General features: G+C 38.1%; 24 protein-coding genes and 1 long non-coding RNA gene across 37 annotated transcripts; 11 read left to right on the forward strand and 14 right to left on the reverse strand.

Moving 5' to 3' along the window:
- The first annotated feature begins 7,379 nt into the window (after positions 1 to 7,379).
- LOC149046703 (melatonin receptor type 1A-like) lies at positions 7,380 to 8,970 on the forward strand. Its single transcript, XM_089203882.1, has one exon. The coding sequence runs from the start codon at positions 7,429 to 7,431 to the stop codon at positions 8,428 to 8,430; it is 1,002 nt and encodes a 333-aa protein (XP_089060008.1). The 5' UTR covers positions 7,380 to 7,428; the 3' UTR covers positions 8,431 to 8,970.
- An 824-nt stretch (positions 8,971 to 9,794) lies between these two features.
- On the reverse strand, positions 9,795 to 29,449 carry LOC113669088 (ral guanine nucleotide dissociation stimulator-like 1). 4 transcript variants are annotated; one of them, XM_089203880.1, is made up of 18 exons: positions 29,021 to 29,449; positions 28,163 to 28,470; positions 26,415 to 26,477; positions 25,531 to 25,721; positions 24,571 to 24,722; positions 22,959 to 23,174; positions 22,272 to 22,375; positions 21,170 to 21,254; positions 20,607 to 20,696; positions 16,094 to 16,180; positions 15,481 to 15,513; positions 15,278 to 15,399; positions 14,569 to 14,640; positions 13,491 to 13,629; positions 12,587 to 12,907; positions 12,041 to 12,149; positions 11,757 to 11,864; positions 9,795 to 10,770 (listed from the first exon to the last, which is right to left on the reverse strand). In XM_089203880.1, the coding sequence occupies exons 1-17, from the start codon at positions 29,063 to 29,065 to the stop codon at positions 11,758 to 11,760; spliced, it is 2,244 nt and encodes a 747-aa protein (XP_089060006.1). In that variant the 5' UTR covers positions 29,066 to 29,449; the 3' UTR covers positions 9,795 to 10,770; position 11,757. The 4 variants fall into 4 exon arrangements, with proteins under 4 accessions (XP_089060006.1, XP_089060004.1, XP_089060003.1 ...); XM_089203878.1 differs by having other exon boundaries at positions 9,795 to 10,837; XM_089203877.1 differs by having other exon boundaries at positions 13,476 to 13,629.
- Positions 17,405 to 19,332, forward strand: LOC149046704 (melatonin receptor type 1A-like). The gene has a single exon (XM_089203881.1). It carries the CDS (start codon positions 17,992 to 17,994, stop codon positions 18,991 to 18,993), a length of 1,002 nt encoding a protein of 333 aa, XP_089060007.1. The 5' UTR covers positions 17,405 to 17,991; the 3' UTR covers positions 18,994 to 19,332.
- A 2,142-nt stretch (positions 29,450 to 31,591) lies between the features above and the next one.
- Positions 31,592 to 36,143, reverse strand: LOC113669098 (uncharacterized). The gene is made up of 4 exons (XM_027185095.2): positions 35,821 to 36,143; positions 33,955 to 34,228; positions 32,775 to 32,968; positions 31,592 to 32,457 (listed from the first exon to the last, which is right to left on the reverse strand). Exons 1-4 carry the CDS (start codon positions 36,141 to 36,143, stop codon positions 31,962 to 31,964), a joined length of 1,287 nt encoding a protein of 428 aa, XP_027040896.2. The 3' UTR covers positions 31,592 to 31,961.
- Positions 36,144 to 37,543: 1,400 nt separating this feature from the next.
- Positions 37,544 to 41,826, reverse strand: LOC113669076 (prefoldin subunit 6). Its single transcript, XM_027185073.2, has 4 exons — positions 41,736 to 41,826; positions 40,622 to 40,692; positions 39,376 to 39,500; positions 37,544 to 38,754 (listed from the first exon to the last, which is right to left on the reverse strand). The coding sequence occupies exons 1-4, from the start codon at positions 41,806 to 41,808 to the stop codon at positions 38,634 to 38,636; spliced, it is 390 nt and encodes a 129-aa protein (XP_027040874.2). The 5' UTR covers positions 41,809 to 41,826; the 3' UTR covers positions 37,544 to 38,633.
- A 60-nt stretch (positions 41,827 to 41,886) lies between these two features.
- Positions 41,887 to 46,716, forward strand: LOC113669065 (surfeit locus protein 1). Of its 3 annotated transcripts, none has more exons than XM_089203889.1 (9): positions 41,887 to 42,007; positions 42,098 to 42,163; positions 42,703 to 42,907; positions 43,033 to 43,221; positions 43,461 to 43,533; positions 44,090 to 44,137; positions 44,943 to 45,057; positions 45,369 to 45,450; positions 46,004 to 46,716. In XM_089203889.1, the coding sequence occupies exons 2-9, from the start codon at positions 42,100 to 42,102 to the stop codon at positions 46,074 to 46,076; spliced, it is 849 nt and encodes a 282-aa protein (XP_089060015.1). In that variant the 5' UTR covers positions 41,887 to 42,007; positions 42,098 to 42,099; the 3' UTR covers positions 46,077 to 46,716. The 3 variants fall into 3 exon arrangements, with proteins under 3 accessions (XP_089060015.1, XP_089060014.1, XP_089060018.1); XM_089203888.1 differs by having other exon boundaries at positions 41,888 to 41,938; positions 42,075 to 42,163; XM_089203892.1 differs by having other exon boundaries at positions 41,897 to 41,938.
- Positions 46,717 to 47,349: 633 nt separating this feature from the next.
- Positions 47,350 to 48,969, forward strand: LOC113669075 (obelin). Its single transcript, XM_027185072.2, has one exon. The coding sequence runs from the start codon at positions 47,601 to 47,603 to the stop codon at positions 48,174 to 48,176; it is 576 nt and encodes a 191-aa protein (XP_027040873.2). The 5' UTR covers positions 47,350 to 47,600; the 3' UTR covers positions 48,177 to 48,969.
- Positions 48,970 to 49,933: 964 nt separating this feature from the next.
- On the reverse strand, positions 49,934 to 56,424 carry LOC113669063 (zinc transporter Slc39a7). Its single transcript, XM_027185053.2, has 3 exons — positions 55,359 to 56,424; positions 53,292 to 53,509; positions 49,934 to 51,193 (listed from the first exon to the last, which is right to left on the reverse strand). The coding sequence occupies exons 1-3, from the start codon at positions 56,251 to 56,253 to the stop codon at positions 50,942 to 50,944; spliced, it is 1,365 nt and encodes a 454-aa protein (XP_027040854.2). The 5' UTR covers positions 56,254 to 56,424; the 3' UTR covers positions 49,934 to 50,941.
- On the forward strand, positions 56,414 to 67,452 carry LOC113669077 (putative E3 ubiquitin-protein ligase makorin-1). 4 transcript variants are annotated; one of them, XM_089203885.1, is made up of 18 exons: positions 56,414 to 56,535; positions 56,606 to 56,641; positions 57,557 to 57,632; positions 58,000 to 58,079; positions 58,807 to 58,870; positions 58,975 to 59,043; positions 60,025 to 60,087; positions 60,213 to 60,317; positions 61,162 to 61,208; positions 61,296 to 61,375; positions 61,976 to 62,039; positions 62,630 to 62,712; positions 63,626 to 63,704; positions 64,093 to 64,135; positions 64,629 to 64,696; positions 64,800 to 64,873; positions 65,669 to 65,753; positions 66,641 to 67,452. In XM_089203885.1, the coding sequence occupies exons 1-18, from the start codon at positions 56,519 to 56,521 to the stop codon at positions 66,732 to 66,734; spliced, it is 1,227 nt and encodes a 408-aa protein (XP_089060011.1). In that variant the 5' UTR covers positions 56,414 to 56,518; the 3' UTR covers positions 66,735 to 67,452. The 4 variants fall into 4 exon arrangements, with proteins under 4 accessions (XP_089060011.1, XP_089060012.1, XP_089060009.1 ...); XM_089203886.1 differs by having other exon boundaries at positions 60,213 to 60,299; XM_089203883.1 differs by having other exon boundaries at positions 56,431 to 56,641.
- A 471-nt stretch (positions 67,453 to 67,923) lies between these two features.
- Positions 67,924 to 92,614, reverse strand: LOC113669062 (protein O-mannosyl-transferase 1). The gene is made up of 21 exons (XM_027185052.2): positions 92,409 to 92,614; positions 88,830 to 88,999; positions 86,079 to 86,182; positions 85,788 to 85,838; positions 84,982 to 85,067; positions 84,285 to 84,348; positions 83,630 to 83,738; positions 83,166 to 83,231; positions 82,664 to 82,757; positions 82,120 to 82,275; positions 81,725 to 81,761; positions 80,865 to 81,048; positions 79,943 to 80,035; positions 78,900 to 78,996; positions 78,400 to 78,489; positions 77,886 to 78,006; positions 77,561 to 77,658; positions 72,097 to 72,213; positions 71,473 to 71,599; positions 71,006 to 71,183; positions 67,924 to 69,857 (listed from the first exon to the last, which is right to left on the reverse strand). Exons 1-21 carry the CDS (start codon positions 92,511 to 92,513, stop codon positions 69,680 to 69,682), a joined length of 2,325 nt encoding a protein of 774 aa, XP_027040853.2. The 5' UTR covers positions 92,514 to 92,614; the 3' UTR covers positions 67,924 to 69,679.
- Positions 72,924 to 76,722, forward strand: LOC149046705 (uncharacterized). The gene is made up of 6 exons (XM_089203887.1): positions 72,924 to 73,076; positions 73,593 to 73,678; positions 74,101 to 74,220; positions 75,026 to 75,605; positions 75,953 to 76,112; positions 76,358 to 76,722. Exons 1-6 carry the CDS (start codon positions 72,998 to 73,000, stop codon positions 76,470 to 76,472), a joined length of 1,140 nt encoding a protein of 379 aa, XP_089060013.1. The 5' UTR covers positions 72,924 to 72,997; the 3' UTR covers positions 76,473 to 76,722.
- A 1,115-nt stretch (positions 92,615 to 93,729) lies between the features above and the next one.
- On the reverse strand, positions 93,730 to 99,086 carry LOC113669086 (DNA topoisomerase 3-beta-1). The gene has a single exon (XM_027185084.2). The coding sequence runs from the start codon at positions 98,974 to 98,976 to the stop codon at positions 96,409 to 96,411; it is 2,568 nt and encodes an 855-aa protein (XP_027040885.2). The 5' UTR covers positions 98,977 to 99,086; the 3' UTR covers positions 93,730 to 96,408.
- Positions 99,087 to 99,146: 60 nt separating this feature from the next.
- On the forward strand, positions 99,147 to 108,496 carry LOC113669085 (uncharacterized). The gene is made up of 12 exons (XM_027185083.2): positions 99,147 to 99,718; positions 100,838 to 101,035; positions 101,810 to 101,924; positions 102,470 to 102,528; positions 103,024 to 103,164; positions 103,566 to 103,684; positions 104,271 to 104,325; positions 104,760 to 104,913; positions 106,082 to 106,158; positions 106,814 to 106,898; positions 107,452 to 107,573; positions 108,040 to 108,496. Exons 1-12 carry the CDS (start codon positions 99,421 to 99,423, stop codon positions 108,126 to 108,128), a joined length of 1,512 nt encoding a protein of 503 aa, XP_027040884.2. The 5' UTR covers positions 99,147 to 99,420; the 3' UTR covers positions 108,129 to 108,496.
- A 746-nt stretch (positions 108,497 to 109,242) lies between these two features.
- Positions 109,243 to 127,994, reverse strand: LOC113669067 (uncharacterized). The gene is made up of 14 exons (XM_027185056.2): positions 127,061 to 127,994; positions 123,538 to 123,680; positions 123,250 to 123,373; positions 122,519 to 122,634; positions 121,774 to 121,825; positions 120,784 to 120,887; positions 120,358 to 120,466; positions 118,324 to 118,412; positions 117,577 to 117,680; positions 116,697 to 116,731; positions 113,005 to 113,091; positions 111,402 to 111,615; positions 110,844 to 110,911; positions 109,243 to 110,424 (listed from the first exon to the last, which is right to left on the reverse strand). The coding sequence occupies exons 1-14, from the start codon at positions 127,421 to 127,423 to the stop codon at positions 110,260 to 110,262; spliced, it is 1,773 nt and encodes a 590-aa protein (XP_027040857.2). The 5' UTR covers positions 127,424 to 127,994; the 3' UTR covers positions 109,243 to 110,259.
- Positions 127,995 to 130,433: 2,439 nt separating this feature from the next.
- LOC113669091 (centrosome-associated protein 350) lies at positions 130,434 to 172,328 on the forward strand. Of its 3 annotated transcripts, none has more exons than XM_089203893.1 (39): positions 130,434 to 130,777; positions 131,024 to 131,067; positions 132,237 to 132,464; positions 133,066 to 133,438; positions 133,555 to 133,635; positions 134,333 to 134,488; positions 134,671 to 134,805; positions 135,647 to 135,997; positions 136,447 to 136,602; positions 136,946 to 137,056; positions 137,533 to 137,594; positions 137,874 to 137,972; positions 138,131 to 138,280; positions 138,771 to 138,810; positions 138,946 to 139,185; positions 139,520 to 139,594; positions 140,247 to 140,462; positions 140,886 to 140,929; positions 141,292 to 141,588; positions 142,084 to 142,150; positions 142,720 to 142,792; positions 143,908 to 143,969; positions 144,658 to 144,899; positions 145,968 to 146,183; positions 146,898 to 147,158; positions 147,701 to 147,790; positions 148,622 to 148,729; positions 148,825 to 148,878; positions 149,198 to 149,592; positions 150,623 to 150,867; positions 151,355 to 151,551; positions 152,016 to 152,054; positions 152,545 to 152,823; positions 153,374 to 153,577; positions 155,567 to 155,925; positions 161,987 to 162,198; positions 162,977 to 163,438; positions 167,507 to 167,664; positions 168,035 to 172,328. In XM_089203893.1, exons 1-39 carry the CDS (start codon positions 130,675 to 130,677, stop codon positions 171,347 to 171,349), a joined length of 9,999 nt encoding a protein of 3,332 aa, XP_089060019.1. In that variant the 5' UTR covers positions 130,434 to 130,674; the 3' UTR covers positions 171,350 to 172,328. The 3 variants fall into 3 exon arrangements, with proteins under 3 accessions (XP_089060019.1, XP_089060021.1, XP_089060020.1); XM_089203895.1 differs by having other exon boundaries at positions 145,968 to 146,138; XM_089203894.1 differs by having other exon boundaries at positions 132,237 to 132,437.
- LOC149046706 (uncharacterized) lies at positions 165,106 to 165,855 on the forward strand. The gene is made up of 2 exons (XR_016185875.1): positions 165,106 to 165,232; positions 165,415 to 165,855. It is a non-coding gene; the product is annotated as an uncharacterized LOC149046706 (long non-coding RNA).
- Positions 172,329 to 173,504: 1,176 nt separating the features above from the next.
- Positions 173,505 to 176,577, reverse strand: LOC113669074 (uncharacterized). The gene is made up of 4 exons (XM_027185071.2): positions 176,424 to 176,577; positions 176,058 to 176,146; positions 175,475 to 175,572; positions 173,505 to 174,139 (listed from the first exon to the last, which is right to left on the reverse strand). Exons 1-4 carry the CDS (start codon positions 176,457 to 176,459, stop codon positions 174,057 to 174,059), a joined length of 306 nt encoding a protein of 101 aa, XP_027040872.2. The 5' UTR covers positions 176,460 to 176,577; the 3' UTR covers positions 173,505 to 174,056.
- An 18-nt stretch (positions 176,578 to 176,595) lies between these two features.
- On the forward strand, positions 176,596 to 182,413 carry LOC113669073 (deaminated glutathione amidase). Its single transcript, XM_027185070.2, has 6 exons — positions 176,596 to 176,968; positions 177,503 to 177,658; positions 179,098 to 179,301; positions 180,277 to 180,387; positions 181,240 to 181,341; positions 181,776 to 182,413. The coding sequence occupies exons 1-6, from the start codon at positions 176,687 to 176,689 to the stop codon at positions 181,941 to 181,943; spliced, it is 1,023 nt and encodes a 340-aa protein (XP_027040871.2). The 5' UTR covers positions 176,596 to 176,686; the 3' UTR covers positions 181,944 to 182,413.
- A 766-nt stretch (positions 182,414 to 183,179) lies between these two features.
- Positions 183,180 to 187,226, reverse strand: LOC149046707 (uncharacterized). The gene has a single exon (XM_089203896.1). It carries the CDS (start codon positions 187,215 to 187,217, stop codon positions 183,786 to 183,788), a length of 3,432 nt encoding a protein of 1,143 aa, XP_089060022.1. The 5' UTR covers positions 187,218 to 187,226; the 3' UTR covers positions 183,180 to 183,785.
- A 419-nt stretch (positions 187,227 to 187,645) lies between these two features.
- Positions 187,646 to 222,881, forward strand: LOC149046708 (deaminated glutathione amidase-like). Its single transcript, XM_089202639.1, has 3 exons — positions 187,646 to 187,801; positions 194,474 to 194,575; positions 222,246 to 222,881. Exons 1-3 carry the CDS (start codon positions 187,646 to 187,648, stop codon positions 222,411 to 222,413), a joined length of 426 nt encoding a protein of 141 aa, XP_089058765.1. The 3' UTR covers positions 222,414 to 222,881.
- On the reverse strand, positions 196,647 to 199,083 carry LOC113669078 (tetratricopeptide repeat protein 28-like). Its single transcript, XM_089203898.1, has one exon. It carries the CDS (start codon positions 197,981 to 197,983, stop codon positions 197,015 to 197,017), a length of 969 nt encoding a protein of 322 aa, XP_089060024.1. The 5' UTR covers positions 197,984 to 199,083; the 3' UTR covers positions 196,647 to 197,014.
- LOC149046709 (uncharacterized) lies at positions 198,166 to 200,974 on the reverse strand. Its single transcript, XM_089202417.1, has 3 exons — positions 199,103 to 200,974; positions 198,271 to 199,003; positions 198,166 to 198,169 (listed from the first exon to the last, which is right to left on the reverse strand). The coding sequence occupies exons 1-3, from the start codon at positions 200,658 to 200,660 to the stop codon at positions 198,166 to 198,168; spliced, it is 2,295 nt and encodes a 764-aa protein (XP_089058543.1). The 5' UTR covers positions 200,661 to 200,974.
- A 551-nt stretch (positions 222,882 to 223,432) lies between the features above and the next one.
- LOC113669079 (uncharacterized) lies at positions 223,433 to 231,513 on the reverse strand. Its single transcript, XM_089202640.1, has 2 exons — positions 230,969 to 231,513; positions 223,433 to 229,927 (listed from the first exon to the last, which is right to left on the reverse strand). Exons 1-2 carry the CDS (start codon positions 231,511 to 231,513, stop codon positions 224,563 to 224,565), a joined length of 5,910 nt encoding a protein of 1,969 aa, XP_089058766.1. The 3' UTR covers positions 223,433 to 224,562.
- Positions 231,514 to 240,577: 9,064 nt separating this feature from the next.
- Positions 240,578 to 252,505, reverse strand: LOC113669070 (nicotinamide phosphoribosyltransferase). 3 transcript variants are annotated; one of them, XM_027185063.2, is made up of 18 exons: positions 252,351 to 252,505; positions 251,755 to 251,868; positions 251,293 to 251,389; positions 250,358 to 250,447; positions 249,995 to 250,053; positions 249,264 to 249,338; positions 248,582 to 248,665; positions 248,079 to 248,155; positions 247,313 to 247,366; positions 247,166 to 247,226; positions 246,735 to 246,781; positions 246,318 to 246,388; positions 245,784 to 245,852; positions 245,625 to 245,695; positions 245,126 to 245,219; positions 244,548 to 244,627; positions 243,791 to 243,916; positions 240,578 to 242,843 (listed from the first exon to the last, which is right to left on the reverse strand). In XM_027185063.2, the coding sequence occupies exons 1-18, from the start codon at positions 252,372 to 252,374 to the stop codon at positions 242,721 to 242,723; spliced, it is 1,416 nt and encodes a 471-aa protein (XP_027040864.2). In that variant the 5' UTR covers positions 252,375 to 252,505; the 3' UTR covers positions 240,578 to 242,720. The 3 variants fall into 3 exon arrangements, with proteins under 3 accessions (XP_027040864.2, XP_027040863.2, XP_089060423.1); XM_027185062.2 differs by lacking the exon at positions 252,351 to 252,505 and adding an exon at positions 252,055 to 252,162; XM_089204297.1 differs by lacking the exon at positions 252,351 to 252,505 and adding an exon at positions 252,055 to 252,162 and having other exon boundaries at positions 245,625 to 245,691; positions 245,780 to 245,852.
- Positions 252,506 to 253,259: 754 nt separating this feature from the next.
- On the reverse strand, positions 253,260 to 272,255 carry LOC113669064 (choline transporter-like protein 4). The gene is made up of 28 exons (XM_027185054.2): positions 272,005 to 272,255; positions 270,796 to 270,844; positions 269,798 to 269,871; positions 269,124 to 269,174; positions 268,547 to 268,577; positions 267,967 to 268,066; positions 266,704 to 266,814; positions 266,334 to 266,394; positions 265,631 to 265,748; positions 265,145 to 265,187; positions 264,992 to 265,032; positions 264,297 to 264,347; positions 264,106 to 264,167; positions 263,089 to 263,217; positions 262,310 to 262,409; positions 262,074 to 262,166; positions 261,497 to 261,572; positions 261,296 to 261,363; positions 260,776 to 260,905; positions 260,541 to 260,587; positions 259,730 to 259,824; positions 258,537 to 258,576; positions 258,202 to 258,271; positions 257,665 to 257,738; positions 257,238 to 257,308; positions 256,459 to 256,523; positions 255,710 to 255,794; positions 253,260 to 255,143 (listed from the first exon to the last, which is right to left on the reverse strand). The coding sequence occupies exons 1-28, from the start codon at positions 272,096 to 272,098 to the stop codon at positions 255,034 to 255,036; spliced, it is 2,139 nt and encodes a 712-aa protein (XP_027040855.2). The 5' UTR covers positions 272,099 to 272,255; the 3' UTR covers positions 253,260 to 255,033.
- Positions 272,256 to 277,563: the final 5,308 nt, after the last annotated feature.

The raw sequence follows: 277,563 nt of genomic DNA on the forward strand, positions 1-277,563 counted from the left end.
ACCGCGCAAGATCTGGGTGCGAACATAGCGCGAGCTTTAAAAGAGTCAATGTGCAAAACAAACATGGCGGCTCGTTACGATTGCATGATTGTTATCTGAAAAGGTATTTTTAAAACAGTTTAACACAATACAGTTTTTATATGATGGAATCTAGGGCGACAGATCGCGACAGGTTCGAAAGTTTACGTCTGCTCAGATACAGATCTTGGCGAAGTTCTATTCGATTACGTAATGTTTTGCGACCGAAAAACAGGGATCTTTCGAGCAAGATTCGTTGCGTTTCCTTCGGTGGAATTTCCTAAGATTTGCTGGACTGTTAAATATATTTGTGCCCTTCTTAGTTCCTGTTGATAAAAAAAGAAAAAAAAATTCATAGGACCAAATTTGAGATAGACGAAGAAAACACAAGATTGAAAATAGCGAGGAAACTGCCTTTGTAACCTTATTTTTTTCGGCTTTTAAATGATTGGCAGGACAAATTTCACAAACTGTGAAAACTTTGACAGATTTCATCAAAGCAAATTGAAGAAAATCAAAGGCAAAGTTAAATTGTTACTGGCAAGTGCCTCCATTTGTGGAGCCTTAGCTTACTAACGAAATCGTTTTCTTAATATTTACTACAGCAAACGATAGTCTGAATTTTGATGGCTTTTGGGGACATAGAAAAGCGAAAAAATAAAATTTTTTTCGAAAAACATTACGCTGGCGCGCGCGCCAACGTTGAGCAAAAACCCTACGGAGTCTCCTTAAGAAGAACAATGCTCGAATAGTAAAAGAAACTATGGACTAGCTTCAAAGACGTAGCAAAGGGAAGGGGGGGCATGGGTTGCAAGCAACTTCATCTCTGTCAAGAAAAACTCCAAAATCATAATAAGAAATCGGCCTTATTTGCTTGCACGAGCCAATCCTGAAGCGCTGCTTTTTGACACCCCCCCCCCCCCCGTTTGCCCATCCCCGTAAGTCTGCATAATAGCCATTACTTTTTCAGCGTATCTGCCCAAAGGACAACAGAGAACATTGGTAACTTCAAAATCAAACCTTAATTTTCTTGCTGATCAGATCATTTCTTCTCTTCAACACAAATACACAATGACACAGAAGACCATAAGAAAAAAAAAAAAAGACTCAAATTGATCACCCTTTTAAACTCAGACTTACCTCCATTATCAAGAATTTGAACAAGTAAATACTCGCTTGGATCTCCATTCATTTCTCGTTTCTCCAAACACGACCGAATGACAGCAGGTGTTCGCTCGTCATCCGAAAACTGTTAACAACCAGAGGAAGAACAGGTTAAGAGAACAGCAGACAAATATTTTTTTGCTAGAAGGTGTAATTTTGAAATACGGCCAAACTTTCCTGTTTAATTAACATTAAAAAGCATGGCAGTAAGTAGGGAGAATTACTGATTGAACCTTGGGACTTAGCTGGTTAACAGTCTGTCTCGACAAACCGTCACATCTATTACAAACAATCAATTCACGTTCAAAGCAATATAAATATTTGACAGCTCCGTCAGGGTATTTTTATAAATGTTTCAGAATTTCTTTCTTAAAAATTTTGGAATATTCATTAAGCTCAAAACTAAAAAAAAAACAATAAGTCAAAATTAAAATAGAACAGAGAAGCTAATTGGCAAGCCAGCAAACTGTGTCCGGGGAAGGGACAATGAAAGATGTTTTGGCACTGAGGACGTATCTGATCCTGATGACACACCGGAGGACGTGGAGGATAAGGAAGAGCCGGAGTTCTGTGGGGCAACAAGTCGGGCGGTAAGGCGGTGGACCCTGTTCAATATGACTAGACGTAGGCAAGGAGAACTGAGCAGGTAATTTAGTGTTCACAACTGAGTTGAAAATGTGAATTGGCCGCCGTAAAGAGTAAAAAAGCTGACGTTTCGAGCGTTAGCCCTTCGTCAGAGCGATTAGCAGGCGAGGTCGAGGCTTAAAAAAACATTTTCGTAGGAAATTGTTAAACAAAAAACTCAGGGCTACGGTCGAGGACCAGTCATTATTTCTCACCAGAGGGGCGGGGGGGGAAGGGAGGAGGAGGGAATAGGACGATTTTTGAGGGAATCACATGGTTTTCGGGAAGAACGGAAAGGGGAATCAGTCGTCGCCAACAGAGTATAAGGGGAGGGTAGTGATCATAGTAATTATATAACAGAGCCTCCTCTGACCCCCCCCCCCTCCCACGTCTCTAAGTCAAATGTATTTCTCCCACTAAATCAAACATTAAGGTCATTAGAATAAAGGAATGATCCGAAACTCGAGAAGCTTTTGATGGTTAGACAAATTATGTGACTTTCCAGGAGCGAAGCCACGCGTAGGTTACGACTTAACCCCAGGAACTTGAAATACTCGAACGCACATAATCCAAAGTAACCAACTCACATTAAAATCAATCTTTAGCGTTTATTCGAAGGGAACGATGAATCATTAATACAAGAATCAGGATTACGGAATTAGGATGTGGTTGTGAAGGCAAGTCGTAGTCAATGATGATTGTGTGGTTCGAACTAAAAGCAAAACGATACAAAAGGCTTATGTAAACTAATACTAGCTAAGATACAAAACATAAATCAAGGACACTAATAACATGATTCCAAAGGTTATATTGCGAAACTTGCATTGATCACAGCAATCACAGCATGAATAACAAAAACTTAGAAAATGTACAAATCGTTAATGAATAATAGTTATGTAAACAAAACACGGAGAAGAAAACGAGTTACGAAAGTAACAAAATTCTCCTCGTCATCGCTTAAGGATATGTATATGTATGGATAACGGTATAGAGAATATGCATACTGATGTTGGGGCGTTAAGAGTTAACAAGAGAAAAAAAACAACAAACAGACTCACTCACCAAAGTTGTACTTACATTTCTTTTATGGCGAGCCATTTCATGGCTCGCCATAAAAGAAATGGATTTGTACTGTTTATCAGCAGAAGGAGGAGAGAGACTTTGTACTGAGATTTGGGTCATTAAATTCAGTTTGCTGATGTCTGGTTAACTGAGCATCCGTCTGTCACACAAAATAATAATAAAACCAAAACCAGAGCAATCAGGACGACCAATCAGAAGAAAGGAAAATACCTTTAAGAGCTAATGAGAACTTAAAGTGAAACCAAGTCGTGACTGGTTTCAGTTTTTGCATCTGATTGGTTGAGAGAATGGCGAAAGTACTCTGGGCCAATCACAGTGCGCAGTAAAGCAAAACCGATGAAATAGCAGTTTATTTTTTTTGGAAAGGTGTTGACGAGAAACATTTAGTGAAAGGAACTACGTGAAGACATTTTGAGCCATTTTAAGTGTCACCGAGAACAAAGCGCGTTTCAATCAGGTGTCGTAAAACCAAAGATCTAAGAAATTACGGCGGTTAATCAAGACAAAGGAAAATATGACAAAAAGGAAATGGAAACTCAGATTAAAAACACGAAACCTGCTTGAAATGCGGAATAACGCTTAAGACTAAGATGCCATTGGTTTTCAGCACTTTTGCATTTGATCGGTAGATGAGGAGGCGCGATTTTCCTCGACCAATCAGAGAAAAGAAATATAAAGCCAATGCAATCCTGCATCCCTTTCGACATTCAATTGCATATTGCGATTAAGTGAAGATTGCAAAAGCCGTTCACTGAGGTAGGAAAACACCATAGATACCATGGTAAGGGTAACCCAGATAGAAGAGATAGTTGTAAAGATACAGACGATTCAAACCACCCGGAACGCTTCAAGCTTAACATTTTTAAGAAGGATAACCTGGGACGAGACTGGCTTTATATATAAACCAAAAACGAACGATGATTGTTAAAATTGGAGAAGCTAAACTCTTCATGTTCCTCTTTTATTAGAGGCCTGAGGGCATAGTTTACAGCGAAATCGGATGCACACCTGATTTTAGTTTCCTTTTTCTTTTTCGTGTACTTTAATTCCGCTGGTTCAACCTTACAAGACAAGTAGTAGGTGAAGAAAGTAACAAAAATATACAAAATGAATCGTGAATGAAGGAACTGTTAGTCGTTAAATGATGGCTGTACGCCCATTTTGCTATGATTGTGATTTGTGAAAAGTTCAAAATGAAGCTTTCCGCTTTAGGTCCGCCTCTTTTGATCAGTTTTCCAGACAGTTTATGAACACACTTTATCTCCAAAACACAAGATTCAACCTGGAAGTCGACATACGTTAGCTTCCACAGTATATACCATTAGCAGTCTGATTTCTCTCGAATTGAGCGAGCGAGGAGCGTAAGCTTTGGGCGAGAGGAGATTAAAAACCAGACAGTTGTGCCACGCAGGTTCTCGACCCAGCTCCTCTCGCCCATACTTCAATAGCCGCGTAGCTGCTTAGGCGCGTTTGATACGTTTGAGCGTCTAGTACATCAAGTCGAGGTTCACTATTAAGATTTGAGTGGAAAAAGAAGAGGCGAATAAACATGGTTCTTTTTTTTTTCCTCGTGGTTTGACTTCTCTTTTTCGGCTTCTTTTCTCTTTTAAATTTTTTTTTTTGCCTTTGCGATGGGACTTCATAATACGAGCAGCTAAGAAAAGAAGAGTTTCACGATATTTCTTTCAGAAGATTTCCTGGTTAGCCTCAACTTCGTGAACTCGACCCAGTTCTCCTTCCAGATCCGTTTCTATCCTAACGACGATTTACCACGTAAACTAACCTCTCTGATTCTGTAAATGTCTTGATGTTATCAAACCAACGTTGAAATTTTTTATCCAGGACGATTATGTAGTTTCTTTCTTGAGGCAGCTTTGTTTGAGCGATTATTTCAAACTCCTGTTGGGTTAAAAGTACACTCTAATCAATTGTAACTCTCAGAAGGCTTACATAAAAAGCAAACATCTCCATTCAACTTACCTTTCTTCTTTTCTCAAAATTAATCAACCCATCTTAGAAAAAGAAAGCAAAAATTCTTTGGGAAATTCGTGACTTTGTTCTCATTTTAAGGAATGTAAAAGTTAAAAATACGTTTGTAAACTGTGGAGTTAAGTCCGCATACAATTCCAGTGAAAGCCAGACTCGTACCCAGTCGCTTCTTCTTATTTTCGAACTGATTGATAGTAAGGATTAGCGTTGCATCAAGGTAAGGAAGGACAATAAAGGCCACTTTTCTTTCTCCTTCCCAAGATTCCTTTGCAGAGAGAAAAAAAAAAGAGTGACGATTGAGTACGAGTCCGAGTGAAAGGCGTGACATTGTTACAACACAAACCTCACCCACCCAACTCCCACCCTCTCCCGCACTGCAATTTTCCAAATTTCCCTAACAGTTATTAGGTTGGGGATGACTACTTCGAACGCTGTGTTTTTCGCCTAACACCCACTCTGACCCTGGATCCAGAGTCCAGTCCAACATTTAATGCGTAAAACAAGAGGCTACACGGCCTTGCGGTTTTTAGCAAAAATTGCTGTTGGGTGCTTTTCATTGTTTACCTAACATGGAGAGTTATGGAGATTAAGACTTGGGAAAATGTTTTAATCTTAAAAAAGGCTTAAGGAAAATTTCCATGACAAATTGGAAATACTAAAATCGCTAGATGGAATGCGGGGACTAACGTAAGTACCGCGGCAAAGTCAACAGAAAAGGAATAAATCATTTTGTGACTTAGCTTGAGTCACGGAGAAATCCAGAATGATGATAACCATCCAAATCCGCGAATAATAAACGCATACCTCAGGCGTTCTACAAAACCAGTACTAAATAGAATCCTGCGTTTATCAAATTTTCGGTTGCAAAATTTATCAAATTTTAACGCTGCGATTCAAATCCTTATCTGTCTGCACGAGCCAAATTCCCCTATTTTCCATTCCTAAGTCAAGTTTCGCCTCACAGTCGCTCAATAAATATTTGCATTTGAACGCCATGATCTTTGTTTACAAAGTTTTCTCCCGCTTACATCTGATAACAAACAACAAACCAAACAGAAGGCATTTTATGGAGCGCAAGTTTTTCGACTGGTTGAAATTAAAGATATGTAGCAGTGACTTTTACAGTATTAGCTTAGTGCTTTAAATAGATATTTTAAATTTGACTCTGTAAGTGTAAACTGTAACAAGCTCGGTTATTGTTTATGCGTGGCCCAGCACTTCAAGCCTGAATACATTCGATGCCAAAATTCAACCTCGTTCCCAGGCTATGTCCACGAAGTGCCTATTGTGAATTTCCCTGTGGAGGAAAAACCAAACCGAACTTCCCGTTTACAGCCAGATTAATATCCGGGGAAAGGAGGGTGGCTTACGTAATAGGGTGGCTTACGTAATAAGGTGGCTTATTTGATAAGAAGAAATGATGATGCCCAGTCTCTCTCACCTCAGTGAAATCTTGATAGGCAGCATCTAACATCATAAGGTCGGTAAGAAATATGCCCAAGTAAGGAACTGTTCCTTGGATAATTCCCTAAAAAGGAAAAAGATACCCATGTACAAACATCTCACTGAAATAAGAGAGAGGAATTCGGTCAAAATCAGTTTTCCGAATTATCCAGCTCGTGCAAACATGTGTTTGGAGCAAGTAAGATCTCTATGGAAACTCCTTAGTGGGTAATTCTGTAAAAATCGGCTGTTTTCGTGTATTATCGTCCAATGTCGACAGTTTAACAAAACAACTTTCTGCCATTTAGGGCTGACTTTTCAACTTTTAAACTACTAAAGTTGTGTTTCTGACTGTAATTATCTTTCAGTCCATAATACTGGTTCTTAAACAATGTCTGAGTTACAATATACCATAAGCTCAAAAATACTGATGGAAATTAGTCGCTTTCGACTTTAAATGCTTCAGCTTAGACCCTGAAACACTTGAGAAATCTTTCGGTCTACGTTTCATTTCAGTCACGTTTGGCTAAAAGCAGAACTTCCCTTGTTGCACAAATTGAATAAAAAACCAGCCCTTACAGTCATAAACACATTATTTAAATTAAATTTCATTATTTTTTTATTTTTTTATTTTTTGTGCCTAGCTAATTGACTTCCGGTTTGCGTTCCATCTAACGAGAGATAGTTTATCATATTTCCGGTATAACGGGACGCATTAACCGCGAATCGACTTCCGGTAGAACGATTCACACTGCCTTTGACGAATCGTAGCGGTTTGGATGTTATAAGACCTTACTTCGACAAGCACTCCTTACCGTGCCTATATTTACCATGCCCATATTTAGGATTTTGTCATAATATCCAAAACCGAATATCGGTTTTATGAATCAAAAAGAGCCGTTTTCGCTTTTTTAAAGGTCTTTACCCATTCTTTTCTCCCAGGTCTGAGATCAGTTTTTCGGTTTCTTTAAATGGAAATATTGATGGGCAACAATAGCGCTTTGGGCCATATCTCAGCATTTTGACTTGATTTTTAGCAGTGTGCTGCTTTCTCTCGTTGTGTTCACTGTTAGCTACAACTGAGACAAGGAAGCGCAGTTACCTAAGATGGCCGACGATCTTGCATCAAGAAGTTTAGCACTGGTTATCTTAGAAGGCTCCTCTTTGGTCGTTTTAAACCTCTTCTCACTGGCAGGAAATATTATGGTATGCTTATCTGTTTACAGAAATCCAAGATTACGCACCCCCACTAATCTTTACATCATAGCATTGGCTGTGAGTGACTTGCTCTCCGCTGTCTTTGTGATGCCTCTCAGTGAAATAATACTCTTCACAGGAAAATGGTCTTTTGGAGAATTCACTTGCCAACTTCACGCCTTCATGAATATCTTCGTCATCTACGTCTCACCGGCAACCATGGGTTTAACAGCTGTGAACCGATATGTTCGTATGGGCAGATCAAACACAACCTACCAGAAAATATATTCACTTAGAAAGTCTTGTTTATGGGTGCTCTTCGTCTGGTTGTTTGTGGCTTGTTACATCGCAATTCCGCAACTGGCCAAATTGCAAGACTTTGAGTTTGTGCCTGGCTATGCGCAATGTTCTATCAAACACCTTGGGGAACAACGCAAGCTTATCCACTACATAGTGGCTTCAACACTTTTCCTTGTCATCCCGTTGGTTGCCACAGCTTTTTGTTACTCTAGAGTTCTAAAAGTTCTTCGTCAACATCTGACAGGGATTTCTCCCTCGTTAAGAGGACTCGGAAGGAACGACGCGCGCATTTCCATTCAAGAAATTCGACTGAGCAGGTCGCTATTCATTGTTATTTTTACCTTTTTGGCATGTTGGGTTCCTTTATGGTTTATAGTCATAATGAGACGTTTTTCATTAGTATCACACATGCCAAGAAATATGGAACTGTTGTGCATGTTTTTTCTTTACGTTTCAAACACTGTCAATCCACTTATATATGCCGGAATGAATTCTATATTCAGGAGTGAGTTTCGCCGTATCTTATTTTCTGGGTCGATGTCTTTGTGCGCATGCACACAGCGACAAAATGAACAACAAGAACATGAACTTGGCCCAGTGACATCTAAGTAACAAGATCTGTTACAGACAATTGGTCCGGCAACTAAAACACCTTACAGTGAAATTATTTTACTTGACAATTGAAATACACATGTAACAATCCCTACCCACAAAATAGCGAAGCAAACCGAGGCGGAAGGGAAATAAACATTCAAAATTCTTCAATGACAAGTTGGAATGAACAACTTGCGACAGTTTCACATAATAATCTAATTCAAACGTCGAACAAGACATAATTTTTCTGGTGAGCTCCGGCGATATACAAAACACTACCATTTATGGGTTTGAAGAAGGTGCTCATGTAACACTAAGAAATAGTCTCACAGGAGTCTTGGATTCTTTGAAGACAAAATAGGAAAGCCTCAAAAAACTGCACTGATGCTGTAATTTTTTTTCCTTACAGCTGCAAAGAGATCTGTGAAGTTATTACAATATTTAATAGACTGTTAATTGCCTCAGCTTCTCCGTAACTCCCTGGTAAAAGAAATTAGTTTGTGAAAACAAAGTTTATATTCGTAGAAATGGTTCAACAAATAAAATCACAGATCATCGGCTGGCGAAAATTCCTAAACAAGGATTCGAGTTCACAAAAAGTATTTGCGGCAAGAAATCACAATAATAACGATAATAGTAAAATTAAAGTAGTAATAATAACGATGACGAGGTTCATAATATCTATAAAAAAATTTATTTATGTAGCATTTTATATTTTCTCCCTTGTTTTCTCCCAACATATTGACCAGCTCCCAGTTGGCTTGCTAGCTTCAGTTGGTAGAGCGCTGCACCGGTATCGCACGGGTGATGGATTTTAATCCCCTATAAAGGGCCCGAATTTTCTTCAGGTCCTATTTTCAACTACTATTTCAGTAGTGTTCTTAGCTGCGAGGATCTCTCAAATTCGTTTCTTCACCGCAATGCAAATATATGAATTTCATATATCTAAAATCATTATCCATCACTTGGATGGTTTATTTGGACCTAACATATTCACCAGCTCCCAGTTGGCTTGTTAGCTCAGTTGGTAGAGTGCTGCACCGGTATCGCAGAGGTCATGGGTCAAATCCCGTACGGGCCTGAATTTTTCTTCAGGTCCTATTTTCAACTACTAGTTCCGTAGTGTTCTTAACTGCGAAGATCTCTTAAATTCGTTTCTTCACCGCAGTGCAAATATATGAATTTCATACATCTAAAATCATTATGATATAATTTATTTTGCATTATTATATCAAAATTGAAAAAGATATTTCTATTAGCGATGTAAAAAGTAGATAGGATTTGGATTTTCAAAATAATGATAATAATAATGATGATAATAACAAAGACAAAAATAATAATGATAACAATAACAATTTCCATATAAGAAACCAACTCAGGCATTTGCATTAAAAGGTTTAATTCTCATTTGTCTATTAAAATAATAATACTAAAAAACCCCAATAATATTGAACTTTTTCAGTTGCCGTAATAGATATATATTTAGTCGCTCGATTCAGCTATCAGTCACAAACTGCACTCTTCAATAAAACTTTTTGTACTAAAAAAATCGTAGACGAAGAAGATTGTTAAACCGATTGCTGAGGAAGAGCACATAGAAATGGAAACATTGCACGATAACTTCCCTACTTATAGTGTTGTTTTTGTCGTGAATTTCTTAAATGTTTTAGGTTCCATTGGTCAAATTTATTTTATTCAAGGTCCACATGATTGATTAGTTGGCAAATCTCAACAGGCAAATGAAGCTTTTGCGGCGAAATTTTATCCTAATCAGGCAAAATGCATTTCAAAAACCTTTAGAAAACCATTAAAACTTCGTCTTCTCTATGGCTTCTGGATAAACACATTCACAACTGAAAAAAAATATATGTATAGAGCAATTCAAAATCGATTTACAAAATACCAACGTAAAAATTTAGATTTATGTCTCTTTTCCATATAATACAATTAAAAATGTATTATCTACCTCAATTATCTTAGTACTGTTTATGAGATTTAACTAAATCCTAAAAATACATTTCTGGGCTGACGTAAGATCATTTAATTTTTAAAATTTATTTACAAAAATTGTGTATGATCAACAGAGCATTGAAACGCATGCGCATAAAATGCTAACCCAGCAAATATTAGCAAAAATCAGGTGCACATTTGACTAGCCAATCACAATGCGCTCTTGCATCATGTTGTTCTGAAGTTGTTACCGCTCGGGGGACGATTGGCCGGAAATTTGTGTACGAATGAATTGCCTCTGGCTAAAATTGTAAAATGTCGGGCACCTCGTAGCAACTTCTTGGTCAAAGAGTTTCTATTCCTTGCGAGGCGAGAACCTCATTCAGCATCGGCAATCTGCAGGGATGGCTGACAAGGAAGTGGATAAAACATATCTTAATCCTGTCATAAGATGTCACTTTTCCATCCGTTAATTCTGAAGTTAATAAAAAATCATACACATTTTATAAATGACATGTTGATATTTTATCGAATAGCAAACACGATACCAGAGATCTATAACTAAGGCATAATTGATTAACTAACACCCCATTCACAACGGCAGTACATGTTTTAAGTTCCACCAGTTCCACCAGGTGAGTGTGGTGGGGGAGGCTGGTGGGGGAGGCTGAATGGGGACAAAAAAAACTGTATCAAATAATTGTAATATTACTGTATTATATGATTGTGAGAAAAAGATTGTAATATTACCATGGTGACATACATTAAAAGATTGTAAAGTAATAATTTACTCTAATACTAGTGGAGTTAAAAGTTGCTAGTGGAAGTTCAAAAAAAATCATGCACATTTTATAAATGAGATGTTGATATTTTATCGAATAGCAAACATGACACCAGAGATCTACAACTCAGGCATAATTGAGTAACTAAGCCCCATTCACAACGGCAGAACATGTTCAGTTCCACCAGTTTGGACTAATTAAAAATATCACTAGAAAACTGAAAGACTGGTTCGAGTAATCACTTCATTCTATTTCAATTAAGCAAAATGTGAAGTCGATAAACATCAGTTTAAGCCCTTTCTATCAGCAAAACAATTCAAAACGTATTTTAGCCGTGGAGTGAATGGGGTATAAATTAGATTTATGAAATACCACACTGCCTGACCCTTTTTCTGACAACTACACGAGAAAAAAATTGTTTAATTAACAACTTTACATTGTCACAATAAAACGTTTCCCGGAAATTTCATTTACGACAAAGACGAAAGTATTCACCGGCCATTCCAATGATTTTCACTAATAAGAACTTGTCCTTCTTCAGTTCAGCTTGTCGAAACGATACTTGCAAAACGCAACTTCACAATAAACATGGAAACAAACTCGAAAACATACCTCAGCTCGGCTTTTCATCTGCCTTTTTCTTGAGTTTGAACAGCAAAGATTCCATACTTGAATTCAGGGCGTAGTACACATTCGCATTGTCTGGTATGACTAGTTCGCCTGCAAATGAAAAAAAATCAGAAAATCAAGGTAAGGGAATAACAGGTAAGTCTGGTTTGAATCTTAATGTCTTTAAGGAGACCCCAGAGGGTTTTTGACCGCGCAAGATCTGAGTGCGAACATAGCGCGAGCTTCAAAAGAGTTCAAGCTGTTCACCCATTTAAACTCAGACTTACCTTCATTATCAAGAATTTGAACAAGGAAATACTCGCTTGGATCTCCCTTCATTTCTCGTCTCTCCAAACACGATCGAATGACAGCAGGTGTTCGCTCGTCATCCGAAAGCTGTTAACAACCAGAGGAAGAACAGGTTAAGAGAACAGCAGACAATTTTTTTTTTTGTTGGAAGGTTTAATTTGAAATACGGCCAAAGTCTCCTGTTTAATTAATATTGAAAAGTATGGCAGTAAGTAGAAGAATTACTGATTGGACCTTGGGACTTAGTTGGTTAACAGTCTGTCTCGACAAACCGTCACATCTATTACAAACAACCAGTTCACGTTCAAAGCAATATAAATATTTGACAGCTCCGTCAGGGTATTTCTATGAATTTTTCAGAATTTCTTTCTAAAACATTTTGGAATATTAATTGAGCACAAAACGCAAGAAACAAACAATGAGTCAAAATTAAAATAGAACAGGGGAGCTAAGTTAAATAATGAGTTGTCTTATTAATTTGCGCTTTAAATTTCAAAAATGTTTTTTCTTTGTAACATTCTTACCCAAATCCCTTTGTAGATAACACCAGCACCAGATTTTGTATCTTCCAGTCCGTCGATGCTGACCCGAATAATACAACCAGCATGTGCAGATCTATTGGAAGGACTGTCGGGAGGAGGCGTCTGAGGAAGACGCGGTCGTTCTGGTAAAGACCTCCGCGAAAGACCCCCTCTAGACTTGCGTAGGCGGGGTGACCTAGAGCCAATTGGCAAGCCAGCAAACTGTGACCGGGGAAGGGAGAATGAAAAGTTTTTTGGCACCGAGGACGTATCTGATCCTGATGACACACCGGAGGACGTGGAGGATGAGGAAGAGCCGGAGTTCTGTGAGGCAACAAGTCGGTCAGTCAGGCGGTTGACCCTATTCAATGACTAGACGCGGGCTAAGAGAACTGGGTCTAGCACACGAGGTCGAGGCTTACAGAAACATTTCCCGCGAAGCATTTTGAAACGAAAAATTCAGGGTTACGGTTGAGGACCAGTCATTATTTCTCACACCAAGGGGGCGGGAGGGCTGGGGAGGGGGGGGGGATAGGAGGATTTTCGAGGGGATCACATGGTTTTCGGGGGGAACGGACGGGGAATCAGTCGTCACCAACAGAGTATAAAGGGGAGACTATTGATCATCATAATTATATAACGGAGCCTCCTCTGACCCCTCCCCCTAAGTCAAAATTATTTCTCCCAACAGTATCACCCCTATATCAAACATTAAGGTCATGAGAATAAAGGGAGAAAAATCACAAACTTAAGAAGCTCCTGATCGTTAGACAAATTGTCCTCGCCATTGCTTTAGAAAATGTATGGAGAACAGTATGGACAATATGCATACTGATGTTGGAGCGTTAAGAGCTAACAAGAGGAAAAAAAAACAACAAACAGACTCACTCACCAAAGTTGTACTTACATTTCTTTTGTGGCGAGCCATGACAGGAGAGTTTTCATTGGATTTGCACTGTTTATCAGCAGGAGGAGGAGAGAGACTTTGTGATGAGATTTGCGTCAGTAAATTCAATTTGCTGATGTCTGGTTCACTGAGCATCCGTCTGCCACACAAATTAATAGCAACAACTGACGTTACCTAGAGCACTTTTCGACCGAGTGTTATAAAACCAAAACCAGAGCAATCATAACGATCAATCAGAAGAAAGGAAAATACTCTAGGGGCCAATGAGACCTTAAAGTGAAACCAAGTCGTGATTGGTTTCAGTTTTTGCATCTGATTGGTAAAGAGAGTGGCGAAAGTGCATTGAGCCAATTACAGAGCGCAGTAAAGCAAAGCCAGTGAAATCGCAGTTTACTTGCGACACTCGATTGAAAATTTCTTTGAGCGAATTTTTGGAAAGGTGTCGACGAGAAACACTGAAAGGGACTACGTGAAGAGATTTTGAGCTATTTTAAGCGTCACTGAGAACAGAGCGCGTTTCAAACAAGTGTCGTATAACCAAAGATCTAAGAAATTACAGCGGTTAATCAAGACAAAGGAAAATATTACAAAGAGGAAATGGAAACTCAGAGTAAAAACACGAAACCTGGCTGAAATGCGGAAAAACGCTTAAGACTAAGACGCGATTGAATCCAGTATTTTTTGCATTTGAATGATAGCGGAGGAGGCGCGATTTTTCTCGACCAATCAGAGAAAAGAAATAGAAAGCCTATCCAATCCTGCATCACTTTCGACACTCAATTGTATATTGCGATTAAGTAAAGATTGCAAAAGCCGTTCACTAAGGTAGGAAAACACCATAGATACCATGGTAAGGTAACTCAGATAGAAGAGAGAATTGTAAGGATACAGACGATTCAAACTGCCCGGAACGCTTCAGGCTTAACATTTTTTAAGAAGGAAAACCTGGGACGAGGCTGGCTTTATAGCATAAACCAAAAACGAACGATGATTGTTAAAACTAGAGAAGTTAAACTCTTCATATTCCTCTTTTATTAGAGGCTTGAGGGGATAGTTTACAGCAAAATCGGATGCACACCTTATTTTATTTTCCTTTTTCTTTTTCGTATACTTTAGTTCCACTCGTTCAACTTTACAAGATAAGTGGTAGCTGAGGAAAGTAACAAAAATATACAAAATGAATCATGAATGAATGAACTGTTAGTCGTTAAATGATGGCTGCACGCCCATTTTACTATAATTGTGATTTGGGTCCGCCTCTTTTAATAAGTTTTCCAGTCAGTTTAGGAACACACTTTATCTCTGAAGCACAACGTTAGCTTCCACAGTATATATATCACTAACAGTCTGCTTTCTCTCGATATTGAGCAAGCGAGGAGCGTAAGCTTTGGGCGAGAGAAGACTTAGATCAGACGGTTGTGTCACGCAGGTTCTCGACTCAGCTCCTCTCGTCCATACTTCAATAGCCCGTGTTCGATACGTTTGATCGTCTAGTACATATCAAGTCGAGGTTTACTAGTAAGATTTGAGTGGAAAAAGAACACAGGCGAACAATCATGTTTTTCTTTTCCCGTGGTTTGATTTTTCCTTTTCGGCTCCTATTCTCTTTTAAAAGTTTTTTTTTCCCTTTACGATGGGACTTCGTAATACGAGCAGCTAAAAAAAAAGAAGAGTTTCACGAGTTTCTTTCAGAACGTTTTCCTAGTTAGCCTCAATTTCGTGAACTCGACCCAGTTCTCCTGGCAGATCGATTTCTATCCTAACAACGATTTACCACGTAAACTAACCTCTCTGATTCTGTAAATGTCTTGATGTTATCAAACCAACGTCGAAATTTTTCATCCTGAACGATTATGTAGTTCTTTGCCGCTTCTTGAAGCAGCTTTATTTGAGCGATTATTTCAAACTCCTGTTGGGTTAAAAGTACACACAAATCAATTGTAACTCTCAGAAGGCTTACATAAAAAGCAAACATCTATATTCAACTTACCTTTCTTCTTTTCTCAAAATTGATCAAGCCATCCTAGGAAAAGAAAGCAAAACGTCCTTGGGAAATTCATGACTTTGTTCACATTTTAAGGAATGTAAAAGGTAAAAATACGTTTGTAGACTGTGGAGTTAAGTAAGTCCGCATACAATTCAAGTGAAAGGCAGACTCGTACCCAGCTTTTTCTTATTTGCGCACTGATTGATAGGAAGGATTAGCGAGTTCGCGTTGCATCAAGGCAAGGAAAGAAGAAAAAGCCACTTTTTCTTCCTTCTTCCCAAGATTCCCTTTCCAGATAGGGAAAAAAAAAGTGTCGACTGAGTACAAGTCCGAGTGAAAGGCACGACACCGGTACAACACAAACCTCACCCCTCCCAACTCCCACCCTCCCCCGCACTGCAATTTCCCAGATTTCCTTAACAGTTGCTAGGTTGGGGATGACTACTTCGAGCGCTGTGTTTCTCGCCTAACACCCATTCTGACCCTAGATCCAGAGTCCAGAGTCCAGAGTCCAGTCCAACATTTAATATGTAAAATAGCCGGGAAGAGGGAGGTGGCTTACGTAAAAAGGTGGCTTAAGTAATGGGGAGGAATGATGATGCCCAGTTCCTCTCACCTCAGTGAAATCTTGATAAGCGGCATCTAACATCATTAGGTCGGTTAGAAATGTGCCCAAGTATGGAACTGTTCCTTGGATAATTCCCTAAAAAGGAAAAACATATCCATGTACAAACATCTTACAAAAATAAGGGAGAGGAATTCAGGTTTTCGTTTTCTGAATTCGGTCAAAATCTGTTTTCCAGATTTTCCAGCTCGTGCACACAAAATTTGTGTCTTTGGAGCAAGTAGGATCTCTATGGAGACTCCTCAGTAAGTAACTCCGTAACAATCGGCTGTTTACGAGTATTATCGTCCAATGTCGGCGGCAGTTTAATAAAACAACTTTCCGTCATTTTCAGAGTAAATATTTCATTTTCGAGTTGTTGTCGGGAAGGTAACTCGAAACAACGAGAACTCCAATTAATTGCCATTTAATAAGGAAGTAGTTATGTGCTTATCGCAATATCATCAATATCATCATCATCATCATCATCGAGGATCGGCTTTCTTTTAAGTCAAATGGAAAGTTGAGTACTTGCTCTTTACCATGGTCAGTCATCAAGATTACTATCGGAAAATTGCATCAGTAATAGCAGGCGTACCGCCTCAAATTGTAATTGTCAGTACGTCTCACAGTTTTGCTCGAGTGATCACGACGTTGCTTCGGAGTGTGAAAACCCCAAGAGAGGAAAAAAGTTAAAATATCCTCGAAATCTTTCGTTAAAGGAAATAAAGAGTTGTTATCGTGACAAGCTCCCAGTTGGCTTGTTAAGTCTTGGTTATATCACACTGTCGAATGGTGTTTTCCGCCTTCGTTTTCACAACTACATCGATTTCGTCTCTAGCTTCAGTTAAATGGTATCAGTCTAAGAGCATCTTTATTCCGCAATTGAAATATATCATTTCGATTGATTCACTTTTGCTGTATTCACCCTTCACGCGCGTATTGCGAAAACTGAGATACACAGATCACTTCCTCACAGTTGTTTCACTATCTCAGTTGCAAAAATATCGCCCGACTATTATGGGTTCGAGTTCAGTCAAGGTTGACTTTTCAATTATTATAACTACTACGGTTGTGTTTCTGACTATAATTCTCTTTCATTCCATAATACTGGTTCATAAACAATGTCCGAGTTACAATTTACTACAAAATCAAAAATACTGATGGAAATAAGTCACTTCCGTTTTTAAACGCTTCAACTTAGAACCTGAAACACTTGAGAAATCTTTAGGTCTTCGTTTCATTTCAGTTTGGCTGAAAGCACAACTTGCCTTGTTGCACAACTTGAATGAAAACCAGCGCTTATCGCCTCGAGAACGATATCATTGAGCAATTTGCTACGCTTCGCAGTTTAATTACAAAGTAGTTTTATCAAATACAAACAGTCATAAACACATTATTTAAATTAAATTTCATTATTTTAATTTAAGATATTTACAGCAAAAAACATCTCTAAATATAAATGAGAGGAAACAGCACTAAACCAGAACACAGGAATGTAGTTCAAGAGCGCCTCAGCCAAAGTTATTCCCAGATTTACTAATTTTAGCTAGAGGCAGATATTTCCTGTTTTTATTAGACCTTACTTCGACAAGCACTCCTTACCGTGCCCATATTTACCATGCCCATATTTAGGATTTTGTCATGATATCCGAAACCGAATATCGGTTTAATGACTCAAAAAGAGCTGTTTCCACTTTTTGTAAGGTCTTTGCCTTTCCTATCCCTCAGGCCTAAGATCGGTTTTTCGGGCGGTTCCTTTATATGGAAATATTGGCCGGTATTCCGGTTTTTGATGGGCAGCAATAGTGCTTCGGGCCATATATCAGCATTTTGACTTGATTTTTAGCGAGAGTCTCGTTGTGTTCACTGTTAGCTACAACTGAGACAAGGAAGCGCAGTTACCTAAGATGGCCGACGATCTTGCATCAAGAAGTTTAGCACTGGTTATCTTCGAAGGCTCCTCTTTGGTCGTTTTAAACATCCTCTCACTGGCAGGAAATATTATGGTATGCTTATCTGTTTACAGAAATCCAAGATTACGCACCCCCACTAATCTTTATATCATAGCATTGGCTGTGAGCGACTTGCTCTCCGCTGTCTTTGTGATGCCTCTCAGTGAAATAATACTGTTCACAGGAAAATGGTTGCTTGGAGAAACCATTTGCCAATTTCACGCCTTCATGAGTATCTTCGTCATCTACGTCTCACCGGCAACCATGGGTTTAACAGCTGTGAACCGATCTGTTCGTATGTGCAAACCAAACACAACCTACCAGAAAATATTTTCACCCAGAAAGTCTCGTTTATGGGTGCTCTTCCTCTGGTTCTTTGTGGCTTGTTACATCGCAATTCCAAAACTGGCCAAATTGCAAGACTTTGAGTTTGTGCCTGGCTATGCGCAATGTTCTCTCAAACACCTTGGGGAAAGTGCCAAGTTCATCCACTACATAATAGTTTTAACACTTTTTCTTGTCATCCCTTTGGTTGCCACAACTTTTGGTTACTCGAGAGTTCTAAAAGTTGTTCGTCAACATCTGACAGGGATTTCTCCCGCGTTGAGAGGACTCAGAAGGAACGACGTGCGCATTTCCATTCAAGAAATTCGACTGAGCAGGTCGCTATTCATTGTTGTTTTTACCTTTTTGGTTTGTTGGATTCCTTTCTGGGTCATAGTCATAATAAGACGTTTTTCATTAGTATCACACATGCCAAGAAATTTGGAACTGTTGTGCATGTTTTTTCTTTACATTTCAAACACTGTTAATCCCGTCATATATGCAGGAATGAATTCTATATTCAGGAGCGAGTTTCGCCGTATCTTATCTTCTGGGTCGATGACTGTCTCCGCATGCACACAGCCACAAATTGAACAAGAAGAATATGAACTTGGCCCAGTGACGTCCAAGTAGGAAGGTCTGTTCTAGACAATTGGTTCGGCAACTAAAACACCTTATAATACATTTAATTTCCTTAAAATTTGAAATACACATGTAACAATCCCTATCCGCAAAATAACGAAGCTAATCGCGGCGGGAGGGAAATAAACTTTTAAAACCCTTAAATGACGAGTTTGAATGAACCACTTGCGATGGTTTCACGTAATTGTCTGATTCAAACCACAAATCGTTTCAGTATCATTTTCGGGAAAGATTCGTCTGTCCATCATGGATATCATGATGATGATCATGTAATCGCTTGTCTCACGATTTGGAGTCGCTATCCAATAAAGACCACGACCTTTCAATGACTAAGATGATAGTCTGTGTCAGGTTATATTGCCACTCTTCGCCTACTCCTTCCCTGTGATCCGGCGCAAAAAAAAGTTCTTCCATGCATCGTAACCTCTGAGAAATCTCTTATCTCGCAATAAAACTTCTTTCTGACAGTTTTCATGGCAATGCTGAGACGCAGAACACAACCTGACGCTAGTCAAAACAAAGAAAACCACAAAAAAAGGTCCCGAATTTGTTTTCGATATCTTTTGGCAAAAAAGGAACGAGACCAATATCCAGCCAACTTGTAAAACTTGATCTCACGCTGAGTCAAGTACGCATTTATTTTGACATACTTTCTTCTAAAAAGCGTTTACATGCTCGTGATGACGCAGATGTCCCTCACTATTTGTAGGATTGTAATCATGAATTTACAATGAACACTTCCGTAGCCAAAGCTACTTCCCTCGCATCTTCATATCTTTAGCTGAGTCATATACCTTCGGAATGACTTGACTATCTCCATGAAGAAGAGCGAACCCGTTTCTATTTTCAACATGAAATTAGGATTGTATAACTATGATATTAACTGCGCCTACCAAATGACGTTCTACTTATTCAGGACAGTTTAATTCAAAGGTATGCATGTGCTGACAGCTACCCAGTTAAAGTTATTTCATTCATGGAGGCTTGAAACAGAGGCGAGTAAATCTTAAGTGCAACATTGAAAACGGCGCAGCATATAAAATATTGAATGGAATGCACTCTGAAAGTGGGAGTGTTGTTGTTTTGTTTTGTTTTGTTTTGTTAACAAAATCGCTTGGGCAATGCATTCATGGAGCCTTTTGAAATTAAATTTAAAAAGTACTAAACAAAACACTAGAATAATTTGACTAGCCGATAATATCACCCCTTAGCTGATATATTTTCATCCACTGCTTGCTGAACTATGTGTTGATATTGTTAAAAAAAAGTTACAAGTCAGTCAGTTTAAGGGTACAGCAGACCACGAGCACTCCCTGCTTTTCGTCGAGGACCGCCCAGTGTACTTTTCGTGTGCCTCACTCCCAGGTTCTGCACGGCGCGCTAACATCATCAGGTTTTTTTTTTCACTGATTTGTTTTTTTTTTCGACTCGCGCGACAATTTCGCCGAAAGGGGACAACTCGTAGTTTCGGGTATCAGTATAAAATGAGTCCATGACACATATATTGCAGCGGATACAAGAAACGAATAACAATCACGGTTGTGTTAGGCATTGCCGACAAAAGAAAATGAAAAGGTATGTAAGACCGTCATAAAAACACTTACCAGGTCCATGAAGCGTGACTTCCGTTTCTTAATATTAGGCAATTTCTTAGTTGGTGAACTTTCTGGCTGCGCCCACTTTGCAGTTCCTTCCTGTTACGAAGAAGAAAAAACTTTCAAGCCGCTCAAGATTCTATGAAATCTTCCGAGGACAAAAAGTTTAGGAAGTGGTGTATGATAGAATCAGTGGCTTGCCAAACCAAAAGAGCAGGTGAAGACCCAAGAAATTTTTATTACGAAGGTCCAAATATTGACTCAGAATACACACGCCCTCTCCCCCCCAAAGAATGTTGAATTTTGTAAGCTACTAAAAATAAAGTTTTAACCAAAATTGTCAGAGGTGGGAAGGAGATTCTGTGTACACGCCTGAATTGGCCAAAAGTGTGCTTTCAATAACAGCCCCAAGGAGTTTTGGTCCCCACTGAAAATCCTAATTAGTAGTAACGTGACCAAAAATAGTCTGAGATGATGTTCTCTTATGTAGTAAAGAGTAGGGACCAATCAAAATGCATGAACAAAACAGTATATCTGATAACTGAAATTAAAATGTTTTAGCCAATACTGACCTTCATGAGAAGTTCTCTACTACTCTGTTGATTGCTGTCTTCTGAGAAAATGTTTGAGAGTTCGAGAAACAAATTATGAACATCTCTAGAGGAAAACAATACAACAAACAATATTAATACTAAATAAGATAAAACATAGCCATGGTAGATAATGTTAACCCATTACACCAAAACATCAGTAGGCATATTCTCCATACTGTTCTCTAAACATTCTGATGTTTGAGGTGCTGACAAGGAGAATTTGTTTAACAATCAAGAATTTCTTCAGCTGGTGATCATTTCCTTTGTTCTCGAGATCAAGGGTGATATTTTAGGGAGAAATTAGATGTTAGTCACTCTTGGAGGTTACAGGGTACATCATGTTTCAATGCCACCTTGGCATTTGAAGGACCTTCTTTTGGTGGGGTAGGGGTGGGGTGGGGGAATAAAAGAACAAAGAAGCAAAATTCTTGTTGAAAAACAATTATAGCAGAACAGTATTTAACCAAGTTATCTCCTAAACAAAAAGAAACACCTGATATTCTTGTTTGCTTTTGTCTTACAAATTTCCAAAAGGATATTTAGCTAATTCCAAAATGGCTGGGAAAAGAAGGATATCATTCCTTTGTCATGATATCTATTTCCCCCCTCCGCTTGAATTTACACCTAAATTCTTTTGAATTCTGAAAATGCCCTCGAAGCAAAGAGGGCTTATTATGATACCTCCACGCAGCCGACAGAATTGTACCCAATTTGGATTAAGGTCTCTGGTTTATTTTTGTTCGTTTGTACTTGAGATATAGGCCCCCCTGATTGCTTGGAAATGAAGGGACTCATGATACATTCTTTCTACATTTCTGAAGGGTTTTGTGGTACTCTGAAGCATTGAGGTTATACCATTTCTATGTAAGTATACAATAGAGGTTATGTTCATGAGCAAAAAATGTGTTTTATGCAAAGGAAAATAAACTGTATATCTATCATTATTACTTTAGAAGGCATTGAGAAAATGAGAACTAAAAAATGCACAATAATGCCCAACATTGTGATAACAGTATATGTTTTGTCCTTTTCAGCTCAACAAATTGGTTTCTTAATATTTGGCAGAAAATACAATTATTACCTAGAAACATGAGACCAAGATTTTTTGAGTCTGTGAATTGAAGCTGACTGCAGACCTGACAAGATAGCTTTGAGGGATGAGAAATTCTTCAGATCTCTACATTCCTACAAAACATAATGAAAACAGCTGATCAATCTAACAAATATTGTATCCTTGAAAGCAAGCTTGACAAGCATGAACCCTAATGCACTTTTCAGGTTCTACTTTAATTTGGAAAATTGAGCTGATCTGTTATAATCTGTCAGGAGGCCAACAATCACACAAAAGGAAAAATCTAAGGAAAACACAATATGATAGTCCAAAGGATTCAAAGGTTACACTTCAAGTTTTCAAAACCATTTCAAGCAGAGCAGAGTTATAATGGCAAAGTGTTGTCACAAGTGCTAGAACCAATCTTTTGCCTTCAGGAAGCTCTTCGAATGTGTTAACCAAACTTGCATCTTGACTTGATAAATTTTTCCCATTATTTTTGTGGCATGTGTTCGAATAATGGTCCCTTCCTTTTTATCCTGAATTGCCCACACATTGTAATGGTTTTCTGTGGATTAATTTGGTCTTTCTTACTGCACAGGCTAGTTTTTATTCTGATTTTAAACAATGTTTCTTGGATAACTTTTCTTTAACCCCTATTAGATTGTCAACCAAGTAATACAGCACAGGACAATGCAGAAAACCCATCTAGTTCACCTGTGCTACATTTATCCACTGTGAAATGTACTTCCCCCTCATGTTCGGCCCACTTGTTTTGCTTTCAGTGCAAGTTAAAATGGTGGAGATGACCCGAAGAGAGACAGCATTGAACTGGTCGACTGTGGCCTTCACAGTGGCTGCTCTTCCTTCCTTTTTGTTCTTTCCCCAAACACACCCCAGGCAATGCCATGCTATTACCTTCTTGAACAGTTTCTGTAAGAGGTTTATAACATATAAAATAATTAGAAACTGAATATGTGCTAACTGCAGTTATAGTCCATCAAAAATTTTTGCTTGTGGATCATTGGTTTGAACACATCACAAGACAGAATATTCCCTAGCTAATATATAGATTTAGGCAAGCCTAAAAGCGGAGCTCACATTTTTTTTCCTGCACGCCTCTTCAACAAAACTAAAGCCCCCTACTATGGATAAAGTGCATGATAATATTGATGGATTTTCATTCGCAACTTCTCCACAGCTATGAGAATCAGTTCACACACAGATTCATTCTTAAACCCTTTACACCCTAAGATCATTTTGCATCTTCTCCATACTGTTCTCTATAAATTTCCAAAGGCACTTACAAGGTGAATTTGTTTGACAATTAATGGGTTATTAAGTTGGTGATCATTTCCTTTGTTCTCATGACCTTAGTGTTTCATTCAGGGGTGATACTTTAAGGAGAAATTAGATACTAGTCACTCCAAGGGCCCAAGGGTTAACTTCCCCTAGATCCTACTTATTTGAGTAATTTAGTTTTATAAACTGAGTTAATAACATAAATTGGCCACTGTGCAAAGTTTGAAAGCTTACATTTTGAGCATTAGCCCTTTGTCAGTGACTGAAGAAGGGCTAATACTCAAAACATCAGCTTTGAAACTCTTAGGAATGCCAATTTATGTTATAAACTCAGTTGATAATACTTAATTAGCCTGTTATACTATCCCTCCAACGCAACACCACAGTTTCTTTAGAGACTCACCCACCACCTACTTTAGCCCCTTAGCCCTTTAACCCCTAAGAGTGACTAGCATCTAAATTCTCCTCACAGTATCACCCATGAGACAAACATTAAGGTTATGAGAATAATGGAAATGATCAACAAGAACAGGAGCTCTTGATTGTTTAGCAAAATATCCTTGTCAGCATTTTTAGGAAATGTATAGAGAACAGTAAGGAGAATATGCATACTGATCTCAGGGTGTATCTAGGGTTAAGTGAGTTTGGGGAAAAAATGAATTCAAGGTTTTCCTGCAGCAGCCTAATGGTTAGCGAGCTGGACTCTGAACTGGAGGGTCTGGGTTCTAGACCTGGCTCAGTCATTGTGTCACTCGTTGTGTTCTAGGCCAAACACTTCACTTGCACAGTGTCTCTCAAGTACCAGGAGTATAAATAGGTTCTGGTAAATTGTTTGGGAAGCTTGATAAAATACTGGAAGTAACCTTGCGATGGACTGGCATCCCATCCAGGGCAGGGAGAGTAGTAATACTCCTCACTGCTTCATGCTAGGGAAACTTGAATATCATAAGCTTCAGCTGGATGGGCACCTTCTCTAATCTCTCAACCTTAGAGAGTTTGTAACATAGACTATATCAATAAAACTAACCGCATCCATCACTGTTAGCTGCTCGGCACACTCATTGGTTGGTTGGGTCAGAAAATCCAAACAAGACTCAGTCTCTTCTGGAATTGAGCACATGTCATCTTGAAAACCAAACTTTGGTGACACAGGAAGGGGACATGTAATTATCTCAATATCTAAAGCAAAAAGTCAATCAAAAGTTGTTAATTTTGGTATTGGATAGGCAGTCACTAAACTTTCACGTGGACCCAGGGAAAATTTAAAGTGAACTGAATGATATCTAATCAACAAATAGAATCCAAGTTGCCATGCATGTGTTCAGTAATCCCTTTAACTCTATGAGTGACCAAGACAGAATTTCTCCTTACAATATCAATACAATATCAAGCAGACAAGTGATGAGAATAAAGAAAGATATCAATTAGGGGACCATAAGTTGATCCAACACCAAATTCTCCAAACTAACATCACAAGACTTGTATGGCAGACAGTAAGGGGAATTACTCAGGAGATCTTGGGAGTTGAAGGGTTCTAGATCACAGATGACTTGGTAGGAACACAAAGGTGGCACACAAGGCACAGCTGAGTGTGTCACTGTTGTTTTTACCACAGTTTGATGTCTTTTGTGATCTATCACTGTACAGACCAAAGGCAATATGGAATCTATTTGTTTTACACAATAAAAAATTAAAATGTTGTTAATAGCATAGTCATCTACATGTATGAGTCTGCCTTCCAATAGATGGTGGGCAATATCCAATAAAAATCTGTGAAAAATTAAACTTATTGTCATAATCATGCTTACAAAAATGACCATCATTCATTAATAGCAATAGAATGCTCATTACTATCTTTCTAACAATCTTCAATAAAACAGGTGGAGTGTAACCTCTGTTATCAAATTTTGGTTTAATTTTCCAAATATTTTCACAATTTCCTACATTTCCCACACTCGAACCAATACACAGATATCTAGATTCTCACCTTCATCTTCAAATGGAGTGATCCTAAATTTATCAAGACGCTGTTGTATCTTCTTAGCTAATTCTTCTCCATGACTAGCCCTCATCTCTGATGTCACAAAGCTTTGTATTTTTAGTAGAGTTGTATAATCTGGCTCATCAAAATCAGAAGGGAAGTGTTCTAGCCATACATGAAACACTGAAGCGATGCCCCTGGGAAAATTGAGTTGAAAACCATTAATTACTGATCTATTAATTATCCACAAGGACTATTTGGGTTCCCTCTTTAAATCATAATCATTCTTGTTGCTGTTCTCATCATCTTCCTCACTATCATCAGATCATCTCTAAATAAGCATGCTTAGCTACAGGAGAGTGACCCAAGCTTCATATTTAAGATTTGTAAAAACTTTTTGCTATCAAACAAAGCAGACGTAAACTGACAGAAACAATATTGATGCTATTGCATCAAGGCAGATACAAATAATGATAAAAATAGTGATGTACACATGATGAAACAAACTGATTTACGTCAGTGTTTAAGGTTGTGAAAACTTTGTTCTCATAAAATATTTTGAGCACATTTTGGCAATAATGCACAATAATGTAATTTGAGGATGTCTTTTGATTCTTGCATAATATTAATTAAATGATACTTATTCAGTTTTATTTTTGGCTCATTGATATTCACATTTTTTAAATGCAGCATCTTGTTTATCTGGACTATGTAACCCAGTCCTCATGAATCCTGTCACTGTCCCTTTGAGCCATTGAAAAGACTCTGAGGACTTTCATCGTTCATTTGTGCCAGCAAAGAACAATTTTGAATCCTGCAATATGAACACATTTTGGCAGAAGCTACTGAACAAACATGGGCCATTTAAAACTAAACAATTTACTGCCTACCTCAGCACTTTGTCAACTACCTCCTCCTTTTTCTGAGCAGCATTTTCCATAAATAGTCGGTAACTAAAGGAAAAACAAACCAAAATGTTACTGCCATTTTTAATAACACAAACTTTACTAAAAATTTTCCATTTACTTGAAACCTGTGTTTTGGTGTGAGTTCACGAACAATTTATGAGGCTTTTGAAAACAACAATTATACTGCTTCTTCCACAATACATCTCTCATTATTGTTAGCCCTTTAACCCCTTAGAGTGACTGGCATCTAATTTCTCCTTACAATATCAGCCCTGAATCAAACATTAAGGTCACACAAATTCTCCTTTTCAGACCCTTAAGAAATGTAAGGAGAACAGTATGGAGAATATGCATACTGATGTTAGGGTGTAAAGGGATAAAGTCACAATGAATGATGATATTTAAAGAACTCTTCCTAACCATTTTTATAAGCACTTAATAAATCATTTTTAGCCCGGAGATAGAAGACTTATTTTCCACACTGTATTCAAGAGAAAAGCAAATTATCGATAAAGGAAAATGAAGTACAAGGTATTCTTTCATTATTGTTAAAATATGGTAATATGGAAGTCCTCTTTCATTTCTTCAACTTCCTGTTTGCCAGACAGCCTCTGTGTTTGTTTACACGGCAAAAACCCTGGCAGATCACTTTTCAACTTCCTTGACAACACAACCCTGCATTTAAGGAACAGTGTTCTCTTGACTCTGCTTAACAATTTCTTCCTCTTTGCACATATCACACACGGATGTTATGTTTATTTACAGAAGTAAACCTTACAGATCAAATTTCAACTTCCTTTGACATTGCAACCCTCCATCACAAGAGACAGTGTTCTCTTTCATAGCCTGGCTGGACTCAGCTGAACAACTTCCTCCTCATTGTACAGATCCCTCACAGTTGCCATGTTTATTTACATGGAAAAAAACCTTGCAGATCAAATTTCAACTTCCTTTGACATACAACCCTCCATGGCTGGACTCTGCATAACAACTTCGTCCTCATCATACAGGTCACTCACAGTTGCAGTGTTTATTTTCACAGAAAAAAAACCTTGCAGACCATATTTCAACTTCTGTAAAATCATAACCCTCCATCACAAGCAAGAGTGTTTTTGTTATGGCCTGTTTAGAACCCTTTCTCTCTTTTTTAAAGATGCAAAGTTGCCAAACACAACCTTGTGATGATCACATATTGACATTTTAAGTAGTTGGTCAAAGTATTTTAACACCACTTCCTTTACTTTTTGCATATGATTTTGCAGTGTTGAAAAACTGTTCCTGTGATGTGACAGTATAAACTAATAGTTAGGTTTAATTGTTGTCACACCACTGACCAAATACGTATTCCTAAGCTTGCCTTTTAACAATGATTACACTTTACCCATATGATTAGTCAAGCACGATTGCTCTTTATGTTTCGAAGAGTAAATGATGCGACAAAGTATGCCATTTCTGACCTCAAGAGTACATAAAACAATTATTTTGAGTCCCTTAACGGTTATGATGGGTTCTTGGGCTTCAAACGATAGCTAGTTCATAAAGGGAACGAAGTGTCCGGAATAAGTATTAATAATAACTTTCTTGAATAACTTCAGAAAGAGATAGTTCATTCACGTGTAGAAAACAAAAGATAAACACCTGTCTTTCGGGAGTACCAAAATAATATTTAGATTGTTCCCTTTCAATGCCAGAAATTTATCATGCAACACCAAACTCGAAAAGAATCTTACCGCTCGAAAAGTAGATCCACGATTTCTGTCATTGTTGAAAAAGTTCTATACGTAGTCATGAACGCCATAATGTAGCCAGGATCAACCTCGTCAAATGAAGCAATTGGGGGTGCTAAATGTTCCACAAGCTTCGTTAAAGAACCGGCTTTAATGGTTCTGATCTTCATCATCTCCCACTGAAGATAAGAGCCTGGTTGTTCGTCTTCGTCAGGAGAAGGGAGAAGCTTATCGCTCGAGTGGTATCTCACTTTCTTCAGTGATACCGAATAAATGGCTTCGTCTTCACGTTCTTCCTTCCAGAAGACTCTCTAAACACAATTACAGCATCACGAACTTAGTGTCACTCGAAATATAACAGTTTACGGATATGATATGATTGCGAACTTTTTCAGAAGTAACTGTATCTACACTGGCCTTCGTGTAATTTCAGAAGTCGACATCAAGGCCAACATGCTCTAGTGTAAAATATTTTCGAAGAATTTCCGGCAGGAAATTTCTATTGTAAATTTCTTATCACTTCACCAGTTCTTTTATTCTACGCCATGGAAACCATCTTTGACATCAATATTATCAAATCTGCGACAACTTTATTTGAGTCATTAAATCAGGGAATAACTTACTCAGCGTATTACACAAAAAATCACGTACGCATTGTACTTGTTACGACCGACAAAGCGAGAAAAACCCGAACCACACGATGGACAAAAGCGTGAGAAGACTCTGTTAAAGAATTTTGATCAAACTTTTATCAAAATAGCAACTTGCGGTAATATAGAGGAAGGTGTGCATGAAAATCAAGTCAATATCACCGCGAAATGCGTGCAATCGTCAGTAGTCAAATTGTTCATGGCAACTTACCTGACCAGGAGTTTGCGAGCCGGGTAAATCTTGCGCGGGCATCATCTCCAATTTTCAGACGCCCGAATAGTGCGTCTCGTTAACTTTCGATGGAGAGAATACGCACGATTCTCATTCTTGAGTTTTGGGCTGAAGTCTCGTCTTGAGATCAAATATTCGGCTGTAACCGCTGTGTGCCTGCATATTGACAACACTCGACCCCCCATGAGATAGCAGGTTATACTATACCTACCGGAAGTCAAAAGTCAACGAGCGCGAGACAAAAGTTATAAATTCAGCAACGGAAATGGAACAAGACCAAAATAAACAATCTTAATAACTCATTGTTCCGACTAAAATCTCCTCGAAAAAAGCCGATTGAATGTTATTACTGCCTAGGATCTTTGGAACTTTTCATTAACTTTTTGCGTGACTAACCATGCTGCGATTGACGTCATAAAATTATTGTAAAAAAAAAAGAAAAAAATTATAACAGCTTATTTCATAACTTTTGTACTGCTAAAAGGAATATTTATAACATCGCACGGAGGCAAGCCTTTTGACTCAATAATTCCGATTCTTTGAGTAGCTTGAATCAAAGGGTCAACGGCTTGAAACTTTCTCTGAAATATTTCCACGCTCTACTTCTATGAACAAATGTGTTGCACAACTTGTATCGTACTATTATTGGCAGGAGTTCAGTGGGCTCCTGTTAACGGTTTGTGCAATTCAGCGCGAAAAAGTTTCCTTCTCTGTTCTAAACTCGAATAAGATTCCCATTTTTATTAAACGAATTGAGTCGCTTCAAGTTTTCCTGGGCTTTTATGAAATCCAATTCAAAAATATACTAAAAAAATACAAATAGATGTAAAATAGGGAAACAAGCGTTCTTTTAATAGTGAACATGAAAGAATAAGCAACGAAAATGCCTTTTTTTAGAGACACTCTCCTCCATTTTTATTCTCACAGTAATTTCCACCGATATCAGTGATAAAATCATTACAATTGATGCTTAAACAGCGAGTTTAAGTACCAATCATCGATGTTTTATCGGGTAACAGTAATCGAGTGGAGCATTTTTAAAATTCTTTACATAACAGTCATAAATATATCTGACCGAATATATATTCCTTGCAGCCATGTTGAGCCAAATTCTTAGTCGTGAATTTTTTTTCTTCCTTGTAGGTAAAATGAAAAGGAAAGGAAACCATAAGATACTCATAGGCAATTTTTAACTTCTTACCATTGTGATTTGGCAGCCTAACAGAAAAATTCTTTTTTTCACTATAAAAGGCCCTCTATTCGATAAGTTTTGTTACGTAAGCATCAATTTTCTGCCACTGTCCCTATTACCATCAAAACTAAAAATAAATCTGTGTGCACAGAAAGGAACGATTCTACAGGATGAATCGCAACAAAAGATACTTTTATTTGCTTTATTGCATTTATTATGAAATCAATGGACTTCCTTGCAATCTGATTGGCCCTCAGCTGTGCGATGTATTCCTGCGTCGCCCTTTTTTTTAAACTACCATCTTTTCCCCGACCAACGAAAAAGCAACACTAGAACAAAACAACCAGGCTTTCTTAAGAAACTAATCAAACTGCAATAAAATGAAAGACAGATAAGCCGCTGTGCGACAAATTTTGCAAGTTTCTTCTCAAAATTCTTTTTGTTATTATGGGTTTTCAGAAAGTTATCGGCTTTCCTTTTTTTCCGGGAGGGAGAGAGGGGTGTATCTGTTAACTTTTGAGAGTGGGGAATTTAATCTTCAGAGGCTTTTGGGAAAAGCAGAGTGAAATTGTTTATGCCTCATGTGTCAAATGATGGAGAGCAGATGACTTATTGCTAGTTATATTAGGTTACAAATATCACTTCAGATGTCAAACAGATACGTCTTGTGTCAAGTCCGTTTCAGATTTTATTTCGACTAAAACCCGAATTAGGAACACTATTTATAACTTGCATACGATAGATTCGTAACTTTAACTATCTTACATATGAAAGAAAATACATCCTTTGTCAAATAAAGCCGATTCTAAATTTGGGATCTAAATTTCTGCCAGGTATAACATAAAATGTGGAAGAACGCTGAAATTTAAGGAATTTTCCCAGACTGACCTTTCATCTCAGGAGATAGTCTTGTGAGGGTTAGCTAAACAGACTGAAGCTATCGTACTTAACAACTCAACAAAATTTTTCCCAATAAGCAATCATGAGGAACTGATAAATAATCTTGGTGCGGTCACTTCGCTTGTTAAAGCAAGCAGAAGGAATATTGAAGTAACAGTCCAATAATTATAAACGACCAAACGCACAGGAATCCTAAAATGCGTTCAGACACGTTAGAAATGTAGTATTAATTCCGCCTAATTTATTATAGTAGGATTTGCGCGGTCATCCGTCCTTCAAAAATATTGACCCCAAAAAAGTTACCTTGCGGAAAATGATCTCTTTGCAAGAAAGAGAAAGGTCAAAATAGGACGTAAGCATATTGTCTGAGAAATTGGTTCCGAAGTCTTTCCTGAATTTGCAATGACAGAAGGTATAATATTTTACCCGATTCAAGGGTCTGTGGTGTTTCCAAGCTTAAAATGATATTGGCTCTAGCTGAAAAAACACTTGGCTTTCGATCAAAATGCGTGCGTCAGCCAGCGGCTTATTAAGGCCCTGGTATAAATGTCCTATTTAGTTTAACAGTTCATGTAGTTAATTTTAGCATCTGCTTCAAGGAGGGGCCATTGTCTCCTGGTAAGAGCTCAGAAATCACTGCTTTTGCTAACGCAAAAATAAGAAAAACCGTCATGATAAGACACAATTCATCAAAAACGATGGGACCTTACTCGTCTTAGCCTGTAGATTCGCAGCTGTGTCGAAATGCCAGGATATGGCGAATTCCTAAAAAGGGCATACTCAAGTGCTCTTAACTTCTATGTCAACTACTGTTCCTCTGTCAAGTATCTAACTTTCTCGCCAAAACTGGTCTCGTGAAGTGTAATGCTGCATCTGCGTTTGCGCATCTTCAAATATGTTTAAACCCAGCGGAGGCGCTGACCAGCATTGAGTGGGAAACTGCGGTTGCAACTCTTCTGTGGGGATATCATTTGGCGCGAAAGAAAGACTTTCGCGCAAGTGGAAGGTCCGATTGAGTTCCACTTTAAAACTTGAGTTGGTAGATGGAACCGAGGAAATCTGCGTTGGGATCAAATCGTCTCGTTCCCAAGGAAATGGTAAGTCGTTCTGGAAAGGAATGTTTCTTGTCGTATACGGTTCCTCAGGCCAATCGTGTGACAGGGGTGGAGGTGGTGGGTGTACCGAGGCGGTGGTCAGGGCCGGTTGATCTTGACTGTTGAGGAAATTCATAAGAGGAGTCTGGTAACGGATTATGGGTGGTGGAGATGGAAAACGCAGGCGTCTTTTCTTGGATTTAGATCCTGTGCTGTCTCGTTGGCTCGACCTGAAAGAACGTTCAACAAAATGAGTCAATAAAAAAGAACCGATATGTTGAATGCTACTGCAAGTAAGAACGCTGAAGAGTGCGACAAAATAATGTCATTATTATCATCATTGTTTATGGATTTTATTTTTTATATATTATGATTATTATCTTTAAATAAATTACGAATCACGCACGCTCTAATAAGATTCTGGGGCCAACCTTACCGGGAACTCGTTGCAAGTCAAAATGCATCTAACCTTTATTTTCTTTTTTTTTTCTATCGCCCTGATCCGATGAATTCAGTATACAAATTGCATTTGTTTGATTGAACTTACCTCTTTCCTTCTCTGAAAGCCTTGGCGAATGGATTGTTGTCGATCTTGAGTTGAGTCATGCGCGGATTCTGATAACTAGTAACAGTGATAAACTGAGTCTCAGGAAAGTTGAATACCCATCGGTCACATTGATGCATTCCCAGTTTAGAGACAACCAGTCTTAGTCTGTACTTCTGCATAGAGTTTACGACCACCTACAAAAAGGATGCATTGAATTAATTTTTTTTTTACAAAAACACGTACAGGAATAGTTTTCCTGCCACCGCATCTATGTCTCCGAAATGTCTGTTTAGTACAACTCTGACAAGAGGACGAGAAAGATAACTTCGCACAGGGAATCCCGATTAAAAATCAAAGGAAAAGATGCAATGTAACGAACAGAGTTTCATGCAAAGGAAAAGTTTGTCTGGTCTATCAGGAAATGTAAACGTGGAAAAGGTGCGCACGCGCAGAAATGCGCACGGGTTGCATTTTATCGTTCTGACGGGTTTTTTTTTTAGACGAAAAGAAAACAGAAAAAAGGAAAGATCAAGCCTATGAGCAAGAAATATTTTTCACAAATTTAAACCATCTGTCAGCAGGGAATGAAACAGAGAGACCGAAACCTCCTTAAAGTCTTAGGAGTGATAAGATTCGACTCTTTAAATCTAAGTTGATTTGTGAAAATGCTCAAAATGTAGTACTTAAAACTGTTCTTTAATGGTAAAACTAGAGCATGCTTCATGTCATGTGTCGATTGATTCGGAGCTTCAACTATCCTTCCCCGGGAAACCTCTCCCCATAACTCCCCAGGTATATAAACTTTCCTTTAAAATTTCCACCCACTGTCCTAAATTTGTGCTCAAATGCCTAACTCAAGATTAAGATTTCATGGTCAAATTTTTGTAAAGGGCAAAATCAGCGACCGTAAATTTCTTATAGTCCTTTTCTACTGAGTCATTAGCTCGCATAAGTAAAGTCTACCTTTAAACACTTCCATATTAAAATATAAAACATGTGCATTCCGCTGAAAAGACTCGACGGTTCCGGTTTAAATCCCCCACCAAACCCAAGCAAGACTCGAATTTCCATCCCCCCCCGGCACGGACGACAGTCAAACGCCCCTGGGTTGGCAAGGAAGGGGATTTTGAAGCTCCTAATATTGATTGATGTATAAATTTTAGTAATATAAAACACTCACACTGTCACTGCTGGGTATAATGTGATTGGAAAGCTTCAATTTGTTAAACAAGGCTCCTTGTGCCATCCAGTACTGTCCAAGGCTGGCCGAGTTGGGGTGAAGGTACTTGCAGTGCACTTGATCCAGTTGCATTCCTTTCCCCGTCGGAACCCACCCTTGGGGTGTCTTGTAACGATACCGGTTCATATCTGCAGCGACAATTTCAACTGCGCAGCCGTAGTATTGGTCAGGCTCGAGTCCTCCGAGGAAGAAGTCTGGGACGGGAAACATGCGTCTAGAATGTAAAGCGTGAAGGTATTTATTATTACAAAGTGGAATGGTATAAGCAAGAGTCTTCTTCACTACGCGCGCGCACCGAGCTCTTCCCAATCTAGACACACCTACTTCTGTCGTTATAACCCTTTCCATCCTGACATCAGTATGCACATTCTCCTTAGTATTCTCTAGACATTTCCTAAGGTGCAGGCATGGAGAATTTGTTTATCAATCAAGAGTTTCTTCTGTTTATGATTACTTCCTTTGATTTGTGATCCAGGAGTGTTATAAATTGTAAGGAGAAATTAGATGCTAGTCAATCTTAGGGGCCCAAAGGTCAATAATAAAGAAAAAAAAATTAAGTAGTCAACATCCTCTCAGTGACCACAGAATCTTTACCAAACAGGCAAAAGTCAGCGCAAACAATGAATAATAATGAAAATTAAGTTGTCAACATCCTCTCAGTGACCACAGAATCTTTCCCAAACAGGCAACGTTGGCGCAAACAATGAATATAAAATAGGCCAAATTTCCCTCTGAGCGAAAAGTGAACGAATTTTACCAGTATTAAATTGTCTCATAACCAAAATAATTGATTCCATTTACAAGTTAACTTTCTGTATTCCGCTCTCCCGTATAAAAAGAAAACATAAAATCCAGTGTCCACTCACTCCAGACAAGACAAGCTAAACCATTTGAAGCAAATAAAACTGTAGTACTACGTCGGTAGGGGAGGGGGGTCTTGAGAGATTCTTTACTTTTACCTACTGAGTCTATGATGTAAATTTACCACCGCGGAGGGTTTTAAAGCTGACATTTCGAGCGTTAACCCTTGGTCAAACACACAAAACGTTAGCTTAAAACTATTAAATAAAACTAATGCGCACGCAAAAACGTTAATCTTTTGCGCTACTTTTTACGGGAATGAAAAAACTGTTTGGGCGATTGAATACCAAATCAAGGTGCATTCGAGACAACTATAACGCTCTTAATCAACTTTTCTACAACCGAACAAAAAAGCCGGACACTTCTTCCTTGAAGTTTTGTTTACAGAAATTTCACATGCAAGACGGGCTGTTTGAACGTTGTTTTTCTTCTTAAAACCATTATGTGGTCATTCCCAAAGGAGTCTTGTTGAGACTAATTTCAAAATGAACTCTAAACACGTTGAAAAGTTTGCATAAAGCTTCATGAGATAAAAAAAATTTCAGATTTGACCATAAATCTTGTTATAACTTCATGAGCATTTAATAATTTGGGTCAGTTTTTTGGGAAACGTATTTCAGATGCATGCATTATTGCTTTTGGTTCCGGTAATGGAAAGGAACGAAAATTGTTTTTCTATTCCCGTGGATAAAAGAGAAGCTATGATTAGATGGACATTTTTTTTTTTATCGCGAAGCATGAAGCATGAAAATACGATGGCTAATGAGTAACCATGTTCGAAAATGTTGGCTTGCACGAGCCAATATGAAAATCAAGATGCATGGTGCGCGCAGACAAGCTTTTTTCTGAGCCCTCTCACAGATTACCATGCACACAAACAAACAAACAAACAAGAGATTCACTTTTTTGCCTTTAAAACGGAAAAAAAATTGAAGTAAAACGTACCTTCCAGCTTTAGTTATAATCATTTCCGTCTCCTCGAGATGAAACATCTCCCAGAGTTCCTTATTTCGAAGACGCACGGTGATGGTGCTGTGTTCTCCTTCCATCTTTGTTCTCTTAGCTGTATGAATTTTACCCCTCGAGCCCTGAAAGAGTCTCTTGGTTTTCAAATTTCGATCTTGCGCATCTGTGTTCAGTTGTAAAGTCCTGACCCGCGTAGAATGCATTTCAACTCTTTCAGCGCACGTGTCTATGGGGAGCGTGGAAATCGGCGTATTTGTTTTGTCTCGTTGATCGGGAGACTTCGAGCTCAACTCATGCGCCATTTTTTGATTATTTTTTGATGCGAAAAATAATCAGTGCAGAAGTTTCTCCACAATTCCGATCAAATTTAGCTCCAGTCGTTAGAGACTTGCCTGAGTTTCCGATATGAAGTGTGCCCCTCTGAGGGCTTCACGAGTTTAAGTAGCCTTACTTAAACAATCAGATGTTTTAGCTGAAATTGGTTTTTATCTGAACGCAACCATTACAAAAGAAATCATCACACTTTGGGTCGAAGTAATTAGTTAATTTTGCAACTCTATTGTAATGAAAGCTTCCTTAGAGCTGCGAAGTTTCTTTTGTGTTTTTCACCTCTATGTTTTCTTTGTCATTCCACTTTAAAAAGCTTATTTGAAATGATTATTAACCGCCCACATATACATCGACAAATTCTTTAGCAAATGACTACTTTGAAAACTTATAAATTGTTTTGTTTTTAACTTGAAAATTGTAATATTGCCTTTGCTAACTAAGGTAAAACATTTCAGGCGATTCCTTGACACTGCGAATGAACACAAACGCGACTGTTGGCTGAAAATCATCAATCTCCATTTTAAATCAATTGCAAACGATTTAAAATGGAGAATGATGACTTACAGCCAGCGGTCTCGCGTTACGTAAATCAGTCTGATCAGCACAGGTTCCATCAGCCGTGCCGAGTTTTGAGCCATTCTTCTTTCACAGTTAAAAATTATAAGATAAAACTTCCAGGCACGCGAATTCGGACCTCGCCTTGCCTTATACGTAGTTAACTTTAAGCTTTGATATAAACATGTTGCACGGAGACACGAGACTGACCGTGAATCGGCAAGCAAGTCCTCACAAATTTCTGGGCGGAACAAAGATAAAACTTATTTCTATTAAATTTCACTTTTCTCTAGAAATGAACTTTGATCTTTATGCAACTGACACTCATCACATTTTGACCGCTGAAGAAAATTTGCCTCGAAAATGACTTGGATCGCGTTCATTCATTTTTCATTAGTTTTTTCACCTTTTTTTGATACACGTTCAAGAGTAGTTAGCTGCTTGCAAAGCTATTTGCGTAACATTCAAATATGTTGGGCGGAAGTAGAACTCTGAAACACAACGAAAAGCTTTTGTCACCTTTGTCAAGTGTGAGAAGTGGCAAGAAGTTCTCAGCTCCACCCATGGGAAATACCTGAAACACCGCCTAATTTTTTGACACTTTTGTCACTCTCTATTCATGTTAAGAGGTTTTGACATTAAATTGAATGTCAACTAATTTTCCTGTTTCAACCAATGTTAATTGTTTTCTGTTTTCTGACAAGGTCTACGTTCTCAATTGAAAAGATTGCAAATGATTTATTGCCCAGTCGATCTGTCCTGATGTGGAAAGTAAGTCTCTTTCTGATATTGATGAATCAAACACACACCCGCTCGCTCAAACAAAAGACGTAAAACAAAATCTTTATTTTCAAAACGGAATTTCGGAAGATGTCATATACTGCTGATGGTCCTCCTTCTTCTCTTTGTTGGTGAATCGAGTGGAAAAAAATTAGCGAGCGAAGTCTAGTGTTACAAGGAGCGGCCAGTTTTCCGTACAACAGTCGGAGCCCGAAGAAAATCGTGGCGAAAGGAACTTGTGGGTTCGGGCATAATTCGCACATATTGCGAAAAGCCCAAATGTAAGACCATTTTTTGATCATTTGTCCCTGGTAAAATCACATGGTGGAGGAGTGTAATTAACCTTCGCCCATCCAGCCCCTTGTGACCTCCACAAATTGAGGGGAGGGGTAAACAAGTCACTAAAAGAAATCATTACACTGTTTGTTTACTGTAAGACGATGACAAACTTTGTCGCAGGCTACGTTCGCTAGATGTTTCTGGTGCATCTATTTGTTAATGGTATGAAAAGGACGCCGGTGCTACTTCGCAATTTTACTTTGTATTCTAAAGTTTTCAATGCACCCTCGGGGAGCATTGTTTTCACAGTTTTAAATCTCAACGAGAGTATTCATGAGTCAAAAAGGGAAAAAAAGCTTATCACTTGTATGTGCATCTTATGAGATTCAACGTGATCCGCCCGAGAGAGGACTAAACCTAAATTAAATTTTTGGAAATACTACTTTCGATTAAAAAATCTTATCTTCGACGATATGACTGTCAAAATCAGCGTTTGTAAAAGAACAAGAACACCTTTTTAGGGCACTTTCACTTGAGAACCGGTAATTATTTACTGCATGGTGGGGAAGGTGAGGGGGGGGGGGGGGGGTTGCCGCGATAAAATTTACTTGATACCCCATGAGGCTCTGTAATATTCCACTGATCCCCCTTCTTGGCAGTCATTTTTCTACAATCCCCCTTTATACTCTGTAAGCTACAACTGATCCACCTCTCATCCCCCTAAAAACCATGTGGTGCCCCTTAAGAAAATCATCTGCACTCCCCTGCTCTCCTGGCCAAAAAAAAATGACTGGTCCCTTACATCAAATAAATACAAATAGTAGATTTTAGCAAGTCTCTTTCTTCTCTTATACTTTAGCTGCGGCCTTCGTCAGGAACTGCTGATACTGCTGCTGTAACTTGCTTAGTGTCTCCTGGCTGGCACCTCGCTTCTTTTCAACATCTTTGATACCAGTCTCATTTCTTTTTCTGAAAACACCAATAAGAAGTCTTTAAGTTATGGACAAGGGATGGAAGATTTTGAGCCAACCAATGGAGTAACCAATATATATTTGCACAAGTCTACCACCCCATTCTTGTCATCACTCTACAGCACATCACCAGACTACTGCACATCACCAGACTACTGCACATCACCAGACTACTGCACATCACCAGACTACCACACAATGCTTAATAATCTAAACATTTTGTTGCAAGAAGTTCACTTGTGTGTTTCCCTTGTAAGTGTCCCTGGCCCAAATCATTTACATATAGGGCTTGCATGATGCAGCTATGAACTGTTACTTTTGCAGGGATGTGTTCCAGGGACATGAAGATTCAAGAAGCGAAAACCAGTTTCAAAATTAGTTGAAAAATTTTGCTTTGTACAATCTTTCATGCCATAATTTGAAAAGAACAAGAATACCTGTGACAAAAAAGGAGACAGCCTTTGTATTCAATATATTTTTAATATTTTTGTGCTGGCAAAGAAAATTTCAAGGACATAAGGGTGAGGCTGAGACAAAAGAGATGCCATATTACTGTAAACCCACTAATTATTTATCTTAAGAACACTAAGATGTCTGATAGTAAAGCAATGGTGCTTACAGTTCAGTTGTGATGTACTCTATCCTCTTCCCAACATTTTGCTTGGCTTCTTCAAGATCTTGTTTGACCAGAACAGGTCCTATGAGTTTGTAGACATTTCCATCAGGTTCAATTATGTCTAGTTCCTAAAAACACAGTAACAAAGTCAGTTTAAACTCAAATATCACACCCCATCAATTATAATTCATCAAGATGTCTCTAGAAACTATTCTAAATCAACACCATCCAAGACATGTCAACAATTTTTATCACTCAGTGTTCATCATCACAACAGGTTAACTCAAGCATTCACATATTGTAATACAACTCCAACATTGGTGTTAACCCTTTAACTCCCAGAAGTGATGAACATGTAACTTCTCCTTTTAATATCCTCACCTCATCCAACAAACAGGTCATAAGAAAACTCAAATTTATCAGTTTGAAGTTATTATCTTAATCTAACACCTAATTCTCCATACTAATTTACAAAGAAATGTGTAGCAGCTAGAGAGGAGAATCAACAATCAGATCTTGGAAGTTAAAGGGTTAACTCCCATGAGTGACCAATAAGCCAATTATTAGTTGAGCTAGTACCAAATTATCTGAACTAACACCTTAATTTTTTTTTTGCAGACAGTAAGGAGAATTACTAATGAAATAATGGGAGTGAAAGGGTTAAGATTCTTTTTGAGCTGTAAGGTTATGCATAAACTAAGTTCCACCAGCTATGAGAACTCTTACTCCACTAATCTCAGCTTACTGAGCATACCCTGTAGCATGAACATTTTGCAATAGTTTTATTTTGTGGATTGGTGATATTTGGAGTTGTACAGGAACAATTTATTTGCAACTCAAGATGATGAAAAATAGGCTCAATTTCTACAATTTTTTTTTGTCTCATCTTCTATCATCTCAAGTGGGGTGAGCCAGCAAGCTTATTTCTCACACAGTGGCTAGTAATAGAGCCTGTACCAAGAACTAACTATTGTAATTTCCAGTTCAAGCAGCAGAACATTCACAAGAAACAAATGCAACATTTCAAACATTTTCAGTTTGATAATTTAGAGAGAGGAGAGCAGGATAATCAGTAACATCTAGAAAGAGCAAAATCATGAAAAAATTCTATGTTTCACAGAATTTATTTCCCAACATCAGAATTTCCAGATAGAAGGGCTCCAAACATGGAAAGAAAAAAATGGCAGAAAGTTCAGGTAAATTAGGTAAATCTATCAGTGAGAAAATAAATCATTAAAGTAGGTTTCACCTCTTTTACAACTTTATTTTCATTCAGCTGACCATCTAATTGCTGTCTTGTGTTGATTAATTTCTGCAAATCTGAAAGAAATAATTACTGGATGAATAATGGTTTGAAGAGGAGCAAGCATGCTTGAAGAGTTTTTGGGTCAAAACAGTGCAAGAGGCAATCTGAAACTCTCTACCCATATTAAATGGTTTAAGGTGGTTTTGCTTCCCTGCAAGTCCACCCCCTACCAGTTTAGCTCCATCACAACTAATTTTCCTCCTAAAAGTTCACCCTATTTCCTTAAAGAAGAAAGTGTCCCCTCATTAGAAAAGGAGAATAATGACAATCCACAGCGAAGATCCACACACCTACTTTCACCCTTTGACCCTTGAGTGTGATTAGTATCTAATTTCTCCTTACAATATCACCCCTGAATATGGTCACAAGAATAAAGGAAATGATTAACTACTACAGAAGTTCTTAAAATTCTGCTTGCCAGCACCTATGGAGATGGTACGGAGAACAGTATAGAGAATATGCATACTGATGTAAAGGTGTAAAGGCAAAAACAGATGGGTGGTAAAAATGTTTTGCTTGTTTGTTCTTCAGCACAATGACTTGTTTTTCATTTGGGGTGTCTCCACCTTCCACAAGAAATCAAGGAAGCAGTATGCAACTTCCAAGCCTTCTTTCATTACTTGTATACAATCCATGTACCCTGAGCCTGCTCAGAAATAGATCACAGATGATGTCAAATGCGTTGAGAACAAAAAAGAGGCACACGAGGCATAGCCGCGTGGATAACTTGTGTTTTTGCCACATTTTGACATCTTTTGTTATCTATTACTGTACAGACCCACGGTAACATAGAATCTATTTTTTCTATGCACCAAAAAAAAAAAAAAAAGAGCAAAACTTTTTTAAGGTGGCATCATACATGTGACTGTTCTCCAATATATCATTAGCAAAAACCGGTAAAATGCATGCATAATTCGGCTTACCATGTAAATTGGAAACCCACGCCTAAGATCTAGAGCCTACAACTTTTCCTTGACAAGGCATGGGATCACAGACTATTTATTTTCATATAAAAGAGCACCCAAGCTTTTCAGTTGTATTTCTACTCATAACGTACCTTTCTGAATAGCCTTGAACTTCTCAAGTTCCGTTTGCATTTGTTGCTGTATTCTCTCTAAGTTAGCCGCCATCTTGAATTTTTGCACAATACGAAAAAGTATTGCAGGCGCACAGTGTATTTTGGATAAAGGACTGGGGATTGTCCAAATGGTTATGTAACGCCTGACGGAAATTGCCATTGGGAAAGCAATAAGGCGTTCGGTGAGATACTAGGCTAATTGGAATTGGCACAATTTTGAGAACAGATATTCTAATAATTTTTTTTAGTTTGTAAGTGCTTTTTAAGAAAACATCTTTTGTAGAAGTCTTTTAATTTTGGGAAGATTTTTTCAATCAGCCACCGTTTTCAACACTCTCTAGACATGGTGTTTGTAAAAGTTGCCCACAGATATAGTCAGGCCATGTTTTCATTTGGAAGGAACAAAGGTATTGAAGTATACTAATGACTTGCGTTTAAGCGACATTCTTCTTCGAAATCGTGATCCTCAATGCTAAGATATTCGTAGAAAGAAATTTTCTTGTCTGGCTCTGTTTTAATATGACAAAAATGTTGTGATATGGTTGACAGGCGATATTCTTCCATATCATCCACTGAGATGTAGCTCTCATGATTTTTAGTGCAATCCAGAGAAGTAGAGACTACAAACTGGAGGTTATCTTGGTGTACATAGAATTTAGAAACTAGGAGTGTTCTATTCCATCATGAATGGGATGCCAATCCATCACACATTTTCGGTTTTCATTTCATCATTTTATACTTGAAATTTTCAATTGACCTAGGTATGGTTTGGTTTGATCTCAAAACTGGATCATCACATTCAGATTCAAGCATGCTGACTGTTAGGTCATTTCATCTCAGACTTAAAGAGAAGATACCAGGGAAAGTGATTTATTTGTTTTGATTTGATTTGATTTGTTTTGATTTGTTTTGTTTCATTTTGTTTTGCTTTGCTTTTTTCCAATAGTGGTTCATCACCTCCTTAAGTCCTGTGGGATGTCAACAGCTAATCCTGCTGCTCAGGAATCCAAAATGCATTACTTGTTGCTGATAATTCCAATATCAACATTTGGCCTGGGAACATGGCAGGTCAAGAGATTGCAATGGAAGAAAGGATTGATCAAGGATCTTGAGTCCAGGACAACTGAACCAGTTCGAGATCTTCCAGAAAAGTAATTTTTTATTTTAAATTTTTGTTTTCTCTTTAGATGAAAAATGATCATAAATTGTTGGAGAAATGTTTTTCTCAATTTTTTTTGTATAGTTAAGAAAGTAATCAAGATCATTATTTGTACAGTATTGATGAACTTAGATCAAAATTTCTGGAATATCGACGAGTCCTGGTGCAAGGAACATTTGATCATGCAGAGGAAATCCATTTGGCACCAAGGTCACTCAATGAAGGTGCACATGGAGGAGGGAGTCTCGGAAGAAAGCCAAAATCTGGTGCTCAAATCATCACACCATTTGAAATCTCTGGAACAGGGTAAGGTGGAAATATTTGACCTTGAAACCTTCCAGACCCACATCAAAGTGTCTTCATAAGTTTTAGAAATATTTACCACAAACACCGGTGTATAAGCGGCACTGGCAGATAAGCTGCACCTCAAGTCTAATTTTGTTAGATATGACAAGTGCACTATATCATTGTTGCTTGATTTTGTGTACTGTGTAATTTTGTAATGGTAAATTCTGAGACATCCCAATTTTCCCACTTTTTTCTAGGCAAAGAATCTTGGTCAATAGGGGTTGGGTGCCTATGGACAAAATCAGACCTGAAAAAAGACAAGAAGGACAGGTCTCTGTTACAAAATTCAATATTAATGTAATCCCTTTTGTCCTGAGTCATGGTTTTTTATGCTGATCTAGAATCCTCCATAGTCGATAATAAACTCTTTCATTCTAAGTTAACTTATCTTACTGTACTGTCATCACAAACATTGAAAACTTGTAGGAATTTCACATTTTTAAGCAATAATGTTTGTTCCTTGTGAGGCAATTAAATGCAACATTTTCTGCATAATTCTGCCTCTAATCTGATATCAAAATTGATTTTGTAAGGTTGAAGTCCAGTTTAAAATAACTAAATTGTTGAAGAGAAAAATTAAACTGTTTGAGGGAGAGGGTACTATACTATGTAAAGTATTATCAATGCTCTAAAATTTACAGCTTCTCATCTCATTACTGCCTAAAATTTCTTGGAATTCATGAAAATTAAACAATAAAAGATGTGCACAAATAGAACTATTTTAAAAAGGGGTCTAAAAGGAAAGAGATATGATCTATTTAGAAGAAAGAGGTATAAACATTCTTTACACATGTCAATGTCCAACATTCTTAATTTTTATTTGTAGATTGAGGGTGAGACATCTTTGGTTTGCTTCATCAGACAAGGAGAGAAGGTTTCTGTCATTATGTTCTGTTTTCTTAGGCTTTGTGTTAAGGTCGTCATGAGATGATTGTTTAATCATAGATAAAAAAAATGGATTAGGTGTAGGAGAGAGATCTCCATCTGTATTCTTCTGAAAATTAAGAAGGAACAGGTGGAGGGCAAACCTTGTTTCCTCCAAAAGTGATCAAAATGCATGTCTCTTTACACCATTGACAGGTTGTCAAGTAAGTAGATGATGAGAAGTAAGAAAATTTTCAATTGGAGGATATTGAATCTGGGAATACAAAGTGTGATATAATTTAGAGAGTGAAATGGGACATAAATTTAAAGTATTACCATTCAAGTGAGTAATGACAGAACCTAAGTTTAATCCAAGGATAGGGACAAAAATTTGATCAGAATTTGAATTCAAGAAGTAAAAAAAAGATTAATCAGACTAATAATAGTAGTCCATTCAAAAAATACGCTGGAGGTTTTGAGGTAAAGAATCAGAATGCAGAAGTGAAAATCAATTCAATGTTAATAGGAAAAAGAATTTTTCATGCCTGACTTTCCTGATGATCTGCAATGTTTCTGGGGTAATACCTCAAATACAGGTCAAATTTGTGTTTCCCCCTGAATCACATTTTATGGTCACCAGAATAAAGGAAGTGATCACCAACCAATGGAGCTCTTGATTCTTAAACAAACTCTCCTTGTCAGCGCCTTAGTAAATGTATGGTGAACAGTATGGAGAATATGCATATGGATGTTGGGTGGTAAAGGGCTAATATTCTGATATTAATATTGAATGGTTTTATGATTTTCGTTTTTAGCGACAGCCATTTCAGGCAAAAAATAATCCAGAAAATAACAAGTGGTATTCCCGAGATGTGGATGCTATGGCGGAAGTTACAGGCAGCTTGCCAATTTTAGTTGATGCTGATGCTGGTAAATGTTGATTGAATTTATTGGTATTATTACTCTCGTCAAAGGGATCAGTTAATTCTCATTTGACTTCACACTTTCGTTTTCTTTTTTTGCTCTTTTATTCTTCTTACGTGCCTCATCCTAAAACAAAATAAGATGTCGTCCTCGTAAAAAGTGGGGAAGGGTTGGGGGGGGGGGGGGAGCTAAAACCTCTTAACTCCGCCGTCCCTTGAGTTAGGCGCGTCAGGAAAGAAAACACGAGCGTGTCTTACACGCTTCCTCTCTCTTCGGCTATCCGGAAATTTCATCGTCACTTCGCTCTTATCTTTCAGCCAGCACAGTTCCGGGGGGACCACGAGGAGGCCAAACCCGGGTGTACCTTCGTAACGAACATCTTCAGTACATTATAACCTGGTCTGTATAAAACTTAAAGTTTTTTACCCTTAAAAAAATTATTATATCTCTCAGTTAGTACGTTCGCTATGATTGGTCAATTTGACGGGTCCTATTACACGTTACAGCCCGCTGAATTCAAAAGTTTTTTTAAATTGAAATCTCCCCCTATTTGAACCAGGCGGTATGAAACATATCCTACTGACCTCGTTTTCTCGGTTCCTACTGTAAGTTACGGAACCTCGTTTTCCCAATAGTATTTTTGGCTTCGCGCCTGAGCCATAAATCTGAGCGGAAAAAAAACACTTGGTCCGTTACTTGCGGTGCGGACGTCAAACTCGGCTAGTGAGAGGTTTTTATTGATGTTGTCTTTCATATCTGTAAAACTTAATTGGAATGTCCAACCAAACCCGCGACCCTCTACTTAAGCAGCAGTCATAAAGCTTACTTTTTTTTTCGCGAGAAAAGACGTAAAATTGCTTGAAATTTTAAGTTATAGAAGGATTATTTTTTTTCTCGGAAATTCCTATTTGAAAGCGTATGATATTTGTGTTTTTCTTGTTTTTTTTTTCAGGTATTCGTTGTCCGCCTTTACTGCCTACATGTACTACAGGTTAAGGAAGTCGCCCAAAAATGTTTTCACGTAGTAATTTCTGTTAAAGCCTTCTTTCCAAGCCGTGTGATTGATGGAGAATTTGAAATGCAATTTAATTTACACAAACTTCTGACGGAAGGACATCAGTGTGGAGTGTTAGGCGACATGTTACTTGAATAAAAGTAATCCGCGATTGCAGTGCTTTTGCTTGATCACGCCCTGTGATTCGTGGACTGAACTCGCCCCACTTCCTGTTCAACCAATCAGATGCAAAACGAAAACTCTGTCTCACTCGTCTTCCCGCGTTTTAGGCGGTTTACACGTCTTTTCTTTGAATTCCTCTAGTGTTTGCCTTCGCGCTGATCTACCGGAGTCAATACTTTATTAATTTAAATTTTATGGCATTCAATAGAGTTACAATCAATCGAACAGGTTCGGTGACCAAACTTATATGATGTAGGATCAAGGCATTGCTAAGTGATCAAACGGTGTCGATTTGGTTGATTAAGAGGAATCGAACCCAAAAGTTAGCTTTTTCTGTAGATATAACCCTGAGTGCCCGCGCACAAAGAATGCGAGTGGGTAAAATGCTTGACGAAGATTTCCAGTCAAGCAAAATACAGCCAATCCGCCTTAAACCAGGCTAAAATAGTTTACAAGTGTCTTTCAGCAATAAATCGGACTAAAAACTACGATACTTTAGTATTCTTTGCATCGCTTGTAGTTATATCAAATTTGCTTCAGATTTGAGATTCAAAGTTGTCAAGGAAGCGTATATGTCCTCTTTTTATATGCTCTTTGTCTGCTAGGTTTCCTAAGATTTTGTTGTCCATGGTCCATACAGATGAGAAATCCTTTCTATATCCCAGTAACAAAAAGAACACATTCCTCTTTCGAGTAGTCTTGTTAAATAACAAATACCGATAGGCTGTTGATTGTTAAACACATTCTCCTTGTCATGATGTTAGAAAAGGTATGGAGAACAGTTTGGAGAATGTGCATACTGATGTTCAACATCAGTATGCACATTCTCCATACTGTTCTCCGAAGTTCGGATGTAAAGGGTTAAGAAGCATGAAATACCAGAAATACCTTTTTCACATAGGTAACCTTTGTCTACAGCTCTCCATCTGCGTTTTTAGATGTTTCTAGCTCAGTTGATCAACCCTTGGTGATTGTTACCATTTAAGCTGTTTTTTTTTCTCAATTAAATTATCGGTGGAATAAGATATGTTTCAGTGAAAGTAAAACATAATAAAAATTTTCATTTTTTTGGGCACTCGAACAACGTCGCCAATTTCATCTGTTTCTTTGTGTGTATTCAAATCGACCTCTTTAAACTGCAGGGGTCTTTTCCTTTTGTTTAAACTTCAGCCCACGATTCATAGTTGAGCGGCTAACAACTTTAAGGGTCATGTATAAACATAGCTGCTTTACGCGTAGAAACAAGACAGCTGCCATAAATTCCATGAACCGTGTTTGCAGATCTGCGGAAGATTCGAGATAGAGATACCGGTCAGGGAATATTGGATACTCGATTTCTTGTCTTGACTGGAGAACATACTTGCAGAGCCAGATGTCTGCTAAAGTCGATTTAATGAAGAGAAGTTCGTGGGTGAAAAGGATAGGGGATTATTTCGATGCGTTGGATCTGAACCAAAACGGTTTCTTAACACTAGACGAATTCTTACAGCTGGCAGAGAATTTGCAAACTAAGTGCAAGGCCACCCCTTCGGAGATCAAAAATTTGCGCATCGCACTTCGTCAGTTCTGGGGCGCCGTGGGTTTTATGCCAGGAGAGAAAATTTCAAAGTTGAAGTTCACTGAAGGATTCAACCGTCTCGCGCGTGATGAAGTGGAAAGAAAGGAGGCAGGTGACAAAGCCTTGCTCGAACAACTAACCGACGCCTTCTTTGACATCATGGATGCGAACAACGATGGTACGGTCACTTTGGATGAATTAAAGATTTTCATGAGAGCTCGTGGTTTGGATCCAAATGGAGCCGAGGCTTGGTTTAAATTAGCTGACCGGGACAGGAATGGTAAAGTGGAACGACAAGAACTCTTCAAGTACGAGTTTGATTTCTGGTTCAGGCCCGATCTCGCGAACAGCAAAATGTTTGGCGGAGCTTCGTATTCGGGTTATGACTAAGAAATCTTTTGACTTCAATCTTCTTCAATAATGCCGTGATGTCTTTCTATTCTCTATTCTATGAGTCAGGTTATTCGATTTTATCAACCGAGTTGTTAATGTAAATTGGCCACCGTAGGGAGTTTAACTTTAGAAACTCTCTACGGTGGACAATTTACATCATCACTTAGCCGGATAAACCGAATTATCTTGCAATACATCATTATCCTCCTCCGAAGCAACACCTCGGCTTCTTTAGAAACTTACTCCTTTTATGCTACGAGCACTCCTTCTAAAAGAATTTGCATGTGTTCTGGGATCTTCATGGTCAAAGCTCCATCACGCGAAGAGACGTTTCGAAGAAAATAAAAACTTGGAGAAGTTTAGAATATGTATTGTACACCGAGTAGATTCACTGTATTCAGTGGTGTATTCATCGCGTTTTATCAACGGCTACTGTAGTGTCTGCAGTGACAGAAGGTTAAGACACTATTCTTAAGAGTAAAATCACAAACTTCGTCAACAACTACATTTCCTAAGCCCATTTACATTAGGAATTGAATATTTCGATTCAGGCACGTCATAGAAGCACATGAGAAATTCCTAGGTGAAGGCATTAGACGGCAATATTAAACGTTACTCCCAAATGTCCTTGCTGTTCCCTGCCTTCTGGTTTGACTTTTCTATGTTTGTTTTTAACCCTTTAACTCACAAGATCTGATTGTTAATTCTTCCCTCTTGCTGCTACACAATTCCTTGTAAATTAGTTACGAGAATTTGGTGTAAGATAAAGATAAAAACTTCTTCCTAATCATTTTGAGTATTCTCAACGTGTTTGTCACTTCTGGGAGTTAGAGGGTTAATCTAGCTTCAGCTGGATTGTCCTCTTTCATTTGCGTGACCTACGAGCCTTACGTGATGGCATTAAACTGAGAAGAATGGGTACGAGGGGGAGGTGGAATGGGATTTGGGAGACTGGTAAAAGAGGAGATTAAGATTGTTTTAATTGGCAGAAAGTACATATGGTTGAAGTCAAACAATAATGGCACTTGACTATGACCACAGAACTGAAAATTTGGGCTCTCACTTCATTTTCCATATTCAAAGTACACTTTTACTCAAAAAAGCTGTTCATGTATGAGATCCGTCCTGTTTTATAATTATATCACTCAAGACTGACCAGGTGAGTTTGACTTTAACTACAACGGCCAAAATGGAACTATAGAAGCGAGACGCAGTCATTTTCAATGTAAGTAGCTAATCCGAAATTTTAATCGTTTTTAAATTGAAAGCATAATATACAGACTTTTTCCTCTTTTTTTTGGAACAAAGGGTAGTTTTCTGCCGACTAACACCCGTGGGTGGAGGGGTAGGGGTGGCGCTCCTCTCCAACGTAAGACATAAAGGTATTTACCATCTCAAATGGTTTGGCTTTTGGTCTGAAACGGGTGTACGTTTTGACTATTATGTTCCTTTTAGGTCGGGTACAGTTTTCTCAAGGACACGAAAGCGTAATGGTGTTTTATCCCTTCGACCCCTATGAGTGGCAAGTATTTATCGAGTAATTTCACCCTCCAGAATCACCCCTGAATCACTCATAAAGGCCACAAGAATAAAGGAAATGACTACCAACAAAGGAAGCTCTTGATTGCTAAACTAATTCTCCTTGTCAGCACCTTAGATGTCTGGAGAATATGAATACTGATATTGGCATTGTAAAGTCACTGCAAACAAACACCAAAACCCTTCTCTTTCCTTCATTCAGCAATCAAGTTGAGTCAGAATTTCTGGGTCCCTTTAATTCAAGTACTAAACCTCACAATAACCAACACTATTGACAAGAGTTGTAAAAATAAAAGGCACATAAAATAAAGTATTTGAATTGAAACATATTTAGTGCAAAACAACACAAATTCATATTTTCAACATGTCAACCTTAAATTCTGGTACTAAATGGATTTGACCTCCAGAAACGGGCAATTTAAGCAGTTATTGAAAGAAATTCATGAAACTCTGGTATGGAGGAGTCTTGTTGTCAAACTTAGTTATTCTGAACTTCAAATTATTTCTTTCTTCAAACAGCATGAGACATTAATGAATTAAACTGTTTTAAAGCTTGCATCAAAAATCCTAAACACTTTTGCAGCCCGCTAGAGAACCAAGCTAAAGGGACTTCATCACATGAGGAAAATGATTTGGAATTGGAATAATTTTTAAAAATGTGATTGATGTTGTCACCTGAAAAAATGGAATTAGTCTTAAATTCAATTTTTCTTTTCTTGCACTAATCTTATGACATTTCAGAATTTTCCAAAGTCCTTTAGATCTTTGGGATCAATTGGAAGCCCATACTGGGCCAATGTTTGATGCCACCGTTTTACTAGCCCACAGAACAGGTGTAATTTTTTTTTGTGTTATTCAGGTGGCTGACACTTTGTGCTCACCTCTCTTCAACTGAAAAATGCAAAAATTAGGTCTTTTCTGCACACTAATATTCTACCCACATTGCAAACAGTAAAACCCTTTGAAATTATTTTCTGGGTTAAAAAAAAAAGAAAAGAAAAAAAAACTGTCACTTTTCAGGGGGTGAATTTAAACCATTAGATAGTAAGTATTTACTACTTAATTTATATTTGCTGACGTCAGATTGTACTATTTTGTGTTCTGTAAGTCAGCAATCATAAACTTAAACTCCAAAGGCACCATCTCAACTTACTTTAGAGAAGACTTGCAGTAATGGATTTATCTTTAATCTCTTATGAGAACTTAAAATATTCTATAAAGAATTACTCGAATTTAGCAATAAGCACCATCATTAAAACTCCCACCAACATCCCCAGAATTTCTTTGATGGATTGTCCTAATTTAGTGTCTTCTAGCAATTCAGGAATAACAGACACTGTTGCAATGTAAATAAAACCACCAGCTGTGAAGGGCAGGATCCACAGTGTTGCCGATTCACCTATGTTTTCTGCTAGCAAGCCACAGAACGTACCGGCCAATGCTCCTGTGGCTGTCGTCAGTTGAAGAAACATTGCCTGAAAAGATCAATGCAAATATTAAGTCAATATATAATTATATGTTCCAAAACTGCAATTAAAGAGGGGGGAGGGGGCAGTAGATGGAGTCATAGGGGTGGCTGGTTGTTTAAATAATGTTTTACACAAATAGCGTAGTTTCATCTGGTATGCACCTGGCTAAATGTTTTAATATATATACTAAAACAGTGGATGGCATTGACAATGCTCTCTGATTGGCTACTCAAACTCCAAAAATCCGTTGCTATTCAACTCCAAGCAATACGCTTGGGATTTGTGCCCAAAATATTGTAATCGTTGCAGGAAGAAATGAGTTTAAATTATTTTTTATGCTGTATTATCTCAATGTAGTTACCATGGCTGATTAGATATCCACCACTAGCCACCTTTACTTTGGTGAATAGTTGTTAACACCTTAACTCCCGAGATCTGATTGCTAATTCTCCCCTTTAGCTTCTACACATCTCCTTGTAAATTAGTTGGATGAAGTGGGTGTTAGATCATGATATAAACTTCTAAGGTGACCTAACTAACTCAGTTAATGGTTAAACAGTTAACTAAGTCTTTCTTTGGAACAACTACCAACTTATGATTGGTCTCAAATCAATGACAGTCATATTGAACCCTGTTAACATTTTAAGGAGGCTTGCATGTCCCAAAAAAAAACTACAAAAATGACATTATGGGCTATTTGAAGAGGTTTGCACTTAGTTTGGTGGGTAATAATTCCCAGCCACCCCTAATATGATTCCAAATCAGCAAATCCTCATCAAACCAAGGAGGGAATAGAAAATATCAAATGGGAGGCATTTAATAACTCCCAAAAGTTGACATGTAACTTCTTCCTACAATATACATTTACTATCCAGCAAACCAGTAGAGAGGATGCTCAAAACTATCTGGTAGATAGAAGTTGTTGTCATGATCTAACACCAAATTCTTGTAACTACATGGACTGTAATTTCCGGCTGTTTACCTGCACAGCCGATTACCCGCACCAGCTGATTATTGCTTACGGTGAAAAAAAAAGTCAACAGATTACCCGCACTGGTGGATAACCCACATGTTATGTTATTCAACTTTTTGGTGGCAAAAACATGACATTAAGGTGATACATTTTGGTCTTCTGAAAGTTGTCTGTCTAACTTTTGAAAACTTGAAAGCTTCTTTGTTGAGTTTAAAGGTCAAAGAAATTCAGATGTGTGCACAATTCTGTGTCAATATTAGCATGTACTTTATTGATAAAATTATACAGTGAAAACACTAGTGGCCCATGCCCAAATCTCAATGTTTCATACTTGACAGAATGTGAATTTGTGGCCACATTTTGTGTGAGTGATTGTTCAGCACCATGTTGATTTGTTGAAAGAATGCAGGGTGAGTGCTAGAACTTGAATTATAAAGTACTGTTGGCAATTTCTGAAAAATATAGATATCTCCGGTTCTACTGGGCCTAACAAGTCCCTTAAAACGGGAAAATTATTTTTAGCTCAAGCTGGTGTTAAATGGAAATGTGTTACTGATGTACCAAATATCTTTGGATTATTTTTGTCACCATCAAGGTTTTGTTTTCGCGTATGCTGATGACAATTTGGGATCAATATCAGTATCTGGGCAACTGCCCACCTACCCCTCCCCTAACCCAACATTAACCTTAAATTGTTGTCAATTGACTGTTGTTGATTTAGGGGAGGGGTAGGTGGGCAGTTGCCCAGATACTGATATTGATCCACAATAATTTGTTTGTCACACAACTAATTGTGTGTGAAATAAACTTGAGTTGGCATCATGTTTTCATGCCACTTTGTGGCACTCTTAATACAATAAAATTCATTTGGGAGGTGGAAATGCATGTAGGTGAGAATTTTTTTCAATTCAACTACCAGTAGATTTTAAAATTGTCACGTAACCTGCACCTCCCTATTACTCGCAGTGGTGCATGTTTAATTCAAAATCAACAGATCACCTACAGGTAATTGGCCAGAAATTACAGTAGGTCTTTACCTGCGACAATACATGAATCAGGAAATAGTGTCATAGAAAAAGTACATGTACCAATGAAGAAACTCCTTAACACTGTGTTGCATGTTGCACTCACCTTTCTCTTGTTGCATCCTGATTGTACCAGGATAGCAAAATCACCAATCTCATGAGGTACTTCATGAAGAAGAATTGTAAGAGTGGTTATTATGCCGAGATTACGGCTCACAAGGAAAGAGGCACCTATGGCAAGTCCATCAGTAAAGTTATGAGTGAAATCAGCTGCAAGATTAAGGTAGCCTGCCACTTTGATATCCTCTTCATGATCATGTGGTTCTGCAAAAAGAAAAAGTTGATAATTTCTCTGATCTGATGATTAATTTCTTTCCTAGGTCATAAGCATTGTGAAAAAATAGGTAAATGTAGTGTTTTAAATTAAAACAGGGTATCAATTAAAACCCAGAACAGCGAAACAAAATAACCACAACGAAACAAGCCAAACCACCCAACCAACCAATCAAAATGGCCATAATGAACAAAACAAAACAACTGCTGTGACCAAAAAAAAACACTACAACTATCGAGATAAGTGGAGGATGAAATGTCATGGAAAATGTTGATTTCACTTCAGATATTCTCTCCCATTTAGGCATTTAAATGTTAAGGCTATCTCATGGTACTTTATCATTTTGGTTGTTTCAGCTGTTTTGTTTTGCTGTTTCAGGTTTTTAGTACATATCTTTAGACAGAAGTATTTGTTGATTCTCCCCACCTGTTTACTTTATCATGTTTTGATATAGTAAGGAGAGGTAACAAGTTAAGCCTTACACTACCATGATTGACCATGACAGAATTTCTCCTTACAATCTCCATACAATTTAGGGGATTTTAAGATGATCCAAAACCAAATTTTCCAAAGTCACTTAATAAGAAATGCATAGAAGACAGTCAGGAGAATTGCTATTGACATCTTTGAAGTGAGAGGGTTAGCCATTTATTTAAGATATTGGTAAGGAAAAAAAATCTGATGATAACTTAGCAATATTTGTAAGCCAAAGTGTTAATTACAGACAGGTACTTTATTTGAATATGGAAATAAATATCACCAAAACTTGATTTGTAATTATCAAAGAATAACCACAGATATAGATGACTGTGGTTTTCTTTCAGGGTGCTATTAGTTCACAAATAATTTGGATTAAGACATTTATGAAAAGTTCTAGTAATAATTTAAATTGCAATTTTCTAAACTGAATGATTAAATTTATTCCAAAAATAATGTTTAATATGGATTTCAATTAGGGATAGTATTGGAAGAGTACAGTTTCCGTGGCAGCAGAACATTCAGTAGGCTTTGAAACCTGTTCCAATTGCTGTTTGTTACCATAATTACACGAAAAAACGTTTACCTCGTTCGAGAACTGGTTGTGTAGGTAGAAATGTTAAATTTTATTTCAGAATATGTCGATTCAAAGAGGAAAATATTCGAAAATTATGACAGACAAATAAGTAAGGAGCGAGAAAAATTACATATAAAAAAGCGAAGATTTCGTTTAAAACTCGAAAGAAAGGTCAGCGAGGAAAAAATGTTAAATAAAATTCGCAAATTCACACTGAAGCCTCTGAAAACTCATTGAGAGCACGAACAATAGCGCCTAGTGTTTACCCAGCCACGAGGATTTATTTCACTTTGACACGTTGACGAAACTTGAAATTTGCATATCGATTTTCGCGAGTCACTGAGGATATGTGATATATTGATTTTTACACTCGAAAATTTCAAAAAGCTGAAATAATACACTTAAAATTAATGAATTTTGTTAAAATAAAAAAAAAGATACTGTGGGAAAGTACAGCTGTGAACTAAGTGCTGTAAAATCGATGTTCAGGCAACGGGAGATGGTGAGATTTTAATGATCGATTTTGTAATTTGGTTTTGCGTTTGGTGGAAAGCGTGACCGACTATTAATAGTGATCAAAAACAAACAGTCGCACAGTACAAATTGAATAAAATTTGACGAGACCCTCTTACGTGTCAAATAATATTGCATACGAACTAGGTGAAAAAGAGTTTTGCTGGAAAAGTGAAATTAAAAATTTAAAAAGCGTGACTCGATGTATTTAGCTTCATGTAGGTAACAATGATCTCTATCTTAAATGGTTTTGTAATAAAGAAGCTTTATACCTGACGCACTGTCTGAGTTACTGTCCTTCTCTGTTGCCTCGTCTGTCTTTTTTCTCTTCCGTATTTCTTGATCAGTCTCTCCTGATATGGAATCGTCATGTTCATGTCCGTTCTTCGGAGACACATCACCGTTTTTAGCTACAATTTTCGGGGCACTATGTGAATGGCCATGCCCTCCCTTTACAAGCCGAACAAATTTCTCGACCATCAAAAAGGCAATCAAACCAGCTAAAACCCAGAGACCGACAGCCATTTCTGAAGAGTGGTCATGATGATGCTCGCCGTCGTGGCTGTGTTGATGAGAGTGAGAATGCTCGTGGCCATCACCGCTTCCGTGCGAATGCGGAGAAATCGCATGGGGGATCAGATGAAGAAACGCATCTCCAAGAAGGCCTCCTGAAGCGAAGGCTAGAAGGATCTTCAACAGCGGTTGTTGTTCGGCCGAGTTGCTTTGAAGTGGAATAAAGAACAAGATGAAGAAGGGTGCCGCGCTGATAAGTAAAGTTGCTCCAATTGCTTGAAGCCATTTAGTTGTCAAGTTTCCATCGCGGGATGGTAGCTTAGAAGAAGAGCTTGTTCCATGATGAATGTACTTCTGCTTTTCATAATGATCATGGTTGTGGCTGTGATGATCATGGCCGTGGCCGTGGCCGTGGGAATCATGGCTGTGGTCGTGTGAACCATGGCTGTGGCCCTGTGAACCATGACTGTGGCCGTGATGATCATGGCTGTGGCCGTGGCCATGATCATGACTATGTCCATGAGAGTGATGTTTATGTCCCTCCTCGTGAGAATGTCCGTGTTCTACTTCAACATCGTGGTCGTCATTTTCCAATCCGTGCAGCGCTGAAAAGAATAAAAGGGAAAGAAAAACACAAAATATCATTCGGACCATTGCAAAACACAGTTTTCTCGTAGATGACAGCTTGTTTGCGATCGATATAGCAATTTGCCGGTATTTTAGGCCTGTTGTACTTTTTGTCAGCTGGTTGACGTGGCAAGCATGCGTGTATCCACCTCTTCCGTAGTCCTATTCCCGCACGAGACTGGTCAGCGGTTACCGAAACTTGTCAATATAAAGCATTAAATATTCACTTTCCCACTGCACTCCACACTTGACCGGAATCTTTCAATCAGTGGCGCAATTTGGTGTTTCCAAAATGGCTGTTCATCAAGGGTAAAGTTTATTCACGGTCACTGTCTTAAATCATGGTAAATAATCCACAACTGATCTTTTTTCCCCGTAGATCGTCATTAGCACAAACAAAGCAAATCTTGTGCAGGTAAGTACACCCATGTGTACAATCTGTTTCTACGTTACCGGCTTTCTCTTTGTGTGTAATTTTAGTCTTGTTGTTTTAAGGATCTCAATTCTTTCTCTAGATGTAAGTATCGATCGATGCAAGTAAAACTTTCCATCGAATCGTGTGACTCGTAGCCTGCATGTGGCGTCAAATTTCGCGTTTTGTTCTGTTGTAAATGTTTTTTTTTTACAACCGGAGACCATTTTAGATATACCATATGCCTCACTAATGGCATTTCATTATGTAATAAAGAGTACTCAATGATTCAGAGAATAACTATGTCGAAGTCAAATTTTCTCATATACTCAGCATCAGGGTCCCCAGGTTTACAGAAAAAAGAGTCATCTCCCGAGGATTTCTGTGATGGGTGGAGGTGGGGTTGGATTGGGGACTAAAGCCACTTCTCATTCTGTTCTCTGCCACCTTCCATTCCAATGGCCTGGCTCACGTGGAGATACCTTCCTTGTTTATTCATTAACAGATACTAATCGCTTTTGTCAGAGGTTCAGCTTTCTAAGCTTTTTTTTCAGTGATCCCACTACTTCCTCAACCCCTCCTCTCTAGATTACATTGTCTTTATTGTGTTCCCTTATTATTAATATTATTGTTATTATTATTACTATTATCATTTTCATAAAAATTATTATTGATACCATTATTATTATTATCCATTTCATTATTATCATTAATATTATCATTATATTAGTATTCATCCTGTTGCAGGTATTGATTGGTTTATCAGAGCAGTTAGCTACATAATGATATACATTAAAAAATACATGCTTCTGATTGGCTGAAAACAAGTGCCTTTTTCACGAAACACAAGTGTAAAGTTGTGACCTGAGTGCAAATTACAAATAGCACATAATTGACATTTATGTATTTTTTATTAAGGTATTACATGCATGGAGTCTGTAGAGAAGGAGAGAACTGCCAGTATTCTCATGATTTGAAGGAAAAGCCCTCCATGGTAATTGATCAAGAACTTTAACCAAAAAGATAATATAATTATGTTGTGAGTAACAATGTGTCTGTCCTTGTAAATTTTTTCACTGTCTAGATGTAAAGCAATATGTGATCCCCTTGTTGCACATAGTAAAGTTCCTAGGTCCTTCCCTTTTATACTTCTTTTCAACACATAATTCTTCAGTAATGAATAGCAAAGCATTGACCTTTTCTAGCATCTTGTGGTGCAGCCTTGATTGGTAATTTTGTGATTTGTTTCCCAACTATCAAGCAATTAGTTCTTCTAAAGACATTTTCTTCCTCTCCTATAAAAAACCCCTATGTGTTTGACACAAAAAGTAAGTATCATGAAAAACTGTTTTTTTGTGAAGGTTTGTAAGTACTATCTCCAAGGGTCATGTTCATATGGAAATAGTTGCCGCTATGATCACGTGAAGCCATCTTCTGGAAGGTATAACATTATTTTAGGCCTGCATGTTTGTTTCTTACTAATTATGAGATCATAACCTCAGCTAATACCTGGCTAAATACCCAGTATATTGTCCAGGTATTTTTATAGTAATATTTTGTAGCCAAATCCTGTTTAATGTAGCTTGTAATTTTCTGTTATTTGGAAGTGGTTTAAAATGAAATTGTGATCATTGTAAGGTAGGCGCAATTGAGAGGTGGAAGTAAAAGGTTGAGAAGGAGCCCAGATGTTTTTTTAAAGGCAGAAAGCATCTGGATGTTGAGGATTCTTTTCCTTGGTGCTTATTCTTTAATGCCAAAGAGTGACTAGTTTCTAATTTCTCCATACAGTATTGCCCCTAAATCAAATATGAAGGTCACAAGAATAAAGAGTAGTAACCACCAACTAAAGCAGCTTTTGATCATTGAACAAATTCTCCTGTATTCTCCAATAGTCTAAAAGACCAGTATGAAGAGTATGGCTGCATAATGATGTAAGGGTGTAAGGGTAATCACAGATCTGTTGTTGTTATCATGTAGTTAAGAATTCTATCAGGGCTTCTCAGTCATGAATCTGGTTGTTGTCAAAGCCCACCTGATCGAAGTACTTTCACCACACTTTTAGCCACCATTTGCATCTCAGAAAAGAGTGTGCTTAATTAAGTCACCAATATAAGGGAAGAGAAATATATTGTCAAAGTAGCTTGAATATTGTTTTTTATACATTACAGGATAAGAACTTATTCGGGACCAAAACCGATACCACTTCTCCCAAAGAATGATGATAAAAGAGAGGTACTGGTAATTTAATGTGTATCACTTTGATGTCAATGTATTGGGTGGCCTAGTAGGTTAAAAATATACCTTGATTTCTGTTTTTTCTTTTCAATCTTTAACAGATGGTTTCCCTCACAAAGCAGAAGTCAAAACATCCTAAGAACTGGGCAGATGCAGCTGTATTTGTTCCAGTAAGTGATAGGTGAAGGTGGCAGCTGTATCAGTTCAAATTGTTTGGTTTTGTTGATATACTGTCAATGCCCTTTGTACTCTGGATTGAGCTGTCTGGTTCTCATTCCCAGTTGGAGTGATCGCATGATATTAGGACTGTGTACGACAAGTATGCTATCTGTGGAGTGATGATTACAACCAACTGAGCTACAAAGCCACCCTTTGGGAGCAGGGAACCCTTTCACTTATGTCTAGAAATGCATGCAATAATGAAAATGGCAGATCTGATGAAAGGAAATTTCGTTAAATGGAATTAATGTTCATGAATTTGAAGATTTTGGCAAATTTTTAGTCAAATTTGTCAAAATGAAATCAGTGTGGCAGATTTGGTGAATTTTCACCATTTTTGTTGCTGCATGCATTTCTGGACATATCTCAACTCTTTAACCCCTAAGGGTGACTAGCATCTAATTTCTCCCAACAACATGACCTCTGAATCATACATTAAGGTCATGAGAATAAAGGAAATGATCACAAAGTAATGAAGCACCTGAATGCTAAACAAATTCTCCTTGTTAGCACCATGAGAAATGTATAGAGAGCAGCATGGAGAATATACATAATGATATCAGAGTGTAAAGAGTTAAATATACTGCACTCTCAGCAAGTGGCTTTGTAGCTCAGTTGGTAGTAACACCTAACTAGCATCTGGGAATGACATTCACTCTGACGAAGGGCTGATGCTTGAAATTGAAGTTTTGAAACTCCTCTCGGTGAACTCAGTTGATAATACCAAATAACCCTGAGCAATATGCTCTTCCACTGACGCAGCATCACAGTTTCTTTAGAAACTTACCCCCTTTATTGCTAGCATCTGGGAGGCATTGTTGAAGCCTGGCTTTTTTTCAGGTTTCTTTTACAATTTCTGTGTTTACTTAAATTGCAGATCACCTCCTATGATAATTGCTTTTAATTACTTAATTTATGTTTTACTTTGCAAGGGCCAGGCCCTCATGTGCAAAGGTCAGGAGTTGTCAGACAAACAGCCAGGGGATACAGATTCTGTAAGTTCTCCTGAACCTTACAATGAAGATGTATATATCTGATATTTTTCATTTCACAAAGTAAGTTCTTGAATATTGTATAAAGTTTCTTTTTTTAAACAGTGTTGCTGATTTTTCATCATCAGGGTACAGGTACCCAATCATATTCTGCAGCAGCACAGTGTGGGGTTGAATTTGTGGATGAGCTTGCTAATGAAGAAGCTTCTGAAACAGTAAGTCATGAAAGTCAGGCAAGTGTAAATCTTTATATATCAAGAAGGCCAAAACTTAACATAAAGTAAAGGTTTAGTTCAAGAAACTTTTTCGCATGGGCAACAAGTAGCAATTAAATACTTTTATTAAAATCACATGATGGAACAATTTTATGGCCTAGAAAGGCCAACATGTAGAATCGTTTCTATTAAAACTTAATACAAAAGATGAGATGTTTTGACGACATTTCTTTGCTTACCCAGGAAGGATCACGAGAGTTAGACTTACTGTATTTCCTCATCAAGCACCCAGGTGCTTCTTTAAAATTTGGCTTAAAGGAGAGGTGCTTAATGAAAAGGAGGTGCTTATCAAGAAGAAACTATTAACCTATACTGATTCTGCTGTATTTAAAGCATAAAAAAATATAAATGAAGTGGAATAGAAACAGGCTTTCCCTATATCCTCACTATTAAGAAAGTGAACGAGGAGAGGGGGTGCTTATTTTAAAGGGGTGCTTATTTGATATTTTTGCCAAGGGGAGGGCACTTATTTGTAGGAGGGTGCTTATTCAAAGGAAAGGAATTGTTAATCCTTTAACTCCCATGACTGACCAAGACAGAATTTCTCCTTACAATATCAATACAATATCAAGCAGACAAATGATGAGAATAAGGAAAAATATTAATTAGGGGATTATTAGTTGATCCAATACCAAATTCTACAAACTAACATAATGAGAATCATATGGCAGACAGTAAGGAGAATTACTAGTGAGATCTTGGGAGTTAAAGGGTTAAGGCATGAGAGCTTATTTGAGGAAATATGGTATTTACAACTGCTGATCAGTTTCCACTTTTGCCTTTTTTTGTCTTTGTATTTTAGCTCTGCCCTTTTGCTGCAACATTAGGAGATTGTCCTTTTATAGAGCAGTAGGTTAATTTTCTTTCCGCAACATTTGACTTTGATCTTGAGTGATGTCTTTCCAAACTCAATCAGGTTGTTTTCTTGATTTGTAGATGTAATTATTTACATGGTTTGGAATGTGAATATTGTGGGAACAAATGCCTTCATCCTTTTGACTTGACACAGCAACAAGGTAATACTATGTGACGTTGTCATTGACTTGTAACATTTTGTTACGGGTCAATGATGGGCTAAATAAATGTGATTTTAATACTGTTTATGGTCACTCCTTAAATTTTGACTGCAATGATAAATATAAAACCTCCGGCCACTCACTTAGGATCTGTACATGCAAGTGACAAAAACTGAGGTGGAAGGACCAGAGGCAGGTCAAAAGGGTGGGCTACGCAGGTCATGACCTATTCCCCTATCAGACTTGTGGATTGATTTTACAACTTTCCTGACACCAAAATTTGTGCTACCACAAGATTGCATATAACTACTCAATAGGGAGAGGAAGGTGAAAGTAATTTTGGCCTCTCCCCTCCCCTTTAAAAATCCTTGGATGCATTCCTGTGAGCAGTTTCAAAGAAAACCACAATTGACAAATTATCTGACTGAAGAGCATGCCCAGGGATTTGGTCTTAAGTGTAAAATGGTGGGACAAGTTAGGCACATATGGAGTGCATAGTTAATCACTTAGATGGTTTATGTTATATTTGTCTGGGTTTTACTTTTCCAGGAATTTACCATGGATGTTTGTTTATAAATGTGGTGTGATTCTTTACTTTAGAACATCGCCAAAGCTGTGTTGAAAGTCATGAAAAAGACATGCAACATTCATTTGCAGTGCAAAGGTATAAGTCAGGTTAAAAATACACTGATGACAATTAAACAAATCAAGACTGCTGACATACCATATTTCCTCGAATAAGTGCCAGGGTGGGGAGGGGGGGAGCTTATCTAGTTAGCAAAGCAATAAGACAAAGAAAACAAAAAGAACAGATAATGTACTTAAAGGAACTCTGCAAGCACATGGAGATAGGTAGAACTGGAAGTGACTTAATGGAAAATAAACTGTCCTCCTCTACTGAATCTGTTGTAGTTGAAATTTGAAAAAATTTGAAATAAGTAGCAATAAAAACAAGTTTTCCTAGTATCCCTATGTATTAAGAAAGTGAGGGAGGAAGGGGGGGGGGTGCTTATTTGAGGTGTGCAGTTGATTGATGTTGCAGCCTTGGGGATGGAGGCTTATTGGGGTAAGGGTGCTCATTAGAGCGTGGGCACTTATTCAAAGAAATATGGTATGCCAATTTTGGGTCAAACGGGGATTTTAATTTTTTTAAGCCAATCTAAATGCCTGGCTAAGGCACTTTCCATTCTATATTGAGTATCTGGGGGTATTCAAGATAAAGTTGAGGGTGTCATACTGATTTGTTACTAACAGGAGTTTAGATGTGACATGTGGAATCTGCTTGGAAGTTGTCAAATCAAAAGCAAATCCCAGTGAACAAAGATTTGGAATACTCAGTAAGAAGAATCTATAGAATAATTTATAATGGTAATTGAACTGAGTGGAATGCAATTTGGGCTGAAATCATATGCGTGATTTCAAAATCGAATTTGCACGCAGTGCGAGTTCGATTTGAAATCGCAAGTATGATTTCAAACCAAAATTGCATGACACAAGGTTCAATTACCAATTTATTACATCCATTTTGAAATCACCCAAATTCAGGATTTGGTCAGTTCAAATATTTTACTGATGTAGTACTGAGCTGGTTTGAAATTAAATTCATCCATTTTTTTAGGGCAAAAAATAAGAGTTTTGGAAACAAAAGTTGCAAAATTTGCCACATGATACTCTTTGTCTTTCACTTTCCTGCAATTTGATTGGTTACTTTAAACAAGCCTTGAAATCTAATTGGCTGTTTTGTTTTTAGTGAAGCCTCCTCATTGGCTGGGAAAAAGATGTGATTCAAGACAAAAAATGGTGCGATTCGTTAATAAATCGCACTAATTAGAGCCAATCTAGATTCAAAAGAGAGAGATAAACTTAAAAGCTTCTATAAACCCCCTTCTCTCCAATTTTGTTCATCCTCGACTTTGTTGGATCTTATTACTAATTCTCCGTTGTGTCTGTCATACAATTCTTATAATGTTAGTTTGGAGAATTTTGTTTTGGATCAACTAAATTCCCTTACTGATATTATTCTTTATTCCCCTCACTTGTCTGTTTGATATTGTATTGATATTGTGAGAAGAAATTTTATCTTGGTCACTATGTGAATTAAAGGGTTGAGCAGCTATTTGTTTTCTATTTGTGATCAATTCAGTGCTCAGCTCTCAATGGCTGGATTTGGCTTTTACAGTTTTGCATAACAGATGCTTGTTGGTGGCCAAATTTGCTAAAAATTTACTTTCATCTCTAAATCACTTTCAGCTGACTGCAACCACTCTTTCTGTTTGGCTTGCATTCGCCATTGGAGAAATACATCTCAAAGTAAAAACAAAGTTGTAAGGTACAAATTTCAGTCTGAGTAACTGCACACCTACCCCTCCCCTAACCCTTCTTTAAACCTAATTTGTTGTCAGTCAACTGTTGGTGGGTTAGGGGAGGGGTAGGTGCACGGTTGCCCATTGATCAAATTGTTAAAATACTGATTACTAAGTGAACACAATGTTTTATCAGTTTAATGTGATGTTAGATAGGAACATGTTCAATTCATACAAGTTGGTGATCATTTCCTTGTATTCTTAACCTAACTGTGTGATTTAGGGGCGATATTGTAAGGAGAAATTAGATGCTGGTCACTCAGGGGTTAAAGGGTTACTGCTCAGACCTTTTTACAGTATCGTATACGGAATGTTTATCGCCACTTTGACATTATTCCATCCTCGTTGTTCTAGAATGTGTCCAGTTTGCCGAAAACCATCTGCATTTGTTACCCCGGTGAGTATTTTACCTTTGGACTTCTCTGATCCAGGAATTTTGCAGGAGTGTCAAAAGTTATCTTGGATTGCATTTGCTATATCCCTGGTTTTGCTTTGCTTTTCCCTGTGATTAATCTACAAAACTCGCGTTACTCTCTCTACCCATCAGGTATAAAAGTTAAGCCAATCACAACTTGGTCGCCTGTGACTCCCGCGCTTCAGACAGTTTGGTTTGAGCTCTCAGTGACTCTTAAATGTATTTTTCCCCATCAGAATGGCCGTTGTGATTACTTTGGATTTACGACACTCACTCGAAAAGTGCTCCAAGTCTAGAAAATCAAATGCAAAAAAAAACCTGCGTTTTGCTTTGCTTTTTGTTCTTACCGGCTCCATATGTTATGAATCTGTTTCTCCGATTGGTCTGCAAGATTGTATTACTTGTTGTCACACGATGTTTAATCGAAATGAGCTCAGCTGTGCAAAATTTTCAGTGCTTTCTTGATGTCTTCCAGAGTGAAGTGTGGATTGATGATCCAGTCGAGAAGAAGAAGCTTATAGAAGACTACAAATCTGCTCTAAGGTTCACTGAGTAATTGTGTGTTCTTTTGTGGAATCAAATTTACAATGCTCTACCGCTCATGTTCAATGACATTCAAATCTGAATATATAATTTTTTTTTCCAGGGAAAAGCCGTGTAAATATTTTGCGCAAGGAACCCGGACGTGTCAATTTGGCGCTAGTTGCTTCTACAAACACGGTATGGAATGAAATGAGAAACTTTGCGTTCTTTCTTTATGAAGATTTTTCTCGAGCACTGGCGTTACCTAGTCTCTCGCAGCCGTTGTTGGTCTCGTCACGCCACGGGCTCTCTCCCCACCAACGAGAGAGCGCGTGGCGTGACGACACCAAACATGGCGTTACCCGTGTTCCTCATTTTTAACTAGTGTAGCGAGAAACTGTTTTAAACAATCTGGCTGCGATTGCTTTCTTTAATGGTTGTTCATCCGAAGGAGCGATGTCATGAGATTTAATCTTGTGGAGGGGGGGAGGGGAGGGTTAAATGCTGTCCTTCGTTGGAAGGAAAACTTTCAGATAAGAGTTTGTCGTGGTAGGCAAAGTTGGCTAGGACGGCTTTCCCGGATAACATTGGTTTTTCATCTATTTTGGGCTACGAAACGATGGGTTGTGAAACTAAAGGTCGTCGCAAATTGCACACTCGTTTTTTCCCGCGGAACGATGTTAAGGATAGAGAGGACTGTAACAAAATGAATAATTTAGGCAAGGTGCTAATGATAGCCGTTGCCTCAGTTTGTTGTTGATTGCTGACGTTACAATAAAGTAATCTCCCTTCCCCCTCCCCCCTCCCCCCAGCAATTACAATGTATTCTTGAGAATCTATTTTTTATACATATAGAATGTTGGTGAGTTGAAATATGTCATCGCCAGGCTCTTTAATAGTGCTTAAAGTTACTGTAGTAAACAAAAACATGCCGCTCTCTGGGGCACCATTTTGGTAGAATTGTGATTTCGACCCATTGTTGTCATTATGTAGCATATCCAGACGGAAGAGTCGCGGAGACAAAGCTAAGGCATTGCAATACTTCGGAAGGAAATACCAAGGTTGTACAAACCTTCAGGTCAGTTGTGGTGTGAACACCGAAGTCACAAATAATTAACAACTATTCACTTCAATGACGGTGGCTAATGGTGAATATTTACCGATCCACGAAGCGGCTCGGTAAATATCCGCCGCAAGCCACCGACACTGAGGTGATTACTCGTTTTAGTACATACTAAAACAGTTAGATAATGTAGCACGAGATATTATTTTTATTTTATTTTATTCCAGTAGCGATTTCAATGTTTCCGGGCGCAAATCCTGCGCTTTGCTCAAAGGTGAATAGTAAAGGCTATTCAGAGTTTGAGTGGCCAATCAGAGCGCTCCTTCAACGGTATCCACTGTTTTGGTAAAAACTAAAGTTCTACATTTGCGGATTGATAAGTTGTACCACCAATTTTAAATGGCCATTTCAACGAGTTCTGAACCCTTCGTTTTCAAAATGAGATCAAGAGAAAAACTTTGAGAAAGAGAGGTACATTTGCTGTTATCCTCGGCCATCTCAGAAATGAACTGAGTTAAGTCAGTCCTTGAACAATGAAGGACTGAGAAGTACTGCCTAAGGGGATTGGATTCGAGCCCATCCGGGTCTTTAAGGTATTTTTCTAGGCAAGACACTCTACTCTTGCCATGGCTAGGACCTAAGGGAGGTTGGGAAGAGGGCGTAATAGTAATGAAAATTTTTTAATGATCAACTTCATGAGACAAACCTTTCCGAGTACCATATTTTGACGACATCTGTGATTTGCTCCTGAACAGATACACGTAATCTGTTTGTCAAATTGACAACATTCATTAAGCACGAAGCATCTTCAAGTTAACAATTCTAAGGACATATGTTGTTTAATTGTTGCTGTTGCTACATTTACTATTGTCATTCTGATTTTTCGATAAACTTTCGTTCAGATTATGGGACTTTCTTGAAGCCTTAGAAGACGAAAGAACTAGTGCAGAAAACACAATAATTTTTCTGCCAGACTCAGATTCCGACACAGACTGAAACGATCGGAGACTGATACAGCAGACTTCAGATAAGGACACCTAACTGTGCGGAGGAGCCAGGGTTTCCTGAGATGGTGCATTGATACTCCAATAAGCAACAAAGTTAAAAACGTGAAGTGCAGTACCTCCACTCTTTCATTAGAAGGGGGCAATTATATATGCATTTTGAAGCGTGTGTGAGTTGGCCCCTTGTTGTGTGACTACTACATTCAACTACCGTAATAAATTTGCGAAAAAAGATAATAACTTAAATGTAAGCGTACGGCATTGTCTAGCGTGACTTATGGTGGCGTGTATTGATTAAATTCTACCTAAAAACTGTTATAAATTTGCGTAAACAGATGTCTCAGGTGACGTCGTTCCGTTTAGTCAATTCTTTGCAACGCAGTATAGTACTCTCTTCAAAATCTCAAACTGACGTTGAAACCCGTAACCAGTTAAGTCAGCCACCATCTATCTTCAGCTTTCAGTGGAAGCGCTCCTAATCGATCTTTTTTTTTTCAATTCGTTCTTATCATCAAAGGAATCGATAACTGATTCTTTCTAAAGACTATGGTGAAGTTACTGAAAATAAGTAGGAATAATAGTGTGTAATCCTTATAGAAAAGCGAAAGATTGTAATTTCAAATTTTGTGGATCGACACTTCATCAGAAAAAAAAATGCACACGTCAAATGTTGAATAAAGAAGCCTTCAAGGAGGCCCTTATTACTGGTGTTGCAGGACGCGCGTTTCTCCTCCCGCAGAAAGATTTTAGAGTCAGGGTGAGGTTGCAGGTGGTCTGGCACCGATAATGCCTCGTTATTAGTGCGAGACCCCTTACAGACCCCTCGCAAGCTCGCTTTACTCAGACGTCATACTTTCCCGGGAATAACAGACTCTATCTCGGGGCAGCTGATTTTCTCTACTTTTTGTGCTTGTGAAAGAAGCTAAGGGTTACCAGCTACATGCAACCTTGCAGGATAGGGCACTGTTCGACCGAGCGTCGTAGTAATCATAACGGAAAGAAAAATATCTCGAGGATCCAAGGAGAACTCAAATAGGAACAACCAAATTATGTGCAGCGCCTGAAAAAGCGAGCGGCATGGTGGTGAGTGGTTTCAGTTTTGCACCTGATTTGTTGAGAGCGGCGCGAGGTTTCGGGACCAGTCACAGAGCGAAGTAAAGCAAAACCCATGAAATCTCGGATCACTTTAGACACTCGATAGAAAATTTCTTTAATAGACTGCTAATAGACACAGGTACACCACTCAGGAAAGATAACAGAAAGCTAATCTCAGTGTTACGTGGAAACTCAGTATTTTATCCCCCGTCGCCGGTATGTTTGTGGGCGTTCGACGGAAATAAAGGCAGCACCACCTTGAAAAGGAGTGTCGGAGCTACGCAAGCCATTAGTGTCTATTCTGTCAACAAAAGTTTTGCAGTTCTATAAAAATTTTGGCAGACGACAATGCAAAGTCAGTTACTAGTATTGATAAAAACCGTCAAGATTAATAATAAAAATAGTAGAGGAAAAACGCGCACTTTTTTTGTAAAGTCTAAATCTTTAAAAGATCGTATTTTCTATTAAATTCTTATCATGTAAATTGCAAAATAAATCAGAGTTTCGAGGAAGAGGTCAGCTGACAACCTCAACCACCAAACCTTCTCTACTAAATACTTAAGTTTAAGTTAAAATGTTTACGATCATGAGTGACAAATAATTCTTAAATAAGCTTCTACTCTAAGGACCATCGGGTGCATTTGTTGACTACGCCCGTTATTAGATCTTGTCACGCAACGCAAAGATAACGGAGGACGATACGTGACAAGACCAAACAACGGCTGCTAGAGGGACTACCACAATGGAGTTTTAGGTACTTAAATAAGCCGAGAGGAACTATGTCACCTAGTTTGTCATCTAGAATAAAAACAAAAAAAAGAACGAGGACGACTTAAAATGTGGACTGTTAAGAATCATTTCACGGTATTTAAATAAACTAGCTTCTATGAGATTTACGCGCGTCAATTCAGGTCAATTCTCTGCAGTACACTATACTAATAAGTTATTAAATGCAAACTGTCCGTTCGGTATTGGTGTTTTACGTTTATACTTTGGGAAATCATTTACTGGCGAGGCCTCCTTGATTGAACGGACAAAATTCTCTTTCCTACACGTACCGCAGTACATTTTAAAATGGCGTACTTTGGATGAGGCTAGTTGGCAAAAATGCTTCCTTTCACACACAACACTCCCATGTGTGGGAGACAATACTTCGTACTCAAGGTAAAAAGGAGAGACCCTGAGTATGCGCTCAAGAGGGACAAGAAAAAGAGGCAAACTAATATTTTACAATGGGTGAGTTATGAACAAAACTCGCACTAAAATTCAGACGTGCTTGCAAAAAAAAAAGTTTCCCTCCGAACAGAACTATTGCGTGACTGTTAACAATTGCGGATGCGAAGAAGACGAACTACGAAATGGCTCTTAGAGAAGATGCTTAAGCAACTTTCTTAGAGAGTCAACATCACCTATAGGTTAATAAATAATAAAAGTTAACCAATCAAGGTTCGTCGAAAACAGAACTGCACAAGTTACTTTACAAATATTAATTGAAGACATGTTTTTGAAAAAGTACCAAGATATGTCCGTGCGTGACACTGGCGTTTGAAATCTATTTGGGTAGATGCTATGCAATTATTCGTTAAAACAACAATAAAATTCTGAATAGATTTGGTCTTATGGCTTTAGCAATCGTCTTCTAGTCAAATCCCAAGACACGACAATTAATAATGTAAAACAACATGTAGTTGTATGTGTTTACCCAAACGATCCCAAATTCCCTTGCACGCGACTGTCGTTCCCAGTATCTCTAAATTCTATTTATTATAACACTTGCATGCGCATTAAGAAGTCTGGGTAGGAGTGTAGGAGGAGTAACAGTCAGTTGACATGCAACTCATGTCACGTGTTCGGATGAGATAGCATGTCCCATGTGCTGAGCCATTTTCGTCGGTTGATATCGGCGGAAGAGAGAGCCACGTGACCGTACGTGAACGGACTGAAGAAATGAAATCCCCATAGAACAACGACAACCAAGAGTGCACAACATCCATACAAAATCCATCGAAGTGTTTTGTACCTGAGGAGAGATCACACTTACAATAGTTACGTTTCAAATGAAAAGAGAGAGAAAAGAGAAACAATAGAGAGTTTAAGAAACGACGACAGCGACGCCATGGACAACGTCGATTAAACAACGAACTTTTATTTCACCTACGAATCTCGCAGTACTTTAGAGTCATTTAGGTTGTTTCTCACTGTCAAAACTATCTCGCAACTGAATATGGAACGCAACGTTAAATTAGAAATAGAAATTTAAAAAATTAGCTGTCGTCGTTCACGTTCTCCAGACAACGCAGAGTTTGGTCATTTCACGTTGCTGTTTTACAGAGGACGCAAATAAATTTCCAAAGATTTATAACGCACGTGCAGAGCCACTGTTCTACTTATAAAACCTTTAATTCAGTGACGTTTCTGTTGCCGTTGCCGCCTTGGTTTTCCTAAACTCTCTAATGATACTTGCAGGATGGTAAGTCGCTCAAATTTTCGTGATGACGATTCAAAAGATGATTTTGAGTCGAGTGTCGAAGGTAATCCAAAAACGCCTTTGTTTTTCTTTGATTGGCTCAGATGAGTCCACCCTCTCAACAAATACATGCAGCGCTTCAGGCAGTTTGTGTCATTTCATTTTCCTCTGTTATGTTGGCCGTTGCTTGTTAATACAGAAAAGCTAAGGCTGCTCCATTCCGAAACAAGTTCATAACAGTGCTGTTTGATTTGGTGCCGTAAAACCAAAACCAAAGTAATTATAACGGCCTATCAGAAGAAAGGAAAATATCCTGAAGAGCCAATGAAAACTCAAAGTAAAAAACCGAAAAAACCAAACCGCCCGAAGCGCGGGAAAACGCAGGCGACCAAGTCGTGATTAGTGTGGCGCGAGTTTTATTGACAATCACAGGGCAGAGTAAAGTAAAACCAATGTAATCGACTTTCAATTGAAAATTGCTCTGTGAAGTAAACTGTAAACACTACTCACTACTCAAGAAAGATTATTACCTCGCTTTCGATTAAACTACTTACACAAAAAAACTACTATCGCTAAGTTCACCTGATCGACCGACTTTTCAGGTTGTCAACAAGTCAATAGCCGAGGATGATTCATATCATAATTCATTAACATTTCCAGCAAAATCTATATTTCTGATTAAGTAAATGCCTCGAGCTTACCTAAAGATCTCATCATGAACGTGTTGTAACATCACTGGGAGAAGAATAATTGTATAGAACAGGGCGGGAAGGTAGTGATGAATAAACAATGTTCTCTCCATGGGGAAGAACGTGATGAAGTGAAGAAGATATCCTACAACCACTGCTTCACCACAAAACACGTATCTCTCCCACGCATCTAAAAAATAAGATACAAATGCGATTTGTTCCATGAATATCCAGTTCAAAAAAGTAAATAAAAAGTTTTAATCAATTGAAAAGGTTGAGAGTTCACAAGAGACTTACTCTCGAAGTTCCCAGAGATTTTACCGCTTACGAGGCAACTTGGAGTTACCACATGAGATAAATTATGTCCGGCTCCTAAGACCTTAGAGATCACGAAAAGGAAATTTGTGCGGCTGCTCTAGAGACAGATAAACTTGGCTATGAACCACAGTGAGAAAATTAAAATTCCGAACAAAACCTACCCTCTGACAAGTCGTGCACGTTTCTTCTTCTTCTCAATAGATAAAAAATTAAAAGTCCGAAATACACAGGAAGGGAAAGTGTAGTCGCCCACCATACAAAAGGATTGCCAATGCAGAATACTTGCGCCTGAAATAGAAAAGACACCAAGATCAGTTGTGCTTTCAAATGGGATGAAATAAAGTGAAATGAAAACAGCGGTCCAACGTCAGGCATGCGCGAGGGGATCAATTTTGGCCGGCCGCGCGCCAATTTCCCGCGCAAAGATTCAAAGAATACATAAGACAAAAACACCATCTCGCAAAATAAGCGAAAGAAATTGAACCTTTCATAGAAATCCGTGAAAGGAAACGAAAGTAGGGAAAAGGAAAACTCGCGACTTTTCAAACACAAAGCTGAGTTAAGTACGGGTATCCTATTGATTTCGCATTCTGTTTTGAGCTTTATCGAAAAAAGCTCTACGCTTATAAAACACCGTGACTTACTGATGTGTGTGATTGTTTTGAACTCGTGTCACACAACTTAGTTCTGAAAGCCTGAAAGCACGACACCAAGTCATTACAACGTTCGCACATGCGCAGACATTTAACCGCTGTGCAAGTGAAATGCAGTAGTATTAAGCCTACATTAGTGTCTCTAGCAATCCAAAACGCGACTCCTCTCCTCATCAGAGGCCACCACGAAGGACGAGATCCGAACGTGTGCTCAGCAGAGAGCTCCTTTGTGGATTCAAGCATCTTAAGCTGGTGATAAAACAGCAAAAACGATATGATGTTATAATAAACATAAGTCACGGATAATGATCTGACAAGCACGTGGTATGCCAAAAAGAAATAGGGGAACAGGGATGGCGCAGTGGTGAAGGTGCCCACCTCCCACCACTGTGGCCCAAATTCGATTGCAGGACCTGGCGTAACATGTGGGTTGAGTTTAATGTCGGTTTTTTGTCCTCGCTCCGAGGGGTATTTCTCCGAATCCTCCGATTTCCCTTCCTCCACAAAAACTACCATTTCAAGTTATAATTCGAACTGGAAACAGTGGATAAGAAGGGCCACCTCGTGGAAAATCCACTGCTAAATCCCTTTATTCCCATCCTACAACGTTCCGTTCTAAAACAACCGCAAACATGGGAGGAGGCGAACGTGTGCGACGAAATATTCGTCAATGTTTTCGAAACTACGCAAGAAATGGAACATTTTTAACGATGCGTTTTCAAACAATGCACTTTTAAAACTGTTGAAAGCCTCCGTTTACATCAGCGTTTTTGGGCAGTTTAGTGCGAATAACATGCAAAAACGCATCAAAAAATATGCAGGAACTCTACCCCTAGTTATGGGTTCTCGCCAGAAACGAGCTTTTAGGATCTGTATCTGGAATAAAGCGGCATGGGGCGAATTTTAGTGATTACGTCGCGCGACCAGCGTCATAAGGTGCTTTGTGACGTAAGTGATTTACTTCACTCGTTTTCGCGGCAAGAGCAAGTGGGCACTTTTCGTGAGAGAGAATAAGTTTTGTTAAATATCGAAGATGAAGTGGGTGACTGCGCTTTTAGCGCTTTCACTTGTATTTTTACTTTCAAGTACTATACGTGGTGTTAAACTGGAGGGTAAGTTTCCCTTTTTTCTGAGAAACAATTTTCTGACTCAAGTTTTTCGTGCGCGGAAAATTGAACGCGGATTTAAGAATTTGAAGTATTGTGTTATTCTCACCATTGATGTAGAGCAGATTTCATTCGTCAAACCAATTGCTTATTTGCGTTCGTTGACGGATACTCTAACCCTTAATTGAGCAAGAATTGCGCATTCACCAAACAACCGAACACTCAGTATTCACTTTTGGGAAAACAACACAAGTTTCCGGTTGCTGGGATGGCCATCGTCAAGCGCGCGCGTTTTTTGCATCAATTTTTTTTAAACACGCGCTTTTCAGACGGTTACCTACTGTAAGTTTCTTTCAACGGCCGGTTCCTCTTGCAAATTTACCGTTCGCTATTCATCATCACTTTATCGCAAAAGTTACAAGGCCTAAATCACGACTCTGTACAACGATGGCGAACAGAGTTAGTGAGTTTTAAAACATGGTGTTTGTTCTCAACAAAAGGATTTCAAATTATTTCACGTAGGGACTCTTCAAGCCGATGACAGGCAAGAGTTCTCCTTCACTGATTATAATCACGAGACGATTCTGACCAGAGAATGGAATGACAAGGTTTGTAAATAGCAGATTACCATAGCATGGTTATCGGAGACTGCATGCAAAGAAGGTTTTTAAACTTTTCCTAGTTAAGTTATCAGTGTTTAAAAACGCTTTAAAATTAAGAAACTTACACCTCATTCATACCAGCGAAAAATGTTTAGTTAAACCGGGTTTAACTGAATTAAATTCAGAAGCAAAGAACTGAAAAACCGAATTTTCCACAGGCTTCAAGAAGTCTTTAACTTGCTAAATTCAAATTCGACAAACATCGATTTAAATGGCTTCTATGATGGAACCAATTTCATAGCGTGTTTAACAAAACAGCTTTAAAACATGTTTAGGCTTTGGTTCGAATGGGGCATCAGTCAACGATTTATAAATTCGTATTGTTTCAGTTCTGATGACATTTGCCTTATTTTCCTTTCCTTTGAAAGGAGCATGCGGTTAAGATTCAAATTCCGTCGATGCAACTTGATCTGAAGTTGATTTACGACAGAAACTCGATTGATGTTAACAGCAAACTCCATGGCTACAGGAAACCCAAGCTTCTCGAGGTATAGCCCTTATATATAAACTCCCTTCTGTTTGCGACTCCAATGATTGACTTTCACCTCACCTAAGCATAAGTAACTCAGGTATACTGAAGTAAATCGAAAGAAAATGCAAACTTTCTAGTTCTTGCAACTCAGACAGCGTTGATTTTGTGACCTTCCATATGTGAGTGCTCATGCAATTGGTATCATCAGGACTTAGGGGAAGCGGGGATAGTGCAGTTATGAGAACGCTCACCTACAACCATCGTGGCCTGGGTTTGATTCATCGTGTGGGTCTCCTCCCTCCACAAAAACCTACATTCCAAATTACAATTCGGCCCGGAAACAGTGGACAAGAAGAGCCACATGAATGTGCAATGCTAAATTATCATTCCCAATTTCGGGTATTACGACTTCCGGGAAATTCACTCGTTAGCGGTCGATGCGCACGTACGATTTACCATGATACCACAGGCTCCCAATACGATTTCGAATATGATTAGGATTACGAAAATGATTCTAGTTCTGTAGACTTGTTTTCACGGACGACAGGATCTTAATTCTGTCTCTGGGGAAAACAGCTCTATAGTCCAAGTTTCTATTCTGTGTTCTGCTGAATAAGAACTCCAAATACATTCAAATTACCAAGCGTAACAACTAATACGACTTCCTCTGTCACTATGATGACTTGATTATTTCATGTTTAAACCTTTAACTCCCAAGATCAGAAGCTTAATTCTCCCCGGCCGAAGCTGCGCCTGAATTGAAGTTGTGATCACTTACGCGCTTAAAACGTTTCTAACGTTTCTATTATCATGATTGCTAGATCTTCAATTGCAAGAAAATGCCTCAATACTTTGGAAACACCACATGCGCGGTGTATGAAACTTTCGAGCTTGAAAACCCTGGATTGATAACCCGGATATGGAACTTCACAGTGACGTCTGCGACTAGGGCCCAGGACTTTACAATAACATTGATATCAGGAGTATGGAACAAACGTGGTAGTTTGACAGAAGTGGTGACTGGTAAAGTTTGGAGTGTACTTGAGTACATCTCGATTGGATCCATGGAATGGATTCGGAGCATAGCTACGTGGATTTCGGAGAAGACCTTTACGGCTCTTACATGGCTTTCAGAGTTAGCGTGGAGAGGAGCAAAATGGTTCGCTCCAATGGCTTGGAATTGTATCCAGTGGTTGGCCGAGTTTCTCTGGGATGAAGTTCAATGGTTAGCAGAGCTGACCATCAACAATACGTATTTATTCGTCGGAATGGTTTGGAATACAGCTGCAAATCTGGTCGAGATGATGTTCAACACGGTATCGTGGATTGTAAAACCCCTTGTGCAAGTCTTTTACTATATCACTGACGTTGCTGTTGAGTTTTACACTGACTATTTACATGGTAAGTGAAAAGCTTTTATCTCCTCAGAGACATCATTTGAGGGCACCGTGATTTAAAAAGTTGATTTATTTTCGGGCTGCATGAGAAATAGTATTGATATCCGCCGTGAGCGTTAGCGAAATCAAATGAAATGGCCTACAGAGTTCTAGTTATTTATGCTGTTAATTTGCTTAAATTTTTTTCATGTCTAGCTACGGTAACTTTGGAGGATTGTAGGGATTCCTTTGAAAGTACACCAACAGGAAGTTATCAGTGTCAAAACATAATTCAAGTGCTTGAAATTATATTTGAACAGAAAATATGATGATAAATTGACGGTAGCTACGAATCTTTTGTTTCTTCAACAGAACACGTGAAAATTGTCCTAGCTCGCTTTCTTTTCTTGTCCTGGCAAGATGGTGTCTATGCGTTCTTCGCTGGTTTGGTTATGAATTTCGGTTTCTTGGTCGCTGCCCTCCTCGCATACTGGTTACTTTTGAGAACTGTGCGCTTTATCGGACGAAAATGGTAAGTTGCACTCAGCGGTTTAGAAGATCAGAGAGACAATAAAAAAAGCTCAAATGCCATCGTTTAAGTGTTTGAAGCCATCTTAGAGAAACATCTACAACTAACTCAATTATATGCAACGTCTCGGTTTGTCAATTTGAGGTTAATCAAGGGATTTTCACTAACTTTACAACTTTCTTTGACATTTCGTATCATGAGGAAATGTATGTTTTGAAACTTATCTGTTCTTCCTTCCCGCCCTGCAGGCAAGAGTATAAAGACAGAAAGGCTGCCGCCAATCCGCCTCCTAAACCACCCCAGAAACCAATTTGGCAACGAAGGCAGAGGAAGAAAAAGAAAAAGCATCATGACGAGTGGTAGAAACCAAACATGAACGTTTTCCTTATTTTACATAAATGTTTACTTCTTTTTTATCTTCCTACCCAGAAAAACACAAAAAAACAAAAAAACAAAAAACTAAAACAAAACCAAAAAAAAAAAACACTTGAACTTTTGGAGGAAATCAGTCCGTGGACTTAATGTTTATTTTGCTAAAAGCAGTTATGCTTCATTGAAGGCATACTGCATGTGGTGGCTTGTGATTACCTTTTATTAAAGTTGGATAAGAAGGGTTTGGTCTGTTGTGTGATGCTCTAACATTAAGTTTCCTTTTTCTTTCATTCTATCTTGTTTTCCTTTTTCGGTCAAGAGAGTTAGACAAAATCTAAGTCTTCGCTTTCACATAAAGGTTATATTGTTCGTTTACTCTTTCATACTCGAATTTTTTTATGTGCTTTTCCTTTTCTGACACCTGCTCTGAAAATCTCGAATAAAGTGCATTGCTTTTCATCTCCAATTGTACAATATTCTCTGAAAAATTCGCACACTTAGCTCATTACCGTTTCCTAACAACAACCAAAACAACTCGGTATGTTTTTCCTTATACCCAAACATCGAAATGCTTAAGCAAAAGAGTAGCACATGTTCCATCGTAAGCATGTTTATAGTAATTTCTAAACGGCTATATGGAAATAGCTACGGAAAGGGTGCTTTAACTTTTGGTTGCACGAGCGACATGACAAAAGACTACTGCGGTGACGAAAACTTAGCCGTAATCCACTCATTTACTAACCTTGATCGGAATATTACGTTCTGTAATAAGACGCATCTTTTGGTGAAAGCGCAGGAAAAGCGTCTCAGCTAACAGGCAAAGCGCGGGAAACCGTCGTTGACACCCGGTACAAAACGAGGGAAAACGTCATCGTCGACACCCAATGAAAAGCATAGCAGAACTTTGAGCGCGGGAAGACATATCGTCGACACCCAGTTAACAGCACAGCAATTTTTTTTCAGAGTTTGGAAAAAAATGGGTACACACCGGGGAAAACCGCCACGGAAAACTGAGCGCGGAAGAAACATGTCGTTCACGCCCGGTGTGGAGCGTACGCAAACAAGAAATGCCGACCTACCTGGATCTCCCAAAATTTTGAAAGGAATGGCATAGGCTTAAATGCCCGTTCCGACACATCCGTTTTCGCCTCGACTTCTGTTGGACCTTGACCTTCGGCTAAAGAAGACAAAATGGAGTAAGAAGAGAAGTAATGACTAAGAAAGAACATCTGGGCACAGAATGGGGCGACTTGGCGAGGTTGAATACGTTTCAACAGGCAACCAAAAAATACCTTTGATGAAGGAGAAGGGCAAAAGTAAAAAACTGACGTAGGTTCAAGAACAAAAATAAGAGATTGAGAGAAAATAAATAAGGGAAAGATTAAGCCATGAGAGCAAACTTACGATAAGTGATATTTTGTTGATGTTCCTCAACATTCCAGATCGTGTTTGTCTGTTTAATGGATTTATCAGTGCAAACCTCAAGTTGGTGGAAACCCCAATCTGGTAACTGCATACCTGAAATCTAACCATTAAGATCACAATAACAGTCACAAAATAAGTACTCCTTTACTGTCAGTTTTGTACACAATAGCGCACTTTTCGATTGAGTGTCACAAAACCAATACCAAAGTAATCACAACAGCCAATCAGAAGAAAGGAAGATACCTTTAGGAGCCAATGAGAACTCAAAGTAAAAACAACCAAACTGCCTGAAGCGCGGGAAAACGCGGGCGACCGAGTCGTGATTGGTTTCAGTTTTGTACCTGATTGGGTAAGGGAGTGGCTCGACTTTTCTAGAACTATCACAGAGCAAAGGAAAGCAAACCTTATGAAATCCCAAATTACTTTTCACACTCAATTGGAAAATACTTTAATGGACAGAACAATGAGTAACTTCAATTCTTATTGTACATACCTTTACTGCCTGAGAAGTATTGACATGAATCAGTCGAACCTGAGAGTGGATCGTCTTCCAAACGTTACTGTTGTCTGGGTTAATTATTTCCTGAAAAAGCATAAAACAAGTAAGCAAACAAATAAACAGCGAGTGAGCAATTTCGTGAACAAGTTCAAGCCACCAGCACATCCATTATTACCAAGTATGCTTTATCTTGACTGTTCCACAACGTTAAATGCCTATTTCGAAAAATGGTGATAACGAAACATTCTCTTCTTCAATGCAAGACAGAAACTCACTTTACGCAAAATGAAAGAAAATGCCACCAGCACTTTGAGATCAGTTTTAGTTCAATGATGTTCGACAAATGCTTTCAACTTTCCTCGGTATTTGACGAAAGAGAAGAAAATAATCATACTGTTTTCTACTCGTTCTAGTCTTCTTCACAAATGTTGCTTGGATTCACCACGCATTGCCCCTAAGCTCAAGTTAAGTGGTTTAAAAACAGAAAGACATACCACTTTCCAGAGGTTTTGAGCCGGCATGGAAATGTTGTAGTCAATATAACAGGACACCTCTTGGTTGGCTGGGTTCAAAGGGGCAGCAACATCATGACTGAAGTAACAAGAAGACACACATCAAAAAAAGTAAGTGTACAATCGGTGATACAAGTTGAGCAGTTATTAATTTGAGTGTCGAAAACCAAAACAAAGTAATCCCAACGACCAATTAGAGCAAGGTTACATTATCATTAGCCAATGAGAACTCAAAGTGAAAACAGGCAAACTGCTTGAAGCCCGGGAACACGCAAATGACCACGTCGCGATTGGTTTTTTAAGTTCCGTATCTGATTGATTGAGAGAATGGCACGAGTTTTTGAGAGCAATCACAGAGCAAAGTTAAGTACAACCAAAGAAATCTAGGATTATTTTATACACTCGATTAATACAATAAACTGATGCCTGTGATCTATCAGAGTAACGAGACAAGGCTAACGACAAACAGTAATTGCTTTCATTGCTTTGTCCTACATGGCGTCCAGTTTGGAAAATGTTTGAACGAGCACTTTAAGAATTACACCTGAGCACTTGAGCGCCAGGAGGTAACTTAAACATTTTTCGTCGCATCAACTTCCTGTTTATTGTCTAAAACAAACAGACCGCTTATTCAGCTTAATTTATGTGCGGTTAAGGACCTCAAAAAAATGCTAAAATGCGAAAAAACACTGGTGATAGTCTGTGTACCACTTTTTATTTTTTCTTAATACATGTGAATAATCAATGGCCAAAACGAAACACAGCAAACTGGAACATATTTGCAGGGGTTTCAATCACCTTTCTGCATAAGCAGCTGCCATTGGTGTAATTGGCAGCCAGGCCACAAGGCGAAACCCAAGCACGAGAGCTAGCAGCTTGCAGGCTAAGCAGATGGAGGTGAGGGTCTTACATGTGACGGTAGACCGCTGGTAACTGGCGTTCATTGAAACCCCTGTATTTGTCGACTACTTTCCTGTACAAAGTACAATCTACTCCCCTGTGTTTAGTCAATGTTGAGAATTTACCTATTTAAAGCTCTGCCTGTAACTCCATGGACAATTTGAATAATATCGCCATTGCGAACAGGTTTTGGTGGAAAATCCACAGATAGGGCATCTCTGAAATGGAACACAAGATTAAAAACGTCAGCCAAAGAGGAATCTTGATTCTTTTAATTTAAAGATATTCGTTATACCTTTCGCAGACTTCCAAGCCTGGACCACTTTGGCTGCCAATTTGGCGACCTGTGTCCGGTGGTCATGTAGAAAGTTGTGTACTTTTTTTTTTTTTGTTTTTTTTTTGTCTGGCAGAGCTTAGCGCGAGTATCGTTTTGGCTGGGGCAACTGTTAACAGTCACCATTCTACCGCGAGTTTTAACAAGTTTTTCCAAGCAGTTTTTCTCGAATTTTTTCAATGATGATAAATGATTATAGTGCCTTTGTAAAGCGCATTCTCTATATGAATATTCTCCCATGCGCTTTACTTAACTTTGCAGGGGACTTTGGCTAGACTGCACTGAGCTGTTTACAACATTTTTGGAAAGGACACTTTGCTGGTAGCCTCAGTTGGAAATTTTTAAAACAAGGCCAGACCACAACACCCGGAATTACGATTCCTACTCTTTGTGAGAAGTGCGTGGGTTACTTAACGTGCCCTGGTATTCAGTGTGGAGAAATGAGGAGACGGGGCCTACGGGTTTTGTCCTAACCGAGAAGACTGGAACGTCTTACCAAAAGCAAATGTTAGGGCATAAAGCAGCACATTCTCCTCACATATTTTAAGACCCTGAGTGTTGGTCCAGTTTGGGGCTCGAAACTTTAACCTCCTGCACGGTGCTCGACAACCCGAGTTAACCAGCGATGGAATTTAATTTTTAGCGCCCTTTAAATAACTTTAGGCCACCTAATGGCTACTTTAAAAAGGGGCGAGCTTGAGGCGTAGAATTACCTTTGAGGATCCTTGACAATCCACCAATTATTTACATCCTTGAAGCCGTAGCACGTAACCTGCTGTTGGGCTGAGCTGCCGCGCCCATCAGGGTACTTCACGGGGTAGGTGTGCGTGTGAGAATGGAGCCAGCACTGTTTGCCAAAGGTGTTGCGCAAAGTGACCTGGGAGCCATATGCTACCTCTGATGAAAATTAAATTGAAGTTTTTAAAAAGTGATAGGCACTGTCGGAACTGGCATTGAGATACAACTCCTTGATCCTTTTTCTCCCAGAAATCACCAAATACGAACTTATTACGAGATCCAGAGATTTCAAACCAGAAAGGCGATGAGGGGTAAAAAAAAAACATCAAATAAGGGAAATAACTTTCTTTTACACCAAATTCTCTGATCTAAAACTATAAGAAATATAGGGCAGACAGTATGGAGAATTGCTAATTTGATCTTGGAGTGAAAAGTGCCGTCACCTGTCTAATTATCGTTTTAGTAAACATTTTACATATTTGACAATTATTCCAGGGGTGAACGTGGGGTAATTGAGGGTAGCTAGCTAACCAACCTAGTATACAGGACCAAGCAAGGTATAACTGTCTTATATTCAACATATGCCAGTAGAATAATTGTTTTTTTAAAAAACACCACAAGAAAAAACTCAAGGTCTGCAAGATACATTGCATAATTGCTGACCTATTTAGTACAGTACCATTGTTGTGGTCTGAGCTAAGGTAAAATGATGTGTAAAGTGAACAAACCTCATAAATTGCAATTTACTATGTTTAGATTTTCAATTTTTTTTTCGTAAAAAAAAAACCTCAAACAAACAAACAAAAAAATATATCATTTAGCTAGGTGAACATACCATCTGGTTGACCATGTGTAATCTTGGCCAGTCCTCCCTGAGGATAAAAAGAAATAAAAGTGATTCGGCTACTTAGTCAGGTAAAAGAAGTCAAAGAAATTGCTCTAGTCAGGTGATAAAAACTCATCAGTTGACTTCCCTTCACAGAATTTTTAAGATACACTTTACCACGTAAGAACAGGATTTTTAAGTAAATTGTTTTAAGGCTTTCAATCCTGGACAAACATCTATTGTTCATGTGAGACAAATGCATTACCCTGACAGTATGTTCTTTGTTTGAACTTTTATTTGGATTGCATGCCCTGTCAAAGTCAGTATAATTGTAACATAGTCTTAGACTCCACTGTAACACCAGCCAACAGCTTGTTCGTTGAGTCTGCAGAAAGAATCTTTACCTCAAGACTGGCTTGGAATGCACTTGACATCATGTCATCATGAGGACCAGTCTTTCTTGCAACAGTGAAGAGAATGTAAAACTGAAGCATATAGAGTAAACCAGGAAGGAAAACAAGGCAAACTGCACGACTTAACAAATGCTTCCTAAGTTCTCTCTGAAAGAGTAAACACACATAAACACATGATAAATAAAATAAATACCAAAACTCTTAATAACAGTATTCAACCACTGATTGTACAAGTTGTATATGTTTACCAGTATTTCCAGTTTCATAGATCTACCAAAAACTACAATTATATGTTATAAGATAGTTAAACATGTATCAGTGCCATTTTGGTGCAAATACATCATTGATGAATAAAAAGAAAACTTCACAAATTAGAATGCCAGTATATAATTTCTATAGTAATTTGGAGTTATCCACAATAACTTACCAAAAGTCAGCAGTTGATTAAAGTTCCAGAACATGTTTTATTACTCATGTTATTTCACAGATACATTTTAACAAACACATACAATTTATATGTTCTGACTTCACTTACTGTTGGTAGAGAGTGGTTTCCAATCAGTTTCCACAAGTCTCGTCCAGTCAAAAATCCAACAGTAATAAAAGTGAAGATACCAGTGTACTTAATACTAAATAAAAAAAGTGACAACATAAACTTGGTGTGGATCACATACAACAACAAAAATTTGGAATCTCAAAACAAACAAAGTTGTCCTCCATCAGGTTTCTGCAGAACAAACAATAAGCAACCAATTTTAAAGTACACAGTCTTTGAAACGGGCCACAAAGCGTTTAGTGTTTACTTGTGTCATGGTGACTCAAGCACCTTAACAAGAGATCTGAACCCTTTTTCTCCTTACAATATCACTTTGAATCAAACATTAAGGTCGCAAGAATACAGGAAATGATCACCAACTAATAAAAGAAGCTCTTGAATTCTCCTTGTGAGCACCTTATGATATGTATGGAGAACAGTATGGAGAATATGCATACTGATGTTAGGATGTAAGGGTTAATAACTAAGGATTTTTGCTCACCTGTAAGCACCAAGTGAAGACATGCCTGTCAAAAACAGCCATATCCACCAATTCTTTGTGAATGGTCTGCAAGGTAACATGAAATAACAAAGCTTTTTATCTTATTGCACACACAAATCAAAAAATGTACACAATATCCTCCATTTGGCACAAAAATATGCATCACCATTTGTTTGTGAACATCATCTGATGCGAGACACCAACAATTTTCTGAGAGGAAAGTTCCAGGAAAACACAGAGCTACCAGGAACAGTTCCATTTGGCATACTGTCATGCCAAATGGCAGCTACTGTGTTTATTATCCTTCAAATATTTTTGAAATATGTGAGAAAAATGTTTATGAACAGCTGACTGTCCTGTGTTCTGTAACAACAGCTAATTGCTTTCTCATATTAAATTAAATGTTTGGTAGACTATAAGCCACATTATATACAAGACACATGAAAGTTGGTTACTTCTTGTACCTACTAAATTCTTTATGGAACTTTAGATAGCAGAGGAGAGATGCAGCACTAAAAAACAGGAGAGGGGAATCTAACATAATAAGTCTGCTATGTACCACACACATGTTGTCTGCAACAAAAAAGAAAAAGAACATCAATAAATGACAGTAAGGATTTGTCAATGAGAGAATTTGTGGGTCATGATGAACCCTTTAACTGACCCAAGATCTGATTGTTAATTTTCCCCTCTAGCTGCTATACATTTCCTTGTATATTAGTTATAAAGATTTGGTGTTAAATCAAGATAACAACTTCTACCAGATGCAATTGGGTATTCTCGTTACCTGTTTACTGTACAATGTGTGAATACTATAGGAAGAAGTGACATGTTAATCACTTCTGAATAGAGAAGAATTAAACAGAGGTATCAGACTACACTGGCGACAAAAATAATGCAAAGCAAAAATTTTGGGAACACTGAAAATGTAGAGGCTACCTTACAAAGGCTTTAACAAATTGGCCTTATGGTAGCCAAGATTTGTTCAAACTTGAGGAACTGTCAGAACATACAGGTTTTCTGTACTACCTTCCCACTAGTTCTTGACAAATTTAATTTGTACCTCACAATATATTCTTCACCAAAAGAACATTAACTTTTAAAACAAAAAAATCTCACCAAATGTTGCCAAAAATCCACCTAAAGCAGCTGCCCAGTGTGAAAAACCAAGCTCTGTGATGACCTGAGGAAAGATAAAAATTTCAAATCACCCATAGAAAAATAAATTAAAATATCAAATCAGGTAGAGAGTTCACAAAAACTGATTGTATTTTAGCAGTTGCTCTACCACAAGGTGGCTCTATGTCCATTGTTTCCTGTTGCCATGTTAAAATGGTATTTCAGAAACCAGGTTCAGGAATTAAAGGAGAGCTATGCTGGCTAGTGGAGGGTGAGTGCTCCAGCAACAACTCTAATCCTGCCCCCCCTGCCGCCCCCCCACCCCACCCTGCACACCAAGGAATTAAAGACACTTTACACTTCTATACTTGAATAGACAACTTTTGGTAAGATCTACTAGATTAAAAGCTTCAAGGATTTAACATTTTCTGCAATATGACAAACTACCCCAAAAAGTTGCTTAACTTTGAAAAACTCTTCCTCAATATATTGTCTTCAAATTAATTTTCATTTTTTTCAAATGGTCCATAACTTCCCATATACATCAGTGCCCATCTAACTGGACCTTCATTGTACAGTTTAGTTTTTTTTCACTTAATATTTGAAAGTAGTGTTTTCTTCTTGGGGGTTGGGGTTTTATAAATTTCTGTTGAATTGATAAATTAAAAAAAAAACATAATCAGAAATTTAAACCCACCTCATAGACAACTGGTGCCACAAGACTTCCAAGAAATGCAGATACAAAGCGTAACCACCAAACAACATACTCAAATTCACCAAGATCTGAGGAAAAAATATGAGCTCATATTAGTTGTAATGTCCACAGATCACTGAACTATGATGATACTAATCATGATAATTTAGCTGTGGACATTCCAGGTGCTGACTCTTCCTGTCCACTGTGTCTAGGTTGAATTATAGAATTTGGAGTGTATGTCTTTATGGAGAGAGGAAAACCAGAAGGACCCAGAAAAAAACTCTTGGAGTGTGGATGAGAACCAACTACATGTACAAATAATACAAACTCAACCCACTGTGATGCCAGGTCCAGGAATTGAACCTGGGTCACAGTGGTGGTAGGAAAGCCCTCTCACCAATGCTTGTGAATGAGAAATTATGTTACTTTGAGGCTTGGTTGTGCTGGTTTGTCCATTTTTTCTCTAGTAGGAATACATTCAATGGGTGCCGGTGCAGCATTAAGGAAACTTACTGACATACATGTAATTAGCACATTCAGTGTTCTCCTTTTCAAGTGTATTGTAGATTTCATACTTTTTACCAGCCGTCATGTTTTATTCATTTGTAAAATGGTCTTGTGAAAGGAACCCAATTTTTGAAATTCTGTGTGGAAATCCCCCCCATGCCCCCCTTTCCCCAAGCAGCCATGTTACCTCTTAAACACTTAGTCTGATCCTTAAAGCAAGGATATACAATTATGCAATGAATTCTTCCCTATTCACATTTGTCACAATATGGAATTTTTGTGGGCCTGTTCTACATTACCTTGGCCTATGTCTGCAAAAGAGAATTCCCCATCATATCCTGCTAAGTAAGCTGAAATGAAAAAAATTCAAAGTAATAAAAAAAGTGTAGTAATCAGCTGCAAGAAGGAAAATCAGATAACCGAAAAATTACATATCAGAACATGAAGTATTTATCCATTTAATGAAGTATGCTTGCAATACAAAATAACTTGGTTTTATCAACTGCGTAAATGTAAATTGGCCACCATTAAGGTTTTGAGCATTAGCCCTTTGTCAGAACTCAAATGAAACTTAGCTCTGGACACTATACCTGTGAAAGCAAACATGAGTTTGCCCAAAGGTGGATGCATGTCAAAGAAGAACTGGTTCTTCATGAAAAAATTTGTAAACTGGCCAAAATGTACCTCGTCAAATCTGCAATCAATAATTCAAAGCACAAAATAAACCAACTAACACATGTAACTAACAATCATTGGAAAAGTTTGAGAAGAGACCTTAACCCATCAACCCCCAGTCTGTCCTATAGCAATCCATGATTAGTACCATTATACTTGTTAATTTAAGAACAGGACACCTAGAGGCATTAACATGGGATACATCATTACCTACAGTCACTCTACTCTAGTTGTGTGCAGAAAATGATATATTTAATGTTTATTCAGTACTATCCTCCTAAGCTACCTTCTTTTGGCCCATCATGCAAGCTTTTAAAATTGATGATCAGCCAAAAAAGGCTGACTTAGTATAGAATTCGTCACGAGTTATTTGCACTGGGTCAGCAGATAATGACCTAAAGACTATTTGGGTAACCAGTCAACTCGCCGACGGACCAACTCGCCGACACCAACTCGCCGACATATAAAATCGAGTAGAGACGTCGGCGAGTTGGTCGTCAATCCAATACAAGTTATTAGAAGTTAAACATACAGAGAAGTAAACGATATTTAGTAAAAAAACACTGGCGAACATTGGTGAACATCAAACAGAAGCTTAAACATCGGTGAACATTGGTGAACATCACCAATGACTATAACAGCTTAAGATGCGAACGAGTTATTGTGCAACAACAACACCGTAAAGACTCATCGTGTCAATCGCTCAGATTTTTTAACGAAAACTTGGCTTTCTAGACAAGATCTTTAGTAAAATGCAATTCTTTTTATTTGCAACAAAGTTTATAAGGATCTTAAGGCGAATAAAGCGAAGTAAACCTCACCAACGACTCTAACAGCTTCAGACGCGAACGAGTTATTGTGTGACAACAACACCGTTAAGACTCAGCATGTCAATCGCTCAATTTTTTTAACGAAAACTTGGCTTTCTAGACAAGATCTTTAGTAAAAAGCAATTCTTTTTATTTGCAACAAAGTTTATAAGGATCTTAAGGCGAATAAAGCGAAGTAAACCTCACCAACGACTCTAACAGCTTCAGACACGAACGAGTTATTGTGTGACGCCTTTACGGTGTTGTTGTCATACAATAACTCGTTCACGTCTTAAGCTGTTATAGTCATTGGTGATGTTCACCAATGTTCACCGATGTTTAAGCTTCTGTTTGATGTTCACCAATGTCCAATGTTTTTTTACTAAATATCGTTTAATTTTCTGTATGTTTAGCTTCTAATAAGTTGTATTGGATTGACGACCAACTCGCCGACGTCTCTACTCGATTTTATACGTCGGCGAGTTGGTGTCGGCGAGTTGGTCCGTCGGCGAGTTGACCCTAAACCACTATTTGAGCTGACATAAGAAGAAATTAGGAATTTGAATGGGATGCATGGGATGCATTCGTAGTTACCTACAGTCACCCTGGACTAGTTGTATGTGGAAAATGATAAATTTAATGTTGACTCAGTACTAGCCTCCTAGGCAATCCCTCTTTTGGCCCAAGCTTTTTTGGTGACAAGCCAAAAAAGGCCAACTTAGTGTAGAATTATGAATAAGTAATTTTTTCTGCATCAACAAAAAATTATTAATGACTAAAGGGAGAATGAAGAATTCGAGTGCCAGATACAGATTAAAATTTGTGGATAGGGGACCTTTTGGGTGTGAAAGTGTTAATAAATGCCTTCCTTGTATCTATAAAAGAAAAGTGGCACATTGAAAAGAAAACAAGTATTCAATATAAATCCAACAATGGTATTAATGTTATATTTTCCATGTTTGTATCATTTATTTATTACAGTGCTTGTATTATTTTTTGGAAAAAACAGTGGAAGTTTTGACCAAATCTTATTTACTTGAGCACACAATGGTTTGCACACTCAACTGGGATGCAGGTGACTACACAAACCAAAGCAATTAATTGAACAAATCAACCTCTCTGTCAATATTTACAGTCAACCTATCTCACACATGAGAATGGAATCTTTATTATAAATGTTTCCCCTGAAAAATGATCATTTCTAAATGTGTTCCATTCTAGAACAAGAATTAAGGCTGATCAGCTACCCATACTGTTTGGTGATTCCAGCACGGTATCAAAGTACAGGAATGAAAAAAATAAGACAAGAGGAAAAAAGTCAACATCAGACATGTTGTAACCCTTAAACTCCCATGGGTGACCAAGAATGAATTTCTCCTTACAATATCAATAACAATATCAACCAGATAAGTGATCAGAATAGAAAAAAAAAATTTATTAGGATTATTAGTTGATCCAACACCAAATTCTCCAAACTAACATCACAAGAACTATATGGCAGAGAGTAAGGAGAATTACTAATGAGATCTTGGGAGTTAAAGGGTTAACTTCTGTGAGAAGCAAAAGCACATAGCTAATTTCCATATGAGACTGCAATGACAATGAAACTCTACCAAATTTCAGCATGGGACGCCCTCAAAATTTGTAAAAGAGGGGCCCAAAATAGTTGATTAAACAATATAGCTTATTACATGATTGTGTCTGTAACTGTGCAACAAGGAAGCTTATTATCATTGCATAAATTATGAAAACTGGACAAAGCTGACAGAAGAGTTTTTCATTGTCATTGATATTACCTTTAGTTAAAACAAATTTCAAAAATTGTTTCAAACTCAACCTTTTATACTAATTACTTACATGACATGTTTGGGCGTAGTGAGCTGCCACATTCTTGTACCAAATGACAAACCTACCAAAACTAGCCAGACAAAATTTAATTCAATATTCATGGTGAAAGGCTGTGACGCTTCTTCTTCTCTGGGCTCTTTCTGTTCTGACTTTTCCTCTAAATATTTCAAATCTTTTTCCTGTTTGAAACATAATGTGAAGGCATATGTTAAAATATCAAAGATCACTTTTTCATTGAGAACATACTGTAGTTAGAATCATTTAAATGTATTGAGCAAGTCAAAAATTAGCACATTTCCTTCATAAACTGAAAAAAAATCTGTAGCATTCAGGTTTGGTATTTCTTTGGACAGAAAACCTGGGGCATGTTGTGCAATTTCTTCAAATGTGTTTTTGTTGTACACCAGATATTGCATTTGTCATGTTTTAAGCCAAAAAGAAGAAGGAGTTTCATGTCCTAAGGCTGTGTAAAAACTACTAAATGCAGATGTTTACAGCTTGTACATGCATTCACAAGAAGGCAACATGTTCTATTAAGTCTTACAGATATTTGATTGCTGTATGGTTATAGCCTACAGGACAAATAAATAAATTATATGATTTACAATAATTTATAAAAGGTCGCATTGAAGATGCCATATTTTCCCAATTTAATATTCTTCTCACCAAATAATTATATGTTGTAGATCAAAATGGACTCCAGGTTGAAATGGCATCAAACTAGGTTGATTTGTATTTGCTTAAAAGATATTAAGATTATTTATTTACAGAGTGAAAAAAAGTGAAATAATTTACTTATTAAATAGGTGTAAAACCATTATGGCTTAAATTCATTCTATACTACATCATACTCAGGCAGTCTACTTTTGTCTATTTTACAAACCAGCCAAGTTCCCCAACATCCACTAAATTTGATTCTTGTATATACATATCCCTGATTTATCCAAAAGAGGAAATTGGCAGGTTTCAAGCATTATTGAAGGTATTCAGACAGCTTCTAAAATTGCATTTGCTCGGAAAAGATGTTTGCATGACTTCTGAAGGTTTCTGAACCCTTCATAACCTAACATCAGTATGCATATTCTCCATACTGTTCTTAATATATTTCTTAAGGTGCTGACAAGGAGAATTTGTTTGACAATCAAGAACTTCCCTAGGCGGTGATAATTTCCTTTATTCTTATGACCTAAATGTGTGATTTGGGGGTGAAATTGTAAGAAGAAATTAAAGGCAAGTCACTCTTAGAGGCTTAATAATATACATGGAAAAATTACTCAGTTCTGATTGGTTAAGATAAATGCAGTTTTCAGGTAAATCAGTGCAGAAGAGAGTTAATTCAGTGCAGAAGAGGGTTAATTCAGCGCAAAGAAAGTAACAAATCAGACATTCTGATTGGTTGATAATCAAAGAAACTCACACATAGCCAATCAAATGCGAGCCTTGGATGTCGCAACAAAATTTGAAAATTTGAAAATTTGTGAACGAAACAATGGCTGGCATTTTAAGCAGGTTTTCTTTCACCACTGGAGCTGAAAAACAGCTCAAACAACGAAAACACTGTAAAAAGCACTGCTTTTTGGTTGTCAGTTTAGAAAAAGTGGTGTTTAGAGAAGGGAATTGCCAAGGAAATCAAAAATTATGAGCCCACTCAGCTTAACACTTTGCTCAAGTGATCCAACGCCAAAATTAAAAACAAACATGGTTAAACCTCAGAAATAACGATTCCATTTCATCAAAAGTGATTTGGACACAGACTGAAAAATTCCTTGAACTGTTTAGCTGGACTTTGAACTTTTTTGCACCTTAAAGATGTGAAGATATCATTGCATATTATTGTTTTGATCATACGTGGTTATTTTGACCGAATGCATGGTTTGAATAAATTATTTTGCACTTGATGTGTGTGCTTTGCTTCTGCTTAATTATGATACGCCATCTCGTATTTTTCCATGTATATTATTAACATGTAATCACATGATTTTTCTCGTGCAATTTGGAATAAACAAGCACTTGTTAATTTATTCAAAGACCACAAATTGCACTCACCCTACAGGCTCGTGCAATTTTATTAGTCTTTAAAAAAATTTACTCATGCTTATTTATTCCAAATTGTACTCGAAATCATGTGATTACCTATACAAAGATTTAATTAATGTGGTCCTAGAATGCACCTATCCTGAGTTCTGTATTGCTAAGATAATGTGCTAGGACCTTGTTAAAGGTTGTTGCTCAGCCCTGGTTGTTCAAAGGTTAAATAAATCTTTCTCTGGTGGATAGCACAGTGCATTTGCTAATCCTTATTCCCTGGAGAGCAATTTATCTGTTGGACAGTGTCTCTTCCCATCCCCTTTATATAACTGGTCCCAGGTCTTTCAGCACAGTTTACTATACTATTTTGGGTAAAAATCATATTCAGCTTATTCACTTTAATGATTACTGAACAAGTACTTCAAAATTGGACATGAGAAATTGTCTCATTTCATATACAAGATGACATCACTTTTGATCACAAGTGCAACAAGTAGAATGCAAGTAATTAAGTTGGCAGGTGCTTGATCATTTAAAACAAAAAAGTTCACATTGCTGTAGCTCTTTTTAGTTCAGATTGCAGATAACTCACTTCATTGACCCTTAAACTCCCAAGATCACATCAGTAATTCTCCTTACTGTCTACCAAACAGTTCTTGTGGTGTTAGTTTGTAGAATTTGTTATTGGATCAACTTATAATCTCCTAATTGATATTTTTCTTTATTCTCATCACTTGTCAGCTTGATATTGTATTGATATTATAAAGAGAAATTCTGTCTTGGTCACTCATGGGAGTTAAAGGGTTAACTGATAAAGTAAATTGGAAAATCTGATCATTTGTAGAATTGAGTATTCACCCTTTCACTCCCAGTAATGACAAAGATATAATTTCTCCTTGAAATATAAATACAATATCAGGCAGACATATAATGAGAAGAAAAAAACATATCTACTAGCCTAAGGTAATGATTCATTGATCCACAACTCACTTAGAAATGTAATTGGACCCCATCAAATACAATAAAAAAGTATTCCATGAATTGAGTTCAATTAAGCTTGATTCAGTCTGGTAATTTGGCTTGATATGGTGGAAAAAATGTGTGTGAAAGTAATAGCAAAAACCTGCAAAATTGCCCCAATCATGCTACATACTGCACTATATCTTGAACTGAATTTTTACAAGACACAATTTGCCGCCAACACTCATCAGTGACAGAATTTGTGCTGCGGGGACGTAACATTTTGAAAATTACTGCATAAAAGTTTCAACCGGTATGTTAGCTATAACCTAATTCCTGTAACACTACCAGGATTATGTTTACTTGGTAAACAATCTTACATGACCGGTGACTTTTCTTCGTAAACTTACTTAACAGCTGAGTTGGCAACAGGAAAAGAGATTCGAGGCCACATTTATACAAAACGTTTAAGACGTTATTGCACGATCTTTAAAAAAATTACGAAAAGGGCCTCCCCAGGAAAAAACAAATAACCAGCTGAGCAAAGTTTTGTGAGCGTTAAATTCGAATTTGGCATTAGCTTTGAAAATAAGGACGCACCTGAGCTTGTAGATCATTTGAAGGTTTTTTCTGATGATTGCGTTCAGAGTCGGGTAAACTTGGCTTTGTGTCTACGTCACTAGATTGTGCCAGCTCACTGAACATTGTGCCTGGAGGTGATCGCTATGGGAAAGATAATAATGTTGGGGAAAAATGCATGCTAATTCTGCCCGCTTGCGTGTTGTCCTCGCATATGAGCGCGTCCTGGGCTTGGTAGCCAGGCTATTTATCATATGCCACAGTCATCCCAGTTCGGTCAGGCCAGACGGATACAAATGAACGAATTCGCAGTTCAGTCGTTTTACTGATAGGATATTATTTCAAAACCTTTTGGATTTTGATATGCAACCTTTTTGCTGCAGAAATTCAAGAAATTAGATCAATTCTAACAGAATACTCTTACTCAGGGTAATCCCTATTTCCCAAACTCCTGGAAATCTGAAATTTAGAGCATAACTCCACCCCCATTTACCCGTGAACATGATACTTAACCCTCTAAACCCTAACATTAGAATGCATATTCTTCATACTGTTCTCTATGCATTTCCTAAAGTGCTGACCAGGAGAATTTATTTATCAATTAAGAGCTTCTTTAGTCGTTCTTGTGACCAGAATGTTTGATCCAGGAGTGATATTTTAGGGAGAAATTGGACGCCAGTCACTCTTACGAGTTAAAAGGTTAAACGCTTCATCTCAAACTTTTCTCACAAGAATTTCCCAACAAAAATTAAGTCTAGAGTTAAAAGAGGGGGAAAAAATCAGGAATATATTAAGACAAAAATGCATTACCCACACCTAATTTCCTCTCTTCTCCAAATTCATTTAATATAGATATATATCTGGGAGATAAAGATTGACGGTAATGACTGAACATTAGGCTGTATCTTAGAGCTACCAAGTTAGGAAGGAACCCAAGTTGATGACAGTGAGAACAATAGTAAAGGACGTAGGAAACACAAGACAGAGAATTCTAAATGTATTGGTATTGCTAACAGGAGCTGGGCTTGAAAAAGATGTCATGATGACTAAATGAAGATGAGTGAAATTTTTCAGTAATTAATACATTACTGAAGTGATGGTGAAAACAAAGCCTAAAACATTCAGGCTTGCACAGGAGTTGAGCCTAATATTGCCTCCTGTGATACTAGTGCAGTGCTGATCTACCAACTAAGCTAACAAGCCGGTCATTTTGCTGGGTTGTAATAAACTAGTGTAGTGATGAATGGATGACAGTGAATATAATACATTCGAACTGCAGATTAATAAATGAAAATGAGTGATCTCATCTTCATTATATATGATATCAGTATTATCCAGTGTGTCACAATAAATTTTTATTACAGTTAACTTTTTTTACAACAGTTAAAATTCATCAATTTTCACGCCTCAGTGGCTAAATCTTCAAGCTGTTTCACAGCTATCAGTTGACCCAATTGAGATCCTCCTAAAACCAATTGTAATAAGGAATTCAAACAGACTTGGAAAGGTCCAAATTACAATCCATAGATTACTCTGTCTTCATAATTTTGTTACAGTCTGTGACAGAATACTGGGACCATTAGAGTTGGCTCAAATTAGTGAACTTTAATAAAGATGTGGATTATAAAGAGCATTAGTTTCCTTCTCAGATACCAACATGTTAGTCTCCTCTCCAGTCGTTTTTGGTTTTGGTCTAAACACACAATGCACTCTAACCCTTCATGTGGAGTAAGCAGGAAAGATCAAAGGCCACTCTGCATGCAAGGTTATCAAGTCATCATTCACTGGAAGACAATCTGTCAAGCAACTACATATACACCAAACTACAGCTGAAGGAGACTCTTAACCCTTTCACTTCCAGGATTGCATCAGAAATTCTCCTTACCGTCTACAAAATAACTCTCATATTACTTTGGAGAATTTAGTATTGGATCAACTTGTAATCCTCTAAATGATATTTTTCTGCATTCTCATCACTTGATGCATGCTTGCTATAATATTGATATTTGGAAATTTTGCCTTAGTGGTCACCCATGGGAGTTCAAGGGTTAATGTCAAAAAGCTTCAATTAAATATTAACATTGGAAAAGATTCAGACAATATTGTGCAAATATTAACCAAAAACTGAAAAATAAATAAATACTTGCTGAAAAAATGAACAAAATTCAAATAAAATAAACTTTAAGTAACATGTGGGTATAAATCTAATGGCATAACCAGACAACTTTTCATTAATTTTAAGTAATAAAACTCTTTACGAGAAAAATTGATAAAAAACAACTGGCCTTACAATTGAAACAAAACTAAGTTCTATTACAATTCTTCCAAAAAAGATGAACATAATATTCAATGAACTTTCTTACAAAAGCTCATACATCAAGCTACCCATAATAACAATCACAATATCTTATCTCTTGTAAGTTATTTTTTGATAAATAATTGGACATGCTTTACATTTTTTCCCTCTCATATACTGGATTCTTTCCATAAATTAATAAAAGTGATTTCTTATCCATGTAACTTGCAATTTGTAGTGTTGTGCAAACAACAGAATACTCCATGCTGCAACCCTTTTGGCTGCCATGGCAAGTAAAAACATTTTGGCAACTAAATTTCCAGTTGAAGTTGCTGCTTAGGCAACCTGTATTGGCAGTCATGAATCAAATTCAACCATTTTCATAACTTAATCTTTCTGGTGCAAAGTTCAAGATAAATAGACAATGGTACAAAATAAATTGAAATTGAATTGAGAAATTCCTTTTCAAACAACTTGGCAAGACTAGAGTCTTACTAGAAATCTGTAAGGTTTACTTAGTTACTGGACATTTCCACCCTACATATCTACATCTAATTTCTTTTCCCTAGAAACATCCATGAGAATCTAATTAAGCAAAATACAATATAAATTGGACGTAATAGGTATATAAATGTGAAATATACCATTATTCATATTGTTGTTGTTATTGATATTATTTCAGTAAAATAGTATGCGAGCAAAATTTAATCATGTAGTTTGATCATCTGCATCAATCTTTTATACCCAAATATCAGTATCCATTTTTTCCATAACCCTTCCTTTGGTGCTGACAAGGAGAATTTGTGTTACAGTCAAAGCTTGTAAGGTTAACAATCATTTCTTTTCTACTCATGATCTTAATGAATGATTCAGCAGTATTACTTTAGGAGAAATAAGATGCTGGTCATTCTTGGGGTTTAAGTAGTCCTGAGAAGGACCATTATCAGTAGTAGTAAATAGCATTTTAACATCAGTAGCAGAAGTCTTTATCAGAGTCACATGGAGAATTATTGTCAATGATGTGCAATATGTCCAATTCGTGTAAACTGATTAGTCAGTTTTGTTGTGATGTTATTAGAATATCAGACTGCTTGATCAAATTCCTTTTAGGTCACTTCAGGGAGTAGAATGGATTGAGAACCAAAAATGTTTGAATGAAGTATTTAACATCCAGAAGTGATAAATACTCTGAAGTGATAAATACTCTTTCTAGAGTTAAATATATCATCCAAGAAACAGGAAAGAAGAATGGACAAACCTAATAGTTAGCAGGTGTAACCTTGATACAATACCCAATTCTCTTCACTAAGTTACAAGGAAATATATAGCAGCTTACATGGCAAATTACTAGTCATATCCTAGGAGTTTACAGGCAAATAAAAAAGTAGAATAAAAATTGAAAGTTTTACCACTTAACCCTTCAACTCCCATGATCTTGAGTGACCAAAACAGAATTTCTCCTAACAATATCAATACAAAATCAAGCACACAAGTAATGAGAATAAAGGAAAATTTCAAAAAGAAGATTATAGGTTGATCCAATACAAAATTCTCAGAAGTAACATTATAAGTTTTGTATAGCAGAAAGTAATGAGAATTACCAATAAGATCTTGGGAGTGAAAGGGTTACATAAAAGCTACGAAGACCATAACATAAATTTCTGTCCTGAAATTAAATAAGGCTGCACATTCACCAAAGCAATGCTTATCACAGTAATTGAGACATTACAGAAAGTACGATGCAAGCTGTGACATTTTATCCTTGGGTCTACCTCTGCCCTTTCCTCTCCTACCACCCCTGCCACGCCTTCCTCCTCTGCCTCGCCCTCCTCTGTACATGGGGTGCTTTGATGCTGCATGGGACATTTTGACCAGAGGTGCAAGCAGTGGATCACAGAAGAGACAACCGACATGTTGGGTCTTTTCGCCGGGCAGTGGTGACTTGGTGCGGTTGAAATCAATGTTCAGAAGAGTTGTCCCACATTCACACTCCTGATCTGTGGCACTCACTCGGAATGCATCTTCAAATACATGTATCACCAGATTACATCTGTTACAAGCAAGTTTCCACTTGGGAGCTGAGGTTGGATCAAGCACAAGGCTTCCATTATCACACTCAGTGCAGTCAGCTATGCCGAGACTCACCTCAGAGTGGGCACATGTAGGATGTGTACACTGATTACAGCCCATACCTTTCCGCATTTCTGGGAAGGGTGGATGGTTGTAGCAGTAAGGGCAAACTAAGGTACTCTTTCCCCTCCCTCCAGTAGACCACAACACCAACTCAAACTCATCCAAGGGACACTTCAGTTCCTTGTACAGTTTGATGCTTCCATTTTGTGGAAGACTATATGTCTCATCACAGTTGGCACAATGCAGGCGTGTTGGTTTAGCACTGATGTACTTCATATACCTGTTACATTTGCCACACCTTGACAAGGCCTTGCCGGTATCTTTGAGTGGAGTAAATGATACTTCAAAAAGCTCATCCATGCTTGTGATGGTTTGCACAAAATAAACAAATTTCCTTGTGAAGATTCCAATGGCATGTTGCAAAACAGAATCAAATTCTGCCTTCCCAACAGCAATTAGGTTTAATTGCTGCTCAACAGCTGATCGCATGGTGGGTAGAACAAGCTGAGGATCAATTTTTTGGTAGCCATGTACCAACACAATTCCAAGAGGGGTTGGTTGAAGCTTTCGGCCACTGAGTACCTGGACATAGTTTCTTTCACAGATGTTATTAATGTGAACAGAAATACTTGCATCTGTTCCAATACCATGCTTCTCCATCAGTGAAATGAGCTCACTCTCTGTGAGGTAATCAGGAGGTGAAGTTTGTCTTTCTTCAAGTTTCACTTCTGCAATTTGATATGAATCATGCTGTTGACAATGAGGCATTCGTTCATCACTGGAAATTGCCTGCCAGTCCATCACAGACGTGAAGCCTGGGTTGGTCACAGCTTTACCAGTGAATGAAAAGGCCTCCTGCTCAATTGAAAACTTCACTGTTGTTTGCAAGTATTTACAGTCATAGCTGACACTGGCTATAAAAGATCTTGTGATCAACTCATATAATCTCCATGCATCACCCCCCAGCTCAGCTTCACTTGCAGGCTTCATTGGTGTTATGGGTGGATGGTCACCAGCATCATGCCCCTTCCTTGGCTTGTTAATACCCTGCTCTAGAAGTTCTCGTACAGATGAACCCCAGCTGGAGTTTGTCTGCTGCTGTCGGAGAGTTCCCTTCAGATCAAAATTTTCTGGGTAGTGAGTTGTTTCTGTACGAGGATAGCTGATGTAGCCTTGTGTGTAAAGCCTCTCTGCTATTTGCATGCAGTGCTGGGGACCCATATTAAGCCCTGAAGAAGCCATACGTAACATTTCAATAGTGTTTAAAGCAATGGGCCTTTGTTTGGATTTCTCCTTTTTGGAAACACCAACCACAGTTGCTGACCTTGATGACTTGACAGCTTTTTGAAACATGACAGCTACCTCTTTATCAAACAGTCGACCCCTGTCCCAGTCAAGCTGCAAGGTCTGACCACTTGGGTGGAGTACCTGGGTTTTAAGTACCCAGAAAGGTTCAGGTTTGAACGACTGTATCTGGTCGTGACGTTCCACACAAAAGCCTAGAGTTGGTGTCTGACAGGGGCCATAAGAAATCAGCCCACTATCCAAGTCACCATATTTCCCCTGGAAGTACTTTGTCTGAAATCGCGTAAATGCACAACCAATCCTTAGGTCCAGCTCCTGCCGAGCATCAACTGACCTAGCCTCATTCCTATTAGGCTCGCTTAAACGATGCATGGCACTGCAAATGTCAGTCTCTGTTATGGCAGAAAACTTCGCACGGAATACATTCTTGTTGCCTGATTTCTTATTCATAACAGGCCTGACGCAATCCAGCACCTCAAAACAGATGTTCTCCCCTTCTTTGTCGCAATCCAACCACAGAACAATGTAATCGACGCCTTTTCCCTCCTGCTGCAAGAATCTAGGCATTTGCAGTTTTTCGTTTGCCTCTTTCTTCAGCGTTGCAGCCGTGAAAAGTTCCTGAGGATTAACAGCGTCCCAGTTATTGAACTTGTGATGGAAATCCAAGGTCATTACGTGCCCACACACAGAGGTCATTTTAAATTTCACCGGCTCTTTGTTGAACTGTCCGTCATACTCGTGTACTGAACAAGCTCCATTGAGCCCCTTTCGCGTCCTCATCTGTCCCTTAGAAAGAAATTTGGCGATTGACTGAGCCAGGGAAGGCTTCTCTGCTACCATAAGTACAGTCTTCATAGTTGCTGGGAGATGTTTCTGGGCTGCAAAGGAAGCCTCAAAATACTGAATACAAATAAAATTTTTAGCATTCCTCCACGTGGCAATTAGTGATTACCGAAGCGGTGTAATGAGCAAACACATGCGCTGAGCCTTCACTTGCTACCTGTCAGAGGATTCTTTTCCTAACTGAGTATGCTCAAAGATGGCTCTGACCCAGGTCTCCATGGAATTTGTATACATAGAATATGAAAAACAAGAAAACATCCACTAGTTCAGCTGTGTGACAAAATTATAGGCTGAACGTTTTCATTTCGAAACATCTGGTCCATGACATTTGAAACTTAATCACAGCCTCTGAGTCACTTATGGTGATGTATTTTCCCATAAAAGGACGGTTAGAGTCGCTTTAAGTTTGTGCTGTCACAGGGAAAGTTCAAATCTCAACGAACATAGCTTCAGAACATGGCTGAAGTTGCGATCGATACAGAAAGCTCTAGAGACCCCAGTTCGCGACGAGGACGTCGTAAAAAGAGAATGTCAAGAGAAATTGACGATTACACAAACGAAAGTATAGAATCACCGAGCTCTCTACCAGAGAGAATTCCTCTTCAAGATGTTGCAGACGGCGACAAAGGTGGAGTGACTCGTAGCGCGTCGAATAATTCTGGTGATCAAGAGGGAAGCTCAGGGATTCCGCAATCAACTTCGGAAAGAAAAAACCGTGCTAGAAGACAGAGAAGAAGGTCCAGGATGGAAAATGGTAACAAAATAAAGTATTGATTTTATAATTCCTCTTATTCACAAGCTCTAAGCCTGCCGTAGCTGCGAGATTACAGGTTATAGACTAGTTTAGATAGTAAAGCCCGCTCAGACTTTCCTGATCCTCGTAGTATTTGGCTTTGTCAGTCATTCAGTTGATAGCAGCACCCAGCCCTTCTGTGGGAGACATAAGTTCAAGACCAGTAGAAGTCTCATTTGATTTTGTTAGCTCCACAATCTGGAGTTGTTGTTTTAACCTTATCATCTATTGGTTAAACATGATTTATTTGATTTTTCCATTAGATTGTGCCCTAAGTTTTGTTTTAGAGAAAAAAAAGTTTGGGTTAATATACCTTTTACCTGTCCTTCAGAAAATCTTGATACCTTATTTCCTAGAATATTCCCTAAGAGCACTTGTTTGAAAATTTTTGCAAAAAGGAAGGCACCTAGTCTAGGGGGCTCTTATTATTTTCCTGTATGGATTCCTCTGAAGTTTAAGCGTAAAAAGTTAGCAGCAGTAGAAACAGGTTTTCTTTGTATTGATTTCCTACTATTTAAGAAAGTGATGTTGGAATAGAGGACTTATTCAAGAGGGCACTTGATTGACATCATCAACTTTGAAACTCTTTATGGTGGCAAATTTACCTCATCAAGTCTGTTGATAATACTAAATTACCCTGTTATACTATCCCACCAATGCAGGTTTTTTAGAAACTTACCCCTGTTATTTATATGTTTGACACTATGGCCTAAGAAATGGGTGCTTTTTGGGGAGAGAGTGCCTTTTAGAGTATGGGTACTTATTCAAGGAAATGTGATACTTTCGCTCTCTGGAGTGACCTAAAGTATGAATACATTTTCAGGTAGAAAGGTGAAGAGAAGAAAAATATTGTGATTGAATTAAATAAACCGGTTAAATTCCAGTGGACACTGGCTGCCTATTTTGATAGAAGTAATCAAAACAATTGTTACAGAATGGTTCTAACATCAAAAAGAATTTGCATTAGAATTCAAAAGCACCTGGGCAATTTTACTAACACAGTTGCTTGTCTTTTTGATTATTCAACAATATTTACTTGTCTTAGGTGAATAATTGTTCAATTAATTTACTTTTATTCAGGAGATGTTTATGATGGAATGGAGTCTAAAACACTAGATATACCAGAAAAGAAAAGATATAAACGCCCTGCATCTGGTGTAACTCGTCATGCCAGATCAGCCAGTGCTGAGGTCATCAATAGGGACGAGGAGGATATGATGGGAGATACTGAAAACTTTACTCCTGCAAGGAGAAGGCCAAGAAGGAAAAGAACACATGGTGAATTTATTTCTTTTTTTTTTTTAAGTTTTTAAGCAAAATGTATGGTACTCTTTCTCTTTGAAACTGATATGTTTGGCTAGCCATATCAAGCTCAAGGCATAGAACTTTCTCTATTTTTCCTTTATGGACCACAAGGTTACTTGTCCAAAAAATCTGACAACAACTGCAGGGTAAAAAGCTGGACTTGTAGGGAAATTAATAGCCACATTTTGCGTTTCAAAATCAAACACTTGTAAGGTACACACTAACCTAAAATGATACTTATTTTTCTTTTTGTAAGCAGTTATTATTTGTATGGGTTGTGAAGTTATTAGTTATGGACAAAATAAATTATCATTTGTCCAAAGTTAGGTTAAAAGATGTCCCAGATGTTTAGAAATCTTAAGTTTTCTAAGGAGAAAGGAACACCTTTTAGGAGAATGGGTATTTGAAAACATAATGCATGGTGTAATTAAGACTTAATTTTCAACACCTGGGAAAGTGTGAAAAATAAAAAGAAACCCACAAAAATATGGAAAGGGGTTTCAAGTTTTTTTTAGGGCTTTTAAAAGTTTGCCAAAGCATGGCCAAAGAATTGTTTTTGCCATAATCAGATAACTTTCAGTTTTGGGGCAGATCTTTGACAACCATCCTCCTGCATGAAATGTTGTCATTTGACTCAGAAGCTTGAGCATGGAAAATCTAACCACTGGTTTTAGAAAATTTTGTAAGTTGTTGTAGACAAAAAGTGTACAAAAAAGTTCATATAACAACTCATGAGTTTTATTTCAGGCTCCCGAGATGTCATCAATGGTGAAGAATATACTTATGACTATGATGGATATGATGGCCCAGGAGACTCAAAGAGGACAAGACCAAAGAAAAATAAAACAAAGAAGTCTCAAAGGTGCATAAGGAGTTTTCTTTTCTTGAGTTGGCCCTCCTCTGGTATGAGTATGTTACTTACTAGTGGCATGTAGCAAAATTGTGGTCTATTTTATCAAGAGGAGTGGTGGTGAAATTTCCAGCACAGTGACTGGGAAAAGGAGGCACTCTGTATGCTGTGAGTAAGAATTGCTATTCCAGGCAAGCTGTGCTGGAATTCCCTTAACAAGAACCTAAAAAAATTGATGTGCTCATTGCTTCAGAGAGGACCAAGAATATCTAGGAATTTAGTTGTATTTGTAGTATGATTATTGACTCAATGTGAAAGTGATGTTTGTTAATAAAGAAGAAGTTCAGCAATTTGAAGTGAAAGATTTTGTTTTGATATGCAAAGTAATGATTTGTCAAAAGGCTTGTACCTGCATATATGCTGCACCCCTAACTTTGATCCCATATTTGCAAAAAAGAAAAGCTGTGGTCTGTTTGCAAATAATTGCAGAATATTTTCTCAGTATATTTTTCTCAAATGAGATTAATAACAATATTTTTTATTTTATTAATTCTCAGACAGCAAACTGGAACATCAGCTGAGGAAGACAACTATAATGCCGATAATGATGAAGAAGGTTAAAGGATTTATTTTTTTTTGTATGTTGACATGTTTCCTTGAGTGTAAATAATTTAAAACCTTTTTAAATTGGTGTAAATTCCAAATTAAGGTAAGGCAAAATTTCAGCGTTAAATAAAAACCATGTACCTTGATATTTTAAAAGGATTTTTTTTAAAAAAATTGTTTTAAAGTTGAAATCATTCAGGTGTGTGACCACCTATCCTGTGAACCCTTTCACTTCCAGTGCTGATGAACATGTAACTTCTTCCCACAATATCCATATATAATCCTGCAAATAGGTAATAAGAATACTCAAACTAATCAGGTTGAAGTTGTTATCTTGATCTAAAAAAAATTTTCACAACTAATTTGCAAGGGAATGGGTAGCATTAACTACCAGATCTTGGGAGTCAAAGGTTTAAAGTTTTGTCTTACAAGCTTTCAAAGAGTGATTATGTATTTGTTTGTATCTAATTTGAGTTTATTTGTGTATTCTTACTGTTCATTACAGCTTCAATAGTTGACTATTATAAGGTGGACAAAGAAGACATTGTTGTGAGCAACACCTCAGAAACATCACCCCCTGCCCTACCCCCTGTGGCTCAGACCTTGCCAAGTCAACCACTAGATGTTGTTTTTATTGAACGAAGAGGTAAGAATTGTTGATTCACTGAAATAAAAGTTGACAAAAAAAAAGAACTGTACCAAGTAACGCATGATATGAATGGTAAAGATACAATCTTGTTTACAAAATAAAATCCTTTATCCGGTAGAAGTCGCATACAATTTTCTCACAATCTGAAGACTCAAAATGATTGTGTCTTATTTGTGCCCTTGCAGTGATCTCTTTTTTAAAATACATGATTATGTAACCATATTAATATCTCTTAATCAACTTACAGCTTGTTTTAAACAAATTCTCCTTGTCAGCTCTTAAGGAAATGTATAGAGAACAGTGCGGATAATATGCATACTGTTGTTAGGGTGTGAAGGATTACCAGATTTTTCTTACTTTGAATAAGGAAAAAGAAGTCTGTTAATGTTTCATTCTAGATGGCCAGGGATTTACACGGGAGAGAAAAACAAGGTTAATGCAAATGGAAGAGGAGAGAAATAAAGAACCTGAAAAGATTCCCTCCTCCATGCAGATGACAACTGCTGAATTTGCTGTGGTATGCTTAGTCACTGATTAAGTTGTTAGATTGTTCTCACCATTATATAGGTCATGATAAAAACCCTTAGAAACCCCAACCCTGTAAAATTTGTCTTCTTGCACAATTCCAGTTACATTGAAGCATGAAATGTAAAATTTTGCAGCTGGTTACTTTTCATTTGCAAAAGAATGTTGTACACTTTAAGGGTTAGGGTAGACTTTTTATTTTTTTTTCTTTTTCATTGGAAAGCTAAGACTATGCAACAGTGGAAGCCAATTTAATGTATCTTTCCAAGAAGAATACATGTTTTTGTCTGGCGTATATATGTCCCAGAATCACATCTCAGAGAGTTTTTTCAAATTTCAAAATTTTCCAGGAAGGCAAGCCACAGGACCCCCCCCTCCCGAAGGGCATATTTCAAAGCAACTCACTCTGCCTGTTACACAAGCATAACTCAATTCAGCCGCCTTCTCAGTTTAGATTATACATCTATCTAATGACAGCCCTGAATTTTTTAAAAAAGTTTCAGAATTACTTACAGAATTGCATGGTTGTTGACATGACTAATTCAATGATATCTTTCTTTTTTCTTTATCTTTTCCAGTCAGTGCATAAAGCCTTTAGATCTTTTTCTGTTTTCTGCCATGGACTTCTTGCAGGTTGTCACAGACTGAAATGGCTTTTAAATAATATGCTAGCACAAGTTATATGATAGGCATCTCATTTCTCCAATATCACACCTAAATCACACATTAGGTGTGCATTAGGTTGCAAGAGTAAGGAAATGATGGTCAAATAAAGAAGCCTTGGGTTGAACAAATTCTCCTTGTCAGCACCTTAAGGAATATATCAAGAATATTATGAAGAATATACATACTGATGTTAGGGTGTAAAAGATTAACTAGTGGTAACTTGCATGTTCCTACCCCTTAGGCAGTTTGTTTGTTTTTTTTACCTTTAGTTCTAGTGAACTCTTTGTGCTATTATTCTGTGCTTTGACTAACTGATGTGTTTGCCTCGGTTTTGACATTACAGCTCTCCATCAAAAAGTTCTCCAAAGGGTTAACCAGTTTTGTGTTCCTCTCTGTTTCAGGTCTAGCACTTTGCCAGGTCATCTTTGTTTACTCGCTTAGTAATAACAGTGAAGGTGATGTGGTCTTCCTGGAAAACTACTACAAGTTGGCGCAACCTTTACAGTCACTATACTACATGCTGTTTGCAATCTGTACAGTGTCTGTCTTTGACAGGTTCGCATTATTTTTAATTTTGACGTCCATCTGTGCTATGATTAACAAATATATTCCATGTTGCCATGTTGTCTTCTGGGATCTTCTACTGAACAGATGCATGACAACCTGGAATCTCTGTTTTATATGATAAAAAAGCAAAATGTTGTTAAAGGTTATGTCATCTCTGCAGCTGTCCTCCAATAGATCATTAGTAAGAGCCATGTACAATTCAGGTTATCATATAATTTCATTGAGATAAGGGTTCTTTAAGGACTTACTTTATAGTGTTTTGTGTAATTTTGTGTGAAGTGCTAACCACCAGCTCCTTGATTGTGATCACAAAATATTAATTTGGTAAGGAAGAAAAACAAAAGAGAAGCATGATTGAACCTTGAAAGAACAAGGATGGTCAGGAATAGAGAAGACTATTACAATGGATACTATATTTTAAGTCAAATTATACAGGCATTTTGATTGGTTCTCGCTAATGATCTATTAGAGGACAGACACATACATGATGTCACAATTAACCACATTTTAGTTTTTTATCATATAAAACAGATTCAATTTTGCCATGGGTCTCCACAGTAATAAATCACAGTGACATACTCTGTGACACATCAGTGACACTCAGCTGGGTCTCCTGTGCCACTTTTCTGTTCTTACCACCTTTTGACGTCATCTGTTATCTATTTGTGCAGATAGTAGCATGATTTCGAGTGCAATTTCGTGTTAATAAGCACGAATAAATTTTTTAAAAACAACAATATTTTACGAGCCCGTAGGGCGAGTGCAATTTGTAGTCTTTGAAAATTTATAAGTGCTTATTTACACCAAATTGTTATGGAAATCATGTTGTTAATAATTTACATGAAAAACTCATCACAGAAACTCAAGAAGGACGAAGTTTTGGTAGCGCGCGCACTATTTGTAATTTGCACTCGTGTTACAACTTTGCACTCGCGCTAAATTAAAAATTCACACATTTTCAGCTAATCAGACGTGCGTAATTTTTTCATTTATGGTATACTGTTTATATGATAAGCCCAGTCAGACATGTTTTTTGATTGGTTCTTATGATCTGTTGGAGAAAAGACATGAAGATGATGTCACAATTAAAAACATTTTACCTTTCTTATCATATAAAAAAGATTCTATGTAACGTGTACTTTTGTTATGTTCACAGGTACGATATGGCAAATCCACGGTCTGGCTTTTTCCGGGACTTGCTGTCGAGACCATCTAGAATTCTTTCAATAAGTGGTGCGTAAGAAAAAAATACAGTTTATCAGTATTAACCGCCACGAGCTAAACAGGCTCTTCTTGTCAACTTACAATAAAATTAGGTTCACGTGAGATGTGGTGACTTCATTGAGGTCGGATCTTCTGTTTTTCTCGTGAATCTGCTTCATAGCTGTTGGATCTCCACCTCGCCCACTGTTTTCCTTCCCCTGCCCCAATCAATGTTGGCAGGTAGCTACAGGAAGGGCTCCTGTCTAGGTTTAGGGTATTTGCCAGCTACGGGAGTGGTCTTTCATGTGACGGTAGGCTGGACATAGTGGAAGCCTCTTGATACCCCAGGCACAGTCCATTTAACACTTTGACCCCTAAGAGCGACTAGCATCTAGTGTCTCCTTATAGGATCACCCCTGAATCATACATTAAGGTCACGAGAATGAATGAAATGATTACCAACTGAAGAAGCTCCTTATTAAAAAAATTCTCCATGTTCGTACGGTAGGAAATGTTAATACTGATGAAAGGGCCTAAAGGGTTGACGAAGCGGCTGGTTAATCTTCAAAAGATCACTTTCCTTTCATCTCTTAGCACCTGCGGTTAAGGGAAATATTCTTAATCCCGTTTAATCATAAACCTTGAAATTTTTTAACAATTTTGCTTTTTTTTTCGTCTGTGACAGCATACCTCTTTGCTATGGTCTTTTCAATAAGTGTGGCCAACATAGACGACAGAATCAGTTTGTACAAGGTACACAGCGACTTATGGTGAGTTTATGTCTTTTCGAGAAAGCATAAGTTTAAGGGTTTTGCGCTCGTTATCAGAATTACATTATTGCTCACAGTGGAATTTTGTTAGTGCCTTTGTTGAAGAACGAGAGTCCGGAAAATCCAAGCCCGATATAAGGGCTCTAGATTACTGAATTGTTTTCTCTCTTCTTTGCAAAATCAAACAAGGTATTGGGGCGTCTTCTTTTCGACTGTGTTGGGTTGAGAGGTAAAATTAAGAGAAGAATATACACAGTTATCTGTGGTTCGAGGTATCAAAAAACCAATCATGACTTGGTCGCCTGCGTTTTCCAGCGCTATGTGCAGTTGAGTTGTTTTTATTTTGAGTTCTCATTGGCTCTTACAGTATTTTCCTTTTTTCTGATTGGCCTAGATGATTGCTGTGGTTTTGGTTTTACAACACTCAATCAAACAGCGCTCTCTGCAAGGCTCAAGTGAAATAAATTCCCCAATATTTGGCTCTTGATGTATTTTCTGTGTTTGTTTCCATTCGACTGTTAACCTTGTTTGTTTGTTTGTTTGTTTATTGCAGGGGACACGCGGAGACTTCTTCGTTGTTGGATACTTGGAGGATCATCAACCTCATGCGCGTGTTAGGGGCCGTGTTGGGCTGGGTACTAGTATCAGCTCAGCCGTCAGACGAATGTACGGCAGGTAAGTAGACAGTTTATTTTCATCTGAAATATCTTGGCTTTTGAAACGGAATGTGTTACGAATACGGAGTTTAAGACATAGTAAAGTACCTGGTCTTAGAATTCGTTGCTTTTATTTAGAGGTGATTTTAACAATTTTAGCCTCTTTCAATGTTAATTTAAAGTTTAACTCATGATAAAGAAATTAACCCCTTAACTCCCATGAGTGACCGAGACAGAATTTCTCCTTACAATATCCATATAAAATCAACCAGATGAGTGATGAGAATAAAGAATAATATCAATTTGGGGATAATTAGTTGACTCAATACTAAATTCTCTGAATGAACATCATAAGAATTGTTTGGTTGACAGTAAGGAGAATGACTAATTTGATCTGAAGTATACCGTTATGGTAATCCAAAACGGAATGATGGTTACACCCAAGTTCTACCTGTTCGTTTGACTTCGATGATTTCTTCTAACAGAGAACTTGTACGAGGGAGAACTGCTGCCCGGAGAACAGAGGCTCGTGCAACAACGAGCAGCCAAAAGTGAACCTCAGCTTGTGGTGTAATCATGTGAAAACACGGTTGGAGACTGGGTCGAGCTACACCCAAACTTGAGTCGTTTCACACTCAAGACGTGTTTAAAAGACACGTGACAAGACGGGAATTGTAAACAAGGAATGTTACGTATGAGTGCAGCACAAGAGGTCGCTTGTAGTTTCATCTGTTTTTTGGACGACAACGATTCCCTGAATTTTCTTACAATTTAAGCCACAAGCATATTGCTAAATGCTGTAAATAACGTCTCCAGTTAACCTTTAATTATTGCACCGAAGGCGACCATGATGTATCTGTTCTCTAAATAGAGATATTGTTTAGACTTTCAGAAATACCTGAAGTTTGAAATTTAGTAATAAAAAAGTACTCTGTAAGGAAACTTGTATGAGATAATCATAAAGGGAACAGCAGCTCTAAGTCGGAATAATTATGAGGATCGAAACGCACCAATGACAACAGACACAGGTGCTACATATAGGGACACCTAAAACTTTGTAGGCTACGTGTAGCCGTACCCTCCCTCCTAAGGTGAAACGGAGGCGAGGGTTTCCTTATAAACTAACTGATGGTACAAGTGCCTTGATTAGTCAAAAACCTATCATTAATTACACAACCACAGTTCCTTTTTAAGCAGTAGGCCGTATTTTCAATCACGAGTCGGAGGCGAGTGATTAACAAACTTTTCTCGTATTCTCCCAACATCCCGTGTGGGTTAATATATAGATTTAGCCAAGCCTAAAAGCGGAGCTCGCATTTTTTTTCCCGCACGTCTCAAGGGCACAACGCCTTGCCCCGGCCAGGACTAGAATCCGGGTCGTCCGACTCGGAGCTCAGTGCACTGACCACTGGACTACTGAACAAAGCCGTGGCGTTGGCGTGCCCGCGGTAGAGTTCACCACGCATATTAAAAGTAGCACCTTGTACGGTCGATGGGTTACTACTATTTTGTACAATCATGGGGCTACGCTCTGCGAGCTCCGCCATTACGCCGCGAAACGAAAAGGTGTGGTTTAGATCTTAAATGCAGTATACCAGATTCTGTCCTGAGAAACGTGTTGAAAATCTTGAAATATCCTTTGTCACTCTTATTTGAGACCACTGAGTAGTACAGAATGAATGCGCAAGTTAAAGTAGAATTGAGATTCTCTTTATTCCTTGCTTTGTACATGTCGTGAATACAAAAATAAAACGAATCGCGAATTGCCACACTTATTTCACAAGTGTAAAAATCCATCTGATTTTCAAGAAATATACTTTTTCCCTAAAAATTAATTATGTTCCCCTTTGCGATAATCACTGCGCCTAGAGTGTATTCTACATTTTTATTAAAGATATCTGACTTAAATAAATTAGTAAAATAAGAGAGGAGTTCAAATTTTGAATGTGCTACGAGAATTTGAAATTTACGTTCTACTTGGTCTAAAAAATACACAAATCTGATAACGACTTTGAGTTCTGAAAAATAAACACCTCGGTTGGGGTTAAAAATGAAAAAAATCACCCAAATCTCTTTCCCTTCACTACAATATTGTGTGTCGTGTGATACAAAACGTAACGTGAAAAAACAGCCGATAAGTGTTACAGGGAACACTTCGCGTCGTTGAGAAGCAAGTAGTATCTATATTTCGTGTGCGTTTTAAATATTTAAATTTTCTACGTTAGCCTGGCTAAAAATCAGTTACTTCCTCCAACTATTTTACAACTGTATTGGCAAAATGCGGTTAAAATCCAATGTCCAAAGAGAGATGACACGTACTAAGCTACTCTACAACAACCCAGGCTTTCTGCGAGCGTCTATTCCTCAGTTACTCACGCAATTCTGATTGTAACACAATTTATTTGTCACATTCATGTCACTAACTAAATCGCTTGAAAAGCCTAAAAAAGACAGTCCTCTAGAAAGTTTTCTTGACAGAACGAAGCTACAAAAGTACACGGGCTGAAAATATCATCTTCATTCACTAGACTACAGAAATTACGAATCGCCGTATAGTATATCCCTTCAAGCTCGTGATTCCTTAATACTTGTAGCGTTTTTGACGTTCTAGTCCAGCCAAACATGTTTGAACACGACTACAAACTGCACCATTTAATTCAAATAATACAAGGCTACAGCTACAGTGTCTACTTCTTCACTTCTCTCTATCGCCTGGGTTGTATTTGAGGTTTACGACCTCCGGGACCAGACGAACGCTGATCGTCCATTCTATTTGATTGTAGGCGAAGTATCAGACCAAAGAAGTCCTCGTCAGGTACTGTAGGCGCATTGGGCGGCGGCTCCGAGCGCTGATCCTCAATACGGTGGGACTGGGGAGAGGAATGAAAAATCTTAATGATTGGCCTTTTTTCGGTGGTATCCCAAGAACTGGTTATTTTCAAAAATATTGAAAGTATTATTATCATTATTATTATTGTTATTATTATTATTATTATTATTATAATTATTATTATCATCAGAATTGTTACCATTATAATCATTATTATTATTATAAAAATTTTACCAGCAGTCGATTTTATTTCACTGTTTGAATACATGTAGTACCATCTAACAGGCTCAAACCGCGGAATTGTTCTCACTTGTCAATGCGCCTCTGTACTTGATTCAATATGACATCTTAAGCGTGAAAGGAAATCAACTTATTCTCAAATGATGAGGACCTGCTCGTAGGCTAGTTGTTAACACAGTCGAGCTGTTATTGACAAAAAGCACCCTGAACGATACTCACTTGACTTCGGAGAACCATTTCATAAAGATCTTCATCGCCAGGGTTGTCTCCTCTCTTTGGCAGTCTCCCTTAATGGAAAAAAAATTGAATTCAATTTTGTTCCTAATATTCCGTTAGTGATAATTTCACTTCACCATATTTAATAATTCACCGCTTGAGTAACGCAAGTTCGAACAAAGACATTTCGTGGCTTCCACAACTCATCAAAATCTGTTAACCCTTTAACTCCCAAGATCTAATTGTGAATTCTCCCTTTTAGTTGTTACACATTTCCTTGTAAATCAATTAAGAGAATTTAGCGTTAGGTCATGACAACAACTTCAACTTGAAAAATTTGAGTGTTCTCAATACCTGTTACCTGGATAATGTATGGATATTATAGGATGAAGTTATATCATCTTAATCACCACATTAATTAAAAGCTATACTCAGCTTTGAAGCGCTTAATCTTATTGTGACACAACCAAAAATGTGACAACCCCCACGGGCCATCCGGCAATAAATAATGACGGGTCTCTTAAGGGATTAGACAAAGTCAGATCTCGGAAACAAACGTACTTATCTGAGACGGGTCATCCTCGAAAGGAAGATCACTCCGTTGTTCTTCCATTCTGTCTCCCTGTACTCGTTCCACCATATCCAACATGTCTTCCGTACTCTTGCTCTTTTCGATTGGTTTAGGGAGCTCGCAACGCTGCTCATCCATTCGGTTACCCTGGCAACGACTCAGGAATTCGAAGAAGTCTTCGTTCAGGGCATGATCATTCTGTTTCTGCAAAATTGTACATATAAATGGTAATTTATTTGATTGTTATCTCCACGATCACAAAAACTTCATTTCTACGACAGTTTGAAGTGCCGTCTATGATAAGAATTTTAAGTGATACTTGGAGAATTTAAATTTCAAAAAGGTTGATAATCTTAAATAAAATTTCATGACGCACTCTTAAGAGAGCAGTCAGGTTTGACTAGAACTGATTACATCTGCTTGAGGCTATACTAGACACACCGGCTACCTTTGAAGCCTCTAACTGCAATATGGAAAACACAATTGTTTTTCCCTTTACATGGACAATTCTTACTACTCGCTAGGACAACTCTACTGCTGGTTGGTTTACTGAAGATAAATCTGCTTTTCGGCCAAGGATGGGCGCAAAGAGAACAGAAAACGCGTACATTTCCCTCATTGTAACGAACCAAAGACAGAACAGAACAAAACAAAACGCCAGAACAACAAAAAAAGCAAAGCCATGAAAATCGAGGGAAACAAACCAGTATTGACAAATTTCAAGTCATCTTTACATTCTTGAACGGCACCAGTCTTGTTCACCAATATATTTAACAGTTACTCAACTAAGAAGCTCATTAGACTATTCCGTCATTTCAACTCAGGAAAGTTCTAGATTTCGTATTTTCCAATTCCACAACTATGCAGAAAACTCTTAGCCATAGCAGCATAGGGACAAGAAAAAAATCAGAAAAAGTTATTGGTGTACCAAAATTAAAACGAACACAGAAGTCTGCAGGACGAGTGCTCTCGATTAAAGTATCAATTTTTATTTCATAAATTTCGTATTATGACAAAACCTCAACATTGGTTACGGCTCCGTGACGTATGATCATCACAACACCGTCATATTCGCTTACAGAACAACTATAATCTTTACGTCTTATCGATCGGCGGCCTAGAGGCTGTCATGTTGTCGAACTCTGTTGGTAAAAGATATCACTTGAAAGAGGAGTGAACCTATCCCCTGGTCCTCTGAAATAATTTTTGAAAGAGTAACTGTAATCTTCGCGCGCGTGGCAGTTGATACCGCGGTCTAAATAATAAAGTCTGTCATCTGTTCGAGCTCTCGGCTTGTGGGCTCGAAGAAAATGATGTATTTGAAAAGCAATTCAAGTAAAAATAACACTATTATGATCAGGTGACTGCAATCAGTCTATCGAACGAGAACGATCTTGTAATGGAACAGTGGACAGATTGGATCTCGGAACCACCGGAACCCGAAACCAGCGCCCTAACTGATCAGTCACGCTATCTGGTGTTAGAGCTCCTAATATCATAATAACGCATTCCCAAAGCGCTTGAGATTTGGAATTTCCTTAACTAATGATAAAATAAACGTTAAAATTTTCAGATCTATGTTCAGTCGCTTACCTCATCGGAGCGAACACGAACTTGGACATCACCGTGATCCACAGGTTTCCTCGAGTTCACTGACGACGAACGAGGCTTAGTCACACCCTGAAAAAGGGAGGAAAGCAAGTGAAGTTAACCCTATACCTAAGACAAGTGACCAGCAACTAACTAATTTCTCGCTAAAAATTTCACCCCTGAACAAACAAGAAGATCATGTCAGTCAAAATAAAAAAAAACTGTTTTTAAATTTTTGGCTGAACGTGCCGGAGAAAAAAAGAAACATCTGTGTACCCCTAAGGATTCAAATCTTGGACTTTCCAATTTGGAGGGCCTATGGTTTATCAATCGAGCAACAGAGAACTCATTGGCGAGATTTACTAAGGTCAATTTACTAAGATCACATGCAACAAGTGTTCTGAATACTAATAGCATTGATATCGAACAAAGTGTGCCGTGCGGAGATTTAGTTCAAGTTTATCTCTGTTGTCGAATAGCATTAGTCGCGAAAGTGTAACCAAAAAAGAGTCTGACTCCTAGCGAAGGGAAACTAAACTCAGAGACAGTGACACTAAGATTTACTTCTCAGAGAGTACTGACTAACAAAACAAATTTCTTGCAAAATCGACCACCGAAAAGCTTGGCTATCCACTGAGAGGGCTCGCAAACTGGCAGATAGTCGAAACAAACTGGCAGATGGTCGAAACAAAGTGAGCTCCAGGAAAAATATATTGCAATCTGATAAAGTTTTTAAACAGTTCCTATCTCTGAAGAGACTTAATGCAAACGTAAACATTGCTATCACTCAAAAATGTCGCGAAATGAAACATACCATCAGCTCCGAGCAGTCAAGCCCCATTTTAGAAAATTATCTGCAAACTTCAAAGACTTTGGTGAATTGTGTTGCCGGAGATGAGTTTGATCTTCTCTTCTGGGTGTAAAATCTACTGGATCTAACGCCAAACTCAAGGCTTTTAAAAACACTTCAACTAAGAACGTGCCCAGATACGCTTCAAGAAGTAAACATTACGTCATTTAAATAAACTCAAGGATTAACCTTTTTAAATCCGTTTCTAAGTGGGCGGCGAAATTGAAAAACACGAAACCTGGAAGCAAATCTTTTTCGTTTGCGTGAGCCAAAAAAACAAAGATTTCTTTCAAAACTCTGCGCTTTCACGCGATGGTTTTCATAAGTAGGAATCGAACACGAATGTTTTGCAAGTGGTTATACCTCTCGAATATATTACGAAAATTCGACCACAAAGTGGCTGTGAATTACTTCCCCAAGGAGTCATTAACACGTCTGAGACAAAAGCGCAAGGCAGAAAGTCCAGTATCATCTTGGTAAATAACTCGAGGAGGTACACGTTTCCGCGCTACAGCACGTTCGAAAATAGAAAGAAATTGCCCTAAGGTTTTAAAAAACATGGAAAATCACTTCCATATAATGAGGCATGTTTGAAAAAAAGAAGAACGAATAAAAAATATATTTTTCAAGTTCCTGTTCTTATCACTCGCGGTATTAAAGTAGCGATACTGAAATTTCTGGTGAACCTGAGTTTTAAGAATTTGCGATCTCGATCTCTAAGTTCTCTCATCTGAAACTAACAAAAATTTGTAGTTGTTGGTCGAAAGGGTAAAGAATTCCAGATCGAGGTCAATTAATTAATTCCGCCTCAAAATGGATTGTGGGTGGTCTGTTTTTGTGGCGGATTACAGCATTTAACATCAGAAGAGCTTTTGACGTTCAGTCCGAAAATATATATTTCTCCAAACACTTTACAGTCTAAAGACAGCAGGCCATTTAATTTCGGTGTAAAATGAACTGTGTTAAAATATGAAGTCACGAGAACGGATTTCTTGTTGACTTAAAATAATGCCGGCTTACAAGGGAGATATATTACTTTCAGACAATACCTAGGGCGTATGAATTTTAAAACGTCTGTCATTGTATATCAAGTGTACAGTACAATGCTTCCTGTAATTAACAGGGGTTGTTGGTGCGTGACTTCCGTATTGCATTGTAATTGTATTGAAAAATTGACCTATTTTATTCAAACGTTGAAGTAAATATTTGCAGCTTAACTTATTGTGCACCGAAACAGTTACAACTCCCCAATATAATCCTCTGCTCTGTTTGACTCACGTAAGGACAACTGAAACTTTTACATCGTGGACTAAAATATAACATAAAACATAGCCTGATTTGGCAGCCCAAATTGACTTGAAAATCGTGGCACGGAGCAACCAAAATTTCGTTCGCTTCCTCTAGTAAAGTGGAAAAGCTTAAGCGTGACTCCCGAAATTGTTAAAGGAAGTATTGCATTGAGCAATTGTCTCACTAGCCTATTGTTCAAGCTCTATTGAATGATTTCGTGTCTCAGACTTATCGGGCGCCGAAACAGTAAATATTCTATATGTTTCTAAGATCTGTTAAAGTTAATGTGTGGTCAACTTAAATCTATAAATAGAGAACTCAAATATATCACGAATTATTGACCAGCTCGTTGATTTGTTAAGAAATTGAGATGACGCCGACTTAAAAATCATGGCTTGGAAAAATCAAAACGTTGTTGAAACGAATCTTATTGTCATGTGTATAATCTTCTAAGTATTTGTTCATCTAAAGATTCCATTGTACAAACAAATGGTTAGGTTTCAATAATCAAACGATATTAGACGATGTAGGAACGTTATTTGGTAAACAGCAGGTATTTGACTTATCTTAAAGAATGAAATGTATTGAAAGGAAAACTTTAATTAGAAGAATCTGTCTATAAACCGAATTGGCGACTAAAATCATTTTTAATATGATTCAAAGCGCTTTAATTAATTCGTTGTCAACATAAAAACAAGAAATTCATAAAGATTTATCACCTGCGTGACTTCCCTATTGCTGAAGGATGTATTTTGAACGATTTGGTTGATTGAGACATAAGTACATTTTCACGTCCTTCACCATTCTTCCGCATAACATGGAGATGTTTAGGTTTTTAATGAGAAAAAAATTACACAAGTTGCAAGAACGTTGTTTGCAAAAAAAAAAAAAAAGTGTCGGGGAAAAAGGGGAAAAAAATAACAGTAACAGTCTTGTTACCTCTGTTACATAATGAATTACATTAGACGAGAATTCGCTTTCAAAAATCCACGTCAAACTAAACTCATTTTCATTTGAAGAGATCTTCAGAAAAACACAGAATTCATAAGAATTACTTCGGTCATTGCACAATCTTAGAGAAAAAAATTTTGTACTATGAAGAAAACAAACAGACAGAGACCTCTCTCTTTTTTGAGCCGTACGTAGTGAAATTCATGAATAAAATTTAAAAAAACATGTATTTTGAGGACGATCAATTTATGAATTTCAGTCTCGTAAACAAGAGCTAGGACTCAAAGAGGTTTCATACCAGACATTTGTTATTTTGTCTATGAGAACTGTGTTTATTATTATTATTATTATTATTATTATTATTATTATTGTTATTATTTATCATGAAGAGAGTAAGAGAGCGAGATATTTGAAGTTCGCAAGATTTGGTTGTGTGACTTAAACGCTCTCCAACTGAGGTACAGAGAAGTCCTTAAAGAGAAAGTACATACGCTATGTTGAGTAGGGCGGAAAAAGCTATAACTTTTGATCGAGTCATCAAAAATGAAAAACGAACAAACAATAAAAAACAAAAGAAAAAGGTCCTCTCTATGGTAAAACTCACATCAGCAGATGCAGCTGACTCCAGTTTCCTTTTATCTGAGAAAAAGAAATACACAAAATCAAAATACTTCGTAATTGTTAAACTTAGTAAATGTTATAATATGACTGCTTCGTCCAATGGGGGAGCGATTTTTAAGGAAAATGTTTCAATACATATTAAGAAAGTTCAGTACATAAAAACTACTACCGTAATCATCATTTTAAGAAATAAGATATAGTAGAGATGGGTGAATACTAGCTAAAATGAAAAACGAACAAGAACAAAAAGAAATGAATAAATAAATGTTAAGTGTTAGGAATAATCTTTGAAACAGAATTTCGCACAGATGGAAGCAGACTTAGGGCTGGTTATTTAAACAAAGCTTAGCCGTTGTTTAACAAAATCGCGTCCTAAACAATCCTCGATTTAGCTAAACCTTTCATCTGAGCATTTCTTTATGTGAATAGTGTCAAGAATGCCGGAAGCGAACAGAGGGAAGACATTTTTTACATCAAATCAATCCTCTTACAGAGAAAGCCTTTGGCCCACTTATTGTGTTAAACCGCGGTTCGGTTTAGACCCAGTATAAATAAGGGTTACATAATTTGCTGAAGAGCATCTCGAAGGCAAGGCAGACAAATCACAAACTCAAAAAAAGAAAAAAAGATACTAATTCTTGAGAGTGGAATGGCGATATAAAAAGAACTGGTCATTATTTTTTCGCAGGGGGGGGGAGGGGGTCGGAGAATTTTGGTTGATTATGATAAAATTTGGCCGATCCCTCCCCCTAAGGGCCCTGTAGTATTCTATTGACCCCCTCCCTCACTGGTAGTGAATGCTGTGCTATACTTAGTCCTGATCCTTAATTGCTTCGATTTTGATGGACGCTGTTATTGCTCACCTCCTTCTAAATTGCTGAATTTTCTGTTAAAGAGTTGTTTAATAGATCCCGGGCTGCTTCGATGCACGCCCTCAGCAATTCCAGATGCTGAGCTATTTGAGTTCCTGCAAGAACAGAACATGCTGTAACGGCTGTCGTCTGCTCCATCGGATGGAAAATCCTTTACTTTCAAAATCCAAAGGGGCAGAAAATTTTTTACACATAAATTTTTAGTGAGAGCTCACTCGCCAAATAAACGCCCACGCTGCAGCCTAAAACACACATTTCTCAAAACTCATTCATAATTCAATGTCCTTTGTTGAGAATTGTTCTTGTCTTAAACATGATAGTGACTTAGTCAAAAATAGATATCACCTTGTCAAATTAGAGCTTGGAGTTTGTAATTGATAACAAACGTGAACAAAACCAACTCACACACCCGGCATTCGCGTGTTCATGGAACGCTTTTCGATAGAGTGCCGTAAAAACCCAAAACAGAACAATTCCAACAATCAATCAGAACAAAGGAATATACTTCTAAGAACCAAAACAATCAAACTGCCTAAAGCGCGGGAAAACGCGGCCGACCAAGTCGTGATTGCTTTTCGAGTACATTTGATTAGTCGAGAAAGTGGCGCGAGTTTTTTAGACCAATCACAGACCGGAGTAAAGCAAATCCAAAGTATTCCCGGGTTACTTTCGATACTCAATTAAAAATTTCTCTATTTGTAAGGCAGTTTATGGTCTGTGTGTAAGGACGACACTTACGTATCGTGAGAATCGTCTTCAATCCCAAGTAAGGCCCGGAGGTCAGAGATGTTCATCTGCGCCGTTATTTGTCCGGTGCGATCTCCAACCTGGAATTGAGAATCGCATATTAATACACAAGCTGAACAAATAAAACGAAATAAACTATCACAAAGACGAAGCTCCTTCAAAAATAAAGTGATACAATATTCACCAGAGCACCCGTCACATACAAAAAAGATCTGTTGTTGGAAATTTTATAAATCCCTGTAATGTGAGAATACTTCAAACTCATGTTTATCACAGAATCAAACCGGCACTAAAACAACATTATATTTCTGTTACATTTTTCGCAGCTTAGTACCCTTTCAACTTGGCGAGGTAATATATGGCGATCATTTATTTGGGTAAAATGATATGTCCATAATAACATGAAACTGCTTTTCCACTATACCAATGTGAAGAAACATTTCAGTAGACTCCCAGGAAGATCAACTGATCAAACTTTGTTTTTCTTTCCTTTTGGAACAACGCGTGGCGGGCAGGAAAATAGGCTTATAACTGCCATAAAAAATTCAAACTGAAGTTAATCTCCATGGCTGAATCCCCAATAGCTGGATACATTTGTGACTACCCTAATCCTTCCGGCGAAAAAAAATTGCGGAAACTTCACATGGTCCCAAAGCGAAGATGGGTTTATCGTTTCCATTCCAATAGAGAAATGAAGATTGATGTATAGTACAGTGTTGTAGAGTGAGTCAGCAAGAGTACTTTGAATAAAGTTATTGAACTATTATCATTTCTACTGACAAGTCTGTCACGGTCCGTGCTTTTCCAAAAAGGAAGAAAAAAATTGCTCGAAGAAAATTTGGAATAACCGCGATACAAAACCTGAAATCATGAGCGATTTTCATCGCACCCGGCTATCCTGGACAGGGCTATGCCAGTAACAGACTCTAGATGACGCTCCTAAACTGAGGATGTCGAACACAACCAAAATTAAGGGTCAGTGATGACCGACTCACTTCCGCGTGGCATTCACTCCAAAGATTAATTTCTGCAACTCAATACCCTCACTTTAATGTATTCAGAGTTGAATTTGTTTTTCGGCTGGTTGTTGTAACACTCAATCAAAGCGCAAATAAGAAAATACGTGATAACGACCTCAGAAGCAATATTACGTCATTGACCGCGTCGCGATCGATTCCACCCTAGTATCTGATTGGCTGAGATGTTGGCGCGAGTCTTTTAGACCAATCACAGAGCGAAGTAAACGAAAACCTGCGCAATAAACACTATTTATAACTTCTCAATTTTGAAACGGGTCTACGTGCGTGTAGCAAGATGTCAGCCAAACAATACACAATGGTTTAATTCCCAACAAAAGGTAAAGCTACAAAATTGAAAAGGGGCATTAAAACGTGAAAATGGCTGATTTACACCTTACTCTTGCGCACAAAAGTAGCCACACAGCTGCCACTCCATTCATTGTGATATAAATAAGCTAACAATCTTTCGATTTTCAGCGATTTGATGGACCAGGCTAAATTTTCATGAGTCAACTTTTGCGATTGAACACAAAGTGCTAATTTTCAAGAATGTTTTTTAATGTGTCATCGCTAGAGAGAGACGAGAAAAGTCCTTTAATTGTTTCTCAGCACAGAAGCTAATATGGCGTCGTTAACGATGTACAAGAGTTTGAAAACTTAAGCATAATTTTGTTTACGTTAAAAGTTAGCAATTCGATTCATTCTTCTCCATCCTCAGCTATCCTGGTTTCCCTGTGGTTTATTCTCACCTCTCTGATAGTTTTCTACAGACGTAAAACTGCAATTTCAAGGCTTCCTTTTTTTTTGAGAAATTCTCTTTATCACGAAAAATTATTCAAAATATTTTGAAACATTTTGCTGTTTTGCTAGGAAAAATTATTTCTTGTTGCAAAGAAAAAATGACCGAGAAGCGTCTCTTTGAAGCATCTTTAAATTATTACGTTGAACTACAGGAAAATTAGATGTACACTACACAATAGATCTGCTTTGTGTAATTTCACGTTACCTCCTTCGAGATATCCAAATGTCTCTGCGCGTAATCCAGAGCTGTTTCGTGATTACCCAACGCAGTGTGCGCGTTTCCTAAACTCCAACAAGCACGACCTTCGCCGACTCTGTAAGAAAGAAAGTTTAACTCATTTGAATACCGTAACCAGTGTTAAACTTACTAACTAACGCAATAACAAAGAAAGGAAAGTAAAATGAAGACAAAAAAAATAACGACAGGCTTTGAATGTTTCATGGATAATGCAGATGTAGAGTAACAAACAAGTGTGGCTTTTGTGCTCAAGCAAAAGGGGTGTTAATGATTCTCTCAGTTAGGAGACTTTTGTTTTCTGCTATTCTGCTCTTAAAGCGTAAATTGAAAAACAAAAGCAAGTGGTTCAGGTGACTTAGGTAATTATCCATTTAAAAAAAATGTACAGCGTACCTGTCACCCAGTTCCTGAGCGATCTCCAAATGTTTGGAATGGTATTCCACTGCCTCCTGGTAATCTCTGAGTAAAGTGTAAGTGTTTCCTAAACTGTAACAGGCCTGGATTTCCAGGAAAAAAAGAATGTTTTCAAGGTTTGACTGCCTAATCCTATCTAGAAAAGAAAATTTTTACCGGATGGACGGTTGATATGGACAGTTGAGGTAATTAGCAAGCTTCTTTGTTATGTCAGGAACGTTGCTCAAATAATTAATTATCCTAACTTGAGCCAAAACAGAATACCATTATTCTAACTCAACGACCGAGCTCATATTTTATCGTTTTCTTTCGGTATAGCTCTCCACAGAGTTATTTACATAACAAATAGATTCCAAGTTGCCGTGCGTCTATTCAGCAATAGATCACACATGACGTCAAAATGTGGTAAGAACAAAAAAGTGGCACACGAGGCGCAGCCGAGTGTGTCACTGATGCTCTTACCACATTTTGACGTCCTCTGTGATCTATTACTGAACAGAGGCACGGCAACTTGAAATCTATTTGTTTTTATACAATAAAGAATTTAAAAAAGTTTTAATGATGACGTCATCTATACGTCTGTCCTCCAATAGATCATAAGTGAGAACCAATCAGAATGCGTGCATAACTGAGCTTATTATATAAAGCTAATTACATGCTAAGCTGAACCATACTCGCTGATTGGTTTTTCCTGATAATCACTTGGAGGACAGAGGTATAAATGATGTCAACATGCTGCGCCTTGTGTACCACTTTTTCGTTCTTACCACATCATCTATGGTTTAACACTGAACTGTCCCACGACAACATGGAATCTATTTGCTAAGTGGTAAAGCTCGCACCGGGAAATCTAATGGTCTAGGATCTTTACTTCGTCTAGAGCTCACGATGCGTCAATAATATCCCTCCTTAAACACCTTTCTTCATCTATTTTCTATACACTACGTTTTTATAGCCACTTAAAATTACCTGTGCCTCAATCGCCCTGTCCCCCAGTTCACGTGATATCCCCAGTGTTCTCCTGCAAACAAGGTAACATTATACGCTTATCAAAAGTAGTCATGGAATATTGCAATTCCTGAGTTTTGATTAGTTTACAGGCCAAGGTTTCTGGGCTCTCATACTCTTGATTCTTTTCTGTGTTCACGTTTATATACCGTCGACCCTGTATTCAGCGGTCATCCACGTAATTATTTATTTATAAAAGGCTAAGAAAGGTCTTGCAAGAGTGAAGTTCATTGTGCAGGCACACTAGACACTGACCCATAACCAAAATTAGCCTAATCTTTGCCTAACCCTTTACACCACAACACCAGTATGCATATTCTCCATACTGTTCTGCATATATTTCCTAACATGCTGACGAGGAGAATTTGTTTAACAATTAAAGAGCTTCTTTGGTAGTGATCATTTCCCATATTCTCATAGCCTTAATGTGTGATTCAGTAGTAATATTGTGAGGAGAAATTAGATGCTGGACACTTTAAAGGGTTAGAAGATTAATGGGTTTTCTTAACGCCTTCACTCCCAAGACTTCAATTCTATTTAGTGTCTGCCCTTCATTTCTCATAATTTTAACTCTAGGGATGATTTTCTTTCTTCTCGTCACCTTTTGGCTTAAAAATATATGAATACTGTGAGGAGAATTTCCATAGCAGTCTCATTTGACAGTGAATGTTTAACTTAAAGAAAACTATTAAAAAGTTTATCTCACTTGTAATACTCAGCTGCAACCTCAAACTCCCCAAGGAAAACATGTGCATTTCCAAGGTTACTACAAGCACGTCTTTCTGCTGGCTTGTCATGGAATTCTTCTGCAATGACTAACCTCTGGATTTAGATCACAATAAATAGAGAGGTTACCACACAATCTGGCCAGGGCACTTACCATTAACGGAGATGACCAACCACAGAGACAAATTGTAAAATCACATGAAGTGAGGGTGCTTATCAAAAATTTGACACCAAGGATATGGGGGGTGAGGGGGGGACTTATTTCAAAAAGGCGGGAAGAGCTGAAAAGAGTATTACCTGTAATTCTGGAATTTAGTGCTCTAACTGTAATTCTGGAATTTAGTGCTCTAACTAAGCAGCTCTGCCTGATATTTTCAATTTCTTTACAAGTAGACTAGCCTCCCCTACCCTATATGAATGATGGTAAGTACCCTTTGATTCATAGTTATTTGCCCAAGGTTTACCATCTCTATCTCACTGTAAGGTAACCTTTCTGAGCATTTGGCTGCTCTATTTCTTTCCATCACCTCATGAGACAACGCTCTGCAGAGATTTAGTGGCATACTACTCCTAGTTGCTTCATGCTATGGAAACTGGGATAACCTCCCACTGGTGGAGCCACTTGGCTTAGCATAGGCATCACCCTTTTATCTTTACTACCAGATTGAAATTTGATTGAAATATGTAAAGAGGGAAAAAAAAGACACCCACCTCCTCATGAAACATGATTGCCAGTTCAAAGTTTCCTATCAAGTAGTGAGTGTTGCCAAGATTGCCACAGGCTCTCCCTTGTGCACCTCTGTCACCAAGTTCTTTCACAATGGAAAGATTGGCCCTAAAATTTAAAGACAGAATAGTTTCTGATTATTGAAATGGGAACAGCATGCATGAAGAAATTCTACTCCTCAATAAATTTACATTAGACATAGATTATCAGAGATCACAGACAAAATGGAATCAAGAGAAATTTAGCAGATGGGCTACATAGGAATCACTTACTCATAGAATTCAATAGCTCTTTCCAGTGCAGACCGCACTTCTTCAGGAAATTCTCCAGGATCTTGGTGGAAATTTCGACCAAAGTGTTTACCTTTAGCATGATACACATTTCCAAGGTTATACAAGGCTCTGGCTTCACCAATCTGCAAACATAATATTCACCCATTTAATTAAACCTCATAACTGACATTAATATTCTATCCATCATTTTCTTCATACAGTGCTGATTATTACAATTTCCTCTTCTTAAAACAAAGGAAATTTAGCTTTCCATTACTGTAACCCTTATTCTCAAAACCATTTAATTCTTTACTAAATGTAAAAAGTAATGCCAAATTCTCCTTAGACTTGGATGTACTAACCCTTTCACACCTACAAGCTTCATGATGTCAGCTTGCTTAATGCTGTTTGTGTTTCATGCTGTTACATTCTCTAATCCCTAAAACCCTCACAATTCAGCAAGCTATTTTTTACCCCTGTCAGTATGAATCTATCATCCTTACTTCTAACCTAGTCAAGTAAAGCAATAGTCTTCGCAGGTGAACTGCAATTTAAGTGATCACAGCGAAGAAGCCTGAAAAAATATATGAGCTTTGACAGGATTTGAACCCCATGGTGCTACACCAACTAAGTTGAAAAGCCACATGTTGGGAGCAGGTCACATGTTATAGGGTTCTTCTTTTCTGTGGGGGATTCTTATTGTAATTTTTAAATCATTGCTTTTTTTTTTTGTTTGACATCACTATTATTTTACAGCTTAGCAACGAGCCAGTTTCACTGGTTGGCTCACTTTATAATATTGCGACATTACTGTTTACACTGCCACACTGCATCACTAGTGGTACTTAATGAATTGCTCTCCAGCAACTAAAACGAGCCAAACAGTTGACCAATCAAAGTGTTGACTGACCCCAAAGGATGACAATCTCTTCAAACAAAGCAGGGGATACATTTACAACTAAACGTCACAACTAATACTAAAAAAGGTAGCTGTCATTGCCCATTTATCTCCCCTGCAGAACAAGTGTTATCTTATGTGTTGACCAGATGACTAGAAGCAAGTGCATGGTGATAAGGGTGACTCTTTAGACTCCTGTCAAAATTTGACTTTGCTTAACTGAGACTGTGAAAAAAAAAAAAGAGTCACTGTACAGCACAGTGCATTCATCAGTTTATGACTACACCATACTTTCTTTGAGTTTTGAATTTTGACTTAATGTCAATAAAAAGTCCCTGTATAAATTGTTCAGTATCAAGCCTTAAAGTCATTTTATTTAGTCTTCTCTTGTTTTTCATCAGTTCCAAAATGACTTAAGTGGTTGGTGTCACCACCTCTGCTGCAATCCACCAAGCTTGTGGACTGCCAGCTCTAGTAAAAAACATTTTTAATGCCTTGTAATGCCAAAATGTACTAATAATTGTCTGTACAAATGAAAATTCTTGGAAAAGTCTTTGACATATTTTCAAAGACACTCAAAGACTGTTTCCTGATCTTATAAATGATTTTAAAAACTGTTTAAATGGAAAAAATCCAAAAATCTTTTATCTCATAAAATGGCCCCAAGGTTCTCGAAAAGTCATTCACCAATATCAAAAACCAAGTAGGACATTACTCTTGATGTACCTGAACTGGAATATCATTATTGAAAAAATTGAATTACTGATTTTTCCCCTCCAGTTGTGAGCTACGGATAAGATGTCCTTACTCTATATCAAGGAATATTTTTAAAGCAAAAACAAAAAAAGGAGACCAGTCAGTAAGAATGTACTAGAAACTTTGACGCATTTCCTTCGCAACAATGGCAATATTTGAAGAGTTTTCAGGAGGCTAAAAATTGATTTGAAAAAATACCTGCACAAGCATATGTGAAAATCACATTTAAAACATTTACAAAGATCGTATATTCCTTTGGAACCACTTTTAAAATAGAATGTAAGACAGTTGAAATTGTCTTGAAGATGGTGCCTGTCAACATATGTAAATGAATAGTTCTCTTTTCAAATTTTGCTTGGCAACAACTTCTGTAAAACTTCAATATGTAAACATGTGTAGTTAATATCCATTAAAAGTAAGGTGAGTGATCTGAAAAAAAAAAATTGTTGTACACAGGTAGCTCAGTTTAGGGCAATCCACAGCCTCTGTGCCAATTAGCCAAAGTAAACAAGTTATGAAGAAGAAAAACAGTGTGGTAAGAACTCTGCTGATTCCTAAAAAAAACAGAAATCAGTGTTTTTGACTGAAGAAATATTATGCCCAGTAAGACCGAAGGCTGTAAATATTAAGTGCAAATAATATACGTTACACCGGATATTTCACATGATATTACACTTCCGAAGTTATCACGACTTTGGAGACACATCCACATTTGCATAGTTTGGTAACCAATAATATTATCATTGGCTTTGAATGCCACTTTGTCACTAATCACACATGAAGTTAAATCAGTCTTTTTGGTGGACAGAGTAATCGCAAAAATTAAAACATTTCATCTCACTCTATTTGTGCGCAAATAAGTTTCGATCGGCGTCGTTATGTTCGATTTAATTGGTGAAATACACTCACATCAAGGAAATGAAATCTACACCGACAGCATTTAAATTTGTACATTTCGAACAAAGCGTTGAATTACGTCCTCGCCGGGATACAGAACAACTCTTAATTTTGTTAAGGATGCAACTTTCGCGTCGACCGCGTCAACATGCTTAAAAAATATTCCTATTTCGTGAGTACAATACAATTACATCACGCTGGTATTTGCCTCATGGAGGTCTGAAACACGTCGGTCTTTGATCAAGGATAGCAATTTACCGTTAACACAATACTTTCCATAACAAAAAAAAGAGTACAGCGTTCTCTGGTAACATTGTCCCCTATTGGAATCACCTCTGGTGAATAGTTCGAACAATGCTAGAACAACTGCTGGCATAACTAGAGAATATATTTAATTTAATAATGCCTTCGTATTCAGCAAGCGTATTGAAAATTTTTCAATATAGCAATATAGGACTAGTAATATTTTCAGAGCTGAAGTTAAGTTCGGATTGCTATTTCGGTTTGGTAAAGGACCGTTGCGTGTTTAGTAAAAATTTTTCGGCGGCCATTAAAATGATTACAAGCAGTGGATTGAATATGTGCACGTTTGCGCTGCGATTAGCAAACTTTAGAAAGCCAATGTTTATTTTGACCACCAAAAGACCGCAAGAATGCTTCCCAGTGAATTAAAAATAGCATACACACTCACGAGCATCATATAAATCGCATACCACTAAAGAGCACTCAAAGACGAAAGAAAATGACATCAGTAACAAAAGAAACGAAGAGAATTAGCTAAATCAATTTATACGCAGAAAGATCAAAAATCCCCCATTGTTGTTGATTGTACTATTGTAAATTTCGCTGTCACCTTTGAACTGCTCCCGCAAAATCAATTTTTTCATTTCTTCATTTTAAACTTTACGCTAAAACCCAAATGAGATATTTGTATAGCAAGCTCAAAAATCCCTACAAAACATGCAAGCTTACCTTATCCCCGAGTTCCCGTGAAATGTCTAAATGTCGAGTGCAACAAACTATGGCTTCGTCAAATTTTCCCAAAACCTTTAAGGTGTTTCCAAGATTCCCACTAGCTTTAGCTTCCCCGACTCTGTCTCCAAGTGTCCTTGCTAAAGTTAAGTCATGGCGATGAAATTCTAGGGCTTTCTCGTATTCTTGCAGATAGAAGTAGGCATTCCCTAATTGGCTATACACCGCACTTAATGTCTTCAAATCCTCTGTCCCGACTTGAACCGCTGCTTCGAAGAAACTTACTCCTGCGCGGCAATCACCCGCTTTGCAGAGTCTTTCACCCTCCAATGCAAGCTCCATACACGATGCTTGCACTGCCATTTTCCAAAAACAACCAAAAATTCCTTGAATAAGGATTGGTTGCCAATAACTCTTCACGATAGTAACACGAAATCTATTGTCGAGAGCGAGTTGTGAGTTCGTCGGACTGATCCTGCAGTAATAAATTAATCGCAAGTTTCCAATCCGCTGCGACTTGACCAAAACAACGCACTAAAGCTTTGCATCACAACAATCGTTATTATAGACGGTTTTCACGTTTAGAAGCCACTATACAAGAGAAATTGTCTCTACCTAACTGTTGTCAAGTGTAGTCCTGCTTGGATTGTCTGTTTCTCCACTTTTGTGGATTTTTGAAATTTGACTGTCCACTCGTTCCAGGTCTCTCGCGGTGTTTCGCGTCGCTGCTCTTTCCTGCTTTTTCCCTTCTTCTTCACTTTCGCCTTGGAAACAAGGCTCGCACAAAAAAGACCCTACGTTCTATATCATCCACTAAAAATTTTGGGAAAGATGTGCAGATAAGAGTTAATTGCTCGACAAAAATTCCTAAAATCAATGAACTCGATGTGACGAATAGAAGTTCATAAACAAAATATTCTAGGGAAGATCGCCGTCAGTTCGAAACCACTCAGCTAATATTGATCCGCACAATGTGTCAATACCTATAGAGGCGGACCAATATTATTATTAAGGCGGGTTGTTTGTCCAGCGGAGGTGGCGGGGGGGGGGGGGGTAAATGGGACAATTTTTTTTCTGGGTATGAGCCGCTGCTACCCCATCATAGTCTATCCTACGGCCAATTATAGACCCCATCTTAGTTACTTTTGGGCAAATATAATTATCACGATCCCACTTTTTACACGCAAATCTTTCCATTTTGAATCCTTACTTAGCAGTACGTCTTTTCGTACCCCCCAAATCCCGAAAATATGCGACTCCATTCTAGGGGTCCACTCTTTTGAAAATGCAACCCATTATAGACATAATGGTCAATCCAGTCGTCAAAATGCGACCCCATTCAAGCGCAGCATGTCCTCATTATCCTATTGCTAAGAAGTACCCTGGGGGGTTTCCAGTCGTTTCGTACCCAGTCGTTTTGCATCAAATTTCAGTCGATTCGTACCCGTTTTGAGTCGGTTCGTACTCGAACCGCTGGTCGATTCGTACCCATTCCGGTATGCATTAAGTCAAAATACCTAGAATGTATGTCCAAGCGGGCCACCACTGCGCTCGACAAATTGATCGACAGTCCACCGTACAATTGTCACAGAAGGAAAATGCCAATCGCATTCCGTTCACTCTTACATTTCACCCTCACAACCACGCATTTAAATCCATCATTCCTAAAAATTTTAAATAAGTCATTTCAAAATGATTCAGAGACTATCTTTTCGCAACTTCCACTTATTTCATTCAAACGCAAAAAAACCATAGGCAACTTTTTGGTCGGAAGTTCCTTACAACTAACGACCAGCCCGGAACTTTCGAATTCCGCTCGCATACGATGCAAAACTTGTTCTTTCATTCATAACGTTGAGAAAATATCGGGATCCAAACTATCCATTAAGACTACTGATCACTTTACGTGCATCTGCGCCAATGTCATATATAGCATAACTTGCACGTACTGCAAAAAGATATACATTGGTAAAACAGGAAGACGACCGGGTGACTGATTCTGAAAACACCTTTGCGACGTAGAGAGGAATGACAAGGACGCTTCCAAACCAGTCGGTAGCCACCTTAATCTCCTTAATCATTCTAAGCAGCATATGGCAGTCTGCCGCCTTTCCTTACATCTAGGCAGTTCGTAAAGGCTGAAAACCCTAGAAAGAAAGTCTGTCTTTGAAATCGGCACTCTTAATCCCCACAGTATCCACGAACGCTTTTAATTCCATTAATTTATTCTTAAATAACTGTGAATATATGAAAATCATATATATGTGAACTGCGGATAAAGACGTGATCATCGTGGCTGTTCTTTTCTGGTTGGCGTACAAGAAGATCAGGGATGAATAAGAAAGCGATCTTCGCAATAATGAACACTACTTAAGCAGCAGTGAGAATAGGGCCTGAAAAAAAATGCAGGCCTGTACGGGAGTTGAGCCCACGACCCCTGAGATACCGGTGCAGTGTTCTACCGAGTACCAACTGAGCTAACAAGCCAACTGGGAGCTGATCACTACGTTGGTTTCTAACAAACCCGCAATCCACAATTCCTCAATTTGTTCTGACGAAGGGTTAATGCTTGAAACGTCAGCTTTTAAACTCACGACAGGGGCCAATTTGCATTATCAACTCAGTTGATGGAGTAAAACCTAAATTGTCTTGAGATGTCCTGATTGTTGTGTAAAACAACTTAGTAGAGTCAAGCGAGTATGATACAAGCAAAATTTTGTTGCGTATACTTGTGGCCCTCTACACAAAAACAGCTCAATTATTGCCCCCCCATGCCCCCCTCAAACATATAGTAAATATTTCGATAAGTTCTTCCTTACCGATAGGAGGGTTTTGAGACCTTCTGAAATATTTGGTCGATCCTAGGTTCATTATAAAACCAATGGCACCTCATCGTATAGATTTAACGGCCATCTCACTTATTAAATATATTTATGAAGTATTATTGTGTGCAATGAGTCTCGATCCCTCACAGTGGCATGAATAATTGAATACTAACAACACGGCAGTTTAGAAGTGAAAAAGAATTGGGAAAAAAAACCATAACACCAAAATGTGACCGCAACCGCCAACCAGTTATAGAAATTTAAACGTTTTTGATAAATGTGTATGCTTTTTCGTTTTTTCTGTCATTTCATTCATACCACGTCTATTTTTCTTAAGTCTTTTTTTTATTTTTATTTTTTTAGTGCTCTTCGTGCCTGAAATCACTTGCATTGAGAGAGAGAGAGAGAGAGAGAGCATTCTCTAGGGCAAAAATGGTAGTGCTCCCTCCCGTCCCTCCCGTCCCTCCCGTCCCTCACCATCCCCCGCTCGTCACAAACTTCAAGTAATACCAATTCCCATGAGACACCAAGCGCTGCTGATTTCCCACACTGCTTTGCACTAAAAACAAAAAAATGGCGGGCTGTGGTAGAGTCATTTTCCCTAAATAGCTGTATGATTTCAAAGTGTTTTTCATTCAAAAACGGTAAGGAATTGTTTGGGAAAATAAACAGGTAAAGTATTATTCGAAAGATGGACCTTCTATAATTTCCTTAGCGCCAACAGAATATGGCGGAAACTTTGTTGTCTGTGTCTGATGCTCTCCTGTTGACGAAAGCGAAAGTTTTTTGATGGCTTCGTCGACGCTGTTTCGTGGTCGACGCATCGTAGATCCCGTTCCGGTTCAGCGTGGCCCTTTACCGAGAGATGGAAAATACCAAACTTCGTTCTCAGGTAGTGCTTTTGAAGAAATGGTAAAATAAAGAAGTAAGGTAAAAGTGTTGGCTGTGACCGTTGCTCTTTGGTTTCGCCTACTAAGTTTTCAAGATTAATGTGATCAATCGCCTTGTTTTGTTTTGATTCATGGTATGTTTTTTAAAACTTGTACCAGACGGAGTTGGAGTGTGCTCTTCAACGCCTTTTAATGTAAGTTTTACATGTTGTACACGAAAACTGAGATTGTTTTGGCTAATTTTGCAGACCTGGCAGCAGCATGGGAAAACGTCGGGGAAGTGAAGTCTGCGGTAAGTGAAATTTGATCACGTATGTCTGGTTCCATTGTAACAGGTGGGTTGCTAGGGGATCGTTCATGGACGAGTTTTCGATCTGCCCTTCTTAAAAATTAAAAATTTGAAATATTTTAGCAGGCTTGCATTCGTATAAAAGTATTTCCGTGTTATCCACGTTTCCTTTGGATAGATTTAGTTGTTTGATTTATTTTTCAATTGAAGTGTTGACTTGAATTAATCAAGTCTCCTTGAACGTGTGAACATCAGCCAGTTAATTTAACTTTTAAAAGTTACTGAACTTGTAGTACTTGATTGAGAAGTATAAGATTCATGCTGTTTTATAAGTTTTTTGTACAACATTTTATTTGTTACATTCTCATGGACCGATATTGTAGGCTATGATCCATTACATGTATTTGCTCGCATGTAATTGGTCTGAATGCACGTGGTGGATTATCCCCCAGCTTAAACTGGGGGATATCTGAGGATATTACCCAAGAGATATTCCCAAATTTTCAAACCTTACTTCCCCTACAATAAGTATTTTGAAATTTAATTCAATATGAGAGAGCATTTAGTGGTTACAGGAAAAAGGAAATATTTGTTTGTTCATTAAGTCGTACTAGAGAACACTAAAAAAAAAACCTCCCATGCAGCAAACAGTAAGCTGTTCATAAACATCTTTTTTATGCACATTGCAAAATATGTGAAGGATAATAACCCCTATTTGGTGAAAAGATGCATGTATATTTGTCCTTGGAGAGTACCTGTTTTTTGAAGCTCACAGTTTACCCAAGCTTCTCTCTTGCAAAGATGTGTGCATTTTGAAACTGGTGGTGCCCATAGACAACTATTCATGCCAAATATAGGCTATTGTTACTAAGAGTTTTGGTGATCACAGATATACAATATTAGGGCCCTGTATTTCTAGCCAATATTTAGAATGAGCTCTAGATATCATGAATATATATCTCATTAGACCTTTTAGTGCACACTAGTATCTCTGAGTGTTTTTGTTTGAGTTGTGCCATATTTTGACAAGCCGGTAGAGTCACTACTCACCAAAAGTCTGATCAGTTGTTTTTTATCCAACTGCATTATTTGTACTCTACTTAGTGCTGTTGGATAATAAACAATGATTGTGCATTTTTTATGTTTATGAAATTATCAATTGTTTTAAACAGCTCCAAGCTGCGGAAGCAAGAATTAATGAAGCAAATGCTGGTCTCGGTTCTGGAGTGGAGGATAATGATGAGCCCCTACAAGAAGTATTTTCTGAGACACAGAGATATGGACGGGTGTCCAGATATGAACTGCGACCAGGTCGATATGAACAAGGTGCACGACCTGCAACTGTTTTTGAAGAGGATCGCACCAACTTGCCTGTGAGAAGATCACCTGAGTTTTCATTAGTAAGGAAACAGTTTATATGCGTGATATTTTGGGTCATTGACCAAATAATTGATACAGATAAATTCAAATGGCTTGCATGTTTATATTATTACCAGATTTACAAGGTTGTTGCTAAGCCCCAGCTCTTGGCAAAATTTTCTACACGAAAAAATAGCAATGGCTGGCTGGACTTTTAAAATTGTAGCTGGCTCCCTTTCCTTCTTAGCAACAACCCTGGGTTTGATGAATGAGCAAGAGTAACTTTTTAAGGAGTGAAAAATCTCACAAACCAAAATGCTATAAGTTAGAATATGTTACCCTTTTTCAAATGCAAAACTCTGTCAATTTGTTAATCATCTACTCTCTAGCTCCTATGTTTTACTCACTTAGTTAAAACATTAGAAAATGCTATTTTCCTCTCTTGTTTTCTGTCTGTTGTGTGAAAAGAAAGTTAAAAAAGTAGTATACACCAGGAATTTCAGTCATCTTGAACCACAAAAATTTGCTCTGGCAAAACATAAAAGACTGCCAATCTGTGATGCGAGTCTCCTGCAAAGTTTTCATGCTAGGTACATATATCAATTGTTTGAGGCTATTTTGTTTCCATTGGCTGCTCCATAGAATGGGAACAGACAGGAGTCATCAGTCAGAGCACCAGCACCCACCTCTTTGCTATCTCCTCCGTCAAGGGATAGTCACCCTGCTGAGATTGGAAGCAGTACCGCCACAAGAAATCCACCAGCTGTCTTTCCTACATACCCCCAAATGACGGATGGTGTGGATCCTGTTTTGACAACAGCTTACTCGTCAATCTACAGGGCAAATGAGAAACCAATTCGTAGATCACCTGTCAGATTTCAAGGTCTTTCAACCATCCCTTCTTCCTCTAGCTTTGATGATTCATTGGAAGTTGGCAGTACAGCTAGACTGTCCAGGAGTGAAACTCGTCCAACATCCTCACTTGGACTCAGACCTGTAATAGCAAATAATTCAGGTATTCTAAGTTTCTCTTTCAAACTGTCATTAAGCTTGTCTCAATGGAATATATTTGTGTTTACCCTGATGACCTTGAGGGATCTTGATTAGTTTTTTATTAACTTCTGATTACAGATGCACTTGCAAGGTTGAAAGAGAGAATTAAACTACAGAAAGAACAAGCCTCAAGGCTTAGTCCAACTGATTCTATCACAGGTGAAGAAAATGCATCTTATTTATTAAATACTTAGCAGCATTTATAGCTTCATCAGTTATCTGTTTTTAAACCTGCCTGACATGTTACAGACCCGAAGGTGAATGACATGAGAATTTTATGTTACAGGGGAAGGGGGGAGGAAGTCTGCCAGCCACATATTTTGAAGGGGTGGCTACCATTCTTGAATGACTAGCTTTTTAAAAATCTCTAGAGAGCACTTTGTCCAAATTGCCACTCCTTATAACTTACAATGATATGTTCTGGTTTTTTTGAAAAACACCAATTACAGACTATGAAAATACAGTCATAATTAGCAACAATTTTAAAATTGTAAATTGTCATTAATGTTTGAAAAGGAATCATTCTACCATGGAAGGCAAGACTGCTTGGGTCTTGAATTTGTGAACAGGACTTTGAGCACATTGCCTCACGAGTTTGCAATAAAATCTCAAAAAGATCTGTGAAGAGGCTTGAGGCTGAGATGAACTGCTACATCAGATTAGCCTTAAACTGTGCTTTTCACAAATACTTGACAAATTTTGCTGCATATATGTATTTTGCAACTCCTTCAAAATTCTGGAAGGTCCCTTGGCCTGCTTCGTTGGAATAACCATCAAATGATCTTTTTCACATGAGCTTGAAAATTTTTATTAGATGTTCTTCCTTTTATTGATTACACCTCTATTTTATAAACAGGGATAAGCTCTGCAAATCCTTCTCCTCGAAGCTCAGAGGGCCCGTCTGTGGAGGTTGCAGCAGAGGAACCATGTATGAGGGATTTGGATGTTCCAATGAGACCTGCAATTTCCAAGAGAAAAGTAGCCTCTGCCCCTGCAGCACCTGCTTATAAAGGTAACCAGCTGAAATAATTAATTTGGTCTTTATGCATTGGTAGTAAAGGTCAACATTTTCTGCCAGTTGAGCTGATCAATGCTTTATGTTTTGAAAGCTTTTCCTTGATGATAATTAACCCAAGTGATGCAACATACCAACTTGAAATGTCTTGTCATAATTTACAAAAAATTCCTGATTAGGTTTCAGTGAGGTAGAATCAAAACCTGCAGTGTTATCTGAAGTTAACAGAAAGGTCAAAGCAAAGAGTTCAACAGTTGACAATGCAAGAACAAAGGCTGCCACCCAAAGGCCTCAAAAGCCATTGCAACAAAAAGGCAAGTTGTCCCACTTAATTCTTTGAGTTACCCATATATTAAAAAAAGTGGGCAATTTCTGCAAAGAGGGGCAGTTTTGTGCATGTCTGTGTGGGTGAGACTGAAGCAAAGTGAAGAAGTATCTTTGAAACTGGATTATAGATGCTATGACATGTGATTTTGCTCAGTTCAGGTATTTCAACCCTTTACACCCTTACATCAGTTTCCATCTTCTCCTTACTTTTCTTGTCACATATTTATTTTGGTACTGACAAGGAGAATTTTTTTCACCAATTAAAGCTTCCAAGCTGGCCAACAAACAGTGAAAAGCAACCATTTTCTTTGTTCTCATGTGTTAATGATTGATTCAGTAGTATTACTCTAAATGAAGTAAAATGCAATTTAATGGAGTTAACAACAAAGATCATTAGCGTTCTCCAGTAGTCGCCGGTTTTTGCATATGCATTTTCATTGGAATTCCATGTGCACTTCATTTGAGGCTTTCTTGCGTGTGCTTTGAGTGTGAACTTGCAGCATTGTTTGGAGTGGTAGCTCATCATCTAGGTAGGCAGTTTTCCCTATCTCTTCCTCCCTCTTTCCACTGTAGAAAGACGGGTGCCTGTTTCCCTTTCCTGTGTGGGGGCTTATGGCTGGGTTGCCAGGATTTGCCAGCCATGGGAGCAGTCTCCATCTAGGAGCTGGCTGCTGATAGTGGAAGTTCCTGGATGCCTCAGGCACTCAACCTTATTGTAACATTGCAGTTGTTAAAGCAAAAGTAGATCCTCATCACTCTTAGGGGTTAAGGTGTTAAGGTGTTAAGTCTTCAGAAGATACATGACTAATATGAAACATCTTTTCCCAGGACCTCCCAAGGTACAACGAGTCATTGCCCCTCGCCGCCCAACAGACGTTATAACAACATCATCATGGCGTACTGGCCAACAAACAGTGAAAAGGATTTTGGGTCCAGCAACCAAGAAGGCAAAAACTTCTGCCACCAGTCGACCCCAGTCAAGCAGTAGCCAAGATACAGACATATCAGAACCTAGGAGTCTAAATTTCCAGTTGAAAAATGATACTGGCAATAAAAGGAGTGGTGGTTACATGAATGGGGATTTAGGGGAGAGGAATGGCAGTGCAAGAAGTGATAATTCCAGAGAAGCATCTCCAGTTCATGAAGAGCAAGCAGTGAATGCAGGGAAGATGGACTCAGGTGAGATAAATCATACCTAGAATACCTTAACCTTTTTACTCCCTAGATCTCATTAGTAATTCTCCTTACTGTCTGCTATAAAATTCTTATGATGTTGGTTAAGAGAATTTGGTATTGGATAAACTCATTATCCCCTAATTTATATTTGTTCTTTATTCCCTGGTCTGATTGATATTGTAAGTTGATATTGTAAGGAGAAATTATGTCTTGGTCACTCCTGGGAGTGAAAGGGTTAAAAAAACAACAACAACAAAAAGAAAAACAGAAGATGCAATTGTTGTACTTTGGGACAACTACATTAATGTCCATACAGAAAAGGTTGTTGTTTTTTTATTTCACACTATTCTTTAGTTGATGAATTGTGAATTATTTTCATCTGAATGACCCTCATCAAATTCAAAAAAATTACTGAAGTGATTGAATCTGTAATTTCTTCCTTCTATTAACAGATTCTGAACTGTCCCAAAATTCTCCAGTTGCTACCAAGGAATTTGAAGCAGTTGGCCCTGATGAGGATATGAAAGATTTAAGAGGGAACAGAATTTTATCCACAGAGGCAAAAAATATTCTGTCTGACTTAGAACTTGATACTGATGATGAATCTGGTTAGTGTTTAAGTAGGAGGTTACTTTAATGAGATGATATACAAATAATATGTTCAGTTCTAAATGTCAGTCATGGGATTAGGTCATATGAACATTTGAGGTCTGTACTGAAAGTTATAGATCAACTTTTTTCTGCTTGGATTTACAATTCATGCGCAAGGTATGTTTTTGTATTTAGACCATATCTTTGTGTGGGTTAAACAAGGTTCTGTAACTTGCTGTAAACTCTGAGAAAATGAGGTTAGGAAGACTTTATTACACTTTTGTGTTCAAATAGGGAGGGAAAATTTATTGATAAAACTGGATATTTTCATTGTCTCAACTGGTTGTTGTGCTTCTTCAGACAAGGACGATGGTGATAAGGTTATTCCCAAGTTCAAACCCAAACAAACTCAAGTGAAGCAGTCATCAAAGGGAATTCAGAGAAAGAGACCATTGAGTGTAAAGCCACAAGGTTTGGATCAAGTTATATTTTTATGGAATTTCTAAAACTTATTTCATAACTTACTTTGGGAAAAAAATCAGAAAATTGTGCTTCTGATGTGACTCTTGAGGATGAAATTAGTAATTTAGTATTAACATGGTGACCTTGTCTGTTTACATTGAATTCTGTGGAATTTAGTTCTTCTGATTTTCAATAAAGGCATTTTCTATTTTCCTCAATTTTGATTTACGTCTGCTTACATTAAGAATCTTATCATTAATAATTCTTTTGACCAATTATTACCCATCAATAATAATATTATGTTACTTATGTCAATAGTATACATGCAATATTACTAGTAATCATGATACTAATTATAACTGTAATGATAATTATAATAGTGATTATTAGTAGTAGAGGTTATAATAAGAGTTACATGATGATGATAATAATAATAAAAATAATAATATCAAATAATAACTATTATTATTATAATGTATTTCTAGCTTCACAACAGCCAAGCTATCCTGCACAAAAGCAGAGACACTATGACACTGATGAAGTTAAGGTTAGGATACGAAATCTGTTCTGGAGAAAAAGAAATATTTTTTTTGGGATGGCTTACCTCCCCTCGATCAGTTTCTCATTTCTTTTAGGTATTGAAGGGTTTATTTCAAACTTACAATTTGCACCTTTAGTAAATCATGCGTTAAATATCAAATTTTGGTTTGATTACTCCCATGAATTTTTAGAAGATATTTTAATTTTGTGGATTATTTTATACTGAATTCCTAAACTCATTGTACACATGACAATGGAGTAATTTGAATTGCTGTGTTTTGAGCAGAAATACATGGCTAAAAAAATGGCTGAAAGAAAGGAAAAGTTGAAAGAAGACAGGCTTATGAAACAAAGGGCTGTGGAAGAAAAAAAGAAGAAGCTTGAGGTACACTGGGCTGTTAACTAATCTTAGATTTATTATAATTTATTTAAGTTTACTTTCATTATTATAATTATGATTTTTACTACTAACTTTTAACAGCTGTGTAATATTATTTTCTTTATTTAAAACAAATCCTTATGGGCTGATGCCTTTCTCTGCAGGAACTGTACAGTAGACAAAAAAAGAATCTTGGAAACAACCTTCATCGCAAAGACAAGAAATCTCTTGGGGAAACATATTCAAAAGGCCGCAGTGATTTCAGATCTATTATATACCCTTACAACCACCCATTCCAACAAGATGAAGTAGAGGTAAATAGCTTGTTAAATTTTCATCCAGTCCTCTTGACGGAGAAAAAGTTGACCAAGGTTCGCAGTTACTTGCAAGTTAATATATAACACAAAGTTGTACATGTATATATTCTTTCAAGTACAGAATGTATTTTTTGTAAGAATGCCATGGAACTTCATCAAAAGCTAAGAATTTGCAAAGAATTGCTGAATAACTCCATACTACTGACTGATGGTTAAATGCTAGAAAACAGATTGTAAAATACTTAGAGCCCACAGGCAGTTTATGAAAGTAAATATTTTATGTTGAAATACTATATTGTTCATGTACTGTATTGTATGGTTTAGTTAAGATCTAGAATTGAAGTCATGTGCTCGAAGGTATCAGAGTGAAATTGTAAAAAATTCTTTACTATCATTCTGTTTCGTGTACTTGAAGCCCAGTATGTCTCATGCATGGCTTGATGTTAAGTTATTTACATTGTTGCCTTCTTTTTTTCTTCCCTTTAAGTGTTACAGTGAAGATACTGGAGTCAGTGGGTCAGATAAAGGTACATATCAAAAAATAGGAGTCTAAATTATAGTTTATGTCAGTCTACCTTAACTCTTTAATCTATATGGCCCTGAAAAGTGTTTGTGGACAAATACATGTTGTACTCAAGGCTGTTGCTAATGTCATCTTGCAGAGAATCTTGACATTGCCTCCTTCAAAGGTCTTCCAAATTATTCCACATCCAGGGAGACACTTGGGGTGAATGGCAGAGACCACCACAGTTTATCTAGCTCATCATCTGTTCTAAGTGAAGATGGCAGCATTTCTCCAGAACCACACAGAGAGAGGAAGAGTCCAGTCCCAGGTGTAACTAGTGTATCTATTGGAACAAAGACCACTGATTTGAGACCTGAATATGTTGGCTTCCCTCAAGGTACATGTAAATGCATCGTTTGTCACGTGTAGAACCACAAACTGTTTCCCTTTCAATGATTTGCAGATTCAAGGTAAACAAAATCTCCAAACTTTATAGTGCTGGATAACAAAACTAAATTAACAAAAGGAATAAGGGTTAGCAGATAGCCTACATTCAGGGGGTTTCAAAGTTGGAGTTAGCCAGAAATGAGAATCTTACATTTATACTGTCATTAGGAGCTGGTAAATAATTTCTAGCACCATAAACTTTATTTATCAAAGAAAATTATCAATATCTATATAATTAATTTGTTTTAAAGTAAACCTGCAACATGATGTGTTTTTGACAACAGGTGAGTTTGAGCCTCGTTCTTCCAGCCCAAGTCAGCTGGCTGACAGACACAGACCAGGGGTTGTGTCTTCATCTGGTATGTCTGTAGTTTTACTGTGTTATACATATGTCTGTTCTTCTTTCATTTTTATGTTAAATTTTTGGTCTTCATTGGATGATTCGATCTCTCCATTGAATTTAAAAGAACACATTTTTACACTTCTTTTCTTGATAGGTCTAACATTGGTGTGGAAAGATTTTTTTTGTTTTGTTTTCAAATTTTAATACACGTAAATGAAAAATTTTGAAAATACAAGATACAAAATAACAATATAATAAAAAATGACACACATTATTGTACAAAATATATTTTTTTGTATTTGTATTGGGTGTGGAAAGATGGGAGCTTTTATGTGGGTGCCAGGATTTTGTCATGCTGAAAAATTTTGTCTATGCTGCAGAGATTCCCTTATAAATAGTAGCTGGTAAACTTTACACCTCTGAAAGAACTGTCATCTGGTTTCCACCTGGAATTGGAAATTATATGCATTATTGAAAAATTTAGCAAAGATTCCTCATATATTGCAATGATTTCAAGTGAAACATCTTGACTGAACAAGTTTTTAAAGAAGATGTGTGATTATTACTGGGAAACATTTTGTTTTTGTACTCACTTAACATAAAAAAATTACAAGTTTTTAAAGGAGTTTGTTATATAGAATAAAGTGACCCCTTGTCTTAATTTGCAGCAAGAAATGAGGAGGAAAGGCTTTCAAGTAGTCCTCCCAGAGAGGATAGAATTGCAGCAATAAAACAAACAGCTGCACAGCTCAAACAGCGACTGGCAACAGAAGCATTACGACTTGGTCTGAATCTGAACACCACTGCTTCTGAAGAAACAGCTGAGGAACAAGGAACCTTTACAACAGTTAGTGATCACACTGTGTTCAGGGGAGCACTCCCAGGTTTGTGTTTAACTCCCACAAGGGATTAAAATGTAACTTCTCCCTATCATATCCATACATTATCCAGCCAACAGGTAATGAGAATACTCAGACTTAACAGGTTAAAGTTGTTATCTTGATGTAACAAAAAATTCTCATGACTAACTTACAATGAAATGTGTACCGGTTGGAGGGGAGAATTGTCTATCAGATCTTAGGAGTTATAGGGTTAACAGTACTAGTAACTCCATTTTTGCAGCACCAGTATCATGTGTTTGTGTATGACATACATTGCAGAATCTGTTGCCTGAAAATTTGCGAGCACCTGGCACAGAGGGTGTGATGCAGTCTTCCATGAAATTTCTCCCATGACAAGTGCAAAGAAAGTTTAATTACAATATTTTGAATTCCAGTAAATTTATTTATTTGCCATCTTTGTTACAGGAGTTGGAAGTCTTCATGAACAAGCTGAACTGAACAACGAATTGGTAAAGTTTAGATAACTTTCTCTTTAAACACAGAAATACATGTAAATCTACAAACAAAATTATTTTAATATGTCAGTGAGATCAGGCACTAAGTTATGAAGGTGATGGTTTTATTATGGAAATACATATTTTATTTTGCCTTCTTTTGTGAAAGGATGGAAGAATAAAGGGGACAGTTTCTACTTAGAAACTGTTGTGGTATGTGGGTGAAAGAGTATAACAGGGTAATGTAGTATTATCAACTGAGTTGATAACGTAAATTGGCCACCGTAAAGAGTTTAAAAGCTGACGTTTTGAGCTTTAGCCCTTCATCAGAGCCAGCTAGCATCCTTAAACTTCTGCACCTCTCTCAATGTTAATAGGATTCCCGGACAAGTGCTGCAACAACAATCCAAGCGGCCTTTAGAGGTCACAGTGTTCGCCAGGGTCTAAACTGGAAACTTCCCTCTGGGCGCACTCTTAGGTCCACTGTCAGGCAAGGGCTACATCAGAGACCAGGAATCTCAGGTGCTGGGACGTCAGAGTCATCCCATTACTCCACAGCTTGGGACACTGTAGTTCCTAATGAGGACAAGAGTATCATATCTGACATCAGTGCCTCTTATAGCTCAGCGAGATCTACAGCGAAATCACCAACTCAAAGCTCAAAGTCCCTGAAGGTAAAGTGTTATGTTAGCAAAAGAGTGGTATGATAGAAGAATGGTCAAGGTTCCACTTTTCCGGAAAAAAAAAAAGGCAAAATTTTCCTGATTTGATGCTATTGCCACACCAATTGAACCCTATTGCTTCAAAAGGAGTGGACACTCTGGAAGATCATGACTGAGTTTTTTCTACATTACGCTGATTTTTAAAGTTGTGAATATTTAAAGAAAGAGATAAGTTTTGCTTGTTTAAAATTTGGTTCATTTAAGGTGATTAGCCACTGATCCAACATTTTTTGTTTTTTGAAAAACTGTAGACAGAAAACCATTCTTGTAAGTGAGTTGCTATTAAACATTAATAGCACAATTCCTTGATGTTATTGTATGTACATATACGTGCAATATACTGGTACATTTATTTATTGTTCAGACTCACCAGTAGTCTTGTCACTATGTGCAAATGTATTTGAAGTTCGTGTTGTTAGTATAATTATTTTCTTTTTCATCCTTCAGGACGATAGATCATCATGTGTTAAAAGCTCACCAACAAGTGAATCTCGAAGAAGAAAGCATACAACAGGTATTTTGTTGCTTACAAAAAACACCCCATCAGTACCTTTATGGTGGCTTAGAATTACATACAGCACACACCTATTTATAAGAAACGATTGTGTGTCTGTAAAAGTAAACAACTACACGCTACACAGGGATTTCAAAAGAGGCCAGTTACCCATGGTTTAATGCCACCTTTAACCCTTAAACCCTTACGAGTGACTAGCATCTAATTTCTCCTCACAACATCATCCCTGAATCACATACTAAGGTCATGAGAATATAGGAAATGATCCACAATTACAGGAGCTCTGGATCGCCAAGCTAATTCTCCTTGTCAGCACCTTTGGAAATGTATAGAGAACAGTATGGAGAATGTGCATATTGATGTTAGGGTGGAAAGGGTTAAGACATCTTTCCGCCGTCTTTTTAGCCTGCCAGCAGGCTGTCATGTTTTGGTTGTGCCTTCTGGCCCCTTTTCCAGGCACAACTGCCTGTTACACCATTGGCAGTTGCTTATGGAAAGAGTAATTTGAAACTCTGTGTTATGCAATTCTGGTAAGTGATTTGAATATTATTTACATCTCTGTTGTTCAGGACATGGGCCAAGGGAGGCAAAGGGGAAAAAGAAATCATCCACTCCTCCATGGAAAAGCAAAGGTGGTGACAGGTGTGTTGCATATGAGCAGTGTACTTTGTACCAGTTCATTCTCCAGCTATTTTTTTTGTCATCAATCGGTTTGGTTATTCCCACTCCTTTGTTATGTGAATAGACTAGCACTCTACTGAGTTTACTTATTCTGATTCGCTCCTGTGATTGAAGGGCTACTTTACGTTGAAGATTTCACCACTAACTGATTTTTGCGTACATGACCGTACATGGAATTTATTTGCACTTGTAGTAATATAGTCAACTGAAAAATTAAATTAATATGGCAAAGAAGGTTATTACACATGTCGATTTCGGTTGAAGCGACGGGAAAAATATTATACTTACAATTTGTGTTCCATATGCGGCTAGTAAGCTTCGAAGTGCGATCTGTGGTGACACTTTTGAAATGTAAGTTGCGTAACGAACTTCTAGGTTTTTAAATAATTAGTCACCTGATCTATTTTTGCCGCGTTGCGCTAAGATAATTAAATATTCACAAAAAAAATGACAAACGGCTTGAGAAATGCAAATCATATTCCCAGTCAGGTTATGCTGCAGAATCCAAGTAAAAACAGTGCGTGTTGTGGCCATTTGGCCTCTAAGACTTTACCTTTTGACTTTGAATATATGAAAATCATGTATATGAACTGTGGTTTAAGAAATGAATATGAAAGTGGTGTTTGCATTAATGAACACTACTTAAGCAGTAGTGAAAATGAGGCCTGAAAAAAAATTGATTCATCACTTCACGGGTTTATTACCAACCAACAAAATGACCAGCTCCTAATTGGCTTGTTAGCTCAGTTGGTAGAGCACTGAACTGGTATCGCAGAGGTCATAGGTTCAAATCCCGTACAGGGCTGAATTTTTTTTTCCAGGCCTTATTTTTACTACTGCTTAAGTAGTGTTCATTACTGCGAAGATCGCTTACATATTCACTTTACCTTTTGTTATCGTGCCTTTGTCTGCTTTGTTTTCAGTTTTCCTTCAGTAAGAAGAAGCTCTAAACAGTCTCCCCCTTTCCCTCCCCCCCCCCTCCCAAACGAAAAAAAAAATGTTTGAATTATGGTTATTCTACTTACCAACTGTAATTTGACACCTTCCGTTGATGTCGGATCTCTTTATGGTTCTAGCTTGAGTGTCATCAATATTTTTACCAGAAGAAATCCCCACTTGAAATTGCTTCCCAAAGAAGGTAAGAGTAGTATTAGTTTGCACACGCAGTATTATGCCCCTGGTAAAGATACAATGTCATGCGGAGACATCATTTGTCAAGACAACTTTTTGTTTGTTAGTTAATACATCTGTACGGTTGGACAGTGAGGTGGCCTAATGGTAGATGCATTAGACTTTTAGATAAAAAACAGTCTATAGTTAAGTGCAGGTTAAGTCCATTTTATGTTGTGCGGTTAAAATTAGCTCTCGCAGGGTATCTCTCCACTAATGAGTTGAAATATTGCACATTTGTAGGACAACCTGAAAAGTTTAGGGGAGGGGGGGGAGTGGAGGAGTGTAAGGAAGAAGCATTCCCCAATGGTATTAGCGATGCCCTTAATTTCTCAAAATTATCCTAACGCGTTGAATTACTAAGGATAGGAACCCAGGCTATCGTGAACGCTTTATCGTCTCGTCAAATTTCATGTTTCATGCGATGTGCACTCGAAACCCCGCGCAAGTTTTGAAGTTGAAAACGATTCACACATCGAAATCCGTTACTGGTAAACTATACATTCAATTTAACAGACTTTTCATCAGCGCTTGCGGTGGAATGAGGTGAAACAGACAGCTTAAGATGACAGAATAGCCGTAGGTTGCGTTCATCTACCGGCTCTTACTCACATCTCTGCTTGATGACTGGATCATGAATGTTTGTTTTGTCATAGATGAAAGTTTAGGGGAACATGGATCAGAAACACGAAGTCTTCTTGAAGAGACGCTGACAGATGACATGGTGGGGGAGACAGCTAGTCTGCTTGAGCCTCCTGCAGACCCAAATCAGTCTGGAGACCTGTTGGAACAGACACTGGTGGAGGAATCCCCCGATAAGAGTCACGCTCTTGATGATTATGACGATGATGACTTTACTGGGTCCTCCGGTGGCAGCACAAACAGAGGAAGTGGAAAGGTATTATATTTTCCTGTTTGGGGGAGCCCAAGTTGTTATAACTGTAAGAGTTTTAGGTCTAAAGCCTTTACACCTTAACATCAGTATGCATATTCTCCATACTGCTCTCCATGCATTTCTTAAGAAGCTGAGAAGGAGAATTTGTTTAACGATCAATAGCTTCTTTAGTTGGTGATCATTTCCTTTGTTCCCGTGACCCTAGTGTGTGATTCAGGGTTGATATTGTAAGGAGAAATTAGATGCTAGTCACCTTTAGGAATCAAAGGGTTGATGTGGACTGAATCAATTGTTGGAATTTTCTGCGTGCTTTTCAACTTTGTATGCTTTCTTTAAAATGCATCTTCAGGGCGTGAAATTGTGCCTAATACAGGCGCCAATGCGACTAAATTTTTCACTTTGGCGACCAAATCCTGAAAGTTAGTCGCCAAATTGGCGACTAGAACGTTTCAACATAACCTTACCAAGAGATATAGTGAATTAAAAAGACTTGCAAAGATAAATCCGCAGCAATCTTCCTCGTTAAGTTTGTTTCCAAAACGTAGCACATGCATCTCGATCGATAACTAGACGCCATCTTGGATTTAGATGAGCCTGAACGTTGTATGTCATCCATCCTAGTGTCCACTTTGCAGCACGTTAAAGAATCTTTTCCCTAACGTAATTTTGGAGGGTCTATCTAGAACGCTGACAGCGTAAAGAAAGATTTTGTTTGTCTTTGAAAATGGCGACCAACTTTTTTGAATTGGCTACCACTTTGAAGAATTTAGGAGCCAAGTGGCTATCAGAAAAAAAAGTTAATTTCACGCCCTGATCTTGACATCAAACGATTTGATGTACAGAAGGGAATTGTTTGTTTGTTTATCACTCTTCCTAGTTTCTTATCAAGAGATGCTGTATTATCCACAGGTTTCTCGGCTGCCAAACCGTTACTTGTCATATAATCTAGATTAAAGGGTAGTTCTTCTCTAGTTAATGTAACTTTGATTTTGCCAACTAAGGCTACACCTTTTTGTATGTTCGTCAGCTATTCTAAGATTACTCATTGAGCTTTTTTCTCCTCACGTATAGCGCACCCCGAGCCCTAACAGAAAGACAGACGAGCCTGTGTATTCAGAGGCATTCGAGAGTCCAGAGAACAAGACAAGCTCTCCCAATAAGAACGACTCTTTGCGATCTCCTAACAGGAGTTTGGAAAGTGGTCCCTTATCACCCACACTGTCAGAAGGAGAGTTGTCTCGTGTAAGCGAGGCGGTTGACAAATCTTCAACCTTTTCGTCTACACGGGTATGGATCTAGCAAGTGTCGATTTGACCAAACTTTATTGAAGGTTGCTAAATGAAACCCAATTTGTTCGTTGTGACATTGTTGTTGACAGGCGTAGAAGTTTCCTTATGTTTTTTTATAAAATTAAAGAAACACAGCTACGCTCGTAGACAAACCCCGTCAAGTCAACTAAGTATTTCCGAGTCTGATAATCATCCACAGAATGTTTTACCATATACGGTCAAACGTCGGGCATGCGCGGCAGGATCAGTTTTGGCCACCCGTGCGCCAATTTCCCGCGCAAATTCCGAAAGTAAACACAAGAAAATAAGTGAAAGTAAATTGAAAAGTTCATAGAAATCTGAACAAGGAAAGAAAGTTATGGAAAAAGAAGACTCGAAACTTTTCAAACACAATGCTGATTTTAGTACGGGTATCTTGCTGATTTATCACTTTGTTTTGAACCTTACCACAAAAAGTTTTACGCTTCTAAAACACCGTGATGTATTTGCTTATGTGCTTGTTTGTAACTCGCGTGAGAAAACTTGGTTCAGACAGCTTAAAAGCACACCACTTGGTTATTACAATGTGCACACACGTGCAGACGTTTGACCGCTGTGTTCTACTGTAGATGCCAGGGTTATTACAATTTCGAATACGATGCGCTTTTCATTTTCCAGTATTTTATGATGAAATCTATTTTGTGAAAAGCTTGACGTTTTTATTGCCATTCAGCGTTCTCCTTCAAGGGACCAAGACTCTCAAAGCCCTGTCCCCCCTTACGCAGCGCCGATTTACCCACCGCCGTCAGTGTTTGCGCCATCGCATCAGGGGGGTGACCGGCTGTCACCTGGATCTCTAGACGTGAGGCTCACTGCAGAACTGAATAGATTGGAATACATGGAGGAATCGGTCCGACAACTGACTGACGTGGAGCGGACTCGGGCAGTGTCCATGGCACAACAAGAAACTGTGTCTTTGGCTCAGATACTCAAGGTGAGTGTAGGATCAGTTTTTCATTGAGTGTCATTTTATTGGTAATCCGGGATGGTGACTGCTTTACGTTTGCTTATAGAGCAATTTTCAACTTATTGTCAAAAGTAATACTTACTTCGCTCTGTGATTGGTCCAGAAAACTCGCGCCATCCTCTCAACCAATCAGATGCAAAACTAAAAACAATCACAGCTTGGTCACCCGCGTTTTCCCGCGCTTTAGCCAGTTTGACTGTTCTTGCTTTGAGTTCTCATTGGCTCTTAAAGGTGTTTCCCCTTCTGATTGGCCGTTGTGACTACTTTGGTTTTGGTATTATGACACAACTGAAAAAATCTCTGTTTACTTTGATTGGTCTAGAAAACTCAAGTCACTCTCTCATCCAATCGGTTGCAGACTAAAACTATTCTCGACTTGGTCGTCCCAGTTCTCTCGTGCTTCAAGCAAACTTTGGTGGCCCATTATTTTAGAGTCATTGTGGCTTTTTCAATCAATTATTTTCCATTTTCGTGTTTGTTGATGGTATTGTTGTCTGTTTTACTGTTAGTCGAAACAACTGTCGCACGCCAGAGACATGGAGAATCTTAGGGCGAAGGCTCGTGAGGAAGCGTTAGAGGCAGCTAAGCAACTGGAAGAGGTAAGGCGCAAAAATAGAAGGATCGCACTAGGATTTATATGCTAATAGAGAAATTTCCAATTCAGTGTCGAAAGTAATACGAGATTACTTTGGTTTTGCTTCATTTCGCCCTGTGATTGGTCCAGAAAACTCGCACCACTTTATCAACCAATCAGATTCAAAACTCAACCCAATCGCCTCTTGGTTACTAGCGTTTTCCCGCGCTTCAGGAAGTTTTTTAATTTGAGCTCTCATTGGCTCCTTGTCTGTCCCTTAATTCTGATTGGTCGTTTTGATTACTTTGGTTTATGTTTTACCACATTCAATTGAAAAGTACTCTATTCACTCGAAAAATACTTATTTCAATAACTTAAAAGTTATTCAAGTTTGATTAATTCAAGTACCCAGTCAACTCCTTTATCGCGCCTATGGAGACCACAAAATACGCACAGCTCGCCACATTGTTTTTTAAAAATTACCTATAGCTGAAGGAATTCCTTGAAGAATTACTTGGAGAAGAGGAAAACATAAAAGGGATAATGAAAGAGAGGTAGAGAGAAATTAGGACGTTGTTGACGTCAGAGAAAATTTGACCTAGTTAAACAAGGAAACAGAAACAATTCAAACAGTCCAATTTGTTCCAGACACTCGAGCTGTGTTCTGTGTTCTAGACCATGTTTTTTCTAGTGACAAGTTTTGCTGAACAATGTTCTTGTCTTGCGTGGCATTTAAAATTACTACTTATTCAAGTATGGCCGTAAAGATCTGTGTCGACAAACTTCTGTATAGTCTTATTTTTTTCTTATTACCCTACTGCCCTTTTAAGATCCTTAATATTGTACCGATTTTCAGGCCCGACGTGCTGCGGCGGATGCTGCTGCAGGAGCAGCCGAGACGATTGCTCGAGTCAGACTGGAGGCGGCTGCTAGCATATCAGAATCCGCCGACCGGCTAGTTACGGTAACGCAGCTCGTAACTTGTTGTATTCATTTGTTGGTCTTGTAGTTGTCGTTGATTGGTTGCTGATTTCTCCCTCTGTGTTTTATTTCCCTTAGGTTCAGAGTGAAGCTGCACGAACCACAGCCGAGTCAGCTAAACAAGTTGAGGAGGTTGGTGTTTTAACTCATTGTAGCCGCTACAGTTATGTAGGACTGCGTGCGTGTTTCCCTACCCCCACGCGCGAAACGTTGCACTGACCTCTCGTGTCTTCTTTTCACCTGAATTAATGTAATAGTCCGCCATCTGGTGATCCAGCCTGAGCAGCACCAAGAAATATTTAGAAAAATAACTTCTATGAAAGAGATTTAACTTACAGAGCGATTTTCCCCCCTATACTTGGATTACCAACTCGCCAATTTTTTAAAAATGTGTCTTGAAATGATGTTCCACATTACTTTTATGTTGAGCTTTCTTTCCCTTACTTTCCAGGCCCGCTCATCAGCCGCGCGGACATTATTGGAGGTTGCTAAGCAACAGACTGTCGACACACGCGGTGTTGCCGCTGAAGCAGCCAGTGCAGCCGCAGAAGCAGCCGTCAAGAGCAGCATGGCGCGATTTCATGAACAGCAAGAACAACTGTTGAGAGAAAGAGAAGCACGTCTAAAAAGCTACCGTGACAGAAGTCGAGACGTGACGCGTGACAGTTACTCCAGTTACTCAACCAGCCAGCGCAGCGACAGCTATTCTAGAACAAGGACCCCACGGTCAGAAACTGATGCGGTAGATTGGGGATCACAATCCAAGGGAAGTGCTAGTAAGAGTAGGACGAATGTTGGTGATGATGTGGATGTTTCACGAAGTTCTAAGCAAGATAGAACTGTAAGGTAAATAAGTATACTGTCGGTTTACGGCATGTCTTTATTTCTGTATGTAAAGCTAATAATTACGATGACAAGTGCTTATGCAATAGTTCCACCATTGTCCGTTGCGTAACGAGTAAAGGTAGCCAAATGCAATTTGAGATATATCAAGAAAAACAAATAGCAAATTAAGATATATCAAAGTGTTAAAGACAGCCTTATTTACCATGTTCAGTTTATTTCTATCCTATCGCGTAAAAAAAAGATGATTGAACGAAGACTGATTCTGTTTTGTCTTGATGAAAAGGAAGAGAACAAAAACTCTTCCCTTCTCTTTTTTGTCTCGTTTATATGTTTTTTTCTCACAGACAATTCTTGATGGAGATCCGTTTCAAGGGCAATCGTGTTAAACTAGCATGTGTTGATGTGTTAGTGCAGTTATCAGACACACGACATTTATCATTTACATAACAAAATGGAAGTATACCTTGCATTGAAGAGAAAGGAAGCATGTTCGAGCGTTTAATTCTGTGTTTCATAGAAACATGGAAATGCCTTGGGCTGTTGATACTTTTTAAGGGAAGAGAGCATAAGTTAACAAATTTAGAATTTTAAGCCAAGTGACGGCAGTAAAGCGAGAGATTTCCTTTTTCTTCGTATAATTTTTTTTTCAGTTTTGATCGATTTGAAAAGAACTCGCGAAGTTTTATAGCAATCGCGGTGATGGATTGGAGAACAACCCCCCGCGGCTCATGTTTCCACAGAATTGTTTTGTTCAACCAAACTTCAACATATGCCACGTAATTATTTTTTTAGGGGATAAAAATCATCATGTGTTACAACCCTTTGTTCGGTTGGCTTTGTTTACTCGTGTCCCGAAACGACTTTTGTCCACAAATAAAATGATTTCAGGTTAACTTGTTTAGCGGCAAGCCGATTTAGAAAGGACTGTCAAGTTATTTTACCACGTGGAAAAAAGTGAAAAAGGAACCAAAAACTCAAACTGTAACTGTAACCTGAAGATCACATCATTATTTTATTACTTTATTTCTAGCGTTCGTACAGCAAGTGATCTATCAGTAGACCGTTCTGCCAGCCACAGCCGGCGCACCCCCACCCGGTCAGAAGCTGCTTCGCGCTCGCATCACTCAACACTAGCAGGGGAGGAGTCGGGTAGCATTCCCGAAGAAGTTGATCACAGTGTGGCTGATAGCGTTGCATCCGATCTTGGACTTGACGTGGCTGATGATGACTCTATAGCTGACGTGTTGACGGGAGTTGACCTCAAAAAACCATCAGGTAAGTACGGGAAAAGACAGCTGTACAGTCACTCGTCTGGTGGGTTTAACCCTTTGGCTCATAAGAGACTAGCATCTAATTTCTCCTTGTAATATCTCCCTGAATTACATTTTAAGGTGGCGAGAAATGATCACAAACTAAAGAAGCTCGTGATTGTTAAACAGATTCTCTAGGTCACCACCTTAGGAAATCTATGAAGAACTGTATGGAAACGCTATGTGTCTTACCCATGCCAAATGGGTAAGACACATATTTTCTTCACGTATCAGCCCTCTTTAAATGCGATATATATGAGAAAATGGATTTATTTTCTTCCGCCTTCCTCCTTATGTACTGAGGGGGAGGTAACCCGTTAGTTCAGTGCAATTGTGAGAGAACCTATGAACTGGTATGTTGCAACACTTAGCAACTCACTATTGGCAGTGAACATTAACGACTCAGCTAACCTTGAAATAAAATGAATTAGAAATTTTTTTTGCTCTTTTAGAACGCTTAGAAAGGTCACCGGAAGAAGACTACACGCTGAACTTCGAAGAGACAGTGATGTCATCACACACTGCAACAGATGACGAGATTGACTTCCGAATGATTCTTCCATCTGAGAGCCACAGACGGAGGAGCCTGGGTAAGACAGGAAGGCGCGGCAGCATAGGTTCTGACCAGGGGACTGTATCCTACTCCTCTGTAAGTAAATATGAGTTTTAACGTTGTAAAATGAGGTACTTAGTGGAAATCTACAAAGGTAGTGTCACAAGGTAATTAGACGACTACAAAATACTGTTTACTGAAGTTGATATCCGAAAAATCCTCGGGGAAAGTGTGAAGGCAGTATCACCATCGCTCCACTTCGTTTTGATTGTTGTTATTTTGTCTTAATCGATGGTTTGGCATAATACGCAAAATGTATACACAAACGAGAACATTTGAGTGCCCATGATCGCAGACAGAATAAATACGTTTCACTTAAAAATTCGTCGCGTATTGAGTGAAACTAAAATATATAAATCCAATTTGAAGTATTATTTTGTGGTAGCGCAGAAGAATAGCTTTTCTTTCCAGTAGCGTGCTTTTGTGCGTGTTTCAGCCTTTTTTAGGGACTAACGCCTTTGATATGTTGGTGGTGATGTATTATTTTTCCTTTTTTGTAGGACGATAACCATGATTCTCAGGATTTTCCGGTTGACAAGGTAGTTGTTGATTTATTTACTTTAGCTGGCTAATTGTAATAAGCGATCACGATAGGGCTTGATACTTAAAAATAGGATTTTTTGGGGAATTTTTCGAACATTAGAGGATTTTTAGACGGTAATCTTTAGAAGAATACAGCCGTTAGCTTAAAAAATTCACGTGGTTCGTAAAGCCTTCCTCGGAGTTCTTCCACTGTTTCCAAGCGGGCTCCTTCTATACAAATACTACTGATCAGTGGTTAAGATCCTAAGTTGTTTTCCAGCATGATTTTTAAATCATTGTGAGACCTCAGTGCCTGAGACAAAAATTCGAGATTTTAGGACATGAAGTGGGATTAATCGACAATTTTTTTTGATAATTTCCGGCCAAATGTTATGGCCATTTTGCTGGATGATGGTATTTAGGCCAAGTCCCTCCCCCTCCCCCTCCCCCCTCCAACCAAAGGCGATGAATAATGACTGGTCCTTAACCCTTCCCTTTTTACCCTAGACGTTGGAGGAGTTTTCCTCAGCGCCATTTTCCGGTGAAGATTCATTCTCTCAGTTCACGTCCGAAATGGTCCGTTTGATGAAGGAGGAAGAAGTTCGAGCCAAACATCAAGCTGGGCTTCTACGCCTGCGCGAAAAAGCCCTGAAGGAAAAGACACGAGCCGAGATGGCCTGGCTTGAATGTCAGAAGCAAAGGCATCGGGACAAGGGCGCTGATGACGTCATGCCGTCAATTAGGAAGCGGCAGCGAGGAGTTTTAATGAGACTTCAAGCTGAACAGGTCGGTGGAGGAAAACATGTTTGTATGCGGAAATTAGTATTATGCGAAATTGTGCCGAAGAGACTGTTGTAATGTCAACCTGTTTTAATCCCATTAATTCTTCTTTGGGAAATCTTTGTGAATTATTCTGAGAAATTTCCGAGCAGCATTATTTGTGACTGTCGTCACATTGCGCGGTTCTCGTGACTGTGATTACTTTCGCCCTGGTTGCCTTTCACCAAGATTAGTTCTGTGTGGAACATGTAAGGCCAAACTTACTCGTACGATCTATCTTTATGATCTCTTAATACATCCCTTCCTAAGTCATGTGTTGTTGCAATAGTGAAATGATCTTCTAAGAGAATTTATTCTCTAACACCACGTCAAATCACATGAGCGATTTCCTGTTTTGGTCTAATTCTTGTCCTTACGAGGATTTGCCAAAGATCACTTGAAGTCTCCTTCTGTTTTTAAACCAGTAGGGATGTAGTCATAATATCTTAAGGAGATTAATTACGTCGTTTAATTTGTAATTGTTGGGTTTTCATGATGTTATTTTTGCCTCTGTTAGGCGGAGATTAAACGTCTGAAAGCTGCGAATCGCGCAGCTAGCTACGAACGGCGTTTGTTGTTGATGCAACAGGAGGAGATTGCAAGACTGAGAAAAAACACCAAGAAAGTCCGAGAGAGGGCAGCTACAGAGCAGGCGGTGCACGGACAGGAACGGACTGATAACCTGAAAACTGGAGAAAAGGACTCTGCAGAACAGGCAAAGGTGAGGTGTAACAGAAATTAATCAACCCCTGGCATATAATTACTGATTCATCCAACTGAGGAAACGCGATCTTTGTGATACGGGTCATTTATTGGGGGGGGGAAGGGGGGAAGGGGGGGAAGGGGGTGGGCGGCGTCAAGGGGTGGGGACTTGTATTATTTAGTTTTTTTGAGAATTTAGGAGCTGCACGATGAGGTACCTCTTTATGCTCTTCTTTCATCAATGATTCCCTTATAGTTGTTTTCATATGACTGCTCTGTCTTTAAATTGTGACGTGAATTATGTGAAGGAAACTTACATTTAATTAATCAAGACATCAGGGAGAGACGGTTTCAAGTCTATTCGAGGCTTAAATTCTTTTTTTGTTATGTTTACTTTCGACATTTGCTCTGACTGCAATTTACTTGTGAAAATTTATTCTTTACTCAACATTCACAAATCTATAAAGGGGTAAGTTTCTAAAGAAACTGTGGTGCTGCGTCGGTGGGAGAGTATAGCAGGTAATTTAGTGTTAACAACTGGGTTGAAAACGTAAATTAGCCACCGTAAAGGGTAAAAAAGTTGACGTTTCGAGCGTTAGCCCTTCGTCAGAGCGATCAATCGCTCTGACGAAGGGCTAACGCTCGAAACTAATTTACGTTTTCAACCCATTTGTTAACACTAAATTACCTGCCATTCACAAATCTAAACTGGTTTGATGTGTTTTTGGTTTTTTGGTTTTTTTTTGGTTTTTTTTTTTTTTTTTGCGATAAAGATTGCATTGCGGTGAGCAAAACACCCCTAACCCCACTAGCACGGTTATCAGTGACAAGTAGCGTTCAATCGATATCTGAGACGTACTGACTGGTTTCAGCCCTGCCTAAACTTAACTTTAGGAAGATTTTTTATAATAATTAAATGTAAATTGGAGTTCATAATGTGATACTCTCCAATTGTATTCATTTGTGGTCATTTAAGGCATCTATCAACGTTCGTGCTGAACTCACGAAAGGCACGCCATAATAGAAATAGAACTCCTCATTTTGAAATTTCTGGGATGTATAGAGTTACATTCGTCTGATAAGCTACATTATTAATAAGTATGAGTTGTTTTAATTTGCCTTATTTGTTAGTGTAGTCTTTGTTGCATGCTTTTCTCCCGACTTTACGAACAGGAAGTGTGCTGTCAACAAAATGTCATCGAAGCAGTTTTTTTTTCTTAAAAGCTCTCTTTCGTAGTTGTTGATCGCGTGTATCTTTCTGAACAGCACTGTATGTTCGCGTGACTTGTTTGTAAATTTTTAATGTTGCGTGCACACTTCAAGGACCGGTCTTTATTTATCGGTTGGGGTGGGGGGCTGGGGGGCTGGAGGATTTTGGGTGTGTCACTAAAATCCCCCCTAAGATTCCATAGTATTCTAGTGATTCTCCCTCACTGACAGTCAATTTTCTGAAGTTCCCCCTTTTATACTCTGTTAGTTACGACTGACCCTCTATTACCCACCCCGTTTCCCCTGAAAACCACGCAATCCCCTCCCCCCAAAATAAAACTTCGATCGATAGAGAATGGCGGATCCCTTACCACTCAGCGTAGCGCTGGTCTCTCTCTGGAAGTGACATTTACTGCACTTTTGCAACCATTTGCAGGGATGTGTCGCTGCCATCTTTATTTTTATAAATACCCAAAAATACCGACCCACCAACCCCAGGTTTTAAATCTCATGTGCTGTCATTCTAGTAATCATGTACCTTTCTTACGTAACCATAATAACCCTTTGACCTCTATGAGTGATCACACCAACCGAAGAAGTTCCTGATTGTTTAACAAATTCTCCCTGTCAGCACCTAAGGAAATGTATAGAGAACAGTATGGAGAATATGTATACTGATGGTAAGGCGTTAACGGTTAAACGACTTGTTGTTATTGGCTCTTATGAGAATCAATTCGTTACTTCTTTCTTTTACTCAGTGCTCATTAGTTGATTTCATCTTGTATAACCTCCCTTTCAGAGCGAGGCTGAATCGACTGAGGTGGTCGAGGAGTTGGATGAGAAACCCGCAGATCATTCCACTGGCAGTCGCTCATCCATCTCAGAAGACATCAAAACTGCTTCACTTTCGGCCTCAGCTGCAGCGAGTATCGCTGAAGAAATCCCTACCCACCAGTCTCCAGGAGCCAGTCGGGCCGAGTCTCGTCCGTCCAGTGCTGAGTCTGGTACTAGCGAGAGGAAGAGAAGATTATCAGAGGGAGACAGTGACGAAGGCTCTGCTAAGGAGGGGACTGTGTCCGCCACTAAAGGGTCACCAACAGCTTCAGATTCTACTGTTATGCAGAAGTTGAAAAAGTTAAAACATCAATCAAGCGAGAGGTCAGTTGTTTATAGGGATTGTATTGAATAACGAGTTGCGGAAAGTTAACTGGCCGAGCTCAATCGTCATGCTCCATTCATTAGCTGAAAATTTTGTTACCTAAAATCGTGTTCACAAGCCGTGGAATGTTACGGTGGAAGTTGTATCTGGAGAGAAAGGGTTGGGAGTTGGAATGATAAAAAGGAGACCTAGAATTGGCATTAAACAGTGTGTCGAGATGCCTGCCTGCCAAATTTTGGTGTCAGTTTGATCGAATAAAAGCTTGCATATTTCGTGCGCCATTCTTATGAAAACATCGAAAACGGTTGTGTTACAAGTGCAAGTCCTAAAAAATCCATTGTTTGAGTTGTCCTTGCCAAAAGGTGTCTACGTTATCTATGAGTGCAAGCAATCTGCCTTGTGTAACTATCTCAATCTTATCGTTTGGCAACACCACGCATTAAATATAGTGGAAGGTATGATAAAGCTCGTTTGCCTTTGCTGCTATCGGCTGCTTCATGAACTTTGTGTCTGATATAAAATTTTCTCGCCGGAAGTGAAGGTAGGATTGTCTTTCCGTGCGAATTTGCTCTGAACTTGTAGATGTCTACAAACCTCGGCTTGTTACGAACAGAGGCCGGAAGTTGACTATGTGAAAAGCTAACAAATTGTTCAAGGAACTGCAGCTGTCTGAGGGCTTTTCCTTGAGACTTGTTGTTGTACTTATTAGTATCGATTTTGTTGGATTTTTTTTATTTGACTGAAATGATGATTTGCAGTGACTAGGGTATGTTCCGTTTTGTCGTGTAAATTTCATACTTGTGTTGTTTTCGTTTTCCTATGGTAAGTGTTCAGCCAGGTCACGCTTTGTCTGGTCCTGTTGTTCGTGCCATACATGTCTATGAAAAGGAATCAGTGCTATTTACACAAGTATTTTTCTGCCTTTGATAGCTTATGTAAAATTGGCCTATATCTGAGAGAGGAAATGAACATTTAGGATATCATGCTCTGATCATGTGCTATACAAACTATTGTTTTGATTTGAATAGCCAAGTGACCTGTTAAAGCTCCCCTTTGTTGATCTTACGGTTGTCGGCGTTAAAACTATGAGTATTGTTCGTGTGCTCTACAATTTCGTTATTTTTTTTTTTTATAAAACGTATACGGTAATCAATCATGAGAAACGTTCGAGTCGAAAAGTACAAACAAGGAAGTGAAAATGAAACCGGCTGAATTACAAAGACGATAAGTGCGCCAGTCTAGGACTTTCGCTGCTCTGTAAGTACGACTGAATTGAATTAAGCTCTCTCTTCAATTAAATTTGCTGTGCCCGATGATTTTTCAGGCTAATTGCTGACCCCGTAAATATTAGCTAGGACAGCTTAAGACCTTTGTCTTCTATAAATATTGTTTAATTCCTAGTCAGATCTGTCCCGGAAATCTCATACAAAACTTATCCAACACTTGAGTGACAGTGCTATTTTGAGGTAAAACATCGACGATAATATTCTTATATTAAATCTGTATGTTTACGGAAGGCAATATCTTGATAATATAACCGATTTTTTTTGAGATCGTGATGTTCCTAAAGCATATCCAAACACCAACATGCGAATAATAAAGCTATCAAATTTCTTCTTCGTAAATCTTTGATTTACGTGAAATTTCTAGCTCCTTCCGCAAACGCGAAGACAAAATTCCGAACAGCATTTTCACGATTCAACGCTTTTGAATGAGCCAATTTAACATCTTTAATTTTAGTGGGTTTCTGCCGGCCAGCCAATATGATGATAAGCCGAGGCACATCCCGGAGCGGTAAATTCTTCCAGTAATTGACAACTACTGACGTAAGCAGCGTCTCACATTCTGTGATCGGTTTAGCGACTCAACTGTCAATGCCGACAATGGTGTCTTCTGTTGTGTGTCCGGTGAGTTTTGATGGCTTAGATTCAAGGTTATCCTAACAGCAGTCGCTATTTGACGACTTTCTGTATTTGCTATTGTGTGTTAAGCGGCGTCGTGATTTTCATCAGTGTTTTGTTGACATTCGATAGATTTTAAATTCAGACTGTGTGGATTATGTCATTTTCGTTTTTAAAACGCGTAATAATTTCAGGGACTAATTTTTTTTTAATATTTACCTTGGGTGAAGTGGTTTGAATTTGACTTCTTCCAATCGATTTACGGCCGTAACATTTTATGGAAACCTGGTTTTTGCCTATGGTAGACCAACGAAATTATTCATTTGTTAATTTAAAATGGATCGTGTAGAATTTGACAACACAAGATGTAATACACTATTTAAAAACACTTATCTTTCGTTCAAAACGTAAGTCCAAATGTACTGATGGTAATTAACCGTGACAAACGGCTCAAAAAGTATTTTTATTTTTTAAGGGATTCATAGCGTTTAGAGTTTCCTTTTGCGTCGAATATGCAAACAGAACTTAGAATTTATAAATTTAGACATGTCGTCACACTTCGTTGGATACTGAAGCACGTTCCACCAATTTTAAACAGCTCTTTGAATATTTTCAAAATTATTTCCACAAGTTGTCACAGCAAAAAAAAAACTACACATTCAGTGGAAATATCCAGCATACCCGATTCAGATTTCCTTCAATGGCCGGTGCCGCTTTTTATATTTAAAACTAATCTGCTTATTGCTTTCGGAATCTACTTTTCTGGAGTAATTTAGTTTTTTTTTTTTCCGCCGAGCTATGCTTTGTATGCTGTGCCGTAAGCTTCGCAGGTGAGAGTGTATTTGGGACTTATTGAAATGTTGTGATTTATATTTGCTAACCACCTGTAAGGACAGTCTATTTTCAAGTGTGTTGAGTTGGAGAGAGGATATGCCATGAGTTCTTCCTCTCAATCCTCAGTCAAACATTATTTCTTTGCTCAATACAGACAACCGTATTATTTTCTTTGCTAGTACCGCGTAAGTGTCTTCAGAACAAACAAATTAAGATATCAAAATGAAAATAAATTTTTCTAACGGGTTAAATTTCCTTCTCTGTCGTTTGCAAGTGGCAGCACAGTTCGTTTTTATTTCAGGACAAGTAAAACATTTCAAATTGTTTTTTTGCGGTCTCTCGACGACTCAGAACCTTTATAGCGGTTTAAGTTATCTTCTTTACCTCTCGCCTCTTGGCAACAGCCAGCCATCGTTAACCGAACTACATCTTTTGCGTTCGCGAAACCTTTTTTAAGTTCTCTTGTATTTGTGTGCCACCCATTCTGTTTGCTTGTGGAAATGAGTATCACTAGCGACGAGAGGCAAAAAGACTCGAACCAATATTGAACTAAACAAAACTCAAAAGCAGTGTCATTTTGAAATGTCCTTTACTCTTTAGTTTTGGACAATTCTTATTGCTTTTAGTATTAATGAAACTTTCCTGCAGAATCAGGTTTCACCTACAGCTATTCGTGTGATGCTTGTGGCGTTGAGATATTAAGGTCGTTTTTTAGGATTCGTTGAGGAATTACGACCTAAAACTTCTCAACAAAGTTTCTCTACAAAGTTTTCTAGAAAGTCCCTATTCACGTGCTCCGAAAAAAAAAACACGATTAGCAAGAATACTGTGGACTCTTGCCAGAATGAGACGTAGAAATGAAAACAAATAAAGGAACCGGTAAAACATTGCGAAGCCCTAGCGGTAATCACTTGTCGTCGCTGATCAAAACCCGCGTAAAATCGCTTATGCTATTAGGAATTTCCTTTCATAAGGCTGTCTTAGTTAATGGTTCCCGGAAGCCGTCTAACTGTGCAGTTTGTTGGCCATGATGTGGTTGTTTTTCTGCGTTAGAAGGTACTGTACTTTTTGCTTCTTTATCATTCCACCTGCTGTTGTTTTTTTTACGGATACGTAGACGTTTTCGCTGATCGCTAGGTTCAAACAGTTACCCCGACTATGATCCGGCCGACAGTTTCTCAGTAGAAGTGAAAATTCTTTATTTGACGCTTTAATTTTCATCCGAAAACGTTTTTGCAATTTATTTCTGTGTTCCTTGCCAGTATTGCTTAACTGAAAACGAACATTACGTTTGTTAAATTTTCGAATTTCTTTTTCATAGTAACAATCCTGAAAGATTCTCTTTCAGTGAGCAATTTGTCTTTTAAGGCGATTCGAAATTTAGTTTTATTGTCATTCTTATAAATTTCAAGGTAATTTATTATCAGTGGTACAGCTGTCGTGTTTGTAGCTTGTTTGACCGGTGTGATAATCATTACGGAATCGCGCCCATTGAAAAGCGTCGCCCGAGAAAAGTGGGGTACCCATGATGCTTTGCGGGCGCAATGACCTTGGAATGAGGTTGCAAACGCTCACCGCCAACTTCGGTCGCTTTAGATCTGAATTGACAAATTCCCAAACGGGAGTTGTAAAATTTCGCTTTGCGTCCGTTTAGAGACAATGGAGATACAATTGGAGCAATTAGCATTGTTTCAAAGTGACGAAATGCTCTTTTCGTCGGTAAAGAGCGAGGGCCGCGTTTGCATATCAAAAGAGCGTGAAGTGTTCATCCGTAAGCTTATGAGCGTGAGCGTGCACCTACGTGGAGCGGGAATCTACAACGTATACTTAAGCTTTTCGAAAAGTAATTAGACTACCGACGTGTTATCTGAAACTGACGGCAATAACGGGCCAAGAAGGAAGGTAAAATTCCGCACAGCCCCACACTACATTATACGTTCAGTTCTTGGATAGAGTGACAAAAACAATACTTTACCATTGGGAAAACAGATTTGTTTTACGATAGTATGGGGCAGTACGGAAATTTTACTAAAAGGAATATTTCTGTGATGTTTTGCTTTCTTGGCGAAGTTGATGGTCGAACCTCGCAAATCTGCCGCATTTGAGTCTTAACACAAATTGAAAACCCGGCATTTGAAAGGTAATTTAATTTTACATCTGACCGATTTTTAAACGATATAACCTAATCAAGATAACGCCACTAATTACGTCTATTCTTCTTCGATGAAAAGCGCTACGTTTCGGTTGTCTGCACAAGAAACAATACTTTCGAACACTGCGTACACGGGGGTTACATGATTGACAGTCGGATTGACAGGCCTGCGTGAAGTTACGCATGCTCTCTTTCTCTTTTCTAGCTTATTTGCATTTTCCCGTGCGACGTTTTTCAATGGGCGTGATTCTGTAATGATCAATGTTGATAAAACCTGTTTGTAGCGGTTCAATCTCTTCTTAGGACAATCCTGTTTTTGTTTTCCGCCTCTCCTTCTAGGAGGGAAGTGTTTGGGTGAGGAGAGGATGTTACGGAAATTTTCCCTCTTTAAACTTACATTGCGTGTGTTACCAAGGGCAATTGTATATATCTGGAAATATGTAATTCATGAGTTACTTGAATGGGATTATGTGACTGTCTGGAATGGAAATACACCGGACAATTGTTAAAAGTTTAAGTCCACTCCCTGTATTGTTCCTGATCCAAAACTCTGTTTAATCGTCCTGTAGTGTGGTGTATGACTTCATATCCGTCTTTACAAGCTGATTCGGGACTGATGCAGTTTTTCTGAGGTGCTTGTTTCCAGTGTTTTTGTCCTCTGTTTTTCGTTACTGCACGAAACGGGTACTCGATCACGCTTCGTAACTCAGTGCAGGCGTCCAGCTCCAAGCATTGGTGACTGAATAGCGCTTCTTTAAAAGCAAATGTAATTTTGGTCGCATTTATTCTAACTAATACACGGAAACTTTCGGTAGAAATCGCTCAAGGCCTCGGGAAGTTTATATGTGATTTTAATCGGTTGCAATACTATCGACTCTTAAAGTTGTCGGCTTCTGCAAACTTTCTCCAGGCAAGGCTTTCACTGATCGAACATAAACCGAGCTTGGTACAACATGCGCTTTATTGTTAACTACGTGGTATATCTTTTTGCACCGATGTTTGCTTTCGTGAATAAGTGTATGCATTTCTTAATTTTCGCGCCAGATTCTTTGTTTTGCCTTTTTGCGTTTTTTTTTTGTTCGTTTTTTGTTGTTGTTTCTTGTTGTTTGTATTTTTTTTTTGTTGTTGTTGTTGTTGATTATAAATTGTGATGTTTTTGTTTTTATGTCGTAGGTATCTAACTCTGCGAGAGCAGAAGCTTATGAAACGACGGAAAGAGGCTGAAAATCTGTTGGAGAACAAGAAAAAGCTTTTGGAATGGGAGAAGCGACTTGACAAAGAAGAAAGTCTCGTCAGAAACCTACTCAACGAAGCTCTAAATCTTGAGAGCTCCAGGAAGCAGCCAAGGACAACCAGCATAACAAGCGAAGAAGAAGAACATAAAGGTACGACGTGAATGATAGATTACTGATTTGAACATTTTTTTGTAGTAGTCGCACTAAATTCGGGGAGGCGAGTTGTAGGAATTAACGTATACCACACAGGTAAATAGTGCCTTTCGCGCGTGCTGATTTGTTGGCTCGAAAATGATTAGCAAGTACCATTCACCTCCGAGCAGCCGAAGTGGCTGACTTTATTGGTTCTTGTGTGGTTTATTCTCGGATAATGTACCACTCCGGTGTCGTTGAAAGTGGTGAGTGCTTACTCTGTTGCTCTGCGGCACCGGCGGTAAATATTCACCAGTATTCACCCTCTCTTCGGTAAATAATTGTTCATTATACATGCTTATCCTCAACATTGCGGAATTCAAGTTTTTCGCTACAGGACTTCTACTTTTTGCTTCGGGAGAAGGAAATTAATCGGACAGGTGAATTACCTTTACCTGAAAGTAACCCTGCAGACCTGACGAGCTTGTTGCGTTTCTTGTTTACGCTCGATTGTGTTAACTGCGAGATTTTTTTCTCGGTACCGAAACTTAAAATGTTAATTATGGTTGAACGTTATTTTTTAAGGAATTAAGCTATTCTGGGAATATTGGAATAAAGTTTAATTTAATGCTTGATTTTGTGCGTCATATACTCCTCAATAGTATATAGAAAGCCAAATGTTTCACGGCACGAACATTTCATGACTTATACCTCACTACGACACAAACACTGATCATTCTTCTTCCTTACAACAGAATTGTTTTGTCTTATTAAAATGAGCTGGTTATTTTAACAGATCGCAGTGGTAGAGAGGCCTCTGCCAGCCTGTCAGTATCTAGGACTCCCTCTAGTAAAGTCATCTCCAAAGATAGATCCACACAAGGAACTGACAGAATCAGTGAATCCATCAAGGCGGTTCGGTCGCATGGCCACGAGCGCAGTGCCAGTGAGAGTTCAGTTGCTGAGGAGCTGAGTATTCCCACACGTGACAGGTCACAAGATCAGTCAGACAGGTCACGTGACAGTTCTATTCCTGAAGTAGACATGAAGACTCGATCCCAGGGTAGCTCGATTCCCGAGGAGATTCCAGAGGAGTATGTCAACGATACGTTCGAGTCGCTGGATAGCAGTGCGACTCCAGCGCACTCCACCCCCGTGCGGAGCGATTTGACGCTTAAGCGAGACACGTCCCCGGCTCTAAGCAGGCGATCATCCACAGGGGAGGGGAGCAAGAGTGAAGAGGACACCTCTATGACGGGTGAGTTGTATTCAATGGTTTCCTCTCGTGGAAAACTACAGCGAAAACTCGGTTTCCCATTGGTGATTCTCACGAGCGGCTGGCTGGCTTACTGTTGCTTCGATCATTATTGCAGGATTACCATAAAAATAGTATTCACAGCATACTCTCGTATGTAATCAATTCCCGCCAACGGTGCATTTGTGCTTGCCTAAGTTGTTGCGGGGGAGCCGCAACGACAGTTAACTTAAACGTTTTTAAAAGTGAGAAAAGTAAAAGTAAGTAAAATCAGGAGCCCATTACCTAGTAAAATTTTTGTATTGTTGCAAGTCGTGTTTCATATAAAAAAAATTACCTTGGTTTTTTTTTTATTTTTATATTTTTTCAAGTGAAGAATTATAGCGCCGCTATATGATCGATGTCTGCAGAAAATTTTCCTTCTTAGACTGCTTCTTCGATTTTCTATGCTATTAGCATAACGAGTATGTTTTGTTATTAATATTATAATTTTCTAAGGACTGATGGCTCTTCATCACCATAAGAAAATTTTTTCCTAGATTGCTCTCGTCTTTCAAGACAATAGAAAATTATTTGATTTTTATTCTTTATCTCAGCTCAACTCTTTTGATTCAGTTGTTTTAAACCAGTATTGTCTGTTAAGATGTTCGTATTTCTTGAATTTCTACGGCTTTAGATGGATTGTGAATTCAAAACGTTAGGGGCTTATTTTCCACACCTTCGATTATGTTCAGTCGGAGGGCATCGTGAATTGTACACTCGTGCTTGTTAAAATGATATTGTCTTGTGTAATAGTCGCCGTGTGTTAGTAAGCTCTCTTTACATTACGATAATGCTACGACGTTATTAGAGTGCTTACTTACTTATCAAACCATTTTGTTTTGGTGATTGTTCATTTTAAGAATAACCCGAGGATCCCGTTTTTTTTGGAATTTATGTGTCCAAAAATTGTTCATTTGTGTTTTTGTGTGAAGAAACACGAGACAATCTTTTAAATGCAGTGGCGGGTTTTTTCTAAAGGTTCTTCGGAGAAAGTCCAATATCAGTTTGAGTGCACGATGCTGACGTATTTTCCGAGTTTGGGTTTTTTGAAGCACGTACCAAATTTGTCGCTGTTTAAAGTGAATCCGTGCGTGTTGTGGACTTCGAGGCTTTTAAGAATAAGTATCTTAGTAGATATTGACACAACGAATAGTTTCATTACACGAGTTGAACATTTAATATTCCAACTAATGGTTGCGAAACATCGATGAGGAAGTTTAGCTGTGGGCGAGAAAAGAAAATAATTATGATATCATCATCCCCACAACATGGTAATTTGCATAACAAAGTCATTTTAAACATCCTTCATCGAACGCCCGCTAAATTCGCTGTCTTTTTTCTGTTTTTTCCTTTTTGCTTACTTTCGCTCTGGTTTGTTAATAGAAAAAAAATTACCAAAGATTTTTCCAAGAGAGGTATTGTCAACAGAGTTCAATTTTTGATTCCCTTGTTATTTGTAGAACTGCGTTACAACTCATGTTATCACATGCTATCGCCTCCAGTAAAGTTTCCATAGGATTTCCATGTGCTTTAAAAAATGCACTGAATATTTTGCGCCGACACCATTTTGAAATAGCTTCCCTCACGAGGAATGACGGGACGGTAGAATACTTGTGGTTATATTTATTACTTACGTTGATGTTCAGCATTGTGTGTTTCGTGGAACGAATGTAGCACTGGTTCTCTTTGCCTTGCGTACTTTGAACCATTTACAAGTTCCGCTGCTTCTTCGTGCGTTATGTTTGACTGCTTGTCGTAAGTTTAAACACTTTTCTTTTCCCTCTGATTTCATTGTCAACAGTAATGAAGGCTGCATCAGGCCGAGCGAGGTGACCTTTTTATTACGGTAACGCAAATTCCGTTTCTTCATCCGAATTAATGGTCTCTAAATCTTTTCTACCATTTGAAATTGGTTTAACATGATTTTCTTCTTCTAGGTATGAAGTTGTTGTCTGTTGTTCGTAAATCGTTTTTAAGGAAACGGCGACCAGAAGAACTGTTTAAAGACAAGAGTGATTCCACGCATTCAATTATTGAACGAGATTTTTTAAAATGTTTTAAAACGTATGATTTTGGTTTCTTCAAATTAACAGCATTCAATTATTGAACGAGATTTTTTATAATTTTTTAAAACGTATGATTTTGGTTTCTTCAAATTAACAGCATTCAATTGAGAGGGTGTAAAAGAGTTTGGAGTTCCGTCCGTTTTGTATGTTTTGAAGTCTGCATTATTTCCAGTTAAAACAATTCATCTGTTGCCATCCGTAATGGTTGCTCAACCTTTTCGATGTTACCTTTTGTTAACTGTTTTAATTTAATGTTGCAAGGGGAACCCGACATGGCAAAATGCACGCTTTCCAATAAACTACGTATTGATCGCAAACAGTTCTAAAGGCCTGTTCGGTTAAAGCGTGGTTAAACCTTGCTCTGCTAACTAAAAATTTGTTTCTAGAATGATCTCTTTTCGTTGGAAGATTTAGTTGCTTTTAAATTTGTTGAACATGACAGTAACGGCAAAAATGAATTCCATTTATGCTAACTTTCTTCCAGTCCTTAAATCAATCTTGTGGAAAAATTGAAAACACTTTTTGTTCTCATTAAACTCAAATATTTCCATAAATGTGGAAGAAGGCTGAAGGAATCGGTAAGAAGTTCAAGTCTTGCCGTTTTCCGTAAACGCCTAACTTCACTGATAGCAAGTTTCGCATGAAGGGAAGAGCATTTGACTGTGGGCAGTTGTACCAAAGATACACAGTGGGTTTGAATGGCCTAGACGCACGAGCTAAAGAAATGTTACGCTTTTTCCTCTTTCTTCTTGTTCCTCGAGACCTTGAGATATGAAGATGCATAGTCAGTCGATTTGATTTGGCGTAGGGTCTTTTTAAACAACGGTTGCGCCGAAGGTGCGCTCTTCTTTCGTTCCTCGGGGTTTTTTCTTTAACGTGAAGCAGAGCAACAAGAAACCTTTAGCTTGCAAATTGTTGTCTTCAAAATTCTTAAAAACTGGTTTTCTTAAAAATCGTTGGATAGTTTTTTTGCTTTTTTTTTAATTGGGAAAAAGAAAACAACCCAACAATTCTCAACGGCTTTTGACGTTTTCGAGCCAGCTGTGTTTGATACCTTCAACCGCTTGGTCTCCATCGATGGCGTTTTTGTGGCTGCTGAACTTATTTGGTAATCAAAGAATCGCTGGAAACAAGACTGTGTTTGCGTTTTTTTCAGCGATCGCGTGTCACGGTATAGCCGTTAAGTTGATCTTCGTTAAAGTGGCGTAGAGCGATTGACACGTTGACGCTTGAGGGCAGCGTTCGTTCGACGATCTTGTAGTCTAAGGGAAAAACGATCAATTAAGTGTTAAAGAAGGAAGATATGCCCGAGACAGGTTTGATAAGTATATGCAAATTATTACGAGAACCAGAGATCAGTGATGTCTTTCTCTGGTACGCGACAAAAGACCTCACTGGATCATAGTTCGGTTTGCTGTAAGGCCTACCATAGTTTATTGAATAAAATATTTTAAAAGAAAAGTATTCACGGTATTATCTTGTTGCTGAGTGACTTCCCCTTCAGTAGAAATTGGCCTCCCGTGGCGTTAAGAATAAACATGTAGGTGTGAACTTTCCTCAAACAGTGTTCCGTGGGAGTTTTGTGTGTGTGGTGTGATGCAAGTTACTAGCTGTTCCCACATTTCATTAGTTATTATTTATTTTAATCAACACTTTGTTCCCACAGTTTCAGTTCTGATATTAAAATTTTAGGCTCTTATCGCCATTCGCTTGATAAATTGTAGTTTTTACAAAGTATCCTATCTTATCTTCTTAGGTCTATCGGTCGGTCTGTAGGAAGACCCTTCATACATTTGCCTTCACTGTTGACAATTTTAGTTCTGGTGTTTGCTTAAAAACGACTTGACGTTTTAATGGTTCCTTCAAACTAATTCGGAACCCCTTTCCGCTTTAGGTAGAAATTTCACGCGTCAAATTTCATACATCGCAATGGCTAAATATTATCTCTTGTATTTCTCGCCAGAAACCTCGGACCACAGCGACATCGAGTCTCGTGTTCGCCGCCTGAGAGACCAACTTGAAGTGCGCAAGCGCGAGGTTAAGCGCTTGTATAATGAAAGGAAGAAACAAAGAAAAGCTATGTTGCGGGCTCAAGAGGCCAGCTTAAGACAGGAATTACAGGTAAATACACGTGGAAACGAGTACTATCACGGGGTTGTTGTTTACGCCGTCAATGTCACGCGCTCTTCTTGACGTGGGCGCGTGAAGTTGAACTTTGTACATTGTTTTCGGTCTTTCGGCCCGATGGAAAAATATTTCAAAATTCTGAGGCGAGTTACTGTTTGATATTTTAAGTATTGTATAAGTGTTAAAATAAATTTTTGTAATTAAAACAGAATTATCCTCAGGTTTATGAGACGAGTGCAAGGTGCCAGAAGGAGAACTCTTCACTGCGAATCCAAAATAGCATTTTTTTGTGGGATGCGTAATTATCACACGATAGATTTTCAGTGAAGAAATCTCGATCATTTATAGTTCTTAATTTCTTTAGGCTGTGGAAATGGTAATCTCAAGGACAAAGGCCGAACTCAATCGACCTCAAACGGATTCAAAAAGACCAGAGTCTGGCTCTACTGACCAACACCCAATAAGCGCGAAAAACGATTCTAGTGCCCGTGAAGTCAGGTACCATCTCTCTCGAACGTCAGATATGAGCGGAGGTCGCAAGGTAACACCATCGGAAAAGCCTGTGAAAGTGTCTGCTAGGAGTGAGCCAGCAGGTGGGAGAGTTTTAAGTTCTGTGGATGCGGAAGTTAACAGTCGAGGTGATCAAACAATTTCCGATGTTCCCAGCTTAAAAGAAAAAGATGAGGAGTGTTCTTCTGTCAGTGAGATTAAGACAGGGGAGAGAAATAATTTGTCATTGGGGAAAGGTGAAACTCCCTTGGATAAAAGAGAAGACCTTGATCTAACCGACAGAACTCGAACCCCCGACAAAACCTCCTCGGAAAATCTACGGCAATCAGCCAATAGTGAAAGCAAAACATCGATTAGAGATGCCGAAGATTCCCGAGAAGAAATCAAAGACGATGTGACGACGGCCGAAGATGTTTCCATGAGTGAGGATATCGAAGTTCAAACACCGTCCAAAGCATCTCACTCCGACAAGTCGGAACGTAGTTCTCGAGGATCTAGTCAATCTCAATCAGTTAGTCTTCGGAGAGGATCGGATAGTGATCGTAAGAGTTCGGTAAGGGAAAGGTCCGAGGTTGACGTAAAGATCACGAAAGAAGCAAGGACCGAAGAAAATAAATCGTTAACCGAAGAAAATGAAGTTGTTACAAGGCCCAGATCCACTCACTCTGGAAGCCACTCCACTCAGGAACTGAAAGAGTCGAAAGACACCGATCGCTCAAGACAGTCAGGTATCGTCAGCGGGCAAAACTCGATTATTTCCGAGGGATCGAAGTCTTCCAGACGATCAAAATCGCCGGCTTTGTCGGAGAAATCGCAAAGTCTTCAACAGGCGTACAGTTCGTCTTTTGAGAGCGTTGAGAATGAAGTGGACAAAAGCGAAGACGATATCAGTGAGCATATCAGTGTTGAGGAAGACGTAGAAAATAGCGAACGGTCCGAAAGGCAAGATAACGTCCCAGATAAGCCATCTGCGCATCCTGATCAATTTTTATCAAAAGATGAAGAAGGGACAAGAGACATTTCTGAAGTACCCGAGGATATTTCTGAACAATCTGAAATTGAAGTGACACCAAAAAGTACATCACTTTCTGCAAAAAGTAGTGGCCCCGTGTCTGAAAAGGCGGAACAATCCTTAAAAGGAGAAAAAGGTTTACAACTGCCTGAGGAAAACAAAAGCGGACTTGTCTCCTATACTGATGACTTTGAGCCTTCGGCGGTTGACGAAACTGACGAAGGAAAACCTCGTGGTTCCTACACACCAGATTTCGAACCATCCGAGTCGAACGTTCCAGTAGAGGATGACAAAACTTCTCAGGAAAAAGAAGAAAACGACGACTTCAGGTTTTCCTCGAAGAAAAGGGAACTTTCTGAAGGTGTAGAAGTGGATGACAATAAATCACCGCAGGAAGGGCAAGTCCAGAAACCTCCTAAAATTCCAACGCTCGAATTAGAGCAGGCTACCGACGAAGAAAGCATTGCAGAAGAATTGGATGAAAACATTGAAGGCCTTGAGGAAATTAGTGAAGACAGTGATAGTGGGTCCTTATTTGAAGAAAACTACTTCAAAAATGAGCACGGAAGTCTGCAGAGACAGATTGAGGACGAATCCGTTGATGAGAAGGAGAAAATTGATAAAGAAGTATCGCCAGTGTCACCTGGTGTGCTGCAGAAAAGTACTCGGCAGTCGCCAGAATCCCGAAGCCATGAATCTGATCAAAAAACTGCTGACAGAATCACTCAGGACTTGTCTATGATGTTGCTGGAAGAGTCTGTGAACTTGGCGACAAGAGTGTTCGATGAACGTCGCCGGATCTACCAAGATTTACCGAAACAGTCTGCAAAAGATAGTACACCTGTTGAGGATGGAAATGATGGTGCATCACGATCATTAGCAGAAACATCCGAAACAGAAGAGATATCTGAACATTTATCCACCTCGCCGAATGGAAGTTTAGAATCTGGACTGGACCGTAGGACAAGAGAGCGAGAAGATTTTGCTTCCTCTCCTGTTGAACAACCTCAGCAGGTATCACCTGAACAAAAGAGTAACGACATCGTGAATAAATTGTCAGACGCACTGCTTAAGGAAGCCGCCTCTCAAATGATTGCAATTATGCGATCTCGTCAAGAAAAGTTTGCCAAGACCAAGGGTGAAAGTACCACGGACTTAACTACTTCCCCAAGGGGGGCAACAGAAGACGAACCTCACTCGGCTGAAGAGAGTCCTCTTTCTTCCCCCAGAAACAGTAGATTTATGGCCGTCCAACGCTTTCCCGACGGATTACTGAAGTATACTGAGGACACCTCGACACCTCCAGGAAGCCCCACAAGTGAGCAGCAATCTTCAATTAACGAGAGAGAATTGACAGATAAGCTTGATCAGTTACGACGTTTACATGAGCATCTGGAGGGTGCACGGGGCGAAGGTGAAGATGAACGCTCAGAATTTAAACTTAACACAAATGCTCTCATGGAATTTCCCTCTGAAGAGGAAGATGAAGAAGAGGAGACATTTAGGCGTTCTAGAGGTCCTTCGTTTCTTTTCTCCGTTCCTCATCGTCCCAATGAAGTCAGCCCATTGGTGGCTTCCTCTCTTTCCATTTTCTTCGAACGCAAGAGGAGAGGACTGCCTTTAGATAACGTAACACCCCCGTCGGAAATCATCGGAGACGACGAAGCGGACGACGACCTCGGAGCCAATAGTAAACGAGTTTACCAACGATTAGTGTTCGATTTGACCGGCAATTTGTTCAAAGATCTCTTATCTGAGGAGACCCCCACCAAGCGGCCGGCTTGGATGAAAGCAAAACCGCGACGAAAGCACCGTCTGCATCGTGGTCTTCAACCACTTGTCCGCGAAGGAGACTTTCTCCCTGTAGTGCAGCAACAAGTTTTAAATTTAATCGGTTTGGGTGATGCTAGGCCTTCTCTCGAACGTGTTCGTCGGAAGACGCCGCTAAAGGTGGGAAAGAAGGATTTCGTTGACGCCATCCTGATTCAGGAGCTTCGAGAAGAGGAGCCGTTATGGGTAGATTACGATGATGATGAACTTGCCGTGAAGTTCCAAGTGGCAGACGCTATCTTCGAATCGCTTTTATCAGAAACTGTGATGGTGGTGAATGCTGTGCAGTTGAGGCGCGAGGCAAGGGCTGACTTAGCACGCAGCTGACGAAACCATATCCTCTAGTCTTAATATTTCTTTCCTGGATCCCAGAATTACCATGTGCAATCAGTCGCGCATTGAATTTAGTGAAATAACGGTGATGTGTGAACAGACTGGTATTTGAAATGGAGAGGGAAATATTTATGGAGCGTGCAGAAGAATGGCAAGCAGGCACAACTCCAAGCTAACGACTGTTAACGGGCTCAAATATTACGTAGAGTAGTGTCAGTACAACAGTCCTTGTGGAAACAACCTATTGCAGTTACTAGCCTTCCTTCCTCGTTAGACATTAGATCAACTATATTGACATGACTGAAAAATTTGAACGGAAAGAATCGAATCCAAGTGTTAGTTTTAGAGAGGTGTACGTCGTCTAAAGGTGTCGGTCAAGAGGGAATTGACTGAGGTTATACCATTCGTTGTTTTCTCGAGCGAAGGAATTAGAGATGACTTCTCGCTCTGACTTGCTTTTTTTACTTGTCATGAACACCCCGTTCATCTGGAAAAAATTGCCAACATGAAAATCTAAAATATTTCCGCCTTACTACTGAATTTCGCCTATGGAAAGGGTTGAAGTCCTGTCGTTTTGATACCAAGGTATAAACGTGAACATGTTCACCTAGACATAATTTTCCCTATCCAAATATACTGTTAAGTGGATCTTAAGTTGAGAAGTGAAGGTGAAGGATGTGTATTCGTGGTTCACATCAGCCTGTGCGGTCTTAGTTTCGTTACTTCTGTCTAAAATTTATTTTTCACTTGGTAGTAAAATGATGAGTGGAATGACAAATATTCTTGCAAATGTTGAAAATTCTTGTTTTTTCAAATGTGTATAAAAAGTATGAATTGGCATCGTGGTATGTCCCAATATTGTAATTAGAATCCAAGTTTGCTTTGCTGCAACTGTACATAAGAGAGCTTTTACCTTATTTTTGTTTCAAATGTGCTATGCCTTTGTTGAATAAAAAACACCTTTGAAGTTGCATTTTTTTGTGTCGCGTTTGTTTGCGTTGTGGCCAATTTCATTTCAAGGTCACCAATGACCTCGCTTTCACATAAAGGTTTAGTTACATTTTACATAACTGTAGAATGGTCCATTCCCAACAGTCCTTTATCACCTTTGATAAACAAATGAGTCAGAATCGAGAACAAGTTTCCAATCATTCCTCTGTATTCTGTGCTTGGTCTATTAAGCCTTGATTGATTGGGGGGGGGGGGGGGGTGGTTGTTTTTTTTTTTACATTTATGACCCAGTGGGTGGTTGACCTCAAAATGTGGTACAACAAGAGAACCTTACCACATTTTGACATCTGAGATCCATTACTGTACAAACCCAAGGCAATATGGAATCTATTTGTTTTATATGATGAAAAAGTAAAATGTTAATAATGGTGATGTCATTTATGCATCTGTCCTCCTCTATATCACAAGTAAGAACCAATCCAAATTCAGCTTATCATTATACTGTATCAAATATAGAAAATGGAGAACAACCAAATTATTTTTGGAAAGGTTTTTGTGTTGTACCCTATCATAATTAAGATCAGGCCGCACAGGCAAAGCTATCAGATTAACTACCATTCCCTGAATTTGATTTCTTCATCTTTAGATGATAATGTTCCAGAACTTTTTCCAGATTAGTGACATTCTGGGTTCTGATGTTAAGACTTCAGATGTTATCCATTGGGGAAAAGTGGGAAGAATTTGCTTTGATATCAGACCTCCTTCCCCTCTTCTAGACTGTGTAACCCTGGGGACCATTTCTTGAAGGTGTGGTAACTTATATGACAGCAAAGCTGTTCTGATTTCATTGAAGATGGAGTGTTAAAGAGTTTTGAAAATCATACCATAAAATTGTCACCTTAAGAAAAAAAAATGGATTGGTTAAGGGTCAACCTGCCACTCTATGCTTAAAATTTGGATTTTAAAATATCACTTTTGGCCAGTTAAGTTAACAAGACTTTTGAGAAATGGGTTACTGTGACCAGTTGTTCAATTAATGATTACCCTGACCCATGTCAAGTGTAAGCTTGCCATTTAGTTTAACGGCTTTGAAGAGAGGTTCTTAATGTTTTTGCTTTTATTGTTTCTTGTGGTTTTGCCTTGCTCTGAGGTAAAATCAAAGAGGATGTTAGGCCTGAGACATACCACAACAAAGAAATCAAACTCAGATTTCACTTTTAATCCCGCATGAGTGGCTTGCTCCATTTGATTAATTAACCTCTGAAGGGGAAGGTGATGTTAGAGTGCATGCAAGACACCTACTACCTCCCCACAAAAAATTAACGGTTTTCTAATTCCTTGAAACTCGTTTACATAACAAATCTTAATCTCTTACACCCTAACATCCGTATGCATATTCTCCATACTGTTCTCTACACATTCTGGGGTGCTGACAAGGAGAATTTGTTTAAGAATCAAGAGCTTCCTTAGTTGGTGACCATCTCCTTTATTGTTATTTGATTAAGGTCAAGAGAAATTGGATGTTAGTCACTCTTAAGGGTTATGAGGTTGAAGGAAAAACAACAACATCAGTAGCTCATTTACTAAATGCAAGCCTTAATGGGTAAGATTGTGCTTGTGTAGACTTGAACAACTGATGGACAAAGTTAAACATGTAGCTCTCTAAATCAGTATGGAATCAAAACATGAACAACCCATGTGAAGAGAGAGTCCCCTCTTTTGTCAGGTTACTGTTCCTTTTTCAGAGACATTAGCTTGTGTCCATTTTCTCAGCGTTAGTCTCCTTGATTTTCTTTCCCTCTGGTTTCTTATGAATTTGCTGCTGTGTAACAACTAAAAAAGAATAATGTAAAAAAAAGAACATTTATCTGCATTCCCCCTCTTAGAGTAGCAGCTTAAGAATTATAGGAGTTGTTTGGCACAAGGGGACTTAAGGCTGATATGGGTGTTTGCTATAGTAGAAAGAGTGTTGGGAAAGCATTTCCACCCTTCAACTCCCAGAAGTGATTAACTTGTTACTTACCCCTATAATATCCATTTATTATCCAGCAAACTAGTTCCCATAATGAGAATACCCAAACTTATCAGGTAGAGGTTGCTGTCTTGAACCAACACCAAATTCTCGCACCTTAGTGGTTTGGCAAAAGAAATGTTCTTAATGACGAAATCTCACTCATACAATGTTAAGCTCAGTGCTTCCAGAGGCCCCCTTGCCGTCTATTAAAATATTGTTTGTAACAAGTATTGTAAAGTTATTTATTTGGTTATGAAAAACACCTTTCTCTTTATAAATGGCAAATGAAATTTGTATTTTACTGTATTGTAATAAACTGTGTATTTGTCATTTATTCTGCATATGTTGTTGCTATTACATGTTGATCTTTTTTTTTTTTTTTTTTTTTTGTATTTTCTACAGGGTATTAAATTTTTGCAAGTCCATATTCCCTGAGGAGTTTTATTTCAGGTCATTAATTTTATGATTTTTTTACCATTGCAAAAAACCCTAAATTTAGTACCAATAAGGTAGGAGTACCAGTAATAATACTCCCCCCCCCCCCCCTGGATGGGATACTAGTTCATCACAAGGTTCCCCCCAACATTTCATCAGGCTAACTCGAAAATATGTTAATACTCATCAATATTCCTTGGTGGAGAGATGAAGTGTTTTGCCCAAGAACACAACACAAAGGCCCCACCAGGTTATGAGTCTCCCAATTAACCCTTCACACCCTCACATCAATATGCATATTCTCCATGCTGTTCTCTATACATTTTCTAAGGTGCTGATAAGGAGAATTTGTTTAACGATCAAGAGAAACTTTAGTTGATGATCATTTCCTTTATTCTCATGATGTTAATGTTTGATTTAGGGACGATATTGTAAGGAGAAATTAGATGATGGTCACTCTTAGGGGTCAAAGGGTTGATGATAAATGACCCTGAATGATCTCCCAAAGGTGTTCTCTGCATTAAGCGTTAGCACGATTTTCCAGAAGGGGTTCCATGCATTTGGAAACATGCTTGATTGTTTTATTATCATTAAGTATCAGTTGCTTTTTAAAACAGGGGAGAGAGGCCTTCTTATGTAGGATTCCTTCTATATAAGGTTTCTGGTAAGCCCTTATCCTTTGAAGAAACATTGTAAAAAAATAAGTGTCATTTTGTTACCTTCCATTGCATTTTCTTCTTTTCTTTGCTTTTTTATTTCTTTCATTATAAGTCTCTTCTTTTTTGCAGATATTGAAGCACTGCCCCTCTGGTTGTTACTGATAAGAAATGTTCATCAAAAAAGAATGTATCAATTATCATCATATCAAGGCATTGTGAATCTGCCCATCTCTTAGCCCTTCAACTCTCAAGATCCAATTGGCAATTCTCACCACTTAATGCCATGCTTACCTTGTACAGGACAATTTGGTCTTATTCCCAAAAAGACACCCTCTAGCTGAAAGCTGTCTGTTCACATAACCTGTTTACAAAGTAACTTATTGGAATTGCAAGGAGTTAAACTGTAATTTCCTTTCTGATTTCCGACGATTTTGTGTTAAAAAGCCCCCCCCTCCGTCCAAGGCTAGTCAAGCATGTTCAACCCTCTCTTAAATACACAGCATAAAAATGGCAAATTAACACGAAAATGAATGTTTCTTTTGGCTATTTATGTCTCGAGTGTATTAAATTCTATTTCACAGGGACGTAAACGGTGCCAACTCTTTTTCTCTCTCTTTACAGGAATATCTGGTTGCATTTGTACCTTTGCTTGGATCCTTTGTTTTTCTGTTGTTGCTTCTTTTTCTGTGCTTTTTTTACTCTCGTGAGCTTGCTAATATTTTTCTGCAAAGCCTGAAAAAAATTATTATTTTTAGAATAATATTGTAGTTAACATAACTTAACCCCATCAAAGTTCAGCTGCAAGCTTACAAGCCTAATCAAAGTTCCGGTGAACTTTCAGTTATCGTCAACTGACCGAAACTGTATTCAAAGACCGATGTCCTTTCAGATTGTACGTAATAGATTGGGCCGGTGGTCTACAGGGTACAAGAAACACGTGTTGTAACGCAACAAGAGTCCAGATCTCAGATGTTGTGGTACACGAAACTGCCATGAAAGGTATACCCACCGTTTTTGCTCGATTAATTTTATCGCCACCTGTCATTGTAGACCCCACTTGATGTATCAGAAGTCCCAATTTTTCCTGAAATTTTTCTCTGCGTTTTTAATCGACTGTCTAGGTCACGGAACACGCGAAAGAAAATTATATGAGCCCGCAATATACCAGTCGGTTACAGAGAAACAATACTTTTGTTGTATAACAAGGAGAAAGAAACCACCATCCAATATGTCTGGTGGCTTTTAATTTCTGCCTTTTTTTCGTTGAATCTGATGATTCCTATATTTACCAAACAGTTCATTGCTACAGCAGGATATAAACTTAAACTAAGATCATCACTTCAAACCTCTAAAGAGGTAAGGTACCGATTTTTTAGTTACTTTTACCGGCGAGAATTTGCCTCCATAACCGGGCTTGTCATGGGAGACAATCAGCTGACCGATTCTGGAGCCACTCTCGTCGCAGTTTGTCAGATGAACTCCACCAATGACGTGGACCGTAACATGGGAATTTGCAAAGATTTAATAAACAAAGCCAAGTCGAGAGGAGCCAAGGTGAAGATGATATGCATTTTAAAATGTTTTGTCTCTTAGTCACCAACCCCCTCCCCTCCCCCATCACAAAGTGCTTCGTGGGTTCAATTTCGAACCCCATCCCTCCACCGTCGCCCCTTAACTCTCACCTCTTACACTCCTTTCCCCTTACCCCTCATCCCTTGACCCCACCCCAATTTTTATCCCCTCGCTTCTTACCCCTATCTTACCCCATGCACTAATAATTATTAGATTCTACATATTGGAAATAGGAATTGTCAAGTACAAAAATAAAAAAAAATGACTCCTACTCTACCAACTGACCCAGCTGGTGACAAATCTTTTCTTCTAACAAATGCATTTGCACAATCAATTGTTTTCTCACTTTATGTTTTTCTGAAGAACTGATAATTCAAAGCCAAAGCAAGAGTTACCTCTTTGATCCTATGAAATGTGCTCAAGAAGTTGATCAGATGAAAGTAAAGATATCGTTAGTTAAATAAAACACCTTTTATTTGTAAGACTAATGTTACCTATTGGTATTTTCCTTTGCAGTTTGTGTTTTTGCCTGAATGTTTTGACTATGTAGGAGAAAACAGCGAACAGTCTTTGTCAATGGCAGAACCACTGGAGAGTCCAAGAATGCAAATTTTATGTGAATTAGCAAAAGAACTGGGTGTGTGGCTCTCCCTTGGTGGATACCATGAAAAGGTTCACTTCTGATTCTAAGTATTAGGATGATGAATCAGCTTGGTAGTGCTAAAAGATCTCATTAAACTCAAAATATTGGTGGTAACACTTCACTTGATCCTTGATCCAGTTTAACCCTTTAGCTCCCAAGATCAGATTGTCAATTCTTGCCTATTGCTGCTACACATTTCCTTGTGAATAAGTTATGAGAATTAGGAGTTCGATCAAGACAATAACTTCAACCTGATAAGGTTGAGTATTCTCATAACTTGTTTGCTGAATAATGTATGGATATCAGAGGGAGAAGTGACATGTTGATCACTTCTTGCAGTTAAAGGGTCAAGGAAGAGGGTAGGGTAGGTCAGGATAGGCTCTCATTTACTTTATTTTTTTTTTTTCTAAAATGTTATGGTCAAATTTCTGATTTATAAAACTTGTTCATGCATGGTATTGGGGAAGGACATTTTCATCATTATCTTTGCAGTGAACTATTATTCGGTGTTCAAAGCATTCAAATTGTATATTTGTACATTATATTTGTATGATATCTTGTAGTCGTGGCCAGTTGATCAAACTTCCCAGGCACAATAGTTTGATCACTGCATGAGAAAGACAACATGACAAATACATGGGAACTTTTAAGCACCTTAATGTGGTACTTGGTAATAGATTGCAAAACCTACTTGATAACAGAAGAGATTTGAATTTCAGTGGAAGGAAAACTTTAGGTGAAATCAAAATAATGACATTTTTATGTCAAATAGAGTACTTTTTTTGATTGAATGTGATGCGACCAAAACAAAATCCAAAGTTTGAGAAAACTGAAGTGGCTGATTCGTAGTTGGTTTTAGCTCTACATCTGTTTGATCAAAAAAGGGGGCAATTTCTTCAGACCAATCTCAAAGGGAAGTAAAACAAAACCAAAAGATAATTCCAGATTATTTCCAACCCTCTATTGAACTCTCTTTTGATAAATTAACATTAGCCACCAACCTGCTGACAGGTGTTATTCTCAGTTTAAATGTGATTTATTATATCTCTCATTTATTATGTGTCCTATGATTGGTCAATTTCAGTGTGCAGCTTGTTAAATTCCAAACTTTGTTGGTATTGAAAATCTTTAGCCTCTGTTTAAACCCAGAGATAAATATAGCAAATTTTGTACCAACCTTGTTTTCTTGGTCTGTACTATGAGTTATGGAAGCTTGTTTTTCCTATCACATTTATGGCCATTAATATGAGTGGAAAAAACTCAGTCTGTAACTTACAGTATTAGAGACCTCAAACTGCATTTTTAAGAGTTTTGTATACCTTGCACTGCTGGGGTTAAAAACTTTCTTATGTGGCAATGGAAATAATTATTTTTACTTTCATTTGGGATCTTAGGTAAGTAATTAAGTGCAATCATTTCAGTAGTCATCAGTATTGTTTTCCCTTTTTCATACACTTTTAAATCATAGGGTCCACCAGATGATAAGAGGCTGCGTAACTCGCATGTCATTGTGAATGACAGTGGCTCCATAGTTGCAGTGTATCGGAAAATACATCTGTTTGATATTGATGTGAAAGATGGACCCAGGCTTAAGGAAAGTGACACCTGTATCCCTGGTAACCAGATAGTGCCACCTGTGTCTACCCCTGTGGGGAATGTTGGCCTTGCCATTGTATCCTTTGCGTAATGAACAGTTAAGTGTGGTTGTTGTGGTTCAGATTTTCCTTCCTTTAAGTTTTCCAAACCAGCTTGAATTTTGTTTCTCTCTGACTAAGTTCTGCAGAAGACAAAATGGAGGTCAGACTGGCTTGAAAATGTTTAAATCAAGGAAAACTTTGAACAATACATATTGTGGTCATCTGTTTATTGGTGGTCTTTAAAAGTACTTTACTTTCACAGTGCTTCACTCCAGCCAGGAGTGTAAATAGCTACTGTCAAACTGTCAGGGTAGCTTGATAAAACTCTGGGCAGAGGGGGAAAAGGGGGGAGGGGGGGGGGGTCTTGCAATGGATTGGCATCCCATCTATGGGGAGTAGACTAGTTCCAGCCACATACCTTTAAATGGTTGCTTTAACAACACTAAACTAAGATGAGAAAGGTGTGGTTCCAAGTCCTGGCTGGATTGGCATGTTGTATTATGAGGCAAGGCACCCTGCTCTTACAGTCACTCTCCTTACTCAGGATGGTATAAATGGGTACCAGCTAACTCAGGGAACCTGATAATATGAAAGACGTTAACCCTAAGCTAGACTAAAATCCTTTCCAGTGTGGAAAAGCTATACTCCCACTTTGTTCATGTCACCAAAACTGGATGAGCTGCAGTAGGAGAAGCCTTATGGCTCATAAGCTGACTTCATTTTTTTATGTCAGTTTAATAACACTGAACAACAACAGCAGTCCTTCTCAGGTCTATTTTCACCTAGGAATCACCTGATATAATTGACTGGTTACCTGATTCAGTAGGGAAGTTGAATACATCATCATTAAAACTTCGCTCATAACTGAATACTTCCTACTTTTCAACAACATTTAACCCTGAGTAATTATTTCAAGAAAATCAGTTGTAATAGTAACCTGGGAACAGTAGCATATGCAAAATGTCATTCTTTCTGGTGCTGTGTGATCCTTAACATGATGGTTGTTCCAGTGCTATGATGTACGTTTTCCAGAGCTGTCCCTTATTTTAGCACAACAGGGAGCCGACATCTTAACATTTCCATCAGCATTTACTCAGATCACTGGATCAGCACACTGGGAGGTTTGTACATGTACTTATAATTTTTACTGCTTATGACTTTTATCAGAGGTCTCAAAATCCAGCAGCTCTAAATTCAAAACTTATGAACACATTGTAGCAACAGAAACAGGCTACTTTTAGCCCTTTACCCCAAGCTACCTGGATAATTGAAGAAAAAATGTCGAATTCAAACATTTGTACTCGGCAAAGAGCCAGATTGGGCGGACGTTTATTATTAAAATCAACGTTTGAATCTTAGCTATTTTTTTTCGAAAGGGTAGCTAACTCCAAAGGAAATCATTTATTTAATAAGCTTGAGAAGATATTTTTTGTCTTCATTTCTGGAGTGAATCATGAAATTACCACCACATACTGTGCAGAAATTTACGTTTCGAGGGTGTCCTTCATTTCCAAAACAATCTATTAGATTACCTGGTAACACTTCACTTTCTGAAACATAATGTCCTGTTGTGATTGATTAGTTTTTAGCAGTCGCAAATCGCGTATTTCAGTGATCTGTTACGGTGGAATTTCTATCCTTTTGAAGCTGTTGAGGTAGACAGGATGAAGTCTTAAGCCCTTGACCTTCAAGAGTGACTAGCACCTAATTTCTCCTTACATTATTACCGCTGAACCAAACATTACGCAGGTCATGAGAATAAACAAAATGATCACCAACTAAAGAAGCCCTTGGTTGTTAAATTCTCCTTGTCAGATGTAGAATATGGTGATGCTAAGGTGTTATATAAGGGTTGAGTGAATCGCCTCTTTTACTCTCCGTGCGTAACTATGAAGATCGCGATCACGGCTTGACTTCCATTATTTTATTATTTATATTTCTTTTTCAAAATAGATTTTTTTACTTCTTTTCAGGTTTTATTAAGATGTCGTGCTGTGGAGAACCAATGTTATGTCATAGCTGCTGCACAAACAGGACAGCATAATGCCAAACGACGGTCTTACGGTCACGCTATGGTATGTAAAGTGTTGTGACGGTCACACAGTCACGCTATGATATGTTACTTGTGACGATGGTTATACGGTCACGCTATAGTACGTGTAAACTTGTAAGAACGGCGATACGTCACGCCATGGTATATTCTGTGTTGCGACAATCATATAGTCACCCCACAGGATGAAAAGTGACGATGCATGTAACATGTAAGGGTGAACATGTTTTTACTTAGCTGTATAAACAACTTTTTAATTCAATCTCGTTGAACCAATAGCTATTTAGAGCCAACAAGAACTTTGAGTAGAAAGATATCAATTAAAAAACTTCAATAGATTATTATTAAGTTATTGATAATAACTTAATAATAAGTTCATTGGTAATATAACAACTGAACAAAAGTCATTTCTTAGCAGGCCTCGTGTATTGAGTATTGTTCTTGTTCATGTCACTGCAGGTTGTAGATCCTTGGGGCTGTGTTATTGCTCAGTGTCATGAAGGAAATGACGTGTGTGTAGCAGAAATTGACCTTGGATACTTAAACAAGGTTCGGCAACAGATGCCGTTGATGAATCATCGGAGAACTGATATCTATGGAAGCCTTAATTCGGGACCGAAGCTTTGAGTATGTCTTAACTAAAATGCCCTCGAGGCGAAAAAGAAGTGTTATCGATCTCATTTCAATTCCAGCTGACTTAGTGAGTAGAATAGAAAAGAACTGCTAATAGCACGAATATTCCCTACAACAAACTGATTTAGCCAAGTTCACTAAATAATTATGCACTTCAATCTTTGACGCCAGTCACTTTCTCTCTCAATCTAGCTCTCCTGAAGCAAGATACTTTGGTTTTATCAACTGTGTTGATAATGTAAATTAGCCACCTTAGAGAGTTTGTAAAGCTGATGTTTCGAAGGGGTAGCTTTCCTGCCGACACAGCATCGCAGTTTCTTTAGAAACTTACCCCCCTTTCACCTGAAGCAACTCGATTTGAACAGAATGTGGTGGCATATTGTTAAATCAAAGTTTTCCTTATGAAATATTTTAACAAGAGGAAAACTTCAAATAAAAATAAAATAAAAGGTGAATCTTCTCCATGTATGCGTAAGCTATAACAATAGCAGGACATCGAAATTAAGCCGACAAGACCAAACGCAAGAGAGGAAGTTGACAGCTTCCACCAACACCTGCTACGCCAGTTGATATTACTTTCAAAATTAAGCACTCTTCAATTGAAGAAATAGAGAAGTTCTTAAATGAGTATCGAAAGTGATCCTGGTAGCTGAGGTTTTTCATTTACTTCGCTCTAAGATTGGTCTAGAAAACTCACGCTATTTCCTCAACCAATCGACTGCAAAACTAAAACCATGTCTTGGTCCCCTAACGTTTTCCCGCGCGTCAAGCAGGTTTTCTCTTTTTACTTTGAGTTCTCATTGGTTAATGAAGACGTTAACCTTGATTCTTATTTTTTAGTTGTTATAACTTTGGTTTTGGATTTTCGGTGACACTCAGTTGAAAACTGTTCGATCCTAACAAGATGATTCGCTTTGACTTGATACTTTCTTCTTGAATTATTTCTCGCTTGTGAGAAAAACCGTTCGACCGACAAGAATTCGTTCAATTCATTACGAATAGTTTTCATTTGAAAATTTCGCTTGGAGTAAATGTCAGTATCTGTTAAACAAACAGGTATCAACAATAGAACATTTAAGATAATATAAACTCTCCTTTGACTAGAATAGTCTCAAGAACTTTTCTGAGACAAATGTTCGTCGAATCATTGAAACATTTAGCCCTTGAAAAAAAAAACTGATCATTGAGGCAATCAATTTCAAATAAAAAGTATGAGCATTACAATGTATCAAAGCAAGAGACATGGGGAGCACTATATTGATCTTACTGTAGTTGTAGAACTTATTTCCTTGCAGAAAGAACTGTCAAAACATTTCATAACTATGTCCCATTCTAAGAAAATGCCTTTTCATTATAAATAGGGCAACAGGCAGTTTCCCGACTAGCAAGAGTGTTTAGGTGATTTCAACCTTGAGGAATACCTTTTGTGTTATATACATTACATGTATGGAGAACTTCTTAGACAAAAATCTTAAAATTTGTTTCGCTTGAATAACTAATCACCAGCGAAAAAAAAAGTCTTAAATTTTGTTTAGCTTGACTGAATTATTGCGCTCAAAAATACTTGCGTGACCTTTGTTTGTTTTGGCTAATGAGTTGATGTTTCTCCAAAAGGAAGGCTTCTGAAGTCGTTAACAGTTCAACCGCTTGTTTATAAACAATGAATTATAAACTGTCTTCATGTTCCAGATTATGACACGTAGATAGCTAATAAGCGTTCTCAGAAAAGTTTTCCGTTATCAATCTTGTCCTTCACAGAGGGCGTCCTCTTTCTACAGGAAGGCAGTTGATAGTTGCAAAGCTTACTTGGTCCACCAAAGAGGATTTGCAGTTTTCTCATAGCTGTTTGGATGTTTTAGACACTGGCCAATTTTCAAAATCAAATGTCACATTATCGCCTATAAGCATGAACGGAGCCCATTGAGAAACTTTTTCGAAGCCGTGCTCTCTCAACCATTTCCTGGCCTCGTGAAGGGATTCACTTGCACTTTTACCGAGGAACAAGTTTTGGTAGAAACATCTCATGAATTCCTCCGTGGCTGTGTCTTCTATGGCCCACCGTGACGCTAACACTGAACGAGCACCAGATCCTAAGAACGCTCGAGCGATTCCAATGATTCCCTCGGCTTTAATCTTCCCGCGTGCACTGTGACAACAGCTAAGTACCACCAGTTTAGCTCGCAGCCGAAGTTTTGAAATATCTGCCATCGTCAAAAGGAAGTTTTCGTCTTGTGGAATGAAGGTGGTGGGGCAATTAGGAGAAAGAGCAATCTCTCCTCTTTCGGCATCACCATGGGCAGCAAAGTGAATCAGACTTACTGAATTTATTGCGTCAATAACTGCCTCCTTTGTTGCTCGGTCTCCAGTCAAAGGTGTCGCTCCAAGAAGTCGTCCAATCATTTCTACTTCCTTTCGTGCGCATGGCAATGATGCTATGATCCTGCGTCTTCCTTTCAAAAGCACCTCGCCAACCTCAGGATCACCCACTATCAGTGCTCCTCTCTGACTGTGATAGTCGGGGGAACTGTCCTGAATTAGCTTTAGAGTCGTTAGAGAGGGAACGACGCGAATCCTGAAAGTATCCCCTAAATATTTTCCTCCTTCGTCACTGATGGCTGCAAATGGGACTTGGTACATACAGGATTCAGGGACAATTATTATCTCGGGCTCTTTCAGTAAATTGGCCATGGGAGCGATGATTATCTCGTAACACGACTGCAGATTCATTTTGAAATCTTTGGGATCATAATCACGCATGAGCCCGCGATTGTCATAATGAGGGGGCATCGATTCGGTGTCATCTAATGATCGATCTTCGCAATTCTGTTGGGGTAAAATGCCAAGACTGCGAAAGCTTTTTGTGAAAAACTCATTCAAATCAGGAACTAATTTTGTCACCACGTGTTTCTTCAGACTCACATTCTTTCGTGAGAAATGAACGGCTCCTGATGCTTCGAGAATCCAGTACCGTGCATGTTCTTTTTCAACTGAAATATAAGGACACGTACAGTCCGTTTCTTTTGTGATGATATTGTGAATGCCATGCCATGACTGTGGGTTGCCTGAGATCAACTCTGCAACAGAGTACTTGGCTGCCATGAAGTCGGTGAGGCCTCTTGCCCGTCTCAGCTCCTCAACATAGAGAGCGTCTTTTGGCTTCCCAGAAGAAGAAAGCAACTTGCTGAGCAACTTGTATGGAAAATTGCCGTGCTCCTCTAGAAGAGAAGTCTTAAAGTGATCGTTATCTTTAAGGAAACCCCGCAACGTGTCGAATTTTCCAATACCTTGAAAAAGATATGAGATGGCTTCTTTGAGATTAAATTGTGATAGCTTCAACAGCGTTAGTTGACAAAGGCACCTAAATTCATTCAAGTTGTGTCCAATATTCTTGCTTATTAATAATGCCTTCTTGATGTATTTTTCGGCCACGTTATTCATGCCAAGCGAGTGGAAACATGCCCCCAAATTTGCGTACTCGACTGCTTCTCCATCTCTGTAGCCAATTTCCTCAAGGATTGCAAGGGATTTCTTGTAATATTCTTGAGCCTTTTCATAATCTTGAAGATGACAAGAAATTATCCCCAAATTACCGTAAACTGCTGCTTCTCCACGTTTATCGCCAATTTCCTTTGCTATTGCCAGTGCTTTCACTAGATATTCATCTGCTCTAGGGTATTTTCCGAGTGACAGAAACAAAGCCCCTAGGTTTGTATAACAATTTGCTTTTCCATTTCTGTCGCAAAGTTCCAGATTAATAGCAAGTGCTTTCTCGTAATATTCTTGCGCCTGGGCATAATTACCAAGCGACTGGAACACTTTTCCTAGGTTTCCGTACTCCGCCGCTTCCCTTTTTCTGTCACCAATTTCCAGACTGATAGCAAGTGCCTTCTCGTGATATTCTTGCGCCTGGGCATAATTACCAAGCGATTGGAAAACTCTTCCTAGGTTTCCGTAGTCTGCTGCTTCTCCTTTTCTGTCACCAATTTCCAGTCTGATAGCAAGTGCTCTCTCGTGATATCCTTGTGCCTTGTCATAATAACCAAGCCGTTGGAACACTATTCCTAGGTTTCCGTAATCCGCTGCTTCTCCTTTTCTGTCTCCAATTTCCAGACTGATAGCAAGTGCTTTCTCGTGATATTCTTGCGCCTGGGCATAATTACCGAGCGACTGGAACACTGTTCCTAGGTTTCCGTATTCCCTTGCTTCTCCTTTTCTGTCACCAATTTCCAGTCTGATGGCAAGTGCTTTCTCGTGATATTCCTGCGCCTGGGCATAATTACCGAGCGATTGGAATACTGTTCCTAAGTTTCCATGACTCGCTGCTTCTCCTTTTCTGTCACCAATTTCCAGTCTGATAGCAAGTGCTTTCTCGTGATATTCCTGCGCCTTGTCATAATTACCAAGCGATTGAAACACTGTTCCTAAGTTTCCGTACTCCTCTGCTTCTCCCTTTCTGTCAAAAGTTTCAACTCTGTTAGCAAGTGCTTTCTCGTGATTTTTTTTCGCCTGGTTATAATCACCGAGCATTTGGAGCATTCCTTGATCTGTTGCTTCTCCGTCACTGTCACCAATTCCTATTCTGATAGCTAGTGCTTTCTTGTAATATTCTTGTGCCTTGCTAAAATTACCAAGCGATTGGAATACGGTTCCTAGGTTTCTGTAAATTGCTGCTTCTCCCTTTTTGTCACCAATTTGCGTTCTGATGGTAAGTGCTTTCATGTAATATTCTTGTGCCTTATCATAGTTACCAAGCAATTGGGACACTTTTCCTAGTTCTCTGTAATACATTGCTTCTCCGACTCTGTCACCAATTTGGGTTCTGATGGCAAGGGCCTTCTCCAGATATTTTGCCAAGTTTCTGTAACAAATTGCTTTTCCTTGTTTGTCGTCATTCGTTTTCATTATTTTCATTGCTCTCTCATAAAATTCTCTGGCCTCCACAAACTTCGATTGATCTTGAAGTATATTTGCCAGTAATAAATTCAACCTTCCCTGTTGGAAGGTGTCATTAGAGTCCTGGTGCAGGAGAAGGAGTTCCCTGACGCATTTTTCTTTTGCTTTGGCCGTTATGGTGTAGATACTCTTAACGAGAATTGAGTCGGTAATTGGTCCATCCTTATCGAGCGCCTGACTGTTTAGTAAAATCAAGCATTCCTGACACAACTCTATGGCTGGTGAAAGACGACCAGTGTTTAGAAGGAAATTGGCGATCGTCATACCTATCAAGACCACTTGTACTGTGTTTAAAACCCCTTCTATGTTGTCCATTGTGGTCTTCTTTGCTGTAAGTTTGAAAGAAGTGAAGGAAACATTATACATAAGAAGCGAGTAATTCAAAAACATTTACAGCGCGCAAAATGCTGCTGACGGCCTAACTCGTCAGTAGGTTTTCCTTACACGTAAATGATGAGAGGCTCTGAAGGGAATGCTTTAAGTGAATACTCTTTGAGTTCTCATTGGCTCTTAAAGGGTATTTTTCTTTCCTCTGATTAGCTGTTAAGATTACTTTGGTTTTGATTTCACACACAACACTCAATCGAAAAGTGCTCTTATTACTGAACTTACTTAGTTTCTCATTAATTTTGGAAAGGAAAATCCGGATGATTCATAACAAACATGTTTTCCTATATTTTTCCAATTAGCTGTTTCATTCATCACAACCAGTTGCAAAGAAAAATCACGTTATGGGTATAAAAATGAAAGTACCTCAAGTATCCGTGGCTCCAAGATATTCCAACTGTTTCCAAGTGAGACCCTCCAGAGACCGTGAAAAAGGAAGAGGAATCTTTCGAGACGTCACGAATGAGATTTCTGCTGCGAGGCTTTCAATCTACGTCAGGAATAGGATTTGTGTAAGACACTTACTTCAAACAAGACATTCTAGGAACAATTTTGAAGTGCTTAAGATATATCATTTCAGTTAACTCCCAAAGCACACTCCTGCAGTTAATCAGCTGACAAATGGAAGATTTCTTCAGAATCTCCTGTTACTGATGCTAGCGTAGTAACTAAGCGATGTGAATACTGTTCCCAGGTTTCTGTAATCCGCTGCTTCTTCCCGTCTATCACCAATTTTCATTCTGATAACACGGGCTGTCCATCCATATCGTTTCAATTTTAAATCATAGACACGTAAAATTCGCGCTCGCTGAAACTTGCCAACCCAACTTATGTTACGGTGTAATTCACTCCAGATCAACAGAGCATGACTCGCTTTCAAATTGGAAATGCAAGTAGTCTCTAAGAAAGTGCCAACCCATCACGGTGCGACCTTCATAGCCAATGTGACATTCATTCGTACTCAACCCCTGTACGATTGAAAATAATTTACTTTTTTTTTCTTTCTTTGATTTCTCTTGTCATTTGTTTGTTATCATTATTTTAGAACAAAGTTTGTGGTGGATTGGCTGATTTTGGAACTGCACTAAAAGAGGCACTCAGAATGTCAGTTTTTATGTAATCACTTGTTTATTTCTATAAAGGCGTCATTTGCAGTCGGGAAAGATTTCCGTTTTCAATTTGCGATCATTTGCATTTCCAATGCCTATTAGTGTAGCAAATCGGCTGACAATTGTAATATTTCTTTAGAATTTCCTGTTGCTGATGCAAATGCAATAGTTGAAAAGCTGTTTTAAAAATTGTGTTTGAGGCCAGTTCTAGCCAGTCTACCTGAAGGCTCGTTTCCGTCCGTCTCAGGACTCCAGCCGTCATTTTCTAAGCTCTTGACTTGACCCTAAAATTTACACGGCGCTAGAGTAGGGACGAATGGGGTGATGGGAAAAGGAAGAGGAGGAGACGACTTCTTCCGCTTTCCCTTTCTTCCTACCAATCACGTTTTGCGCACCCATACTACTTGCGGTTGTTGTCCGCGCTATGAAGGGGACTGGGGACAAGAATTGGTGTGGTGGAAAGGGGAATAGCTGGTTGCGTGTGATATCAAGTGAATGCGTTTCTAATATTCGTTGCGCTATCAAAGCACCAAAGTGCAAAGTTTGCCTTCGAAAATCGTAACAAAAAATGGAGATGGAAATACATTGTGTTGGTGATAGTCTCAAAAGTTATTGAGAATTAAAAATCTGCACAAAAACAAAGAGTTCCTCTAAGTCGTGAGAATCAAAGAACTAGAAGTGGAGAGGGATTTTTAACTTTCTTTATAAACAAAAGCCCTCCATCCATATCGTTTCATATTTGAACTGATACAAGTAAGGCCGGCACGTTTCACGCCTTTTGACACTTGCTAACTCGCTGGTTGAAGATTTGGATAAAACTAGATCCGAGAAACTGTGTTATTTACTTTAAGATCAACAAAACATGACTCGCTTTTATATTTGAAATGTTAAAAGACTCTGATCTATCATAGTGCCAGACCTTTATAATTGTTTCTCCAATTTCTCTGTTTATTTATTAATTTTGGTTTTTTTCAATTATTTGTTTTTAAGTGTTAAAACTTTCTATTGCATCGACTGATTGTAGAGGTTTACTTTAAAGAAACACAGAGAAGTTTCCGTTTTTTTCATTCATTTATCATATATACAAAGGAATCATTTGCAGTTTTGAAACTTTTAGGGCCGACAATTTAAACAGAGTTTATTCGTTGTTTAATGAAACCGCGTAATGAACAGTCTTTAATTTAGCTGGACCTTTTATCTGAACACTTATGTTTTTAAAAATTGTCGAGAAGTCTAAAACCTAGCAAATTAAAGCTTGAGGTCACTGATTGCACAAAACCGTGGTTTAGGTTAGACCTCATGTAAATAACCGACCCCGATGGGGCTTAATTTGGTGGACGTTAGTGGTCCAAGAAATTTCCAAAGCTTTGGTAGTAGACCAATACAAAGTTCTCTATTGTACTCTCTTTTGCTTTAGCCTGGATCAGAATTGAAAACAGTTGGTAAGCGAAAGAGACCTTTTTTTTTTTTAATTTTTTTCTATTCTATTTTTTTGTTAACGAGTAAAATCCTCACAATCTTTGATCCGAAACCCACACTCGGAACAAGTCTCATCTAAGAGAGAGACCTCGGCTGTTCGTTCCACTCAGTTGGGTGTTCCTTACGCTGTCACGTGAGTCATGCGAGTCAGGGACTTTTAGAAAATGAAAATTCATTGAATAAACTTGAACTTGCCATTTAAAGCAAGAAACCTTTCTTATTTAATTTGTAAAAGCAAAGATAACGGAATGTAATCTTCCAATAGAGGTTAATTTAATATCAAGCAGAGTGGCTCTGTTTGTCACGCCATCTACAAAACTGAAAGTAAATCCATTGAATGCATGAAGCTAAGAATTAAAGCATCGGAGGGCGTTCCGAAGATCTGAGGTTCGATTTCTTATGGGAGCTCAGACTTTTTCCTTTGTCCCACGCTCGTGACAAGACGAAAAACATATTTTGTCGAACAGTGATAAATAAAGAATGCTCTCTTTAAACACAATCAGTGGCTTAGCGCCGAAGAGTTATTTGCCATAATGTTGAGTCAAAATTGCTAGAGCACAATTTTGGGATGTCGACTTTATTTCCCATAAATTGCAGCAAATATATTTTCTCCTGTTTTGCCTCGAAAAAGAAAAGTTACAGCCTGCTTACTGGTAATGAATTGTTCAAAGTTAAAGGACCGCCATATGATAATCAAGAATTCAGTGCTGAATTTTTTTATTAGGAAGCGAAGTATGTTTTTTAATTGAAAACCTCTTTGTGCTCTCTAAAATTGTTCAAAACTTGAGGAGCGTCTTAAAGCCAAGTATCTTCACGCAACAACATAAAATTTCGCCAAATTTTCCCATTACCAAGAATAAAATTTGAAATACATACGTTAGGACAAAACACGAGTTGAAATATAAGTGACAATTACCATATAACTGAAAAATACAGTACACTGAGTGTAAATACAGCTAAACTCCTTGCGATTTCTGGATTTCACGACGCCGTGAGATTTGAAACAGGTAAGATCCATCGCCGTCTTCTTTTAGGTGATAAAGAGACACTTTTCAACTCGTTTCAAATTTAGTGAAACCATTAATGAAACGGTCCGTGTATCAAACATCAGTTCTAGATGTTGTTGTTTTTTTCAATTTGGTACAGTTAAATTTCATCATTTGTTATTTCCATTGTTTTCGTTAGATATCTTCCACGGGGCTTTTCATTTTCCTTCGTGTCGTCACAAATTGGCGATAATGCAAGAGGATATCTAAGGGGGCCATAAGTACTTTAAACAACAACGCCCATAAAACCCAGCCGTGTTCCTTATTAAGTATTTGTCTTCGTCACGCTGGTCGCGCCCATTGAAAAATGAAAAGAGTGACTCATCACATACAGATAGCTTACCTTTTACAGAAAGAAGCTCCAGTTGTGCTGTGATTGATCTTTGAATGAAAATCTAACCGCTCAAAAGCGATGAACACTTTGGCCTGTCGTTTCCTGTAAAACAAAGTGGATTTCGTTGTATTTGTATGTTGAAATCCACCATCAGTAGTGAAAGTTAGAAACTGAAATACATGAACTGAAGATGGAACACTAAAAAGCTGGGTAAATTGCTATTAATACATCTCTTCTCATCTTCCTTCCAATGATAAAAATAAATGGGTTCAATAAAGCTCGTGTACTAGACACTTAATTTTTTTCATTATTGCGGTTTGATTTCTGCGCAAGCAGGGTCGATAGTACAAAGTTTTACGGCGATTGACTCTGTCGGAGTTATACTCCATAAGACGGTAACTCACTCAAATAATCATCAACATTACTACTGATGGTTTAAAGGAATTTATTTATTGATCGAGCGTAGCAGTTGTAAATGGAAATCCAGAAAGTCAAACCGTTCTCACTGTTTTTGGCTGTTCTTTATAAACCTCTAATTTTTCATTTTCTATCGCAGACATTTAAATCTCCTTCTTCCAAGTCACATCAATTAAGCAGGTCGTGACTGAGAGAGGTGGGACGCTTTAAACTCCAAGGACTTACTTATGTTAGGGCAACAGTAGCGAATATGTAGTATTGTGTCGGTTGTTTTGAAACAGACAGTACTTACCACGATCTGTAGCCTTCAGCGTCTTTCTTTCGAAACAATGTTATCTTCCTCGGTCTGTGAAATACTTTACTCCCACAATGCCTCTCTTTCCACCCAGAAGTAAACATTTGTATCGATAAAGCGTCATAGAAACTGGAATAAATGCCTGAGGGTGGGAGGGGGGGGGGGGGTGAGGCGAGTAACCTGTTATGGACATAGAATCCCATACGAGTGGAAAAGTAACAGTCTCAGTCAAACCATGCCATAAAAAAATTTGGATAAGTTCCTGTAGCTATACGTGCGGTCAACAACAATAATAACAATAACAATTTTGTTAGCACTCTCTTCTGCATTTGGCGTTAAGACCCTAAACATCAACCCAAATAGTAAAGAAAAATATCCCTTACTTCACCAGTTACAAAATTTGATATCTCAATCATTATGTAGTCTTTGATTTACGTATTTCCCTCACATAGGAAGCGAGCTTTTTTCATACAAATATGTCATTAACCAAGCTTTTTTGTGGACCGAGACGAAGTCGTGGTCCAAACAAATTGCAAAAAAGAAAAGAACTAGGCTAATATCCAGCCATCTTGACCGAAAAAGCATGGTCAATAAAGGATTTATTATATTGAAAAAACATTTCGCTTTAAATCAAGAATGACTTTTTATTTCGAGAGCCGGGAGAGAAATCCAACGGTGTTTGTGACACAATGACCTCGAGAGTCATTTATGTTTTTGTTTTGAGTGTCTTCTGCCGCTTTTTGCGACTCCTTCGCCGACATTGAGCGAAAATTAAGAAATTTGTTTTAGTCCGCTCCACATACTTTTTTTTTCTTGCGCGGGATGAAAGCGAGCAATCCCGAGCAGGCAATCCCGAACGGGCAAGATATGGGCCCGTCTTGCCCGCTAAGTTAGCCATTCAGAACAAGGATTTGCTTCATTTTGCCCACGGGCCCGGCCAGCTTTAATTATAATACACGTAGTATTGACGTTGTCGTTCGTCAGTCTCTAAGGAAGAGAATGGCCATGATCTCAAACAAAAGATTAGAAGATTTTTATTCTCTCAATTATTGTTTGTTTTTGTTTGTTGCTGTTGTTGTTGCTGTTTTTCCAGTTGTCCTCAGGACAAGGGATCTAACGGTACCTCACTGTAATAGACAGTTGGTTTTATTGTTAATTTCTTTACGTGGGTGGGGAGGGGAGAAGGTCTTGAGCATCACGTGACCCGCTCGAGCTGCGCCCCTCACTTTATATATGTAAAAATTAAAATTTCTTTTTCACTTTTTAGGACAGCGTCAGGCATGGAATAAGAACAGAAAGTCTTGCAGTCAAGAAATCAAGATAGGAAAAATAAGATAGCTCCTCACAAGGTTAGTTATTCAGTTTTCATTATACTCTTGCTCCACCTTTGTATTTCATCTTTTTTCAAAATAGCAAATGAAATATCTGAGATTGGACGCTTAAACCGGATTTAACAAATGTCTGCAGTTGAGATGGAGCCACAGTCGACAAACAAGAAAAAATACAAACAAACAAAATTAATCATAGTTCATTTAAATTGAAGAAAAAATTTCGAATTCAAACATTTGTGCTCGCCAAGGAGTCAGATTAGGCGGACGTTTATTATTAAAACTAATGTTTGAATCTTAGCTATTTTTTCTAAAGGATAGCTAATTTCAAAGGAAAATCATTTATTTAATAAGCTTGAGAGGATTTTTTTGTCTTAATTTCTGAGGTGAATCATGAAATTACCACCGCATACTGCGCAGCAATTTGCGTTTCCAGGGTGTCACTCATTTCCAAAGCAATCTATTAGATTAACTGGTAACACTTCACTTTCTGAAACATAATGCCTTGTTGTGACTGATTGGTTTTTAACAGTTGCAAATTGCGTATTTCGGTGTTCTGTTACAGTGGAATTTCTATTCTTCTGAAGCTGTTGAGGTAGAAAGGATGAAGCCCTTGACCTTCGAGAGTGACTAGCATCTAATTTCTCCTTACATTATCACTGTTGAATCAAACATTACGGAGGTCATGAGAATAAACAAAATGATCACCAACTAAAGAAGCCCTTGGTTGTTAAATTCTCCTTGTCAGCATCTTAGGAAAGTAAGGAGAACAGTATGGAGAATGTTAAGAATCGAAAAATTGTAATTATTTAGCCGTTCAATGATTAACTAGTTGTCTAGGTGATTTTCGCGAATTTACCGCTTAGTTGTAACGCGGATGCATTTTTCCCACGTGCGAGACGAAGGAAGATATGCTGATTTGCGAGACTTCGCTGTTCGTTCTAACGTGAAATTAAAAGGTGAAATTTATTGCTCTGTGTAACGACCCCTCTGGATACTGACCGTTCTGCCGATTGAGAACAGAGAATATGATGATGCCAAGGTGTTATATAAGGGTTGAGTGAATCGCCTCTTTTACTCTCCGTGCGTAACTATGAAGATCTCGATCACGGCTTGACTTCCATTTTTTATTATTTATATTTCTTTTTCAGAATAGATTTCTTTACTTCTTTTTAGGTTTTATTAAGATGTCGTGCTGTGGAGAACCAATGTTATGTCATAGCTGCTGCACAAACAGGACAGCATAATGCTAAACGACGGTCTTATGGTCGCGCTATGGTATGTAAAGTGTTGTGACGGTCACACAGTCACGCTATGATGTGTAACTTATAACGATAGTTATACGGTCACGCTATAGTACGCGTAAACGTGTACGAATGGTGATACGTCACGCCATGGTATATACTGTGTTACGACAATCACATGGTCACGCCACAGGATGAAAAGTGGCGATGGTTATACGGTCACGCCATAGCTCTAACTCTCCTAAAGCAAGATAATTTGGTTTTATCAACTGTGTTGTTTTGATAGCAAAAAAGAATAAAAAAGAATCTATTCATTATAAAAAAATGGGAAAACATGTTATTGTAACTCAATAGATGAGTATCGGGTATTAACAGTTATAGACGCAGTTGTATATACAGTCGTTCTACCAAAAAAGGAATTTGATGTAGAAGTGTTTGTACAAATTAGGTTTATATTATTATATAACCACAACATAAATTAAATCTAGCCGACTGTGAATGTAATGTAACGCAGTATTTCGTAATTAGTGTTAGTGAGTAGCGTAAGCGTTAGAGTAATTAACTTTGTGTTTGTTTGTATTATTCTAGTATTTGTGCTTTAAGTGAAAATAAAAAAAAAAAAATTTAAAAAAAATTAAAAAAAAAAAAAAAAAACTGTGTTGATAATGTAAATTAGCCACCTTAAAGAGTTTGTAAAGCTGATGTTTTGAGGGGTAGCTTTCCCGCCGACACAGCACCACAGTTTCTTTAGAGTTTCTTTAAATTTTCTCCTAAAGCAACTCGATTTGAACATAATGTGATGGTAGATTTATAAATAAAAGTTTTCCCTATCAAATATTTTAGCAAGATGAGAATGTTAAAAAACAGCAGATTAAAAGGTGAATCTTCTCCATATATGAGTAAGCTATAGCAATAGCAGGACATCGAAATTAAGCCGACAAGACCGAACGCAAGACGAGAAATTGACCGCTTCCTCTAGTATCTGCTACGCTAGTTGATATTACTTTCAAAATTTGCCATTCTTTAATTAAAGAAATAGAGCAGTTTTTAATTGAGTATCGAAAGTGATCCTGGTAGCTTAGGTTTTTTATTTACTTCGCTCTAAGATTGTTCTAGAAAACTCACCCTACTTTCTCAACCAATCAACTGCAAAACTAAAATCAATCACGATTTGGTTCCCGCGCGTTTTCCCGAGCTTCAAGCAGGTTTTCTCTTTTAACTTTGAGTTCTCATTGGTTCATGAAGATGCTAACCTTGGTTCTGATTTGTAGTTGTTATAACTTTGGTTTTGGATTTTCGGTGATTTTCAGTCGAAAACTGTTCGGTCCTAACAAGATGACTCGCTTTGATTTGATACTTTCTTCTTCTTGGATTATCTCTCGCTTATGAGGAAAACTGTCTGACCAAGAAGAATTCGAGCAATTAATTACCAATAATTTTTACTTGAAAATTTCGCTTGGAGTAAATGCCAGTACCTTTAAAAAAAACAGGTATCAACAATAGAACGTTTAAGATAATATAAACTTATCCTTTGATTAAAATAGTCTCAAGAATTTTTCCTGAGACAAATGTTCGTCGAATTATTGAAAAATTTAGTCCTTAAAAAAAACTGATCACTGAGGCAATCAATTTCAAATAAAAAATATGAGCATTACAATGTATCAAAGCAAGAGACATGGGGAGCACTATATTGACCTTACTGTGGTTTTAGAACTTATTTCCTTGCAGAAAGAACTGTCAAAACATTTCATAAGTACGTACTATTCTTAGAAAATGCCTCTTCATTATAAATAGGGTAACAGATAGTTTCCGAGTAGCAAGAGTGTTTAGGTGATTTCAACCTTGAGGAATACCTTTTGTGTTGTAGACATTACATATAATGGAGAACTTCTTAGACAAAAATCTTAAAAATTTGTTTCGCTTGAATAACTAATCACCCGCGAAAAAAAAATCTTAAACTTTGTTCGGCTTGACTGAATTATCGCGCTCAGAAATACTTGCGTAACCTTTGTTTGTTTTGACTAATGAGTTAATGTTTCTCCAAACGGAAGGCTTATGAAGTTGTTAGCCCTTTAACCCCTAGGAGAGACTAGCATCTAATTTCTCCTTGCAATATCACCACTGAATCTCACATTGAGGTCATGAGAATAAAGGAAATGATCACCAACTAAAGAAACTCTTGATTGTTAGACGAATTCTCCCCATCAGCAGCTTAGGAAATATAGAGAACAGTATGGAGAGTATGAATACTGGTGTTAGGGTGTGAAGGATAAACAGGTCAACCGCTGGTTCATAAACATTGAATTATAAACTGTCTTCATAATCCAGATTATGACACGTAGATAGCTAATAAGCGCTCTCAGAAGAGTTTTCCGTTATCAATCTTGTCGTTCACAGAGGGTGTCCTCTTTCTATAGAAAGGCAATTGATAATTGCAAATTTTACTAGGTCCACTAAAGAGGATTTGCTTCTCTCATGGCTGTTTGGATGTTTTAGACACTGGCCAATTTTCAAAATCAAATGTCACGTTATCACCAATAAGCATGAACGGTGCCCACTGAGAAACTTTTTCGAAGCCGTTCTTTCTCAACCATTTCCTGGCCTCGTGAAGGGATTCACTTGCACTTTTACCGTGGAACAAGTTTTGGTAGAAACATCTCATGAATTCCTCCGTGGCTGTGTCTTCTATGGCCCACCGTGCCGCTAACACTGAACGAGCACCAGATCCTAGGAACGCTCGAGCGATTCCAATGATTCCCTCGGCTTTAATCTTTCCACGTGCACCGTGACAACAGCTAAGTACTACCAGTTTGGCTCGCAGCCGAAGTTTTGAAATGTCCGCCATCGTCAAAAGGAAGTTTTCGTCTTGTGGAATGAAGTTGGCGGGGCAATTAGGAGAAAGAGCAATCTCTCCTCTTTCGGCATCACCATGGGCAGCAAAGTGAATCAGACTTACTGAACTCATTGCGTCAAGAACTGCCTCCTTTGTTGCTCGGTCTCCAGTCAAAGGTGTCACTCCCAGAAGTCGTCCAATCATCTCCACTTCTCTTCTTGCACATGACAATGATGCTATGATCCTGCGTTTTCCTTTCAAAAGCACCTCGCCAACCTCAGGATCACCCACTATCAGTGCTCCTCTCTGACAATGATAGTCTGGGGAACTGTCCTGAATTAGCTTTAGAGTCGTCAGAGAGGGAACGACACGGATCCTGAAAGTATCCACTAAATAGTGTCCTCCTTCATCACTGATGGCTGCAAATGGGACTTGGTACATACAGGATTCAGGGACTATTAAAATCTCAGACTCTTTCAGTAAATTGGCCATGGGAGCGATGATTAACTCGTAACACGACTGAAGATTCGTTTTGAAATCTTCATTTTGGATCATAATCACGCACGAGCCCGCGATTGTCATTGTGAGGTGCCATCGATTGGGTGTCATCTAATGATCGATCTTCGCAATTCTGTTGGGGTAAAATGCCAAGGCTGCGAAAGCTCTCTTTGAAAAACTCGTCCAAATCAGGAACTAATTGGGTCACCACGCGTTTCTCCAGACTCACTTTCTTTCGTGAGAAATGAATGGCTCCTGATGCTTCGAGAATCCAGTACCGTGCATATTCTTTTTCAACTGAAATATAAAGACACGTACAGTCCGTTTCTTTTGGGATGATATGTTGAATGCCATGCCATGATTTTGGATTGCCTGAGATCAGCTCTTGAACAGAGTACTTGGCTGCCATGAGGTCGGTGAGGCCTCTTGCCCGTCTCAGCTCCTCAACATAAAGAGCATCTCTTGGCTTCCCGGTAGAAGAAAGCAAGTTGCTGAGCAACTTGTATGGAAAATTGCCGTGCTCCTCTAAAAGAGAACTCTTAAAGTGATCGTTATCTTTAAGGAAACCTCGCAACGTGTCGAATTTTCCAATACCTTGAAAAAGATATGAGATGGCTTCTTTGAGATTAAATTCAGATAGCTTCAACACTGTTAGTTGACAAAGGCAGCTAAATTCATTCAAGTTGTGTCCAATATTCTTACTTATTAATAGGGCCCTCTCGATGTATTTTTCGGCCACGTTATTCATGCCAAGCGAGTGGAAACATGCCCCCAAATTTATGTACTCGACTGCTTCTTGATCTCTGTCGCCAATTTCCTCAAAGATCGCGAGGGCTTTCCCGTAATTTTCTTTGGCCTTTTCATAATCATGAAGACGATGAGAAATTATTCCCAAATTACCGTAAACTGCTGCTTCTCCACGTTTATCGCCAATTTCCTTTGCTATTGCCAGTGCTTTCACTAGATATTCATCTGCTCTAGGGTATTTTCCGAGTGACAGAAACAAAGCCCCTAGGTTTGTATAACAATTTGCTTTTCCATCTCTGTCGCGAAGTTTACGACTTATAGCAAGTGCTTTCTCGTGATATTCTTGTGACTTGTCATAATTACCAAGCAGTTGGAACACTGTTCCTAGGTTTCCGTAATCCGTTGCTTCTCCTTTTCTGTCACCAATTTCCAGTCTGATAGCAAGTGCTTTCTCGTGATATTCTTGTGCCTTTTCGTAATTACCATGCCCTTGGAACACTGTTCCTAGGTTTCCGCAATCCGTTGCTTCTCCTTCTCTGTCACCAATTTCTAGTCTGATAGCAGGTGCTTTCTCATGATATTCTTGTGCCTTGTCATAATTACCAAGCCGTTGGAACACTATTCCTAGGTTTCCGTAATCCGTCGCTTCTCCTTCTCTGTCACCAATTTCCAGTCTGATAGCAAGTGCTTTCTCGTGATATTCTTGTGCCTTGCCATTATAAACAAGCCATTGGAACACTGTTCCTAGGTTTCCGTAATCCGTCGCTTCTCCTTTTCTGTCACCAATTTCTAGTCTGATAGCAAGTGCTTTCTCGTGATATTCTTGCGCCTGGGCATAATTACCGAGCGATTTGAATATTGTTCCTAAGTTTCCATGACTCGCTGCTTCTCCCTTTCTGTCACCAATTTCCAGACTGATAGCAAGTGCTTTCTCGTGATATTCCTGCGCCTGATCATAATTACAAAGCGATTGGAACACTGTTCCTAAGTTTCCATGACTCGCTGCTTCTCCTTTTCTGTCACCAATTTCCAGACTGATTGCAAGTGCTTTCTCGTGATATTCCTGCGCCTGGTCATAATTACCAAGCGATTGAAACACTCTTCCTAAGTTTCCGTACTCCTCTGCTTCTCCCTTTCTGTCAAAAGTTTCAACTCTGTTAGCAAGTGCTTTCTCGTGATATTTTTGCGCCTGATTAAGATCACCGAGAATTTGGAGCATTCCTAGATCCGTTGCTTCTCCTTCTCTGTCACCAATTTCTATTCTGATGGCTAGTGCTTTCTTGTAATATTCTCGTGCCTTGTTAAAATTACCAAGCGATTGGAATACGGTTCCTAGGTTTCTGTTAACTACTGCTTCTCCCTCTTTGTCACCAATATGCGTTCTGATGGTAAGTGCTTTCATGTAATATTCTTGTGCCTTATCATAGTTACCAAGCAATTGGGACACTTTTCCTAGTTCTCTGTAATACACTGCTTCTCCGACTCTGTCACCAATTTGGGTTCTGATCGCAAGGGCCCTCTCCAGATATTTTTTACATTTGTCATATTCTCTAAAGGAATAGAGTAATGTGGCTAAGTTTCCGTAACAAATTGCTTTTCCTATTTTGTCATCATTCGTTTTCATGATTTTTATTGCTCTCTCATAAATTTCTCTGGCCTCCACAAACTTCGATTGATCTTGAAGTGTAGTTGCCAGTAACATATTCAACCTTCCCTGTTGGAAGGTGTCATTAGAGTCCTGGTGCAGGAGAAGGAGTTCCCTGACGTATTTCTCTTTTGCTTTGGCCACTATGGTGTAGATACTCTTAACGAGAATTGAGTCGGTAATTGGTCCATCCTTATCGAGCGCCTGACTGTTTAGTAAAATCAAGCATTCCTCACACAACTCTATGGCTGGTGAAAGACGACCAGTGTTTTGAAGGAAATTGGCGATCGTCATACCTATCGAGACCACTTGTACTGTGTTTAAAACTCCTTCTATGTTGTCCATTGTGGTCTTCTTTGCTGTAAGTTTAAATGAAGTGAAGGAAACATTATACATAAGAAGCGAGTAATTCAAAAAAAATTTGCAGCGTGCAAAACGCTGCTGACGGCTTAGCTCGTCAGTAGTTCTTCCTTACACGTAAATGATGAGAGGCTCTGAAGGGAATGCTTTAAGTGAATACTCTTTGAGTTCTCATTGGCTCTTAAAGGGTATTTTTCTTTCCTCTGATTAGCTGTTAAGATTACTTTGGTTTTGATTTCACACACAACACTCAATCGAAAAGTGCTCTTATTACTGAACTTACTTAGTTTCTCATTAATTTTGGAAAGGAAATTCCGGATGATTCATAACAAACATGTTTTCCTATATTTTTCCAATTAGCTGTTTCATTCATCACAACCAGTTGCAAAGAAAAATCACGTTATGGATATTAAAATGAAAGTACCTCAAGTATCCGTGGCTCCAAGATATTCCAACTGTTTCCAAGTGAGACCCTCCAGAGACCGTGAAAAAGGAAGAGGAATCTTTCGAGACGTCACGAATGAGATTTCTGCTGCGAGGCTTTCAATCTACGTCAGGAATAGGATTTGTGTAAGACACTTACTTCAAACAAGACATTCTATGAACAATTTTGAAGTGCTTAAGATATATCATTGCAGTCAACTCCCAAAGCACACTCCTGCAGTTAATCAGCTGACAAATGGAAGATTTCTTCAGAATCTCCTGTTACTGATGCTAGCGTAGTAACTAAGCGATGTGAATACTGTTCCCAGGTTTCTCTAATCCGCTGCTTCTTCCCGTCTGTCACCAATCTTCATTCTGATAACACGGGCTGTCCATCCATATCGTTTCAATTTTTAAATCATAGACACGTATAATTCGCGCTCGCTGAAACTTGCCAACCCAACTTATGTTACGGTGTAATTCACTCCAGATCAACAGAGCATGACTCGCTTTCAAATTGGAAATGCAAGCAGTCTCTAACAAAGTGCCAACCCATCACGGTGCGACCTTCATAGCCAATGTGACATTAATTTGTACTCAACCCCTATACGATTGAAAATAATTTACTTTTTTTTACTTTATTTGATTTATCTTGTCATTTGTTTGTTATCATTATTTCAGAACAAAGTTTGTGGTGGACTGACTGATTTTGGAACTGCACTAAAAGAGGCGCTCAGAATGTCAGTTTTTATGTAATCACTTGTTTATTTCTATAAAGGCGTCATTTGCAGTCGGGAAAGATTTCTTTTTAAAATTTGCGATCATTTTCATTTACAATGCCTATTACTGTAGCAAATCGGTTGACAAATGCAATATTTCTTTAGAATTTCCTGGTGCTGATGAAAAGGCAGTAGTTAAAAGCTGTTTTAAAAATTGTGTTTGAGGCCAGTTCTAGCCAGTTTACCTGAAGGCTCGTTTCCGTCCGTCTTAGGATTCCAGCCGTCATTTTCTAAGCTCATAACTTGACCCAAAATTTACACGGCGCTAGAGTAGGGACGAATGGGGTGATGGAAGTAGAGGAGACGACTTCCTCCGCTTTCCCTTTCTTCCTACCTACCACGCTTTGCGCACCTATACTACTTGCGGTTGGGGACAAGGATTGGTGTGGTGGAAAGGGGAATAGGTGGCTGCGTGTGATATCAAGTGAATGCATTTCTCATATTTCGTTGCGCTATCAAAGCACCAAAGTGCAAAGTTTGCCTTCGAAAATCGTAACAAAGAATGGAGATGAAAGTAAACTGTGTTGGTAATAGTCTCAAAAGTTATTAAGAATAAAACATCTGCACAAAAACAAAGAGTTTCTCTAAGTCGTGAGAATCAAAGAACTAGAAGTGGAGAGGGATTTTTAACTTTCTTTGTAAACAAAAGCCCTCCATCCATATCGTTTCATATTTGAACTGATACAAGTAAGGCCGGCACGTTTCACGCCTTTTGATATTGCTAACTCGCCGGTTGAAGATTTGCATAAAACTAGATCCGAGAAACTGTGTAATTTACTTTAGATCAACAAAATATGACTCGCTTTTATATTTGAAATGTTAGCAGACTCTACCATAGTGCCAGACCTTTATAGCGAATGTGAAATTCTCCAGAGTTTCTCTAATTTCTCTGTTTATTCATTAATTTGGTTTTTTTCAATTATTTGTTTTTAGCGTTAAAAGTTTCTATTGCATTTACTGATTGTAGAGGTTTACTTTAAAGAAACAGAGAAGTTTCCGTTTTTTTCATTCATTTATCATATATACAAAGAAATCATTTGCGGTTCTGAAACTTTTAGGGCGATAATTTAAACAGAGTTTAGTCGTTGTTTAACGAAACCGCGTCATGAACAGTCTTCAATTTAGCTGGACCTCTTCTGAACACTTATGTTTGTAAAAATTGTCGAGAGGTCTAAAACCTAGCAGATTAAAGCTTGAGGTCACTGATTGCATAAAACCGTGGTTTAGGTGACACCTCATGTAAATATCCATGAGGTGTAATTTGGTGAACGTTTGTGGTCCAAGAAATTTCCAAAGCTTTGGTAGTAGACCAATACAAAGTTCTCTACTGTACTCTCTTTTGCTTTAGCCTGGATCAGAATTGAAAACAGTTGGTAAGCGAAAGAGACCTTTTTTATTTTTATTTTTTCTATTCTATTTTTTTGTTAACAAGTAAATCCTCACAATCTTTGATCCGAAACCCACACTCAGAACCAGTCTCATCCAAGAGAGGGACCTCGGCTGTTCGTTCCACTCAGTAAGGTGTTCGTTACACTGTCACGTGAGTCATGCGAGTTAGGGACTTTTAGAAAATAAAAATTCATTCAATGAACTTGAACTCGCCATTTAAAGTAAGAAGCCTTTCATATTTCATTTTGTAAAGGGAATTCGTCAACATTACCAGTGGCTCTGTTTGTCACGCCATCTACGAAACTGAAAGTAGATCCATTGATTGCATGAAGCTAAGAATTTAAGCATCGGAGCGCGATCCGAAGATCTGAGGTTCGATTTCTTATGGGAGCTCATACTTTTTCCTTTGTCCCACGCTCGTGACAAGACGAAAAACATATTTTGTGATAGATAAAGAATGCACTCTTTAAACACAATTAGTGGCTTAGCGCTAAGGAGTTATTCGCCATAAAGTTGAATCAAAATTGCTAGAGCACAATTTTGGAATGTCGACTTTATTTCCCATAAATTGCAACAAATATATTTTCTCCTGTTTTGCCTCGAAAAAGAAAAGTTACAGCCTGCTTACTGGTAATGAATTATTTTAAGTTAGAGAACGAAATATCACACAATAGCATCATCTCCATCTTAATATAATTTTGTTTTACTTTCATGGCGGCTTCCTCGACCGCCATATGATAATCAGGAATTGCTGTATTTTTTTTTATTCGGAAGCGAAGTATTTTTTCATTGAAAACCTCTTTGTGCTCTCTAAAATTGTTCAAAACTTGAGGAGCGTCTTACAGCTAAGTATCTTCACGCAACAAAATAAAATTTCGCCAAATGTTCCCATTACCAAGAATAAAATTAGAAATACATACGTTAGGACAAAACACGAGTTGAAATATAAGTGACAAATACCATAAAACGGAAAAAATACAGTACACTGAGTGTAAATACAGCTAAACTCCTTGCGATTTCTGGATTTCACGACGCCGTGAGATTTGAAACCGGGTATGATCCATCGCCGTCTTCTTCTAGGTGATAAAGAGACGCTTTTCAATTCGTTTCAAATTTAGTGAAACCATTAGTGGAACGGTCCGTGTATCAAACATCAGTTCTGGATGTTGTTTTTTTTCAATTTGGTTCATTTAAATTTCATCATTTGTTATTTCCATTGTTTTCGTTAGATATCTTCCACGGGGCTTTTCATTTTCCTTCGTGTCGTCACAAATTGGCGATAACGCAAGAGGATATCCAAGGGGGCCTAAAGTACTTTAAACAACAACGCCCATAAAATCCAGCCGTGTTCCTTATTAAGTATTTGTCTTCGTCACGCTGATCGCGCTCATTGGAAAATGAAAAGAGTGACTCATCACGCACAGATAGCTTACTTTTACACAAAGAAGCTCCAATTTTGTTGTGATTGATCTTTGAATGAAAATCTAACCGCTCAAAAGCGATGAACACTTTGGCCTGTCGTTTCCTGTAAAACAAAGAGGATTTCGTTGTATTTGCATGTTGAAATCCACCATTAGTAATGAAAGTTAGAAACTGAAGTACGTGAACAGAAGATGGAACACTAAAAAGCTGGGTAAATTGCTATTAATACATCTCTTCTCATCTCCCTTCCAAATAGTAGAAAAAATGGGTTCAATAAAGCTCGTGTACTAGACACTTAATTTTTTTCGTTATTGCGGTTTGATTTCTGCGCAAGCAGGGTCGATAGTACAAAGTCTTACGGCGATTGACTCTGTCGGAGGCCAGATTTTTATACTCCATAAGCAGGGTAACTCACTCAAATAATCATCAAAATTACTACTGCTGGTTTAAAGTAATTTATATTATGGTCGAGCTTAGCAGTTGTAAATGGAAATCCAGAAAGTCAAACCGTTCTCACTGTTTTTGGCTGTTCTTTATAAACTTCTAATTTTTCATTTTCTATCGCAGAAGTTTAAATCTCCTTCTTCCAAGTCACATCAATTAAGCAGGTCATGACTGAGAGAAGTGGGAAGCTTTAAACTCCAAGGACTTACTTATGTTAAGGCAACAGTAGCGAATATATAGCATTGTGTCGGTATGTTTGAAAACAGACAGTACTTACCACGATCTGTAGCCTTCCGTGTCTTTCCTTATTAACAATGTTAGCTTCCTCGGTCTGTTCTTTGAGTTTTTCCCTACATACGTCCTACGTCACTCATCAGACAGCCAATAAAATGTGATCATCTGTTTCTGGCACAAAATCATTTCGACTGTCATTTTTGCAGTCAGTTTCGTTCTAGCTTTCCGATATTAACAGTTGTTATATCCCAATACGCAGAAACGGATCGAGGGGTCTGGGGTTAGGACCTGGCTGGGTCAATGTGATATGTTCTAAGGTGAAACACTTTACTCCCACAATGCCTCTCTCTCCACCCAGAAGTATAAATTTGTATCGATGAAGCGTCATAGAAACTGGGAAAAATGCTTGAGGGGGGGAGGCGAGTAGCCTGTTATGGACATAGATAGCTATATGTGCGGTCAACAGCAATCATAATAACAATTTTATTAGCATTCCCTTCAGCATTTGCGGTAAGACCTTAAACATCAACCCAAAAAGTAAAGAAAAATGTCACATACTTCACCAGTTACAAAATTTGATATCTCTATCATTATCTAGTCTTTGATTTACGTATTTCCCTCACATAGGAAGCCAGCTTTTTTCATACAAATATGTCATCAACCAGGCTAATATCCAGCCATCTTGACCGAAAAAGCTTGGTCAATAAAGGATTTATTATATTGCAAAAACATTTCGCTTTAAATCAAGAATGACTTTTTATTTCGAGAGCCGGGAGAAAAAGCCAATGGTGTTTGTGACACAATGACCTCAAGAGTCATTTATGTTTTTGTTTTGAATGTCTTCTGCCGCTTTTTGCGACTCCTTCGCCGACATTGAGCAAAAATTAAGAAATTTGTTAGTCCGCTCCACATACTTTTTTTTCTTACGCGGGATGAAAGCGAGCAATCCCGAGTAGGCAATCCCGAACGGGCAAGATATGGGCCCATCTTGTCCGCTAAGTTAGCCATTCAGAAGAAAGGATTTGCTTCATATTGCCCACGGGCACGTCCAGCTTTAATCATAATAAACGCAGTATTGACGTTGTTGTTCGTCAGTCTCCAAGGAAGATTGGCCATGACCTCAAACAAAAGATTAGAAGATTTATATTCTCTCAATTATTGTTTTTTTTATTGTTGTTGTTGTTGTTATTTGTTGTACCTCACTGTAATAGACAATCGATTTTATTGTTAATTTCTTTACAGGGGTGGGGAGAGGAGAAGGTACCTAAAAATCACGGGACCCGCTTGAGCAGCGCCCCTACGGTTTATATATGTTAACATTAAAATTTCTTTTTCACTTTTTAGGACAGCGTCGAGCATGAAATAAGAACAGAACGTCTCGCAGTCAAGAACTCAAGAGAGGAAAAATAAGAGAGCTATTCACAAAGTTATTTATTCATTTTTCATTATACTCTTGTTCCACTTTTTATTTCATCTTTTTTCAAAATAGAAAATGAACTATCTGAGTTTGGACGCTCAACCCGGATTTAACAAATGTCTGCAGTTGAGATGGAGCCAGAGTCGACAAAAGAAAAAATACAAACAAACAATATTAATCATATTTGATTTAAATTGAAGAAAAAAATTCGAATTCAAACATTTGTACTCGCCAAAGAGTCAGATTAGGCGGACGTTTATTATTAAAACTAATGTTTGAATCATAGCCATCTTTTTTCTTAAGGATAGCTAACTTCAAAGAAAAATCATTTATTTAATAAACTTGAGAGTAATTTTTTGTCTGGGTGTGAATCAATAAATAACCACCGCATGCTGCGCAGCAATTTACTTTCAGATTCTGAAACATGATGCTCTGTTGTAATTGGATGGTTTGTGATCTGTTAAATTGGAATTTCTATTCTTCTGAGGCTGTTGAAGTAGACAGGATGAAGTCTTAAGCTCTTGACCTTCGAGAGTGACTAACATCTAATTTCTCCTTACATTATCACCGCTGAATCAAACATTACGGAGGTCATGATAATAAACAAAATGATCATGGAGAATATGATGATGCTAAGTTGTTACATAAGGAGAACAGTATGTAGAATATGATGATGCTAAGTTGTTATATAAGGAGAACAGTATGGAAAATATGATGATGCTAAGTTGTTATATAAGGAGAACAGTATGGAGAATATGATGATGCTAAGTTGTTATATAAGGAGAACAGTATGTAAAATATGATGATGGTAACGTGTTATATAAGGAGAACAGTATGTAGAATATGATGATGGTAAGTTGTTATATAAGGAGAACAGTATGTAGAATATGATGATAGTAACGTGTTATATAGGGAGAACAGTATGAGGAATATGATGCTGCTAAGTTGTTATATAAGGAGAACAGTATGTAGAATATGATGATGCTAAGTTGTTATATAAGGAGAACAGTATGTAGAATATGATGATGGTAAGGTGTTATATAAGGAGAACAGTATGTAGAATATGATGATGGTAAGTTGTTATATAAGGAGAACAGTATGTAGAATATGATGATGGTAACGTGTTATATAGGGAGAACAGTATGAGGAATATGATGCTGCTAAGTTGTTATATAAGGAGAACAGTATCTAGAATATGATGATGCTAAGTTGTTATATAAGGAGAACAGTATGTAGAATATGATGATGGTAAGGTGTTATCATCATATTCTCCATACTGTTCTCCTTATATACCAGCTTAGCATCATCATATTGTGCATACTGTTCTCCTTATATAACAACTTGGCATCATCATATTCTCCATACTGTTCCCCTTATATAACAACTTAGCATCATCATATTCTCCATACTGTTTTCTTTATATAACAACTTAGCATCATCATATTCTCCATACTGTTCTTCCTATATAACAACTTAGCATCATCATATTCTCCATATTGTTCTCCTTATATAACAACTTAGCATCATTATATTCTCCGTACTGTTCTCCTTATATAACAACTTAGCATCATCACATTCTACATACTGTTCTCCTTATATAACACCTTACCATCATCATATTCTACATACTGTTCTCCTTATATAACACCTTATCACACCTTACCATCATCATATTCTACATACTGTTCTCCTTATATAGCAACTTAGCATCATCATATTCTACATACTGTTCTCCTTATATAACAACTTAGCATCATCATATTCTACATACTGTTCTCCTTATATAACACCTTACCATCATCATATTTTACATACTGTTCTCCTTATATAACAACTTAGCATCATCATATTCTCGATACTGTTCCCCTTATATAACAACTTAGCATCATCATATTCTACATACCATTCTCCTTATATAAAAGGAGAACAGTATCTAGAATATGATGATGCTAAGTTGTTATATAAGGAGAAGAGTATGTAGAATATGACGATGCTAAGTTGTTATATAAGGAGAACAGTATGTAAAGTATGATGATGGTAAGGTGTTATATAAGGAGAACAGTATGTAGAATATGATGATGCTAAGTTGTTATATAAGGAGAAGAGTATGTAGAATATGATGATGCTAAGTTGTTATATAAGGAGAACAGTATGTAAAGTATGATGATGGTAAGGTGTTATATAAGGAGAACAGTATGTAGAATATGATGATGGTAAGGTGCTATATAAGGAAACCAGTATATAGAATATGATGATGCTAAGTTGAGATATAAGGAGAACAGAATGGAGAATATGATGATGTTTAGTTGTTATTTAAGGAGAACAGCATAAAGAATATGATGATGCTAAATTGTTATATGAGGAGAACAGTATGTAGAATATGATGATGCTAAGTTGTTATATAAGGAGAACAGTATGTAGAATATGATGATGCTAAGTTATTATATAAGGAGAACAGTATGTAGAATATGATGATGCTAAGTTGTTATATAAGGAGAACAGTATGTAGAATATGATGATGCTAAGTTGTTATATAAGGAGAATGGTATGTAGAATATGATGATGCTAAGTTGTTATATAAGGAGAACAGTATGTAGAATATGATGATGCTAAGTTGTTATATAAGGAGAACAGTATGTAGAATATGATGATGCTAAGTTGTTATATAAGGAGAACAGTATGGAAAATGTGATGATACTAAGTTATTATATAAAGAGAACAGTATGTAGAATATGATGATGCTAAGTTGTTATATAAGGAGAACAGTATGGAGAATATGATGATGTTAAGTTGTTATCTAAGGAGAACAGTATGTAGAATATGATGATGGTAAGGTGTTGTATAAGGAGAAGAGTATGTAGAATATGATGATGGTAAGTTGTTATATAAAGAGAACAGTATGTAGAATATGATGATGCTAAGTTGTTATATAAGAAGAACATTTTGGAAAATATGATGATGGTAAGCTGGTATATAAGGAGAACAGTATGGAGAATATGATGATGCTAAGTTGTTATAAAAGGAGAACAGTATGTAGAATATGATGATGCTAAGTTGTTAAATAAGGAGAACAGTATGTAAAATATGATGATGGTAAGGTGTTATATAAGGAGAACAGTATGTAGAATATGATGATGCTAGGTTGAGATATAAGGAGAACAGTATGGAGAGTATGATGATGTTAAGGTGTTATATAAGGAGAACAGTATGTAGAATATGATGATGCTAAGTTGTTATATAAGGAGAACAGCATAAAGAATATGATGATGCTAAGTTGTAATATAAGGAGAACAGTATGGCAAATATGATGATGCTAAGTTGTTATATAAGGAGAACAGTATGGAGAATATGATGATGCTAAGTTGTTATATAAGGAGAATAGTATGTAGAATATGATGATGCTAAGTTGTTATATAAGGAGAACAGTATGTAGAATATGATGATACTAAGTTGTTATATAAGGAGAACAGTATGTAGAATATGATAATGCTAAGTTATTATATAAGGAGAACAGTATGGAGAATATGATGATGGTAAGTTGTTATATAAGGAGAACAGTATGGAGAATATGATGATGCTAAGTTGTTATATAAGGAGAACAGTATGTAGAATATGATGATGCTAAGTTGTTATACAAGGAGAACAGTATGTAGAATATGATGATGCTAAGCTGTTATATAAGGAGAACAGTATGTACAATATGATGATGCTAAGTTGTTATGCAAGGAGAACAGTATGTAGAATATGATGATGCTAAGTTGTTATATAAGGAGAACAGTATGTAGAATATGATGATGCTAAGTTGTTATATAAGGAGAACAGTATGTAGAATATGATGATGCTAAGTTGTTATATAAGGAGAACAGTATGGAGAATATAATGATGCTAAGCTGGTATATAAGGAGAACAGCATGGAGAATATGATGATGCTAAGTTGTTATAAAAGGAGAACAGTATGTAGAATATGATGATGGTAAGTTGTTATATAAGGAAAACAGTAGGATGAATATGATGATGCTAAGTTGTTATATAAGGAGAACAGTATGTAGAATATGGTGATGCTAAGTTGTTTTATAAGGAGAACAGTATGGAGAATATGATGATGCTTAGTTGTTATATAAGGAGAACAGTATTGAGAATATGATGATGCTAAGTTGGTACGTAAGGAGAACAGTATACACAATATGATGATGCTAAGTTGTTATAAAAGGAGAACAGTATGTAGAATATGATGATGCTAAGTTGTTATATAAGGAGAACAATATGTAGAATATGATGATGCTAAGTTGTTATATAAGGAGAACAGTATGGAGAATATGATGATGCTAAGTTGTTATATAAGGAGAACAGCATAAAGAATATGGTGATGCTAAGTTGTAATATAATGAGAACATTATGGCAAATATGATGATGGTAAGGTGTTAAATAAGGAGAACAGTATGCAGAATATGATGATGCTAAGTTGTTATATAAGGAGAACAGTATGTAGAATATGATGATGCTAAGTTAGTATATAAGGAGAACAGTATGTAGAATATGATGATGGTAAGTTGTTATATAAGAAGAACAGTATATAGAATCTGATGATGCTAAGTTGTTTTATAAGGAGAACAGCATGGAGAATATGATGATGCTAAGTTGTTATATAAGGAGAACAGTATTGAGAATATGATGATGCTAAGTTGGTACGTAAGGAGAACAGTATGCACAATATGATGATGCTAAGTTGTTATAAAAGGAGAACAGTATGTAGAATATGATGATGCTAAGTTGTAATATAAGGAGAACAGTATGTAGAATATGATGGTGCTAAGTTGTTATATAAGGGGAACAGTATGTTGAATATGATGATGCTAAGTTGTTATATGAGGAGAACAGTATGTACAATATGATGATGCTAAGTTGTTATATAAGGACAACAGTATGTAGAATATGACGATGCTAAGTTGTTATATAAGGAGAACAGTATGGAGAATATGATGATGCTAAGCTGGTATATAAGGAGGACAGTATGGAGAATATGATGATGCTAAGTTGTTATAAAAGGAGAACAGTATGTAGAATATGATGATGCTAAGTTGTTATATAAGGAGAACAGTATGAAGAATATGATGATGGTTAGGTCTTATATAAGGAGAACAGTATGTAGAATATGATAATGGTAAGTTGTTATATAAGGAGAACAGTATGTAGAATATGATGATGCTAAGTTGTTATATAAGGCGAACAGTATGGAGAATATGATGATGGTAAGGTGTTATATAAGGAAAACAATATAGGGAATATGATGATGCTAAGGTGTTATATAAGGAGAACGATATGTAGAATATGATGATGCTAAGTTGTTATATAAGGGGAACAGTATGGAGAATATGCTGATGATAAGCTGTTATATAAGGAGAACAGTATGGAGAATATGATGATGCTCAGTTGTTATATAAGGAGAACAGTATGGAGAATATGATGATGCTAAGTTGTTATATAAGGAGAACAGTATGTAGAATATGATGATGCTAAGTTGTTATATAAGGAGAACAGTATGTAGAATATGATGATGCTAAGGTGTTATATAAGGAGAACAGTATGTAGAATATGATGATGGTAAGGTGTTATATAAGGAGAACAGTATGTAGAATATGATGATGCTAAGTTGTTATATAAGGAGAACAGTATGGAGAATATGATGATGCTAAGCTGGTACATAAGGAGAACAGTATGGAGAATATGATGATGCTAAGTTGTTATAAAAGGAGAACAGTATATAGAATATGATGATGCTAAGTTGTTATATAAGGAGAACAGTATGTAGAATATGATGATGCGAAGTTGTTATATAAGGATAACAGTATGTAGAATATCTTGATGCTAAGTTGTTATATAAGGAGAACAGTATATAGAATATGATGATGCAAAGTTGTTATATAAGGAGAACAGTATGTAGAATATTATGATGCTAAGGTGTTATATGAGGAGAACAGTATGTAGAATATGATGATGGTAAGGGGTTATATAAGGAGAACAGTATGTAGAATATGATGATGCTAAGGTGTTATATAAGGAGAACAGTATGTAGAATATGATGATGCTAAGTTGGTATATAAGGAGAACAGTATGTAGAATATGATGATGCTAAGTTGTTATATAAGGAGAACAGTATATAGAATCTGATGATGCTAAGTTGTTTTATAAGGAGAACAGTATGGAGAATATGATGATGCTAAGTTGTTATATAAGGAGAACAGTATTGAGAATATGATGATGCTAAGTGGGTACGTAAGGAGAACAGTATGCACAATATGATGATGCTAAGTTGTTATAAAAGGAGAACAGTATGTAGAATATGATGATGCAAAGTTGCAATATAAGGAGAACAGTATGTAGAATATGATGGTGCTAAGTTGTTATATAAGGGGAACAGTATGTAGAATATGATGATGCTAAGTTGTTATATAAGGAGAACAGTATGTAGAATATGATGATGCTAAGTTGTTATATAAGGAGAACAGTATGGAGAATATGATGATGCTAAGTTGTTATATAAGGGGAACAGTATGTAGAATATGATGATGCTAAGTTGTTATATAAGGAGAACAATATGTAGAATATGATGATGCTAAGTTGTTATATAAGGAGAACAGTATGTAGAATATGATGATGCTAAGTTGTTATATAAGGAGAACAGTATGGAGAATATGATGATGGTAAGGTGTTATATAAGGAGAACAGTATGTAGAATATGATGATGCTAAGTTGTTATATAAGGCGAACAGTATGGAGAATATGATGATGGTAAGGTGTTATATAAGGAGAACAATATAGGTAATATGATGACGCTAAGTTGTTATATAAGGAGAACGATATGTAGAATATGATGATGCTAAGTTGTTATATAAGGAGAATAGTATGGAGAATATGCTGATGCTAAGCTGTTATATAAGGAGAACAGTATGGAGAATATGATGATGCTAAGTTGTTATATAAGGAGAACAGTATGGAGAATATGATGATGCTAAGGTGTTATGTAATGAGAACAGTATGGAGAATATGATGATGCTAAGTTGTTATATAAGGAGAACAGTATGTAGAATATGATGATGCTAAGTTGTTATATAAGGAGAACAGTATGGAGAATATGATGATGGTAAGGTGTTATATAAGGAGAACAGTATGTAGAATATGATGATGCTAAGTTGTTATATAAGGAGAACAGTATGTAGAATATGATGATGCTAAGTTGTTATATAAGGCGAACAGTATGGAGAATATGATGATGGTAAGGTGTTATATAAGGAGAACAATATAGGTAATATGATGACGCTAAGTTGTTATATAAGGAGAACGATATGTAGAATATGATGATGCTAAGTTGTTATATAAGGAGAATAGTATGGAGAATATGCTGATGCTAAGCTGTTATATAAGGAGAACAGTATGGAGAATATGATGATGCTAAGTTGTTATATAAGGAGAACAGTATGGAGAATATGATGATGCTAAGGTGTTATGTAATGAGAACAGTATGGAGAATATGATGATGCTAAGTTGTTATATAAGGAGAACAGTATGTAGAATATGATGATGCTAAGTTGTTATATAAGGAGAACAGTATGTAGAATATGGTGATGCTAAGTTGTTATATAAGGAGAACAGTATGGAGAATATTGTAATGTTTATGTAAACCGGAAGTTATCGATACCGGATGTTCGCTTGGAACTATGGGATATGTAGGAGAACGATCATGGCGTCCACCGATGTTGTAACACGTCTTCTTACAACTGTACATTAAATCGTTGTCAATCGTTTGCATCTTGTTTTGAAATCCATTCAAAACATCAGAAATGGCGACGAGGATGGGATGCAAGTAATCGAAGACGGAAATCTTTGCGTTTAAAGTGTTAAATCAACCGGAAAATCTTACCGATCAACCTTGTTTTCAATGCCTGCAGATTCTTCATCAACCACTTCGCCTTCGCAGCCTTCAACAGCTTCTGCAATGGCAATTAACCTACCGACCTTTCCTGAGTTTGATCTTCAACCAAGAGATACAGTACCCGTTCGCTTTGAGAAGTATGTCAAGCGTTTGGACAACATGTTTACAGCAATGAAAATTACCCGAGCATCTCAAAAGAAAGCCATGTTATTGCATTACGTAGGAGAAAAAACCTGTGATGTGTTTGAGACCCTTACCGTTCCAGAACCGCCGGAAGGAAGTAACGAATACAAGACTGCTGTAAAGGCTCTTACTGATCATTTTGAGCCTCAAAAGTGTGTGGATTATCACGTCTATGCCTTTCGTCAGGAAATGCAAAAGTCTGGTGAAAACATTACCGAGTTTTACACACGTCTCCAGCTGTTAGCACGCAAGTGTCAGTTCGCCGATCCCGGACTGGAAATTAAGCGGCAGATTATTCAAGGAACCTCATCGCTTCGCCTGAGACGTAAAGCAATCGAACAGAGCCTCAATCTTGAGAGCTTACTGAAAGTAGCTCGCGCCATGGAAACCGCCGACGAACAGACCACTGAGATGGAGAAACAGCAATCCAACGCAGTGGGCTATGGTAGAAATAAAGCAACCGACGTTCAGCAGAAAGAGAATTCTCGTGGTCTACCAAAGCCTGGATTGCGTAACAATAGGTGTTGTTTATGTGGTGGAAATTACCCACATCAAGGAACTTGCCCTGCTCAAGGTAAAAAGTGTTTGAACTGTGGCAAAATGAACCATTTCTCCAAAGTTTGTCGTGGCAAACCCAATAATCGGTCCAAATCTTCGCACCCAAAGAAACCGTCAAAAGGTAAACACCATGCCAGGTCTGCAGATGTTGAAGAGTCTCCGAGTAGTGAAATGTCATCTCTAGCCGGTGTTGATAGTGACAACAGCGAAGAGTATACCTTTAACATTGGTGCACAGGGACACCAAGCTGGTAAGCCTATCTTTCAGGTCACGATCATGAACACACCTATCCGCATAATGGCAGATTCAGGAGCAACCGTGAATATCTTAAGCAAGAAAGACTTTGATGGCTTTAAATCAAAGCCACAACTGGCTGAAACAAGTGCCAAAGTGTATCCATACATGTCTGATAAGCCACTAACCCTGTGTGGAAAGTTCCGAGCTACTGTCACCAGTGGTAGCTGTTCATCCGTAGAAACATTCTATGTCGCAAAGGGTTCATCAAGCTCCATACTTAGCTGGACAACCTCACAAACATTAAATCTTATTAAAGCTGTCAGTACGGTCGAACCTCCTGGTAACCTGCCACCTGATGCCCCAGATTTTCTCAAGGAATTTCCTAATCTAACCAGTGGAATGGGCAAGTACAAAGGTGAACCAGCACGCATACATGTAGATGAATCTGTCAAACCCGTGGCACAGCCACATCGCCGAGTCCCTTTCCATGTAAGGAAACAGGTGGAGGAAAAACTCAAACAACTTGAAAATGATGACATCATTGAACGCGTAGAAGGCCCCACCCCTTGGGTATCGCCAATTGTTGTTGTGCCCAAGTCGAATAAACCGAACGAGATTAGAATTTGTGTAGACATGCGTTCATTAAACAAAGCTATCATCAGGGAGCGACACATCATACCCACCATCGATGATGTAGTGTCGGACTTGAACGGTTGTAAACTGTTTAGTAAGATTGACTTAAATCAAGGGTACCACCAGATCCCATTGCACCCCGACTCGAGAGCACTGAGCGCGTTTTCTACACACGTTGGACTGTTCCAATACAAACGTCTCAATTTTGGCCTCTCGTGCGCAGCAGAAATCTTCCAAAAGAAGGTGGGTGATGCAATCCTTGGCATACCCTGCGTCAAGAACATCAGTGATGACATCTGTGTTGGGGGCGCAGACAAGGACACTCATGACCAACATCTGAGACAAGTGTTCCGTCAACTCCAGGAGAGTGGTCTAACAATAAACTTACCTAAGTGTCAGTTTCGAGTTCCCACTATGCTCTTCTTTGGCCATGTGTTCTCTGAAAAGGGCATGTCACCTGATCCTAAAAAAGTTGAAGCTCTTCAAAATGTTGTGCCACCGACCAATGTATCTGAAGTACGAAGCCTCCTTAGCTCGGCTGCGTTCTGCTCTAGGTTCATCAAGAACTTTGCACTAATCACCAGACCTCTTCGACAGCTGACCTGTAATGGAGTGAAGTGGCAGTGAACTGAGGAGGAACAGTCATCATTTGAACGCCTAAAAGCGGCACTATCTACCAAGACTACCCTTGGATACTTTGATCCAAAGAAACCTACTTCCATCTTTGTCGATGGTAGTCCCATTGGTCTAGGTGCTGTCCTGACCCAGAAAGATGTTTCGACTAATGAAGTGACACCTTTGCATTATGCCAGTTCCCCACTGACACCAACTCAAGCTAGATATCCACAGATTGATCGTGAAGCTTTGTCAGTTTACTGGGCTGTAAAGCGCTTTCACTTGTTCATCTATGGAGGGGAATTTAAATTAATCACAGACCATCAACCTCTGGTTTCCTTGTTTAACAACCCCACCTCTAAACCGTCCCAAACCCAGCAGATTATGCTTCGAGACACCCAGTAGGAGACTTGGAATCTCACAATTATGAAATCGAGTCTGAAGACCACATCTACTTTATTACAAGAAATACAGTACCAAAAGCTGTAACATTGTCTGAGATAGAATCTGCAACCGCAACAGATCCAGTGCTACAAGCGGTTATGTCTGCACTGAAATCTGGTTGCTGGCATAAGGCGCCACCTGGTGTATCACTATCTGAGCTATCCCGCTACGAGCAAGTCAAGGAGCAATTAACCTGCACTGACACTGTCTTGTTAAAATCTGATCGCTTAGTAGTTCCTGCTTCGCTGCAAGAACGAATTGTTGACATCGCCCATGAAGGTCACTTGGGCATAGTTAAAACTAAGGCCCTCCTGCGAGAGAAGGTGTGGTTCCCATGCATGGACAAGATGGTTGAAACAAAGGTCAAGGCCTGTTTACCGTGCCAAGTTGTAACCCCAGTGTACGCTAGAGGGCCTGTTCAAGTATCAGCTCTTCCTGACAGCCCTTTTGATGAAGTAAGCATCGACTTTGCGCATGTTGAGGGTGAAACCCTACTTCTACTGGTTGATGATTATTCAAGGTTCCCGTTCGTAGAACCAGTGTCCTCAACGTCCGCTAGTGCTGTCATACCTAAGTTAGATCAGCTATTTGCTACATTCGGAACTCCCAAGATTGTTAGATCATATAATGGTCCACCTTTTAACGGAGAAGAGTTTGCCAAGTTTGCTCATGCGCTTGGTTTCAAGCATCGCAAGGTAACCCCATTATGGCCTAGGGCCAACGGTGAGGTAGAGAGATTCGTGAAAACACTGAAGAAGTGTCTTAAAGCCGCTAAAGTGGAAGGAAGAAACTGGAGAAAGGAACTGCAAGCGATTCTGAGAAACTATCGAACCTCTCCTCATCAAACCACTGGTGTGGCCCCAGCAGTATTGTTACTGAAACGTCCTGTGCGTAACAAGCTACCACAGACCAACTACGTTGACCCTGTGTCGGAGATCGTACGCGAACGCGATTTCTTGCAGAAATCCTAGTTCAAGGCTCATGCTGACAGCAAGGTTTATGTGAAACCCAGCACTATCTCACCTAGTGAAACCGTACTAGTGAAGAGACCATTTACTGCGTCTAAAGGTGTAACTGTTTACGACCCTACCCCCTTGACTGTAGTGGATAAGAAAGGCAGCATGATCACAGCTCAAAACGAGAATCGCACAGTTACCAGAAATTCCTCTTTCTTTAAAACTCTGGACCAGTCAGTCATCAACTGTGATGATGATCCGTCTCATGACAGTGGTTTCAGCTCTCCAGCTGACATCAAACACCAACAAGAGCTGCCTGCTGCACGTACACGTGCTCATGCTTCTGACCCGTCTGCATCAAAACCTGTGAGTTCCCCTGGCGTGCAAGCTAATCCTACAAGTTCATTTAGCCCTATCCCAGAGCGCCAAGCTGGTGCATCTCACCCGGTTGGTCAACCACCATTGCGTAGATCTTCCAGGAAACGAATTCCCCACCAGATTCTTGATTTGTAAGCCTAGATTCTTATTGAACTGTGAACTCTACACTGTGTCAGTATAGTTTGATGTTAAAATGCTGTCGCCTGTACAAAAACGTTCGTTTTCGTTGGATTTTGATTCCAGTCAGTAGTCATAGTTTTAATGGACACTGATTAGTTGAAGTTTATTTTATTTTTTTCCATATCATTCTAGAGAGTTACCCACTAGGGAGAAAGAGATGAAATGTTCATGTAAACCGGAAGTTATCGATACCGGATGTTCGCTAGGAACTATGGGATATGTAGCAGAACGATCATGGCGTCCACCGATGTTGTAACACGTCTTCTTACAACTGTTCATTAAATCGTTGTCAATCGTTTGCATCTTGTTTTGAAATCCATTCAAAACATCACAAATATGATGATGCTAAGTTGTTATATAAGGAGAACAGTATGTAGAATATGATGATGCTAAGTTGTTATATAAGGAGAACAGTATGGAGAATATGATGATGCTAAGCTGTTATATAAGGAGAACAGTATGAAGAATATGATGATGCTAAGTTCTTATATAAGGAGAACAGTATAGAGAATATGATGATGGTAAGGTGTTATATAAGGAGAACAGTATAGAGAATATGATGATGCTAAGTTGTTATCTAAGGAGAACAGTATGGAGAATATGATGATCGTAAGTTGTTATATAAGGAAAACAGTATGTAGAATATGATGATGCTAAGTTGTTATATAAGGAAAACAGTATGTAGAATATGATGATGCTAAGTTGTTATATAAGGAGAACAGTATGTAGAATGTGATGATGCTAAGTTGTTATCTAAGGAGAACAGTATGTAGAATATGATGATGCTAAGTTGTTATATAAGGAGAACAGTATGTAGAATATGATGATGCTAAGTTTTTATATAAGGAGAACAGTATGGAGAATATGATGATGGTAAGTTGTTATATAAGGAAAACAGTATGTAGAATATGATGATGCTAAGTTGTTATATAAGGAAAACAGTATGTAGATTATGATGATGCTAAGTTGTTATATAAGGAAAACAGTATGTAGAATATGATGATGCTAAGTTGTTATATAAGGAGAACAGTATGTAGAATATGATGATGCTAAGTTGTTATCTAAGGAGAACAGTATGTAGAATATGATGATGCTAAGTTGTTATATAAGGAGAACAGTATGTAGAATATGATGATGCTAAGTTTTTATATAAGGAGAACAGTATGGAGAATATGATGATGGTAAGTTGTTATATAAGGAAAACAGTATGTAGAATATGATGATGCTAAGTTGTTATATAAGGAAAACAGTATGTAGAATATGATGATGCTACGTTGTTATATAAGGAGAACAGTATGGAAAATGTGATGATACTAAGTTGTTATATAAAGAGAACAGTATGTAGAATATGATGATGGTAAGGTGTTATAACAACTTAGCATCATCATATTCTACATACTGTTCTCCTTATATAACAACTTAGCATCATCATATTCTACATACTGTTCTCCTTATATAACAACTTACCATCATCATATTCTCCATACTGTTCTCCTTATATAACAACTTAGCATCATCATATTCTACATACTGTTCTCCTTATATAACAACTTAGCATCATCATATTCTACATACTGTTCTCCTTATATAACACCTTATAACACCTTGGCATCATCATATTCTCCATACTGTTCTCCTTATATAACAACTTAGCATCATCATATTCTCCATACTGTTCTCCTTATTTAACAACTTATGTTAGATTCAAGTGTAACATTTTTTTTTGATTATTCGTTCTTGCCTAATTTGTTTTTCCTTTGCGTACGCAAATTAGTTTATACTTCCTTTCGTTCATTTGTTTAGTCTTCTTTTTTGGCGTTAATTTAGGTGTTTATCTCTTTCTGTCAGTTTTCGTGCCCTCGTTAGCGTTTCCGTGCTGTTTCATCTTCATTATCGCCTTTCTATAGTTTTATTTTCCGCATTTTCTAGCGTATTTGAATATCGTAGTTTGTCAGTACAGTTGGTGAGTTCAGTTTGGTCCGCGCTTAGCGCAGTTCTGTTTAGTTTGTTTCTAGCCTCTTCGCGTTATTCGCAGTCCTCTTTACAGAAGTTTTCTCTGGCCAAAACAATGTAAGTGTATTTCACAGTCCTCGTTTTGCAGTTTTGTTATTTCTTTACTAATTTACCTTAGTCGCAACTTGTAACCTTTTTGCTTTTTTTTTCGTTTTAGTTTCAACCCACACTCTTAGTATCAAGCACGTTCGGCTCCAATAAATCTTTTTCTTTTTATTTGGTGTGTGGTGTTATTATTCAAGGCCAGGAGTCTTGCAGGTTTATGGCAGTTTCAACTTAGCATCATCATATTCTACATACTGTTCTCCTTATATTATATAAGGAGAACAGTATGGAGAATATGATGATACTAAGTTGTTATATAAGGAGAACAGTATGTAGAATATGATGATGCTAAGTTGATATATAAGGAGAACAGTATGTAGAATATGATGATGGTAAGGTGTTATATAAGGAGAACAGTATGGAGAATATGATGATGGTAAGTTGTTATATAAGGGTTGAGTGAATCGCCTCTTTTACTCTCCGTGCGTAACTATGAAGATCACCATCACGGCTTGACTTCCATTTTTTCATTATTTATATATTTCTTTTTCAAAATAGATTTTTTTACTTCTTTTCAGGTTTTGTTAAGATGTCGTGCTGTGGAGAACCAATATTATGTCATAGCTGCTGCACAAACAGGACAGCATAAAGCTAAACGACGGTCTTACGGTCTGGTATGTATATATTACATATGGTATCTAAAGTGTTGTGACGGTCACACAGTCACGCTATGATGTGTAACTTGTGACGATGGTTATACGATCACGCTATAGTATGTGTAAACGTGTAAGAACGGTGACACGTCACGTCATGGTATATACTGTGTTGCGACAATCATATGGTCACGCCACAGGATAAAATGTGACGATAGTTATACGATCACGCTATAGTATGTGTAAACGTGTAAGAACGGTGACACGTCACGTCATGGTATATACTGTGTTGCGACAATCTTATGGTCACGCCACGGGATAAAATGTGACGATGGTTATACGGTCACGCCATAGTATGTATTAAACGTGCAAGAACGGTTTTACGGTCATGCCATCGTGTGTAACGTGCATAGACGGTCTTACAATCCCGTATGCAACATGTAACAGTGAATGTGTTTTTGCTTAGCTGTATAAAGAGCTTTTTGATTCAATGTCGTTGAACCAATAGCTAATTAGAGCCAACAGGAACTTAGAGTAGAAAGATATCAATTAAAAAACTTCGATAGATTATTATTCAGTTATTGATAATAACTTAATAATAAGTTAATTGGTAATATAATTACTGAACAAAAGTCATTTCTTAGCAGGCCTCGTGTACTGAGTATTGTTCTTGTTCATGTCACTGCAGGTTGTAGATCCTTGGGGCTGTGTTATTGCTCAGTGTCATGAAGGAAATGACGTGTGTGTAGCAGAAATTGACCTTGGATACTTAAACAAGGTTCGGCAACAGATGCCGTTGATGGATCATCGGAGAACTGATATCTATGGAAGCCTTAATTCGGGACCGAAGCTTTGAGTATGTCTTAACTAAAATGCCCTCGACACGAAAAAGAATTGTTATCGTTCTCATTTCAATTCCAGCTGACTTAGTGTGTAGAATAGAAAAGAACTGCTAATAGCGCGAATATTCCCTACAACAAACTGATTTAGCCAAGTTCACTAAATAATTATGCGCTTCAATCTTTGACGCCAGTCACTTTCTCTCTCAATCTAGCTCTCCTGAAGCAAGATACTTTGGTTTTATCAACTGTGTTGATAACGTAAATTAGCCACCTTAGAGAGTTTATAAAGCTGATGTTTCGAGGGGTAGCTTTCCTACCGACACAGTACCACAGTTTCTTTAAAAACTTACCCCCTTTTCGCCTGAAGCAACTCGACTTGATCAGAATGTGGTGGCAGATTGTTAAATCAAAGTTTTCCTTATGAAATATTTTAGCTAGAGGAAAACTTCAAATAACAATAAAGTAAAAGGTGAATCTTCTCCATATATGAGTAAGCTATAACAATAGCAGGACATCGAAATTAAGCCGACAAGACCGAACGTAAGGGGAGGAGTTGACCGCTTCCACTAACACCTGCTACGCTAGTTGATATTACTTTCAAAATTAGCCATTCTTCAATTGAAGAAATAGAGCAGTTCTTAAATGAGTATCGAAAGTGATCCTGGTAGCTTAGGTTTTTCATTTACTTCGCTCTAAGATTGTTCTAGAAAAATCACGGTACTTCCTCAACCAATCGACTGCAAAACTAAAACCAATCACGACTTGTTCCCCCCCACATTTTCCCGCACTTCAAGCAGGTTTTCTCGTTTGACTTTGAGTTCTTATTGGTTCATGAAGATGCTAACCTTGGTTCTGATTTGTAGTTGTTATAACTTTGGTGTTGGATTTTCGGTGATTCTCAGTCGAAAACTGTTCGGTCCTAACAAGATGATTCGCTATGATTTGATACTTTCTTCTTCTTGGATTATTTCTCGCTTGTGAGAAAAACTGTCTGACCAACAAGAATTCGTGCAATTAATTACGAATAATTTTTATTTGAAAATTTCGCTTGGAGTAAATGTCAGTATCTGTTAAACAAACAGGAATCAGCAATAAAACATTTAAGATAATATAAACTTGTTATTTGATTAGAATAGTCCCACTAATTTTTTCTAAGACAAATATTCGTCGAATCATTGAAAAAACAGGTATCAACAATAGAACATTTAAGATAAAATAAACTCTCCTTTGACTAGGATAGTCTCAAGAACTTTTCTGAGACAAATGTTCGTCGAATCGCTAAAAAATTTAGCCCTTGAAAAAAAAACTGATCATTGAGGCAATCAATTTCAAATAAAAAGTATGAGCATTACAATGTGTTAAAGCAAGAGACATGAGGAGCACTATATTGACCTTACTGGGGTTTTAGAACTTATTTCCTTGCAGAAAGAACTGTCAAAACATTTCATAACTATGTCCTACTCTAAGAAAATGCCTCTTCATTATATATATAGGGCAACAGACAGTTTCCGACTGGCAAGAATTTTCAGGTGATTTCAACCTTCAGGAATACTTTTTGTGTTATAGACTTTACATGTAATGGAGGGCTTCCTAGAAAAAAGTCTTAAAATTTGCCTCGTTTGAGTAACTAATCACTTGCGGAAAAGAATCTTAAACTTTGTTTGGCTTGACTGAATTATCGCGCTCAAAAAATACTTGCGTAACCTTTGCTTGTTTTGACTAATGAGTTAATGTTTCTCCAACAGAAAGGCTTCTGAAATTGTTAGCCCTTTAAACCCTAAGAGTGACTAACATCTTATTTCTCCTTACAATATCACCACTGAATTACTCATTGAGGTCATGAGAATAAAGGAAATGATCACCAACTAAAGAAATTCTTGATTATTTAGACGAATTCTCCTTGTCAGCACCCTAGGAAATGTCTAGAGAACAGTATGGAGAATATGAATACTGTTGTTAGGGTGTAAAGGGTTAACAGCTCAACCGCTGGTTCATAAACACTGAATTATGAACTGTCTTCATGTTCCAGATTATTACACATAGATAGCTAATAAGCGCTCTCAGAAAAGGTTTTCTGTCGTTCACAGATTGCGTTTTTTTCCTTCAGGAAGGCAATTGACCGTTGCAAAGTTTACTTGATCCATTTAAAAGGATTCGCTTCTCTCATGGCTGTTTGGATGTTTTAGACCCGGACCAATTTTCAAAATCAAATGTCACGTTATCGCCAATAAGCATGAAGGGAGCCCACTGAGAAACTTTTTCGAAGCCGTTCTTTCTCAACCATTTCCTGGCCTCGTGAAGGGATTCACTTGCACTTTTACCGCGGAACAAGTTTTGGTAGAAACATCTCATGAATTCCTCCGTGGCTGTGTCTTCTATGGCCCACCGTGCCGCTAACACTGAACGAGCACCAGATCCTAAGAACGCTCGAGCGATTCCAATAATTCCCTCGGCTTTAATCTGCCCACGAGCACTGTGACAACAGCTGAGTACCACCATTTTAGCTCGCAGCCGAACTTTTGAAATGTCCGCCATCGTCAAAAGGAAGTTTTCGTCTTGTGGAATGAAATTGGTGGGGCAATTAGGAGAGAGAGCAATCTCTCCTCTTTCGCGATCACCATGGGCAGCAAAGTGAATCAGACTTACCGAATTTATTGCATCAAGAACTGCCTCCTTTGTTGCACGGTCTCCAGTCAAAGGTGTCACTCCAAGAAGTCGTCCAATCATTTCTGCTTCCTTTCGTGCGCATGGCAATGATTTTAGGATCGTGCGTTTTCCTTTCAAAAGCACCTCGCCAACCTCAGGATCACCCACTATCAGTGCTCCTCTCTGACTGTGATAGTCTGGGGAACTGTCCTGAATCAGCTTTAGAGTCGTCAGAGAGGGAACGACGCGGATCCTGAAAGTGTCCACTAAATAGAGTCCTCCTTCATCACTAATGGCAGCAAATGGGACTTGGTACATACAGGATTCAGGGACAATTAAAATCTCGGGCTCTTTCAGTAAATCGGCCACGGGAGCGATGATTAACTCGTAACACGACTGAAGATTCGTTTTGAAATCTTTTGGATCATAGTCACGCATGGGCTTGTGAGGTGGCATCGATTCTGTGTCATCTAATGATCGATCTTCGCAATTCTGTTGAGATAAAATGCCAAGGCTGCGGAAGCTCTCTTTGAAAAACTCGTCCAAATCAGGAACTAATTGGGTCACCACGCGTTTCTCCAGACTCACTTTCTTTCGTGAGAAATGAATGGCTCCTGATGCTTCGAGAATCCAGTACCGTGCATATTCTTTTTCAACTGAAATATAAAGACATGTACAGTCCGTTTCTTTTGGGATGATATTTTGAATGCCATGCCATGACTGTGGATTTCCTGAGATCAGCTCTTGAACAGAGTACTTGGCTGCCATGAAGTCGGCGAGGCCTCTTGCCCGTCTCAGCTCCTCAACATAAAGAGCATCTCTTGGCTCGCCGGTAGAAGAAAGCAAGTAGCTGAGCAACTTGTATGGGAAATTGCCGTGCTCCTCTAAAAGAGAAGTCTTAAACTGATCGTCATCTTTAAGGAAACCTCGCAACGTGTCGAATTTTCCAATACACTGAAAAAGATATGACATGGCCTCTTTGAGATTAAATTGTGATAGCTTCAACAGCGTTAGTTGACGAAGGCAACGAAATTCGTTCAAGTTGTGTCCAATATTCTTGCTTATTAATAAGGCCCTATTGATGTATTTTTCGGCCACGTTATATATGTCAAGCGAGTGGAAACATGCCCCCAAATTTTTGTATGCGACTACTTCTCCATCTCTGTCGCCAATTTCCTTACAGATTGCAAGGGCTTTCTCGTGATTTTCTTGAGCCTTTTCATAATTCTGAAGATGACAAGAAATTATCCCCAGATGACCGTAAACTGCTGCTTCTCCACGTTTATCGCCAATTTCCTTTGCTATTGCCAGTGATTGCTGTAGATATTTATCTGCTTTAGGGTATTTTCTGAGTGACAGAAACGAAGCTCCCAAGTTTCCATAACACCTTGCTTCTCCACTTCTGTCGCAAAGTTTCTTTTGAATCCGTAGTGCTATCTCCAAATATTCTTGAGCCTTGTCACATTCACCTAGTAACGAAAACAGGGTCCCGATGTTTCCGTAATCCCTTGCCTCCCCTTTTTTGTCACCAATATCCAGTCTGATAGAAAGTGCTTTCTGGTAATATTCTTGTGCCTTGTTATAATAACCAAGCGATTGAAACACTGTTCCTAGATTTCCGTAATCCGCTGCTTCTCCTTTTCTGTCACCAATTTCTAGTCTGATGGCAAGTGCTTTCTCGTGATATTCTTGTGCCTGGGCGTAATTACCAATCGATTTAAACACTGTTCCTAGATTTCCGTAATCCGTTGCTTCTCCTTTTCTGTCACCAATTTCCAGTCTGATAGCAAGTGCTTTCTCGTGATATTCTTGCGCCTGGGCATAATTACCAATCGATTGGAACACTGTTCCTAGATTTCCGTAGTCCGTTGCTTCTCCTTTTCTGTCACCAATTTCCAGTCTGATAGCAAGTGCTCTCTCGCAATATTCTTGTGCCTTGTTATAATTATCAAGCGATTGAAACACTGTTCCTAGATTCCCGTAAACTGTTGCTTCTCCTTTTCTGTCACCAATTTCCAATGTGATAGCAAGTGCTTTGTTGTAATACTCTTGTGCCTTGTTATAATTATCAAGCGATTGAAACACTGTTCCTAGATTTCCGTTGTCCGTTGCTTCTCCCTTTCTGTCACCAATTTCCATTCTTATGGCCAGTGCTTTCTCGTAATATTCTTGTGCCTTAGCATAATTACCAAGCGATTGAAACACTGTTCCTAGGTTTCCATAATCCGCTGCTTCTCCTTTTCTGTCACCAATTTCCAATGTGATGGCAAGTGCTTTGTTGTAATACTCTTGTGCCTTGTTATAATTATCAAGCGATTGAAACACTGTTCCTAGTTGTCCGTGAATCGTTGCTTCTCCTTTTCTGTCACCAATTTCCAATGCGATAGAAAGTGCTTTCTTGTAACATTCTTGTGCCTTGTTATAATTACCAAGCGATTGAAACACTGTTCCTAGGTTTCCGTAATCTGTTGCTTCTCCTTTTCTGTCACCAATTTCCAGTCTGATAGCAAGTGCTCTCTCGTAATATTCTTGTGCTTGGGCACAATTACCAAGCAATTGGAACACTGTTCCTAGGTTTCCATAAGCCTCTGCCTCTCCTTTTCGGTCACCAATTTTCAGATTGATAGCCAGTGCTTTCTCGTGATATTCTTGCGCCTCGTCATAATTACCAATCGATTGGAACACGGTTCCTAGGTTTCCGGAAACCACTGCTTCTCCTTTTCTGTCACCAATTTCCAGTTTGATGACCAGTGCTTTCTTGTAATATTCTTGTGCCTTGTCATAATTACCAAGCGATTGGAAGACTGCACCTAGGTTTCCGTAATCCGCTGATTCTCCTCTTCTATCACCAATTTCCATTGTGATGGCAAGTGCTTTCTCGTGATATTCTTGCGCCTGGTCATAATAACCAAGCGATTGAAAAACTCTACCTGAATTTCCGTAATTCACTGCTTCTCCTTTTCTATCACCAATCTCCAGTGTGATGGCAAGTGCTTTCTCGTGATATTCTTGCGCCTGGGCATAATTACCTAACGATTGAAATACTGTTCCTAAATTTCCGTAATTCACTGCTTCTCCTTCTCTGTCACTAATTTCCAGACTGATGGCCAGTGCTTTCTCATAATATTCTTGTGCCTCGTCATTATTTCCAAGCACTCGGAACACTGTTCCTAGGTTTCCGTAATCCGCTGATTGTCCTTTTCTGTCACCAATTTGCAGTCTTATAGCAAGTGCTTTCTTGTGATAATCTTGCGCCTGGGCATAATTACTAAGAGATTGAAACACTGTTCCTAAATTTCCGTAATTCCCTGCTTCTCCTTTTCTGTCACCAATCTCCAGTGTGATGGCAAGTGCTTTCTCGTGATATTCTTGCGCCTGGGCATAATTACCTAGCGATTGACACACTGTTCCTAAATTTCCGTAGACCGCTGCTTCTCCTTTTCTGTCACCAATTTCCAGTATGATAGCAAGTGCTCTCTCGTGATATTCTTGTGACTTGCTATAATTACCAAGCGATTGAAACAATGTTCCTAGGTTTCCGTAATCCGCTGCTTCTCCTTTTCTGTCACCAATTTCTAGACTGATGGCCAGTGCTTTCTCGTAATATTCTTGTGCCTCGTCATAATTTCCAATCGATTGAAAGAATGCTCCTAGGTTTCCGTAATCTGACGCTTCTCCTTCTCTGTCACCAATTTCCTTTCTGATGGTAATTGCTTTCTCGTGATATTCTTGCGCCTGGGCAGAATTACCAAGCATTCGGAACACGCTTCCTAAATTTCGGTAAACCGCTGCTTCTTCTTTTCTGTCACCAATCTTCAGTGTGATGGCAAGTGCTTTCTCGTGAAATTCTTGCGCCTGGGCATAATTACCAAGCGATTGAAAAACTGTTCCTAAATTTCTGTAGACCGCTGCTTCTCCTTTTCTGTCACCAATTTCTAGACTGATGGCCAGAGCTTTCTCGTAATATTCTTGTGCCTCGTCATAATTTCCAATCGATTGAAACATGGTTCCAAGGGTTCCGCAATCCGCTGCTTCTCCTTTTCTGTCACCAATTTCCTTTCTGATGGCCAGTGCTTTCTCCTGATATTCTTGCGCCTGGGCAGAATTACCAAGCATTCGGAACACGCTTCCTAAATTTCGGTAAACCGCTGCTTCTCCTTTTCTGTCACCAATTTCCATTGTGATGACCAGTGCTTTCTTGTAATATTGATGTGCCTCGTCATAATTGCCAAGCGATTGAAACACTGTTCCTAGGTTTCCGTAATTCGCTGCTTCACCTTTTCTGTCACCAATTTCCAATGTGATAGCAAGTGCTCTCTTGTAATATTTTTTCGCCTGGTCATAATTATTAATCGATTGGAACACTGTTCCTAGGTCTTCGTAATCCGCTGCTTCTCCTTCTCTGTCACCAATTTCCATTCTAATGGCCAATGCTTTCTTGTAATATTCTTGTGCCTTGTTATGTTCACCTAGTAACGTAAACAGGTTCCCGATGTCTCCGTAAACGTTTGCTTCTTCTTTCATGTCACCAATTTCCAATGCGATAGCAAGTGCTTTGTTGTAATATTCTTGTGCCTTGTTATAATTATCAAGCGATTTGAAGAATGCTCCTAGGTTTCTGTAAGTCGTTGCTTCTCCTTTTCTGTCACCAATTTCCAATTTGATAGCAAGTGCTTTCTTGCAATATTCTTGTGCCTTGTTATAATTACCAAGCGATTGAAACACTGTTCCTAGGTTTCCGTAAGTCGTTGCTTCTCCTTTTCTGTCACTAATTTCCAATGTAATGGCAAGTGCTTTCTTGTAATATTCTTGTGCCTTGTTATAATTACCAAGCGATTGAAACACTGTTCCTAGGTCTCCGTAAACCGTTGCTTCTCCTTTTCTGTCACCAATTTCCAATGTGATAGCAAGTGCTTTCTCGTAATATTCTTGTGCCTTGTTATAATTACCAAGCGATTGAAACACTTTTCCATGGTTTCCGTAAACCGTTGCTTCTCCTTTTCTGTAACCAATTTCCAATGTGAAAGCAAGTGCTTTCTTGTAATATTCTTGTGCCTTGTTATAATTACCAAGCGTTTGAAACACGGTTCCTAGGTTTCCGTAAGCCGCTGCTTCTCCTTTTCTGTCACCAATTTCCAATGTGATAGCAAGTGCTTTCTCGTAATGTTCTTGTGCCTTGTTATAATTACCAAGCGTTTGAAACACGGTTCCCAGGTTTCCGTAAGCCGCTGCTTCTCCTTTTCTGTCACCAATTTCCAATGTGATAGCAAGTGCTTTCTCGTAATATTCTTGTGCCTTGTTATAATTACCAAGCGTTTGAAACACGGTTCCTAGGCTTCCGTAAGCCGCTTCTTCTCCTTCTCTGTCACCAATTTCCAATGTGATAGCAAGTGCTTTCTCGTAATGTTCTTGTGCCTTGTTATAATTACCAAGTGATTGTAACGCTATTCCTAGGTCTCCGTGAACCATTGCTTCTCCTTCTCTGTCACCAATTTCCAATGTGATAGCAAGTGCTTTCTCGTAATGTTCTTGTGCCTTGTTATAATTACCAAGCGTTTGAAACACGGTTCCTAGGTTTCCGTAAGCCGCTGCTTCTCCTTCTCTGTCACCAATTTCCAATGTGATAGCAAGTGCTTTCTCGTAATGTTCTTGTGCCTTGTTATAATTACCAAGCGATTGTAACGCTATTCCTAGGTCTCCGTGAACCGTTGCTTCTCCTTCTCTGTCACCAATTTCCAATGTGATAGCAAGTGCTTTCTCGTAATATTCTTGTGCCTTGTTATAATTACCAAGCGATTGAAACACTGTTCCAAGGTTTCTGTAAACCATTGCTTCTCCTTCTCTGTCACCAATTTCCGATGTGATGGCAAGTGCTTTCTTGTAATATTTTTGTGCCTGGTCATGGTTACCAAGTTTTTTTGACAGTCCTCCTAGTTCTCTGTAATCCACTGCTTCTCCGACTCTGTCACCAATTTCCTTTCTAATCGCAAGGGCCTTCTCCAGATACTTTTTACATTTGTCATATTCTTCAAAGGAATAAAGTAATGTTGCTAAGTTTTTGTAACAAATTGCTTTTCCTTGTTTGTCGCCATTCGTTTCCATGATTTTTATTGCTCCCTTATAAAATTCTCTGGCCTCCACAAACTTCTTTTGAAATTGAAGTGTATTTGCCAGTAATAAATTAAACCTACCCTGTGGGAAGGTGTCATCAGAGTCCTGGTGCAGGATAAGGAGTTTCCTGAAGTATTTCTCTCTTGCTTTGGCCATTATGGTGTAGATACTCTTAACGAGAATTGAGTCGGTAATTGGACCATCCTTATCAAGCGCTTGACTGTTTAGTAAAATCAAACATTCCTCACACAACTCTATGGCTGGTAAAAAACAACCAGTGTTTAGAAGGAAATTGGCGATCGTCATACCTATCAGGACCACTTGTACTGTGTTTAAAACTCCTTCTATGTTGTCCATTGTGGTCTTCTTTGCTGTAAGTTTGAAAGAAGTGAAGGAAACATTATACATAAAAAGCGAGTAATTAAAAAAAAATTACAGCGTGCAAAAATGCTGCTGACGGCTTAGCTCGTCAGTAGTTCTTCCTTACACGTAAATGATAAGAGGCTGTGAAGGAAATGCTTTTAAATGAATACTCTTTGAGTTCTCATTGGCTCTTAAAGGGTATTTTTCTTTCTTCTGATTGGCTGTTAGGATCACTTAGGTTTTGATTTAACAACACTCAATCGAAAAGTGCTCTTATCACTCAACTTTCTTAGTTTCTCATTAATTCTGGAAAGGAAATTCCAGATGATTCGTAACAAACATGTTTTCCTATATTTTCCAATTAACTGCTCCATTCATTACAAACAGTTGCAAAGAAAAGTCATGTTATGGATATTAAAATGAAAGTACCTCAAGTATCCGTGGCTTCAAAGTAGTATTCCAACTGTTTCCAAGTGAGACCCTCCAGAGACCATGAAAAAGGAACAGGAATCCTACAAGACGTCACCAAAGAGACTTCTGCTGCGAGGCTTTCAATCTACGTCAGCAATAGGATTTATGTTAGACAATTATTTAAAACAAGACATTCTATGAACAATTTTGAAGTGCTTAAGATATATCATTACAGTCAACTCCCAAAGTACACTCCAGCAGTTTATCAGATATCAAATGCAAGATTTCTTCAGAATCTCCTGTTACTGATGCTACTTTAGTAACTAAGCGATGTGAGTACTGTTCCCAGGTTTCTCTAATCCACTGCTTCTTTCCGTTTATCACCAATTTTCATTCTAATGACACGAGCTGTCCATCCATATCATTTAAGTTTTTACTCGTGGACGCGTAAAATTCGCGCTCGCTGAAACTTAGTAACCCAACTTTTGTTACTTTGTAATTCACTCCAGATCAACAGAGCTTGACTCCTTTCAAGTTTGAAATGTAAATAGTCTCTAAGAAAGTGCCAACCCATCACAGTGTGACCTTCATAGCTAATGTGACATTCATTCATACTTAACACTAAAAATCAACCCCTGTACGATTGAAAATACTTTCTTCCTTTTTTTTTTTTCTTCCTCCGATTTCTCTGTTCATTTGTTTGTTAGCATTGTTTTGAATTAATTTGGTAGTGAGTTGGCTGATTTTGGAATTTCACTGAAAAAAGGCACAGAATTTCATTTTTTATGTAATCACTTGTTTAGTAATTCATTTTAGATAAAAAAAAACATGACTCGCTTCAGTTATATTTGAAATGGTAACAGACTCTATCATAGCACCAGACCTTTATAGCGAATGTGAAATTCATTCAGTTTCTCCAATTTCTCCATTTATTTATTAATATTGGTTTTTTCAATTATTTGTTTTTCAGTGTCAAAAATTTCTATTGCATTGACTGATTGTATAGGTTTACTTTAAAGAAACACAGAGAGTTTTCCGTTATTTTTTATTTATTTTTTCATTCATACAAAAGAATTATTTGTAGTCCTCAAACTTTTAGGGCCGACTATTTAGACAGAGGTTAGCCTTTGTTTAACAAAACCGCGTCATAAACAACCTCGATTTAGCTGGACCTTTTATCCAAACATTTATTTTTGTGAAAATTGTCTAGAGGTCTGAAACCTAACAGATTAAGGCTGGAGACCTACTGGTTGCATAAGACCGTGGTTTGGGTGAGACCTCGTGTAAATAACCGGCCCGTGGGGTTTAATTTGGCGATCGTTTGTGGTCCAAGAAATTTCGAAAGCTTCAATAGTAGACCTTGGAAAAGCTCTCTAACTGTAGTGCTCTCTTTTCTTATAGCCTGGATCAGAATGGCAGACAGGTGGTAAACGAAAGAGACATTTTTTTAGCTTTTGGTTTTTTTGTTTTGCTTTGTTTTTTTCAACGAGTAATCCTGAAATCGTTGATTAGAAACCCAAACTCGGAACCAGTCTCATCCAAGAGAGAGACCCTGGCTGTTCGTTCCGCTCAGTAGGGTGTTCATTACATTGTCACATGAGTCATGCGAGGTAGAGACCTTTTGGAAAATGAAAATTCATTGAATGAAATTGAACTCGCCATTTAAAGCAAGAAACTTTTCATATTTAATTTTGTAAAAGCAAAGATATTGGAATGAAACCTTCCAATAGAGGTTAATTTAACGACGAAAAAAATATCGGGAATTCGTCAACTTAAATAGTGGCTCTGTTTGTCACGCCATCTACAAAACTGAAAGTAAATCCATTGATTGCATGAAGCAAAGAACTTAATTAAGCATCGGAGCGCGGGTTTGAGGTTCGATTCCTCATGGGAACTCAGAATTTTTTTCTTTGTCTCACGCCCGTGACAACACGAAAAACATATTTTGTGGAACACTGATAAATAAACAATGCGCTCTTTAAACACAGTCAGTGGCTCAGCGCTAAAGAGTTATTCACCATCATGTCGAATTAAAATTGCTAGATTTCGACTTTCTTTCCCATAAATTTCAGCAAACATGTTTCTCCTTTTTTGCCTCGAAAAAGAAAAGTTACTGCCTGCTCACTGGTAATGAATTATTCAAAGTTAGAGGACAAAATATCACACAGTAGCATCATCTCTATCTTAATATAATTTTTGTTTTACATTCATGGTGGCTCCCTCGGCCGCCATATGATAATCAAGAATTGCCGCATTTTTTTCGTCAGAAAGCAAAGCATTTTTTCATTAAAAACATCGTTGTGCTCTCTAAAAATTGTTCAAAACTTGAGGAGTGTATTATAGCCAAGTATCTTCAAGCAACAAAATAAAATTTCGCCAAATTTTCCCATTTATTTACCAAGAATAAAATTAGAAATACATACGTTAGGAAAAAACGCGAGTTGAAATATAGGTGACAAGTGCCACATGACTGAAAAAAACAGTACACTGAGCGTAAATACAGCTAAACTCCCTGCAATTTCAGGATTTCATGACGCCGTGAAATTTGAAACCGAGTATGATCCATAGCCGTCTTCCTCTAGGTGATAGAAAGACGCTTTCAACTCGCTTCAAATTTAGTGAAACCATTAGTGAAACGGCCAGTGTATCAAACATCAGTTCTGGATTTTTTTTTTTTTAATTTGTCTCATTTAAATTTCATCATTTGCTATTTCCATCGTTTTTGTCCGATATCTTCCAAGGGGCTTTTCATTTTCCTTCATGACGTCACAAATTAGTAATAACAGCGGGGGATATCCAAGGGGGCCTGAAATACCTTTACCCCCTCCCCGCCCCCCAACTCCCACCACCCCCTACCTCAACAATTTACGATTGTGATGAAACACAAGTACAGAATCAGTCGTAAGACTTGTTTAAAGGCACGTCCATAATAGACCACAAGAGTGAGAGTAGTAAACATTCATTAGCTTCGGTCAGGAGAGGTTATATTCCCTCCGTTACTATTAATTCGTCGCTTTAAACCCACAACTTGGATTGTTTTTATGGATTAGCTTTGGAAATTGAAATTTCTTCAGTTTCTGAAAAGTAAGATATTTCTAAAGTCAAAAAAATTAAACATCAGATTTTCTTTAAAGGAATTTGAGCATTTTAAGACCTTAGGAGGATACAAGCGTTTGGCGTCAAATTTGTTTGCCAAATTTTCGAATATAAAAAATTAGCTGAAGTCGTTAAGATTTTCTGAAATTATTCGAATGATGACTCAATGCAGCAAATTGTAAATCCGCCAAAGATATATCAATTTTTTACTGTTATTTAACCAATGTAAAGCTGAACCATTCTTGATCTTACCCCATTGCTACAATGTTTCGTTCTCATCAGGATGAATACCCTTAAAGGGAACACGTAGGGAGAAATGTGGTCGATTTAAGCAACAACGCTCATAAAACCCACCCGTGTTCCTTATTAAGTATTTGTTTTCGTCACGCAGGTCGCGATTACTGGAAAATGAAGAGTGAATCATCACACACAGATAGCTTACCTTTTACAGAAAGAAGCTCCACTTATGCTGTGATTGATCTTTGAATGAAAATCTTACCGCTCAAAAGCGATGAACACTTAGGCTTGCCGTTTCCTGTAAAACAAAGAGAATTTTTTTTTTGCATGTTGAAATCCATCATCAGTAGTGAAAGTTAGAAACTGAAATACGTGAACTGAAGATGGAACGCTAAAAAGCTGGTTAAATTGCTATACATCTCTTATCATCTTCCTTCCAATGATAGAAAAAACGGGTTCAATAAAGCTCGTGTAGTAGACACTCGATTTCCATTTTTCGCTATAGCAGTTCGATTTCTGCGCAAACAGGGTCGATAGACAACGTTTTACGGCGATTGACTCTGTTGTAGGCCGGATTTTTATACTCCATAAGCCGCCGGGGTAACTCACTCAAATAATCATCAAAATTACTACTGCTGGTTTAAAGCAATTTATCTATTGATCAAGCCTAGCAGTTGTAAAAAAAATCCAAAATGTCAAACCGTTCTCACTGTTTGTGGCTGTTCTTTATAAACCCCTAGTTTTTCATTTTCTATCGCACACATTTAAATTTCCTTCCGCCAAGTCACATCAGTTAAGCAGGACATGATTATATTGAGAGATGTGGGACGCTTTAAACTCCAAGAACTTACTTATGTTAAGGAAACAGTAGCGAATATATAGTATTGTGTCGGTTGTTTTGAAACAGACAGTACTTACCACGATCTGTAGCCTTCGGTGCCTTTCTTTCTAAACAATGTTAGCTTCTGCCTTTCAAAGCTATAAAACTAATTGGAATTTCAAATTGCGTTCAAAATTAATATTCATGCGTATGATTTGCCTTGCACGTGGAAAGTGCTTACGAACTACAGGAAATGTCAGTGTCTCTTTCAGCTATTCTAGGGCTTAAAAACACTTCATTTCAACGATATTGCCTTGGATGTTGTTTTTCATTGGGGCTGGTGGGTGTTTTTCAAGGCTTCTCAACTGAAGGATGCGTCTTGGCTCGACGTCTGGGATTGATGAATGTCACTTTGTCACTATTTTCTCTTGGTAATAACCTACGTATAGGTTAACAGGTTCAGGTTTTTTCTGCTGTTGCCGTTGAAAAGTGCGTTACTTAGATTACAGAGTTGCATGTGGAAAACAAAGAGAAGACATTTATTATCAGTGTCAAGTGCCGTAACAGTTTTTCTTAAATCATATGCGTTTCAGGACAACAGCGAGAACTTCGTACTTTATATATTGTCAGTATATTGATTATTAATTTCCCTCTTTATCTAATTTCATTTCGGTTTTTATTTCAGACACTATTATCTACTTGCATTATTTTAACATTCAATTTGTTTTAAATGCACTTATTATTTTCCACTACGCACAAACGGATCTGGGGTCAGAGGTTAGGACCTGGTTGGGTCAATGTGATGTGTTCTATGGCCCCGTCCACACGTATCCGGATAAATTTGAAAACGGATAAATATTTATACGGTTACGGGTTCCGCCCACACGTAAACGGCGTTTTCACACACCGAAAACGGATAAATTTGAAAACGCTGGCTAAGCGTCTCCGTGTGGACGCCTTATCCGGATAAATTTGAAAACGATCTGAAAACGATGACGTAACAATTCAAACCTAGTCCAACGCGTGCTCTCGGCCGATCGACCATTAATGAAAACAAGGCGAATAAACAAGCTCTAGTTTCGGTACTAATGAGTCTCATTTCAAGCAATTATTAAAAGAAGGTTAGCTGAAAGTGCACTGTTTTCCTTGTAGTGATTTTGCGACTCGTTTGTAACCTAAGACCGAGTTCGACATTGATGCGCGTGCGTGGCAGCCATGCTGTCACGGATTTCTGGCCATGCGAACACTGTTGATAAGTTTGAGAAGCCCAAGAGCACAGCCAAGAGGATTCAAGCTCAGGATACGCGAGACTGCGGGCACATGTTTTGCTCTAAAGAGCATGCTTAGTAGGCGACGTCATCGTTTTCAAATCGTTTTTGCGTTAACGTGTGGACACCAAAAACGATTCACAAACGGCAACCTGTGGACGCGGATAAATTTGAAAACGGATGAATATTTATCCGTTTTCAAATTTATCCGGATACGTGTGGACGGGGCCTATGTGTTCTTAGGTGAAATACTTTACTCCCACAATGCCCCTCTCTCTCCACCCAGCCAGAATAAATTTGTGTCGATGAAGCGTCATAGAAACTGGAATAAATGCCTGATGGGGGGAGAGGCGAGTAGCCTGTTATGGACCTAGAATCCCATCCAAGTGGAATTGTAACAGTCTCAGTCAATCCATGCCATAATTTAGATAAGCTCCTGTAGCTATATGTGCGGTCAACAAACAATCATAATAACAATTTTATTTGCATTCCCTTCTGCATTTGGGGGAAGCGAGCTTTTTTTTAGAGATAGAATCTGTACATATCTTACATGTAACTTATTCGAATATCAATATTTTAGCTATTTACTATTTTATTTAAACTATTTTGTTGTGTCCTTACTTAGTGGTTTCATTACTGCTATTTTTTATAATTGACACATGAATAAAGTTATTATTATTATTATTATTCATACAAATATGTCATTAACAAAGCTTTTTTGTGGACCGAGACGAAGTCGTGGTCTAAAAAAACGCAAAAAAAAAAGAATGAGTCTAATATCCAGCCATCTTGACCGAAAAAGCTTCGTCAAGATAGGATTTATTATACTGAAAAGATTTCGCTTTAAATTAAGAATGACTTTTTATTGCGAGAGCCATAAAAGAAAGCCAACCGCATTTGTGGCACAATACCCCAAGAGTCGCTTAGATTTTCTTTGTTTTGACCGTCTTCTGCCACTTTTTGCGACTCCGCCGCCGACATTGTCCAAAAATTGAGAAATTTGTTATGCTTCGCGCTCGGGCCGCAAATGACACCACGCGGGCGCAAATAAACAATATTCCCGAAAAAAGTCATGTCATTATCATTATTATCAATAAACAAGGCCAAATGATATCAAGAATGCGAGTTTTAATAATACAAGCTAAGTGAATGACGAATTCAAAGTTAGCGGTTGGCCTTTTTCCGATTTAACTTCAGCGTAGAATTTCCGCAGTAATTCATTTAGCTCAACCGGTGTTACACAATTGAAGTCAACTTTCAGCTTTCGTTTGTCGCACCATTTCTCGAATTTTTTGATCCCCCACGAAGTGGCTCTCTTTGTATTTTCCGCCTGACCTTTTGCTTCTAATTTGTCTAAATCTTCTAGCCCCAAATCTGAGTTTTGACTGCTAATTTCTTCCATTACTTCAGTTTTCGCTCGAAGACGATTCGACGACTGAAAAAACTGCAGTTCAAAACCGGAGTTTCGCAAATGAATGGTTTTCCCGCGTCAACACTAGGCTTACTCTAATTGGTTAAAATCCATCGGATGATGAAGCAAGAACCAATCAGCTGTAGGGCTGATAATGCATTAGCAGCCCGCTGTCAGTCTTTTGCGGCCCGCTGAGCGTGTGTTTTGAAGAGGCCGATTTTCTATTTGGCCGCGTATATTGATAATAATAGCATGTTATTTTAGTGGTCAACCTCAGGATTACATTGAATTTCCGCGGAAGTTTATCACTATCTCAAGTTCTACTTCTGAGGAGGCCGACTCCGTTATTCAATCGAACTTTGAGTTGAGGAGCCGCGCAAACCAAACAGCTGATACGCGTCGACTCGTTTTACTGAGATGTTGCGACTTGCTCTGCTTTCTGAAGGAGTTTAAGGTAATATCTTCTATAGGGAGGGTCACTTTTTCTTCGAGTACCAAACAGTTCGTGTATCTTCTTCCTTCCAGAGTGCAACTTTCAAAATAGAAACATCACATCTTCACTCTTTAGCGGACAACGTGGTTGGAAAATTCTACAATTTTAGATGAATATACCAATAATAGGCTCGTACGTCACTGCTTTGGCGCACAGTTTTGTTTCCACGCCCAGCCAGGTATTCAAGAATCAAAAGAAAAGAAACTATGATGAATTTGTATGTGAAAAGAGGAAAATTTATTAGCAATTACATTCTTGAAATTGTTTCGTAAAAGGAAACCACTCTGACGCTGAAAAAGGACTGGAAGATTTCGCCAATAGGCGTTATGTAACTTGCTGGATGTGTTTACCGTCTCTTACGACGCCACACATCAAAATCATCAAAACCTTCGGGAGTAGCGTTGATTTCTTGATAGAAACTTAAATAATTTGCTGTTGGGGTTTCTGTTCTCAGACCAAGTAAATTTTAGTCATTTCACGCTGCAGTTTCGCAGAGGGCGGCTCTGAAATGTACAAAATCTGGAGATGCACGTGCTAAGCAATTGTTCTTTCACATTAGATCTTTTGTTTGCCCCGTCCACGTCCTCGTTGCCGTCGCCGTTTAGTCAAGAGGGAGTTTAAGAAACGACGACGGCGACGCCGTGGACAACGTCGGTTAAAGTCATCGAGTTTGTTTCTCACTGTCTAAACTATCTCGAAACTGAATATTGAACACAGCGTTAAATTAGAAATTGAAATTTAAAAAACAAGCCGTTGTCATTCACGTTCTCCAGACAACGCCAAGTTTGGTTATTATACGTTGTCGTTTTGCAGAGGACGCAAAGAAATTTACAAAGATTTATAGCGCACGTGCACAGCCATTGTTCTGCTCATTTAACCTTTTGTTTAGTGACGTTCCCGTTGCCGTTGTCTTCGTGGTTTTCTTAACCTCCTTAGGTCTCTGATGTCTAGACTAATCGAACCACGCATGGGCATGTAGTGATCCTTGGAGTAAAGACTGATAAAGGTTATAAGAAAAATGTTGAAAAAAAAAATTGTACCAATCACAGCTAAGTGCATTGGTTGATGAGGTGACGCGTATTCAGTCTCTGAGTAAAACAAGCAATTGCAGTCAGAAGTCTATACACTAAGGATAGGTACCTGAAAATGTCATCCATCATTGTCTAATGATTTCCGATCATCATGATCAGAATCTACTGGATTCCATAAGATTCCCGATAGTGACAGACTTAGAAAAAAAATTTCTCTAGATTAAAGACATTTTTCAACGATGTTTGTACTGCATATGATGAAAATCGAAAACAATAGCATAGAAACCGGACTTAAATTTAAAGAGTTTATTGACATCATAATTCTTACACCTACGGAATATATATATCAAATGCGTTTTTTTTTTAGTATCACTCACTCCTAAGGAAATAAACACCATTAGACTATATAATGTTGACATTGCTATCTATAAAAAATTTCACATCTATAAGAAGAGAAAGGTCGAGTTTAAGAGCTAACAGTAAAAAGAAAACAGGGAGGGAATGGGAACGAGCCAACCTGAACAACGCTGTCTTATCCTCGTCCAATCATATGAAAAACCCAACAAAGCGGTCAAACGTCGTGCATGCGCAAGGGAATCAATTTTGGCGGTCCACGCGCCAATTTTTCGCGCAAAATTTCATAGAAAGACATAAGAAACAACCGTTGTCTCGCAAAATAAGCTAAAGAAAATGGAAACGTTCATGGAAATTTTAAAAGGAAACAAATGAAGGAAAAAGGAAAACTCGACTTTCCGAACACAAAGCTTATTTAAGCACGCCCTTTAGAGCGCAACGCTCGTGCATGCGCGGTCGTTTGACCGCTCTGTTACAAAACTCAAACAATTGTGATCTACGTTTCGCTACTTTCCCACGGCTAAACGCGATTGAAAATCTTTGAATTCTGATTGGCTCATTACACCGACTACAATTACTACCCAAGTATTATGAAAATGCCGCCATAGATTTAAACACTCTAGTGGAAATTGCAATTTTTCTAAAAATATGTTGACGTTCACCTATCTTAATAACACGGATAAACTCAAATTAAATACTCAGCGGTTGTAATATTTAGATGTTCACTTATGTGCAAGATGCCAAAAAAACCTCCACCATAGGGAGGAAAAAAAAGCTCCATAAATATCTCAAAGGTCTAAGGCAGCCTTCTTGGGACAACAATTTGGAAAACTCATAGAGTCTACTTTTCCTGACCTCAGAAAATTATCACCAAACGCAACGATACAATTTTCATCATTTTACTTTCAAAGTTCTTCTCATTAAGAAACTTCAAGACACGAAGGTGATTTATATGCGTTACTAAAAAACAGGAAAGAGCCCTCTAAATGACAAGCCTGCAGATAAGACACCTTTATTTACAAGCTATCACTTGATTAGCTCTGCCTGTAAGTTAACGAAAGCTTTCCTTGTGGTCAGCGTTCTCTCTTTTACGCCAAATCCCCTTTCATGTGTTATGTAAACTGTTCGCACACTTTCTCTCTATGTATTTGTAAGATACTTGACATTCGTACTGGTATGAAATATGTTTTCGCACTATTGCTGTGCTAAGTTTTGTAGAATAAACACTACCATTCTAAACGAAATGATTCGGTGCTTATGAACTGCTTATAAATGATTCCCAAATTTTAAGATTTTAAAAGCTACGTACACAAATAGTTTAAAGTTCTAACCGCACAGCAGACAAAGCGAATCAAACTCATCCCCAAGTAATTTTTCAGGAAGTGAACAACTCAAGCGCTTCATTCACTGGATATCTATGAGTACCACATGGTCTGACCTACCAATCAAGATTAAGGTGTAATAACCATCCTCTTACCTGGTACAGTGTCCTGATTCACACAGTGCTATCACCTGCGTCTTTTCGAGTCTTCCCATCAGCACTGACTACATTCTACCCTCAATTAAAAAGAGATCTCTCCCTCCTCCCACACTGCGAGATGGTGTCAAACCGCATGTGCAGTGTAATAAACACCAGGAAAATAGGGAAAGGGAACCAGCAACTCACATCAGACACAAAAAAAAAAATTTTCATTCCCTCCACGTACCCTCCAGAGTCGCTGGTTCCTTCAAGCTTACGCAGCGAGGAGGGAAACCCTTACGGTGTGAGAACTACTGTCACCGTTTTTTGAGATCTTGCTAAATTCACCTGACTGCATAGTTACCGCCGATAGCCTCTTACGCTTACCATTTCAAGTGGAATACAGAAGGATACGTCTTGTAAGTTATTAAGTTTCTCCTCAGTCAAAACAGTACTCTAAACAAAAGTGTGATCGCACATTCTACCAATCTTATCATACAATTCTTAGACCAGTCAAGCTGGCTTTCATTAACAGATCTGAGTTCTCCAGCTAAACAAGTGCATGCTATGAGTGAAGAAACAACAAATAGAAAATTAAATTTACACGAATGCAAACAAGTACTATATCTTTTCTTTGTTTTTCTTTGCTTCTTTTACCAAAGGGATCTCGGCATTCTCTCTGACTTGTGCAAAAGTGTACTCCTTCACAAGGACACCGTTTTCAAAAACAGTCTCGAGAAGATCCTGTCCAAAAACAAAGTTCCTTTAGTTAGAAACTATGTTATTCCTATTATTATACATTCATCTCCCTATCTCTTATGTGATTGACAGAAAGCGTACGGTGAATTTTTTTAAATCAGCGCCTGGGACGTCATGTAAGTGCAGGTTATACAATTATCATGTCAAGGACATTCTAAGTCACGGGTGATCATTTCATATAGGACCGCGGTGCATGATTTCTTAGGGTAACCATGTCAAGTTCGCGCGCTTTGTGTTGCTTGCTGATTTGTATATTTTTACACGTTTTGAAATAAATCGTCAGTTCCACTCATTCTCGTGACCATTTTTACTTTCGTTCAATGTATAATAAAACATTATTGGATGAGGAAGCCGAAGGCTTCGGCTGATAACCCCTACCTAAACCTTGATTAATCTGGAGATCACAAAAGCCTCATCCAATAATTGTTTATAAGCATGTGAATCATGGATACTAACAACTAAACTATAGAAAGCCACAGAGACGACACACTTCCGAAAGCAGGGCATTTCCTAAAGAAGCAACATCTGTAATAACGAAATGAGAAACCGACTAACACTGCGTTTAAACGTCTCCGCATTTGTAAGCATTGCAATTACAACCACAAAAATAAAGAAAAAGATAATTTGGGGGATTATCAGTTGATCCAATACCAAGTTTTCTTAACTAACATCATAAGAATTTTATGGCAGACAGTAAGGAGAATTACTGATGAGATCTTGGGAGCGAAAGGGTTAATTCTTCAACGCCCGAGAGTGACTACAAAGGAATTTCTTCTCACAAAGGGATACTGCATGTCTTAGCACCAACTTCCCAAGCAAAAATAAAGAGGAGTGTAAAACACAGTGCAGAGAATAGATGTTCTGATCTTGAGAGTAACAGGGTTAATTGAAAAGGACGCCGACGAAAAACAAACAAATAATTTAAATAGTACCTTGTCTGCATTTCCTTTTCCTTCCTCAACCGTTACGTATTTTCCTGTGTCATCCAGTTCAAGCGACAACAACCCTTTCTTTGAATGCTTAGTAGAATCAGTGATGGGTTGCTTATACACGTTCACCTAAAAAAGCAGGCAAGGACTTGTAGCTTGAAAGTGTATTTTTAGAGAAGTTTTCAATTAACTGTTAAAAAACTGAAACCAAATAAAATCACTACAGCAAATCATGACAAAGGGAAAAAAATCGTCAGCCAACGAGAACTCATGCCAAAAAAGGCAAACCATCAAAAGCGCGCGAAAACGTGGGTGATCAAGTCACGATTAAAATTCGTTTTGCATCTCATTGGTTAAGAGGTTGACGCAAGTTTTCTGGACCAACCACAGAGCGAGGTAAGGCAAAAACAAAGAAATCCCGGATTACTTTGGGCACTCCAGGTTTTGGTAACCATTTTCCACACTGAAGCAAACGGACTCTGAGGGATCCTACACCTCACAGGTGTACCCTTTACGGAACAGGGAAACACGGAATACACTACAAGGTCGGGGATTTTCAGAGTTGGGAAAAAGAAAACTGTTATCTCGAAAATCTCTCACAAATGAACCATGAAGGCAGACTAATTTCATGGCCTTGGCCGGCCAGGTGAAGGATAAAATTTCTTCGAGCATAAGAGAAACCTACGTTGAGCCTGCCAAAAAAACGGCGAAGGACAAATCCTTGAACCGAAAGAGTTCAATATAAACCAGCAGTACTTACCGGTTTTTCGTTAATAACTGCAAAGCAACACTTGTAGGCACATTTCTGAGTGTCACGATCCAATTTCTGTAACAAAGCACCTGTTTGGACAAAACCAGACATTACATTCCTCTTGTGGTAAAAATAATATTTCATCAACTACTGTACGAAGAACAGAACACAACGCAGTTACCCGGGCAGATTTCGAACCCAGACCTTTAGATCGGGAATTCAGCACTGTAATCCCCAGGCCACCTCGTATTCCGCCCGCCTGTACTTATCCTTATCATTATACCTCTTTGTTACTACATACGCTTCGATTGGTCAATCTTCACCGTGCAGCCCGCTTACTTAAAAAAAAATTTCTTTGAATTGAGATCTTCCCCTCCTCTTTAGAGCCACAGATAAAATAAATATATTATCAACCTCGTTTTCTCGGTGCGTACTGTAGGTTATGGAACCCCTTTTGTTTTTGCTCGGATTTATGGCCTGCGTGAAGTGTACCCGCGCAGAAGAAACTTGTTCCTTAATCTACAGTATGGACCTCAAGCTCGGTCACCAACTAATTTATACATTTCACAAAGGAGTCTTGTGCGAACCTCCGCTTCCAAATGCGATGTTATCAGCGCTCCATTTGTGCTTCTTCATGTTTTCCAAAATTTCAGACAGGGTTTCATAGCTGATTCCATCACCCTAAATAATTGCAGAAAATTACACGAATTTGTAAATTCGTTTTTTCGTCGTCTGGATGCGGAATATAGTCACATGGATTACATACCTAAAATAGCGTTGAAGACTTTCTATGCTAGAGAGGATTAGCAAAATCACACACGAAGGAATGCTTACTTGAAAGAGGCTAAGTGCATTTAATTCAAGGTATCTAGCATGCTTTCAATACCCTTCACAAATGTCAGAGCCTCACACGGATAACGTGTCTAAAAGAACTGTATCGATCATAGTCCTGACGACTACAATGCTATTCTTAGAGGTTGCGTCGGACACGAGTCAAATCTCTCGAAATACATTCGTTGGTGAGGAGTGAAGCAGAAAATGCAAGAAAATAACGCTTTGAATGAAAAAAATGTTCCTAATCCTCACCTGGATTATTCTAAGGTAAGGTGGTAGGAGATGGAAGCCTTTAGAATTTTTCTCCCCTCCAAATTTTCTATCTGCAAGAAAACAGAAATTTCAACGTTCACAATGTGGAAAAAAGAAAAGAAATTCTTGACAAAAAGTGATATAAAAAATTCAACTTACACAAAATATTCAATATCTTGACCACCACTTCTGCAGGGTTTCCTGAATCTGGACGAATGACGAGCACACCTGACACAAATAATATTATAAAGCAGAAATTCGCAAATGAATCATCCAAAATAAAAGGATGCATACAGTTTTAAAAGAGGCTTGATGTAATTTAATGGAAGGGTAAGTTTCTAAAGAAACTCTGATGCAGCATCGGTGAGGTTATTACTTGAAATTATATTTTATCAACTGAGATGATAAATTCAAACTGGCCACCCTAAAGAGTTTCGAAAACTGACGTTTCTTGCGTTAGCCCTTAGTCGTTGGCTCTGACGAAGGGCTAACGCTCGAATCGTCAGCTTTAGCCGGATAATCTCTACCGTGGCAAATTCACATTTATCAACTCAGTTGACGAAACCAAATTATTTTGATGTAAGGTTAAAATCAAGTCAATGCATCAGTCTTAGCACTGGGGCGAGTATGGCTCAACAGGTGCAATATCAACCCCTATTATTTTCAACAACAAGTTTTAGCTCATCTTCTCACCCTTTTTGTTTGTTCCCCGATCTACAACAAGATCTTTCAAGTCTTCTCCCCAGTATTTTTCACAAGCCTCCCTGTAAAATCAAACAAAGAAGTGGGGAAAAATTCATTTCTCAGGAATTACCTCTCAGTTTGACTTGTGTAACAGAGTAAGCTGGATACGTTACTCACCGCAAACAATTCTCTGGATTTCAAGCAGTCCCTCTTTTTCAGTAATCCAAAAAAAAATTAGCGAAAAACGAAAAACAAATGGTGGACACTGCGCGGCGGAAAACGCCCTTTTTTGACTGATTTTTTTTTTGGACTAGCGCGAATGAGGGGCTACTTGTAGTCTAACAGAAATAATTAACATCAGATGAAGTCCTTCGGGTGAAAAGTCTTTAATTGACAAAAGAACAAGCATGAATGTGCAAAACTCACCAAATGTTATAGCTATCACTGACACAAGCAACTAATCCAGTTGGAAACTGTATGAAAAAAATGCAATAGATTTTAAGCCATGCTTTTGTGCCATGAAATTAGCTGAAATTTTGAGAAACAGGCCCCAGGTAATTGTGTGATAATTTGAGCAGCACACATTACTCCCACAGTGCATTCCTTAAATGGGTAGTGGCAAACTGATAGTGACCCCTGACAAAATGCTGGGGGGAGGGAAGGGAAGGGGGGTAACCCTTAAATGGACTGGCCCATGGAACCATCCCAAGAGTTATGTAATTGACACCTGTCAGTTCTACTTATGGTCAGCCATAGCTAGACTCAAGTTTGACTCAGTGAATTTGCAATGTTTAGTGATGTCTGTGACAAGTGTATTCCCATTAACTTAAAATAGTGCTACAGAAAAAAAATATCACCTGTTCCAACATGTTCCTAAAAGCCTCTTTCTCTCCTTCTTTCCCCCAAGTTGTAATTGTACTGTTCATGGCAAAAGAGCCAATAAAACACAAATTACTGAATGATTAACACAAACAAACTCAGTTTAATCATGACCTTGAATATACCTGTGTTCAGCTGCTGGGATTGAAAAACCAGCAATTTCACAGCCATAATAATTCCTATGGAAAAAAAATTGCATTGAGATTGAGGCTACATGTAAAAGTGATACTTCAAAATACAACAGCAACTTAATAATGATGAATGCAGAGTAAATATTTGCTGCCACTCAAACCCTCAAAGAGAGAGTCATGCACCCGAATGTATCACTGAAGTGTGAGCTTACATCACAGAAATTTAAAAAGAACTGCAGTGGGGTTGCATGTAATTCTAAATGAAAGACAAATGAGAATTATGTAACTAGCTGCCAGATTAGAGCATTCTATATTTTGCAAAAGTAACAGTGAAACCCTCACTGATAAAACAAATTGGTAAACATGAGACTAGACAGACTGTGCATGACAGTTCACACTATAAAAACACTGTAATTACAAACTAGTATCAACTGGAAGTTTCAGTGCTGTTTATTTCATTAAGATCGTTGCTTTAAGGAGATGCATTAGAACAAGCCAGTCTACAGAGTATGGCGGACCTCATGAAGATCATGTGCATGTCAAACATTTTTTTCAGTATTAAACAGTGTGTGGTATACAACCTGAACACATGTTTGCATAGTTGCAGCACTGTCCCTCAGTATTACAGCTGCAATGTGCATTACAATGATTACTGTGTTTGTGATGAGTGCACAAGAAAAAGAAGCTTATGCTTGAACTTGCAATGCTGTGCTAGCAAAAAACCAGGACTAACAGGTAAGGTGCTGAAAAAAACACCTACCTGGCTAGAACCATGCCAGCCACTGTATCAGTTCCACAGAAGTTTACAAGATGAGCTGCACCACCAAGGGATGCTGACTGCAAGAAAACAATTCTTAATAAATATTTAGCATTGATATAAAATTCACAGGAGTTATTATTGACTGAGGTTTTCTCCAAATTGAAAGAAAAGATTATTCCAATTTTTCCTTTCATGTAGACATGTAATTTAAAAAATCACATGAACAGGTTCTTTGCATAACAGTTTCCTGTACTTGTCACCTGACCTTTCCAATTAAAAATGGTCATGGTTTACAACAGATAAAAGAAATGGCAAGAATGTTATAAAAAATTGTCATGGACAGGCTGCTACAACTCAAGGGGTGATTAACATTTAACAGCATTCAAATCAAATTAAACTGAAAAATTGATGGCCGTTACTAAACTTAGGCCGTTACTAAACTCAGTTTATAGACTGTTGAAAGGTAATTATATTAACTTACAATTACAGGACCTTAAAGTTACCTCAACTGATGTGCTGCCGCGGAAACCAAAATCATGCAGTTTAAATGGGAGTCCATCCAAATTGTCTGCTGTTTCAAGAAGGTACTAGAAATTGAAACAATAATTGATCAGAAATACTAACTAAGAGCAAGGCTGTTTTCAGTTTTGATTGAATGCAAAAATCTGAGTTGTATATTATTTCCTTATTGATACACAACTCAGATTTTTGCATTAAAATGCAAATTGTTTCTAAAAAGAATTTGATAATTGCAATAAAAATCAGAGTTGCATTTTGAAAAATTTAAATTCTCATTCTTTTGGTGAGAATGAGAGTTCCTTATAAGAAAAATTAACAACTTGGATTTTCACGGTAAAAAATAAGCGTTACTTCTCTGAAAAATTAACAACTCATCATTTTTTTTGCAGTAAAAACCTAAGATGTGTACTTTGAAATTAGAGAACTTGTATTAGAGTACTTGCAGTTAAAATCTAAGTTGATTTTGAGAAAATTAACAGGTTGGATTTTCACAAAAGAAATCTGAATTGTGTATTTAGGGATAAGAAAACTTCAAGTTTTGGAGTAAAAATTTGAGTTGTCAATAAGATCAAGATTTCAACTTCAAAAAGATTGTTGATATCCTTTATGGGGCACAGTAGTATTTGTCAGTCAATAAATAATATAATTTATTTATAGGTACTGTACTTCAGCTATGATCTGTTTCTGGGCTCTTGAGTTTGTGGCAACTGTCATGGGATACCAGCACTGAACAAGAAGTGTCTACAGAGAAAAAAAAAAAAGAGCCCATGTCAAAGTATAGCCACCATAGGGTGAATGGTTTGAACTACTCATTTGAAAACAGACAACATCACTCTGAATTAAAAAAATAATAAATTATTGAAGTAAAACTGAGGGATTAAATGGGGAAAAAAAACACAACATGTTTTGTAAGTGATCGCCAGTGTTGAACAAAATTTCTCACACTGCTGATTAATGCTATTGATTGAAATAGACATGCCAAGTATTATTTTCAGGGAACTTTTCAGTGTAAACTTTTAAGATCCCTTAACCCTCTCACTCCCAGGATCTCATTAGTAATTCTCTTTATGATCTGCCATACAATTCTTATGATGTTAGTTTAGAGAATTTGGTATTAGATCAACTATATGTAATAATCCCCTAATTGATATTTTTCTTTATTCTCATCACTTGTCTGCTTCACTTAGTATTAATAATGTAGGGAGATATTCTGTCTTGGTCACTGATAGGAATTAAAGGGTTAAAATTGATTTAAAATTGTGGCTCTCTCTTTGTTATTCAATCAAATTTCTTGTCCACAGGTAGGTAGGCAGAGAAAGTTGACTGCCTGCGTTGGAAATAAACTGGTCCTACACAACCTCTATAAATAAAGTTGTAAAATAATTCATTCTTCTTACCTCAACCCAGTTTGTGAGCCAGGGACAATTGGGATCTGTGTTTTGAACTGTAAACAAAACTGGAAAACACACAAAGGTTAATTTGGTAGTAAACATTTAAACTAATACAGCTGTAGAGATCCTAAATGGTGGCCCAGTTTATGTTATCAACTCAGTATATAAAACCAAATTATCTATGAAAGAACAAGACTTTAATGGGTTACAACTTTATCACTATCAAACAAATCACTCGAATTACTTGGAAATCTTGCTAATTCTACTAAGCTTTTCCCACTATGTCAACATATTTCCACTGACTGATCCAAGTCAAAGATCTGAAAACAAAAAAATAAATAAATAAATAAACAAGGGGTCAGTGCTTACCATTTTTAACAGGAACCACTGAACCTTCAGGTACAGCTCTTATTCTGAGAGGTAACTTTCCTCCATGCTTTTCCAAGATGTACTTCCAACCTTTGAAAAATAAAAATAATACTTTCAATTAAAAACTGATTATCTTTAGCAGGTGCGGGCTACATGTCCTTATTTTACTAATGAGGGTGAATTTAGATTATGGCTAGCAAATCTTTAAATGGTCAATAAACAATTTTCTCCCTTTAAGCTGGATAGGCAACTGGTAGAGGGACCCTTCTACCATTTGGATTTTAAAGAATTTCAGTAATTTTAGGAGGAAATAAGTGGCACAACATACAGTAAATTTTTACTGTTTACCAACTGAGAAGGAGGACGGTGTTTAACCTATTAATGTGATGCTTGTTTAGGGCTAATATGGATCCATACAACATGAAAACTTGATGTGGTAGGGGTTTACTGTGATTAAGTTTAGACATCTTTTTTATAACTGGATTTTCTTAGAGACAGAAAAATGTACAGAAATGTTTGCAGAAGGTAAAATCAAGTAAGTATTAGTTATATTTTGGGCAACCTTGAGAGCTTAGACTTTCCTAGTGAGAAATGTCCATCAGGAAAAGATTGTTCAAACTGCCAACAAGGCCTGGAAGGAAATTCATCATCCAAAAATCAAAATTCACTTGCAGTCCAATGTCTAAACCTCTAGACAGGTGGAGTCCAGAGTCCCACAAAATTTGCAGCCATTAATCTGCAATCTGCCACATTTTCAAACCAATGACCTCATTTATTTTACAAGTCCTTATTACAAGTGCCTCTAAAGACAGCACCTTGAGTAATTAATGACTTTTCATGCATTCCTGACAATTAAAAATATTGATTATTAGCAAATGTTTATTTACCACAATTTAAGGTGGAAAAATGCCCACTATAGATTAACATGTGCTCACCTTCTTCATTGAATAAATCGTAACCAAAATGTAACTTGTAGAATTCTGTTGCCTGCTGAATTTTTTCTGCTGTTACCACTTGACCCTCTAGCCATCTCTATGACACAGACAGAATTAATCAGAATTGAAGAATTGATCATTATAAATAACCTAAAATTTGTACAAATACAGCTGTAGAACTTAAACACTTCCGATGTGCATTTGGGGCCATTACCAACAACAGTTCGACATTTCAAGCACATTATTTATTACAGGTTAAACGAATTTTTTCGACGATTGCTCCGTTGATGACGCAAAAAATAGAAGATATACAATGAATTGTACTAAAATAAATTATTTCTGCTCATGAAGTCCACTTAAAATATTAAGAGCTAAAACTCACAGAGTTTGCGCCGTCAAAGCCTTGTAAACAAGTCGACAAACCGCGAAATCAAAAGTGAAAGCGTTTTTCAAACAACACACCTTTATCAAGTATTGCAAGCCGAAGAAACACACTTCTGGAAACTTTCCTCCTCTGCTTTCAAAATATGAGAATACTATGGTTGTACCTGATGGATACTGCTTATGATGAGAGACCTGTTTCAGATGAAGACAAAACGTTCGAAAACAGATCGTTCACTACTTCTGGAATCAAACCGGAAGCATGAAATTTTACAAACTAAAGCACTAATAACAGTTTCTGCACTGCAAGGCAGGTAAAGAGCACAAGTAGGCTTTAAGTGATTCACCGTGAAATACAGCCTCTTGAAAGACTTGTCTTACTTTGTACGAGTCTGTGATTAACAGTATGTTCTCTGGATCCAACTTTTTCGCCATTTTGACTTGTGAACCTGTAGTAGTTCTCAGTTTCCCTCATCTTTCAGGGCGCGGTCGGCCATCCCGTCATGGTTCCACCTTTCCTTTCAAGTTTCTCGAACGACTGCGATGCATGTTTACTTACATTCTTGCTTATATATTAATTACTACTGTTTTCTTTACGTTTTATGCTAGTCTGTATCAGGAGATCTGTTAGCAATAGTAGCGCAGAACGAAAACAACAAGTAGGTTTTTAGACTCACCTTTTCATCAAAACGTTTCGTCATGTTCCCGAGGTGTTTTCGGTCTTCCTTCAACTCTGATTTCTTCCTGGAATATTTCGGCCTCTCTTCTGCCAGTAAGTTTGTTCTCAAAGATTTTTAATAGAAGTACAGTAGTTATTCCGCTAATAACGCCAAATATAACACTCTGGAATATAGCTTCGAAAGAAAACATGCTGATCAAACGTGTTCGTCTGAGGTTTGCATAATGTGTCCTTATTTATGACGTCATTTTCAGTAACCTGTCACAAATTTCGATGAAGAATTTTTCCTTATTTTTTTTTTCTTTTTCCTTTTACTGGCTATAAATTAAGTAACTGTGATGGTTGGGGCTTGGGGCTTGGGGCTTGGGGCTTGGGGCTTGGGAAGGTCTCAACCGTTCTAACTTTAAAGCGCCCTGACGAAGGACTAACACTCGAGACATTAGCTTTTTAACTCTAAACGGTGGCCAATTTACGTTATCAACCCAGTTCATAATACTAAATTAACCCGTTCTAACTTTAGTTGCTATTACTTCCTTCGAAGAGAGGTAAACAAGAATACGATCCGAAGGGAACAGATTGCTACCTTATGAGAAAATGATGACAAAACGGAGAAAACACACCCCACAAGACTCCATAATGAGTGACTCAATCCTCTCTCAATGCATTCCATTCTTCTTTTCCTTGTAGTGCGATTACATTGTTTGAAGGAAATAACAATTTCAGCTCACAGGGTCTGTAAAAGATTACCGTTTGGGGAAATCTTACTTAACAACTGGAAAAACTGTATTCGTGACTAGGAAAAGAAAGTTCCACGGAACACGCGTCTACAATAAAAAATTACTTGTGGACAGTCTAAGAGTCAACTACAACACAAAATTCTACGTTATCGTGCTCTGAAACGATAATCTATAGATAATAACACCACGCAAGCTCTTTATTAACACTCCAAACCATCTCTTGGTTAAACAACTTACAATACAAGATTCAATTGTATTGACCTGTAAAGTCATGGAAAGTACGGGAAAGCAGCGTCTTATTTAGTCGAAAAAAAAAAAGAAAAAACAAAAAAACATTGAACATACGCTCTGCGAAAGTGCTTGCCAAGTTATATATCATATGAAGCGTTTGTTGACTGGAATTGCGAATATTCTGCAAGCATTTGCGCAAGGATTTAATGACCACATATGGCGCCTATACCCAGCAGAAAATAGCCAGTCTTATACTGTCTTGTCTGTACAGCATAAATGACTCTCAAAAAGGAAAGAGTAACAAATGCTTGTACAGGTTGCTAGTAAATAATTTATATGCACAAAACAACCCTGTTCTGGGGGAGGCTTCACCCACAAGTTACACAACAATCGATCTAATACGTTAAATAAATATTAAACCTTCTACGTGCAAGCAAACTTCCTTCTACTGCACAATACTCACAACACATGAAAATTAAATCAAACATTTGGTGCAAAGCTTATTACTTTAACATCCAACCTTTTGGGACTCTTAGTCAGCTTTAACGGTCGCTAGGGTCCTGAGGCTTTGGTCAACGAATAGCGACACGAAAATCACGCACAACACACACGGAAAGCAAAACGTGTAAGAAAACGACCTTGAAGCCTTGTTGCTTTTCTGCGACGTTTTCCCAGCACGTTTGATGACCGAAATTTTCCATCTCTAATGCAAGTGGAAAAAACCTCGATTTGCAACCTAAAACATAGTTTATAAAGTTCTCTATTTACACACTGTCTGTATTCAGGCCTGGTCTATGTTTAACAATAATACTTAACAATTGGTTCATATGTCAGCGTGCGTTCATCGAGATACGAAGCACGCGGGAAGTTTGGAGAGCACGAAAGATGCGTAAGAGTTGCTCGAGGCGTAGCTGAGAGCAACTCTAGCTTCTTGAGTGCTCTCCAAACTTCCCAAGTGCTTCATATCTCGATGAACGTACAGCTGACGTATGAACCAATTGTTTTATAACATTTTCAACCCGAAGAAAAATTTTTTCCCCGAGGGATTTGTTTGCTGACGTCATGAGCGTGCATATGAATATACGAATATGAAGCAAGCTCGCGCAATTGAATTTGATTAGATAAATTTACTAGCTATGCTACAAAATAAATTGAAACGTGCTTTACACAAATTCAATTACAGCGACGAGAGCCTTGTATGTACAAAGATTTCGTCCAGCGATAATCTGTAACCCTACTTGACCAAAATACTTGGAAGAGAGAAGCAATAATACATTAATGTCCAAATGGATTCTACCGCACTTAGAAGTGAAAATATTAAATTATATTAAGTAAAATGTTTGTGTCAAAATTGTCTGTTTATCCTTGTACAAAACTGGTTTACTCTTCCCAATCACTAAGGCGAAAAACAGCCTCACTTCCCATTAAATAAAAGTAGAAGTATTCTCGCGGGCTCTTCTATTTGAAACATCTCGCACCACAGAGAGGGTTTTCAGTATTAAACTAGCTATGAAAAATAGTTTAGAGAAATAACTAAAAACGAATGTCGAATCTCGTTAGTGTAGTCACCTCTGTCTTTCCCTTCAATCGGTCTATAAAATTTCGGCTATAAATACTGCTCATCCAATCAAGTGAACCGATTGCAAATGGTAATAGTCAATTTAGCAGCGGCATATCTGAAGTTTAACCGCTGATGATCCGGCCGCAGCCATTTCATTCGCTGTCTGAATTTTTCTTGTTTTTCTTTCCAATTATCTTCCTCAGGGACTTGCTCATGTAGTATGGCTTTTCCGGGGAGCCGTCATTTCGCTCAGAATCCTCCACTGTATATAACAAGAATAAAACGAGAAACTTAATAGATATAAGAGCAAGCGAGCGAGCAAAGGAGCGAATGAGCGAATGATCTCACGCATAAGGTATACATCACACTCTTGCGGCTGAAAGTTTGCTAGTGGCTTCTTTCGGAAAAAAGTGATCTAATATTCATTACTAATATTCTATTCATGTCTAAGCAATTCCGATTAACAAAAATGTTGATTTTTGTGAACAGTGTCAATAACGGTTAAAGCTAAAACTGGAAAAATATTAATTTACTTCGAACAACATTACCTGCCAATAAGGGAACATGTTTTGCACCACCAATGAGTTTTGGTTGAGAAAAAAGGGCAAAATCTTCCAGGTATGATATGTAGCGCTCAAAACACGGAATTAAAAAAATGGGCACAAACACAAGTTAAACGAAACTCGTCTCGCTTTATACCCAATTTCGGTAAACAGTCATGAGGTATTTTCGGCAACGTTGTTATAATCTGTGCCGCTTTTTTTAACAAGACTTGTCATACCTAATAACCCATTACAAACGCGACTACGAAAAAAAAAACAAACTTACAGAATGAAAGGAAGACCGTATCAATAGCCATGTTGTAGACACTGAAGAAAGCTGATGCTATCATGTAGGCGCCAACAACGATGATCTTGAAAAACACAATACAGGAGAATAAGAGGACACATGCAAACCTTGAGGCGAGCCCATTCATTCCTTGGTGAATCAATAAACAAACATGTATCATGTCTGTCTTCCTACCGATCTGTCTATCTGCCCGTCTATCCGTCTGTCTGTCTGTCTGTCTGTCTGTCTGTTTGTCTGTCTGTCTGTCCGTCCGTCTGTCTGTCTGTCTGTCTTCCTACCTTTCTACCTGTCTGCCCCTCTCACTGTCTGCTTGTCTGTCTTTCTACCTGTCTGTCCGTCCGTCCGTCTGTCTGTCTTTCTACCTGTCTACCCCTCTAACTGTCTGCTTGTCTGTCTTTCTAGCCAGTTTCTACCTGTCTGCCCCTCTAACTGTCTGTCTGTCTAACTGTCTGTTTGTCTGTCTTTCTACCTTTCTGCCCGTCAACCTGTCTGTGTTTGTTTTTCTACCTGTCTGCCCGTGTGTCCGTCAACCTGTCCATCAGTTCCAGTAATCAATGAAAGGAAAGCTCTCCCATGGTCACTTCATTTGCATAACCCCGATACGAAAAACTTGTTAGCGGTTTGCTTATATCGTTGTCAAGAAACTTAGAAAGTTGGCATATAATTTATGTCATCTTGGAGACATAAACAGTTGTACTTCTTTATAAAAAATAAGACAGAATACTTACAATGACAGGGGCCAAGTAATAGTTGAGGTTTTCTTGTCGTTCGAACCAATAGAAGCTCCCAATACCTGTGTAAGGATAAACAGATAACTATAATAAATAAAAATACAACGACGGAATGGCTAATGATTAAAACTACTTGAAAACGATAGAAAATAAATTGACTCCTTCGTTTCTATACATGACAAGTAGTTAAGTGAACGATTTCCTGTTATAAACTCTCCTTAACAGCCTATGAACATACTCCATTTTGAAACGAGTTTAACCAGGCGTGGTTCTCGCGGAAAGGATGGAAAGTAACGAATTGCTGTTCCCACATACAACTTAAATTTTAATAAGGTACATTCAGCTACATTTTTTACGATTGAAATTAAGGGCCGGTTCAGTGGAAAAACTAGTGCAACTAAACCAGGAGTGGGGGTCAACTTGATTTTGATCTACCTTATTCAAAAATTGTAAATTAGGGCTAAACGGTTTGTACATTTTCATTAAGTGTTAGGCTAAACCATAGGTAGAGAACTACAAACAACACATCAACCTCCAAGTTATTTTAACCCTTTCATTCCCAAGATCTCATTAGTAATTCTCCTTACTGTCTGTCATGCAATTCTTATGATGTTAGTTCTGAGAATTTGGTATTCAATCAACTACTAATCCCCCAATGGATATTTTTCTGTACTGTCATAACTGTTCTGTTTGATATTGCATTGATTTGGTTAGGAGAAATTCTCTCTTGGTCATTCGTGGGAGTTAAGGCTGTAACAGAAAGGAGACAGACTCACCTAGGCCTGCAGCAATAGTCAACTGACCAAGAAACAGAACAAAGTCCGTTACTTTGTCCAATACGGCGACTCTGCAAATGAACAGAAATTATTAACACCAAAGCAGGTATCAGTTTCTTCCCGGTACAAAATCTCTGTAATTCTCTCCACATTATTATCGATACTTGGTTTGGAGTATACCGCCTCGTTGTTGCAAATATGTACAAAGTTACGCCCTCGTGTCTCTGTACCAGAGAAAATTAAAATTGTTATTAAACAGTTGCATCCTCAAATCAACTGTGACTAAGATACCCCCGTGAAATTGTCGATAGCGGAAACTTATGCAAATAACAGCCTGTTATTCTGAAGATCTCCTACACAACTCGGTTCATTTGACCATGAGAATTCTTTCCCGACATAATTAAGCTTTTCACCAAGATGCCCTTACCTCAAAATATTCCTCATCAGGAGGAAAAAAGCATCTTTTGCTGAGACGCAAAAATTCTTGCCGTGTACTGCAATCTGAATCAAACGAGTTGGCAAATTAGTCCATGCTTTAATCTTTCTGTTGTTTATGGGTACACAAGCAGAGGAACACATTCGAGAATAAATCTCCACCCCCCTGAGTGACCAAGACAGAATTTCTCCTTACAATATCGATACAATATCAAGCAGACAAGTGATGAGAATAAAGAAAAATATCAATCAGGGAATCATTAGTTGATCTAATACCGAATTCTCTGAACTAACATCATAAAAACTGTATAACAGACAGTACGGAGAATAACTAATTCGACCTTGGGAGGTAAAAAGATTTAAGTTGTTCACTTTTCTTCGCAAGATTTGCGAATAACATCTCAGCCAAGTACATTTGATTAAAAAATTAAGAGGAGGCAGGATCAACCATAACAAAGAGGGGGAAAATATGAAAATACGAGGGGAAAACGTTAAGTAACTAAATGACTCTATCAAATCGTTTACAAACCATAATGTAAGCATTCTTGTTGAGAAATTTCAGGAACTTCTCCAAACACCAAAAGCAACATTTAAGGCACCTAGAAGTTAAAGAAAAAATTCAAGTTACTCATGATTTCCTCAAAATATTTATAAAAAGGCATTTATTTGGAACGAAGATACTTTGCTAAATTCGATTTTAACGAATAAAGAACCTCTAACAATCTTTTCAAATAGCTGAAATTCATCTAGTTGTTACAACGACGCAACGGGATGGAATTCACTAGGGTTGAATAGTTCACGAAGCCTTAAAAAACAGGAAAGAATTCAGAGAGAATTTAGCAGAGAAAACAGTTAGCAACTTACTTTATGATGTACTTAGTAATTTCACTTTGCTCTCCTGGCCCTAAGAAAGACAAAAGAAGCAATCAGTCACCGAACACTCACAAATAAAAACACGATGGTTCTTACCCAGGGATGGTATCCGGTCATTACGCCCCATGGTCATTTCGCCCCAAAAAGGCAGTTCGCTGCATAATCGAAGTCACTTCGCTCCATACAACAGTTACTTCGCTCCGTACAAAAGTTACTTCGCTCCATGTAAGAAATTGGTGAAATATTGTCATGAACTTTTTGTTTGATGTTGGGGTTGGACTGATTTTGAACTTGTGTCAGTTCAGATTTATTAACTAATGCAGCTTCCAATCGCGTTCGCTTACACTTGGTAACACGAAATATCATTTCGTTCGATTAATTTCCTCAACACGAATTCTTATGAGTTGTAATCCCTCGAAACCCCCTTTTAGAAAAGGTTACGAGTTTGAATAAAGATAAACTTAAGTTTGCGTAAATTCTTCGGCTTTTTCAAGGAATTTATATTTTTATGGAAAGAATTGTCATGTTTTCAGTTTTTGCTGCATGCATTCTATGTATTGGCATGTATTGCATTGTTGATCATTTGGTGGCTCCTAAAGGAGCCGTTTGTTTTTTGTTTGTGATGGTTTATCAGCCTAGTCCCTCGGTGCATTCAGGTAAGAGTAGGCTTTCAGCAACCGCTTAGCGGACCGTTCGTTTAAGTTTTTGAAATTCAATCGACAATCGATCAACGAGCGCATCAACAACATCGGCATGGCGTCAAGATCGTATTTATAAATCGGACGACTATAACGCACAATCTTGTAAGCATATATACACTTGAAATATGAGCGCATTTTGAGTGCATCAAGATCGTATTAATAAATCGGACGACTATAACATACAATCTTGTAAGCATATATACACCTCTTGAAATTCGAGCGCATTTTGAGCGTACCAACAACATAGGCATGGCATGGGGGACAGAGAGAGATTAGAGCCAGTGAAACGAACAATTACAAACATGTCGTCAAGATCGTATAACATCAGTTAGGCAAGTACAATCTTGTAAGCACATATACACTTGACTTGTAAAATGGAGCGAACTAACTTCGATTATGGAGCGAACTGACTTTTGGTTGAAGCGAAGTGACTAGGGGCGAAATGACCGTAAAACCCGGGGATATACAACATACAGACGTTACCTCTGAGCTTGTGATCGATGTACTCCAGTGCTGCTCGGATCAACTGAACGATGGCAATGATAAGAGACCCGAAGGCCAGTGAACCAGTATGGTACCTTCAGAGAGAGAGAGAGAGAGAGTAGTGGTAAATTTGATTGCTCTATCACTTCACCAACTCGCTATGACCTGGGTTCGAGCCCTGAATCCGGCGTCACATGTGGGTTTAGTTTGTTATTTGTTCTCGTCTTAGATCCCAGGGTTTTTTCCCTTCCATATCCAATTAGACACGGAAATAGCGGTGGACAAAGGGCCATTACGTGGAGGTGCAGCTGACAGAGGGAATTATCAGCGACTAGTATTTGGACAATTTTCAATTCAGGGTCGAAAGTAACCCGGAGTTAATTTGGCTTTGCTTTACTTCGATGAGAAATTGTTCCAGAAAACTCGCACCACTTTCAGATTAAAAACCAAACCCAATCGCATGGCGCTCTGATAATTACTCTTAACTGTTATGATTACACTGAATATCTTACGAAGAGGCCGGCAGAGACGTTGAGCGGTATAAGACAGAGCCGTTGAAGAACACAAAAGGAGTAGATTGGTGGAGTTCACAATAACCGATCACAGTGCGACGAAAGTAAAGCAATAAAAGGTTGCATTTACAATAACAAATTGCAGTCAAAGCTTCAAATACAGTCCAGGAGAGTCCATAAGAGAGGAAAAAAATATCAGAAAAAAACGAAATATCAGCGTTACGAAGTTACCTGGGTAGTTTACACAAAACATGACTAAGAGATAAAGTTCTACAACAATTTCATGTAAAATATCCTACCTTAGAGTTCGGAAGAATGATGCTGTCACTGCAAATTTTGGTATGTCCTGCGATACAGATTGAACAACAAAATTAGTTTGGCAGTACATTTCCCAGTCAAGAAATAAAGCGTTCAAGTAGTGAAAAAAGCCAAAAAATAAATTACAAAAAACTGTGAACCAACACAAAGAATCAACTGCAGATTCACGTAATTTTACTAAGAAAAAACAAAAAACAACTTTTTGTGAACACTCACGGTCTTCTTGTCCCAAGCCCAGTAATAGGAGGCAAATGCACCCGCCAGTGCACACTGGCCTAGGGCAATGATGAAATTCATGAGCCAGAACCAGCCAAACAGATGGTAGACTTGCATGCGGAACAAATGGCTGGAAGAGATAGATGAAAAAGAAAGATTCTTAACAGCTCTTGTATCTAAGTGAATGATCTGGCCGGCGGAGGACCAATCTGTTCGATTTGACCAGTAAAATAACAAGTTACTTTTACAAGTGACTAGCACCTTTACATATATTCCCGTGTGTCATTGGCCTAGTCTAATAAGTTTGGTTTTATCCACTTTATCCAATGTAAATCGGTCACCGTAAAGAGTTTCTATAGCTGAAGTTTCGAGCGTTAATCCTTCGCCAGAGTGAAACTAGTTCAAGTATGTATGTCAGGGCCACAGAGAAGTAGAAAGATGTGTTCACCAGCTATGGAAATGTTCATTGTTAAATAATCATGGCACTTCGTTTCGAGGAAGTCAAGACTTTGTTACTCACTCATCGTTTGCAAAGTCCACAAAATTGCATGTATAGTTGCTGGCAGATCCTATTGCATCTTTTATTTCCTAGAAATGATCGACAGAGAATTAGACAAGAAAGGCTTAGATCCCAACTCATCAACAAAGAAGTTTTGGAGAAATCAAAGGAGTTTTGGGGAATTCAAGCGAAGGAAACCCAAAAGCATTCAAATATCTCCACCTGAGTACACACTTGTCCATTTTGAGTGTCGTTGGACACAACTTGGTACTGTGGATCACCAGCAGTGACAAGGAAGCTTTAATTGTTAAGGAGGTCAATTAAGACAGTTGGTATAAACAAAAATTCGATCTTCTGTGACAATGAGAGATAATGCAAGCTCGGCAACACTTGATGTTATGAGAACAGAGGACTGTATTGTGAGGAAATCAAGTGAAAAGTGAAACAAAATGGTCTGCTATAACTGGAACCGTGTTTGTGACTGTGATGATGGTGAAAATCACAGCATAGGTAGAAATGTGGAGAAAAAGAGGAATGGTGCATCAACTTAAAAATTTGGGGGCAGGGGTTGGTCACTGTGCTCATGACAGCCCCTGGGATAACCAGCCCCCAGCTCACCACTGAGGGCGTGGTTTTAGGAGTCTGGAGTCTAAAAAGGGTGTATAATTTTATCACCCAAATGAACCCCACCCAAACATCCAATCACACCCCCCAAACCCACAACACATCCAGCCTTGCAGTTGTTAACTAGTAACCGCCAATGTTAAAGTTAAACAACATTTCAAAAGTCAAAGGATACGCTAAGACACCAACAAACCATCCAAACAGTAAGATCTGGAGCAGCCAAGGAATAACAGGGAAAAACAGACTAAATGGCATGGCAGATACAGCCCTACAAGAGCAAAGGAAATTACATTTTGAAATGAAAATGAAAACATACATACAATTCACATTAAATGCATGAAAACATAGATTGCATTAACAACAACGCAATGTTGTGACATTCAAGGAAGAATGTGGGTGCAGTCATCATACCTGCTTCCCTCTTTGATGATCTGAATTGCAATAGAAATCCTCTTGTATAAAGCCAGCAGAATCAACACCAGAATTCCAAGGATAACCCCAAGAATAATAGCTGCAACACAAGGAAATGACTGTCACTTCATCTGCATATTATAGACAGACGTTTTCATTATGATGATTTTACACAAGGAGTGCCACAGATAACTTCCTAAGCTTTTACTAAACCTTCTCTTTTTTCTGCCTTGGTTTAAATTTTTGGCCAAATTTTAATTTTAAAGTTCCCCTGTTTCAGAATATGGTAACAAATTAAAAATGTCAAAAGTGTGCACAAACTGATTTCAAGCAATGCCACAACCAAAATATATTCAACATCAAAGGCATTGTCACTCATCATGAGTGAAACATAAGTAGTTACATGTATTAATTTAAGGATTGCCTCAAATAGATTGTTGAATTTTTGTCAGACCTTGAATAGGATGGAAAAGTTGCAAACTGGTACACTGTGTTATAGTCTAAAATAAGGTAACCATTTTGAGAGGTTTGCCACACACTCCTACCCACCATTAGTACTAGTGCCTCCCCAAGGCCATCAGTGCCCAAGAGAAAGACAGCACAGTCTATGACTATTAGTCTATATGACAAGTCGGCTAACAATACAAAATTGAATATTTGAGACTAGAATTTTGCCATAAGTGCTATTAATTGCATTAAAAATTTAATTTTGCATCTTGGACATTGGTAGGAGGGAAGAGCTACAGCATTGTATGCATAAAATAAGTGTTTTTACTTACTCAGCCAGTACCAAGTTTTTTCACTGTTAGCATATGAATCAAGACCAGAGGACACACTCAGAACAGTGATTGTGGTGTTACCAGAGTTGGATGACAGTTCTTTGTACTTTGTCCATGAATAATAAACAGCTAAATGTTAAAAAAAAATATATATATATATATTGCATGAATTTCAGTGTGTTGATTACCACCTGTCGTGACTATCCATAAAGAGCTCTTCTCAGTCTTAAAGGTGCTGCTAAATATTAAAAAGTGGATTTACACGCACTCCACCCATATCATCTGAATAAAAATAATTCACATCATTAATTGTATCAAACATTTTCCAGTAACAAGGCACTTAATTTTTGGGCTGCAGCCAAATTAAAATTAATTTTATTGCAATTTCCTGAGCCTGTATAGAAAATTGTAATTTATTTTCTGCAAGATTGAAGAGTTTGTCACTCAAGACCGTGACTATTCTAAAACCCTCCTTTAAAAAGATGATGGGATTCCACTATATTGTATTTCTTGAACATCCTCTAAAATTGTCCCTGACTTGTCATCAATAAAATACTAACAACAAAAGACTATAGCCTTGTCTCTACCACAGTAATCCCAGCCCTCAGCTGTGGAAAAAAGATCTTCACAAATTTTACTAGGTGGAGGAAGCCAAAACTGTTTAAGAGGCTCCTAAACTTGTTCAAATGATGCAATATTTCCCCAACGGATGTCAGAACCTATTTGATGGATGAGGAACAGCTTCCAAAACAGCTCAAACAGCTGCCCAACTCAACAGAATGGCTGAAAAATGGCAGGTGAACAGAATTCTCTCAAAAACAGGAACTAGTTCCTATATGTTCTCCTATGGAAGTTTTCATTTACTTACCAAACAATTTCCCAGAAGAATTCAATAACAGAAGTGAAAAATAGGCTTCAAGCAAGTGGTGGCTGGGGTGACTTTTTTCTGAAGTCCACTCTACTAGCACATTATCAGCTTTGGACTGTATTAAGTTAAACATTAAATTTCACACTTACAGAAGCCAAGTGCAGTCAAAACAGCATAGATGGTCACCCACACCACAAGTCCAGCAATCCACCTGAAAATGAAATTCCACCGATATGAAGTTTAATTGGTGTGTTTTTGTTTTACTCTGTTGCACTTTAAAAAAGAGCCATAATTATCACATTATCACATCAAAAAACAAATCAAGTATCTGCAGTCTCACCTCATGACAATAATATACAAGAAAGAAGCCACCATCGCAATTCCCATGGCGCTGTTTAAACAAGACACTCAGTCAGCTGTGCATTCAATCTCACCAAGATCGTAAGCCCAAACTTGCTCTACTACCTTAACCCTTTCACTCCCAAGATCTAATTAGTAATTCTCCGTACTATCTGCCATACAATTCTTATGATGTTAGTTCAGAGAATTTGGTATTGGATCAACTAATCATCCCATGATTGACATTCTTCTCTATTCTCATCACTTGCCTGCTTGATATTGTATTGATATTGTAAGGAGAAATTCTGTCTTGGTCACTTGTGGGAGTGAAAGGGTTAATGCAACGTTACCTGTACATCATACACACAAAACAAGGAACAACTGGTGGTTTTACATACTTAACACGAGTTTTTCACAGCCAATCAAAATTCACAAAGGAAATATATCTTTCATTTCAGGCATTACTCTTCAACTAATAGATAGCTACTAATTTATACAAAAAGAACAGAGTTCAGGTGGCCGCAATAAAAAAGCAGTAGTAGTGCCTATGAAGAATGAGGTTTGTAAAAAGGAATATTGGGTATACAACTGGATATATCAATCAACAACCTTGCAAAGTGTTCATCCAAAATTTATCACTAGCCAACCAAGAAACCAAAAAAATATCTAGCTGTGATGTTTTGTCACTGTACTTACGCCAGAATCCAGTACCAGGATTCCTGCACATCTTGTATGATCTACCGCAAACATTAAAAAGCAAAAATTGTTACTTTGATGTTAATGTATCTAAGCACAGGTGCAGATAACAGAAGGCTGAGAAGTATTATCTTAAGTTTAAATTGTTCCTACCTTCTGACCGAGGTTCTGCAGGTTCAGCAATGCCTGAACAGCTCTAAAGAAGGTAAACCAAAGATTAGTAAGTTTCAAACCTGCAGTTACATGATTATTTCCTAATTAATATTGTTTTGTGATGGTGAGCCGATGAAACACTTGTATTAGCCCTTTACACCCTTACATCAGTATCCATATTCTCCATACTGTTCTCCATACATTTCCTTTGGTACAGACAAGGAGAATTTCTTTAACAATCAAAACTTGATTGGTTGGCAATCACTTCCTTTGTTCTCATAATCTTAGTAAATTATTCAGAAAGATTACTGTAAGGAGAAATTAAATGCTGGTCACTTGTACGGTTTACAGGATGAGGCACAAGTTAAATACAAAAATTCTGATACTAGACGGAAACAGCAAATGTTTGTTGAAAATAAATCCCCTTTGAGGTTCATAGCTTATTCTTAAGTCTGTTGCAAACTGGATGGTTCAGTGTTTCCTTACAGAGATCCTTCTTTTACTTCTTCAGCAGTGACATTTGATCCATCTGCTGATTGCAGCTGATCTCCCAAACTGGTTGTTAATGCATCTCCAACTAGTGTTGGTATGCAACGGTTCAGGACTGTTAAACAAAGCAAATGCATAGATATCTTAAAGCTATTTTCAATTATGTTAAAACAGAAGGTGTTTGTGTCCTCCATGAGTAAAATTTTATTGAATAAATAATACATTTCTGAAGAAATAGTGGTGCTGCATTGCAAAAGGGGGGGGGGGGAGGTTGATATACAAGATAATTTGGTTTTGTCAAACTGATTGAGTTAATAAAACCAAAATTATAAAATTTTATTGGTCAGGTACCTAAGACATAAAATATAAAAAAAACTGTTGTAAGAACTGCCTTAATCTTCCATTGGCTCTACCCACTTCCTGCCCTTCCTTGTATTATTGATGTAACAATGTTTTAGTGCATTTCCTCCTTCCATAATTAAGCAAATAAATGAAAAAAAAGCCATAAAAAAATACAGACTCACAGCACATAAGTCTTAAGGTCTGAGTACACAACCTATTGAGTCTCTTCTACTGGCCCTTTATTAGCCTCACTCAAAAGTACATAACCAAGAGTGTCTATAGGTTATATGCTTCTGTCTCTATGTAAAGCTCATCTTTATGTCATAATATTAACAAACATTATATTTCATATACTCACCATCAGAACTTTTGAGGATATATGGAGCACACCTCTTGTTTCTGACTAAGTCTAAGCGCTCCTGTTAAGTTATAAACAACACCAAGATAAATTGTGTTGAGATCCCCAAGGGGCTTGGCCAAAAAACCAGTAGAGAATTTACACTTAAAAAATGCAAAATACACTGCTAAAAAAATCATTAGAGATAGTCAAGTGTGAAAGATACAATAAATATTAAACTTCATGAACAATCCAAAAGGTGCAAACAATAAGACAATATCAGATGAAAAGTACTTTCTGAGCTAAAATGCTCATGCCACATTTATTATAATTTTAGATCCAGCGATAAATTTACTTATATTTTTATGGGTTGAAAGCTAACAGAAATTACCTGATAAGATGGATTTAAACTGTTGACATCAATGTCATAGTCACAAACAAGGTCTGATACATTCCCAGTGAGTGCAAAAGCATTTTTGTCAGGGCAACTCTTCACACAGCGCTAGAACAGGGTGAATTGCAAAAAAATACATTTTAATTAATAACATAAAGCAACATGGTCATGAGCAATTTTCTTAAATTTATCACTTATTATAACTTAGTTGATTTCATTATTGAAAACCAGGTAACACCATCCCCAAAACTTGTTTCATAACTTGTTTCATTCATTTGTATCATATTGTTATAATGAATTATCATCTTCCTGATTGATTAATGATGAGTGAAGAAGTAGGTAACAGAAAGCAATAAAGGATTTTGACATCACCTTTGCCTGAAATTTGATAAGTTTCTAAAACATGATAAAATTTGAAAAAAAAAAATTGGAAAGTTCAAAGTAACCTAAGTTTGTGATTTTATTGAGAACACGACAAAATCATGTATCATGCCTTAAGCTTGAGATATTTTGAAATATTTTCAAAACACCAAAGTACACTTGACTTCATACAATTTCCTGTTATACATAAGAAATTAAAAAATCACAAATATAAGTGCAATGACTAATGAATTTTTTAGCCTTAGGATTATCATCAGTGCAATGTGCTCAAAAGTACTGTTTGTAAATGTCATTCACCATTCTTCATCTAAGGTTCTCTACTCTGAAAAAATTTCATAAAAAATTTAACCCTTTATAATCCAACATTAGTATGCATATTCCCTGTCATGTTCTTCATATATTTTTTAAAATGTTGACCATGAGAATCTGCTTAACAATCAAGAGCTTCTCCATTGGTGATCATTTCCTTTATTCTTGTGTTCTTTGATTTAATTCAGGGGTGAAATTGAATGGGGAAATGAGATGCTCATGACATTTGGCAGATTGGTTATCAGGCTATAATGGCCAGAAATTGATTTGCACACAGGATTGTTAATTAAATTTGATTGCATCAACAACTGATGAATTATAAATTTTAAATAACAATTCCAAATTAAATGACCCAAGTGTCCTTTTCTCCATGTACCCAAGTGTTTAGACCACTGTATTAATACAACAAGTCAGAGAAGTGGTGTGGGAGGTACTTATTAAAAAGAAGATAGTATACCCTTTAACCTTGTCTCAAAGGTACCATTTAGATGGATTAAAAAATGGGAAGAGTTCCAAGCAGGGAGTGGAGGGCTCATATAAGTTGGATTTTAAGTTATTCATCATAATCACCTGTTTTGTGGGACAAGATGCCCCAAAGAGATTGGTTGCAACTTGAGTGACTGCAGGAAGACATTCCGTCAAGTCAAAGAAAACCAGTTTAGGCCGATCCCTTCAAAGCAAAATGTTAATATTAAAAGGAACATCGTGATAGCATCATACATATCTCATTTGTGATTACTTGAACAAGCAGTACTGTTCAAATGTAAGTTGATAGTCCCTGACACCCTGATCCTCAGTTCTCTTTGAGAATAAGTGAAAATGGTGGATTTTGACCACACCTACTGCAATGTCAAATTTCACAATTTCATTGGAATCTTTTTTAATTACATTTTTTTTCCAATAAGCTACGTTCTGATCAATAAAGTTGTGAATGTGAAAATATAAAATTTTGAACAATACTGTGATAGATGTATTTTTGCAGGAAAATGTGCAATTAAGTTTCCAGGAACATCTAAATTCAAGCTGAAAAGAGGACAAAATATTCAGCTCTAGTATCAGAAAAAGTTGCCAGTGACATCCACCAGTCTTAAGTAAAACAATCATTATCCTGTTGTCCTGTACAAAATACATATCAAGATAATGAACTTACTTGACAATCTCATCGTAACCACAGATATTTCCTAAAAGAAGACATGTCTTAATGATTACAGATTGAAATTTAATGCTTTGTCTTAAGTAAAAGTGATGATGCATTGATCTGTCCATGAAAAAAATTTATTTTGTTCCAAACAATTTTATTCAATAACAATCAATGCTGCTCCAAAATGAAAAAAAAAGTCAATACAAAGAAAATTGTTAGGAAGCTTACAACTAATTAAATTTGATCATGATTGTAGTTGAAAATGATTTCAGGTTAATTAAATAAGTCAAATTCTGTTTTATTTCACAGTTTTTTAAAAATGAATTTGTTTGTTATAATGTAATGGAACAACAGGAAAATATAAATCAAACTGGTTTAAAAAAATGTTTTGACCTAAAATTCATTCCATACAACAACATGCTTTCCTGTAAAGTAATCTCACAAATTTAACATCAACCAGTGGTTATATCCAAATACAATACTATAAAAAACCGTTAAAGGAGGAATTGTTTATATAATCTCTAAGAAAACAAATACCAAAACATTTCCCCTGAGTGTAAAATCAATTTCATGTGTAGCCACTTACCATCAGAATCAACAGAATTCAGCAGCTTGTATGGATTACCTTTTATATATGCTGCGATAAAAATGTTCAGCAAACATTGTTAACACCCAGAAATTTATATATCAATACATATGTATATATATATATATATATATATATATATATATATATATATATATATATATGTACATATTCTCCTTTTAATCTGACTTCAGATCTCAACAAGTCAACAATAGCTAAGAACAATTCACACAGTAACTAGCATATTTAATTTGCATTGTAGCCTTGTTAAGTTATATCAAACATCTTTTGTGTACATTTTAACAATAGGTCATTTCCAAGATGCTTAAAGCCTTGGCTTTCAAGTTTGGGGTAATAAAGTGTGAAGCCTTTGATGTAAAGAGATCTAGGTTCTGCACCTAGCCTCATTTTGAAAGAAAGGTTTTTGGAACAAAGGAAGAGCCTGCTCAAGGGTATGATAAACCTTATACTAAACATTCTCTTCAGTATACAGTAAAGGCACACACAGTCAAAAACTACATGTCTCTCATGCAACATTGTAGTCTGATTGTATGTATGAGTATAGTCTTGAGAGGCATTGTTGTTGGTACCAGTGACTGAAGTTTCCATACTGTGAGCAGTAGTCATCATTAGAGTTACAAATATATTAAGAAAATATAATATGATGTACTAACCTACAATTCCCAGGGCTATCATGCCAACAATGTAAAGAACAAAGAGAATGCAACATATACAGTCAGTGCAGCTCCTAAAAAAGCCAAAATATAATCATTAAAATTGTGGGCCATTTGATATCAAATCAGACATAACAACCCATTGAACCATAGCCTATTAGTTTCACTTAAATTTATGTTTCTCAGAGAGAACAACTAAATGAATCCCTTTGATTCACTTTATTTCTTTCTTTTCTTAAATTTTCCCCTCACATAAATCAATAAAAGAGCATGCATTTCTATATCAGCCTGAGCAAGATAACATCATTTCTTTCTTTATAGCTACTGTAACTAAAACTCTCAGAGAACCATGAACATTATAATTCTCTCCAGACAGGTCAATTGGGCAGTGACCAATCACAATAAAGTTCAGGACCCACAAATACACCTCCAAACCACAAACTGATTAATATTGTCTGCAGATTAGTTTTCTAATTCCCCTGATTGGCTTTTTCTGCAGAGAACAGCCACATTCCATATACTGATAAATTCTACTTTCTTGTGTCCACATGTTTAGAAGTAATTCCCAGCAATAATCACCTTGCATTCTTAAAAAACACTGAACACTTGTTTTGAATGACATTTATAAAAGTCAAATACAAAATACATTTATGGTGGTATTTAAACACAGATGTACAACACTTACCCTATGGTTTACACTTGTTAAATGAGAAATATGTGTAGCTTAGTTTGGTATAGAAACCTCAGATATTGCAAGAACTACCTATATTAATTGTGTCTCATTTTCAAAGAGGTCGCATTAGTTGATGCTGTTTATGCTTTATACATACTGAGACTCCAAACAAACAGCTGTTTCCCATTTGATACTGACAATTGCTGTTCTGAAATTCTGTATACATCTGCTAAGGTATCATTTACTTATATAGCTATTCAAAGGGAAGTAATCAAGATATTTTCTTAGCATTATGCAAGACTGTTAGGAACCAGTACACATTTACCTGTTTTTTATTGGCCCATTAAATGTTGGATCAAATGGTTTAGGATTTCCTATAGTTAGAGAAAAAATTATCAAGAACTTGTTGATGATATAAACATAGGCAAGTAAGAAATAGCTTGTGTAAATAATTATAAATTATTTACTGAAATGGAAGTAAACAACCACTACTCACCCCCACCTTAGTGAACAATTCTGATGGGTCTGGTAGATCAATTTTCTGGCTGAATTGTTTACTTGTAAAATAATGTGGACCCAGCTCAAGCTATTTAGCAATTTACTATCAGACTTTACCATTGGGCCTGTGCAGTTTCATCATCACCATTTCCTTTTCCCTTGGCAATTTATAAGTGCAACATTCCCTAAAGCTAAAAGTCTGAGACATTTGTTACTGCTGAGCAGTGTTTACTAAATGTAAAATATAAACCTAATTTGGCAAAAAATTGGAACATCAAACTATCAGGTGGCAAATTTCCCCTTACACTTCAAGCCTGTGACTGCCTTGTATAGCTTCGTCATAATCCTACCGGCCAAAACAGGTTATTTGCTGTCTTTGCACACGAAATGTTGTGTGAACAGGATTATTGTATCGTGTCGGTCAACACACCTCACTTATACATTTCACATAACAAAGTTTTGCATGCATATAACATCAACATGTTCCTGAAGCAGATCTCTATTCAATGAGAAAATCGATCTAACATTAACTGCGACTAACTCTCGAGCTGCACTGATTTTTCAAAGATGCATTTACGAGGATCCTGTCCGAACAAGGAAGTTGTTGTTAGGGGGCAATCAAATTTCACCGTTGTGATACATGAAGATCACGCGCGTACGTAAGAAGGGCAAATTACACATCTACCCAGTCAATTACATCTAAAAGGATTTGTAAAAATTGTTGTAAATGGTAGTTAAGTAAAATTTAGCCTTAGGACATCTCAATAAAACGGACTAAAATTTAATTGCGAGCCACCGCGATTAACTCATTCAATTGCAAGGCGCGATGCACTTTTTTTTAGGTATTTTTAGGTATTCATCTTAGTTTGCCCGCTCTTTAATACAGTATAATTTCCAGTACACATCGCAACTGCAACTGTAACCCTTAAAATCGAATATTGTTAGCCTGGAAATAAGAAGTAACATCCTCGGATGAAACTACCAAGTTAAGCTAATATCGCGTTTGTTTACAGAGCTAAACTTTGTACACACGTACCCCACTTGCCAGCTTTTCCGCCTCTCTTATCCCCTCCTTTCATCTCCACATTATCAGTCCTTTCATCGTCGCTATTTTTTCCACAACAACCCATCTTCGTCAAAGACACTGCTGCTCAAAAACTGTCTTAAATGAGAGTTCAACGTTATAAACCACGAAAAGATATGACGTCGTGATACTTTACTGAAAGCGGAAAGTAGATGAGCTTTCATGTAAAATTAGTCCGCTCACGTCATTGGATGACACATATCACGTGCTAATGCAGAAGTCCTTTGTGAGGAGCTGTCTGACGTCTATTGTTTATCCCTAACATACATCGTCGCTAGTAGCAACAAAGCGGAATGACGAACGAACTTAAACGTTTGCTGTTGAAAAAAGATCCAAGCAACATGATGGATCTGTACTTGGAGATCTTACTATAGGGCTTGCTTGATTGTTTAAATGAATTCCGCTTCGAGAGCCTTTAAAACCTTTTCAAGGAAAAAAATTAGGCACAGCTGCCCCCGGCTAAATTCACATACTCGTCACGAAATGGGAGACCTCGAGGCCAAAGTAATTTTAGCATTTTTCCGGGGGTAAAAACTTAAACGGGTTTCCTACACATTTTTTATATCCTCAAAAATTTCATGGTGAACTTCAACAGAGGGGATATGGAAAGTGAGTCAATTTCCAATGAGATGTGCTGGGGGGAAAAAAACGTGGAAGTCTTATTCAGTTGTACAAAAACTCTAAAAAAGCTCATGACGATTAAGATAAATTCTAACCCAAACAACTCAAAATTTTGACTCACAGGCATCACTTATTCACACGTTTTCCATTACAGATAGTTTAGATTCACTTATCCGTAATTGATATGGACTGACCATCAAGTCAAGCTTCGTCAAACTTGGCGCAGGCAAAAGGGCGTAACATGACGCCTTTGACATTTTGATTTTGTTTAGATAATATCTAACCTTCCTTCCTTTAAAATAGTTTATTTTTTCTTATTCCTTCATTTCTTTTAGTGATAACTTACACAATGCCGGGATTTCGTGATAATAATGTTTATTAGGTTTAGGAAAATGGTAAGCTTATGGCCTTCTCCACGATGTTGAGCAAAGGACTTTAGAGGGAGGCATTTTAAGCTCTGTGTTTGGGGCGTCAATGACCGGGTTTCGGCGGGCTGGCGCTCCGTCAAACACGAAGATCACTCCCTCCTCCAGATCCAGATTTCTTCTCACCTGCGCCAGGAAGTTATCGAAACGCGCAGCATTCATTCCGCCGACAGCTGCTGAGGAAAACACAAGTCCACTGATAAGCGATATTGCCATGGTCACAGTCAGGCCCTCTCTCCCTACCGCGCTCTACCGTGACTTCTGGCCGTCCAAACGTTGTAGCCGCATTCGTTAACAAACACAAAGTGGCGCACTACGGCATGGTTCATAAACCAGGTTGCGTAATCTACTTGCTTGATCAGCACATCAGGTCTGTTTCTGTCAGCAGGAAGGGGCCTTACCAGTTTCACTCCAAACACTTGCAGTCATGGATCTTGGGTTTTAGTGGTGTAGCCGTTTCCTCAGTTCACAAAAAGACGGAGGTAATAATATTTACATCCTGGTTCACCAAGATATCTAATATAAAGAAGTTCTCTTTTGCCAATACCATCATTGAACTAACTGAGAGAGAGTTTGTGATCTTTGTGTTAATTTAGATAAAGGCCTATCACTGACATACTATATAAACGAGACGTGTAAGAAAGCAACTAACGCCATCACGTCCATGGGTCGCATTCGCAAATACATCACCAAGGAAAATCTCAAACTGTTAGTTAATGCACTAGTAATATCACGTCTAGACTACTGTAATAGTATCCTTTATGATCTCCTAAAACAGGAACTGGATAAACTTCAAAGAATTCAAAACAATGCAGCACGTCTTATTACCGGAACCACAGGCAGCCCAATCTCCAGCTGTGAGAGGATCATCTTGCACAAAAACAGTCATAGCGGAATTATAAGAGCTTGTATGAGAATATTTACGACCGCTCTGAGGAATAAAAAAAATACGTCAAATTCTCAATACAAATACCTCACCTTACTTCCACAGCCTATCGCTTATTATCTGGCCGCTTACTTTGATGAAAAGAACCCATTTTAGCGAGTTGCCCATTTCGAGGTCTTCAAGACTCTTCAACGTACAGAAGAAAAGCCCTTTTCTTATATACGTTCTTTTCATCAAAGTAAGCGGTCAGATAACAAGAGATACGCTGTGGAAGTAAGGTGAGGTATTTTTACTGAGAATTTGACGTATTTTTTATTCCTTAGAGCGGTCGTGAATATTCCCATACAAACTCCTATAATTCCACTATGAGCAAGATGATCATCTCACAGCTGGAGCTTGGGCTGCCTGTGATCGAACCTGCCCTTCGAGAAAGCTAGGTACAGTTCCTCGTAAATTAAATCAAAAATAAAATTTCCGAAACAAGAATGTTTTGAGGGCAGATTTAAAAGATGAAGAGATGTTTTATTTTTAACAGAATCCGGTAGACTGTTCCATTATATAAGTGCGGAGAAAGAAAAGGCACGTTAACCGCAACCGTATGTCACAGAGTTCATAGTAGGGACAATAAAAAATAGTTTGGAGGATGAGCGTAGGCTTCGTTGCGGGTGGTATTGTATTAGGAGGGAAGACAAGTAGGCTGGACAAAGTCCATGGATAACCTTGAAAGTGATGAGTAGAACTTTGAATGTAATCCGTGATTCAACAGGTAGCCAGTGTAGTTCATGTCACTCAATTCTTAATTAATTATCTCATTTATTTATATGTTACTGTTATAAGAAATATTTTGTAGGTTTTAACTAATTTATTTTTCTATATAGTAAAGTAAGCGCATCGAGTTTTCTAAATGCGCCTAAAAACTTTATCATTATCATTATTATTATTATTATTATTATTATTATTATTATTATTCATTGTTTATCCGAGCAATTTCCTCCGGGCAATCTATCATCTCATCATCCGCGCGCAAGTTATTTTTTCCACCTCGTGGTCTCTCCTGAAATGCTGCCCTCTTATGTAGCGCGCCACGATGCCTTTTTTCGTGGCATTTTGCTAGCGGCCAGAAGACGTTCACGAAGCAAATGAACTGAACGAAATTTACTGACAATGTAAAGTCTTGCAAAGTAGGTGTTCCTTTGAAAATTGATACTTATATAATGAATACGAAAAACACTCTATTGTTTGTACAAGCGCTTTAATGATTGTCCTATTCAGTCGGGACTCTATTGTTAAAAAAAAAACTTCGGGTTAAGAATAAAATTATATTTTCTCTTGCAAATTCCGCCAATGGGCAAATGTGGAAAAATGTCCAGTAAGACACCTGACCCAACCTCCATTGACAACATTGTAAACTGCGTAAGAATTCCATATAATAACGGGCTTCCCGTTGTCAGACAACGAAAATACTCTTGATTTCGCATCGTTTCGAAAAGGACATGTAGAAAATTGTTCAATTTTTTTTCATCACGTCGTCATCGTCATAGTCGTGGTTTGCTTGTAACTCGCACCGTTCTTTCCCGCCAATGTGTATGAAAAGGGTCATATGATCAGAAGTGGAAAAGCCCATGGGCGAGGCGGGAAGGGGAAGGAGGTGTTCTTCAAACATGTTTTATGGATGGAAATGCACTGTTGAATACGACACAAAATCTTCTCATTTCTTTCCCCATTCATAACTGTGGTATATCACCCTCATACAACCACGTTTAGCCTTTTCAGACAGAATGTTTTAGTATCAGCAAGACCACCGCCCGCGACCACAAGATAATCTTTCTCCTCGTCCTACAATCTTCTCACGATTCTTCTCTCTGTTCGAGTGATATTCGGTTTCTTCGAAGCATTTTGCCTGCAGTCAGAAAACCTTTACAAAGAGAATGAAGGGGACAAAATTTACTGAATGCAAGTTCTGGAAAAATCAGTGTTCAGTTGAAAATCAATACTTGCATATTGAATATAAAAAACGCTGAATTGTTTGTACAAGTGTATTAATGATTGTTTTATTCCCACTATTGCCGTCCAGGAATGCAATTGAATTGCAAACAGTCTGATAAAAATGTTAATGAATGGTTTATGCACTATATTGTTTGTGTATTGTCTCTATTGAATTTCAAGATGGTGTAAATGACTTGAATGTTAGCGCAAATGAAAGTATGTTTTTCTCTTTTGTTTGACGAATGACGCATAAGAATGCCCAAAATTGTTTTTGAAAGCGAATGAACTAAACGAAATTTACTGACAATGTAAAGTCATGCAAAATAGGCGTTCATTTGAAAATTGATACTTACATATTGAATGCGAAAAAAATTGTTTGTACAAGCGCTTTAATGATTGTCCTATTCACACTAATGCCATCCAGGAACGCTGTTGAATTGCAAACAGTGTGATAAAAATGTTAAAGAATGGTCTCTGCACGATAATGTTTCTGTATTGTCTCTATTGGCATTCAGGATGCTGTTAATGACTTGAAGGTTAGCGCAAATGAAAGTATATTTTTCTATTTTGTGCGACTAGTGACGCACAAGAATGCCCAAAATTGTTATTGAATGCTGAATAAAATGAAAAATCGTTATGGAATCTAATTCAAGCGCAAATGATCGTTTTTTATCGCTAATGGATGTAACTTCACGCAATTGTTCGTTTTTTCATGCAAATGATTGTCTTTATTCTTAGAAGGAACAGCAAAAGGAATATTAGATTTCTCTTTGATGGGATCACGGCCCAGAGAGTTAAACTAATGTGCGAACCTCGAGCCTCTTCTTGCGAACCACAGTTTTTTTTTCAATATCTTTCCATTTCCTCTCCTTTCTTTATTATGCCAGTCTTTGGCTCCTTGAAGATGAAAATCTGAAAAAAATTTTAAATAAACAAACTATAGCATGGAAAGTGCTTTGTACCCTATTCACGCACTGATGCGTCATTTACAACCTGAGAGGATTTATCGCTGCCGGAGCATCAGCGTAGGCAGCAGCAATTTTTTTTCAGCATCTGAGAATTTTCGGTACACTGGATCGATGATTCGGGTGAAGAAACGGCCTACTAGAAATATCCATATTGCGACCCAGTCATCGGACTGCTCCTGGCGGGAAAACCAGGATTTCAACCATTTAGCGACCTCCCTCTATATCAATATCCAATCAGCATTTGTCTCCAAATAGACGAAACTCACATTCGGCCCGCTGTGTTGTTTCGGGGAAAGAGATCGTAACAGGTAAGTTTAGCAGCCTTTTCGATGTCTTTGGTCGTTTTTACCGATCTGTTATGATTACCTGTAGTCGAGGAAGCAATTTATGAAGGTCACGAAGCCTCCAGCGAGCATTCAGGAGCCCCACAGTGCACATTTAGGTCAATTTCATCTTTGCTTTACAGTCGATTGTACTCGGTCCAAACAAATGCAACAAATATCGATGACATCCTCAGGGAGATCGCACGCATTTACAAGTTCTAACCTATTACCGAGTCTAACAACGAGTTTCCGAAGGTGGCATCTTAGCATTTTTGGTGATGCAATTTTGGGTAGTCCAAACT

This window comes from Pocillopora damicornis, chromosome 4, assembly GCF_964200805.1.
Source record: "Pocillopora damicornis chromosome 4, jaPocDami1.2, whole genome shotgun sequence".
In the NCBI taxonomy this organism is placed as follows: Eukaryota; Metazoa; Cnidaria; class Anthozoa; order Scleractinia; family Pocilloporidae; genus Pocillopora; species Pocillopora damicornis.

Excerpts from the sequence above, each read along its gene's own strand:
- LOC149046703 (XM_089203882.1), top strand. The coding sequence starts at position 7,429 with ATGGCCGACGATCTTGCATCAAGAAGTTTAGCACTGGTTATCTTAGAA.
- LOC149046704 (XM_089203881.1), top strand. The coding sequence starts at position 17,992 with ATGGCCGACGATCTTGCATCAAGAAGTTTAGCACTGGTTATCTTCGAA.
- LOC113669088 (XM_089203877.1), bottom strand. The coding sequence starts at position 29,065 with ATGATGCCCGCGCAAGATTTACCCGGCTCGCAAACTCCTGGTCAG. Across the intron at positions 26,478-28,162 it reads GTGGATCTACTTTTCGAGCG|TTACCGACTATTTATGGAAA; the intron begins GTAAGATTCTTT and ends TTTTTCCTTTAG. Across the intron at positions 21,255-22,271 it reads TCTTGGTCTCATGTTTCTAG|AGATGTTCATAATTTGTTTC; the intron begins GTAATAATTGTA and ends GTTTTCCTCTAG.
- LOC113669098 (XM_027185095.2), bottom strand. The coding sequence starts at position 36,143 with ATGGCGCATGAGTTGAGCTCGAAGTCTCCCGATCAACGAGACAAAACA. Across the intron at positions 34,229-35,820 it reads ATTATAACTAAAGCTGGAAG|ACGCATGTTTCCCGTCCCAG; the intron begins GTACGTTTTACT and ends TTTACATTCTAG. Across the intron at positions 32,969-33,954 it reads TTATACCCAGCAGTGACAGT|GTGGTCGTAAACTCTATGCA; the intron begins GTGAGTGTTTTA and ends TCCTTTTTGTAG.
- LOC113669076 (XM_027185073.2), bottom strand. The coding sequence starts at position 41,808 with ATGGCGGCTAACTTAGAGAGAATACAGCAACAAATGCAAACGGAACTT. Across the intron at positions 40,693-41,735 it reads GTTCAAGGCTATTCAGAAAG|ATTTGCAGAAATTAATCAAC; the intron begins GTACGTTATGAG and ends TATTTCTTTCAG. Across the intron at positions 39,501-40,621 it reads AAAATAAAGTTGTAAAAGAG|GAACTAGACATAATTGAACC; the intron begins GTGAAACCTACT and ends CTGTGTTTTTAG.
- LOC113669065 (XM_089203889.1), top strand. The coding sequence starts at position 42,100 with ATGGTGTTTGTAAAAGTTGCCCACAGATATAGTCAGGCCATGTTTTCA. Across the intron at positions 43,222-43,460 it reads TTTGAAATCTCTGGAACAGG|GCAAAGAATCTTGGTCAATA; the intron begins GTAAGGTGGAAA and ends ACTTTTTTCTAG. Across the intron at positions 44,138-44,942 it reads TCATCAGACAAGGAGAGAAG|CGACAGCCATTTCAGGCAAA; the intron begins GTTTCTGTCATT and ends TTTCGTTTTTAG.
- LOC113669075 (XM_027185072.2), top strand. The coding sequence starts at position 47,601 with ATGTCTGCTAAAGTCGATTTAATGAAGAGAAGTTCGTGGGTGAAAAGG.
- LOC113669063 (XM_027185053.2), bottom strand. The coding sequence starts at position 56,253 with ATGGTCCGAATGATATTTTGTGTTTTTCTTTCCCTTTTATTCTTTTCA. Across the intron at positions 53,510-55,358 it reads TAACTCAGACAGTGCGTCAG|AACCACATGATCATGAAGAG; the intron begins GTATAAAGCTTC and ends TTCTTTTTGCAG. Across the intron at positions 51,194-53,291 it reads CAGGATGCAACAAGAGAAAG|GCAATGTTTCTTCAACTGAC; the intron begins GTGAGTGCAACA and ends TGATCTTTTCAG.
- LOC113669077 (XM_089203883.1), top strand. The coding sequence starts at position 56,568 with ATGGTAAATAATCCACAACTGATCTTTTTTCCCCGTAGATCGTCATTA. Across the intron at positions 58,080-58,806 it reads GTGAAGCCATCTTCTGGAAG|GATAAGAACTTATTCGGGAC; the intron begins GTATAACATTAT and ends TATACATTACAG. Across the intron at positions 62,040-62,629 it reads CATTCATTTGCAGTGCAAAG|GAGTTTAGATGTGACATGTG; the intron begins GTATAAGTCAGG and ends TGTTACTAACAG.
- LOC149046705 (XM_089203887.1), top strand. The coding sequence starts at position 72,998 with ATGAAGTGGGTGACTGCGCTTTTAGCGCTTTCACTTGTATTTTTACTT. Across the intron at positions 73,077-73,592 it reads ACGTGGTGTTAAACTGGAGG|GGACTCTTCAAGCCGATGAC; the intron begins GTAAGTTTCCCT and ends TATTTCACGTAG. Across the intron at positions 74,221-75,025 it reads GGAAACCCAAGCTTCTCGAG|ATCTTCAATTGCAAGAAAAT; the intron begins GTATAGCCCTTA and ends CATGATTGCTAG.
- LOC113669062 (XM_027185052.2), bottom strand. The coding sequence starts at position 92,513 with ATGTTCAGTGAGCTGGCACAATCTAGTGACGTAGACACAAAGCCAAGT. Across the intron at positions 89,000-92,408 it reads CAAATGATCTACAAGCTCAG|GAAAAAGATTTGAAATATTT; the intron begins GTGCGTCCTTAT and ends TGTTTCAAACAG. Across the intron at positions 78,997-79,942 it reads ACAGGCAGAGCTTTAAATAG|TCATGATGTTGCTGCCCCTT; the intron begins GTAAATTCTCAA and ends TTGTTACTTCAG.
- LOC113669086 (XM_027185084.2), bottom strand. The coding sequence starts at position 98,976 with ATGAAGACTGTACTTATGGTAGCAGAGAAGCCTTCCCTGGCTCAGTCA.
- LOC113669085 (XM_027185083.2), top strand. The coding sequence starts at position 99,421 with ATGGCTGAAGTTGCGATCGATACAGAAAGCTCTAGAGACCCCAGTTCG. Across the intron at positions 99,719-100,837 it reads AAGGTCCAGGATGGAAAATG|GAGATGTTTATGATGGAATG; the intron begins GTAACAAAATAA and ends ACTTTTATTCAG. Across the intron at positions 107,574-108,039 it reads GTCAGACGAATGTACGGCAG|AGAACTTGTACGAGGGAGAA; the intron begins GTAAGTAGACAG and ends TTCTTCTAACAG.
- LOC113669067 (XM_027185056.2), bottom strand. The coding sequence starts at position 127,423 with ATGGCAGTGCAAGCATCGTGTATGGAGCTTGCATTGGAGGGTGAAAGA. Across the intron at positions 120,467-120,783 it reads GCTCAGGAACTGGGTGACAG|AGTCGGCGAAGGTCGTGCTT; the intron begins GTACGCTGTACA and ends TCTTTCTTACAG. Across the intron at positions 113,092-116,696 it reads AGTCAGCTGCATCTGCTGAT|GGTGTGACTAAGCCTCGTTC; the intron begins GTGAGTTTTACC and ends TCCCTTTTTCAG.
- LOC113669091 (XM_089203893.1), top strand. The coding sequence starts at position 130,675 with ATGGCTTCGTCGACGCTGTTTCGTGGTCGACGCATCGTAGATCCCGTT. Across the intron at positions 139,595-140,246 it reads AGGGGTTGTGTCTTCATCTG|CAAGAAATGAGGAGGAAAGG; the intron begins GTATGTCTGTAG and ends CTTAATTTGCAG. Across the intron at positions 152,824-153,373 it reads TGAGACTTCAAGCTGAACAG|GCGGAGATTAAACGTCTGAA; the intron begins GTCGGTGGAGGA and ends TGCCTCTGTTAG.
- LOC113669074 (XM_027185071.2), bottom strand. The coding sequence starts at position 176,459 with ATGACAGGTGGCGATAAAATTAATCGAGCAAAAACG. Across the intron at positions 176,147-176,423 it reads AAATTAATCGAGCAAAAACG|GCTTTGCAGAAAAATATTAG; the intron begins GTGGGTATACCT and ends AATTTTTTTCAG. Across the intron at positions 175,573-176,057 it reads AACAAAGGATCCAAGCAAAG|TAACAACCAGAGGGGCAGTG; the intron begins GTACAAATGCAA and ends ATTTCTTATCAG.
- LOC113669073 (XM_027185070.2), top strand. The coding sequence starts at position 176,687 with ATGATTCCTATATTTACCAAACAGTTCATTGCTACAGCAGGATATAAA. Across the intron at positions 180,388-181,239 it reads CTGGATCAGCACACTGGGAG|GTTTTATTAAGATGTCGTGC; the intron begins GTTTGTACATGT and ends ACTTCTTTTCAG. Across the intron at positions 181,342-181,775 it reads GGTCTTACGGTCACGCTATG|GTTGTAGATCCTTGGGGCTG; the intron begins GTATGTAAAGTG and ends ATGTCACTGCAG.
- LOC149046707 (XM_089203896.1), bottom strand. The coding sequence starts at position 187,217 with ATGGACAACATAGAAGGGGTTTTAAACACAGTACAAGTGGTCTTGATA.
- LOC149046708 (XM_089202639.1), top strand. The coding sequence starts at position 187,646 with ATGAAAGTACCTCAAGTATCCGTGGCTCCAAGATATTCCAACTGTTTC. Across the intron at positions 187,802-194,473 it reads ACGTCAGGAATAGGATTTGT|GTTTTATTAAGATGTCGTGC; the intron begins GTAAGACACTTA and ends ACTTCTTTTTAG. Across the intron at positions 194,576-222,245 it reads GGTCTTATGGTCGCGCTATG|GTTGTAGATCCTTGGGGCTG; the intron begins GTATGTAAAGTG and ends ATGTCACTGCAG.
- LOC113669078 (XM_089203898.1), bottom strand. The coding sequence starts at position 197,983 with ATGACACCCAATCGATGGCACCTCACAATGACAATCGCGGGCTCGTGC.
- LOC149046709 (XM_089202417.1), bottom strand. The coding sequence starts at position 200,660 with ATGTATAATGTTTCCTTCACTTCATTTAAACTTACAGCAAAGAAGACC. Across the intron at positions 199,004-199,102 it reads AACAGTGTTCCAAGGGCATG|GAACAGTGTTCCAACTGCTT; the intron begins GTAATTACGAAA and ends ACGGAAACCTAG.
- LOC113669079 (XM_089202640.1), bottom strand. The coding sequence starts at position 231,513 with ATGGACAACATAGAAGGAGTTTTAAACACAGTACAAGTGGTCCTGATA. Across the intron at positions 229,928-230,968 it reads TACAGAGAACTAGGAGGACT|AAAAGGAGAAGCAACGGTTT; the intron begins GTCAAAAAAACT and ends AATTGGTGACAG.
- LOC113669070 (XM_027185062.2), bottom strand. The coding sequence starts at position 252,108 with ATGGCGAAAAAGTTGGATCCAGAGAACATACTGTTAATCACAGACTCG. Across the intron at positions 250,054-250,357 it reads AGTGGTTCCTGTTAAAAATG|TTTTGTTTACAGTTCAAAAC; the intron begins GTAAGCACTGAC and ends TGTGTTTTCCAG. Across the intron at positions 246,389-246,734 it reads AGTGATAGCTATAACATTTG|GGAGGCTTGTGAAAAATACT; the intron begins GTGAGTTTTGCA and ends TTGATTTTACAG.
- LOC113669064 (XM_027185054.2), bottom strand. The coding sequence starts at position 272,098 with ATGGGTTGTTGTGGAAAAAATAGCGACGATGAAAGGACTGATAATGTG. Across the intron at positions 266,815-267,966 it reads CATCTTGTCCCACAAAACAG|CGCTGTGTGAAGAGTTGCCC; the intron begins GTGATTATGATG and ends ACCCTGTTCTAG. Across the intron at positions 266,395-266,703 it reads GTTTAAATCCATCTTATCAG|GAGCGCTTAGACTTAGTCAG; the intron begins GTAATTTCTGTT and ends ATAACTTAACAG.